The sequence below is a fragment of the Lutzomyia longipalpis genome, chromosome 2 (genome assembly GCF_024334085.1).
Source record: "Lutzomyia longipalpis isolate SR_M1_2022 chromosome 2, ASM2433408v1".
NCBI classification, from domain to species: Eukaryota; Metazoa; Arthropoda; class Insecta; order Diptera; family Psychodidae; genus Lutzomyia; species Lutzomyia longipalpis.
The window spans coordinates 35647352-35850969 of NC_074708.1; the positions used below are offsets into that span (position 1 = coordinate 35647352).

Below are 203618 nucleotides of genomic sequence, written 5' to 3' on the forward strand. Positions count from 1 at the left end.
ATATAGTAATAAATACATTATGTTAATATGGTATTAATGGTCTCGCGCTTGATTATTTATAATTGCCTTTTTCATCTTGACTGTGAGTATAAATTGTTTTAATTTTCTATTTTATAGTTAATCTATAAGATTCCTCTGTTTCTCCTTTTATTTTTTAAATTAAACCAAATCTTTTTTTTAATTTTGTAGTCATTTTTATATTTTCGAGTCATTTTATTCTTTTTAATAAAAATGGTATTTTTTTTTAGAAAATCCAACACATAAATAAATAATTTTTCTCGCAGTTAAATGTGATTTTGTTCATAAAAGTAAAATATCAAACTATAATGTCTTATACGTTCTATCATTTGGGAATATTTTAGCTGTGTTTCTTTCAGACACAGCTTTTTTTTCTATATATGGTTACTCGGTTAGACAGGGTGTGGGATAACATTTACAGTAGAATCTTGCAGTTCAGCCTGTCTTCAAGTTATCAAAAAGTTCCTTCTTTTAACGCCTTGAAGACTATTGGGGTAAACGTACAAAATTTTACGACTATCAAATTGCAAAAACGAATTTAACTGTCCGTATACTGTGACCAAAACACTTACATGCATTACTATTGGGGTAACTGACCGACCCCATAGAATTTTTTCCAAAAAAAGCAACTTCTTTCGTTCAAATGAGCTTTAATAGACTCCTTGGTACTCCCTAAGAAGTCTTTTGTCCATTTTAGAACACAAAAATTAATTTATCAATGGATTTTTTGATGATTTTTTCAATAATTTTTTTAAGGTTAGAATCGTCAAGAAAGAGACAAAGAGTGACAATGGAAGAAATTTGGAAGTTTTGTTAATAAATTTTTTTTCTGGTGGTCGGATTGACCTCAAATTTTGACACCATCTTCTCAGATAACCAAGAAACTTATTTCCAGAAGCTTGGTTCTAAACCTTTAAGATCTAAGGCGCAATTAATCGAAATATAGCTTTGGGGTCGGTCACCTACACCTCATAGTAAAGGAAGGGTTAAAGATTTTTGACAGAATCGACCTCCACTATGAGACTCCACTGTAATGTTTTACATACTTTAATTAAAAAGAACTTTTTTGAATTCAATGAGTATGATACGAGGATGTAGCAATTTTAATTTGATTTTCCCACAATGTGGGAAAGTAATTTAACGTTTTTTTTTCCAACAAATTAATAAATTAATTTAATTTATATAAATATGTTGCATTAAATGTGTTTTTTTTTGTGTGAAGCATCCATTCACTAATATTTTCTATTTTTCTTGTAATTTGACATAGTCACATTTCTAATTCTTTTTTTTTTGCTATGGACTAACAGTTTCAGATATTGCTACAATCCTACTAAAAATCATACCTAAATGAAATCTTTACATATTGACGTGAATACTTTTGCAATATTGAAGTTATTGTGAAATGTTTTCTTCCCATAAATTTAGAATAGTTTTTTTTAAAGAGTGTTTTTTCCCACGCACAATGCAGCTCTATGACTTTTCAATTTAATATTCGTAATTGCATAAAAATTTAGAGTTTTTGTTTCATTACAAATTCTACATTAATTTTTACGTGTAAATATAATGTGTAAAAAATGTCTTTTACATAAAATTATCTATGTCTAATTTTTCATTTCTTTCTTTTTCTCTCATTACTAAAATTACTCATTAGTTTCTTCTTTTATAAATCTATTTTATTCTTGTACAAAATATATAGTTACTTCAATTCACTCAAGAAAAAACGCGAAAGCAAAACAATTTGATACTGAAATTATTATCGAAATAATTAATGGAATTAACCTAGATTTTCAGGATTTTTTTTTTAAATTGCTTTAACAAATTCGCGTTTTTTGGTTCTAGGCTGACCCAAACGTAAAACATTTTATTTTTCCAATTATTCATGAATTTAATTGTTTTTCCAAGTTACAAAAATGCACCAAATTAACGTAAAAGAGGCCAAAAAAAAAACGTTCTGACTGATAAAAGTGCTCTGAAAGTATCTAGACAATAAATATCGTGATAAAAAGAGCTCATGTTTCAATGTTTCACGTAGACGTGAAAGGGTTAAAAGCCGATGAAAGCAGTTGGGTTCTAAAGACGAGAGATACAATTACCTACTATTTTTTTCTTTAAATGTTTTTCTATTTACTGTTTTGAGTCAGTTTGATTTATTTTTTATTTTTGAATGTGCAGAAGCATAAAAAATATAATTTTTGAAAAATTAAACTTTAATGAATTGAACGGAGAAAAAACCCTCCAAACGTAATGATTCTGTATTTTGAAGTATTCTATGTTTTATGAGACTGTAGTACATCTATGTTTTTGTGCTAAAGATTTAAGGAAGAATTAATCACATATTCAATGAGAATTCATCCTTAAATCTCTGTAGGTAATAATATTATTTAGATATTTTATGTTATGTTGTATTCCATTGGAATTAAACATTTCTGGTATCCGTATGCGTAAATTTAATTGGGACATGCCTATTGGGGAACTATCTTTCTACTCCCTTCGTGTAGAACTTTGACTATTGTTGGTTTAAATCTGAGCAATTTAAACTAAACATAACCCATTGAACTTTTCATAATACATTTCATTCCATCTTTTGTAGCATTTTGACTTGCGCGTTGTTTTATTCCCAATAGTTCATTAAAATATATATTAAAGTTGGATATATGTAGGTAAGTATAATAAAAATATATTTATAAATTCAAAGGTGTAGTAATGTGTATTATTATATATTTATAATTTTTTTGTTAAAACTGTTTGCTTTCCTCACTTATTCTTCAATTGAATTGAAGAGTATTTTATATATTTTTCATGTACGTACCTAACGTACTTTCCCATTAAAAGAAAGAAATATTTCTCCATGCTTACCCCTCTCTCTTCCATTTTCATTTATATCAGTTTCAATTCTCTCATAGTATGAAAATCCTGATGTTTAATAATATGTTATTGTTGATATTAATTATAAATTTTTTGTGTAATGGTTATGTTGTTTTTTTTTATTCGTGTAATTTTCGCATTTTTATGAAAATTTTGTAGGAAAAATTTTCTTTACTAAAAAATGTATCATGTAAATTAGCTATTAATTAGCAATTTATTACTCTAAATATCTTCTCGATTTAATATTAATAGAAATTAATTTAATAAAATTTTGCAAAAATTTACATTTATGTGCCATTTGCTTTTGGAAGTGATCGAACTAAATACAATTTCTCACCTTGTTTATTGGTATAGATTGGTGCTCTTTGGTAATGATCGACTAACTGATCCAAATTGTGAAATTTACGTTGTCCAATGCAGTACATATTGCCCTCAACATGAACACGAAAATGTTTATTACGTCCTGGGGCTTTAAGGCTCACTGAATAATCTCCCATCTAAAAAAAAAGAGTTAAAAGAAAAGAACATTTAAATTTAATTCTTTTAATCTTTGAGAATGTCTTTAACTCACATTTGTCTCACTGTCCCGAATGAGGAAGTCGCCATCATGTCCATGTTGATTTAACACTGTATCACACTGATTACGCGTAATGGCGCCATAATACCAACTCTTTCCCGCCAAATTTGGACGCTCAAGTGGTTGCTGCATAGTCCCCGGCATTATATCCTTACGTCGATCCACTGAGCCATTGTCAGATCCAATCCCACCACCCACTTGACCACCACGAAACGGCCCAGACAAGTACTCCGTGAGTTCTTGAAGGTAATTTCGAGGAACTAAACCAATTTGTCCCTGATTGTTCCGTGCCTTATACCTAAATCAAATATTCAGTTAGAAATTACCCAAAAAAAATATATTGGTAAGCTGACCAAGCTTACGAGAGCTGTGTTTCTTTCAGTGTACCAATTTTGTGAGAGCAAACTAGAACGCGAATTAGTTTAAATACGCGCAAAGTCGGGAGAAGTTAAAAAGTCATACGCTAATAAATCTTTAGAAGGCCATATCTCGAGAACGGATCCATAGATTTTCATAAATATTTTTTTTGTTTGAAAGGTCTTGAAGTCAGCTATAACATATCGAAAAATGAAAAAAAAAATTATGTCGCCATTTTCGAAAAATTCGAGTTCGAAATTTTCGAAAACTTTGTTTTTGATTTTAGCGCCTCTTGCGGTCATTTCTCGAAGTTGCAATGTTCTAGACATTTTTAGGGTTTCACGCAACCTTTCATTTGCGCTTGAATTGATCCAAATCGGACTTGTAGAACCCGAGATATAACATGTGAAAGTTGAAAATCAATATTTTCAAAATGGCGACATAAATTTAAAATTTTTTTTTTATAAAAAGATGTTATAGTGAGCTATAATATATCAAAAAATGAAGCAAGTCGATAATGGCGTTTTCGAGATATTCATCGAAAACTCATCGAAAACTTTGTTTTTGAATTTCGGCCCCCTAGCGATCACTTTTGAAACTTCGGATGTTCTAGAGAGTTGTAGGGTTTGTTGAGAGCTTTTATTTGAGCCCGAGTTGATCAAAATCGGTCAAGCCATTTTCGAGTTATGGTCGATTTTCGATGAAAAATTGTGGCGGCCATATTGACTAAACGGTTTGACCGATTTTCGAAAATGAGGTATCGTTGGAAAGGTCTTGATGGCCCCTACAACATATGCAAATTTCAGATTTTTAGCTATTACAGGGACTGAGATATAGCGAAAACAAAATTTTGAGGTTATTCAAAATGGCGGACGCGGGAGTGGGGGGTAAAATTTTACGTCATAATCTGACGTCTTCCAGTCGACTTTTAAACTTTGCCGTTTACCGCAAGTCTCTATCTATTACCGTTCTCTTGCAATTTAGCAAAAGGTTCCGGACGGACGGACGGACGGACGGTCGGCCGGAAAAAAAAATTTTGGCGCATACGTTTTTTGAAATGTGGTGACCCTAATTCGTGCTTATCCCAAGCTTGAGCCCGATCTGACGACTTTCGGTTTTGCTCGGTACACAAAAGCTGTGTCTGAAAGAAACACAGCTAAAACCTTCAAAACTTCTAAGAAATAATCTCACCATTCAGGATCTGCGATAGGCCTTTCAATTATTTCAAGTCTATCGCCCTTCTCAAAAGACAATTCTTGATCATTGTTGGATTTGAATGAATAGAGAGCAACCTGCAAAAGAATTTTATTAAATTTCTCTTATTTTTTTTTAATCAATATTTTACAAATCATTCATCCTTACCACAATGTCAAGAACATTTTCAGCCATTGCATACGTATGGAGTGCTTCATCGTTATTATCAATCTCCTCTGTTGTGTAATTACTTGGGAACCATCCCACGCAATTCCCACTTTGTCCTCTCCACCATCCATCATTGGATTTTTCCAAAATAAGAATTCGAGTACCTTTCGTCAGGGATAATTCATCATTTTGCACCTTCTGATAGTTATATTTCACAATGGCCGTCCCAATGGCTTCTGACGGATCCACCGGCAATCGGCGTGCCATCGTTGGGCTATCTGTCTGCCGGGATGGTGAACAATTCGGAAGGGTTTTCGATCCGGACCCTTTTTTCACTTTCTTTTTAATACTAAAAAAAAACAACGTTTTTAATTTTAAAAGTTAATAACCACATTAGTTAACCATCCAAAGAACTAACCTATCGAATAGTGATGGTTTCTCCTTTTTCACATAATTACTAGGCACATAGCCTGATTGATTGCGACTATTTTGAACACGCCACCAGTGTTTTGAGTCATCCAGTAACATGTAGCGTTCATTTTTCCTTAAGTCAAGCTCCTGCGCACCCTGAGCCGCATAATCATACTTTGCCACCACGTAGCAAACGTCTTCTTGAGACTTTCCTACAAAAACATCGCGCAAAATGAAATATTTTTAAATAATTTCAATTAAAACTTGAAATTAAAGCGAATTTACCATGCTTCAAATTACCCGCCATCAGTGATAAGACTTTGTGTTTTTTTATTCTATTCTTCGTATGTAATGTGATTTTTTTTTACATAAATATTATCAGAGTGCGTCGAATGAGTCTCCTTTTGTGGTTTGTTTTCCTCGTAGCTTGTGCCAATTTCAGCAATAACCACAATTATCACTCAAGAAATGCTAGTTATGTGAAATTCTCAGTCCAACATAAATTGTTGTTGCAATTTCGAAGGGTTAATCTTCATTGTATTTGCTTAGTTCAATACCAAAATACTCAATTAAATCGATGTAGAAACTGAAAGATTAAAGAGAAATTAATTGTATTTAATTTACTATTTTGAACGAAATATTTTAAGTTTTTTAATATTGTTTGATAATGTGGGAAGTAATTGTTGCCCTTTTACACAAACCGTTTCGAAAGCTTTTTTCCCATTTCATCAGGTGAGTAATACAAAGGGATGATTAAATAATTTCAATAAAGAGTGATTTCGAGTCAATTTTGTAATAAAAAATTAAAAATTTTGACCTTAAAACATTTTTACATTTTGTCCTCTTTGTTCATTAAGAGTTTTCAAAAATAATCATCCCTTAGTTAAGAAGACTTCGTCACAAAAATACTAAAGATGGAGTGGGAAAGTGACTGAGTTTCGTTACTCATCTTAATTAACATTATTTTGGCTCGAAATTCATTTTATATTTCATCTAAATAGAGTTTTCTCAACAAAAGTATTTCAAAAAAGAAGTTTGGGAAAGTTATTCCAAAAAAAGGTTCAGAAGTAAGTTTAGTTATTTTAAGAGGTAAATTACTAACGAAAAATATTCTTACTTCCTACGCTATAAATATAACGTGAGAACAAGTAAAATTGAGTACGGATTAAACCTTATCGATCGGCGAAAAGGAAATAAGTGTAATAAAACTTTGCCATTTCCTGCGAATTTCTATCTCATTCTTCTCTATCAGATTCATCTTCAAAATATTGAGTAAAGTTAAAAAAAAAAGAATCAAAATCATTGCAAAATGTACGTTTGACTCCAATTAGAAACTTTTTAAATATAAAGAGCTGTAAAAGAGAGCACGCCTTTAAAGAGTCTCTTTAACTAATAACTGGGAGAGTAAAATGTTTTTACGTGCCAAGGGTAAAATTTTATTGTAACCCTCATGGCTTTAAAACTTTCACTTTAAACATTACCTGATGTAAAAATGCTTACATTGTCTCATAATGCATAAAAATAAAACAAAACATGGGAATTTTTATTTAAAAGACCTCTCTTTTCACATAATAGTTTAGGAAAAAGGATCCTTTGGCTTTAATGTTACGATGTCATATTATTGCATAAATTAGTTTAATTAAAAAAAAATTATTTAATCAGAAGGTTTTTAATACATAATGTAGCACCCGACTCACTATCCAGCGAATATTAACCTAGCTCATAGAGTGAGTACCCTTAGATTGGCGGTAACTGTAACGGCTGCCCTTCCCTCGGCAACGGCTTCTGCCCCCAGGTTACAAACCCTCAAATAGGTGAGAGAGAGAGTACGAGAATCCTCAAGAGAATATAGGAGAGCACTGAGAGAGTAATTATGTGAGAGTAATAAAGAGGGGATGATGAGAGTAGAGTTAGTCGGAGCTCAGCCTTGTACGGGTATGGCTGCGCAGTGAAAGTGCTCTGTAGATTTAGTTGAGGACTACGAGGGTGGAGGTTACTGGGGGAGATGACCAAAGCCATGTGGCGCCCCCTATTCAGGGCGCCACAATAATAACAAAATGATTATATTGCTAAATGAAAAAATTTCATTCTCTCATTGGAAAAGCATTTGGAAACTTAAAGGCATTTAACCGATGTTTTTTGTACAAAAATGGTAGAAATATTGTATGAAAAGATTTTTAAAAAAGTCGATTAAAATAGTCAAAAATGCCGAAGTTATTCTGTCAAAGGTATGAAACAGTCGAAGTAGCAAAAAGGTGATTCTGTTAAAATGAGAATTAAACAGTCAGAACAATAGAGAATCAAACAGTCTAGTGCACAAGTTATTCAGTTATTGTCAATACTTGAATTGATCAAAAAGAACGAAGTATATTGGTGAAAGATAAAGACAAAATGATTCGGTCAAATTAAGTTTCTCTGAAGTTTTTCCATCTATTTAATCGGTCATAAGATAGATACCTTCTTGTTGAATAAAATTGTGGAATATCTTCCACCAAACTATTTGGTTAAATTGTTAAGATATTGTATTGTGGTAGGCCGACGTGTTATTTAGGTTGAGAAATTGGGAATTTTTTTGAAATTCTCCTTCCGGTGAGCGTCGATTTGTGAATGAGCAATTAAAACATTCGAATTGCCAGAGCTTTCGACACTCTGCGTGTCATCCTCAGTGGTCAAAAACTATTGAATTAATGCTGTGTGAATCACGTCATAAGTGAGAAATGTGAGAGCATGCTAATTATACAACTTGAGGATGCTGAAGGCACGGAACTTATAAATCTTACAATAAATGAACAATTTTTTAAAAAAATAATTCAACAACAAGAGAGGAGAGACAGAACAATAAAAACTATTGTAAAAATTGTCTATTTATTGTAAGATTTATAAGTTCCATGCCTTCAGCATCCTCAAGTTGTATAATTAGCATGCTCTCACATTTCTCACTTATGACGTGATTCACACAGCATTAATTCAATAGTTTTTGACCACTGAGGATGACACGCAGAGTGTCGAAAGCTCTGGCAATTCGAATGTTTTAATTGCTCATTCACAAATCGACGCTCACCGGAAGAATTTCAAAAAAAATTCCCAATTTCTCAAAGTTAAGATATTGATTGATTTAGTTGAACAATTCAAATTAAATTGTTTGAAAAGACCGAGCTTTGACTGAAGTACTTAGGTCAAAGATATTTGAAAGAATAATTGGCGTTTTTAACAGAAATTCTTTTAAAAGGGATATAGTGATGTAGGTAGAGTTTACCAAGGACAAGTAAATAAAAATTTTGTAATGATTAAAAAAAATCAAATTGGTCACGGTGGCCAGCAAAGTCTTCCGTGGGTAAAAGTACAACACATAGAGTAAAAATCACATCAATTAAGCCATGAATTTAAAAGTTCTTATAAGAAAAATTTCCTATAAGAACTTTTCTTATTAATTTCTCTTTTTATACAAATAAGTATCTTTTAAATAACAAAATATTATGTTATTTTGACTATGTAATAAATACGCCCATGTCTCCCCTATAATTTTGACAGCTCCACATTTCCAAAAAAAAAAAAAAACAAAATTCAATGATTTCTTTGATGTTTTGTAACAAAATGCAATTAAATTTAGGAATCTGTGTAAGAAATAAATCTTAATGAATTAGTGCGTAAGCTTTAAAAAGAGAAAGCAAGGCGACTACTACTTGTACTTGGCCAGCAGACCCCACTTTGGTAACTCTGCTGTGAGTACTATTACGACAAGGAGCCTCGCGTAATAGACTGTCTCCCAGGTCTTGTAGACGACATCCGCCGTCTCCATTATGATGAAAAATTTATAAATAAATCATTCAACATTGGGCAATGAGAACTCCACTAAGACGGGAGTTGGGGTATTTTGCGAATAAATTATCATTTTGGTCCATTTAGCCCGAAGCCGTCTCTTTAATTGTAGGGGAGAGGAGACAATATTTTCTTAATTGCTACACGAACACTCCGCTAAGAGGCCAATTGAGGTTTCTTTCCCAAAAGCGACCGCTTGCTGAGGTCAAAGGGCACAATGGGGATGAACTTTTAATACACCAAAGGTACGGATATTGTGACAAATACCATCTAAATTGCAACATCCGCAATAAAAGAAATGGATCCTCCTCACCACTAATGCACTATGGGATGGAGACACCCAGCGTACACCGACTTCTTTGTTGATTTTCCTCAGTTTCCACTGATTTTCACCAATTTTCCACTTTCACCACTTGCTCTGCGATCTTTGCTAACTATTTTGCACAATTTCTCACCTTTTTTCCAACTATTTTGTGCATTAAATGCGAAATCAACACACAATGTCACGAAACCCAAAAATTTATTAGTTCAGCTGTCAAAACAATTTTTCTCGCTGCAACGGAGAATTCCCGCGGAAATTCTCGCGAGTTTCGCGATCTCGAAAAACCGCCCGTCTATTTTCGGGACTTTTGGCATTTTGTTTTTCCTTGCTTTTCCGGCTTATCAAGATAGAATCTGCTGTATTTGATAACAATTTATGATTCATTTAGCGATTTCTAATTAAGACTTTTATCGAGGTTTTCCGGGATTTTCTTTTTCTTCATACTTAAAAGACAGATTTTTTTTCAGTGTAATAACGATCAATTTGACATTTATTGCATTTAAATCAAAAACTTCAAGGTGGTTTTGTTTGGAAATGTCAGTGAATCACAACAACAATTAATTTGGAATTAAAGGTGTGATTTATTTTGCATTTTAATCATTTTAATGAATGAAAAAACAGTTTTTATGTGATTTAATTGACATAGAAAGTTCTTTAAGTGATTTCCAAGCAATTGATTGATAAGAATGGCCTCAATGCAGAGAGCTTTTGCACAAAAACTCTCAAAGTAAAATCATTTTGACAGAATTTTCTTTTTCACAAATTTTTCAATTTTCTTTTAATAATTCCTTTTTAATTTCTTTATTCTCTGCTCAGACACCACGCATCGGAAGTAAGGAAGAATGTGGCAACGCATCAAATCTCCAATAAGAGCGACACAAGTTCCGTCTGCTCGTCTTCGGTAGATAACACTCAAAATAAACAAATTTCCGGAAGTCGATAAATTTTTAATTTATTTTCCAGATTTCCATCAATGATCAAGTAGAGCCGATTGATTACGAGGATTTCTTAGCGCAGCACTACAGTGTGCTGTGCAGAGACCCATTGCGGGGAATTCTGGACTTCCCACAGCAGGATTTAAAGATAAAAGTCATTGAACGGAAGCTGCGGACTCTTGAACACATTGTCCCCAAGGAAGCAATATCTACACTCCCACTGTACGTGCAGCAATGTGTTGACACCTTCACGAGACCCTGGAAGGTTGTGGAGTTTGCTCATCGACACTTTTCCAGCTCTTGCTGTGCCCGGGAGCGTCTGGATAAGGGTGCATTGAGCCCCATATCGCAGCAAGAGTTTGAAATTGATAAAGATTTCATTTCATTCGACGATACTTTGACCTATCGGGTAAGAAGAAATCCTTCGTCCGAAGTTTGCTAAAACTTTCAAATAATCTACAAAAGTAAATGATTTTTCAGAGTGAAAGCTGCACACCGAGTAGTCGTCAATCCATTGCGAGTCTCTCATCGGTATCCACGTGCACAGACACCCTCACCCCACGTAGCTCTTGGGCGAGCTTTGACCTCCGAAGTTCCGTCAATGATCCCCTAATTCCGGGACTCCTAGATCGCGTGGCTCCCGAAACAATTGATCAGGCAAATGAGAATCGTCGTGGGGAGGATCGTCAGGACGCCCTGTTCAGCCTCTACCCCGATTCGGACAATGAGGATGTCGTTGAACGTCGCCTGCCGGCTGAGATCCCGATGGAGCATCTGGGAAGTCGTTTTATGGTTAAATGCCTGCAGTTGAAGCTGGAGCTGGAAGTTGAGCCAATTTTTGCCTCAATGGCAATTTACGATGCAAAAGAGAAGAAGAAACTCTCGGAGAATTTCTACTTTGACATGAATTCGGAGCAACTCAAGAGGATGCTGGCATCTCACGTGCCCTACAGCGATATTAGTTCTCAGAGTAGAACAGCTATTTTCGAAGTAACCAACCCGAGTAATGATCTCTTCCTGGTCATACGCCTCGAGAAGGTTCTTCAGGGGGATATTAAGGATTCAGTGGAGCCGTATTTGAAGGAGGACAAAGACAAGTATCGTGACAAAGCCAAATCAAATGCTGCTGATTTCTGTGAGAGACTCGGGAAGTATCGAATGCCCTTCGCATGGACGGGAATCTACCTTAATAGCATCTTCAATGGTGACAATGCGGAGAAGGATGAACGCGACGGGATGACGACAACTGCCTCAAGTTCAAATAGTCTCGATAGAAAATCTTCAACAAGTAGCTTCGATCAGCTGCGGAAGAGAGCGAGTGATATGGGCACCCTAACACGACGTGGATCCCTCGAGAGACGCCTGGAGAAACGAAGATCGTGGTCTCCGGATGATTTTGCCAATAGCATTGAGACTTTTCGCCCAATTGCCATCACCGTTTCGAGCTTCTTCAAGCAGGAAGGCGATAGAATGAAGGATGAGGATCTCTTTAAGTTTCTTCCGGAACTCAAACGACCCGGAGCAGTTACGAAGAAATACAAATGCATCCCCGGATCGATAAAGCTGGAGATATCTCCATGCCCGGAGGAAGTTAAGTGTGCAATAACGCCGGAATTGGCAAAACTAGACCCCTATCCGGAAGACAAAACACGCCCGATAAAGGAAGTGCTGGAATTCCCAGCGATTCCCATCATGCAACCCCATTACTTCTACAGGAATCTCATTTTTGTCAACTGCAAAGAGTTGAATTTCGCCGCTCGTGCTGGTTCTGCACGAAATATCGCAATAAGGGTACAACTAATGGCTGGGGAGAAGCAATCTGACGCTGTTATGGCGATCTTTGCGAAGAGCTCCTGCCCGGAATTCACCTCAGAGGTGTACACAGCGGTGAATTATCACAACAAATGCCCCTCGTTCTATGATGAAATTAAAATAGCTCTACCAGCAAATCTCAAGCAAAACCATCATCTCTTCTTCACGATTTTCCATGTTTCGTGTCAGAAGAAGCCGCAGGAGGTTCAATCAACAGTTGAGACACCCATTGGGTACACGTGGATCCCCATCCTGCAAGATGGGAAGCTCAGCGTGGGGGAATTCAATCTACCAGTGATGGTGGAAGAGCCACCGGAGAATTATTCATTTATCCCACCAGATGTTCAATTGCCCGGCACTAAGTGGCTCGATAATCATCGTCCGGTGTTCTCACTAACAATTGATGCTGTCACATCCGTTCACACCCTCAATCCCTACTTGGACAAGTAAGTTAAATCATTAATTCATTTTATAATTCTCTTTATTTCAGCTCTAATTTTCAAATTTTAAAAATAAAATTCATTAAATTCCTTCCCTAAGATTCATCACTCTTTGTGAATATTTGGAAACAAGAAAAGTTCCCCCGAGAATTGGGGAAGGAAACATGGAGAAGGAGATGAAGAAGGCTCTCCTTGAGATTCAACTATCAGACATTGAGCCTCTTGTGAAGCATTTGCCAGTTATAATGGATAAACTCCTGGAACTCCTTGTAACGACGTACAAAGTTAGTGGGCAGATTTTGTCCCTCGCTCCGACTGTCTTTGAAACACTCATCTCAATATCTCAGAAGCTTACGGTAAGTTTATTTAATTTTTTTTAATGTTTTGTAAAAGGAATAAATTGAAACTTAATTGATTTAATATTTTAGGTTCTTCAGGATGATGTCTCTTTGGACAACTTTGGACGTCATCCACTTTTGAGTACTTACATCCAGTATCAAGCCTTTATTCCGCATCCCTTAAATGCTAAAATGAGAATGACGTCGAGTAAGAGTGGCGAAGGGTTCAATAAGTGAGTAAATTCTTTGTTTTATTTGATAAAATTAAGATTCTGGCGAACTAATAAGTAAGACTGATGTAGGCTATATGGATCCGGAAGGAATCCAACAGCCGTACAATTTAAAGTGCAGAAGAAGAAGAAGAAGACTGATGTGTGTCCTAGCTAATAGAACATTAACAGGAATGATAGGCCCATTGAACTATCTAGAACAGGTGCTAAGAATAGACTAATAGGACCAGATCTCATTTTTCTTTTAAACTTCTAAATGCGGATACTAAAAACTGAATTCTTGAATTGGAATTTTAAAAAATAGAACTGCCTGCGACTGTAACACAAAATAAAGGGTTGAAACAGGCTAAAAAGTTCCTTAGAACAAGTCTGATCCCTGATTACTTTAGAATCTTCTTCTAGACCTCATACAAAACGATATAGAAAGCACAAAAGTCCATTAACGACGCTGGTCCCTAGACTCTTTTAACTTACCTAACGTAAAATATAAAGTCTCTGGCTATAAGAAACATCAAGAATTTATTCCTAGTTCTTTAAGAAAAGAAACTTTAAAGAATTTTTTTGAAAGTTTGTTGGCCTGAAGAAGATTCTCAAGAGGATCGAAATGTCTAACAGGGGCTTAGCCAGAAATTTATTTAATGGATTTTTTAATCACCTTTGAAGATTTTGACAATTTATATTACAATTCCAACGATTGTTACATAACGTTTTTTAACGCTTAACCCGCTTGACGTACCTTTTTGATAGCCTAACTTAAATTTTAATTTTTGACATTTCTTTTCCTAATGTTTGATTATTTTTTTTAAATAGAAAATGCTTTTAATTTGCCGTTATTTCTATCGAATAAAATTTAACATTTTACGTTTCTTTTCTAACGTTTAACTTTCGGTTCTAAATCTTTTACATTTCTTTTTACATATTTGACATTTTATACTAATATTTGACATTCTCTTTCTAACGGTTTACGTAACTTTTTTTAAAGTTTAATTTTATTTTAATGTTTGACAGTTTGTTTCCTTACGTTTGGATATTGTTTTAGAATCTCTTTTCTAATGTTGTTTTTTTTTAATCGGAGACAGTCAATTAAAACGCACGTCTTCACGCTTTTAGCGACGTTTCGGGTAATTTTAAAACATCTTCAGGCTTTTAGCTGTATAACACCGTTAATAAAACGAAGAATTGCTTATCAAAATTGGTCCAAACTACAAGCACGACATCTTTTCTAATATTTGACGTTTTTTTAAAACGTTTATAAAGTTAATTTTCCGCTTTGACAATTCTTTTTTTTTTATTTTTTGACATTTCTAACGTTTGACGTATCTTTTCTCACTTATGACGCCTTTTTTGGCATCTAAAGAAAGAAAACTGTTCTCTGTGGGTGATTAGATATATCTTTCCTGATGTCTCCTTAACCCTTTTAGGTCCATTAGGTCATACGCTAACTCAAAGACTCAATTTTGAAAATATTTCATTTTGTATAGTTAATTTTTAAATATTGAGTCCAAACTAGTACAGGACTATGTCTTTACAATCCCTGATCATTTTATGACTACAAAGGGATATCCTCAAGGACTCACAGGATCAGTTTGAGCTCAAAGGAACCCATTAAAATTGTTTTTAGTTCAATCAGCTTGCTTGATCGATCGCGGACTTGAAAGGGTTAAAATACAATTAATTGTTGCAGGAGCAACAGTATTCCCGATCTCCATGTCCCGAGTGAATTATCCAGTCGTAGCCTCGATAGGCCCTTCCTGACGAGGACTGAATCAAAGGATATTTCCCCATCGGATGTAACTGGTCGCGATGGCCAAGTCCGGATTCTTCATGAAGAGCTGGCTTTCCGTTGGGTTGTTTCAAGTGGAAGTACTTCGGATTTAGCCATGAATAACTCGTGGATGTTGTTTGAATTGATGATAAAGTGCATGATTGACCATTTGGACATTATGAATCTCATGGATTCCCCGAGGAAGACACGTTTCCCGCATCAATTTACGGATGATCTCTCAACTCTCGTCCATTTGGTCACAACGAAAGTCATTGGGTTCCATTGCAGTGAATCCAAATTTGCTCAAGCTCTCAATTCGAGTTTGGCTTTCTTCATTTTTGATCTGCTAAATATAATGGATCGGGGATTTGTCTTTGGACTCATTAAGACTTACTACAAAGTCATGACGTCTAAATTGACTTCAACACCGGATTTGATTCACTACAAGTTGGATTTTTTGCGTATTGTATGCAGTCATGAGCATTTTGTTGCCCTTAATTTGCCTTTTGCAACACCGTATACAACATTGTCAGCCCCGTGTAGCCCTACACCGAGCATAACGTCGAATAACAGTCAGAATTCCTACGTCAGTGCTGTGGTAGGTTTGAATTTACTTGTTAATTGGGAGGTTCTAAAAGGGAATTTATGAGTTCTAATTGGAATTTTTAGCATGGAATTGATAAGACACTTTATGCTGAGCTTAGTCATGACTTTAGACAACAACATTTCCTCGTTGGCCTGGTTTTAGCTGAACTTGCTGCAGTCTTGGAGACATCGTAAGTAACTTTATTCTTTAACTAATTTTAGGATTTTCTTCAGAACTTTGTTAATTAGTTGGTATACCACAATCGTGGCCAACACCAAGTATTGTAATCGTCGGAAAAACTGACCACCTCAGATCGGGCTCAAACTTGGTATGAGCCCGTTTTAGACATCCCACATTTTGATCCGGCCAGCCTGCCGGCCGGTGGTCCAAACTTTGCCTTATATCTCGGGAACAGTAACAGATAGAGATTTCCGGTTGAAGTTTTCTATAGAAATGTGGGTGTAAAATTTCATTTTTTCGCATTTTCAAAATCCAAGATGGCCGCCGTCCGCCATTTTGAAATACCGTCAACCACTTCCCTTAGAGCTAGAGATCTGAAATTTTAGTATGTTGTAGGGCTCAGTGAGACATTTTCCTCAACAATTCATACTTGACAATCGGTCAAGCCGTTTAGCAAATATGGCGGTCTAAAGCAAAAAGTGTTTTTTCAATATAACTCGAGAACGGCTTGACCGATTTTGACCAACTTAGGTTCAAATGAAAGGTTTCAAGAAGCCCTACAAATGTCTAGAACATTTCAAGTTTCAAAAACATCCGCAAGAGGCGCTAAAAGCAAAAACAAAAATTGCCTAACTTTAAGGGGCAATATCTCCGAATCCCCATTATCGATTTCTTTTAAATTTTGATATGTTGTAGCCTGACTCAATATCTTTCATCAGTCCGAAAATGAAGAAAATCTATGTCGCCGTTTAAAAGATTTGATCATTTGAAAAATTCTTGAATTTGAAAAGTTCTAAAAGCCATATCTCTTGAACTGTCTGTCCGATTTTGCTTAATTTGGTATCAAATTAAAGGTTTTGCAAAACTCTAAAACTTTCCGGAACTTCAGAAACCTCTCTAACCATTCCTTGAGGACAAAAAGTGCAAAAAACTGTTTTGGTAGATCAAAAATCTACCATTTTGTGTTCTAGAGGTGACCTTGAAATGTATCGAAATATACATCAGATTGTAGCTTATTTCAATAGCTTTCCATAACTAGTCAAGAAATTTCTGTAGGTCTAATAGAACTTAAGATATAAGCATTTTAATCCGTCAAATTGCTAAATTTTATAAAAAATATCGACTTTGCCTACTAATTCTGCTCACAAATTAAATTACAACGCATAGACTGACCCATCCGCGTTGTGGTATACCAACTCTAATAACTGGACGCGTTATGATTGACTTTTTCTTGTTAGAAATTCATCTCTTCATGGAAAAGCAATAAGATGTATTAGAAATCTTATGACGTACCATGATCTCGATACGCGGTACGCTGAACCAGCTGCAAAAGCTCGCGTAGCTGCCCTGTATTTACCTCTCTTGGGCATTGTCATGGATACAATTAACAATTTGCACCAGTACATACCGGAAAGTCACGATCGTTTCCACAATATTGGGATTCTCGATGACTACCAAGGCCCACATGGGAATATAAATTCTCGCACAACGATTCATCCAGAGGTGGCTTATGCAATTTCCGGGAGTCGCATGTACTCCTTCTCACCGGATCCAGTGAAGAATAAGACGCAAATGAGTGTGGAGAATACGCGTCATCTACTCTCGTGCTTCCTTTGGGTGCTGAAGAATCTCGAACGGGATGTTCTGTTCATTTGGACGCTGGGCCTGGCGCCACATCGTCTCTATCAGGTTCTTCAGGTGCTAAACACCTGCTTGCCGTGCTTTGAGTACAAAGGGCACAGGAGGCAGGCAGTGAAGAGGAATACGCAGAGTTTCCGCAAAACTCCGGATATCAAGGAGAGATTGGAGGAATGTATTCGTGGAACGGGATCGGCAAGGAGTGAATTCATGAATAGGCGCAAAGATCGCAATTCGACGGAAATATTCCGCTGGAGGAAAGATCAAATGCCCTACAGGTCGCAATTTTATGATATTTCCACAAAGTCTGAGTGCGAAATGGAAGTTAATTACTCAATTGAGGGCTCCTTGGCCACGGAAATTTGTCTCATTATCCTGGATACGCTTGAGCTCATTGTTCAGGTGGCAACTTCATCGGAGATTCATCACAATCTCCTTGGGGTCCTCCTCAAGGTTCTCCTGCATGCTCTCTCACGCAATCAGAGCACCCTCGCTCTGAGGAATCTCTTTGCAACGCAACGATCACTTATCTTCAAATTCCACAATCTACTCTTTGACGAAGAAACGGACAGTTGTGCGGATTTGTGTCTTCTCCTGCTGAAGCATTGTGGGTCGCAGCTCCCGAATGTGCGCTCACAAGCAGCAGCATCACTCTACTTACTCATGAGGCAGAATTTTGAAATAGGAAATGTACGTTTTGCATCAGAAGATCTTTTTGTTTGAATTTTTTTTGACAATTTTTGTGTTTTCCTTTTGTTGCAGAATTTCGCTCGGGTTAAGATGCAAGTTACAATGTCTCTGAGCTCCCTGGTTGGGACAAGTTCAACCTTCAGCGAACAATCACTGCGGAAGGCTCTCAAAACAATTCTAGTCTACGCAGAATCTGATACAGAACTCCAGGAAACTTCCTTCCCAGAACAGGTTAGTTGAGTGTCTTTTAGTTTGCCTGGTTTGCCTATATCTCAGCGCCTATAAGAGTTAAAGGTTTGAAATTTTAGTCAGTTGTAGGATGCTTTATTACCTTTTCAACGATATCTCATTTTTGAAAATCGGTCAAGCCGTTTAGCTAATATGGCCATCGCAATTTTTTAATCGAAAATCGGTCATAACTCGAAAACGGATTAACCGATTTTAATCAAATTGGCTTTGGGTGAGAGCTCTCAAGAATTTCTACAACTTTCTAGAACAAAGTTCCAAAAATGACCGCTAGGGGGCATAGAATCAACCACAATTTTTTTTATTTTTTTTCGATATATACTCGAAAACGCCATTATTGATTTTCTTTAAGTTTTAATTAACTAGTCAGACAATTTTAATGTAAAAAGGTATTTAGGATTTTTTGGTTGAATATTTGACTTCAAAACCGAGAAAATCCAAAAACGTATTTAGGACTTTTTGGTTCAATATTTGACTTCCAAACCAAGAAAATCCAAAAACGTATTTAGGACTTTTTGGTTGAATATTTGACTTCAAAACCAAGAAAATCCAAAAACGTATTTAGGACTTTTTGGTTGAATATTTAACTTCAAAACCGAGAAAATCCAAAAACGTATTTAGGACTTTTTGGTTGAATATTTGACTTCAAAACCGAGAAAATCCAAAAACGTATTTAGGACTTTTTGGTTGAATATTTGACTTCAAAACCGAGAAAATCCAAAAACGTATTTAGGACTTTTTGGTTGAATATTTAACTTCAAAACCGAGAAAATCCAAAAACGTATTTAGGACTTTTTGGTTGAATATTTGACTTCAAAACCGAGAAAATCCAAAAACGTATTTAGGACTTTTTGGTTATATATTTGACTTCAAAACCGAGAAAATCCAAAAACGTATTTAGGACTTTTTGGTTATATATTTGACTTCAAAACCGAGAAAATCCAAAAACGTATTTAGGACTTTTTGGTTGAATATTTGACTTCAAAACCGAGAAAGTCCTAAGACCAATTTGGGACTTTTTGGTTTAAATTAAGTCTTGTTTTTGGGTACAATTTACTACTTTTTTGCATTAATTTATTACTTTTCGGTTTGAATTTAGTCCTTTTTGAGGCTTTAATGATTTTTTTTATCAGTTTCGTTCCTCAATCTGTGCCGTTTTGGGACTGAAAATTAAATACTTATCGGCATAAATTTATTCATTGATTTGGTTGAATTTACTACTTTTTGGCTTGAATTTAGAACTCTTCGGCTTGAATTTACTACCTTTCGGCTTCGCAAATCATCTTAAGTTTTTTCTTTCTAAATTAACTTAAGACATTTTTAGGGAAATAGAAACTTAAGACTGTCTGACTAGTGAATGATTTTCTAAGCATTTCTTAGGGCATGACCTTTCAACTTTTCCTGATTTTGTACAATTTCTAAGTTGATCTTCGGTCTAGTTTTCTAACACAAACACAGATCATGTAAGCTTGGTCAGCTTACGCAGTATATTTCCTTTTCAGGTTCAAGACTTATTGTTCAATTTGCACATGATCCTATCGGATACGGTTAAGATGAAGGAGTATCAGGAGGATCCGGAAATGTTGCTTGATTTGATGCATCGCATTGCAAAGGGTTATCAGAATTCCCCGGATTTGCGACTAACTTGGCTCGAGAATATGGCCAAGAAGCACATGGAACGAGCAAATCACACTGAAGCAGCCATGTGCTATGTACACAGTGCTGCTCTTGTGGCTGAATACTTGAGTATGTTGGAGAGTCAGAAGCACCTGCCTGTTGGAGCTGTTTCCTTCAAGCATATCTCCCCGAATACCCTAATGGAGTCTGCTGTGTCTGATGATGTTCTCAATCCCGGCGAAGATGGGATTTGCCTTGGGAATAGATTCACAGAAAGTGGTCTAAAGGCGCTTCTGGAGGAAGCGGCAAATTCCTTCCAAATTGCCGGGATGTACGAAGCCATGAATGATGTGTACAAGGTTCTAATACCAATTTGCGAAAATAATTGCGACTTCCAGAAATTGGGGAAGATTCATGGGAAATTGCAAGAGGCCTTCAATCGTGTTGCCCAACTTCATGGGAAGAGGGTGTTTGGGACGTACTTCCGGGTGGGTTTCTACGGAGCGAAATTTGGGGATCTCGATCAGCAGGAATTTATCTACAAAGAACCAACATTGACTAAACTTCCGGAGATTTTTAGTCGTCTTCAGAATTTCTATTCGGATCGTTTTGGACCGGAATGCGTAGAAATCATTAAAGATTCCAACAATGTGGACATTAATATGCTAGATCCGGAAAAGGCCTACATCCAAATTACCTACGTTGAACCTTATTTCGAAACATACGAACTACGTCACCGGGAAACGCATTTTGAGAGAAATTTCAACATAAGTGAGTAAAACAGAGATTTTTCTTTGAATAAAAATTGATCCGAATTGTTTTTCAGAGAGATTTATCTTTGCAACACCCTTCACAAAGACTGGGAAAGCTCATGGGGATCTCCATGAGCAATGCAAGAGGAAGACAATCCTCTCAACGGCTAATCACTTCCCGTACGTAAAGACGCGAATTCAGGTGGTTAATCGCATGCAAATTGTCCTGGAACCCATTGAGGTGGCCATTGAGGATATTCAGAAGAAAACGTTGGAGCTGGCAACGGCAACAAATCAAGAACCAGCTGATCCGAAGATCCTCCAAATGGTTCTACAGGGTTGCATTGGGACGACAGTTAATCAGGGTCCAATGGAGATGGCTCTTGTCTTCCTATCGGGACTTTCGGATGGCACTGCAGTCCCGTCGAAGCATCAGAATAAACTTCGGCTGTGCTTCAAGGATTTCTCCAAAAAGTGTCATGATGCCCTGAAGAAGAATAAGAATCTCATTTTACCCGATCAGAAGGACTATCAGAAGGAACTTGAGAGGAATTATCAGAGATTTACGGAGAAATTGGCTCCTCTCATTACTCTGAGCCCAAGTCAAGCAGCTGCTGTTACAAAGTAAATTTATTTTCTTATTTTTTCTTTTATTTATTTTTTTTTAATTTTATTTTTATTTTGTTTAGTCCGACGAATTCTGGGAAAGTAACTCCAATGAGATGGTAGACTTATCTTATTCACTTCAAGAATTATTTGTTTTACGTATGCAGAACCAAAAAACAATTCGATAAGAATTGTTAACAAATTTTATTCTTTTTACTTTAATTAAAATTAACTCCAAGTGTTTAGATAAGTAGTTAACCCTTTAAGGACTGAAATCGCAATCAATGAAGGAATAAACAGTTCCTGAAAATTTTAATCCAATAAAAAACGTCTTTAAGGATTCAAAGAATAAAAATGGATCGAAAAAACAACTTCAGCGCCAAACAGGCTTGGCCCGGTCCTGAAGGGGTTAAATGATTATGAGGATCTCTAAACAGCAAGTATTTTGAAAACTTTTTAACATGTTTTTGTAGGCATTGATTGAAACAGGATAAAACTTTATTTCATTAAGAACATAAAGGAGGTTATTCATGTCCTTGTTCATGTCAATATAGATCAATATTTTCTTCAAAGAAACGCACAGAACAATAATCTCTAAAAAGATCATAAATCAATCCTAAGGGAAACTAAGAAGAGTTTAAAAAAATTTTATAACATATATTTGCCCAAAAATGACAAAAATGACGTCATAATTTTGATTTTTCTGTATAAATTTCATGAAATATTTCATCTGTGAGTTTTTAGGGAAGTTTTTGAAAATATTTTCATTTAAAAATAATATTAAAATAACATTAAAAATAATGTTCTTTAATCGTCAAGAACATTATTTTTTGAAGAGATCATGACCTATATTGGCTTGAATAACTTCCTTTTAGAACGTAAAAGATGTTTCCCCTTAAAGTATCCCAAAGTTTAAATATTTTTGCAATATTTTAAAAATGCTAAAACGATAATTTTTTTATTATATCTTCTTTATTAAAAAATATAAGATATTCTAATTAATTTTTATTCCACAACAAAAAATGAAAAAAAAAATAGGTGTGATAGAATTTTATGTGGTTTTCCTTTATATTGTACTGAAATATTTCACAATTCAAACTTATCCGTATAGCGCTAAAGCCTATACAGTAGTATTTGCCGGCAATTGGGGTGAATAGGAATGAAAAGGATGAAAAGAAAAACGCAAAATTTATTCTTAAATCTAAATTCTGTGAGATTAGGTCTGGTTCACAGTTGCGTAGCTAGAGAAGGTGCTTTGGCGTCAAAACTTTAGTTAGAAACGAAACTTCAAACGTTTAAAAGGAAAAGTCAAATGTTTGAAAGAAACCGTCAAACATTAGAAGAAAAATTAAACGTTATTAAAAGAATATAAAACTTTAAAACAAAAATCAACAAGAAAAAGGAAATATCAAATTAAAATTAAACTTAAACTTCAGATAAGTAATGTTAAAATGTTAAAACAAAATTAGGAGAAAAACTAAGACGTAAAGTTAAAAACGTCAAACGTCAGAATTATAAAATGTGTCAAAAACTGATAATTCGAAGGCAACAGCAGTTAAATGGTTTATTTATCTTAATTCTCAAGAATCTCGACTTAAAATTCGTTCTTTTTAACCATTTTTAGCGATTTTTCTGATTAGTGATCTTTTCTCTAAATTAACTCTTTAAGGTTCGCGATCAATCAAGCAAGCTGATTGAACTAAAAATAATTTTATGGGTTCGTTTGAACACAAATAAGACATTTTTGAGAAAAAAATCTTAACTTGAAAATTTTCGTTTTTTTGTCCTTCCTGATCCTGTGAGTCGTTGAGGACGTTCTTTTATGTTCATAAAACGGTCAGGGATTGTAAAGATATAGTCTTGTACTAATTTAGACTCAATATTCATAAAATAACTATACAAAATGAAACATTTTCAAAATCGAGCCTGACCCAATGGACCTTAACCGTCCGTATACTGTGACCAAAACAGTTACGCGCATTACTATTGGGGTAACTGACCGACCCCATAGAATTTTTCCCAAAAAAAAGCAACTTCTTTCGTTCAAATGAGCTTTGATAGACTCCTTGGTACTCCCTAAGAAATCTTTTGTCCATTTTAGAACACAAAAATTAATTTTTCAATGGATTTTTTGATGATTTTTTCAATAATTTTTTTGAGGTTAGAATCGTCAAGAAAGAGACAAAGAGTGACAATGGAAGAAAAACTGGAAGAAATTTGACCGTTACACCGATTTTTGAATTCCCTCTTCTTACATTTTTTTTAATAACTTTTTTCCTGGTGGTCGGATTGACCTCAAATTTTTACACAATCTTCTCAGATTATCAAGGAACTTATTTCCAGAAGCTTGGTTCTATATCTCAATAACTAAGCCGCAACTAATTAAAATATAGCTCTGGGGTCGGTCACCTACCCCTCACAGTATACGGAGGGTTAAAATGTTAAAATAATAATTCTTCAAACACCCCCTTTGAATAAATTTCTAACTACAACCCTGTTTGTTCAGAAGCTTTATCTTCTTAGAAAGGATTCTTCATCATATAGAGCTTTTAATAATTTTTCTTTTCTTATTCACCCCAATTGACGGTACACAGTAAATTATAAGATTATGCGTGCATTAAAACATATTTTAGACATACATAATACTGCAAAAGTATTCAAAAAAAAAATTAGAAAAATATTCCAAATATTGATAAAGAATTTTTTATACTCGTGCTTTTAAATAAAAATAAAGAAATAAAAAAAAACGTAACGATGTGTTTAAAATATTCTTTCAAACTCCTCGAAATGAAATTAATTTAGACATGTCCAGGAAAGCCCTGAAAGTTTATTGATTAAATGTTGTTACCCAGCAACAGGGGCGAATAAACAATCAGAAGAGAAGAAAAAGTCATGAAGTTCAAGACAAACTTTTCGAAGGAAAGTGTTCAGAAGCTTGGCAATGTGCCCTACGTCCATTGGTCAGGAGCTGAAGAGATCTACTCCTGCTCAACTGATCGGAATTTGTTGAAATGGACAGCAAATACGCGCGAGAGTGTACAGGTGGCATCACTTCCGGAGGACTTTCACCCAACGGACTTGCATTTGCTCGTGCTGAAGGCCAATGTGGGTGGGCATGGGGGGAAGAGTGCTGACTCCTTGCTCATTGCCAGCAATGATGGGAGATTTATCATTATCAACAAGAACGCAAGGCTGGAGAGGACAATTTCGGCTCACACGGGGGCTATTACGGTGGCCCGATGGAGCCCTGATGGGTCAGCATTGCTAACAGCTGGTGAGGATGGGATTGTGAAGATTTGGTCCCGAACTGGGATGCTTCGGTCGACTGTTATTCAAAATGAGGGACCTATTCGATGCGCCAGGTGGTCCCCTAATTCAACTGCAATCACCTACACTCAGGGCAGCTTGATGGCTATCAAACCACTTGTTGCCAATAGCAAGATGAGCAAATGGAAGGCGCATGATGGGCTCGTGCTCTGTGTTGCGTGGGCCAATCATTCGAATCTCCTTGTGTCTGGTGGTGAGGATTGTCGCTACAAAGTGTGGGATGTACAAGGATCGAATCTCTACACGAGCTTTCCAGATGAAAATCCCATCACGTCCATTGATATAAGCCCAGAAGGGGATCTTCTTGCCATTGGGGGATTCAATATGCTGAAGTTGTGTCACTATTCGGGGGTAAATGAAGGCCGCAGCATCACTTTATGCTTTGTAGCATTAAATCTTTTTTGCTGTTGTTGCTGTTTCAGTGGAGCTACAGCACCTGTCGCTTTCCGCAGAATGTTGGTTCACTTTATGGCCTCAATTGGTCCCCAGATGGAACACAAATTGTTGCAGGATGTGGCAATGGGGCGTTGCTCTTTGGGCACATCATTGACCGCCAGTTGATGAGCCGTAATCTCAAAGCAACTGCAGTTGGAAGGAGAACCATTATCCTGCAGGATATTCTTACCAAGACAAGCGATACTCTTGAATTTTCCGATCGAGTTATCCGCATGGCGCTTGGCTATGGGCATCTGCTCGTCACGACGCCCAATCAATTGCATATCTTCAATGAGAACTACATCAACACTCCTGTTATTGTGGATGGACGCACGGACGTTCATATTCTCTCATTGGGAGTCAAGTAAGTAAGGGCTAGGCGATCAAACAAGCTGATCATGCTAAAAACAAATATTTTTATTGCAAGAGGCTTCCGGTGTTCGTCAGAGGAAAATTCCCGCTCACCCAAGAAAAAGCAGCAATTTCAGAAATTTTCATTTATTCAGAACATTGAAACATAAGTTTTTTACATATATTACATGATTTTTCTCGACAATTTTCAGAACAATAAATCTTTAATATATGTAAAAAAAAACTTATGTTTCAATGTTCTGAATAAATATGTCCTTTCAGCCACTGAAGAAGAGCCACTATTAGGCTCGAAAGCTTTGGCATAAATTGCTGCTTTTCCTTGGGTGAGCAGGAATTTTCCTCTGACGAACACCGGAAGCCTCTTGCAATAACATCAATACGTCAGAAAAAAAGAAGAAATCAAATATTTTTATTTTTCGCAAATTAAAGTTTTAAAAAAAGGATTTAACAACTTCAGGCTTGAATGTACCTCCTCTGGGCTTTAATTTAGTATGTTTCGGCTTTAATTTAATCTTTTTGGGGCTTGAATTATTTTTTTATGCTCTTGTTCCTCAATCTGTTAATTTTTTAACTAAAAATCCAAGAATAATTTTAAGATTGAATTTAGCTTTTTTAGATTTGAATTTAGTTTATCTCGGTTTGAATTTACTACTTTTTCACATGAAATTTTGCTTTTTTTAGGCTTGAATTATATTTTTTTTAAACTTTTGTTCCTCAATCTTTGTCTTTAGGATTGTTAGGATTAAAAACCAAATTATAATTTCAGCTTGAAATTAGTTTGTTTTAGTTTTAAATTTTTAGTATTTTTGGCTTGAATTTTTTTCAACTGAAAATACAAGAGTAATTTTAAGCATGAATTTAGTTTTTTTTAAGCAATATTTTCTCAATATGAGCCCTTTTGGAACTAAAAATTGAATAGACTTTTTTTGGTTGAATTTAGTATCTTTTCAAGTTTGAATTTAGTTTTTTAAGTCTTGAATTTAGTCCTTTTTTAGGTTTGAACTAATTTTTAAAAACTTTTTTTCTCAATCTGTGCCTATTTAGGGTCGAAAACTAAACAATACTTTTAGCTTAAATTTAATATTTTTCATGATTGAATTTACTACATTTCGCGTTGAATTCACAACGCTTCGGCTTGAATTTAGTCCTTTTTAGGTTTAACCCTTTCGCGTCCAACGTGAAACATAAAAAACATTGAAACATGCGCTCTAATGAATGCTCTCAGGAGACTTTTTTCAGTCAGAACGTCTTCCTTGGCCTCTTTTGTGTGAGTTTGATGCTTTTCTAACTTGAAAAAAACATTAAAATTCATTAATAATTAAAAAAAAAATAAAATTTTTCACATTTGTGTCAACGTATGACCCAAAAAACGCAAAAGGGTTAAAGTAAATATATTTCTTAAGCTTCTGTTTCTTAATCTGAACCCTCTGAATCATTTTAAGACTAAAAACAGGACTATAAAATAATATTTTGATTTCTTTGATTAATCAACCGAATATTAATAATTACAAATAGTTCTGAACATCCGAATAATTTAATACAGATAAGCACTCCCTTAAGCTAAATAAAAAAATATAATCAGCATAAAAAAGGAATTTAGCGCCAATTTAATTTGATTTAATTTGCTAAAATAATCAAATTTTTTCTCATAAATTTCCTGATTTTGCTATAAATTCTCTTTTTTGTAGGAATTTCGTTGCTGTGGATGTGTCAGCAATTTACATTTATACCTACACGGGGCGATTGCATTTGACCCCAAAATTCCCTGGGTCATCCACACAGATGCCAAATTTAACGGAAAAATGCATTTCCTTGGGAGCAAATGTCCTCGCGGTGAGAGATTTTGCCGATCAAACTGTGATCTACATCTTTGATCTCTTGCCCGGAGCTACGAGGCAGGATGAGGCATCGGTGATTCGCAGCAAGAGCCCCATTACGGAAATATCTGTTTGTCGTTCGGGCGGAATGGATAACCAATACCTCGTATTCATTGATACCCACAGAGATTTGTACATTGCATCCCTGAGGAGTGGCGCTGAGAATTTCCCCATTCACAAGATTGGCACACAGGTGCTTTCTGTGATGTGGGGCAGTGATGCGAATATCCTCGTTGGACTACATGATGCCTGCTACACAATTTGGTACTGCCCCGGGGAGGCGTGTACTGATCCCACCCTCATTGGGCTCACAACCCTCACGTACGACTCGACGGAATTCGGGAAGAGCGTCACACTGGAGTCCTTTGAAGGATGCCAAATTGGCCTAAAGAGCTCTGGGGCACTCTTTACAATCTCCGTGAAGATTTACTGCAACCTCCTGCATAAATTCGTTCAAGATAGCCTCTGGAGTCAGGCTATTAAGGTTTGTCGACTGGGGCAGACTCCTGTCCTTTGGGCCACCCTTGCTGCAATGGCAACGAAGAAGAATCAACTGCGAATTAGCGAAGAAGCCTACGCTCGTGCTCTGCAAATTGATAAAATTCACTATTTGCAACATATTGAGGTGCATAAGAAGTTTTTTAAAGAGTTTTAGAGCCTCTAAAATTAACAAAAAAAAAATATTTCTTTCTCCAAACAGAATCTTCCAGCATCATGTGCTGAACAAATGGCGGAACATTCAATTCTAAATGGTCGTCAAACTGAAGCTGAAATCTGCTTGTTGCACAATAAGAAGATTGACGAAGCGATTGCACTGTGCATCAGGATGCATAACTGGAGTAGAGCCCTGGAAATAGCTGAGAAGCATCAAACAAATCTAGATTTTGTTCTTAAAGAACGCCAAAAGTATCTCAAGGCACTCAATAAGAGTGAAATGGATCCAAAATTTCTCTCAATTAAATAAAACACAAAAATTTTACTTTTTACTCACATAATTTACTAAAATAAAATGAATATAAACTATTTTATGTATTTTTTGTAAACTTAATCAATGGCATAATATTGGTAATTAATTTAGAACACAATAAATATTTTTAAAATGAGGCATGACTCTAAATGAAAATTTTATTGTAATTTGATTTTAAAGATTATATGGCAAGAAGAAATGACTGTATCCTTGGTTAAGAGATATTCGGGGGAGATTACAGTTCATCGCTCAAATGATGAATGTTCTGCAGATGATCTCCATAGTCTGTGGCTTCGCTGCCCACAAATGTGTCGTAGTTTGAGATGATTTCTTCATAAGATAGGCGATCATCGTGATCGTCGTCTGAGGAAGCAAAGAGATGTTGAACTTCATCCGTAGCAACGTCTCTGAAAAATTATCAAAAGAAAATTTTATTGAGTCCTTTTTAAGATTTTTTACTTAAAATTCTATTGAATTTTTATTAAATGATTAAAGATGAATTTTCAGTTTCCTTCAAGGGGTGTTTATCTGACTAACATTAGATTTATTTAAGAATAATACGATTATTTTCAAAAATCAAAAACTTTTTTTTCATCCTGAAATTAGTATTTTACAGCTTGAAATTAGTACTGTATAGTAAACTGAATTTAGTACATTTTAAGCTTGCATTTAGTACATTTCAAGCTTGCATTTAGTACATCTTAGGGAATTAGTTCTTCAATCTAAGCCTTTTAGCACTAAAAACCGAATATTTCGGATTTAATTTAATACGTTTTAGGCGTCAATTTAGTACTTTTTAGGTAGCATTGATTTTAAATCTGAGCTTTTTCACAGACTAAACACGGAATAGAAAAGACTTGAATTTTGTACTTTTTCTGGTTTAATTTACCACTTCAAAGACTTGAACTTAGTACGTTTTAGGCTTGAATTTGGTACTTTTAAGGCATTTAATCTTCAATCTGAGCCTTTAAGGACAGAAAATCGAACAACTTTTTTTTAGATTGAATTTAGTACTGTGTAGTAAATTGATTTAGTACATTTTAGGCATCAATTTAGTACCTTTCAAGTTTCTATTTTGTACCTCTTGGGCAATTGTTCTTCAAGATCAGCCTTTTAGCACTAAAAACCGAATATTTCGGGTTGAATGTATGTAGTACGTTTTAGGTTTTAATTTAGTACATTTTAAGATTAAATTTCGTTCTCTAATTTAATTATTTTCTAATCTAAAAAAAAACGGAATAACTTTTCGGCTTAAATTTTGTACTTATTCGAGTTAATTTAGCACTATAAAGATTTGATTGTAGTACGTTTCAGGCTATAATTTAGTACTTTTTCAATACTTTTGATCCTCAATCTGAGCCTTTTAGGACAGAAAACCAAACTTTTTTATATATTGAATTTAGTACCTACGTTTTAAGCTTGAAATTAGTACTGACTATTAAACTAAAGCTTCAATTTAGTACTTTTTAAGACTCGATCCTCAATATGACCATTTTACTACAGAGAACTGAATAACTTTTTAAAATTGAATTTAGTACTTTTTAAGCATTAATTTAGTACTTTCGGGGCTTTTTCTATTCAATCTAAGACTATTTCGTCTTTTTAGAATAAATTAAAGATTGAAGTTTTTTTCAGCTTGAATTTAATATCTGTTAAGCTAAAATTTAGTACTTTCAAGGCTTAAATAAATTTTTTTTTATTCAGATAAACGCCCCTTGGATTTTTTTTTCATAAAAACCAAAAAAAAAAGAAAAGAAAAAAAAAAGAAAACTCACTCATTGCTCGGAACAACCCACGAGAGGATTTCATTTCCATTGAGGACACCATCACCATCCTTATCGAATTCACTGTCAAATTTTTCCTTTTCAGAAATCAACCATTCCTTATCGTGGTGCTTTGCAGAGTCCCCAACGAACTCCTTAAAATCCACCTTTCCATCCCCATTCAAATCCTTCTCTCTCAGTGTTTGTTCCAGGATTAGAGGCAACATTTCTGGATGCTCCTCCGGACTTAGGAAGACAACAAATTCATCTGGTGTGAGGAAGCCATCACCATCCTTATCAGCTGCTTTGAACATCACCTTGTCTTCCTCAATTAGTTTTGACTCCTCCTCGATGATCTGCTCAAGGGATTGGATAGCTTCATTGTCGGATTCCATGCCGTAGGTATCCTTCAGGTACTCCTTCCACGTCACAAGGCCATCATTGTCCTCGTCAACATCCTGGAAGCGATCATTGGCCTCCTCCTGTGAGAGCATCTTGAAGGATCGTAGGATCCACGCCTTGAGCTCGTGCCTATCCACAAAACCATCGGAGTTGAGATCCATTTTCTGCACAAGGATTCCCAGGCGCCTCTTCGACTCCTCCGGGGTGAGCCTATCGAACTCCTCGGCTTCCTTGACACTCCCAATGATGGCTTCATGATCAAATTCATTCTGATGCACTCCCCCTTCAAAGTGGTGAGCATCCCGGGGACTGTACGAGCCATCCTCCATGCGTTCCTTGCTGCCGCCTTGGGTATGTTTGTGCGTTGTTGCCGGAGACACCACCACAAATCCCATGACGGAAATTAACAGAAAATATTTAAACCACATCCTGCTCCTTTTTTGTGCTTTCTAACTAGTAGGATCCCTTCCTTATTTGCTTAAAATCTAATTCCAATTGGAACTTCTTTTGTATCCTCCCCCAAATTGGTTGTATTCGATTACTTTGGCAACGACAGAATGTGTCAAATCAGCGGATTTGCGTGCGAATGTCCCAGAATTGTCATCTCTGGACTCTCTGGGATATTGTGGAGAAAGTCCTAGGACAAAGGATGTGTTTTTTCCACATTTTAAATTCTGGAAGTCTGAAATGTGAAAAATGCAGGAATTTCCTTATTTTCTTACTCACTCTCTCACATACGATGATACAATCAAAAAACAATTTGATATCTCCGAAATGTAGCGCAAAAGGTGCAATGACATTCCTTATAAACGTACAAATATTGTCACGTAACATGCAAATTCGAGGGAATGGTTTATCGGGTTTATCGCTTATTTATACAAGGCCTAAAGCGTTTTATTTAGATTTACTATAGCACGGAGGATTAATGGGAGATTTACTTTGACTGCGATAAATTCTCCCCAAATTCAGAACAGTCCAGCAGTCGCGCCCAAGCCGGAAAGTACAGAGAATTGAAAGAGTTTTGCATAGGGCGAGTGAAGGGTGAAGAAATTCGCAAGTGAGTCATCTTTTGGAGGTTATGTCGTATCAGTGAATTCCCTTCAAAACATTGCAAAAGATGGATTTCCTGCCGCAGAAGCACGCAAAGTACTTTTCTAGATTCCTTAATCTCCTCCCAGCACGCCTGGCATCCCACGATTCTACGAGGTAATGAGATTTTTCCTTTGATTTCCCTAATTTCCTTGGTGCAGATTGTCAAAGAACTTCCGGGTTTTTTTTTTTCAGGGTTACTATTGCCTTCTTTTCTGTATGTGGTTTGGATATTCTGGACTCCCTGGAGCTCCTCACACCCACACAGAGACGCAATATAATTGATTGGATCTACAAATATCAAGTGATACCTCAGGGGAATCTCAAATGTGGAGGATTTCAGGGGTCCAGTACGTTGAGTATTAAATCAGATGATCCTGCAAAGCGGGCAGCTGTGGAGGCCTACCATTGGGGACACCTGGCAATGACGTACACAGGAATAGCTATTTTGATATCCTTGGGCGATAATCTAAGCCGGCTGGATCGGGAGGCAATCGTTGAGGGTGTTGCAGCTGTTCAGCGTGAAGATGGGAGTTTCAGTGCCTCCGTTGAGGGCAATGAGCAGGATATGAGATTTGTCTACTGTGCCGCAGCTATTTGTGCTATGCTCAATGATTGGGGCAGTGTAGATCGTCGGCGAATGGCTCAGTACATTCGAGACAGCATTGTAAGCCCGGAAAAATGTTTAACCCTTAAAGGTCCATTGGCTCATACGCTGACTCAAAGGCTCGATTTTGAAAATGTTTCATTTTGTATAGTTATTTTATGGATATTGAGTCCAAATTAGTACAAGACTATGTCTTTACAATCCCTGATCATTTTATGACCACAAAAGGACATTCTCAATGACTCACAGGATCAGGAAGGACGAAAAACTGAAAATTTTTGAGTTGATATTTTTTGCTAAAAATGTCTTATTTAAGCTCAAAGGAACCCATAAAAATCATTTTTAGTTCAATCAGCTCGCTAGATTGATCGCGCACCTGAAAGGGTTATAAAAAAGTGATTTAAAACACAATTTTAATGAGAATTTGTTGTTTCAGCGCTATGACTACGGTGTGAGTCAACACAAGGAGATGGAAGGACACGGAGGGACTACATTTTGTGCTGTAGCTGCCCTTCAGCTCAGTGATCAGCTACACATTCTGCCCAATCGTGAATTAGAGGGCATTAAGCGTTGGTTAGTGCTGCGACAGAGCACAGGCTTTCAGGGAAGGCCAAATAAAACGGAGGACACATGCTATTCCTTCTGGATTGCAGCCACCCTGAAGATTCTCAATGCCTTCCACTTGACGGCCTTTGAGGAAAATCGCAATTTTATCCTTTCAACACAAAACCGAATTGTTGGGGGTTTCTCCAAATGGCCCGACTTCAATACAGACCCCTTCCATACGTACTTTGGAATCTGCGGGCTGAGCTTTGTGGATGAGCCCAATGTGATGGAAGTCATGCCGAGTCTCAATATATCAATGCGTGCTTACAGGAGACTCAAACAACTCCACGAAACGTGGGATATAACGCAGAACATTAACGATGTACGACTCAATATCGACTGAATTTGCCTGGCCCTGAAATAGAGCACAAAAATATTTTATTACTTAAAAAATAAATGTAAAAAAAATTGTTGAAAATTTATAGAAAAAATGGTATTTTTTCGGTATTAAAGAGGAAGCGATCAAAAGCTTGTAGCTCACAGCATTATACAGGTTGTTTTAATTAACAATTCAGCGTCTATGTCGTCTGATTTTGTTGATTTTTTACATATTTTTAAAGAATTTTTTTAGGAGTTTTATGATATGGAGTTTCTGTGCAGAATTTCCTAAGAAATGTCGATGATTTTTCCGCACACCTTGAAGTAATTCCTATTGGGTAAGAGGTTAAGCCTCAGCTGTTGTTTGTAAACAAAGAAAACAAATTTTTTTTGCACGTGTTCTCCCCGAATCCTCCTCCTTTTTCCAATGAAAAATCGTGAAATTCTCACCCTACAATTCGGCAATTATGCCAATTATGTTGGGACTCACTTCTGGAACATACAGGTAAAACTTCCCAGGCATTTTCCGGTGAATTTTCTTCCATATTGGGATGTTTTCTTGCAGGAAGCTGGATTTCAGTATGAGCCAGGTGCGGAGATTGGCGAAATTGATCACAATATTACCTTCCGTGAGGGACAGAATCATCGTGGTGATATGACATACACTCCAAGGATGCTCTGTGTGGATTTAAAGGGTTCCCTGGGGCATCTCTCCGAGGATGGTGATCTCTATGCCGACGAATCAATGGCAGACCTTCGTTCTGGGAAACCAGACACCATCGCATCGCAAATCCCTTGGAATTCACAGAGTATAGAAGTCGTGGAAGGGCAGGAGGTGAAGAAGTCTCAATATCAAATGGATTTGGATTCAATGGGACAGGCTCAAGATGAGAAGGATTATGCATTTAGTAGCACTGTCCAATCATGGTCAGATTTCATGCATACACGCTACCACCCACGCAGTGTAAACATCATCAGGGAATACAATCATTCAAATGACGAAAACTCCTTTGATACCTTCACCAATGGCAGGGAATTGTGGCGCAATGAATCCTTCGGGGAGGATTTTAGTGACAAAATTCGGCAGTATATTGAAGAGTGCGACAACTGCCAAGGATTCCAGGTTTTTTTCGACGCAATCGATGGATTTTCCGGGCTCACGGCCAGGTGCTTTGATGAACTCAACGATGAATACGGGAAGACTGTCCTGGCGTACCCGTTGATTCCACCTCATGTGAGGAATTTTAAGAATGCCGATGCTGCAGCAAGTTCCTTAATCCGAATTGTAAACCTCTCCATGAGCTTTATGTCCCTCATTGAGAGTGTCTCCCTTTTTGTGCCTCTCTCGACAATGGCACAAGGATGGAGGGATGTGGCAACTAGCAGGGATTTCCCCAACATCACCTACAATCCGGAAAATTTCTATCAAACATCCGCAATCTTGGCTACCTTCCTAGAAACCATTAGCCTCAAATATCGTGCAAAGGACCTCCTTCAGCCGATGATTCTTGCAGATTTCTGTTCTGACCTCAGTGCCTATGGATTGAAGATGAGTGCAGCTAATTTAGGTAAGAAATTTGAACTTTTTTTTTCCCATTTTTTCAATTATTTTAAAACTAATTTTTCATATTTGGATTATTTGTCTACAAAAGAGCCTTATTCATCATGTATGGAATCAATCCTTAAGATGAAACCAATTTTTGTTTTTAAATTATTATAAGGCATTGCGAAAGACTCAACAAAAGTAGGCTCATTGTCCGGAAAAGCCCTGGGAAATTGTACAATTTTCTCGTTTTTGGTGTGACCTAAAGTTATAGGGGAAATGGGGCAAAATGTTAGAAAATCAAGACCACACATCTCCAATATCTCAGTAAATATTATTTCGTAATTGTTCTAATTTAGTCAAAAGGTACCTTTTATAACTCTAACTAAGCCTATAAAGTTTTATAATAATTGATCTAATATTTTGGGATTTATTTAAAAAACAAATTTTTCGAATTTAAAAGTTACTTTGACCTTTCATTTCAATATCGTATTTTGGCGTATTTCTGTGTAATTTTTTTGATCCAAATGCATTTTTTGATAGAGTAACTATTGCTGAACACGAATTTAGTCTAAATTTTCCGAAAAAATTTTCCGGGTTTTCCCGTATAACACTGATAGTAAAAAGTACCCCTTGGGGCAAAATGTTAGAAACCGTTTTTAAGGCTGTTAACTATTTTTTTGTTTATTTATTTTATTTTTTTCCAGTCGGCACACTTAATACTTATAATTTAGCATGTTATATTACTCTCTATTACTAATATAAAATTATTTAAAAAATAAAAAGTGCAATTTCATAAATTTTTCATTTTTTTTATTTTTTGTATTTTTTTTATTAAAAAAAAATTTCTAATTGTTACACAAATACCTTATTATCAATTGCTTTTATAGTGTCTAGATGAAATAAATTCATAAAATTGAAATTTAAGGCCAAAAAACGCAAACTAACATTTTGCCCCATGATTTTTGGAACAGGCAAATGTGCAAGGGTTTGGAAAATGGCCTGAAAATGCATTTTCCCGTTGAGATAGAGAAAAATCGTCTGAGACAAAGTTGTAGCCCGGAAAATTTCCTATAAGATAGTCGTCATGAGAAAACTCAAATATTTTCAGGAAAATCAGGAAAATGTTTCTCCCAAAAAACTAACAAATTGCCCCATGTCCCTATCGTTTTCTCAAATTTTTACAATTTAAGAATGTTTTTTTTTAAGACAGATCAAAGCTATTAGGCTTAATTTTATTATTAAAACTATTTTCAAAAGAAAATCCTAAAAGGTGGAAAACTTTTGAGATTTTCCGAAAGTGAACTGTTCTTATGCTTATCATATTTCCTTAATTTGAAACGTTACCAATTTTCACTTATATGATTTTGATGCAATTTTTATTTCCCTTTAATTTGCTATAAGATTTGCGAGGAAAGTTTACTGGAAAAACTTGATATTTAATGATTTTCCGTTTTATCTTATAACTTATCATGAGTTTTTGACAATACTCTCGAGCGCCTATCGGTGGTAGATAGGAAGGGCAGAATTTAATCAAAATCGCAATTTTTCGCGTCCCAAGATGGTTTAAAAATCGGATTTAGGACCAAGATTATTCTTTGCATTCCTCTCTCCCCCATATAATAGAACATTTTCCTAAATCATTTAGAAAATTGTGGAAAACTTTTTTTTAAAGATTTACTAAAGGTTAATTCACAATACGGAAAATAAGTAATAAAAAATTGAGAAAATCTCTGAAAAATTAAGTTTTTCTACATTTTCCAAAGGAATTCAAGAATGATTTGCATATAAATTGATTTGAGGAGAATCTAACGTACCATCTTGGCCAAAAATTCGATTTCTAAAATTATCCGAAAAATTGTAATTTCCACGCTTCTTAAACATTTTCTAAACAGATTTTCACGCTTTTCTCATCAGTATGAAATTTAATTTAATTTTCTTAAGTCCATTTCACGAGCATCTTCGAAATAAAATTGTTTTTTTGCTGTAAATTTCTTAGATTATTTCTAAAAGAAAATTGATTAAGTTTTTTCTCTTTAATTTTAATTCAATAATCGTTAAAAAAAATAATTGGAAGAAATAGAAAATTCTCATTTCTTTCCCAGGTTTGCCATTTAATATGTCAACTGCCTGTGATACTTTGGAGCAGCCAAAGCATATCTTCACCCACTTGACGCCCAATAGTGAAGTATCTCGTGGGCAGATGATGCAAACGGTCGTTCGTGGGATTCATAGATCACAAATTGCTGCTTTAGAGCCACGAGCATCATCGTCTGTTTTATCAGTATTTCCCTACGCTGATGCCTCCCTAAAGATGCAGAAATACTTGGAGAGATTCGATTCTGCAAATGTAATTCCGGTCATGACCTGCGAGACCCCAATGCCCGTAAAAGTGCCTTATCCGGAGGAAATTTTTGCAAAGATTATCAGTGCTGCTACGTCCGGAAGTCAGTATTTGACGGAGAAGCCTCTTAGAATATCCTCGATCCCCGTTTTGGCAGGCATCACATCCACAAAGCACCTTATGGGCACCATTGATAGTCTCCATGTTGAAGCTGAAAAGGTTAAATTGGGAAAATTGTGTCGCTTCAGAGAGACTGGCCTGGAGTCCGATGAATACACTGAAGTTCTTCACAAACTCCTGGACTTTCGTGATCTCTATGACGATCGTGTTGCATTGTAGGATTGTAGGTGAGTGAAGATAATAAAATTTTACATAAAAAAAAATCTCCATGCGAAATTAGTGGAGATAAAAAAGAAAGAATTCATGTCTTTTATGATCAATTCATTGCGGAGAGAAAATTGGTGTGAAGAAAATTAATTTACATTGAGTGTCTCGGATGCCTTTCGTCCCCCCGCAAAAGAAAAAGGAATGAGTATCTCATTGTATATTTTCCATAAATGTGCCTCAAAGTGTATTCTCCCCGTCTAATTTCCATATTACCGCATATAAACGCGTCTACAGTCAATGGGTGGGACTCCAAAAGGGGGACAAAGTGCGAGGGTGAAATTGAATTTATGACACGATAAAATTAATAAACACCCCCTCATCTCCACACAGAGCGACAGATACTTGGCTTTTTTTCCCCACCAAGTCTCTCTTGCACAAATATCTGAGGACGCGTATAGGGAATTTGTAGTCACAGGAATTGCGTTTGAAATTGTGTCGTATAGAGAAATTCAAGTAGATGAATTTGAAGTGAGAAAGCCTATTCGACATAGAGCTAATTCAATTTGGTTGCCCATTTGCTGTACGCAATACAATTTCATGGGACTTTGTCTTGAATGTAAAGAACACTAGAGCATACGAAATATTTTAAAGAATTACATACATTTTGTGAATGATACAGGTGATGAAAAGAAGAATTTAGAACATTTAGAAACGTAAAAATTAAATTCTGAAGTCGATTCTGTTTAAAATCTTTTCTTACAACTTAAAAGTTGTTAAAAGATTTTGACAGTTGATGTTTTTAAATCTTTCTATTGTTCTTCCATAAAAGAAGATCAAAGGATTTGTTTTAGAAAACAGTAAGAAGGATTCTAAAAGATCATTGGAAAAGTTATTTTCATTTTAAAACGTTATTAAAAAAAGAAATAAACTGTCAAATATTTTATTTAGAATACCAAATTCTTACAACTAACAGAATCGACCCCATCTGTTATATTTTGAAGTACTAAACAAACTGAATTGAAGAAAGGATTATAAGATCCTGCAATCATTCGTGAAAATATCTCTCAACTCCTTTGAAAATGTCATCCCCAGAGGAAGTATGTGGAGACTGGAGAGCAATCCCTTTTTTATTTCATCCAAAAAATTGCCCATTTCTCCCCTGATTTGGAATAAGATGCCCCCACTGAATGGCCCCCAGAACTCACATCTCGTTCCACATTTCCATTCGTGTTTGATTTAATATAGAAGAATTATATGTGCTGAAATGGAAAGGGCGAAGTGAATGCTTCTTTTGCATATAAATTCACTGAGATATGGATAAGAGCACAACATTCGAGGGATTTCACAATTCTTGTGCTATTTCCTTCATGGATGTATTTTGTTGTGATGCTATAAGGAGAGTTTTCTTAAAGAAAAAAGGGAAGCACGGACACACAGAGGGGATGAAATTCGCGATATAAATATTTTGCATGGGGTTAGTATTTTATACTATATTGAGAATGAAGATCTTTCATTTGATTCATCTTATTCTTGAAATTGGGGGCGGATGTGTTGTGTGGTTGTATCAAAATTCTGTTATTTTTCTCATATGGAAATTTAGCTACAGTTGAATGGTTGTTTTTGGCTGACAATGCTGCCATATTCTAACACTGTCAGGGTGGTCAGGGATCAGTGAAGTAGCTAAAATGTAATTAAAGTAATTGTTTCCAGACTAAAACGTTCGTGAAGAAAATTCAAAAATGAAGAAAAGGAACGTCAAACTTTAGAACAACTTTTAAATATTAATTTAATTTAATGATAAAAAACGTCAAAAGTAAAAAAAATGTTCAAAAAACATTATAAAAGAACGTTAAGAATAAACGTCGAACGTTAGAAAGAACGGGCAGAGCGAGAAATCTATCTAAAAAGTTATTTTTAGTAAACAATTTTAAGTTTTTTATTCAATCGTTTATTGACATTTCTATTTAAATTTTTTTTTCTATTTTAAACCAAGAAATATTTTTTAACCACCAACGAAAAACCTAATTTTCCTGATCTTTTAGTGTGTTTAACCGTCTTTCTTGACTACGCCCTAAAAACCTAAAAATGAGAAAACGTTAGAAATTTTCAAAAAAGATGTCAAAAGCTAATTGATTGTAATAGGTACTTATAGCGTTCTTCTTAAAAAAAAATAATAAGCAAAAATCTCCTGTACAGGATGGTCAAATTATGGAAACTTGAGGGTTTTTATGAACGATTTTCAAGTCAATTTTGAACAAAAAAATTAATTAATCAATTAAAATTTAACCTTTTTATGAAAAAAATGTCCTCAATATAATTCTTTGAATATTAAGGATCTTGGACAGTTTCTGTAACATTATAGCAGTAAAACTTTAAGAAAATTCGAGTAGAAGAATTAAGATTTTTTCTTAACCAACGTGAATTATTTAGCCCCGATCATCTCTTAACTAAAGAATTTTCTTTAAGGTAGTGAAAAAAATTAAAAATTTTGAAGCAAGGACATGGTATGGAAAGGATTGAATTACATTGGATGGGGAACAATGTTAAAACCGCATGTACCACAAAATTGTCATTGTATGTAACACAAATGTGATAAGCAAACCACTTTGCACTCGACCTTTAGTTTACCCACACCTCCCTTTACTTCCATATGTATGTACATAAAATTTGAATAGAAGCAAATAAACTTGATTAAACTCTCGTTATGGCAATTTATGAATCTTCAGTGGAACTGTACAGAAGCAAACTACATTCGGATTGGATATTTCTTATAAAATAATTAGAAATTAATTAAGAAGAAGAATCCTTTTAATTAGTATATCAAAGAAAGCAACAAAACGTATAAAACAATCGTTTTATTGTCGTAAAATCCATTCATCAGATCATGATAATACCTTTATCACGTACAGAAGAGAGAGAGGGTGGTAGTAGATGAGATTACTCAATGCTATGGTGTGTTCATGAGAGGGTGTCCCTTAGTCTTGGGACAGACTCACCCTCACAGCTGTTTACTATGAGGAACAATTCCCACCCTGGAATTTTCGAATCTGTTGCGGCCATAATTGCATTTGCACATTTAATTTAACACATCGACCTCCTCATGTTAGGCACACTAAATAATCACCAGAGCTACCCACACTTTGGAGCTTCATCGGGGGTTTATGGTGATGTTGGTCACTCAGTGCAGCAAACCCCAAACGCCGTCAATTTATCCCCATCGTGTATTCAAAACCCCCTTTGAACTACACATACGCATCGTAACCCCACACCACCTGCTTCCGGGGCGCCCAGTCTCCCGCTTCCTTTAGGAAACGACCACACAGAGACACGGTCGAATCGATTATTGCAAACTGTGAACTGCCCATATAGCCAAGCCCCCCTCTTTTGCCTACATTGCGAACCCCACCAGGAGCACAACTATGGTACTGGCGAATGTACCTTGGAATCGTGTGCAATTCACAGAGGCGTGTAGTAGATTTTGTATTACAACAGACAAGTGAAACACAGAATTTAGTGGTTGGCCATTTAGTTGCCACACTGTTTGCTACCCAAAGCTCTTCACCCAACCATTGTAGAATTGTGAATAGCAATGAACTGCATTTCACAGATTTTTGTAAAACATCAACACTAGAATGCACTGAAAATTTTATCCTTATAATGGCCTTTTCTGTATACCTACCTATGTTCACAGTTGAATATATAAAATCTCTGTCAGGGAAATAAGTATAAATAAACTTAGTTTAGGTTTAAATAATTTTTGTAGCTGCTCTGTGAATTAGCATTGATTGCTTTGTGAAAATTAGATTGTAGCGCCCGACTCACTATCCAGCGAATATTAACCTGCTCAGTGAGTACCCTTAGATTGGCGGTAACTGTAACGACTGCCTACCCTTGGCAACGGCTTCTGCCTCTAGGTTACAAACCCTCAAATAGGCGAGAGAATATGAGAATCCACAAGAGAATGTAGGAGAGCACTGAGTGAGTAACTAGATGAGAAAATAACAAAGAGTGCTGATGAGTGTAGAGAGTAGCAAAGAGTGTTTATGTGTGTAGAAGAGAGAGTTAGTCGAAGCTCAGCCTTGTGCGGGAATGGCTGTGCGTGTAAAGTGTTCTGTAGATTAGTTTGAGGACGAGAGGGTTGAGGTTACTAGAGGAGTTAACCAAAGCCCCTGTGGCGCCCCCCTATTCAGGGCGCCACATGATGAATAAGAAGGTTTAAATCCAAACCTAACAAATTAGAATGTATTTTTCAGCTTCTTCTGAATACAAAATTTCCCGAATTGAGGATAAAAATTTTCTATAATAACTTTCAAAATCATCAATTCGCCGATCAAAAGTGAAAATGAAAAGTTATTGACAAGATTGATAAGTTTAATTTTACTGCAATTCATTAAGCGTCGGAAAAATAAAAAAAATCATAATGTTCGTTATATATTTTTATTTATGATTGACTTGATTTTTTTACCTCAGACCTTTCAATCTTTCATTATGGAAAATATCTGAAACACACTGATAAATTTATACATCGTTCAAGCTCTAACAATTACGTGTTTTGGCTTTTTTTTTGAGGAAAAATCATAACAAATCTTTTTATTTAGTGAACAATCAGAAGTGCTTGGGCAGTAAAGCTTAAATTGTTATCCCTCCGTCGGGGCTTGTTTAAGTGTCATAAGCACGAGCATGTCACATTCAGTAAGGATAATGCGGAAAGTATCCCAAGAGTGAACTTTCAAGCTCCTCCTACATTAAACTTTGCTTGTAACTTTGTATGAGCTTTTGAGAATTTTAGAAAGCTTTACAAAAAAAAATGTTTGTATCAATTTTGATTCCTTCACGTTTACAAATTCTTTTTGAATGATTGCATTTGGTCTGAAATACCAGACTCGTATAGTAAAAGGATAAATGTTATCCTTTCTCATTTCCTCCCGACATGGAGTTACATCCCAAACTCTGCTGGTGGAATATTATGCGACAAAAATGGGTATGGGTGCATCTGGCAAAATGAATGGACAACATTTGACTTAATGACCGTGTGTGTAAGAGCATGGATCGCATGGATAGTACGTACATTGTCCTCCCTTTCCCACTTGCTTATTTAGAATTTGTATTGTGGCGCGCATCGAAACAAATTGTATAATCTCTTCGTTGTCATCAATTTTGTGGCATCAAAAGCAGAAGGGAAGCTTCGAGGGTGGATTAGAAACTTGAATGTTATTGTCGTCAACAGCGTCATACCGGAACTTATGCTAATATTCATACACATATTCCCTCTCTCTCTCTTCCTCTGTACATAGATACTTTCTAATATTATATAAAATGTGTGCTTTATTTTTTTATATTCAAACAAACTTTGTAACAAAAAAGTTTGCAGAAAAGAAAGTTTATTGGATGTTTTGTTTATGATAACGATGATAACATTCTAGTAAATTAGAAACTTTTAAAACTAATTTGTTGTTAAAATATGGAAGCTAAAATATATAAAATTTTGAAGTAATGGGTTCTATTCAGCGACCAAGAAATTCTTAAAACTGTTGAAATATCAGTAGAAATTTTTGATATATCAAGGATTTCTTGATCGTTGAATAGAACCGAATAAAGGGTCTAGCTTTGTTTTCAAAATCAGTACTATTCTATTTGATGTTCGACAAAATTGCCATCACTATTTGGGTGATGTTTGATCGTGGAGGCAGCATCTCCAGAGAATGAGGATTTGAGGTGATGGAGTTTTTGTACTGGAGAAAGGTTTAGGTGTTGAAATGACCTTTGAAAGATATTCTATCCGGCTCGAAGGAACAAAAAATGTTATTCACCTTGATTTTGATTAAGGAATTTCTCGTCTTCGGCCTTATATTATCCTCTCCTCCTTATCCTTTAAGTAAAAATTTGTTGTGTCAGAAGTTGAAGGATTTTCCTGAACAATTGATATCAGTTGATCTATAACTGCATCTATAACTGAAAACAAGTTTAAGAAAGAAGAAAAAATATTAAAAGGAAAAAAAGAAAATAAATAAATAAAAAAGAATTCATGTGCACGGCGTGCGTCCGCCCCTGACGAGAGATACGAAGAGCACCGAATAGAAATCGACACTAGCGCCACCACGCCATTGCGGATAAGAGGCGACATTTAGCCGTTTGTATAGGACTAGGTAATACCTGGACCGTGGTTTAATGTTCACAAAGAAGTAAAGAAGGATAAAGAAAAATATCAGCAGTTCTAGAACCTCTTTTGAATGGCTTAAACATATAATCAACCCTTATTTACACACCAGAAAAGAGCAGAGATTCTGAAAATATGATTAAACGTGAAAATTTATTTGATTGAAATAATTATTTTATAAATTCTTGTTGACATATGAAAATGTCATTTAAAAACTACACAGGTACCTACCTATATTCCTTTTTTGTGCGAAATTCAGTGCATAAATATCATTTATGCATTAAATTAATTGCAGTTTGCATTTTTTTTGCATGCTCGTATAAGTAGATAATCATATTGATAAATAAAATGTGTGTTTATAATAGAAAAATTTATTTAATTTTTATTGTTCATGAGTGAATGAGCAATTTTAACTATCATATGATTATGCATAATGAGTAATTAAACATTTTATGCATTTTGAGTGTGGGGTATCTCTATATGTGAGTAAAAATTTGTTGTGTCAGAAGTCGAAGGATTATCCCGAACAATTGATATCCATTCATGCATAACTGCGTGTAATTGTCAATTTATTATTTTGTTATTATGTACAGTACATAATACATAGATATATATAATTTTTCCCTAGTTGTGGTTCTTATATAACACACTGAGAACATGAGAAGATACATTATAAATTTCCATGATACCTACTAGAAAAAATTTCTGTGATATTCTGTGAATTTCTATTAGGGGTTGGATTGGAATAGCATGTATGATGTAGAACAGAAGATTTGAGGATGAAAGGGATGGAATTTGTAGTTTTTTTTTGCCTTGACTCTTCCCCCTGTGTCGCTTTCATCATACCACCCCCATGATCTCTGTGTTGACGCTATGTGTGTTGAGTGGAGTTCAGATAGTCACTTGGGACTTGATAAATCGTAAATGTTATGTGCGCATATATTTATTTTTTTATACGTATATGTTGTTTTTTTTTTTGTTTTTCCTGATTGTGATTAACTGCATGGTACGTGCCACAGCAAATTTGTTTTTTTTGTTTGTAGGAAATATATGCGGAAACAGTTTGTTGGGAAACTTCGCATGTAGAATTCTTTTCGATGTACTCTAAAGAAAATTAAATTAGTTAAAGGTAGTAAAAAGGAGCTTTTAATCTAAAAAAAAAAAGATTTATTTGTGGAAAATATTACTTTTGAGGCATATTTCTCAAAATATTCAAAGATGGAAATCATCATTAAACTGTTGGGACTTTTGCTGGCTTCTACTTGATGTAATAAACAATAGAATAAACAATAACACACTCTATTTGATAGTTAGGATGGATTTTCTTTTGAATGGCTTTGGCAGAGAAACTCACGCTGTGTTCTCTGGGTGATTCAGACTCCAGAATTGTCTGCTGTGACAAAAGTGGTATGAGAATGATTTCATATGTGATATTTGTCTGAAACAGTGAATTATTCTGGGTGGAGGATGGGGTTTAGATACAAAATGGAATGAATATTGCCACTATTGTTCTCAAGCTCTTCTTGCCCTCTAAAGTGTTTTATACGATACTTGCATATATGTAGATGACATTATACATATGGAAATGACTTGCAAAAATAAATCCCCCCGTTCCATCATTGGTCTGGAGATTTTGCAGTCATCAACGTATAGACAGAAAGGACAGAAGTTTATTGCTTTGCCTTTTCCATTTTGATGATTGTCAACTTGAAGCTTCAGTAAAATTTTTATTGTTTTGCACCTAACAAGACTGAATGGACTATCCAGTCCCGATATGTATGAGAAGATATGATTTTGATGTGTGAATGTATCAGTACAACAATAAATAAAAGTAGTAAAGATACATGTCATGCATATATAGTATTTTTATGTGATTTAATGCTGCTTTCTTGTCCTCTCTTATCATTTGATATTTGATGGTTTAACAAGACATTATTCTAATAATTCTTCGATAGTTTTTAAAAATACATAAAATTACTGAAAATGTTTTTTTTTTTTGACAAAAAGAGAGACAGTAATTAATTAAATGTGTATAAAATAATTAAAATTTCTTTAAGTTAAAATTGTCCTCATGCAAATTTTGTGTCTCCTAGCCTTTGAGAAAAAATATGTGGTCATTGGTCAATAACGAAGTCATTCATGTTCCCAGGTAATATTTTCTCTCCATTCTTCACTCTTACACCAATAAATAATATCAATCTCTGAGCTACTTCCGTTTGTGAATTGAAATTATATATATATTTGTAGATATATTGCGAGAAAATCTCGTTATTTCTGTGTTTCTTTGAATTGTTTTTTAAGAAGTGGCTTTTCGGAAATTAGAATCGTTTTAAAATATACAATTTTTAAAGGATGCAAAAGAAGACTATGTAAAGAATGCATTTATTTTTTAACCCCTCTAGGCAAATTATTCATTGTTCTTTTTTCCCCCATCTGACAGAAAAAGTTGCTGAAGATTTTAATTAAAATGCCACAATTCTCATGGGTGAGTTTCTGTGGTACTTTTGTTTTCTTCCTATTCTATTAATGTTTAAATTTATAGAATATTTTATTCTCAACCATTGTGGTTTGAATTTTCAATATTGCGAAAATTGATAAGAAATTGGATAAAGGGTCAACTCGACTAAGATTAGAACCATCTTACATTCTTTATTAAGGAACTTTTTAACCTTTAAAAGTGAATTTTATTGAATGATTTTTTTTTCATTTTCTCAATGGATGTCAAGATCAAGTTTTACAGCATAGTTTACGCATCAAATACTTATCCTGGAAAGCCTAGTTGGGGGATCCCTTTGACTAAACATCCCAGAAAGACGCACTTCAACTGATTCTGTTTGTCAATAAAGCGGAAAATTGCTTTTTAACCATTTAAACTTTTGTGAGAGATTCGCAATACGTCTGCACTCAGCGGAATTGCCATGAGGAACGATTTCGAGGAATACAGTAGAGTTAACCACTGTATATATTTGCCTTTTTAAACTCTCAGTCAGTCCTCTTTCATTTCATGCCGAGGAGAAGATATTGTTGAGAGTATAAAACACTTATATCGAGGAGGGGTATCGTTCTGCTTTCTTCCGACTCCCCTTGTTACATACTACATACTATCCCACATCTCACACTTCCTAACCCTTCGTCATTGTTATTCTGAGGACTTTTCTCATTCTTTTCGACATTTCCCAGATGATGGCTCTCAGTGCTTCTCCACACACACTGCAAATGTTTTTATTGTGCAAACGAGAAAAGTGCGATTGAGTGTCTCCCCCTTATGTTTGCTACTGCCCTTTTTGCACCCCTGACACATATTTATTTCATCATTTCATATTGAGTGGATATTTTTCCATTATACACACATTGCACATGGTGTGATATAACTTTTTTTTCTTTATTTATAAAATCAACAATTCAACCAATTTAAAAACTAATAAATTGTATAAATAATATCGCAATCAACAGAAAAAAATTTCTACGGGTCGTTATGGTTGCGACCTTTTGGTCATTAACCAATTATCTTTGCGAACGGTACGAACTTTAAACAGCATGCTTTGCCCATACATAGCTATATGTTGATGCATTGAAAAAAGCCTACAAAAACCATGAAAAATAAAATTTATTTTATGAAAACAGCGACTGAAAGCTGCAGATATTTTACTTGTTGAAAAGTTCCATTTCCCAACATTTTTCTCACTCATCTGGAAAAAATTGTTTCTCTATCTTGAATTGGGAAAGGAAAACATTGAGAATAGAGTATTTTGCATTTGATTTATTGCTATTTGAGCTTTGGTATTGGGGTGCATTCTATACGATAAAAGAATATTTTAAACATATATGACTTTCTTTTTATTCTCAAACAGTATTGAATTGTATTTTGTAACCCTTATATGCCGTAGGAGGTTTTTGATATTTTCAAGAAATATAATTTTAAAGTTTTCTTGAAAAATTAATTCTAAGAGAGTTTTAAAATTTATCATTTAACCGAAGTTTATTTGATTTTTTTGTCATTTTTAAGTCCTTAAAGCAACAAAGAAAAATTTTGGATTAAGTAAGAAGCAAATCTGAATTTCAAAATATTTAAAAAATCCAATTTTGCTTAAAATTTAAGAATTTAATTGTTCTGTTTGGAAAACTCTTTTATCCAGTCTAGATAAATAAAATAAAGCTGAGTATGTGAAGCTTTCATTTTCATGAATGCAAAGTAATTCTATTTGATTTTTCGCGATTAAAGAGGAAAATTCGGAAAAGCAATCAAGGTAATGTACCAGGCAGTCTCATTACTCTAAAACATGCCGATGTGATGAATATCTCTTCACCTGGTCAGACTTCCTTCTATTCAAGAGTTTGTATCGTTTGTGTTCTCTTATTCCCACTCAATACAGCTCTTATCGTATTCAAACAAGTATTTATGTACATACCTATGCTGTGTATAATACAGTGATATTTCCATTTATTATGTCGAACAAAGTGGTTTCTTTTTAGTTATTGAAGAGAAGTTGGGTGTATTTTTCATTTATTAAAGTTTAAACAGAAAAGACGATTTTTCCGAGATGGAAAATTTTCACTTCAAAGATTTTTTTACTAAACTTCTCGTTGCGAATGCTGTGGTTTATATATTATTTGTTTAAATAAAATAATAAAGCAGAGTTGATGTTTTTATGATAAATTACTTTGCAAACAACATTAAACACTTTTAAAGTATTAAACATAATTTTTATGTTCTCTTAAACATTATATTATTTAAACTTCAGATAATTTTATTTGCTATAAGTTTCAATATATTCTTAATTTTTTAAAAAGTTTTTTTTTATTAGGCAAGCTATATATTTTTATTTACATTAATACTTCTTCTCTTTATAATTTTGGTTTGAGAAAGATTTTTGATGAATATAAAAAATCCATCCATATAAAGATCCTATAAGGGTTGGATTTAAAAATTATTAGAATTATCTATGTACCTAATGTAATTTAATTTATCAATTGCAGGCATACATAGCTTATGTAATGTCAAACATTTCCAGTTTGATAAGCATAGGGATGATGTTTTTAACTTACCAATATCAAAGATGTAGAAAATTTGCAAAAGCATTTTCCTATTAAATATGTTGAGTGTTTTTTGTGCCATCATCAAATAAATGTAACGTGACTAGAATTTTCTATATACTTACACCTTCACAGAAAAAAAAATTTAGCAGTGTGGCAGAGGAGAGAAAATGTTTCAGGTTGGGTTTGAAATATAACTCTCCATTGGAATTCTTTTGCCGAACATTCTAAAGGGTTTTTTTGTTGAAAAAATGTGAAAAGGGTCATCCGAAGCAAAAGTTCCTAAGTTCCGGTCAATATGTCTTTAAAACCCAAAGCTTCATTTCTAACCAGTTGAAGAGAAACCGTAAAGTGTTAAAAGAATCCTCTAAGAATCCTTAAAATTTTCAATTTTGAATCTTTAGCAAGACTTTTAAGTATTAAAAAAAAGAAAAATTAAAGAATTAAAAATATTTCTAACAAGAGTTTAACACGAAAAATAATATTATTTAAAGTATAGGCAAATACAGAGAGTTACTTGAAACATTTCTTTTTATCTATAATCGTAGGATATATCACGGTCTGGTGAACCCCATGAGACTAAGGGGGATAAAGTGTCAAAAAATGAGATGCGAGCCTGAGTCCCATGGAGCGGAGATTTCAAATGGAGTGTATAAATATATGCCTTGAATACGTAAAGACTTAGTGACCCTACACAGTACACCTTCTATTTGCATATATGAATTATCTATGCTTCGAGTAAGTAACCCATCAACATCATTGCCTTGAATACCAACATCAAAATACAACAGACTGCTTGGCGGTAATATGAAGATTTTTTAGGGGGAAAGAACCATAGAATTTTTGCATAGAGTGTGTAATAGAGCATAGACATTGCCACGCAGGAAGCAATGCCAGGAAGTGACAAAACTATTGACGAAGAAGTCAATGGAAAAAAAAATTTGAAAGGGGGAGTAAGGAAAAGCATAGATAGTATACATAAAATGGAGGAAAGCTTTATGGGAATATTTATTTTATTAATATTGCCATGGAAATGGGATAGAAAAGAATAGAAAGTACCGACTATATAAACTTACAATGAAACAGTGTGTGGTCCAGAGATTTAAATTGATCTCCCCTAATTTTCCTTCAGTCTAACAGAGAATTTTGTGGGGGGATGAGTAAGTGGTGGGAGGCGTTACAATATAAATTTGAGACAATTAATCAAAGACGCGAGAAATGAGGAAGAGGAGAAAGTTCGTCGCATTCAGGAAGCTCTCTAAAGTTTATGTTTATATGAAATCCTTCGTGTTCTATGTATACTTTTGTTGTGAGGGTGGGTGAATGAGTGAGAGTTGAAAGTGAAAAATCGATCGGAGTTAGTGTAAAGACGTCAGTTAATTGTTTTAAAATGTACTTAAAGTAAATTACCTATCAACATCTTCTCTTCCTTGGTTCGTTCCGCAAGAACTGGAGCAGTTTTTGAGATGAATCGATTATGTATTTTTTGTTGTTTTTGAAATTCCTTTTTATTTGGAAAAGTAATTATAAAAAAATCCCAGTTGAAAGAAACAGAAATTATACTAAACTTTAAGCTTTTACGGTTTACCATTTATGGTACTAAATTCTACATTATTAAGTAAGTTGTTATGGTTTAATTTGGTAAATATTTGATAATAAAATGAGTGGCATTTGACCAACCAAGTATCACGAAATAAAAGTCCAATTTGGCCACATTTCGACCCCTAGAGATGCGAGTAAATCATTTGCAACATCGCTACGAACGTTACTGTCAAAGTTGGTATAAACTTAATAACAATTTTGTTTTACCCTGCTGGGGGTTGAAAAGGTGAAATGTGCCAGAATTGTGTCAATTGATGAACAATTTAATGGTATATAAGGTGCGATACTTGGGGAATCTACGGGGGTAGTGCTAATTTAATTGACAAACTTTCCACGCAACTATCTCAACCCATAGCGGTAGTGTGAAAGAGCAAAGGGGAACCCCAAAAACGTGTTGAAAGGGGCTATGTTGGGAAATTTGCTTCTGGAAATTGTAATTGCAACCAGTCTTCAATTAATTTAGATAAAATTTCATTGGTATTGCGGAAAACACAAAAGCTAATAGGATCCGGGGCTGTGTAGAATGAGGGGGGTTGAAAGATGGAGAAAGTACCCGAAAAGGGTTGAAGGTGAAAATGGCACACATAGTGGATGAATGTATTTTAAGTAAACCCTTTTCTCCAAATACACCGAGAGAGAGAGAGATCACAAATTCACCATTTTATTCATTCCCCATATCAATGTTCTCCATCAACACATCTCCATCCCTCCCGAAACCATCATCAAGTGTTGCCAGCACTCCCTCACACTTAGACAAGTGTGAATAAATCCTGAGGGTATAGCACCTCTCACCATAGCCCCCACTGTAAGGGAATTACATATACAATTTTCCAACCTCCAACCTTCCACATCTTTGTGCACCCCTCGATCTGAAAGGGGATGAATGGGATTCATTGTGAGTGCGAGAGGGAGATGGATACACTGATATGTTGTTTAATATGCTGACATAAAGATAGTAACATTTACCTTTTCACATTTCACTAAACCTCCCCTCTTCGCAGTGGCTCAGCTTGTCTCAATGTATTTTAATCTTTCATGATATGTGAAGAGCAGAGAAAGTGGCGAACGTGTTGTAATTCACTTCGGAACCACCCTCCACTCCTCACAATTCCAATCCCATGCAGGTGTATGGAAACCCCTGGCGGGGGGTGTTAGTGCCAAAAATTACACACAATTTTCACTCACCTCCCATACCACCAACCCCCCACGTGCCTTTACAACTTGCCTCATCCGCGAATGAGGTGGAGACATAGAGAATTTTATAGAGTTGTTAATGAGAAATTTACAAGAAGATTGAAGGGGCTTAAAATTGTATAATTTTCATGCATGAAAATTTTATTAGATACCTACCTTCGCTTATACGTGTATTTTATCTGTCTTGCAATTTAATCCAAACTCAAAAGTTTTATGAACAAATAATATATATTTATGTACAAGGGTAACTTTTCTTTAGCATAATAAGTTTATATGTAAGTATTGCTTAGAGTTTTTCATAGATTTAAAGAGTTTATAAATTTTATTTTCTTATTTTTAAATTAACTTTGATTTAAATTGAGCACAGGAGGAATAATTAGCTTGTCGCTGATTTTGTCGTATAACTCTATAATAACTTCATATAAAAAAAAAAAGCAAACGTTTAATACGACAAAGAAGGCAACAAGCAACACTATTGAATCTTTTAAATGATTTTTTTAAAGTAGATTTATAAATAGTTTTGGATTTATTTTAGAGATTAAAATAAATTATTTCGAAATTATAGTTAAAAAAATAGACGTCAATCGTTAGAAAAATATATGAATCATTGTGTTAGAGAAAATAAAATATAAAATGAAAAAAAAAAACACCAAAACTAGAAAATGATCAATCGTTACAAACGCTGCTCCATTTAAATTGCATAATTTATCAAATTTTGTTAATTTGAAAGTATAGCAGCCGTTTAAATATTTCAGTATGCTCAACTTCCTTAAACCTAAAGTTGAAAGACGTTTTTTTAAACCATTTTAGCGTTTTTTTAAATATGAAAAATTTTAAAGGACCCCCTTGAATAGATTTATGGCTACTGGCTACGCCTATGACAAAAATATTGTAAAATGTATGATTTGATTGCAATTTGTATAACATAATTCCATAATTCAGAACAGGATGAGCGTACCTTGTTGAATTGCGGTTCAGATGAAACACTTAAGATATAACTCTATTAGGGATGTAAATTAGTTAGAAGAAATTACTGTAAACTCCACCGTTGGATGGCTTAATTGTATCAGGATGAAGCAATTGCCGAAGCAATCACCTCATCTGTGAATCTCTTTCAAATGGCGGTTGCGATGTGCCGAAAACTGGGAAAAGTGTGTGTGTGTATTCTTTAAAGGGGAAATTTTAATTGAACGAATTTTCGAATTATGTGTAAGTTTACTGAAAATTCCTGTCTCTATTTTCCCATTTCCTCTGACACAGAAGAATTTTCATATTTTTTTTCTCCCTTCTCGCCCATGTAATTGCATTTCTTTCCTGCATTTTGGTTGGCGAAGGAATGAGTGTGGGTGCATGGGAGGAGGATGAGAAGTGTCTGTGAGGGAGGAGTACGAGAAAAAAAAGGAGCTAGAAACATAATGTACCACCCCAACAAAACACTATATTTTTTGCTGCCTTTTTCTCTCTTCTCTTGCACACAGTGGAGATTATATATGACTTGAGTGCTTAGCGTGGCTGTGAGAAAGCTTAGTGTTAGTCTCGTGCTTGAGGAAATCTTCATAGAACCACTTCACCGAAGTACTTCCGATTCCTTGAACACGAACACTTCCGGTTCTGGCCATTACACATTGGCGGCGTTTAACAGTCAATTCACGATTATTGTACTCACTGCCCCCCATCCCACGGATCTCCTAACTCAAGCAGGTAAGGGTGCGATGTTCACTATATATAGGGGGAGGTGGTTCGCGCTTGTAATTCGCTAGTTTATGCCCTAACTGTGCTTGTGAACATGATTAAATTAGATGATTGATATCAATTTAGACATTGTATGTATGCGGGAATTCATTTTATGCACAATGAATTCCTAATTGTGGTGCGTGAGCTTGGGTGTCAATGGTTAGTGTGAATTTTATGAGTTTGTTAAGGGATAAACAATTCGAGTTTAGGTACTGGTGGACTAAAAATGCTCCCACTTAACAACGATTATAGTTTGTTTTTCTATTTAATATTTATGAAATATTTTAATTTTATCCAATATTTATGGTTTACAATAATTTTAAAATAAATTTAACTACATATGAACTATTACCTATATACATACTTATGTATGTTGAAATAGATAGGTACTTGTTGAGAATCACCTGCTGGGGTGTGATTAAAAGTTTTGTAACAGAGATTAGGTAAGTTCTCACTGTAGAAAGCATCCTTCCTTGTCTTTTCGATTTTAGATATACTGCTCATACGTCTGTAAACCTTTCCCTCTAGTTCATGCTAAGCTTTTATTTCTGTTACTTAGTGAAGTGCATGCTTGGAGGAAATCATTCACTGGAGTCAGCCATGGGAGAACTTTTCACCTCCGTCTCATGGGGTTTTTCGCAGCCATTGCCCCATTCCTTTCCATTAAGTCCCAACCACCAGACGCAGAAACGGAGAAGTTATGGGTAAAAAACAGAGAGGCAGAAATGGAGGCACTCACATTCTTTTAACAAATTGTTTCCACCAGCTGAGAGGTGAAGGAAGAACCACTTGAGGGTTTTTCTTCCGTATTCATTTCAACTATTTCTACATTCGGATGTGTATGGTTGTTAGCAAAACTCTAGCATATTGTATTGCAATTGAAATAGAAGAAACATGTAACACTCGTTGTTTCTTTTAGTTAGTGCTGTGAAAGGAAATGGGAGTTAGAAATACTACATATGAGAAGAAAAAACTAAAGACAAGATGCATTGCTCTTATTAATGATGCTCATCTTACTATGTATGTTGTACATACATGGAAAATTTTCCTGGATATATCAACTTGCTTGTAATTTTTTTTATTTCAAAATGAAGTGAAAATGACTCGAAAGCGTTCGAGAAATTAGAATGAAAATCATCTCTTAAAAAAATAATTAAAGGAGTTTAGTCACTGGTATATGAAAAAAATTCTCAATAGTCAAACAATTGGGACTCTGATAATTTTATAGAGGATTTAAACAGAATAAGAAATTCTTAAGAAAATCTTCATTTTCCACTGGGATCAGCTGGAAAAAGCCGGAAACGATTTGCACAAAAATGCAAAGAATGACGACATTAATTGATTTTGAGCCAACGTAAAAAATCAGTTAAAGGGCTCGGAAAATCGCTTTTCCATCGTTAAGAGTCGGAAAATCAGATCTTAGCTTAGAATTAAATACAAAATTTTGCCAGAGCTTTCGACATTTGACTATATAGAGATCTTTTGTTGCAAATATTTTCCAAATTTTCTATGCTGTAAATAGAAAGTTTCTGTGGCAATTTCTTAATATTTTTTTTTGATTCTCTGTACGATTAATTGTATCACAATTATTGCCTAAAAATAGTTTTTCCCCAGTGACCAAAATTCTTTTATTTGTTCTATTCTGTTATTTTTCTAATCTCTAAAATTTTTATAGCTTCTCATAAAACTAAATGATTTTACTATTTGACTGATTTTGACTTTTGATTCACGATTCATAATTTTTTAGCTGTGATTCTTTCTTAAAAGAAGCACAGCTTCTGTGTACACTCAAAAATGCAAAGTCGTCAGATCGGGCTCAAACTTGGGATAAGCACGAATTAGGGTCCCTACATTCCAAAAAATGGTGGCGCCAAAAATCTTTCCGGCCGGCCGTCCGTCCGTCCGTCCGTCCGTCCGGCCGTCCGTCCGGCCGTCCGGCCGGAATATAACGCTATATTGCAAGAGAACGGTAATAGATAGAGACTTGCGGTCAACGGCAAAGTTCATATATCGGGTGGAAGACATACGATTATGAAGTCAAATCCACCCCCCCTCCCCTCCGTCCGCCATTTTGAATAACTGTTAAATTTTGTTTTGGCTATATCTCAGCCCCTGTTATAGCTAAAAATCTGAAATTTTGATATGTTGTAGGGGCCATCAAGAGCTTTCCAACGATACCTCATTTTCGAAAATCGGTCAAGCCGTTTAGTCAATATGGCCGCCACAATTTTTCATCGAAAATCGACCATAACTCGAGAACGGCTTGACCGATTTTGATCAACTCGGGCTCAAATGAAAGATATTAATGAGCCCTACAACTGCTCGGAACATTGCAAGTTCAAAAAATGACCGCAAGTAGCGCTAAAATCGAAAACAAAATTTTCGATGAGTTTTCGATGAATATCTCGAGCACCGCTTTATAGAATTGCTTCAAATTTTGATATGTTATAGTTGACTATATTATCTAGCTCCATGCCAAAAATGAAGAAAATCTATGTAGCCGTTCCGGAGATATAGCGTTTTAAAGTTAACATGTCATATCTTGAGTTGCATAAGACCAACGCCCCGCGAAGCGGGGCGTTTTATATATACATATATAAAAAGTAAAGTAAAATATATATAAATGCATAGATATACACATTATATATACATATAAAAATGCAAAGATAAATATTAAATAAAAATATAGCATGGATGGAACAGTATAAAGCGAAAGAACGGTAAGTAAAACTTACGGGCTGTGATTCTTTCTTTGTCAGTGAAATGTGAAGATGACTGAAAATTGAGGATGAGCAAATTTTGAGGAGAGACTTACTCGTGAGCCGAATCACAGCCAACGCCCACCACGATTAAGGATTTCTTCAAAATTTCTGCGCGTTGGCTGTGATTCGGCTCGCGAGTAAGTCTCTCCTCAAAATTTGCTCATCCTCAATTTTCAGTCATCTTCACATTTCACTGACAAAGAAAGAATCACAGCCCGTAAGTTTTACTTACCGTTCTTTCGCTTTATACTGTTCCATCCATGCTATATTTTTTCAGTGTAAAAAGGAGTTTTTTTTTGGTTCCCACACGGGTGGTGGAAAGATGTGTGAGAGAAAAAATGGGAACAGAATGAAAAAAAAGCCGCTCGGGCTTTTGTGCATTTTTCAAAGCTCACCGAACATTGATACCTTTTTTCGTACAATGCTGGGGGTAACTTCAAAGGCACATATAGGGACCACAATATTTAATATTTTTCTGCTGGGGTGGGTTTCATGCCATAATGTATATACAGAGTATTGTGGATGTGTAGCGTTTACATATCAAAAAGAAATCTGTGTGGTATGGGATGGAATTTGTGATGGAAAAAGTTTTCTTACGATTCTTTGCTTTTATAATTTATTTTAATACTGCCAAATATATGATTTTCATTTTATTGAAATATTACGTTATACCTACCCATCCAGGATATTCTGGGATAATATTAGATTATTTTATAGCATAAATACGTATTTATCAGATCTTTGAAATTCTCTTTTATATATACAATACCCATACTTGAAAAAAAAAATTGGACATTATGTCCATCTTTTGAGCTAATGAATTAGAAAGTTGTGACAATTTTAATTTGGTCTATTCAGTAATGGAATTTCTATTAATTTTATGAAAATTCTTTTGCCATGTGAACGCTGCGAAATACCGCAAATATTTTCAATTGTATGTCACATAAGCCCTTTCCGTACAAGTTGGCGCACTTACTGCTGCTTCGCGGTTAGGGGTTGAATGTGGAAAATTTATTTGACACCAGCCTTTTTTTTGCCCCAACATTGTTATGGTCTCTTTTTTCCCAGCTTCCATTTCACACTGTAATGAAAATTCAGGGGGAGTCCGATGTTCTCTGGGCAGAAATAAACTACTCGTTCAACTTGGAGGCCAAAGTGGTGACAATTTCACTTTATACCCTTATTCCACTATCTCTTGAAGTGCCAACTGTAGGTACTGTGAGCACGAAAAGAAAAACTATATCCCTTTACAATTTCTATAGATAATAGAAAATAGTTGTTGAGTTAATTTGATTCAATCAAAGAATCTGATTCAACATTACCTTGTATTGCTTAAAAATCAGATAAATAGGGATAATTAACTTTTTGGCTGGGGATACATAAAATTATTACATGCTACGGTAGTGAAATTGAATTAATTCCCGTGAATTATTGATGGAGGGATTAAGTGGACTATGTAAGCGTATAGCGGGAGCAAAATGAATTTAATTACTGACCATTGCGTGGTTTCCTCCGCCAGCCCAATGTCAAACTATCCCACCTACTCTATGCAAATCATAAAAGCTTATCATCAAAGGGTAAATTCGTTTCAATTGCATCCCACATATATTATCGCTATTTACCGCGTGGCAGCCAAAGTTGGTAAAGGGTGCTGTTAGAGGGTTATAGGGTTTGACTATATATGGAATTTGGTTACTCTTACTCCGTGTTTTGTATATATGGTGTGTTTTCCCCATGAAGCCACCAAACATTAGAGAATGTTATTACAACGTGGAATATGACTTAATTTCATTAACTGCGCCTCTGATACGCACATCAAGCACAAAATTGTAATAATATTGAATTGATGTGCCGCCGCGTGGTTGCACAGAAAATTAGAGTGAAAGCATTTTGAGATGATATAGATGGGGGTGGAGAGACTTGGAAGAATGAGAAGTCATTGCGGTTTTAGTGGTATTGAGTGCTGGAGCGGATGATGCTTTTATGTGTTATCAAATTCCCCTTTTGCCTTTATCAAAATAGCTCTCCCTGTGTGTATTACTCTGTTTAATTACTCAATTAATGGTAGGCGTTAGTATTTCTAACACACAATGGAGACAATACCAGTGTTAACAAGATAAAATATCTTTCGGAAAATCATCGCAATTGGCCCATTCATATATGACAAAATACTTGTAGGTAGCTACGTGAAATGTTTTGTATAGATATTTATTTATTTTACCTACCACAAACTCTCCTCAAGATCTATCTATATTAGGTTTAAGCTGAAAAAAAGTAAAACAAGAAAAAGCTCTTTATTGAAAACTTAAATCAAGAAAATAACTAATATTTAATTTTAAGTAATAAGTTTATGTAAGTTTGATTCAAAAAGTTTTGATTTTACACAGCAACTCTATTAGAATTATCTCATTCTTATAATACCTTCAATCATGCGGAAAAATAGATGTTTTTCTTCTTAGAAATATCTGTCTCCATTATTACAAGAATGAACTTTACATTACCTACATTTATTAATTTAAGTTCCCGAAGGAAAAGTTTTTTTTATAGAATTCATGAATAGCAATTTTATGTATTTTACTTACCTAGAATATATTTTTATGTTTTAGATGACATAAGTGAGTTATGAATTTTTATATACAAAACGTTCTTTGAATAAAATCTTTTTTTTTTCATGTTGCACAAAGTCGAAGAAGAATGTATTTCTACTGGTATAGGGGAACTGCAAACCTTTCATCAGATCCCATAGATAATTTTCTCACACTACGTGTTTGGGTATCCATCCCAGCTAGAGTTTGAAGATAAGGGAGATCTCCCTTCATTCATGAGGGATATCCCCTCTACATTGTGACTTTGTGCGAAGCAAAAACTTGTGCTCGTCTTTAAGTAAATTAGAAAACAACGGAAAACGTGAAGAGTTTTTCAATATTTTACATTGTAAAGCCAATTCACTTTAGCTGCTGTAGAACTCAAAGAAGGAAACTGTGTGACAGAAGAACGATGAAAATAACCAAGTGGATAATGAAGGCAAGATGAGTGCGGAGGAGCAAGTCCTGGCGAGGAAAAGACACAGTACATTTGAGGTTGCCTCTCTATACCACCCAGCAGAGCACGTCAATTTTGCTACCATCGCACACCATATAATACAGTACTTAAGACATGCTACTCGGATGATGACATTTTCTCAATTTTACCACATTAAGTGGTAATTCAATATTGACATGAGAAAAGGAAACGCCGTTTTAAATAATTCTCTTTTCTTCTTCCTTTCTCCTCTTCAAGGCACTCTCATATACCTACCATATGCCTGACAAACGGACTAGCTGAGAAGTTGAGAAATTCAATACCTACCAATTGTTATACAATATATATCGTTTTCTTTACAAACTGATATTTATCTTTTTAAAATTTCATCATGATAAGAAATAAATAATCCGATGAAATTTACTAAATGTGCAATATCAACTACACGTACAAAACAATCTTCAAAAAATTAAAAGCTTTAAAAAATTCAACGAGTTTCTGAGAATCATTTCTCTTTTATACATATATAGCAATTAAGATGTACATAATATACGTACATATATGTTTACATTTCTCAGAATTGAATTTACCCATTTTCTGCATAAAGATATCCCGTCGATGAGATAAAAGCATGGTTTTCTAATTTTATACATTCCACAAATTCTCCTCCGGAACATACATATACTTGCTCATGTGCAATTTGTTGTTGTTATTCTATCAATATTTTGGGGCTGATATTAATCGCATTGAAAATGGGTGGATGTTTGCTAAAATTTTGGAGATGGGAAAACATTTTGTTTTTGTTGTAGATTTTCCGTGGTTTTCATTGGAAGAGAATTATGTGGTTTTCACATTATATAGATATTTCCAGAGAGCTGGGGCTTTTCAATGCTGATATGCATTCTGGTATTTCCTGATTTTGTAGAAAATTCTTCTCTTTTTGCCGGGGAAAAGCAAACATTTTGCTCGATCGTTTGGGGCTAAGGATGTAACAAACTTATAATAAGTATCGAAGGTTTTCGCTATATGGAAAAGCTCTCCGCCTTTGGTAAAAGGATGCGCATTTTCCATTGGAGTTTGGGAAGGAAAATTTATTTTCAAGCCACGTCGTGCTTTGGGTGGTGTTGGAAATTAAAATAAATTCCATGGTGAATACTCAAAAGAAAAAGAAAAAAAAAAGCTTAACCATACCAAGGGGTTGTGTTCACCATTACAGAATACACAGAGAGATATTGAATTATCTCATAACTTAATTTTAACTCTTTTCTCTTGATTTTTTTGTGGTCTTTTAAGCTACTGTAGATGTAAAGGACCTAATGATGAAAATTTTTGGGGAAGAAAAAAAAATACTTAGAATTTGTTTAAAATTTTCCTCACGTGTATTGAAATGGTCCTAACTTGGATATAGATACAATTAAATTGAGATAAAAGTTTTACCTAACACTAAAATGAAATGAAAGTCATACAGTCTTTACATTAATAAACACTTTTCTGTACGGTTTAAAGATAGTATATTATACTTACTATTTTTGTAATAGTAGATGGATTCTGGTATGAAATAAAACCTTTCCTAAATACGATTTTTTCTGCTAGTTTTTTGTGTGGGTCTGTGCCAAAAACTCTCGAAAAGTTTTGTAAATGAAAAAATCATATGAAACGTTTAAAGATACTTACACACCAGGGCCCCCAGCCGTACACTGTAACGGCGGCGGCGGCTTGATTTTGTATAAGCTCCGGCGGCGGTGGCTTGAGAAAAATTTTTTTTTTCCAATAGTCGGCGGCTGCGGCTTGATTTTCTGTAACCACCGGCGGCGGCGGCTTGAAAAAAATTTTTTTTTACCGAAACGCGGCGGCTGCGGCTTGAAAAATCGCATCGGCTGCCGGCTCAAGCGGCTTGAGCCGTCGTCGGCTGGGGGCCCTGTTACACACAAGTCTGGCTTAGAATGTTTTTTAAGCTAGACTTAGGTTTTAAAGTCAAAATTTAGTATTCTAAGCCGGGCCTGACTTAAAGATTAAATTTTTTGAAATCTTCATTTCTAATTTACCCTGACCTAATCTTAAAAAACTTAAATCCGATCTGAGGCTTATCTGTGTCTAATTACGAAATTTTATGCCTAGCTTAAGAAAACTTTAGTCTAAACCGAAAAGCTAAGGCTTGGTTTTAATAACCTCATGTAGCCTAAAAAATTGGCAAAATTTAAAGAATGTAAGTCTAAATAAAAGAAATTAAACGTATTGAAAACAAGTTTTTATTAGGTACCTACATTGTAAATATGCAAACTTAAACATTCCATACATAAAAGCTAGAGTTCAGTTACAGTGTAAAACGAATGGTATGAATAAAGAGTTTGGAGGAAAAGAAGAGCTTTGCTGGCAGTGTTTCATTTTCTTTCGGTTCCCCTTTTGAAGAACAAAAAGTTATCCTGGGGGAGTCGTATGTTTGATTTATTGCAGGTGAACAATGAAGGTTTCTAGTTGGCAAATTGAATTGTTTTTTTTATGTTAACGTTTTTTTTTCAAAACATTTTAAAGATACTTCCAGGTGAATTTAAAATACTACAAAACTCTCCATTAACAAAGCAACGCAATTTGAGATTAGTGAGATTGATAGTTATAAGATGAGATGTTTGAGATGGAAGAAAAATTATATTTTGTGATGCAGTTTTCCCTTCTATTCGTTTTAAGTACATTATACCTACATATACTCTTTCTCTCTCATCATTCCCTCTTAAAATGAAAATTTACACGTTTTACGCTTCATGTTTGGTATCTCCTTCCGTTCTCAATTTCCACGAAAGCCACTCGAGAATTTGAGTCAATAAGTGGCTGAGGGAAATTTTTATGATTGCGTCGTCACAGTGGGAAATGATTTTCCAGCAATAATACATAGTTGTGTTGAGTCCTCTTCTGGGACCATATCGGGTGGTTTGCTGAAGCTACCAACAGAGCAATTGAGATTGAAGCATCCACTCGATTGACCTTTTCCCCAAGAGTGATGTTTGCAATTTCTCTCACAGTATAGCACTTTGCCTTTCCTCCCCAAAGTGTAAAGTCTTTTTGAACTTTTCTTCTGTTACCCCAAAGCGAGGTTGGAAAAAAAATTCTCATTTTCTGTGTGAAAGACAAAATGTGTACGAAATTGCCATGTATAACCGGAAATGTTTGGTGTTTGATGTGAAATTGAGTAATTCTGTACAGGTAGAAAATCAAATTTTCCCCATTACTGTACAATTATTCATGTATGAAAATGTATATTTGGGTATATAGGTACAGTGTAGTAGAGTTGGAGTAGAGTGAGGCTTGAGAAGCTTTGCAAATTCGCATTTTCCCTTGATTTAATTTAATTATGCTCGCACAGACGATGTTAGCAAATTTAAATTTATGTAAATAGACTCAAGACTTGGCCACTTTCAGGATTCTCCAAAGATACACTATACACCACTACATGTATGGACATATTTGTCCAACACATTATAAATATATTTGAAATTCTTTGGGCAGTAAAGCTTACGTAATGGATTTATTTTCAATTATTAAATTTTTCAAATGAAATTTTTTATATATTTTTTTAATTCAATTAATTGTATAGAATTTTGTAGATATGTTTCAAAGGATTAGAGCAATGTAAGGCAATTAATCTGAATTAGATTTTAACAAAATAAATCAGATATAAAGAATAATATTTTAAAGATTCTTTATGCAGCAAAATGGCGAGTTGAACGTTAAAAAGTCATGCATATTTCTAAAAAATATTGATTTACTTAGATTTTTCACAGAAAAGATGATAAAAAATCAATCAATTTTGTATAAAACTTCCTCCCCACCTTCACCAGATTTTTATAGATTTTATGACCTTTTGTTAAAGGTAAAAATCAATTACATACATTGTAGTAATACACATTATGTAATAAACTCTAGTATAAATAATAATGACATTTTTCTACCTATAGTATATGTTAGTATGATGTAATGTTGAAAATTATCGACAAAATATAACATCTCGATTTTTTAGTGCTATATATATGATCTAAAAGCATTTTCCTACAGAGAATCAGATACATACAGAATCCCTCTTTCCCAGAATTCGGCATCAAATTTTCTGTTAGCTTTCGTGGGGTTTCCATTGGGTATAGGTTTGAGTAGAAACTAATCAGACATTCAGTGAAAATCTTTGATGTTTTCCTCCCTTTTCGATACCTTATCGGGGTTTTTTTTGTATGTGCATTTTATATTTTTCCTATGATTTTCTTCTCGTTTTATCTCGCACCATAATACGATATTCTTACCTACTTTTTTTTACCGTCAATCTCGTGTCTTGTGCAATAAAATTTCAAACGCCAATGTGAAGGATATTTTCATGGGGAAGATGATAGTAAATGGTTTTGGTATGATAAAATGCCTTTATACTAATTTTGTCACTTTCTTTTATTCATATCCATCTCCTTCAATTTTTTGATCCATGTCTGATCCAATACATTTCTTTCGTGTCTTTACTTATGCCCTATACTCTTCGTTTTTTATTTACAATATATTATTTTTAGAAATCATAAGTCATCTTTTTTTTTATAAAATTCTCCTCTCAGGTTGGTTTTAACAGAATTGCAATGAAGCAAAGAAAATGAAGGTGTATATTACATTAAAACACAATAAGTTTAACATTGCGTCACGTTTTTGTTAGAATTTATGTCATTAATCAATACATTTTTGTCAGATATTTTTCATATAATATTTTCAATCTTTTTTTTTATAAAATCTGTTTGGCACTTATTATTTTATTTTTTATTTTTTTGATAATTTTATCATTTAAATTTTCTTTCTATTAATACTTTGTTATTGTATTATTTCATGACATGTTTTTTCCTTTAGTGAAGCTATCGTGCTCATAAGAAAGGTGAATGTGCTTTAGGTGGTGGTTATACAGTTATGAGGAGAAAAATAATAATGTTTGATTGCGTTTAAAATTGACATGAAATGCTTAAGTGATTTTTCAATGAGAAAAGGAATAGGTAATTAAAAATAAAAGTTAGAAAGCTAAGGGTAAGATAGTTTGCTTGATTTTTTTTATCAATCACACTTTCAAGAGCTTTTTGACTTTTTGAGTCAAATATTAATCTAAGATTTTAAGAACATTTTTATTGTGGTAGATAATCACTCGACACAATCGTGTGGCACTAACGCGAAATTCAAAAAAAAAACTCAAAATATTAGAAAATTCTTTTAAGGAAAAAAGGAACGTTGACTAAACACTATTGTCAATCTTTGTGATGTTCACATTGTACATACAATAAGTTGATATATGAAATAGTTATATTAACTTTATTATTTGTTTTTGTAAGAAAACGATATTTTCCTAAATTTAATTAAATTAAATTAATGAGTTAAAAGCTCTAAAGGTATAATACATAACATAATACTTGATGAAATATTCGGTTATTGTGTTCAATAACATCGTCTTGTCTATTTAAAATATTAAGAGAATATTTAAAATTTTGGGACAGGTTTAAGGGTAACAATTTAAAGGAAAATCATCCCTAAAACATGATTCATTGATGCAGTTAATGGTTTTCCATCATCTTTTCTCTTATAACCATCCGTTTGCCGTCATCATAGCCCACGTCTGTCTGGATTGATTGAAATGATTAATGGCGTGAAGACTGAATGGGTGGTCAAATAGGCTGAGGTGGATGCCAAAGTGAGTGAGAAAGTGGTGGAAGCTTGTCAATGTGGCCTAAAAGGGGGCAATATTGTTTGAAGCGCTCGGAAAAATATTTAGATAGCAGCCTTTCTGATAAAGTTAAATACGTCGTATTAATATCGAAAAATGCCAAACTTTGTTTTTTTTTTTAAATTTATCTTTAAATAAAACAAATTGTTTACTAAATTTTGAGATAATGGAACTATTCCTCAAGGTATCTTTGTAGTGCCAAACGTTGTAAAATTTAAATTTTTTCCGAGTGAATATTTTTAATCGCTTTGAATAAAAAATCATATTGAGCAATAAAATATAGGTATTACTTATTCAAAACAGTCAATTACTATTTAATACATTATATGCTTTGATTACTTAAGAGGTTTCAAGATGGAATTCTTACCAAAAAAAGCCATACTTGGATTTACTACTAAAATCTGTATTATTATTTCAGTAAACAATCATGTGACTAATAAATGGTTTTTACTTAATTTTTATTGGCTCAAAATTGATGTTACAGATTAAAGTTTTACTGCTTTTTCAGAAATAGAAAAAGTATTTTAATTATTATTTTATTTTATTTTTTTATTTTGAGCATAAAGTTTTCTCAATGTCTTTCAATTCAGGTGCAATCAGTAACATTTGCTAGATCCTAACTGGGAAATAAGATAAACATAATATATGCTAATTAACATTCAATTAAACATTTATAATCTGTTTATTTTGGTAATTGCCTGGTAATTTTACTTACGAATGCTTTTCTTAAATAACCTTTTCATACATTATTTACTTTTTATTTATAAAGATTGTGAGTCTCATGGTTTTCATCTTGTATAAATTTCTAAACTCTTTTCTTTCTTTCTTTTTTAGATATTTTATTTACAAATTGTTTTCTAAGTCTCCCTTGACAAAGGACTAGTGGTGTAAATGATCGAATTATGTTGTAAGTTTTATAAGGGGAAATAAATAGACAATAAGGATGCGGATTTACTGATTAGTTTCAATAGAGTTTTGTGAATTCAAATAGAGAAAAAATTGTAAGATTCGAAATACGCCAGTTAATTTCTTTGTCAAGTTACAACGGGAGGTTTATTACATTCATGACTCGAACTGAGTAAGTCGACTTTTCTTGGTCTACGTCCATTCACTTATTCTCCTCAATTTTAGGATGGGAAATTTTCAATTACTATGAGAGCACCGAAAATGGGTATCTCCGGATGCTGGCAGAAGCCACACTCACCATATACATAGCTTGGAAGAACATGAAGAGCAAAATGATGGAATGGTTCGCGGCAAGTCTACCATTATTTGCACTGCTATTCATTTCGTCGGGTTCACCGGACTGCAAACCTTTGTAGAGGCGTCCGTTTTTGTTGATGATGTTCCCATTCTCGTGTAGGTCGTCGTTCGTTGATAAATTATTTTCCTAATTGTACATTTGTTTTATCCATCAAAAAGGTTTTCATTATTTATCTCATTTTTTCTCCTTAACGCAACATACATATATTACAAATTTATAATACATATTATTCTTTATGTGCATCACATAAACTCAAGGAAAGAAAGGTGAAATAACCACAAAATAGGAAAATGTACATGAAAAGCCACAAAAAAAATTTTTAAAATAAAAAAAAAAAACTTACAGAACTTCCGCCATTATCATCATCACCATTCTGTCTATGTTGATTTTTCGTTGATTTCGGTGGCTCCATTTCTAAATAAAATAAATAAAATTTTAACTTTCAACAAAGAACTTCCATATAATCCTAAACCCGTTGACTGAATTTTCTCTATGGTATGAATTGTAATTAGAAAAAATGTAATAAATACAAATCATGGAAAATTCAATGAATTATGTGATTGAAGCCAAACATTTATTACCCCACGATGGCTTTAAAGATGCAATTTCGTAGTGTAATGGTGTAAGCGCGAGTGTGTAACGAGAGGGTGGAAGAGAGAGCAAATAACCCATCGTGAACTTTAGGGGAAGAAGATCTACAAAAGAACGACTGGAAATGGTGCAATAAAGCGAAAATTGAGAATGGTTTGAGTCAAGTGGCTCCTCATTCTTCACGACCACTCCAACAGTGTTCCTCCTCTGACATTCATAAGAGTACACTTCATCTTTCCAACAATTTCAAAACGGGGTTTTGGTAGAGAGAATTGGCCCAACCACCGCCGGAGCTACAATTGGAGAATGAAAACCGTGCCGGAGAAAATTGTTATACACCGACACCCTCAATCCCCACAGTAGCTCTCCTTCCCCCCAGGATTCTCTATATATACTTCTTCCATTCACGTGGTGGAGATTTTCAGTGTGCGCTATTCCTTACCCTCTTGGGGTGCCGCACATCGTTTAAATCTCAAGTGAATTAAATTTTAAGAAAGAAGTATGATGATAAAAAAAACAGAAGAAAAATTGCTCGAATGTGAATTTTATTTTGTGATGAAGCTTTTGATTGTTTTTTTGCTTTCCCTCTTTTTCCCTTTTCCCTTTTCTTGGGATTATTCTTCAAGAATCCATCGCGGTGGATTTCTTTTCACGTTCCCTATTATTGTATTGGGGTTGTAACACGTGTAGTTATTTGATATTACATAATGTATAGACAAGACAAGGACTTTAGGAGAATAAACATGGATTATTATCCAGAAAGTTAAGCAAAAAGTTTTCTTCCATTTATAATAGCAAAAGAAGTAAATCCTCTTAAATATATTTCTAATTGTGGTTAAATAATTTATGATTTTTTTTAAAGCTCAACCAATTAATTGTGAAGGTTCTATAAGCTGCCCAATCTATTGAATTTCAAGCATTTATTAAATACAATTAATTAAAAAAATAAACACGGAAATTCGATAAAAATTGATTAATTTTAAATGAATAAACTTACGATACAATCTAATTGTTCCTTCAGCATCTCCAATACTATTTTTTGATATACATTTAAATCCTCCAAAATCTGCCTTTTGCAGTTTCTTTATCACTAAGACCATTTGAACAGCATACATTGAATTTTCTGTTTCTGTCATTGCATATCGATCATTGGTAATGATCATTTCTCCTACAAGAACAAAAAAGATATAAAATAATACACAATTCACAAAATGTTTTCATATACCACAAATTAGTGTGTTTGTTTCGTTGGTGTCTCCCACAATGAGTGCTTTTGTCAGGCACTTTGTGCAAGAGTGCAAACTTGCAAACTTACCATTTTCGCGTTGCCAATAGTTTATGGCTTTAGGGGACGCCTCTACATTACAAATTAGTGTGACATCTGTTCCATATGGTGCACCAACAAGTTGATTTGGAACTTGAATGAGGGGGTGAACTATACAAGAAGAAATGATAAAGAATATAACTTGGCTATCTATACATATATAATTTTTCTAATGATTTTATATGTTATAGTTGCAAGTGATTCAACGTGATTTTGCTTTGGTAGAATTAAAATTTTCTTTTGATTTCTCTTAATAGATAATTTAAAATGTATAGATTACATGTAGATTTGTAGATTTTTTGTACTTTTTTTTATGTTTCTACATATTCATGTTAAAATATAATGAAATGACCACGTCATGAACGCACAACAAGAGAGCGTTCACGCCGTGAAAACTCCCTCGGCAAATTGTTCCTCGTGGATCTAGATCCCCAAACGAAATTATTACAAATGGTGCAAAATGTCAAACAATGCCCCAGTAATATAACAATAGACCAGCTAATCCCCGGAATATTTTATGTTTTGACAATGAGTCGGGATGACCGAGTAAAATCCCGCCACACCAGGAAGCAAACAGGGGTAGTTTGCCCCACTTATTCAATGCCGTTCCTCTTTATTTGTTGGCAAATAAGGTTGAAAACTAAACTAATCTAACCGCTTTATGTATTAGAATAAGGGGCTGTATTACTATATAACAGAAATCTAAAGGATATTCCGGATAGTTCAGAAATTCGAAGAATTTATGAATGATCTTTGGGTCAATTTTGAATAAACTAAATTGAAATTTTAAATGGTTGTAAATCACGGAAGAACCATATTATTTTATATTTTCGAAAATTTATTTCTTTGCCTATTAATTAGGCAAAAAATTGGCGGAAAAATAACGTTAAAAAATCGTATAATTGATGAATACTTATTTTTGTCGTTTCATTCCTAATTTTACACGCTTGAAAATAATAATTTTTGCATAAGGAAGAGGAAAAGGATGTCGCTCGAAATGTCGTACCTAACACCTAATTTCCTGTAAATAAATTAGAGTTATTTTTTTGTTCGATTTCATTAGATAGTCAAATACTGATTACCTCGTTTGTTTTTGAAATAGTTTTTATCCATAAAATAAATTTTTAAATTTTTAATATTTTTGACTATTTATTTTTCTGTGGAGCTACCTGTATTATCAGACAATCTTTTAGCTAGATTACTTTAGTGTTGGAAAACATTCTATTCAATCCCATTTTAATATCTCCTAAACTTCCAACATATTTTCATTTTATCTTTAAGCAAAATTTGAGTATATCCATCTTCATCGTCATTTTCCACAACATGTGGTTTGATTTGAAAAGGTACAACAAAAAAGAAGAGATTTAGAATAACGTGAGCGTTTATGCGCTTTGTAGAACAACATAAGAATAAAAGTTGGATAAGAAGAGAGCAATGAAAATTTCCGCTAGAAAATCTCAATGTGGGGATTTATGGGAATACGCATAGTGGCGGAAATTCGGGGATAAACGCTTGAGGTTGGGGGACCAAATCCACTGTTGCTAGGGGTTGAATATTTGACGATGAAGTATCTTTTATCGTGTTTTATTGTTGAATTGCGCGCAAGCGTTTGCATCAAACCCGATCTGAATTGAATTGACGTTGCTTGGTTTAAAAGTGGGAAGCTGGCTGGCTGGGTGGGTGGCAAAACGTGGAGAATCTTTCCCTTTCGTGCGAGTTTACCAAACATTGGAACTACAAAAGGTAAATGGGATGAAAGTGGTACACATATAGAGAAAAGAATGAAAAAAATATAGGTGGAAAAGAGAAAGGGATAAACTTTTTCTCTGCTGATGCTTAAAAATGTATCGAAAAACTTTCTGACTCCTGAATTTTCTCTCCTCATGTGAATGCGGTGCCGCCAGGAGCGTATGCCTCATGCACATAAGATCAACCAGGAAAATATTAAAAAAGTTTGACGGAAATGATACTTGGCAGGATATACATAGTGAGGTATATAAGTATGTAGAGGAAGAGAGAGAGAGAGTGGAGGAACATGCGTTTACAGATGGAAGGAAGAGTTGGGTGGTGAAATAAAATGGGGAAGGGGTGATGCTTGAATTTTTGCATCCTTCTCTTTAATAGGCCTCTTGCACGAGATGAGCAAAAATTCCGAAACAGTAAGCGTGATGTAGATGAAATAATTTATTCAGTGTTGAGGAAATAATCTTATCCGCGAAATTGGTTGCTGATTCTGCGGATGGTTATTTCCCCTTTTCCGTTTGCAGTTTTGTGCGTTCTACATTCTCTTATTTGTTCAACACCCGAGATATTTTCATGCTAAACCCACCAGAAAGAAAACCAATTTGAATTCCTTGCGATGAAGAATCTTTTCACATAAAATATTTTTCCCGAAGCTGCGATACTTATTTTGGGTTGATGCTAGCCACAAAATATGCGAAAATACCCCGAGGCAGGGCAATTCCCCATCCTATGCTGATTTCTTGGTTTCAAAGTTGAGATTACTTTTGCATTCTTTACTTATTCCATGACCTCACTTCCATTCTTGTCATAGTCAAATATTTCAGCAACTTTCTAGGATTTCCTCCTTGAAAATTCTCGGACTTTCAGATTTTTTTTTCAAAAGAAAAATTCTTTAAGAGTGTTGTTAATAACACAGCAAATATAAGTAGATATAGGTAATACTCGCATCGCGTCTGGCTCCTCCACGTGCATTGACCATGTGCTTGCTCGTAACCCCACGGGATCACCAACTACCAATCATGTAGAGATTCTTCATTCGAACGTCACAGACCATTCTACAGTCCTGCTTAGTGTTGACGTGACTGAAATTCCGGCTCGCAAGGAAAACCTAAGAAGCACTAAAAAGAAGATTAACTATGTTGACCTAAATTCCCGCCTCCTGGCTGAAAACTGGAGTGATGTTGTTGAGTGCCGGGATGTCAATGTGTCATTCAGTCTCTTCATTGGACGATTAAGGGGCTTAGTGGACTCCTGCACTTCTACGGAGACTCTACAGGGCCGCCGTGATTGTCCCATTGAGCCCTGGATCTCTAAACAATTATGCCGCAAAATCTATCGGAAAAACAAATTGCTGCGTCTGGCACGAAGGAATCCTAGCAATCTCAGACTTGTTGAGTACAGTAGGAGAATAGGCCGGGAGGTCCGTGACGACGTAAGATCTGCCAAGGACCAATACTACTCCTCCAGATTGGCTTCAGCAGGTAATGATCCTAAAAAATGCTGGAAAGTTATGAATGAGCTCGCAAAGCGTTCCCACGGATCATCCGGGATTGAGGTTATTGCAACAAGTGATGGATCATTACTTCGGGATGCGAACGACATCAGCAACGAAATGAATCACTTTTTCACTAGTGTGATTGAAGATCTAACCTCCCATCTGGACACCAGCTCCTATCCCCCATGGCCGGAATCGCAGATTGATGCCTCTTTCTATTTCTTTCCTGTTACTTCCCAAGAGATCTATGATATCATCATGAACTCAAATAATCAGCGCGCTCCTGGCATTGACGGCTTGACCAACCTGACTCTTAAGCGCATAGTTTACAACGTGATCGACGTCATGGCATCCCTCTTCAACAAATCCTTGGAGGCCGGAATCTTCCCGAATGCTCTCAAGACCGCCCTCGTTGTGCCAATTTTTAAAAAAGGCGATAGAAAAGTCCCTGGGAACTATCGTCCAATATCCTTGATCTCAACTATCTCTAAAATTATGGAAAAACTTGTGCACACGCGTATGACGAACTTTCTGGAGCATCATCACTTCCTATCTGCTGCTCAGTTTGGATTCCGACGTGGCCTGTCTTGCGAGGATGCAATTGCTCGACTACTTGGGGACTTAAACACATCTATGAATACGCCTACGAGGGGTTATTCTGCGGCGCTATTTATCGATATCACCAAGGCCTTCGATTCCGTGAATCATGCAATCCTCCTGGAAAAGCTGTGGGCGGCTGGCTTCCGCGGCTGCACCCATCAGTGGCTTGAGTCCTATCTCACTGGACGGTCACAGCGGGTCAGACTTCATGCGGGCTGTCTAAGTGAGCCGGTGGACTGTGCCTTAGGCGTGCCTCAAGGGTCTGTCCTTGGCCCGCTTCTGTTTCTGGTCTACATCAACAGCCTCCTGGAGTTGGGGCGGCTCAGAGGGGCTGCAACGGCTTACGCAGATGATGTCGCTATTTTGTATACTGCGGACTCTTTGGAAGCGGTCCTCCCTTCCATTGAGGGCGACCTAGGAAGCATCAGGCTCTGGATGGACTCCCACGGCATGCTCCTGAGCACCAAAACTGTGCTAATGAGCTTTGGGTCGCCGTCCAGTGGCAATGCGGATCTCCGTGATGTTACCTACCACTCTCAGGGCTGCTCCCGTGGACTCTCTGACTGCAGCTCTGATCGATGTATGCCAATTTCTGGGGCCAGCGAGTTCAAATATCTTGGGCTAACTCTGGATGTGTCCTTGAGATGGGTTCAGCACATAGCCGGACTCAAGCAGAAGATGTGGGCTGTTACACGCCAGATGTACGCACTTCGGAGGGTGTGCTCGCCTCATCTGCTAAGGATGTTCTACTTCGCCCTTGCAGACTCCGTCCTCAGATACGGTGCCATCTTCTGGGGAGGCGCTGCAAATACCCATATGCAGCCGCTCGTGATCGCACAAAAGGCTACAATCCGAGCTATGTCTTTTGCCCAATGGAGGGAACACTCCTTGCCTCTGTTTAGGCAGTGGTCAATCCTCCCAATTGCTCACCTCTACATCCGGCTGATTGCCCGTGCCTTCTTCGGGGGACGCCTCGGAGTACTGTTTGTCTCCAACCCAGCTTCCCGCAGGGAGCATCTTATCGTGCCCACTCCCAGGAATGAGCTCTTCAGGAGGTCGTGCAACTTCTTAGCGCCCTTAACCATGAACAACATTCTCAGCAGGATCAGCGAGTGCAGCATGAGGGAGGTCGACAGCCTCCTTCTTGACCTGGATGTTGAGGGAGCTAGGCTACTCTCGGTGTCAAGATACCGGGACTGACGAACTGCTCTCGCCACTGCTTTTTCTTCTTCTTTTTTTTTTTCTTTTTTTTTTCTCGCTTTCTTTCATTTACTAGTTTACCTTAGCCTTTCCTCCGTTTTCCACAACTTCATTCATTTATATTATCAAATTCTCTCGCTTGTTGATTTGTTTATTTTTCTCTTTCTCAATGTATTTTTTTTTCTCTTATTTTTACCACTTAAAATTGTAAGCCAGCCAAACAGTTGAAAAACTCGTGCCAGGCATATATCTTCTTATGTATACACACATAGAATGAATAAATGTAATAATAATAATAATAATAAGGTACCTAGATAGCTTACTAACATATGTAGGTTTTCATCTAAGCGATTCCATTTTAATTTTATGGAAAAGCTTGAATAAATTTTATTAATATTTGAATGATATATTTTAAAATAAAAAAATGATCTCTGTCAATCAGATAACTGAACAGAGATTTCGATTTTTAAGCACCTACATCATTAAATACGTATGTACATTTGTGTATTATGTAAGAGAATATAGGGAGTAATTTATTTATGCAAACATATAATCGGTGCTGCAAATGTTCATGATTACCATGATAATAATGACAGTAATTTATGAATAAAATCTGCTTTTCATTCAATTACACCACAGAGAGTATCGTGTGTTAGTTTGATAAAGTTGGACCTATTTGGAATATTTGACAATAATAATGAAATGCTACAGCATTTTCATTGCTATTGTTCGTTCCTCCATCTCAACATACTTCAGTGAGGACCGAGTGGTGTTTGTGTGCGGCGGGGTAGGTTCATTCCGGATTTTGGTTTGAATCCCCAGCCGTAACTGGCATAATACTTAGCCAGGAAACCGGAAGATAACCGAGTTAGGAGTCCACTTGAATCACTTGCACTATTTGAATTTTAAATTATGACCATGTCGGAGCTCCATTTGGAAATCCATTTGCGAATTTTATATTTACTCACAGTGAACCTGCAGCTTCATCCTTTTGCTCACAGACGGAGGAACGCCGTTTGATGCTTTTTGGGAAAATGGAAAATAGGGTGGTTTGTGAGGTCAGTGTTGGAAAATTCATTGGGTGAACTTGATGATCCTTACCTATACACAAGTACGCACCCATCTCGGATCTCGTGAGTTTCGACAGCCACAGCGTTTCACCCTCAACCGCAAGGGCTAAATTAAGCGCAAGAGAAAAGAATGCATTTAAGTACACATCAAATATTTGTCCACAACCGACATCCCCTCTAGATTTAGAGTTTTCATTATACATACATACATATATGGGATAGGAGGAAAAAGGTGAGAGAGTGAAAATGAAGATTTAAGCTCACATTTCGTTTTGCCATGCGGTGCATTCCGGGCAATGATTTCCCTGCCATCCTCTCGCCTCCAGACAATTTTCGGTTTTGGGTAGCCACGCGCTTTGCATACTAATTTCGCTGAACCACCCTCTGGCACCATCATATCACCCGAGGTCTCCTCGTATATGATATCTGGTGGTATGACCACTTCCAGAAATGCAGTCTGCAACATACAAAACATCAAAAGTCATTTGCATATCGATTTATTAAATTAGCCCCTGCTTGACAATCACGAGCATGAACTATAGGAAACCAATTCCATTTACCTGCATTTTCATAGGATCCGTATTGACCTGACACATGTATTGACCCCGATCTTCCATCTTAACATTGCGAATCACAAGTGTCCATGTATTAAAGTCATTGTGTGTCACGCTGAGACGGTCATTATTTGTGATTACGTGCTGGAGTTTAAACAATTACGCATAATTCATTTAATTATATATGTATTTATAGCTAGGAGTTATTATGCATTTTATTAGGACAGGTGACTTGGAATCTTTCGTTGTTGCCATTTTTTTTATAAAAGCAGATTAATAAAATATTGCATTTGAAAATATTTACCTCATGAATTGCTAATATGGCTTTTGCATCCGCTTTAATCCACGCTACCTGTTTTTGAATATGCGAACGTTCATTAGTTTTCACTGTATTATATGTGCTTACACGCCTAATTTTTTTTATCTATTGATTTGCATTGTGCGAAAATTTTTAAAAAGAAAAAAACTTTCAACTTATTTACTTTTAATTAAATCACGCGCCAAAATAGCGCTGTGGCTATTTCAGCGCTAAAATTTTATGCAATATCACATTAATTAGAGAGCTGTTGCTTTATATATATTTATTGTATTTATAATATGTATATATAGATTTTGGTGCAAACATTAATTAGCACGCGGTGCAGTACATGCAATGCGCTTGCATTTAAATAATCTTAACTACAGATGAGAGTGCAGTGCGTTGAAAGGATTTATTTTTTTTATTAATACATAATGGAAAGAGTCCTTTACTTTTTGAGCTATAGGTTGCTTTCTTTCATACTTTTAATAGGTAGGTATAGGTATATTATGCCAGTAGACACCGAAACTTGCTGCGAGAAATGTTTCTAGTTAATGGGAAATTGTTGAGAATGTTTCGGTATGCCACTTGGTTTGGTAGAGTCCATGCAAGTTATTTAGGGTTAATTGCTGGACGAGAAAGATTCAGTTAATTTATTACCCAAGAGGGTGGACGTAGTAAAATTTATAGATCACATTCATCTCGCAGCTCTCAGACTTTCACACCACAGCTTATCGTAAAGTCATTCTGCAAGTTCTATTTTCCAAAATCTCAATATAGAGGTGATAATTTCCAATTTGTCAGTTCTATTGGGCCTTTGAAAGAGATATTATCAACGATAGACGATGAAAAAGTTCGAAAATTTGGCATTTAACAAATTTTAAATTTACTTTATTTATTTTTTTTTTTGAGAGGGAGAGTAAACCAAATGTTGAAGTGGATTTTTCTAGTAAATAAATAAATAATCACGTAAAGCAATTAATTTATCGCTTTGTGTAATAAAATTGATTTACATTTATGTACATTACACTGTTGCATATAATTTCTTTTGTTTATTTAAAATTTCATTCCACCAAAGGAAAAATCTGTTGAAACATTTTTAAACAATGTTGTTTTATTTATCGATCGATTTTTGTAAAATTTTGATACGCATTTTTTGCTGCAAAATGCATACCTACATATACATATACATACATATGTATGTGTATACATAACAATTGTATGTATACCCTCATGAGCATATTTATTTTGTGTATTTATGAAATTTGCTGAACATTAGTGAGCAAAGAGGAAGCTGAGCAATTAGCCCACGGGTCCTCGATAATTGGCTGCAATTAACCCTCACATCGGTTATTTTGGAATGTATGATGGATTTTTAAGCGGATTGTTGAAATTCATTCTAAATATCATTTACAGAATTCCATGGGAAAGTGTCTGTACATATGTTTATGTACCTACCTACGTCATATGTATTGCAGAAATAACTTTAATATTAAACTAAACGAGCTTTGGTAATTATACTAAATCAATCAATATCGATTTGTGGATATGAATTTGCTGACATTAAGTAAGAGACTCTTTCCATGTTCTGCATTATATATAGGTGCCGACAGGTAAGGTAAAGGGGTTCAAATATTAAGGTTGGTGCTCTGTGCTCTGTGCTGACTACCGGTGATTTTTGACAAATTCTAAAATTTGGCTAAAATAAAATTTTGGGAATATGAGTGAAATTTTGCTCGGTAGGCTTTCAATTTGTCACTATTGATAAAATAAGTTGTCCATAAAATTTACTGTGAGGTGCGAAGGTGCATCATTGGTGCTCTGGTGAGTGGTGTTCATCATACAGCATCCATCAGCATCAACCACAACTCATGGAACGTATTTAATGAAAAACCGATACATACCCTCGCTTGTGTAGAGTCCCCACTCACCCTATAACCACCTAAATTGTTGACAACACATGTGAATGTCGCATCTCTGCCCGCTGCTACTGTCACGTTTTCCAATGGGAACACAAAGTCCGGCTCAAATGCTCCGGCTGTGTGAAAAATGAAAAATTATTGATTTAATTAAACTCCCTCCAATTTCCCACCCTCTTGATTACTCTTCTGCGATAAACACACATTGATTCGACTACATATTGTGCAACACATTGGCCATTGGGGCTATTGTTGAACTTTTCGAGCTCCAGAGAGAACCTATACCACACCACTTATCATTTCGACCGCGCAATTATTAGGTTTTCAATCTCTCTCACATTCATTTTCATTTTTTTTGTGCCATAAATATTTCAAAATATTTACGCAATTGCAATTGGGCTGTAGGAGAGTATTTATCTGAGTTTTCTTCCCTTGGTAGACAAGAATACTAACAAGAAAATACAGATGGACAACAAAGAGAAGTGTTGGAGTTGCATAAAATAAATAATTTGATAATCCAGATTATTTAAAGGAAATTTTTGAAATTTTCACGAAGTATAATTTCAAAGCTTTTTGGAGAATTGAAAGCTGAACCAATTTTTGTTAAGTAACTGAATTCTTTCGAATTTTGTAAAAATAAAAAAATATATATAACCTACTGTAATTTTTATACACTCAGAGTAATGAAGTAAAATTGACATACATAGGGGAGACCGGGATAAAAATAGTCATTTTGGAATTTTCAAATGCCAATTTCTCCCAAAATATAAATCGGAAAAATCGGAAAAAATTAGGGTGTAAAGCCCTACCAACCTATAATTTTTGACAGTAATTTGGAGGTTATTCGATCAGTACTTTAGGAGTTAAAAATGAAAATAGATTTTTGGCCCATTTCCCAAACTTTTGCGTATTGAGAAAAACGCGTTTTCCGAAGTTTTCCTTCAGCAATTTTCCAATCTGATAATTTTTCTCACTAGCTGGGTTACTACAGAAAACGTTGCCAAGGTGTATTTTTCACTAACTTTTAATGATTTTTCTGTACAATTATTTGAATCAAAACATACCCCTTGGGGTAGATCGGGTCAGCCCATGTAAATCATATGGGAGATCGAAATTTTTGGCATATTTTCTATTCATTTGTTGCAAAATGGCGTGTTTGAGAAAATCGCAAAATTCTCTGTTTTAGTGCGTATAAAAGTGAAATTCCTTGTCGCGGATCAAAAGGTGAGAAGTTTAGTTATCAACTACTATCAATCTCTCAGGTGGAAAATCATTGGAAATGTCGGAAAATTCGACCGACTTTATTTAGCCAACTGGTGACTATATTTACCCGCCGCGTTTAAAAATAGTCAGAAGCGGAAGGGTTCAGGAAAAGCTCGAAAACTCATATTTCCCGTGGAGATAGAGAAAAGTGGTCTGAGACAAAGTTGTAGGCCAGGAAATTTCCTATAAGAATGACCTATCGAGGAAATTTTCTTGCCCTTGGGGAATCCTGCAGATAAGGATTTATGCAAATTGACTATTTTTACCCCGGTCTCCCCTACATCTTAGTTAAATATACATAATACAATGGACAAATTCGGGTTAATTCAGCACGTTTTGTTGGAAATAAATTAATCATTATGTTTTTCAGGACGGTTGCAATACGAATCAAATCAATCTATGATACTTAAAAAATCATTTCGGAGCTTTCAACAGGGATAGTTTGGATGAAATTGATGCACAAATACATAAAAGAATTACGGAAGTCAATTTAAATAGTTTAAATTTGAAGCATAAATCGTTTTTGTTTGTGAAGGAATTCAGATCGATCCAGACTAACAAAAAAAATCTTTCTATTTTTATTTCAAATGATAAAATCAAAATATTTATTTTTTCAAATAAAGGCTTTGATTGAAAGATTTTAATTTTATTTCTGATAGATGACAACAATTTCAAAGGGGTTAAATACGTCTGATCTATTAGTTTATAATTTCATAAAATGGAAGATGGGGAAGTTACCCAATTACTTCATCAATTTGAATGGCGCAAATGGACCAAAAATGAGTTTGACAAATTGCATGGGAATATTTGACAAAGTCAATTACGGTCGAAATTTAATAATAAAGAGTGATTATAAATCCCTTGTTGCTCACGATAAATGAACAGCATATTCGTCATTTTCCCTCGAGTGTAAGGGTATTTTAGGGGTAACCAGAGAATGGGTTTATGTGTATGTTATACAGAGAGAGAGCCAAATTGCGATTGCTTATTGTTGTTGCGATGATTGTTAGTCGGCTCATTAACGTCATTATGAGGATACTCGAGGGATTTGAAGAAATTTTGACAAGGGATGAGAATTTTCTCTATTATTGTGTTGCTTTTAATGAAAAGCATTTAATTTATTACCCTAAAGGGATTGTTAAACGTAATGATTTTAAGAGAGAAAATTATTTTATTAATTGTCTGCAATTTAATTTGTGTCACCGAGAAAAAATCGAAAAAAAATAGCTGATGGTTCTTTAATATTATGTTGAGTTTTTTTTTAAATTGTATAATGAATATAAAAGAAGGAATAAAGAAAATATTAAATCAGATATTATATTGAAAAGAAAATCAACTGAAATTGGCATATCCCAAATTGGAAAGCTTCAATCCAAGTGTCTTATCTAGATATAAATTCCTTTTTTTCATGATGCACATCTGGCGTCTGGACGTCGGTCAACAATCTCATAGAGAAATTTTGGGTCTTCTTGTGCCCGCCCATGGCAGTGAAGGATATGGAGTGCCAATCTTGCAGCTGGAGTGGGAGTGTAAATGGGATGATATCCTCAGGATGCTACAGCAATAGAGCCACAGCTGACGGAGACTTTTTCACACAATCAAGATGTAATATTGATTTTCATGGCTCTAGGCAAGGCAACTTTAACGTGTGGATTAAATAAAGGCCATGTCGTTGTATAGATATGGAGATAGGATAAAAATATTGAGGGGTTTTACACGTTAAAATATGATGGTATAAACTTACAAGAAAGGGTCTGTTGAACTCTTTGTTTTCTTTCTTTTTTTTTTGTGTGAATTTATTAAATCCTGAAATATTCGAGCATATTTTCGGTCAATGTAAAGTCAAGGTGTTTGCTTAAATACTGTAGTTCTGCAGTTGTTTCTAAACAGTCATTTAGTTGAGTGTAAATGTGGTGTCTAATTTTACCAAACAATGTGCCATGCTTGAGGGGAAAAGTTTCAAAAGCACCACGTTGGTGAATTGCATTTTCCGCAATTTCAACCACAGAAATTCAGCAGAAATCACTAAAAGGACTCCAAAATATCCACTAGACTCAACAAAACTTTCTCAGAAATCATTTTTCTCGACCACTGTATGACTGCTTTAACCCACCTTGTCAGTGTGCAAATATTAAATGAGAGAAGTTGTTTATAAACTAAGGCCTTTTATGAAAATCTATACATTTAAAAAAGCAAAGAAACATTTATACACAAACGGTTCTATTTAAAATTTGAAAGTTGTTTGAATCAATTTAAAACAATTCAAATATAAACAAGAAACTGTAACCACCTTACAAATTATATGTTTTTCATTTCTTTTCCTTTGTATTCATTTTCCACTTTTCCTTTCCACACTGGTCACTTTAGGACACTTTTTGACATTTATTATTAAAAAAAAAAAATGTTTGCTTGTTTTGTTTGAATGAAAATCTTACTTTCTTTCTCTTTAAATGATTTAATTTTCTCAAGAAATGTGAAGAGAATATAAAGATAGTAGATGTGCGCGAATGAATCCTTTTTTGAGTAACTTTTCAAATTAACCGAGAAAGAGCGTGTGTGGCGGAAGAAGTTTCCACTGAACACTGAATGATTCAATTGTCCTTGTGCGCAACCGATCCAATTTTAAATGCTAACTATATAAGGTATATAAGTATATATAGTTAGAACGACAGAGAAGAAAACTATCACCATTTCACCATCATTAAATTGTGATTGTGTGAAAGAAATGCTAATTTCACACGATATGCTCCGTACAATTTGAAATGCTTTTGGTGCGAAGAATGGATTTGGGGGTGGGTGGGTGTAAAAGGAAGTGGGTGGGTGACAACACAATGAGGAAAGAAGTTTCTTATTCATAGAGAGGATCCTCTGAAGCAAGAGGTGTAAGGAAACTGGTCAACAGCGTACTTTATATGCTTGAGGGGGATTTAGAAAGTTTAAGAGAAAAGTTACACATAGAACGAGCAAGAAGTCTGCAAGTGATTCTCCGAGAATGCACAACTTTCTACTTTCACATTGCTGTTGTGTCATTTTCATGCCAACGAAAAAGTCACTTCTCCACCATGCAATCTATAGCTCTCACCAGGAGTGCCATAATGTTTTAATATCTTCTTGCATAATGAAATGTAAAATTCACAATTCATTGTCAAATAATTAATTCATTTACTCCCATTTATTTGAGCATTCTTTTTTTTTAATTCACTCCAACTAGATTTAAGAATTGCGGGATGAGGAAATAATTCAATAATATTGGTTTAATTAATACAAATTGTGAAAATAAAAAAGGTAAAAAGGCATTTAAATACCTATAAAAAATTTATAAAAGTAATTTGAAGTTTTTTTTGTACATGTAGCCTTATCCCGATACTACGTATGTACGTACATCTATTGGATTACTAATATCGATTACATTGAGTTATTGAAAATGTTTCCAAAGGGATACTTTTCCATTTTTTCGTGGCTTTATGATTTTTGCATCCTTTGATCTTAATACTCTTAATGGAAAATTCATAGCTGCAAATGTGCCAGAATGACCACAGAAAAAAGAGCTTTATAAAAGTACCTCCTACTCACTCTCAGTGAGTATGGAGTGGTAATGAAGAGTGAACATTGAGCCCATCAGTGAAATGAGTAAAGTATTACAATATTGCAATAAAAAAGGTAGGTACATGTCGAGAATTATGAAAGCACTCACATACTAACATATCCATACAAGTTTAAGTAAAATAAATGTATTGTAATGTATAAAGTCAAGAAATCTTTGAAATTTTAAGAATTCGTATTGATTTTCCAAAGATTTTAAGGATTTCTCGGTCACACAAAATATTTTCAATAAATTAAATAATCATATAATCATTAAAACAAAATGATCGTGGTCTAAAAACATAAAAATATCATGGTGGTTGAGACAAATAACATCAGAACAATGTGTCAGGCAAGTCAGTTTTTCAGGACGAGACTTATACAACACGATACTAATGACAAAACTCATATAAAAAATATTTCATCTTTATGCCTATGCTACCATATATGCTACCTTATATGACATACATGTATTTATTAATAATACAAAGTTATAGCCCATATTAATGTTAATAACTTATTATAACTGACTATAAATGATAATTATTTTCACGACAGAATGAAAAACAAGAGAAATTTGATTATCTAATTCCTTTCGCATATGATCTTGTATTTGCAAGCATAGATGCGAAACTTTGTCCATCCGTCAATCTCTACAGGAAAATCTATAAAAGTTAGCAAAGGAACAATAAAAACCATAAATACTTCGTGCGTTGCTGTCGGGAAAGCTGTGAGGGTGAATTTCCAAATCTCCCACCACACCACGGAGTTGCAGAAAAATCTCAACAAATTTCTCTTTTCATGATTATTGTTCTTCGTACACATAAGAATAACACGTGTTAGAGAGGAGCAAGGGGGCAAGCATAACAGATGCTATCAAATAGAAAAAAAACAGCTTGTATCCCAATATTACAAGTAGAAAAGTTTTCTTCTTCATTCCAAACTCATATTCTCCATTCACAGATTTCATTCAGAAAATTCGTTCACATTTTTCGCACATATCCCCCCACATGGGTTAAGCTAAATTTTATCAGAAGGCCTGCCCACCGTACACAGGAGAACGGTGATGTGAAATATTAATTCATTTTCAAATTAATTTTTAACGATGGATGCTGCACTTCCCACTCAACTCAATTCACGGTCTAAGAATTCAGAAAAGCTCATACAGAACGAAAAAGGTTTATAAGTTCATTTGTCTATTTTTTTTCATTATGACTATTTAGTTTTAATCAGTTGAACGGTGAAAAATTTTTAATTCTTTTCGATATTTTCGTGAGGATAGAATTTTATTCTGAATTCTATGATTATCATAATCGTATTAGAAACATCTTCTTACCTTTTAAGAATGATTTATCCATACTGACTAAATAATTTTATTGCTTATTCAATTGACTTAAATTTAATGTGATGCATTCACTGATTTACCAAACATTACATTATGCGCACCTTTATTTTTGTACGTTAGTGTATGAATAAAACAAAAAGCAGAAGCCAATCTGGACGGATTTACCGCACGAATTTAGAACATGAAGGGATTTTCCTGAAACGCGGAGGCTAGATTTTCAGGGCTTTACTTTTTTGTGAACTTCTTGAAATACACAAAAAAAAAGAATTCGCGCATTGCGCAAATATTCCAGAAAAAGCCGATAAATTAAATTACTCCTGCCGTACGGCTCATAAAGTATTCATAGTTCGGTGAATTTTACCAAGCGAATTTTTATTATTTTCCTTTTTTTAGTTACTCTTCTACGGTGTTAGTTCAGGAAGAAGAGTAAGTCATATACAAAATGCGAATATTTCAACTGAAAGACCAATTTTCACGGAAAGATAAAATTATGCGCTATGTAGATAATGGGAAATGGATTAATAATTTGTTTGTGATAAAAATGGAAGTAAAAAGAATCTAGAATTTTGGCAGTGTGGTAGTGAAAAACTCGTGAAAATCATTGAAACTAAATTATGCTGCAAGTCCATAATAATTATAAATACAAAAGGATTTCAATGTGAACGTGAAGTGGTTGTTCTATGGAGCTCAAACTTTACGTACAACAACAATTTCCCGCGTCAATTTTCCAAAATTATGTTCATAGTTAGTACACCTATGTACACCCCTTGATGGCATTATTATGTGTGTTTATGCTGAGTGGTTGATGGTGGAGCACAAAAATTATAATGAAATGGTTTACTCACCATGTCCAAATGATGAAAGAATCACAACAGATAGAATCGACAGAATTTCCACTAAACTACGACTCAATGGGGCTTTATGAAAAATTTCGATGCGATTAAATATATCCTTTGTTCTCGTCATCGTGATCCAGTGGTTCTCTGTGCATTCTTTATCCACTCGTTCTATCGATGATTCCGCTTTTTTGTGTGTAATTCACGTGGTTCGATGCGATTTCACAGGACCTCCCTGGATTACCATCGATTGCGCATAATCTGCGAAATAAAAGGAGAATCATAAAACCATATCGGACATAACTCCAGAATTACAGAGAGATTAATTTTTTTTAAATATAAACTATATATGTTGTATACAAAAAGCACAATCGCTTTAGATACCTATATTTAATAATTTGGGCATATATGTATGTATGTACGTACACATATATATAGGCACATAAGCTATATTATAGGACTCATGATGAGTTTTAAGGGCTTTTTTCTGAGTCATTTATATTCGTCGCTTTTCTCATTGTCTTTTTGCTAACATATATAGCCTAAAATTTATTAGATGCGAAAGAGAATTCTGAAAGCTGAATAGATTCTTCTGGTGGTTCATTTAAAATAATTTATCTATTGTATTTTCCTCATCATGCACATTAAAAGCAATAAATTGTGGCAGTTGACATTAAACAAGTAATTATGTTTGTGTTCATTTTGTCGACATTGTCGCAAACCCTCACACAACAGCATCCCGCCCCTCAACGGAAACCCATCTCAAACTGCCACTGATGCCGAGTATTTATTTCCCGCTCGCCTTTTATCCTTTTCTGCATCACATATTGACTCATCTACTCTATTAAACTCCATAAAACACATACACACCGCACCCACATCCCCGCACATCCTCTATTCTTCAATGATGGTATTCTGTAGCGTAAATCTTGTGTTTGCCTTCCTTATTACTTTCTAATTAATACATGACGCAGGATGAGAAAAATTTCCTCTCAATCTAAAGGCATTGAGTAAACTTTCATAAGACCATTGTGTAATTGAAAGTGTCCCATGAAGTATATTAAGTTGTCGGAAAGTTGAAGCCGAGAGAATTATATAGAAAACCAGAAAGGATTTGCATTCAATTTTACCGGTACTTAAGGGGGAGGATCGTTCTTAAACTTTACTTATATAGACTCTGTAAAACTTTTTGTTTTACTTTTTAGATGCTGCAAAAAGCCTCATGTGGTACTGCAAGGAATTGTGAAAGAAAGCAAAGAGATTTTTCTTCAATTTAGAGAGAAAATCAAGATGGGATCACGTGGAATTATCGAACATTATAAAAATCTATAGAGGAAAAATATATCAATTAAATCAGACCAATTCCGCAAATAAATACAGAAAATTGAGCTTTGCAAAGTTAGAAAATGAAGTTGAGGAAGTTTTAGAAAATGATTTTAAATGCTGCTGATTCGAAGTAAAGTAACGTTGAGTTTTGGCACGAAAGTAGCATTCACTCGAAAACACAACATTCACTATATTTTTGGTGTTGCCTTTTGAAACAATTAATCTTTGCCCTAGGAATTTGCTCGGGAATTTCTAAATGAACAGACTGGATCGCTACTTGTAGGCCATTTAAATTGTGCTTCAGTTACTCGCTGTACATACTCTCTTCTCCCTGCCTCTGTGAGTAATCTATATGAGGAAAGTCTCGAGAAAAGTGACTTAAAGTGCTAAAAGTTTAGGCTTTGTGATTTAATAAAATGTCCAAATACACTTGAGGAGCACAAAAATAGCTATTAGCTGTTAAATTCTTTAGGCACAGAACCATTTCAAGTTTTCCTCTGAAATCTTAATGAAAATGAAGAAAATTAGATGATGACTATAAATGTAACATAGGATTGTTTAAAATTCACTTCATTTTCCAGTAAATATTCAAGAGTTCTCCAAGAAAAGTTTGCTAAAATGTAATAATAGCTCTGCAGAAGGAACATCGTCACCGCTTCTTCTTAGCAAAATATTTATTTTGAAAGATTTTCCTCATGTTGCATGTCAAGCACAATGACTTCACATTGTCTGTTGCAAGAGCATTTTCACGAAGAATGTTTATGGAAATCCACAAGACACTGCAAATAAATTTGTGTCTTCAAAGCTATATCTAATTCATTCTTTACTGAACATGAATATTTGTGTTGAATTTTGTAGCATTATTTCAAAAGCTAAATATATACCTCAATCAATAGTAAAGTTTTCATTTTTTATGAGTCTCAAATGTAATTTTTTCTTGTAGTAACGACATTTATTTGAATTCTTAACCATCTAATTAGCAAGTCAACGATAAGACTGCTTGTTGTTGGGTTACATAGAATTATTGTCTGTGAATTGAATCCATGTTCAACAGACGTGAGTGATACTGCAAAGTGTATTTAATCCGAAAATTATTCATATTAGTTGAGCATGTAGTTGTTTTCGATGTGCAATTAGGGTACTTTGTGGTGGAAAATGTTATTTTGGATCACTTGAATACAAAGTTGAATAATACCCTGAATTTGGACTAACATTGTTTTCATGTAGTATACATATCTATGTACATATGTACATATGTAATGTATATAATAGTAACTGCATAATTTTCAAAGATTTGCATTTAATTCATAAGGGAGAACGGCCCAATTTGGATATCTTAATGCCATTTTTAGTGCATTATTTATTCAAAAACGGTTAGACTTCAAATGTGGAAAATTAAGGAAAAGATTAAAGTATAAAATGGACTTTAAGTTGCTCTAAAATTAAAAATATTAATTTCTACTTTATTCCATTTTTCACCTTTTGCGAACCTCCAGATGTCCGAATTGGGCCATTTATACATAATGTTTTAATAACAGAGTGTTTTTTTTTCTTAAGAATTATTAGAATCTTTGAATAATATTCCAAATTTTCTTTGAAAATTACCCTTGTTCTTTTTATTTTCTTCTCCAAAATCAATCTAATGCAATAAATTCTTGGTAGATTTCCAATTGTAATGAACCCTTCATAATGTGGAATGAGGACAGCTGAGTTGTACTATCAAGTGGGATTGTATTTCTGTTTGTGTAGACATTTCACTGTGTGCAATTTCTAGGGGTATGTATCAAAATCCCCATCTCCTGCAATTACTCACCCACATGTCTAAACATTTATCCGTGGTTTCGTGTGCTCCCCAACACAGCCCCTTTGTTACCCTTCCCGAAAATTCCATAAGTGTGCATTGTGTTTGCACTGCAAAATGGAGACAACCGTGTCACCCTCACCAACTCTGTGACCTGTCTTGTAAATCTCGTACCAGGGCTCAATTCGGCCGTGGTGTTGGATGAATTGCGGCATTGGGTTGCATTGTTGCACAAAAAAGGACAATCCCTTTGGGGATTTTGGTGATGGACAAGAACAAAACCACACTTCCTCGCTGCTACCGTTGAAAGAACACCGCATTCAAATTCAATCAATATTATAAATACATAGAGGCATGAAACAAAAGGATAATTTTTTTGTGGGAAAGGGAAAATTGAAATTCATTGTTAGTATGCAATGTTAACAAATTCATACTAAAAAAAATGACTAAAAGCTTATGTTTGAGCTTTAGTTGAAGTGAAAATTTGTTCTATAGAAAATATATTGCATGACCATCTCTGTAAAACGTTAGGCATAGTTAGCGAATAAACTAACTTATATTCTGCTTATAAATAAATTTAAAATTAATATTGGTATCCAAATACATCGTACAAATCATTTTATCTCATATGCATGCATCCGTGAATTTCATTTGTGAAAATTCAAGTGAAAATCAATTGCATACCATTCAACGAACAAATGGTCTGGCAATTATTGTAGTCCACGTAAAAAGCTTCCGGAAGATACTGAATATGTACAAAGGGTACGTGTTTTATTGGTTTGGCAGAAATCACCGGAAGTGGTATATGTACACAGCACATACTACATAGTTCAATGAATAAGTTAGATTTATTTAGACAGGAGGTACAGAGTATTGAAGTCAATGAAGATGATTGTTTTTGACTAAATAATTGCTTTGGAAAAAAGTTTCGTGTATAAACTATAAAAGAGGAAAATTCTAACTATTCTACATATACTTTGGGGCATTTTAGACGTTTAGAATAATAATTTTGATTGCTTTTAGCTTTTGTAGAAAGATATTAATCAAGACAATTTACTTTTTCTCAATTAAAGTATAAATTATGTATATATATACTAAATTTAATTACAGACTTTGCATAAAGCTCAATGAATGATGTGTTATCCATATGAATGCAAACGAGAAAAAATTTGATTCAATTTTGGGTAAACTTAATCGCTTATCTCTTTCCTCATGGATTTTCTTCGAATGTTAAATTTTCTTCACTCCTCCCCCCATTCTCCCCCATTTTGGGTGAAACGAGGAATGGTATTGGATGTGTGTGAAAAGTTAAATCTGACTACAAACACATCGTCTTTAAAAAGCATGAAATAGAGTCAAAAATTTGGGTAGGAGTGAGTGAGAAAAGGCGAGAAGATGAGACACATGAAGAGACTTTTCTTCTTATAGCATCTCTTGGTTCATTGCTTCGGTTTGTTTACAGCTTTCCCAACAATTCGAGATACAGCACGTTTCTAATATGTAGTTGCTCCTTTCACGTTTTCCTTTTGTTACCCCTCCACACCACGTCCAATCCTTAGTTTAACACTCTCAGCATCTCCTTCACATTTCAGCTTACTGGCTTGTAAGTCGGAAGTGTTGGAAGACACTCAATGTACTGATACACCCCTTGAGACTTAAGGAATTTCTATTTTTTCTGTTTCTTTTTTTCTTGTGGCAATATCCGCTTTTAAGCTTTAAAAACCCCAAAAGTATTTGCTGAGGCTTTCGATACATTTGCTTTTTGCATTTTTTTTTATAAATTAAGTAAAGTTCTGGACTTGTGATTTTATTGCCATTTTTTTCTTATAGAGAAGTATACTATTTTAATTGTTTAAAGTATCACCCTATACATATATTTGCCTATGTTGGAAAGCCACAAAAGCTCAAAAGCTAAAAAAAAAATATCAGAAATAAATTTAATATTCTACTTTATAAATAAAATAATTTAAAAACAAAGCTTTTTGATATTGTTCAAAAAAATCATTGAGAGGGTGAAATTCACCATTCATTGTACATTTATATACATAGTTAAACCTCCAATATAATATGTACGTGTGTGTATATATAATATAGATTATAATAATCTGCTACGTCTGCTACGTGCATGTGAATGGGAGAAAGTGAGGTAGAGTAAAATTGTGCAAAGTTTAATTTTGCTGACTTTCAAACAAGATTCATTTGATTGAATTTCCGGAATTATAATATGCCGCAAGTTAAGCTCTCGTGTTTTCCACTTTCAAATGTTTACCATGTGTATCGAATAAAGTGCGGAAATTGTTGGAAAATTTGCGAACGGAGACAATGTGGGAAGTGTTTACATTTCTCAGGCAGGATACTGTGGCTCCCATGGATTAGCTTCCAATACCTTTAGCATTATTTTAATACCAACACCATAGATAAGGAATTTTCGGGGGTGATTTTAAAGCTCTATATGATGTAGTCAATATACCTGCAATTCACGATGGAAAAGGTATCAGGAAAAAAGAAGCATTTCATTCGTGATTTTTTTTTCATGAATTCTTTGTGAAGCTTGAGCTTGTGACAGGAGTGTGAGAGATTGTAAGTAGATTTAAATCCACTTTTCATGTCACGAGAGGAATATGTACCTATGGCCATTGAAAGGCTCTGCTTTATCATGACTGGAAGTTTTCTCTTATTTTTTGTTGTTACACCAACTCATTCTGTGAAATAAGTGAAATATTTAAAGACAGAGAATTTGGGAGGAAAGAATTTTTTGGAAAGTTTTATTTTCTGCATTTCTTCGCACATAATCGTATTTCAAGTACATGAGGTTTGCGGGTGAGGAAGAAAATTTTCACAACAGAATGTAGACAAAGTGGTTGGAACAAATGGGTGACAGAAAATGCGCCAGACGGAAATTCTTTTAAATATTTTATTAGGTGGATGTTGGCAAGAGGAATGTATTTTATACGCTGCGACAGCAAAAGAAGCAAATTGTATTATGCCAAAAAAAAACGAGTAAATATACATCACATGAATTAGATTTCTATCAAATTTTTAACTTATCACAAAAATTATTATTATTGAGTTTGGTTTTGAACCCAAAGTGATTAATAAATCTCGTAAATGGAAAATGGGAAACTCTATCAAGTCCCGCCCATTGCCGTAGATGGTTCCATATTCAAGTCAGCAGTTTATTAATTTTAAATCAAATGCGGTCGTATATTTTGGAAAATCGCCGCGTGACCATTTACAGAACATAAAGTGGAGACATAAAAGTTCATATTTTGCTATTTGAGAAGCCAAAAAGATGTGTAATTGGACACAGTTTGATGCTTTAAAATAGTGCCACAGACTAACACAAAAAGCGTGAAATGGCCAGAGGCTACTTTTGTTGAGCTAGCAAGTCCATCGTAAAAGTGGGTTGTGGACAAGTCCTCCTTCTGGTACACGCTTTAACGATCTGGATAGAGGAGAAGCATATTGTGCTGCGGTCAGCACATTGAACATAATCATAATCGTGAACAATCTCTCCGAGATGCCTTCGGGTTATTCACTGAACATTTCATCGTATTATTGTTATGTTTTATTGAGCATTAAATTATTTTATTGACTCCCACTTTTAGTATAAACCTCATACTTTTGAGGGTGTCCCCTCTCAGCAAAATTCTCAACACATCGCCTTAACACATGCAACAATAGGTAATGTTCAATCCTGTTGAACATAAGGGGTTTTAGAAATGAATTGAGCACTTGATCATTGAATTTGATGAGAAGGATTCTTGAGGGCATGGTAAAAAATTAAAATTCATTTTTTTACGTTGATAAATTGATCATTTTCACGTTGAATTTAATTTTTAAAGTCAAACTCGCAGTTTGGAAAAAAAATATCCAAATATTGCGAAAAGCTGCGGAGTAGATATGTACGTACATACATATACAACATACATATGCTTGCTATATATGTACGTTCATACAATATCTAATATAGTTGGAAAGTAGAGCCAAATATTTTTGCAATATAATTCGCAGTGAAAACATTACTTGGAGGAAAATTCACATGGAGATGGGAATGACAAACAGTGGAAAACCATAATACTGTGTTTATTGTTTGCTCACCGTTTTTTCTTCTTTTACTTTTTTTTTTAAGTAGATCGGTATTATTGAATTCTTGTGTACTTTGGAGGGATGCGAGAACATAAAATGAAGCATATGATATCGACATGAGGAGAAAATGAAAAAAATCAAAGAAATCAAAAATTGATTCAATTTCCCATACCAATTCAAGTGGAAGAATGTAAGTGTTTGAACGGTTGGAAAATATCTGCACTATCATTTTAAACTCTCAATGCTTTTTGCGAGGATATATTTTTGAAGGAGAGTAATTGGATGATTTTGTAGAGTGATATGTGTGTGAGGAGATAAATTGTGATATTTAATTAAAATACATTCCGACCCATGTTGTATGCGAAAAATTATGTTTAAAGTTTCCGCCCACATTGTAGCTTTGCAAGCAATTTAGTGTGGCACGAATGCATCGCAATCAGGGTGAATTTATCTCTATGAAACACTATTAACAATTATCAATGTGGAATCAGGAACGCTAGCCGTCCGCCCATTTGCCAAGTTCTTAAAATGTTATTTTGAGTTTGCGTCTCTCGCATATCCCTTATAGAACACCAAAACTTTCACGAAAAGCTGATTTTATAGTGTGAAATAGTAATCCGGCCGATAAGCATGCAATACTATATGTACCCCGCGCGTGAACTCTCAAATGGATTACAATTGTGGTCAGAGTTTTGTACGGTTCTTCATTCACTGTCGCTACGGGCAAGATATAGGGTAAAATGGGGTGGTGGTGTGAAAGGGAGGTTTTTAAAGTGAGAAAAGCGAAAGTTTTTAATTCAATTCCTAAATGAGTTTTCGTTATGTTTTGGCAAAGAGGAGCCCCATGACAATCTCTCGCTCCTTGGGTGGATTGCTTCCGATTTCCTCCACTCTACCATACACAAGTCGAAACAACTGTTCGATTTTTGCTATCTCGCGCTTGCACTTGCCCCTGGAGCGTTTCTTTATGCCAAGTGTTTGTCTTTGGGTGGCTACACCAAAGTGTATTATATAGCAGCCCCCAACCGGCAATTTCTCATACCTATCATGTTTCTTGTCTGTTTACTTGATCCCCCACACCACACATTCCACACGGAGACGGCGAAAATGGCAATAACAAACCGGCGAGAATCCCTCATGTCTCAGGGTTTCAAACTCAACACATTTCACAGTTAAAGAATTATGGCGCGTTCTGCTTTCCGTGAGACTTTCCCATTTTGAGGGGTGATCCTTCCCCCAATCTCACTTTCCACCCTCATTCTTTTGACTTGTAATTTCACATGACTTTTTCGAGGTGTTTCACACCAAAGTGATAACTCATACCAGATCCAATTAAAGCTCCAGTAATCTCCTGTGAATTATCAAAAGATATACTCAAGTTGTTCTCCTAACGTAGTTAAATGGTAGAACATCTCTATGCTCTGAGCTGTGCTATGCCTCATTTTTTCTGCTTCTTCACCCATCCATTTATTCCTTTGGGTATTTTCTTGTTTTTTTTTTTGTATCTCGTATAAGGTAAGTGCTTTCTTCCTACACTTTGATTATGTTGAAACTACCGAGAAGAGAGTTATATATAAAATTTCTCGGTTGAATAAACTCAATGTTTTATTTATTATAATTATTCTATGTTTTAATTCTTATTGTACGAAAATTATTTATCTGCTTATCTCCTACTTCAAGATAATAAAAAAATCAAAAAATTTTTTGGCGGAATAAAAGAAATAGTTTACACAATCTTATTTTTTGATAATTCAAATATTACCCTAATTAAATGAGTGCGAAAGTTGTATTAACACTATTAACATAACATTGTTTTTTAAGTAGGTAACGTATTGTTAAACATCACATAGGTACATGTGCAGTGCATACATTATGTAGTTAAATATATTTTAGATTTTTTTATTCCAATTTTTAATTGATTATGAAAGTCGGAAAAAGTGTTTTATAGCCCTTAAATTATATAAGATTTATAAATTCAATTAACAGTTTATTAAAGTAAAAATAAGGAAAACTGTTTAATCGGTAGCTTTTAGGATATCGCTGTATGTAGGGGAAACTGGGGTAATTCGGTGAATTTTTGGGAGATAATTTTTCCTGAGTTTCATGGAAATATTTGATATTTCCCATGAGAACTATCTTACAGGAAATTTTCCGGGCTACAACTTTGTCTTAGACGATTTTTCTCTATCTTAATGGGAAAATGCTTTTTCATGCCATTTTCCAAACCCTTCCAAATTTGTCTGTTCCAAAAATCCTGGGGTAAAACGGTTAATTGCGTTTTTTGTTCGCTAATCTTAATTTAATGAAATTTTTTTTAGCAAGGCACTATAATATCTATTGAGAATGAGAGATTTGTGTATCAATTAAAACTTTTAATAAAAAAATACAAAAAATTAAAAAAAAAACGTTAAATATAAGAAATTGCTTTTTTTATTTTCTTAGTATATAAAAATTGGTAATAGTAAGTGATTAAACTTCCCAAATTGTATATAATAGTTATACTAATTAAGGGAAATTATATTTTTCAAAAATTTAAAAAGTTATTTTAAAAAAACACCAAATTCACCATTTTGCCCCAAGCGGTACTTTTTACTATCAGTGTTTTTCGGGAAAACTCGGAAAATTTTTTTCGGAAAATTCAGATTAGATTTGTGTTTTGCAATAGTTACTCTGTCTAAAAATCCATTTGGATCAAAAATATTGCAGAGAATTTCGCCAAAACTGAATTTGTAGTTGAGTGGTCAGAGTAACTTTGAGGTTCGAAAAATTTGTTTTTCAAATAAAAGCCAAAATATTGGATCAATTATTATGAAACTTTCTAGGTTTAGACAGGGGTATATATAAAGTGCAACTACTGACAAAATTAGACAGATTAGCTCTCACTGCTTCTTGAGTTATTAATTTTTATTTTTTTTTCAAATTCACAATTTTACCCCAGTTACCCCTATTTAAAAAAAAATACTTACAATTTTGCATATTTTTCCAAGAATTAATAGCAGAAACAATTGTTTCCATTCACAAAATGCTCAGAGATGCCATCATCTAAAAGGAAAAGAGAAAAATATATGTTATGATAAATTCATAATCAAGTAAAAAGTCTTGTTTATGAAAAATATAAAACTTAATTTTAACCCTCTCGGCAATTTTACTATGTTGATTTATACAATAAAAAAGACGTTTCAGAACTTTTTACATGAAATTTTAAGAATTTTGGTTAGGAATTGAATTTTCTATACAATTAAAAATTTAAAAATCTATTAAAAAATTTTTCTTAAATGTTTTTTTTCTATATATTCAAACAATCAAATTCTAGCCATCAATCTAGCATATGAATAAGTTAGTAGGTATGCTTCTGTTTTGGACTGACTGAGAGTAAAGTTGCGTATGTTGTAGGTGCTAAATGTGGCAAGCAAAGCCGGTAGTGATGCATTGTAGACACTTATTTAAGTCTACTAAATTTTAATCAAATCTTATTGCCTAAAATAAAATACTTAGAGACAGATAGAATAAAAAACTACGCCTATTGAATAATATTCAGATTCGTTAAAACGAATAAAACAACTACTAAAAATTGAGCAATTTGGATTGAAAACACCCCCATGTTCGATTGGGGGATACTGTAGTAGAGTACACCACACTGGTGTTTTCAAAAGTTGTCATTTGCGTTTTCCAACATGAAAGTGCGCTGAAGTGGATAATTAAATCTTAACTTTGCGGGAATTAATCCAACGAGCAAAAGCGAGACATAGCAATGGAAAAAGTTGTTAAAAATCTAAATGAGAAATTTGTGTTTCATTGACTTTCGCACATCAATTTATCATACATTTCAGATGGGAATGGCAACGGGGGAGGGTCATCAATTAAAAATTATATTCACATACCCCTTCGCATGAAGAGGGGCAATTTTATTGATTTAAGTGTCGGCTGTTTGATGTTCATATCGATGATTGGGGACAATGATAAAATGGTCACAATGATGCATCGCCAGAGGTCAACGTATTGGCAGTGCGACAATGATGGGTAGATTGACACTTTTGGCATAAGGGGGGTGTCGCGGGTGATCCTACGAGCACTCAAAAACTCGGTGGTGGATATGCATATGGATTTCGTTGGGCCATATGTGACAGTTTATAAATTCATTTTTGATTTCATTCGATTTTTCATGCAGCAACTTAAAATTTTAAATAACCCGTCTCGGCATCAAGTTGAACTGCAAGCATCGGCTGTAGAGTGCCAAAATCGGTGGCTGAGTGTGAAATATACTAATTACTTATTCATATGATATAGAGAAATTCGCTATATGTATGCCACGTACCCAAATTGTTGTAAAATATTAAATTTTTCAAAACATTCCCCTCTTTTTCTTTCACCCTTAACCGGTGTGTTTTGATTTAAACGTTTTAATTCCATTCGTCGAACTTGGTGGATGATATAATATGTAAGTATACCTTTGAAGGAGAATAAGCTTGGTGTTTTCATGAGATCTCGTTCGACAGTGGCGTTTCGGATGGGGGTGAATGGGACGTGCTTCCATAAAACAGTTTCTACTTACTTTACATCTCGTGAAATCATTTCAAAGTGCGAATGTTGAAATTGCTATTTAACTATAAAGCTTCTGGTCGTGAAGAAATTTTCTCACTCCTTTCGGTAACTTCTTCAGCAACACTTTGGCCTTCTCTATATACCTACTGTGTGTATAAATTCAGCTGGGGAGAAGGCTGGGGTGTGATAGCAAGGATGTGTGGGGTTCTATCATTTTCACACTCACATCTAATGTGGCCGAAAAGAGAGAGAGAGTGTGTGAAAGAGAGACAGAGATAAAAGGAGAGATTGTGCCCATTCTGTTTTTATATTACACCCACCATCCACCAGAGTACGTTTATACAACTCTAGTTACGCAGGGAGCATACAAAATTGAAATTCCTTAAGCTTTCCAACATGCCATCAAGTTCCCGAGCAGGCAGGCAGAAACCCATTCTCACATTGTATCTGGAATAACCTTTGGGAAGTTGGGAGGGAGGGATATGTGACTATAAGAGTGTGTTCTACAGACGTTCTGGAGAAACGAACCGATTCCCCTGTCCTTATCACAGATTTTCTTCCTATCGACCCCAAGCACCCCTTTGCCTTGAGTTCTCCTGCTTCGCACTCGTGCCATCCATGCATGCCAACTTTAACCCTTCAGACATGCTTCAGTGTCGGAGGCCAAACCCATAGTCATTGTCAGACCTTTAACTCCAACTCTCCCCAAATATTCACCTTTGCTGCTTCGATGTGCCTCCATCAGACCTCGAGAGAGTGCAGATGTGGGTGAAAATTCACTTAAATGTGTGCGCAAATCTGTTTAACAGACTATTGCCATGAAGGTGAGAACCGTAGAATGGCATCATCTTCAACTCTACAGTTTGCGCGAAAGTGCTATGTACATATGTATGTATGTATCTTACATTGATATTAAATTTTATTTCATCAAAATATCTCAATATCCTTGTCGCAGGTGTATAATCTAACGCTTTGTATGTATAGGAGGATGGTAATGAAAGCACATTTTTTTAAAGAATACTTTTTCGTTTTTCATTTTTTTCTCCCTCTATTATACATAATTTTTGGCTTATATACTTTTCTTAATAGAAGAATTACGCGATGAAAACAATAAAAAGTGATGAAAAATATTTAAAAATAAACGCCATTTTTTAAAGACCGAAAATTGTCCCATCAAACACAATTGGAAAACCAAAAAAGTATAGTAAAACTTTAAGCTCTTCAACTAGCATTACACGTCGACTTAAGTAACAAGAAATAATGAATTGAATTTATGAAGTTTCCTTGAAGTTGATAAGAAAATAAACAAGAACCACTATTACAAAATTAACTTATTTATTTCTCCTTGAGTCATGTAACAGTGAAAATCTTTAAGAAATGCAATTCTTGTTGCTGTATGAGAAATTAATTAAAAAGAGCACGTTTAATTGAATTTCCAGTGAAATATTTGTTCACTCTCCACTTTGAGTTAATTTGCATAGCTTAACTTTGTAAATGATCGTTTATATTGTCATGAAGTGATTAATTAAAAATACTTGGTATAAGAAGAATAATTTAAATTTTCAATTTTCCACTTAATCCATTCTATTGCCTCCCTTTTAGCTCTTTTTTTTTTACCATGCTCCCTTATAGGAGCACCAGCCGTACAATCACATTCTTGAGATGTGACAAAGACAGAGAATTTTATTTGTTTCTCCACTCCGATTCCTGAATGTCAATCAATTCTTTGTCGATTTTTTTTCTCCTCTCACAGAACTCCTTTCACAGTGATTCGAATTCATGTAGGCGCTATATGGAGACACATCCAAGTACTTCATTTCTCATGCCAAAACTGAGTGTGGGATATCCTGCGTATATGTAGGTATTTTTTCGTGTGAGTTTTATTGAATAGAAAACAGTTTTCTTCACACCACATACATCACAATTTCTGTAAAATGTGAAAATGTGAAAATGCTTTTGTGGCTGTTAAGGGAGTGAATGGGATTTGTTTAATATGAATTCAAATAAAATAATCAAAGTAATTCAATAAAATAATGGTTTGATTTTTCAATTGCTTCAAGGGTGAGGAAAGGTGTTTGCCTGCATATAAAATATACTACTTTTGACTTGTAAGAACATTAATCCTTGCATCTATAGATATAGCATATATGCTAATGTATTAAAGGTAGATATATTCTTAATTTAAAACACATTCCTAGAGCAGATATATAGGTGAAAAATCTTCTGCGCAGAGTATTCTCTTGATGCACCCCCATTGTTTCTATTTATTGTATATGTACATATGTAGGTGTGCTAAAGAAAACTCTGTGGATGGATTTAATACACCCGCGATGAGTATATGCGAGGATGAAATTAGTGGGGTGGAATGGAGAATAAACGGAAAGAGTTTGAGTAACAAAAATGTGCATAGAAACGTAAATAAAGGCAGAGAAAGAGATGAATATTGTCTGAAGAACAGCGACCCACACCACACTCCTTTGGTTAAATATACTTTGTGGGATTTGTATGCTCATTGTAATGCAACTCGTTCGAATACCTTTCCAATTGTTTACCTCTCAAAATATGTTTGTTGGTAAATAAGTGCATTAGATGGAAAATAACGGGTGAAAATTTTTCCTATATATACCAAAAGAATAATAACAGAGGTCATTCAGTGGAAAATAAATTGGGAGATAGGTAGTATGGAACTGCTACATATTCTACTTCAATGATTTTCTCATTTATGGAAAATCAGAATGGGTGCTATTGACAAATTTTAAAATAATAGTCAACTTTTCAAAAAGGTTTTAACGTACATACATACATAATACGTCCCCATATATGTATACAGTTTTATATGGAAGGTAGTCTAAATTAAAAATTCCAATTAAATTCAAGCTTGAAATTTATGGTAGTGCAATTTCCCAGCACAGAAGCCTAATGTTGGGAGGCTAAAGCAAAAATTAAACTTTAATGTTCAAATACATTATTGCTACCAATATTGTGTATGCAATAGCAGAAAAAAATACGCGAATTTACACGAATTATAATGCATTTTTTTTCACTTCCGCTTTATACAGGATATTCTGTATTCAGATGCTACCCATGGTGAGCCAGGGAGAGGGAGCAATAAAACTCGGTTAAGCGGTGTTTATGGAATTAAAATTTGGCTTTTTCCACACAACTTGCCGGCTGTATCCTCTTGTACAACACGGTGTTGCAGTAGTGTAGACATTCTGTTTGGATTTTAACTTAAACGCTTTTTTAATCTCGCTACGTGGAATGAGATTTAATGGCACAACCAACGTCGAATGTAACTATATACATGGTACGAAACGAACCAAAGAACAATGAAAATACAGGCAATAATTTAGATTCAATCTAACCTAATTCGCAAAAGGTTTTGCTATATATTATAGAAATTAGAACAATACATTAGCTAGAACCATATATGTATGTATAGTAAAAACGGAACAATAATTTCATAGAATGTTAGTCGTGTGTCTTAGGAATTAATATACATAGGTGACATTGAAAAGAAAACATTGTATTTTTAAAGCATAAAACAAATCATGAATTTTGGGTAAAAATCACCCTCAGTAGTTCAGAGCTCCCTCATCTTGGATTCCTGAATATTTTGCATATACAATGCGCCCACCGTTGTCTCATATAAGAAAACTTTACTTCCTTACAACTAAGACAGTAGTGTATTAAGGATGTTGTATAGTGCAGAGTACATGCAGAGAGTCAAGAAGAAATCCGCCATTGAATCGGTATAAAGCTTTATACTTTATTTGCACTCAACTTCTGCAGAACATCCACCCTATCTCATGTCACCATTGAAGAAAATAATACAAGTATTATCATTCATGGCGTGTCGTTGTCTCTGTTTCTCAAGCCAGAGAGACTATCGCAGAGGTGGCAGGTCCTCAGAATTTTTGCCTACACTTTTGTACACATCGAGGACTCTCCACCACCTACCACGCTTAGCCATCACGCTTTTTTCTGCTATATATGCCATGTTTTTGTATACATACCTACATATTGTATGTAGGTATTTTTTTTTGTTTTTCGAATCCCATTTCCATTTTAGAGAGAAAACCACGATGAACAAGAACCACTATACCATACTACTACACACAATCGATTATGCAACGTCAACCCACTAACCGTGCAACAAATTCTGATTTACCCACAATCCCGTTTATGCAAACCACGGGATCACAGTGAATGTTCAGAAATTTAAAATGCAATGTTGTGGATTGAAAGTGAAAATGGGTTACCTACAATGAAAATGTTTAAAAAATTGTGGCTGTATGTATTTCTGGACCCTTCATTTTATTAAGGACAACCATTAACGAACTTAAGGATATAAAAAAGAAAGGAGTAATGCGGAGTATTTGTCTATGCTGCTTTTTATGCGACAACGTAAAAACTTTCAATGTTATTTTTCTTAAGTCTGACATATTTTTTTTTAGTAAGCAAACAACAACAAAAAACTTTGGTATTAATCCTGGAAAAACACGAGTTGGGGCACTCCTTGTAAAATATCTACTATGTACACCTAAGTCCTTTTATTCGTATCCCTTATACATGTTTTAAGAACCAAAGTATAGAAAAAGTATGAAATATAAAATCCTAATATTTCTTTATAAATTAAAATATCTAAATAATATAAAAATAAAACTTAGGGAGCAATTTTGGACAAAATAAAATATATTTTGTCTTTTGTGAAGTCTACAAAAGACATTTTATGAAGAGCAATTTTAAATAAAATATCTTTTGGGAGACTTTTGATATATTTTGTCGCCTTTTGTGACGTGTTTTTCTTTCGAGTGGAGAGTTTATAGATGGAAAAAATAAGAAGAAGATAACATTCCTATTAGGTTATGTTTACGATTGGGGCAATTGAACAATATGAAATGAATCAATTTTTAGGGAAAATCAAGTCAAGCATGCGTGTCGTCTATTAGGTACCCCAAGGATGTTGGGAAGACCAAAAAACCATCTGACTTTTAGCTCATCAGTTCGATTTTCATTACACCAAGAAAATGTTAATGAGTCACTCTAATATGATTGTTTTACATGAATTGATTGACTCATATTTATTGAATTAATTAGCCCTACATATTTCGTTTTTGCACATAAAAACTCGCATTGGGAACATAGGGAAGGGATCTCTGACCCAAAATCCTGATTATATAGGGTTAGAATTTGTCAGCGATCTCCCAAATTTTTGCCGGAAAGACACAGAAATTCTTCATAACATTTTTACCCAACACCGCGAAAAGAGAAAATGGACACAGCTAAATTGGCTAAACATATCATTCCACAAATTCCATTTGCACAAAGCTTCACAATTAACCGAAATTGCATTATTATCCATTGCTATTTCGAGAAACATGATAGAAAACTCTAAAAAATGCAACGCGTAAACACCGCAGTTTGACAAAAGATTTTGATTTTATAAAAGCACCTCGACGAGATGCTTGTAAAACACAAAATATTTCTTGTGTAATGTATAAATTATTTTGTGCAAAATTACAAATCTCCTATAAAAATCTTTTGTGGAGACGTTCTCACAAGATTGTCAAAAGATTGACACAAAAAATCTTTTGTCTTTTGTCTAAAATTGCATTAAACGTCAAAATATTTCAGTTTTTCAAAATATTTCACCTTTTATTGTACCTAAAATTGCAAAAATTTCTTTTGTGGAGAGATTGACAAAAGTTTTAGAGAAATATTTTGTGCAAAATTACGTTTAATGTCAAAATATTTTGTATTTTCAAAATATTTTGTCTTTTATTTTGTCCAAAATTGCTCCCTTAAATCTCAATTATAAAATTCCCAAAAATCCAATGATTGGAATTAAAAATTTAAACGTCAACAGATTGAAACTCTGTGTTTGGTGGATCCCTAAAACGAGCTGTTAAAAATTAATTAACCTTTCCAAATGTTCAATGCAGAAGTCACCAAGGGAAAGTTGTTGAATGGGGACGACCCTACATGAACAAAAAAAATTAATGGTCCCCCGTTTATTGCATGGCCCCTAAAAATTTTCTAGACAATTAAATTTAACTGCACTTTTCCATCAAAAAATTTAAACCACTGGCTGAGCTATGTTCGCCTGACTTTCCGCATTAGAATGAAGGCGCTGATGCACTGGTAAGGGGTGGTGGATAAAAGCCATTCACCTGTGCAATATGTGTCTCTCAGTACAGGTACTGAAATCACCCGTAGCCCCTTACCTACGTGTTATGTACTACATACGCGAGAGACTGGTGGGTTCACTGCTATTCTGTGGTGCTGCCACTGTCCATTTGCTTTAAATTGCGCTTTAAGTGCAAAATTTTTTGAAAGAGCATTACGGTGAAGGGGGGTCGCATTTACTGGGGCGCAACGTCAAGAAGTCAGCACAGGAGCGCGGTACACGGAAGGTATATATAGTACGAGGAGGAGAGAGAGAGAGCGAGCGAGAGGAACGTCATAGGATAATTCGATTATCAAGGCGGTTGCGCTTCTACGGTGGAATTTCTCTTGTAATTTAAAATCGTATCACTCTCCTGGGTCAAATTTCTTCTCAATGAAGTCTCTGAGCGACATCAACGAGTCCATAGAACCTCAGTTGGTGTACACTAAAATCACAAAAGCACCATCCAGCACTCATTCATTCAGAAAGGCGGAAAGCGTAAAAGAAAAGCACATAAAAGTGGAAAATGACTTGGTCGTTAAGCGTTTAAGTTAGTGACAAGCACCCATTTCCTCTTCCCATCCTTACGATCCCCTGTATTTTTCTGACATTCTTCCTGCATTTAACGCCGGCCAATTCATAAACAGAATGTTGTGTCTGGCGTACACCAATTTATCGGAGGGCTTGTAACTCTGTGAACGGGGAAAAAGGGGGGCTTTCAATTGGCGACCACCAAAAGGAATTGCTTAAGAGACTTAAATGGATTGAGAGATATAAAAGAAAAGATGATTCTTTCAGTAGTTATATCAGACACACAAGGAAAAAGCAAAGAAAACTCTTTCACAACGTCGTCTTGAAATGCTAACCTTTATGTATATAGAATAGAATGTTACCCAATTGTCTCACCACCTCAGTGCCCCTTATTCCTGAACCTCTCTAACCCATTCTGTTCTACCCATATCTCCATGAAACCCAAGAAGTCACGACGTCGTGACGCTATGGGGCGCACATGAGGTGGAAATACATAGGGGAGTGGTAAAACTTGTTCTCGCGTCAATGTCATTATGCAATTTAATTTTTAAATAGATAAAGCTTCGGTTGGAAACGCTTTCAGCATCTCTGTCGTCTGGCACACTAAATATTCCCCATATCTCTCTGCTACAAGCATACGAAATTGTTCCTAGTGGGAAAGCTACAGTGCACACAGGGGAAAAACGAGCTACTTCCCGCATTGAAAGCTTATTGTTGCGATCTGCAGATTTTATCGTCATTATCCTTCAGTATTCACTTCTTCTTACACCAAACCTAAATAAGATTCTTCACAAGGATTGAAGAAAAATTTGTGGAAATGGCGTCCCACTGTGAATAATATACAAATCCTAAACAAATTACCTCTTATCTCAATTTTAAATAATACATAATAGCAATATACGTAACATCTAAAATCTCATGTCTTAGAAAACCTATGTTTTGTGGTGAAAATAGAGATAGGTATGGGAAAATCAGATTACTGCACGCACAGTCTATGAAGAAAATATTATATTGGCCAGAGGATAACCCATTCGATAAAATCGATTTGATCGAGAACAAAACGTCTGATTTGGGTCATTCTATTCTAAGATTTGACTATCTGAGCATTCCGATCATATGTAGCTTAATCAGAGATTTATTAAAGCGGTTAAGCTATATTATAAACATAGTTATACAATGTTCTTCAAAATATTTTCAAAAATATTGAATTTTCATAAATCCAATATTTCCAATATTAAATCCTTATTGTCGTTACCAAATTTTTAATTTTCTAATTTAAAAATAACGCAGGTTGGTATTGTAGGTGCGTTAATGTAAATTAAACTCAAAACTTTATAAATAATGCAAAAGTCGAATGAATTAAGCTTAAGGAATAATTTAAGAATTTTTTGAACGAAATTTCAAGAATTTACTTTCTTAGACAGAATTAAAATTTTCAAAAAAAATTCCAGGAAATATCTGGATTGCAATACAATAGATGTATAGTGAATATATCAACTTTAAATTTCCCTTTTTTGCCACTTAAGCCGATCAATTTTGGGCGTTTTTCCTTTTAAGCAGGACACTTGTATCGGAAAAAGTGACTAACCGAAAACAACACACTTTACAATCCTCAACCATCTTCCAACCGTTCAGTCGTGCCTCCATCAATATTGGAACTTGTGATACTGATGCTATTGTACCACTCTCTTATGTGTGCTTATTTATGTTGATCGGATGGAAAAATTCTATTGCTGTACGACTTGGGGTCGGTATGTGGGGGTTAAGGGTGACATAGAGGAAAAAAAAAGGATTTCAAAACGATTCCACTTGGCGTCTCCTTTTTATTTTCTCTCTCCTTTCACTTCCTCAATCTTTCTCGAATGCGGTGATGCTTCTCACAGATTTTTTTTCTATCGACGATGACACAAGTCAGAGGGTGGTGGTTTATTCCGAGGTGGGGTGCGTTGAATGTGAAAAGACGAGTCAAAGGGTTTGACAAAATAAGAAGAAAATGCGGGGGAGGGTAAGAGAGCGAGTGGGAAAAGTGTGCATGTGTGATATACAAAACGAAAGTGAAACTAAGTAGCTTATCGTCAATTTGGAGTGCTTTCCTTTGATGAAAAGAGTGGAAATACCCAAAGAGGTTCTCGGAGGCATTTGGGGGTGTGAGATATATAGGGGAGGTACACATAAAAGATAAACATGCAAATAAAAAGGAAAGGGGTACAAAATTGATTGTGACAATGGGGTTGACGTGGTGCCATTTGGAAAACCTTTGAATTATTGAAACTCTCACCGCACAAGCATTTGTCGAGAGATTGGTATACATATAATGCCTTTTGGGTCAACCCCCACAATTCAGTGGATTTCATTTTGGCCGAAGCTTTGATTGCTTTGCTTTCACCCCCTCCCACCCCGTCTCCCAGAGCACTCTCACTCTGTCTCCATTATTCACTGTGAAAATCTTTCAATTGTGGTTTGGGGCTTCTGGTAGGTGGTTGTGTGACTTGATTAGATATTAAACTGACCAAAATCTATTGTCTTGTTTTTGTGGGTGGGTTTGAGTGCTGAAACTTTGTCCGAGAGCTGCCACTTTATCCGAACAAGTGTGAGAGATTGCGGGAAATTGGGTATCTCCCAGGGTCCTGTGGGGTTTGTATCTTTCTGGTTCTCTCATATAGCATCCTATCAGACAACTTAACTAAAATCTCACTGACACAGTACAAATTCTCATTGTTGCAGGGGAGAAGGTGACTTTCTACCCAAGTTTTCCTAACATAATCGAAGCACATGAGAATCATCGTCAGTACCTCCCCCTCAGCAGCCTCCGCACAATGTATGTATGTACGTATACCCAGTGCGGTGACCCTTCTCAATTTAACCCAATCACACCATCCCATCGAACCAACCACCCGGGTACTCTCTCTCTCTCTTCTATGTCGGGGCCACCATTTCATGGATATTGGGTTTTGGGGGTGTTCAATTGGGGTGGTCCCGGATTGGGCGCATAAACACAATATAATGTATTTAAGTGAATGGATTTTATACCCACACTTTGAACCATGTGATAAATTCTTGAACGATTCTCAACAGCCGGCGATAGTCTTCTCACATATAAGGGTGCCCCCTCTCGTGTCGAATGGGGTGGTCCCGGGGTACGTGTGTGAGCTTTTCAATATTAAAACTTCTAGTTTCCAATGTCGACATTTTTGGTGTCGGGAAATTGAATGGAGAAAATGGTGTGGGGGAGGGGAGACAAGAAGGATGGCGTGAAAAACTTTTTGCTTTCGACATGGAGTTTAATTTACATTTTTTGCACACCCACCTCCCCTTCTGAATTCCACCACTGCTCCTATAACCTCCCTTCCATCACTATCTTATATACCATCCACCCCCTCCTCCAACATTTTCCTTACTTTCCTTCTCCCACCAATGACAAGATATATTCATTGACAAGGGAATGTTGGAAATGCAAACGCCTTACACGGTCGCATTAATTACGTTAGCTAGGGTATAGGTTGCTTTTAGGAATTTCATGCATCTTGTATATGATGAGAAAATTTAAATCTCTGCAAAAATATTAGTTTATGCAAAATCGAGTAGTAATTGTAAAGTTTTTTCTGCTTTAAAATTTTGCTAAATTTTTGAGAAATTAATAAAATCCAAAAAGATTTTTTTTATTAGGATTATAGTAACTAGTTAATTTTTATGGTAAATGCGTAATTTTTATTTAAGAATCGCATGTAGTATGTAGATATATAATAAAGTGACACAAATGAAATAATAAACAAACTAAAGCAGCAAAACTAAGAATATAGTTTTATTTGTTTTATTCGTCTGTATCGCATTGCACATATTTGGTAGTTAAATAAGTTTCGAGTTTGTGAATTATATATTATTCTACGGCTTCTACTGCGTATTTTAATCGTGTAAAAAATCACAATGAAATCATTTTTAAATTTAATTCTGGAGTGTTTATTTTTAATTCCCAATAAATTACGAGAAGAGGGAGGGAAATTAAAAAATATCCCTAAATTATAATGTTTTTAGCTTGAAAGCTTTTGCATACTACAAGATAAATATCTACTAGGATACCTAATATATATAAAATTTATTTGAACATCTCACAATCTCTCCTAGACCATGTTCTTTTGCTAACACTTATACCTATAAGTACATATGACTTCTAGGCCGTTTTTCAGTGTTTCATGAGTAGGTACATAGTAATAGCGCAAAGAGGAAATATTTGTCGTATGCCACGGAACTTGGCGACAAAGTTGTACGTGCCCATAGTGTGGGTTGGGATGACAATGAACAAATGTTCACTAGAACTTTAATTAGGATAAATGGTATTTGAATAATTTTCTAATTAAATTGAATGCAATATCCTAGAGGGAGATGAGATGGGAGCTTTTTCATCAAATAGTTTAGGATGCCACGCCGGGAACTTTGATGGAGATTATACATTTTCTGGTCGTGGAATGTTTAATGATAAAAAAAAGAAACTCCACACCATGTCTCATGTAAATTCACCTTGTCGACAAAAACTTGCCTGCGACACTCGCTATTTTATCTCATACCACAACATCCCAGGCACTTTATATCGGATAAATGATGTTGCACAAATTGAATTCAGGCACATTAATTGGAACACAGCGTGAATTGCTCTGTCATAGGCGAGGTTAGGGGTGGAGTATTGAAATTTCATAATTACAACCATTTGTGTGGATTTGGTTTTTTTATTCTCTCCATATTGTACATTTAACTCCTTTTCTGTGTGGAATTGCGGGTGATCATGCAAAACGATGTTTCCACAGAACAATTGTGTGATAAAAAATAGTAACATTTAATAACCATAAAAGTGCTCAAGAATTAAAATTTTATTTAAATAAAGCTTCTCACTTCTCAGACCTAAAAAAATAAATATTTTTAGGATTCCTATTTAACTAAATATCGTTTAATAATTATGATCAAAATTCTAAACGAAAATTTTGATATTTTATAAAGCTAATTCATCAGAGACTTTCATTAGGAAATTGAATAAGATTTTAAATTTTAAATTATATATTAATTTTTAAAGGATGTGCCATTAAAAATAAAGATTTCCTAGAAAGAAAACCTATTCAATTACTACTACTTTCCAGCACATACCTGTTTGCGCAGTTTTAAATGCACATAATAGGTAGTGAAAAGTATGTGTGATAAAACCACCTCAGCAAGAGCTTTTCTACATTTCTCCTGTGCACTCTCTCATATTTCCATTTAAGCCGAAGAATTTTCCAACCTCATAGAGGCGTATAAACACCCTATGAACATATTAATCAGAAACACATGACATTTATTACAATTTTGCATGGTTTGCATATTCAGATAATAATTTGTCTTGCCTCAGTGTGTATGGGAGCTTAATTCCGTTTCCTACAGCTCCACAATCATATTTTAGGGCTGTGAGTGCTTGAGGGTGGGCGATAAGTGTAAAAAATTCAATGGTTAATCTACGAAAATTTCATCCCTGCACCATACATACATTTGTGATATCATACAATTTTCCCTCCATTTGCACATCTCACCAGCCCCAATATGAGTGTTAATATTAATAAATACTATCGTATATTTCAGTTCCGCATGATAAAGTGTAGCATAGAATAAGGAACAAACTCCCGTATGACTTCAATCATCTTCAACGTGTGCTTTAAATGGATTATGAAGCACATTTATGTGTTGTAGTTTAGTAACAATCATCATAAAGAATACAATAAAATTATTAAAATTTTATTATCTTCCATTCTCGGTTAGGATCTTCTGCATGTGGCTTATAATACATACATTTGCTTGTGCTGATGGTGTACTCGTAGCATATAAATCTTATACACATAAATTCATTCAAGGATGAGAATTGAGGATACACGGGAAGGTGAAGATGCCTCTTACAAAATTCTACCAAATGATTCTTTTGCTGAGAATTTATGGCTGTTATCTTTTCAATTAAAAAGCCAAAAGCTGGTAAGAAATTTGTGAATATTTTGTGAATTAAGAAAGATACATAAAACTTTTTTTTTATTAGGTTCTCACATTTTTTACCAAAGTCTAATAAAATCAATAATATACGTTTCAAAATAAATATAGCTTTCTATATTTTTTTAACATCCAACAATACAATATAAATGATCTGGTATGACATATAATTTCCTCGATATTCAAGTTGAAAGTTCTTGCAATATTCGATGCTGTTTGACAATTGTTGTCTCTTTTGCTATTATTTACTTTTTTACCAAATCATTTGCAATGGCATTTTGTGAGAGGAAATAAACGCAAGAAGAAACTTCACATTTTACCAAGAGTTTGTATAGGTAGTACATACCTATATTATATCATGATTTTCCCTGCTTTTGTATAAATAGGTACAAGTAAAAAATAAATTTAATTCTTCAAAATGATTTCATTTCCCAGACAACCGTGATAAGATGATAGATGGTAGGTACTCACATACTTTTTTTCATCTATGTATTTCCTAAATAATATATTGATTGCACTTTCTGCAAAGAAAATGCCATCACCCTTTCGGTAAATACGTTGTCGTCAAAAGTCGCAAGTTACCCCCTTCTTTTGCACTAACTTTTAACTACTTTTCGACTTTACATCAACTTGTCGCCAGAGCATTTTCCTTGTTTTAACGACAACGCGAATTTCGGGGCGTCATGGAAAATCAAGTGACACGTGTCTCTTAACCGGGGAAAATTCTGCCGCAAATAGGAATTGGATGCCTCTTGCGGAAGTTTCCGCTGACTGCTATCTTGGTGCAAAAATATTTTGTCGATTTTGGTGCTCACACCAGTTTGATGATTCACTGATGCCTAGACAATATTTAACATGACATGACAGTACATCCAATTTACACCGTTTTACACGAATCATATGTGTCCGATTAAATCAATGGGTATCTATACACAGTATACTATATAATCACAAAACTCTTGCACTCAATTCCCATCACCGTCATTTTCTTCCCAAAGCTACTTTATTTATTCTCACTGATCATTAACAACTTGTGACAGAGCTTTTAGTATTACATATGCATGGGTATAGGTATAGATCTTACTCCCTGTCTTGTTCGGAAAACAGAATTTTCCTTATTTTTCGTCCTTCAAAATTTTAAACTTCAATCTCAATTTTTCGCGGATTCTCTTCTACCTATACGGTAAGAACAATTTTCCAATGTCTTTGGAAAATTCGATAAAAAAAAATTAAAAAAAAATATATATTAACAAAGTAGTATCAAAAGATGTCCTTTAGCCGTTAGACACAGAACCTATAAAAATCAACCAATGTTGAAACAAAGACTTAAATATTTTCAATACAATAATTGTTCAAGCAATTATTCGCTTTCTCCTCTTTCACAGCTTCAGTCTGTGCAAGACTAAAGAACATTTCAATACCCTCAGTAGGTATAGTTCCTATAATAATACAATTCTATCGCAGGCGATGAGAAAGAGATGTGGCAGCGAACTGAAGAGTAAATTAATATATTGTACAGAAGGATATTTGTACGAAGTGTGCTGTATCAGTGACTACCTCACCACTGAGAAGCGTTAATTATTTGACTATGCTCTTGTTTTGTTGCTTCCACATACCATTCGTTCCCACTTTCATGCACTTCGGTTGTGGTAGGTACCTTCCTTCACCCTTGTCCCAATATAGGCTTCGACATAAAAACCTATTTCCAATACTTCATTCATCCGCATTTCCGTTCTAAATGACACAACAGAGAGCCCTCTCTGGGGGTAGGCGAGCGCAAAAGTGGAAATTCCATATACAGCAGAATGTTGTATACAATTTATTGTTCTGCAGTCCTTGTGTGTGGTCAACTAGGTATAGTAGGTTTGCATGTGTACATAGCACTATTTTGTGGTGCGGGATTCCTCTGCCTTTCGCACCAAATGTGGTCCAGGATGGATGAAGTGAGACACCAAAAATGATTTCAAAAGAGAACCAGGAATGATCATCCCTTTTGCTGTGGGGATACCAACAAAGTGGGCAAAAATTGGAGCTTGAATGCATTTTCATGGGAATCCATATTACACATAAGGCACCAAAAAAAAGTTCCGCAATAGTGGTGAAAGGATCCACCACTCATTTCCCTTCCTATGTGGGCTTTTTTGTCAATCCCATAAGAGCTTTAACTATCCATATTTAGGATACGAATCAAAAGCCATCCTTGGTTTTTATATAATTCAAAATATTTCATAATGTAGATATATAGGAACACTATGTACTTATATAATGTATTGTGCATTGAGAGATTAATTTAAATAATCTTCTGAATTGATACTATTTACAATGGTACCTAAATGTGTTGAATATTAATAAAAAATCACAGTTTTCTACCAAATTTTAATCGGATCTAGAAGAGTTGTTAAATATATTTCAAATATTCAAGTTTAATTCAAATCATTCCAACTTTGATTCAAATAGTATTTTTATGTATAAACATAATATAGGTAGGTATATATACCTACCTATCTCTGTAGATTTTACTTGAAAGTTTTGGAAGTTAACCCGAAGAAGGTTTAGCATAAGAAAGCATGTAAACATTTTGTAGATTTTTTTTTATCAATTATCCTCCCATCTGAAGTGATTTTATGCACGCCAGAAGCAAACTTAAAAATTCTAAGGAAGCAATTGAATTTTCCACATTACTCCAAAATCCGAACCGCTCGTCCTCCCCCCCTGCTTCAATATACGCCCGCAGAACCCAGTCTCACAGGGCCCTCGTTTGACTTTCAATTCAATTTAAATTATTTTCGTGCGAATAGACATGTCGTCGAAATATGTGCCACCCTTCCTCAGCAGCCCAGGATACTAGCTTGGCTAAATTCACCCAAAAACCACCCCCTGACTGCACTTTCACAGACAGAGATAGGAAGCATGTTTTACCATCAAACTGTCTATCTCGCATGTTTAATAGTCAACTCCATGCCATTTATATGGCATCGGAAGTTTTTGTGGTTCGATTTTCAATTTTCACCGTTTTCGTCATCGTTTGAATTTCTGCAAATCACTCAAAAATTTCCACACCTAATCACCACACCACCTTTTGGCTGTGTAATTCGCCATGCCAAATCTATCACACTTAATACAATTCCACGAAACTTTAATCATTTTTGTTTTTATTTGAAAAAATTGTTTTTTTTTTCGTGAATTATACAAAAATTATTTTATTGGTGTGAATTAGCAAATATGTATAGGAAATCAGGATTATAATAACATCCTTAAAATAAAATTCAAATTTAGGGGAGACCGGGGTAAAAATAGTCAATTTGCGTAAATCCTTATCTGCAGGATTCCCCAAGGGCAAAAAAATTTCCTCGATAGGTCATTCTTATAGGAAATTTCCTGGCCTACAACTTTGTCTCAGACCACTTTTCTCTATCTCCACGGGAAATATGAGTTTTCGAGCTTTTCCTAAACCCTTCCGCTTCTGACTATTTTTAAACGCGGCGGGTAAATATAGTCACCAGTAGGCTAAATAAAGTCGGTCGAATTTTCCGACATTTCCAAAGATTTTCCACCTGAGAGATTGATAGTAGTTGATAGCTAAACTTCTCACCTTTTGATCCGCGACAAGGAATTTCACTTTTATACGCACTAAAACAGAGAATTTTGCGATTTTCTCAAACACGCCATTTTACAACAAATGAATAGAAAATATGCCAAAAATTTCGATCTCCCATATGATTTACATGGGATGACTAGATCTACCCCAAGGGGTATGTTTTGATTCAAAAAATTGTAGAGAAAAATCATTAAAAGTTATTGAAAAATACACCTTGGCAATGTTTTCTGTAGTAACCCAGCTAGTGAGAAAAATTATCAGATTGGAAAATTGCTGAAGGAAAACTTCGGAAAACGCGTTTTTCTCAATACGCAAAAGTTTGGGAAATGGGCCAAAAATCTATTTTCATTTTTAACTCCTAAAGTACTAATCGGATAACCTCCAAATTACTGTCAAAAATTATAGGTTGGTAAGGCTTTGCACCCTAATTTTTTCCGATTTTTCCGATTTATATTTTGGGAGAAATTGACATTTGAAAATTCCAAAATGACTATTTTTACCCCGGTCTCCCCTATATTTTAAATTTCAATATGATTTTTTATGATAGTTTAGCATAAAATAAACTAATTGACAAAATAGATTTTTCGGAAAATCGAACTGGAACATAGAATGAGTTGTTACATAGAATTTGTGATATGGCAAACGGAAGAGTTAACGAATTACTATGTTTGTATGTATATATATAGTCTAATAGCAATTTATAAATCAATTCAATTTTCAACCATGTGGATGTGACTCCTGACTCTCATCCACAAAATGCTGCCTAATGCCGTATAATTTATCTCCACATTTTGCAATAATCATTTTGTATCATAAAATAATTTAAGTTGGTATACACAATCTAATTTTGAAATTTAGCATTTTTGGGTTACTGTGCAATGTGCAAATATGTAATAATTTTTACTATCGCATTTTCTGTACATACATAGGTAGGTACATTTATTGACCATAACTGCATTTTCTATATAGTCAATTTTGCTTTGTTAACTTTGAGTGCATAAATATTAAATAAAAATTTTATTTTAATTATAGTAGAACAAGTTCAGTTTAAGGAAGAGTTTTAGAACATCTTGTGCAAAATTTTAAGAAAATTGGTTAAAAATTGACTTTTCTAGACCATTTTTAAGTCAAATTGCGAAAATTTAAAGAAATTCATGGGTAAATCTGGGTCAAATTCATTGAAAATAAATTTCTTATAAACAAAAGCACAAATAAATAATTCTTTAATTTTTTAAATTGAAAATTAATTTACTTACCCTAAAAAACACGATATAACTGCACCAATTTTCAGCAAATGATGATTGTCGTGTTGTTTGCCTTTACTTCTTTTTGTCGTCTTGGCCACTGTTATATGAGCATTTTTGGGATTTTTCCAGCTTCTTTGCCCTGCACGTTCTCTCCTCAATACAATATTGAGGCTTCTGGCGTTTCCATCGCCATATGGTGCATTGTAGCTGTATTTTCTATCTTCTTTTTTTTTTTAACTTGGATCCACCACCCAGTCTTTCCAATAAATTGCCGGAAATTCGCACTCTGTTTAAGGAAAAGAAGCACATTTGATCGTGAACTTCAGAAAGGAAGCATTCTATCTCATGCTTCCTCACTGAAGAATTTTTGCCAAGATTTTTCTTTCTCTTTCAATTCTATTTTGGACTAAATCTCCACACTCTGTGGGCGATATGTGTAGTTCTGAATTACCAAGAGATTTTTTTGTTGGTTGTATATCCAGAGGAGTTATAAGAAGGGAAAAGAGCACAATCACAATCAAATGGCTAAGAGTGTTGTGTTTTTATCTGATACAATCAGTATTGTGAAACATTAGCACACACTCCTTGGCAATTTTCCCACACACAACTTTTCCTAACTCATCCACCCACCAAAAGCCAAATGATAATTATTAATTGTTCACCCCTTGATTGCTATTTGCTATTTTGACCATGAAATGATTACTTTTGTGCTGTGATTACATGCTTCAGGGGAGCCATCATACTAAATAGGGAATAGTATAGATAATATGAGGAAGTTCTTGCGAACTCATGATGCATCGCGGATGTAACTATATATATGTTATCAATCGACTGTACATAATGTCGTGATAATTGTATGTATGAATGTATATAAACTCTAAAGGTATTTTGGGTATTTTGAAAAGAAATCTACGTTTAGCTTCAGAGATTATTTACTAAAAAATTTTACTACTAATAGGAGAGGTTTGTTACCCCCGATGACGGCCAGCTACCTATAGGTTCTAGACCGTCAAATTGGCGATAGAATAGAAGAGAGAATTATAGAGCGAAGGAAAACACATAGGCGGTAAAAGAGAAAGAAAGAAAAAGGAGTTGCTGAATAGATAGTCGGAAGAAATGAGGAAAGTACATCAATCTTTGATGTAGTCTTAGCTGTGAGGCTGAAGGTCGAGGGTACTGTGGGAGTTACCCATAGTCTCTCAGCACTACAACGATTTTGACTAAATAGTTAAACTATTTAAGTCAATATAACTAATTCCACTGAACAGTTTACCCGTGCAATTTAACGGAAATAGAGCAGTGAGCGAAATCTAATACCTTTGCAACTAGAATTTTTATTGCTGTATCACGATTATTATTTGTTCTTCCGGAAAAACATATGAAATAGACAGTGGAAGAGATTATAAATGATCGACCGGAAATCGCGTACGGCAAACAAGATGATGAGTGCCGAGGCTCAATAGAGGCGTCGGCAGTTGTACTTTCTGCGGTGAAAGGATGATGCGGCAGAGGAGAACCCGGAATAAAAGCGATAAAATTGTTGTGCAATTTTCCTCTAAAACCCATTCTCTCGTTTTTTTTTCACGCCACACAGGGAATATTTCGGGCTCACAATTCTCACATTTGAACCCTGAAAGTTCGTGTGGGGTGAGTGGGTGGGTAAACAATTCAAATAATTTTCGGTGTAAGAGCAATGAAATTCTGTTATCGCACAAAACCTCTATTGTTTCCAATTTCAACTCCCATTGTTCAGCGGTAGGAAAATGTGCCAAAACAGAGTTCCCGGGGGTAGCAAGTGGAACACCAATTTTGCGCCTCTAAAAGGAGACAATCCAAAAGTGGGAGTATGAGGATTTGAAGTTTGTAGGGTGAAATTTAATAAACTTATAAGCCACTTAATTCCCTTTCTTTTTTTTGTTCATCCTCTCTCAACTATTAGGATATCTATATAGGATTTTCTGGGTACAAATGAATCGACCTCGAGAGTATATACAATTTTCTCCGCACTATCTATTTGGGTGTTTGGGCGTTCTATCACAATAACGGGCATTGTTTTGAGGCAATAGAGATAATTTTAATATTCACATTCATTTATGTAAGATATAGTTTTCCCATGGTAAAGGATCTATTGTGATATTTTCTATGTATGTATGTTTTTACGATTTAGATTATCTGGATGTGTAGTATACTCACAAATAAATAAGGAAAGTCAACGTTGATGCATTTAAAAGTTATGCCCTGATTCAGATAGATCAGACATAATGAGATTAAATTTTGCGATTAATTAACTATCTAAAATTCATTTTATGGATTTGTGGTGCATTCATTATTACCCGACACCGTGTCTGCGAGAATTTATGCATACATTTAGTGGTATACAAATGGAGGTGCTTAGTCCAATGTTCCACTGAATGCACCCTCCTGCATATTATGTGTGATTATAAAATTTGTAAATTAATCACTTTTAATTCTATTTTGGAGTCAATTTTGGGGCTCAATGTATGTGAACTCTGCTTGATATAAATTATGACCACTTCATATTGAAATGAATTAGTTAATGAACGCGATGTGTTGATGAATTTTACTAAAAAAAATAAAACTTTGGACAAATTAACTGGATGAATGAGATGACTGTCTCTGAGCCAATACTGACGAGACGACTAATATAAAAAAAGATCAAAACTCAATCAAAGTCCAAAGACTTTTCATTTTTACAAAAATATTCAAAAAAAAATCTGTATTTTTTACCATGTAAATAATACCTACATAAAATATGAGTTGTAAGTTGTTTTTAGATATAAGAAGGAAAACCCACGATACACCATATATTTTGAATTGCTTCGGAAAATTTATATTTTTTGTATATTCACTGACATTGGGGGGTACGGTGTTTATTTTTTCTTTTGTATGAATCTCCGTGTTATGTGTAAAATATATTCCTCATCCATTTTCTTGCGGTTGTGTGCAAAAGTCTAGCTGTGGAAAAAGTAACAATATAGCAAGATAGTAAGAGGAAAAACAGAAGAAAATTTATGATGGAACCGAGACTTGTGTACTGTTATTTGTAACTCTTGGCAGAATATGCAGAACAGTTTGGGGGTAGTTTTGTGGTGTCCCGGAGAAGGTATGAAAAGACATTCTATACAGTATACACCATCAAGGTAGGAGCTATAGCTTGTTTTCTATTGATACCCATGGAAACGAGTGTTATAAATAAATTCATTTAGTGCGTGCCCGCTTACAATTTATTAGAAATTCATTTTGATATTTATTTTTTTCTATTTAGATATAGGGACACACGAGACAGAAAAACGAGTGACTCTCATTGACTTCTTCTGATTATAAAACTTTTTTTTTTACAAATATTCTTATTTTCTATTATCTTTGCTGATAAGATTTTAGCAAATTGATTTTTTTCTTACAAGAAATATTAGAATTTTGTTTCCTCGAATTTGAATTACATAGATATATGCCTGAATAACCTCCTTTTTAATCAAATTTTGATTAAGAATTGAAAAATTTTTGTTATTTTTTTGAGTCTATAGAATTATTATAAAACTGAAAGTTCTAAATCAAGAATCGTTACAATTCCATTTCAAAAAGAATTTTCTGAGCATTTTTGAAATTATTGGAAGCACATGAAAGCATTGAAGTTTTCCAGGAAACTTGAGCAAAGTATTTTAAATCCCAAATCATATTACAATTATCAGCCTTCCAAAAATTACATCAAAATTAATACCACGAGCTGTTTTGAATGCATATTTTATAAATTACACAACGTCCATTTTTGAAGGGTCAGGAATTTAAATAAACTTCCCTCAACTAATGTAAAACTATTTATTTATTTTATACGTTCAAGCAAAACTTTCCTTGTCAGTCCTACTTCTTAAGTCTAATTACATTTACCCTATTTTCAATCAAACTGTTGATTATATTGACTAACAGCTGAATTGCTATTGGCCCTCTTCGTAATGTTTGATCAGTTTGTGTGGAGTTGAAAAGCTCTAGTTGTGTAATTGTAGTATATGGTAGAGAGAAGTTGTGGAGTGTCTTCACCCCTTTAAACACGGAATACAACTCCTAAATGCAATCCAACGTGCTGCAGGGCTAAATGTACCCCATACACTATGAGGAAATTTACGAATTTTCACTTTAGCTCCTTCTTCTCAAACTCCAAACCACCACGGAAGCAATTACACTTAAATTACACGGAATGCGGAACGGGCGCATGGTAAATTGAAAAATTATTGTGGTTTAGCAATTTATATCAATATACATCCATTTATTCACTGCACATGGCCCAATGAATAATTCCAATGTTGACTCACCGTTTTTGGGGTTGGGTTTTGCAACAACAAAAAAATTATCATGCAAAAAGGGGTTATTTTACTAATGGAGTCTAATTACTTCTGTATACATGAAAATTCACATTTAAAATAGGTAGGTAATGCTGAAAAGTAAATCAGTATATTTGTGGCTAAAATGTGGGCCAATTTGGTTCATTTTGCTTTCTGAACATATAATTTCTGATTAATTTTAACTATTTACGAATCAAATCCAGAGGGTAATTCAACGGAATATTATTGATACCTTTTACTTTTCATCTAAATAATTTCTTAGATAACTATGTAATAAAATTATATATTATGCTTACCATCAGTAAACTCTAGTATATTAAAAAAAAAAAGAAATAAACTTTTTGCAAAAGTTAATTTGCTGATGATTTAGTTACGACAAAACATTTTCTGGACTGAAATGTATTTTTTAGTTTACTCAGAATAAGTAAGTATAACGTAAATAGAAAAAATATAATCAAAATGACTCGAGAAAATGTAAAAGAAAAGCCAGTTCTCAGCCAATATTCTTGAAAGGTTTAAAAACTTCTTACAATCTACATTAACCAAATTCATTCGATTTTGGTGAAAATGAATTTTTTTGACATTACTCAAAGTCAAATCTTGGTTAAATTTCGTTCTCAAAATATTTTCAAATTTGTATTTTATTTAATTTTTAATGTTTTAATAAAAAAAAGTAATTGGCATAGTATCCGTCCGAAAGTCCTCTTTCTTAATTTCTTAAGTACATAATACATTTCCGTAACAATGTGTATTTAATTATATAATTTACAAAAAAAATTAATCACTTTTAATTTTTTCTTTCTCAAAATCGATTAACGTTTTATCTCAAGATCAAGACATAAAAAATCACAAAATTTTAAATATGTTTACAAAATTTAAAATTAATGACCTCTTTTAAAACAATGAGTAGATTTCTTTTAAAAATTTGAAGTTTTATTGAAAATCCATTTAAAATCACGTTAAAGGAGCACCTTACATGTAAATCGTATCATACATAAAAAAAATATAGCATGATATCATTTTTTGATAAAATATTTGTACGAATTTTAATTGTCTTTTATGACTGAGTAGTTAAAGTTGATAAATATGAATGTAAAAACTGTAAAGAATTTTCCCACTGGTAAAAACTGCTTCTTATTAAATTTATTAACTTTAAAGACAAAAATTGGCAGAGGAATTATAGAGTAGATAAGACCTAGCTAGTCTTTTAAGGATAAAATCATAAATGAAAAATAATCACTACATTTAAATTAACTGAGCGATATGAGTAGCCCCTAAAGTGTCAATTTGCGCAATATGATGCTGCAGATGTACAATTTGTACAGAATGTAATCCCTAGTGGATCCTTAAAGGATTGTCATTTATCACGTTACATATTACAGTTGATTTTTTTTCCACAAGTTTCGTGAATCACTTTTTTTGTACGATGGATGAGCAAGAAAAAAGTGTCGACTGTTGGAGTGAGAATATTTCGAGCGATATTTGATCGATATATCCAGCCAATTGCCAACCATTTATAATTGTGACTGTTTGGGTAATTAATTAATTTTTAATGCTATGTATTTCATTTAAAATTTTCAAATAATAATTTATATCATAAATTTGTTGGTTATTTGCTTTTAATTATATTTTGAAATATTAATGCCTTTTTACTTTTGGTTGATGTAATTTGCAATTGCACACTAAAGTTTTCAATTACACAACATTTTTTTTTATGTTCAATTTATTATTTAATGTATCATCCACTGAGCTTTTAGTGCATTATGCAAACTTTCCGCGTATTATGAATGAACTGTGGGTATTGGCAGGAGAATGGCCATCGCATTCGCGAATATGCGTGCAAAAAAGTGTTACCACTTGGCGTGTTGGATCGCAACTGAATGGGTGAAATGTGCAAGAGTCCTGTCGGAGCTTTCCACATGTTTCCCATGAAAAACCCCAAGCCTTACGTGCCGTTTACAGCGCACAATCGCATCAACCATCCAAGAAGTGAGAGTGAGAGTGAGACGGAGGAGTCTCATTGTGGTGGACGAAGGAGAAATTGCAGGCGGTCCTTGAAGATATTTGTGGTGAGTTTGGCAACAGAACGAGGAGGGTCCTATTTCCTGTCTTTTGGCTCTCCCTGACTTTTTTCTTCGAGACCCCCAGAATGACATTCATGCATACTTTCTCACATATTTCATCATTTCATTTACATAAATTGACCATTGTAATCCGGAATTTGTGCTCAAATTAACCCCCTGACCTTTGCCCAAATTGATGATGGATACGTTCAAGTTCACGGAGCAATTTGCAAGTAAATAAAACAGTCCTGTGAAAAGCTTTAAAAATTGACTCTTTTTTCTGTTGTTAAACAATCAGGTCCACATCCACAAACATGGCATTTTAAACTCGAGACTTGAAGCAGGTGTTTGGAGAAACATATTGGGGTGTCGTGTGGTTTCTTGCTTGAATTTCAGGTCACGCTTTCAATTAAATATTATACATTGTATGTAATTAATTTAGCAAAGGATTCCATGTTGCAAGATGAAGTAAGAAATTTTCTTTTAATTAATACATTACGAAGAGAAACGAATATATAATAATGTAATTTATCTAATTTATTTAATATTTGTATTTAATTTGAACACGGAATTTTGTAATAGAGTTGTAAAAAAAAAAAGGTCGTAAAATCATTTAAAAAAGTGCTTTTGAGATTTTTTAAAGCTCTTTTTTTACATTAAAAGAAAATCGAAATGTAAATCGTGTGTAATTAATTAATTCTTTAACTAAAATCATGATTTCAATTCTTCTCTAAGCTTTATTATTGTTTGCAAAAGTCTAATTTTTTACAACAAAAAATAACTTTTTTTTATTAATATTGGAAATAAAAGAAGACTTAAATTTTTCTCAAATTAATTTTTTTAATTTTAAAATATAATTTTTTTTTAAATCTTAAACAGTTACAAAGGTCTTTAGCAGCAACTTTATTTAACTTAATTTTTATTTAATTACGCCCATATCCCAGCACCAAAATTTGCTCAAAAATTCACTGAAAGTTCCAAAAGCTTCAGGGTGTCTGAAAAGTTACGAGTTGTATGGAAAGAATGTGAATATGCTAAATTACTCAACAGCAATGGACGTTGTTGAATGAGCATGAAATTCTAAAAGCTTCCTCATCATGTCAAATCTAATATTTTTTGCAGAGGGTTTCGTTAACAATAGAAACTACCTACAACCTGAAACTATTTGCTACGAGGAAATTCTCCCTAAAAACACACAGTGCTACATATAAGAGAAGATTACGCCCTACAAATCCTCTACTTTATGAATTCCATTCATTTTAAACTTTAGCAACAGAGTGCGAATTTCCGCAAATTATCTGTTTCCTTCTTCGTGGGGAAAGCTCAAATTTAATTTTTCCTTCAAGCCCACAAAACTTCCGCCACCAACTCTTACGTACGTTCATTTGTATGGGTTTTATGTAAAGCTCCGTGTGTGTGTGCGTAAATACCCCACTTGAGCTTTCGTGAGACTGGATGGGGATGTTTGGGGATTGACTTGACTTGTGCGCCAGTCACGCTCTGCTCCAATGGGCGGCCACGTTTTCAACAACATCCACGTGCTTTCGCCCCCGGTCCCTAAGCAATATTCCTGTATATTAAATAAATATTTTGTCATTTTATCTTCATATTTTTTTGTCACCCACTTTGCCCTATCATCTCAAAGTAAGAAGGTACAGAAGTAAATATAAACTATTTATTCCAATCACTTTACTCAATCATGTCGTTTTCCACAATATTCTTCTTTTATTAACTGTTTCTCATATTTTTATTTATTTCGATGTTTTTTTTAGAAATACTGTATGTTTGGAAAATATCTGTTTGATTTTAAGATCTGCTGATCTAGAGTAGATTGTTTTATAGGTAAGAAGGTTTTTAGCAAAATTAAAAATCTGTATTAAATGAAACAATTTTGGAAAAGTGGAAGAAACATTTTCTCACGCTTCCTCAATTATGGAAAGGTCAGGAGTCAGGACGGAAGGAAAAGAGTTGAATACAGTTCGAAATGTATTTGTTACTCTCAAGAAAATACGAACAGAGGAGAGAGTGAATTGTAAATTCATGAAGATTTCAGGAATCGTAAGTTATTTTTCGCGAACACATTCTCATTAAAAATTTAAAAAATAATTCGCGTAATTTTACGTGGTCCCTAATAGATCATTAGTATACATGTGACATACTTTCAAATTAAATTTTAAATTGATTTTGGCACATAATGTTCAGATCCTAATTGAACTTTCTTTTAAAATGGATAAACAGTTTAAATCCTTATCTAAACCTACATAAAAGTACGAATAAGGAGATTTTGAGAAAAAATTCTTAGATTAAATGAAAAATTAATTCGTTAAAATTCAATTGGGAATAATTAAAAAGAAAATTGGAAAACATTCAAAGAAGTTAAATTACTTTATAATGTTTTAGTGGGGACACTTTTTAATTTCCTTAAAAAAATTTATCCCACGAAAAAAAAATTATTTTTCACAAACAGTTTTTATCTCAGATTTGCCCATTTTACTAAATTTTATTTCATTCAAAAATGTCTCTTTGTTCAATTTTATTGTATAAAAATGGAATAAAAGGATTTTATTTGCTCGAAATAAATTAATAAAAGAGATTTAGAGCTTTTTACGCAAAATTTCAAATATTTTGGAAAAGAATTGATTTATTTAGATAACTTAAGGCAAAGTTTACAAATATTTCTTGGGCAAATCTGTGTTAGTTGTCACATAATTATGAATTACCATGTTTGTTACCAAATCTTTGTATTTCATTCAGAAGAAAGTTAAATCGCTATGAGTACTAGTAAAGCAACAGAATTTTGAGAAGTTAGTTGGACAATTTAGTAATAGTGGGTATTTTAAATTGTGCATATGGAGTAGACAGGGGTTAATTGAGTCTATTAAGAAAGGGTGGCGTTTATCAGAAGCCACAAAATTTATTTTTTTTAGAACATAAACAATGTAATCCTATATTTACCAATTTTAGCTATAATTTGATTTTCAACAAAGAATATTTCAGGGTTTTTTGTTTCTTTAAAATTGTATTATTTCTTTAATGTAAAATATTATTACAATAAATTAACTCTTTTCCATTTTATTGAGAAAGTTGTCATTTGAAACTTTTCCTAGAATTTTTTTTTATCATACTCACCTATACCTACACATTTTAAGATACCTGTGTGATACAGTAGATACAGGTAGTCTATCTCCAAGATACCGTAAGACATTGCTGTGAAGAAAAATGAGGCAAAGGTGCTGCTGGGGTGTTTAAAATTAATTTTGCATCAATTATTATGAAAACACGAGGGGGTGGTTTTTTGTAATTAACACCAGGGGAGCCGGCCCCAAAATGATTCTGTGGTCCAAATAATGATGACAAATTCACAGCCACAGAGCCAAATACACGGTCAAACAGAAATTCATTTCCATCCAAAACAATATTAAGGGACACCGTAGAGCAATTCCGGAGCGCGCGTTTCCAGCAACAAATTGAGACAAATAGACAATCATTTTTTTTCTGTGTGTGTTTGCTGCCGACCCCGGTACTGGAAAGTGAAAGCAAATCATAAATTTCCCGCGTCTTTCATAATTAACTTCCGCGACCGTTTATTATTCTGCAAGAGAGTGACACGAGGGCGATGGAAAAATTTAATTACAATCTTCGCCATCCCCCAGCGGCACCATTTTTCTCCGGTTTGCATGGGAAAATTCTTGGGAGGAAACCTCCCTTATATTCCTCATTGTGTGGCATGTCACAACTCATCTTGTCGCCCCCCGCCCTCCCTTTCGCCGCGATGTCAACTTCGAATCCATCAATAAGCATTTATTAGTCGTTCACGGAAATGTTCTTTATTAGTTGGTTCGATATATTCTAATTAGGAGGCCAAATAATGTCGCAAGAAGCCAAAAATCATTAGGTTATCAAAATCAATACATGTTCTTTTATACCAAATCCTTCCACTCATTTTATCCCTTCCGCACGGCAATCTCCACTTAAGGATCATCGTCGTCTTTTCTCCTTCCAATAATAATAAAAGCCAACTAAATTGGCGGGAAATGAAAAGTATCTGTGAAGAGCAAAAAGAGTGCGGAGAGCGCAAAAGTATAGAGACAATTGGAAACGGAAAGTAATAAAAGTCAAAGTGATATACGAGTCAAATCGATTTGGGCGCGTACGCCTATAAATTACCAGTAGCAATTGACGAAAAGTTTTTTTTTTGTGCCTTTTCCTTTTTTTTTTTTGATTTTATATTGACTTACAATATTATTTTATTTGTTTCTCCCTATGCCTTTTAGCATATCAAAAATAGTTTTATTGGCCAAATTTGAATTTTTTCCGCTTCACGCAGACTGAATTGCCAATTGGAATGGAATCGTACGAAGGGGAGAGCTTTTTAAGCTTCAAATATTTTTTTAATACCTACAGTTCCTATTTGAAACATTTTTTTTCTGCATCGTATAACCAAGAAGAAAATTAGCATGCAAAATTTGTGCTATATTAACTGTAAAAATATGTACCTACCTAAAGTATTTATCAGTTGGAATATTAAATTTCCTAATTTTCTTTAAAGTTTTCTGGCTATGTAACTAACCTACTCTAGCTTAAGCTAAGCTTTTTTGAAGGAAAAATAAAACAATTGATTGGTTAGGGGAGACCGGGGTTAAAAAAGTCACTTAAGGGTTTAGAAAAAGTTAAAAATATCATATTTCCCAAATAGATAAAACGAAATGTACAGCTCATTTTTTTTTAGGAAATTTACTGCCCTACAACTCTTTCTCAGATTATTTTGTTCTATCTAGCTAGGAAATATGATATTTTAGGCTTTTTCCAAACCCTTAAGTGACTTTATTAGCCCCGGTCTCCCCTAATAAACTTTTCAATCGATTAAGAACTTTAAATCAAAATAAAAAAGTTTTATTCGCTGTTTTATGAGAAAACTCCTTATTCAAGGAAGAAATCGGGATATGTGTAATCTTGTAAGGAATCAAAAAAGAATTAAAAATTACAAACGTAATTTCTTTTTTTTTCATATCTGTTGAGAAAATCCTTCATAAATTTGGTAAAAAATGCAACCAATGACGTCATTTCTGTGTTTTTTCTTACTATTTTAGTGCATCAAACATATTTTTTAAAGTTGTCGATGGTTTCAGTAAAATTATGTTTCATAATTCTCGAAATTTTTGAAACTCTGGGATTTTCAAGAGCGGTTTTAGAGCCAATTTTGAAACAAAAAATTAAAAATTGGCTTGCACTCTCGTTAAATGGCCAAATATTGATAAGAATTCAGTATTTTCAACTTTGAAAAATATTTTTTGTGCTCAAAAATTTTTTTTTTAATTTTCACATTTTGGCCATTTTGTTCCTGTAGAGTTTCCAAAATTTTGAGATCATCCCTTATTTTTTGGCAAATATATTTTCAGCTCTTTGCCAGCTCATCTTTTGCAGTTTTATTCTTTTTTTTCGATTCTTTGCAAATGTCTGCTTATCCTGGTTATTTCCTGAAAATGTCGTTTCCTGTATAAAATCGATTAAGCTTCTTTTGACAAACTTTTTAGTTAACAAACACTCTAGAAATTAGGAGAACATTTAAAGAATAAAATTTACTGAATAGAGTTATTAATACAAACAGACTATATATAACATTTCCAGTAAAAATGATATAAAACTAAAATGTTGAAGACAATGTAGGGTAATGAAAAGTAAGCATAAAATCTTTTTAAGATCGTCATGTCGTCAAGAAAACAGTTAAATGAGTTTTCTTATCATAAATTATTCGGTATGTGGCCACAAAATCTGTGTTGATGGGATTTTCTTCATTTGATTATGTTGATCTTGTGCTCATTGCACATTCCCTTTGACGTCGCCATGAGTCAATTAAAGTGTTTGGCGCACTAAAGGGAAGCGCTAAAGAGTCTGTGAAAGTGCATTTCAATTAGTTTCATCCTTACCATACAACCAATATCAGACCCATGTTGGTGAATTCGTATACAGTAGAATTCCACATCAACGAACAATCGGATGTACTACTCTCGCGCATTATTTTTAATACGCGAGAGTAGCATATCAGATTGTTCGTTGATGTGGACTTCTACTGTATAGGATTCCCTGAAACTCCTAATCACAAAATCACTCCAAATTGGAACTTTACAAGTACGTATAAATTGTCATTCCCTCATTTGATTGCCTTAGGATTCGGGGAGAAAAGTGTTTGAGGGGAGAACTTGGGGGAGAAAGTATGAGGAAAAAAAATGGGAGGTGAGGGTTGAATGTAGAATCACACGCTTCGACCAGCTTTACTTTGAGAATTGGGTGGGGTACATCATAAATAACTGACTTGTTTTCACCATTTGGGAGGTGGAGAACATGCCACCAAGACGTGGGTTGATCCTTCTTCTCCGGACTCAGGCAATTCCCGCGGGAAGAATTGTACCCCAAGGGCAAAAACGAAAGCCCATGGGGTGCGAGAATTCTTATACAAACACCAATCGTTTGATTTGGAATTGTATTGGATTGGAAAATGTGGTGATGGTGAATGGAGATGGCAAAGCCAAAAGTGATACAATTTCAATGATTCTCTCTTTTCGCATTGCCATCATAAACGGAAAAAGAGCAAAAGGAGGATGAAAAAAAAGCATGGAATGGGGCTCATTGAAGAGACACGCAAAAGGGATTTTCTGGGCGATGGATGATGGTGTTTTCCTCTCGATTTGCAGAGTCACCCCCCTCAAACTATCTTTTGCATGTTTCCCTTACGACTTTTCGCCTTTGCGAATCATCACCATCTCAATAGGTCACTTTTGCCAACAAGAATAGAAAGCATATACGGAGGCACAAGAAAAAATGTTATTGCTCGCAGTATCATCCCTCTTCCTGGTCTCCTTTCTTGGTTATTTATTGGATGATTCTATCTTCCTTCTCTATTACTCCACGCAAAAGGAAATCCCTCAATGGATTGTTGAATGGCTTAAAAAGAGGAGAAGTGCGAGACAGAGCAGTGAAAAATAAATTGAATAAAGTGTGAATCACGCTCATAAATTCCCACACTCCATCGGAAAAGCAAAATGTGTATATGGGGAGGAAAGAATTGAAATCCAACGATAAGGAGATACTGTAAAATTTTCTCATAACACTCCCCCGCATGGCTAACAAAAGGCGTCCACCAGCAATCATTCCAATCGATTGCCAAAACCGAAAACCTCTCAGAGCTCAGAAAAGGTCACGATCTCACAGAAATATATCCTCCTTGGAATTTTAAAAGCCTCCCGCTCCCCCTCAGCCTTTTACATTCAATTCATCCTTCAAACTATGAAATGTTCCGAATTTTGTTTTTTTTCCCTGGGAAAGTTTCTATGAGTTGTAAGAAATTTTCCATTTTTAATAAGATAAAAAGTTTTTCAGTTATTTTTTTTATTGGGAAAATATTGCAAGCTTTAGATTTGTTTATTTGAAATGTTGTTTCATTATTAACCCTTTAACGTCCAACGTGAAACATAAAAACATTGAAACATGCGCTCTTTTATCGCGATTTTTATTCTATGATTTTTTTAGAGGACTTTTCTCACTCAGAACGTCTTCTTTGACCCCTTATGAGTGAATTTGATGCATTTGTAACATGGAAAAACAATTACATTCATAAATAATTGAAAAAATAAAACGTTTCACATTTGGGTCAGCGTATGACCCAAAAAACCTTAAAGGGTTAAAATAATTAATTACTTTAAATTAGTCTTAGCTCAAGATTTTTACATTTTCTTTTTCGCCAAATGGATTAAAGCATAGCCAGGGAAACTTCTAACCAGGATGGCCGAAACTACAAAGAAAGAATTCAAATAGGGATTTCCAGGGGAGTAGCCAGAATTTTATTTATGTAGTGGATTTTTTTTTAATTAATTAATTTTGTAAAGAATAATTCTTTTTGTCCGTAGTTTTGGCAAAACGGTCGGTATTTTTGCTCGACTAGGTGTGGAGTAATCTTCCGAAAATTCTACATAAGTTGATGTAACTTGGATCAAATTGAATTTGTGAATAGTGCATGAAACATGTAAAAATTGTAGGAATGAAAATGAATAAATAAATGAAAAAATAAAAAATGAAAAGTGCGGTAGATTTTTAATTTTTAATGTTATAAAATCTCCTTATTAAAATATTTTCATAATTTTTAAATTAAAAATAATTTTCTTTCATTAAAATTTAGAGTTAAATTTAAACTTTTGGGATTTTAAAACACACACGATACGCCTCTAAAAGCAAATTAAATTTAAAAAATTCTTTTTTTTATTTAAGAAAATTTCAATATACATAAGTAATCCTTAATCCAGGATCCATTTTCAATTCTTCCTAGATTAATAAACTAACGCAATAAAATAGTTTTCAATATGTAACTTTCATAAGGAAACGACGATGGGTTAACAATTGTTGTAAGAAATATCTGAAATATTGCTTTTCTTACCACCCACACATACTCTTCCCGGAATAAGGGAACAATAATAGCTTTTTGGCAATATTGAAAGTGTTCCGAGTTTAGGGGGTGACTGATAGAACTTGGAAACGCTCAATTTATCCTTGGTACGAGATATTCAGGATCCTTATTCACTATACCTTGAATCATGAATGTTCGGAAAAGTTTCCTTAACATACTGTCTAATTGAGGATGTAAAGTGGAGGAATCCCTTTCAAGTTGCACCCAATATATTGGACAATTTGCCATGACACATCCGTGGGATGTGTGTGTGGGTGAGGAGGATTTTGGGGACTTGCTAACAAAAGCGAAGTGCACAGAGTGGATATTGCTCATGGATGTGAACGCAATTGAGTGATTTTGTAGCAGGGAATAAATTTATACAACCATTCCGGGGGTGCTCTCTTGTTGAGGTGAAACTCCCGCGCTCTCGTATTCCCTGTATAGGTCGGGATGTATCGATCAGGAGGTGTATGGGGTGGGATGGGAGGTACTTTGGTTTGGCCCTTCTGCGAGGAAGTTTATTGTGGATTAGACAAATGGAATTTTGCAGTGTGAGAAACTTTCTCACTGGCTACCCCTGGATGAGGGTGGAGTGAGCATCATTATTCAAAATGACAAGATTGATTTCCAATTTGAAGAGCAACAACGGAAAAATGTTATACATTTGCTTTGGGTGTCACAGAGGGTATGGGGGGGGGGTGGTAGCAAGGGGAGAGAGCCCTGAGTAAATCTATGACTTGGGTGGGCGGCCGATATGGGGTTCTCGCCTTGTAATAAGGCGAAAAGGACAGAAAGTTGGCTTTTTTGGGGTATAAGAAAGTTTCATGGCATATAAAAGTTGGTCCTTCCATTCTATACCGAACCGGCATCTATCTTTTCGAGTGTCTCTCCTATATGGGGGTTTGGTGCGGGTTATATTGTCGCCAAATTGAATGGGACAAGTTCAAATCGTTCTTGAGTGGGTTTGAGTGTACTGGTTGGTGTAATTTAATTAAATTACACCAAGGAAATTTCCATACAATACCCACGAACTCTTTGCGCCACAAAAACGGTATTTTTGTACACATATATAGCATAGGAAAATGAACTATATATCTACATATGGTTGTCCAGAGAGAAGCAAATGAGGCGGCACAGCATCCGAGTCGTTCCTTGCGCCCAACCACCACCCATGTACATAGCAAATGATTTATGATTCTGTGTGTGCGCTTTCATTAGTGGGGCACCCATCAGCGAATTGTGGCTGAATTTGTAATTCTAACTCTCTGCATACATATTGTAACGGAGCTGTGTTCTTTTGAGGGTGGCAATGGTCCATGGCGCCTGGCAGGACACAAACACCAAAGGGGCGGCAGTCATCAGGGGGTTTGTTCAATAATACACCAACCACTACTATACGCTCTATCCCAACATTCTCGCCTTGTATTGTCTTCACCCGCACCCCCAACACCCCTTATTTTCCCACATTCTCACCCCCCCTTAAACGAAAAGCAAACCCCCATTGAATTCCCACACTCACCCCCACACCCCATGCTCCCCTCTAGAGAAGAGCGAACTGAGAAATTTCCAATTTCTTCCAATTAGTTTTGCACACACTGACAAATATATTTTACTTTGAGGCCGTCGTATGGGATCACGAAGGGAACCCCTTTTATGAATTTTCATGGGGTTCTCTCCCACCCCCCGTAAAATATCCCAGCATGTCTAATGAAAAGTCTTTCCTCAAGGAATCCCTCTTACGTTAAATGATTGTTCATTTACAAGAAGTAGGTTCTACACCAAAGCCCCATACGCACAAATTTCCCACCCACAAAATGACTTCTGAAGAGGGTGCCAAAAGCAAAGTGTATTAACATTCTCTGATCCGAGCGATTAACCCACTTTACACAAAGTCTCGCCTCACGCCCTCCACACAATTGAACGTTTATTTTCACATAATTTCTGTGGGCTACACCGTGAGGAATGGGAAGCATAATACCTTTCACAGTGTACCTATATAATATAAATTGATGGATACCTACATTATGCTGTAAATAATTTATAATTGAAATCCCTTTTGAAACAATAAATAGATTTAGAATTTTTTATCCTATTACACTATTACTATTGTACTTACTTACTAAACCGAACTATAGTTGGTCCTTAAACGTTGTCTGATTTGGTGTAGGTGTTTATTTGTCCTTAGGATCTGATAGTTCGGCGCATTAAATTCGGCATCCTGGTTTAGGTACGCCTAGGCTGACAATATATTTGAAGCTAAACCAAGTTTGTTACTTTGTTTTAAAGATTTTTCTCTTTTAGGACTTATTGGACTAGAGAGATAGGTGTCAGATAACTAACTTTTATTTTATTGATTGTAAAAATATCCGTTTTTCACACTATAGAGAAACCGAAAATTCCACTTAGGATCTTTTTATGTCAAACACGAACAAAATTTAAATACATAATAAGAGTTTAGTTTTGATAAACAATATTAAACATTAAAATTAATTTATTTATTATCTCTTACAAGAATGTTTAATATAATTCATAACAGAGTACTAAAGCGTTTAATAACGGTATAGGCAGAATGCCTTTCCTTAATGGATATCTATCAGAGGCTTAGCCAGAAATTTATTTAACAGCGTGTTTTTTGCAATCGAATTAACAGATTTAACTTTATATTCTTTCTAAAATCAAATTTATTGTGTAGTACATTATTCTACTTATTTTATTATTTAATGTTTTTTTTCTAATGCTTGATATTTGGTTTCTTACTATACCTTTTAACAGTACTTTTATTGCTTGACGTATTGATTAGTAACTGAAATTCTTTTAAAATCAAATATTTAAGAATATAGAAAAAAACAAATTCTACCTAAGCTAATAAGAAAAAATCTAATTCTAAGATAATTTCCCAGAATGGTTACGTATTTAGAATCTTGTTTCCAACTCTAGAGTGACTTAAGAAATTATCAAAAAAGTATATAACCCCCTACATCCCTTTGTATTCAACCCCTACAATCCCTATATGTAATAAATTTAGAATTTTATTTGCTCTCCCTATTATTTTTTTTCCTGTAACTGTGGGGGGAACAACAATTACTTTAAGCAAAAACAACGAATCAAATCCCCGTTCAGGGGGTAAAGGATAAATTTCATTTCCTCTTCAGTTGTCACCTTAACGAACACCTCTCGACCTGCAATCTCTTCATTGTGTACGGACGGAGGAGACAAGAAAGCCCATCCCGCTTGAATTACAATTCCGTATTGATTACGTGCTATGGTCAGCAAAATGTGCGGACCCATGTGAAACATTAATACCCGCACCGTCAAAACTCTTGCGACAGTTCCACCCGTCCGTCTCGGAAATTGATATAAGTTTGCCAGCTTCCGAGACACAACAATTAAGCACCACCGCACTGGATTAGTGATACGCACAATTATAGGCTCATTTGTCTTGTGAGCTACGCAGTGGGGTGGGTGCGAAGGGTGAATCTTGATCACACGTGGTGGTCCTGCGTGGTCCCTTCGCCTTGCAAAGGTCCCCGTTGGAGGAGAATGGAACAAAAACCATCCCGACTCTGTGGAAGCTTAAAGCAACCCCCCCAAAAGAGATTTCGTCCATGAGAGGTGAGTGCTTCAGTCGATGAGGGTGAAATTGTCACAACAGAATACCTCCCCCCTCTTGCGTCCACGGGTCACCTTCCCCTCACATTCGCACGCAATTGAAATGAAGGACCCTTCGAATGCGGAGGAGGGGAGCGGGAGGATGAGGCGACATCTCTTCCCCGTTGAGCACGTTTCTCTTGGGCGACACAAGATGAATTCTAATCCAAGATTAGACACATAATACGTGATAAGTAGTACAAATATTGATTCACATTTACCTCGCCCCTCTCTCGCTCACGCATCTTTTGTCTCATCATGCCACTCATTTTGGCATTTTAGTGATCCCCCCCCGCATCATTCGCAACCGAATCACACACAAACACACGAACACAGAACAAAAGTATAGACCCCCCGCTATTGAGGGATGATAAATGTTGGAGACAAGAAAGCTATCCCCCCCCATGCCCACAAACCCCCTTCATGAAAATCTCCTCAAAGTTAAGCATCGCTCGTTAAGGGAGAACATTACCAACCATCTTCTTGAGACCTCTTTCACCATCACCAGAATATCAAAAGAATAAAAAAAAAAGAAAACAACTCTTCATTAATTTCAAAATCTCTTCTTATGAATCATTTTCTCTTCTTACTTTTTTTTGCATCACGATATTACCAAAAAGAATAAAATCTTTTTATCTCTACTTACTCTGCAAATTCTTGTTCAATTTCAAATCACTTTAACAATGACGACACACACCCCCTGTTCAAAATACACCATCCCAGAGTCAAATGGATTTACGTATTTAGACTACTTAATTAGGGGATGGTGATCGACTAATAGTTGAGCTGAATTGACCACTTCCGTGACAAAACAACCTTCGGCTTCCGTACAACGACACTCTCGCCGTGTTTGTAGACCTCAAGTGTCACCGATGGCTCTCCACTCACATTCAATGTTGCAGATTTCGGTACGTGCTCCAGACCGACAATCACAATGCGTTCCACCCACGATTTCGTATCATAATTGGCCTTCTCATCATTTTTCCTGTGAAAGAACAAGGAAAAAAAATAAGAAGGGGAGATCATCAATCTCTCTTATTTTTTATGTATGTCTCATTAACATGTAAGCTGTAATGTATTGTAATAATAGTTTTCTGCATAAAATGAAACATATTTAAATGAAGGTCCCCTTTAAGGTTCATTGAGTCATACGCTGACCCAAAGACTCGAATTTGAAAATGTTTTTTTTTTTGTATAGGTAGTTATATTTTAAATATTGAGTCCACAATACAAGACTATGTTTTACAATCCCTAATAGGATCAGGAAGGGCAATGTTCAATGAAAATTATTTCTTCTGTTTGCAAAATTTTTTCCGGGATTGATAAGTGGCCCTAATCTACCTCCATCACAAATTAATTTTTTCTCTAAAAGCGCGAAGCGCAACAAGTACCCGCGAAGGAGCGAAGTTTTATGTTTTATGATTTATGTTTTATGATTTATGATTTATGTTTTATGTTTTATGATTTATGTTTTATGATTTATGTTTTATGAGTTATGTTTTATGAGTTATGTTTTATGATTTATGTTTTATGTTTTATAATTTATGATTTATGATTTATGTTTTATGTTTTATAATTTATGATTTATGATTTATGTTTTATGTTTTATGATTTATGTTTAATAATTTATGATTTATGATTTATGTTTTATGATTAATGTTTTATGATTAATGTTTTATGATTTATGTTTTATGATTTATGTTTAATAATTTATGATTTATGATTTATGTTTAATAATTTATGTTTTATGATTAATGTTTTATGATTTATGTTTTATGATTTATGTTTTATGATTTATGTTTTATGATTTATGTTTTATGTTTTATGTTTTATGAGTTATGTTTTATGATTTATGTTTTATGTTTTATGAATTATGTTTTATAATTTATGATTTATGATTTATGTTTTATGTTTTATGATTTATGTTTAATAATTTATGATTTATGATATATGATTTATGATTTATGTTTTATGATTTATGTTTTATGATTTATGTTTTATGATTTATGATTTATGATTTACGAAATCATAAAGCTTCGCGGGGAGTACCAAATTTCATCGCGATCGGTCAAACGGTGTGGATTTGTATAGAAAAGAAGGAACGACGATTACCAACAAACAGACCTTTCTTTATTATATAGAAGAGATGATTTATGATTTATCTATATAATAAATAAAGAAAGGTCTGTTGGTGATCGTCGTTCCTTCTTTTCTATACAAATATTCACCTCGTTCTTTTATAAATTGCTCCATTTTTTTTAATCAATTGCTTCTCAATCAGTTTCCATGCGCAGCATTAGCTATCAATTAAATTTATCAATAATTGACCATCTATGTAGACCTATATACATTGACTCAATATTGAGCAAATTTTGTTTACTGGGAACTCCAAAAAATAATTTAATTAATTATTTTTTTTTCTAAAATCTTACCTTTAAAAACACGATTAAAATAGGAAACAAACTGTCCAATTCTTGAAATATTTTCTAGAATAGGTACCTGTAGGTGGGTTACCTAATGAGTATATGTGGTAGAGCAGTGGACAAATGAATTAATACTCAGCATAGATTCCCTCGGCACAAACTCCCTTAGCTCACCTGTATAAAGATACATTGATTAGGGTCCGGTGAGGGAGGAGCAAAAAATTTCCCAGTCGCCAGATGAGCACGGAAAATCCCCCGAAGATCGCACGTTGCCACACGTGGGGGGAAGAAAAGTAGCCGCAACTCCTTGTAGGATCCTCCTGGATCCTTGATCCCAATTTCCAGTGAAACACAGCACTTTTTGTCACCACCACCAACTTTATTTGAATCACAGAGTTAATTTTATTGGATAATTTTATAATTTTTCTTTAACAAATTTGGAGCTCTTTTTCACACAATCAGCTCGGGAAGGGTAACAGTAAAGAGATCACCTCTTGGGTGCGAGAGAGAAAAATGTGTGAACATTATGCGGCTCCGCCGCGGAGGTTGCAATGATATTCAAATGCAACGGTTGGTATAACAATTCATTTGGGGGATTACAATTCAATATTTCATGAAATTTATAATGTGGGGAAATTATTTCAGCAATTTAAAGGGAAAATATCATTGGGATTTTCATGTGCTCACTGGCACGGGAACATTCTCCCCGGGCTGGCATGGTGTATCCATGATGCATCCTTGCCAGAACTATATGCGATCCTACGGGAGAATCCTTTGTGTCCTTGAAGGATATTGTGATGGTCCTCATGGTAAGGCGGATTGAATTTGGGTTGGAGATATTTGAATGGATCATGAGTTGTGAATGGGATGGTGGCACTGATGAACATATCTCCACTTCTAACGGGACCATATTGTTTGGTGAATGGGGAGAAGCTTTGGGGTTTTATCGCATCTACTACGATAGCGGCACCATGTGTGGATTGGGAATTTCATCTCGCATCGAAAAAATGTAAACATTGGAGAACCGGTTTGGGAATTTGAACAATGAACAGTGGTTGTAAATAAGCCCTTTAAATTTGTCCTCCAATTGGTTCAACACTGTGATGAAGCAATGGAGCACTTTTGAATGAATGGATGGAGCAGTCTGTTGATTTCCAGGATGCTGAAGCCACTCTGGATTTTTCCACCAGAGATTGTTGCGTTGAGGATCAGATGGCGAAGCTCCCCGGGAAATCGACTCGGCAGAAATTTGGTCTATTTCCACATGATGCAATTGTTCAATACAAATGGAGGTTCGGATGTGGTTGAAGGCAACCACTTTGTGAGATTCTTGAGGAAGATAAATCCCACGTAGAGTGTCTCCTGATGAAGTACTTCTGGTTGTACCACCACAGACGTGAAGCACAATGCGAGATAATTGTTGGAGGAAATAAATCCACAGGAGAATGGAGATGAATTGGACGACTGGTAGTCCTTTGGCAAAAGTGTTCCAGTGGTGAAGGATTTTCCTGGATAAGTATTCATCCCATTCGAATATGAGTTGGTGCAAACATTGAAGCATGACTGCAGCTTCTATGATGAAGGAGCCTATCAGGCTGTAGGGATTGAAGAGTTGGGCAATGGCAGGAGCCAAAGTTCTCCTCGAGTGTATCTCCATGTAAGCATACACGGAAGTTTGGAAGTTCAAATGGTTCATGATGGAATCCCCATTGAGACTGAATGTGGTTGGAGTGGTGTTGTCAACATATAAGAGGAATCGCACTATGCTGGAAGCTAATGGGACTTCAGCGTTGTGGCCATCAAATAGTTGAACGAGTGCACGTAAGATCACATGTGGCGGCGATGTTACCTCACAACAGACCTTGGGAATGTAGCGGTCTCGAAGTGTGTCATCTACGAAGGATTGCCACATCAGTTGATAGAAATTGTAGTCTTCGGGATCCATCTTCAAGATGTCTGCCGTCTTTGAATGCAGATGGAGGCGGAACCTCAGAAAGGTGACGGCGTGGTCAGGGAAGACCATGGGACCTATTGGAGTTAGGTCATTCAAACTGTCGTCCGAAGATAATTTTGCAGAGACGTGGGGCATCATCCTCAACTCGGTACTTGTGCTGAAGTCTTTCATCATCCCCTGGTGAGATATGAAGTAGTTGAGAATCTTGGGATCTTGTAAAGAAACTGACCATAGCCATTTCTTCTTCAAACGGTGTCTCATCACTTCGACGTACAGTATTGCGAAGGGAGGCTTTTTGTTCACCTGGCGCTCCAGTGCCAGAGATTGTCGCACGGATTGTGGACAGGAAATCTTCAGAGGGTCAGGTTGGTTCCTGACAAGAAATCTCACATTGAATCTTCCCACAACAAACCTCTGGTAGGTTCTGGAGAAGTGAGCATCGGATTGCAACTGCTGGTTCATAACGGAAGCCTCATCAGGTGGTTCTTCAAGCTCCCCGGATGTGCACAACATTTCTTCTAGGATTGGAGTGCTATTGACGTGATGAACATCCTGGACCTGTGGAGGAGGTTTGTGCTCATCTACGATCACATAGCCGTGGAAAATCTCCCGGAGGGGTGGAAGACTGGAGCCCAGATAGAAAATGTCGGACACCCAATTGGCCCGATACGATTCACTGCAGATGTTCAAATCGACAGGACGAGAAACATTCCGATCTGGATCAGGATGGGGGATGTGCAGTGGTGGACGAAGTGCATTTGTATCCACATCCCAAGTTGAAATGTTGCCTGAGATTTCCGAAAGTATGTTGCAGTTGAATAAATGGGAAACATTGCTTCTTTGTGAGGATATAGTGGCAGTGACCTTGTGTTTCACTGAGTTCGGCTGGTTGCCTATGCCCACAACAGAGATTTCCGAAAGGGATTTCGGAAGCTTCAATTTCTGGAGCAAATTGGACGTCATGATGCAGATTGGGACTCTACTGTCAAGGAGAGCACGGCAAGAAATCTTCTCCCCGCTGACAGTGAGCACATCCACCATGGCTGTGGTACAGGATACTCTCGGGCCAGGTTGGAGAGTGCGTTCGGACACGGCGGACGCGGAAAGGGCCGAAGAGTGGTTTGGTGCTGGCACACCAGGAGTTGGCGCAGGCTGATGGGCAACAGACGGAGGAATGATAGCCGAAGGCGTTGGTATCTGAGCCGGCGGGTTGGCAGCAGACTCACCCACGAACTTATCATGCAGTAGTATATTGTGCCGGCCTTGGCACCTGCGACACTTGCGGTAGGTACAAGTGCGAGTAAGATGTGGAGCGAGACAGTTTCTACACAGGTTGAGCGTCTTGACTGTCTCATATTTCTCATCCGGATTCTGTGCAAGAAATTGAGGGCACTTGTACAGTGGATGAGAGGATTGGTCGCAGCACTGGCATTTAGATGCTGCCGCTGTTGTGTGAAAATCATTGGCATATTCCTTGGATGAATTGCCAGCGGAAGGATGTGAGCGCGAATTGGATTTCGCAGATGTGGTGGCTGGATGAGTGGCATTGATGCATCGCTGACTTGGATCAGAGGGGGAGACGGATGGCATGTCGCAAGGGTTACGACCATGCCCAGCGATGGTTTCAGAATTTATTTCAAACCGATTTCTTAAGAGTTCCCAAGCTACATCAAAATTGCTTTCGGTGGTAGGGAGATAACCAATTGTAGAGGCGGCATCTCCACTCAGGGAAGCTTTCAGGTAATCAAGCTTCTGAACTTTTGATAAATTGGGAATATTGGCAATGAAGGAATTGAATCGGTTTTTGAAAGGAATCCACTCACAATATTCACCGGAAAATTTGGGCAATTCAATTTGAGGGAGTCTTAAGGAGCGACTATCAATAGGAGTGATTGTACTTGCGGTTGCGGTGAGCTTGGCGAATAACTGGTTGTTCTGCTGAATCATCTCCCTCATGAGGCTACAGAGGGTTCCAGACGGCGAAGTGTCTGTACAGGGTTCCTCCTTTGGGTAGAACGTCAACAAGTGAGTCGTATCTTGGATGATTTTGGCGCAGCGCATCAAGACTGAGTGCTTGAAAGACGCTTCATGGTCTTTCCCTTTGCCAGTCTTGTGGCTGATGATGTCATCTTGCACGCTCTCGAACTTTGCTTGGAGGTTGTTGACCTGATGGATTTGCATTTGGAGGACTTTACGGTCAAGGTAGGCCGTATCTGCAGACGATAAGCCACTGACGAAGGATTCCGTCTTGGAGATTGCCTTGATGATTCCTTCACGTTCAATCAGACTCATCTTGGATACTCGGATGCAACACCGCAAGAGATGGGAATGGCCACTGGTTCTATGCTGCGCAGGCAATGGAGGTCTCAACGTACCGGATCTTTGTCGATCAAAAATGTAGCGCTGAGTTTCCCGGATCGAAGACGACCAAAAATGTAGGTGGGTTACCTAATGAGTATATGTGGTAGAGCAGTGGACAAATGAATTAATACTCAGCATAGATTCCCTCGGCACAAACTCCCTTAGCTCACCTGTATAAAGATACATTGATTAGGATCCGGCTCGAAGGACCAAAAATGTAGGTGGGTTACCTAATGAGTATATGTGGTAGAGCAGTGGACAAATGAATTAATACTCAGCATAGATTCCCTCGGCACAAACTCCCTTAGCTCACCTGTATAAAGATACATTGATTAGGGTCCGGTGAGGGAGGAGCAAAAAATTTCCCAGTCGCCAGATGAGCACGGAAAATCCCCCGAAGATCGCACGTTGCCACACGTGGGGGGAAGAAAAGTAGCCGCAACTCCTTGTAGGATCCTCCTGGATCCTTGATCCCAATTTCCAGTGAAACACAGCACTTTTTGTCACCACCACCAACTTTATTTGAATCACAGAGTTAATTTTATTGGATAATTTTATAATTTTTCTTTAACAAATTTGGAGCTCTTTTTCACACAATCAGCTCGGGAAGGGTAACAGTAAAGAGATCACCTCTTGGGTGCGAGAGAGAAAAATGTGTGAACATTATGCGGCTCCGCCGCGGAGGTTGCAATGATATTCAAATGCAACGGTTGGTATAACAATTCATTTGGGGGATTACAATTCAATATTTCATGAAATTTATAATGTGGGGAAATTATTTCAGCAATTTAAAGGGAAAATATCATTGGGATTTTCATGTGCTCACTGGCACGGGAACAGTACCTACCAAAAATCTTAAAACTGATGAATTATAAGAAAAAAAAAACGTGAAAAGTTCTTCTTTTTTTTCAATGTCTCCCAATAAATAAAAATAAATAAAAACTCACCTGCAACTGATAACATTGTCTTTGAATTCCAAATTGAGGTAGATGTATTTCCCTTTGCGGTACTCGAATGTTTTCTCATCGTCCACATACAGCGTCCCACGGGCGGAATGTTCCTTATCAAGAGCAACAACAAAGGTGACTGGATCGTTTGCCATGAGCGTGGCTGCACGTCGAATGCGTTCCTTCTTCGTAAGAATTGTTCCTCCACGTTGGTAGACGGGGATCTTGTAGTTATCCACTGGAACGGATTCGAAACCAGCTGCGGTAATCTTGCGGTGATCATCGACATCGTACCAGATATCACCTTCCTTCTTCCCATCAACGGCCGGGAAGTAAACATCCACCTTGGAGACACCCTGCTGGAGGACTGGGCGTACAAGGAGGATATCCCCGAGGAGGTATTCGTAGTCAATGGTGAAGGTTTCCTTGTCGAGGGGGTAATGTGTGAGAAGGGGACGCATCACAGGGCGCCCTGTGCGTTCGTGCTCATAGAACAGGGTGTACCAGAAGGGGAGATAGCTGTAGCGACGACGAAGGGCATCACGGACAACCAGCATGGTTGCTTCAGGCCAAAGCCATGGTTCACGACGACGCGTGTCAATGTGGGAGTGAGCCCGGAAGAAGGGTTGGAAGGCAGCTGCTTGATACCATCGCTCAAAGAGCTCCGCATCGGGATTCCCAAAGAAGCCACCAACGTCAGCGCCACAGAATGAGAAGCCAGCAACTGACTCAGACAGGCACATCTTAATGGATGCCTGGAGATGTCCCCATTCGGCTGTATTGTCACCCGTCCAGATGGCTGCGTAGCGCTGTGTGCCCGCAAAGTGGCCACGAGTGAGGATGAAGGGTCTCTGAACACCTCCACTGCGCCGCACAAGACCCTCAAATGTTCCCAGAACATGCATATGGCCGTACAGGTTGTGCACATCACGATGCTCCCAGCCACCAAAGTGAATGTTATCCTTGAGCATTGTCACTTCGGGTCCATTAAACACAGATGGCTCATTCATGTCATTCCACAGCATCACATCAGCCGTTGTTGTGTCAAACTTATCAAGCTGGTACTGATCTGCGTAGTATTGCCTCACGTCGGGGCTGAAAAAGTCCGCATAACTCGCAGCTCCGGGCCAGCACCATCCCTCATAATCTCGCCCATCTTTATTCTTCACATAGTACCCACGATCTGTGCAGTCATTGTGGAAGAAGTACCCACCGTCTCGCTTAATATGGGGATCAATGATGATTGTGAGATGCCTCCCGCGCTCTGTGAGATTCCGGATCATCTCCAGAGGATGGGGGAACTTGTGTCCGTCCCACGTGAAGTATTTCTTCGCATCAGTGTACTCAATATCCAACCAAATCGTATCCATGGGGATGTCATGCTCGTCAAATTTATCATGTACCCCCGCTACGTCAGCCTCATCATTGTAATTCCAACGTGACTGATGGTAGCCAAGGGCAAACATTTGCGGAAGTGGTGCAGGACCCGTAAGATCTGCGTACTGCATGAAGGTTTCCATGGGAGTTGGCCCCAGAAGGACGTAGTAGTCCATAATTCCACTTTCAGACATAAAATGAGCAGCCGGAGGATCAGCTTGACGAGATCTCGATACGAAATTCACAATAGACGACATAACGTTCTTCTTGGCATTGGAATTGTAGACATCCACCCACGTCTCGGCGGCATTCTGCCAGTAAACTCCAGCTGTATTGCCCTCTCCATGCCCATAGATGACAGGAACGGATCCATACAGGGCCATTGGGCTATCCAATTCATACTCAAACACATCCAAATTGTACAGCCGGTAAGGTTCAGAGCCAAGAGTGGGTTTAAGTGCGAATGAATCTGCATGCTCGGGAATCCCGAAAAGTACCTCAGCTTGTGGGAATGTAAAGTCCAGAGCCACAGCTTCTGGGCCATTTGGTTTACTGTCGTGATGCGATTTGAAATTCTCCTCCCATGCTCCGGGGTCATCATCCTCATTTGTTTGGGGATTCTCCACCTCATTCTCTGCCGCAGCGGCACCTTCTCCACCCTCTTCAGCAGCCTCTGCGGGAACAGGTACGGATTTCTTGCGCAAATGCTCAAATTTCATGAGCCCCTTGGCATTTGCTGACACCACAAGAACTTCCCCGTGGTAGAAATCAATGCGGAATGGTGATGCCACGACGACAGCTCTATTCTCACCGCATTTCACAACAACCGATCCCTCTTCTTCCTTCGTCACGGAGACATTCTCAGTGACTGGGGGTGCTATGAGGGCATCCACAACGCGATATCGTGGCTTCAGCGGGGATTTCTCATCAACTTCCACGTGGAATTTATTCCCCTTCAGCCCAACAACTTTCAAATTAAACACCTGCTCGTTATTTTTGTTCAGCACATCCACCGTAATGTGATCTGGGAATGTCTTAAGTGTACCCAATTGAACTTCGTACGGAGAAGGGATTCCCGGATCAACTTTCCGGCAGCGCCTTAGAAAGAGATTTTTTTTTTCGTCAAATTCAAGAGAAAAATTAAAGTTAATAAAGTTATTCTCACCTGCAGAAGCTACTCTGGTCGCATGTCTTGAAGTTATTCTTATCAACACTCCCCGTGAGTGTAATAAGGAGCCCCAGGAGCCCCAAAAGAAGAAACCTCATTGTGTTTCCTCACTGCAAAAATAATGATTTTGTTATTTTCTCTTTGGCACTCCTTTTAAATCAACAAATTCTTACCTTATCAGCTACTCCGACTTATCAACGAGCACTTTTTAACTTTTCCGGTCGAGTATTTTCACTATTTTCCAATGAATTTTTTATCTTGTTGAATTTTTCATCAATTTATGGTTTTTTTCCCACAACGTCATCCATACAAACAGCAGTGCCAAAAAATAGTAGAGTGGTGGCTTTTGGAACTACATTATAGCGCGTCAAATTCAAAAGCAACTTGATGTTTGTACACTTTTTGAATGCACTTTTCTTCCCGGAACGGTTTGAAGGGTTTGTGAAGTGTGCCCAGAAAGCACCATAAATGCCTGGAAGTTCAGCAGGAGGACTGCCAATTGCATCAGGAAGTTTTTAAGAGATCTTAGGAACTTCCTTTTCATCACCCGGCTGATCCTTGTGTTATCTTTGGGCCAAAATCTGAGTCTATAAAAATGCTTCACGAAATTGCAAAGAAGACTTCCTTTTATTATTTTGGCCCCTAAATGAAATCAAGGATCAGTCGGATGTTGAAAAGGTCCGGGAAGCTAATTTTGCTGTCCGGGAAGAATTTATATTTCATGTCCAGGAAGCTCATTATTCCTTGAATACAAGTCAAGGATCAGCCGGATGTACTCAAAATTGATCCACAGATCCTCCGGCTGGCCATTGGGCAGTTTCTGGAATCTCTGTGGACTTATGGACTTTCCTGATATCATAGAGGATATCTCAATCCCTGATGTGAAACTAAACGCTAAAAAAATCTCTAAGAATTTCTGACCTGAAAAACATGAATTCCATATTTTCAGCTCTCTCAGGCACTTTTGCACATCCCATGAGCTTCACTGTGATCACAAACCTGACCAGGATGGCTCAGGAAGTCAAAAAAAATACGCGTTGAAACAAACCATTTTTTTCAGTGTATTCGGGAAGAAAAGTGTACAAACTTCAAGTTGCTATTTTGACAGTTTCTTAACTTTCCAGCCGTGTGTTTTATTTTGCGGAAAAGAAAAAGGGATTTCGGGGATTTTCTAGGCAGCGCAAGACGATGGCATCCAAAGGAGCAGCCTCGGACACGGGGGGCGTAAAGCCCATGGCCATCGGGGGGCGAATGGTGCGCGAGAGGGAGCGCCTCTTCGGCATGAGTGATGTTGAGCGAGCCTGGCGAAAACAATTCCTCAAGGATCAAATTCTCGCTCCCCATGAACCCGTGCACGTGCCACAGTACCACCAGGAACTCACCAATCCCATCCGCCGCTTCTATCAATGGCCATTGAATAAATTGTGGGAGAAATTGACTCCTTCCATTGTAAGTTACATAATCGCACTGCCTGTCCGGAAGTTCTCTAAACATTTTGCTGCCTCTTTCAGGGTGGCTACCGTGCCTACTGCACCCGATTCTGGATTGGCAAGGGACTGATGACTTTCAGTCTACTCTACGCCACCTTCTACTACTTTAAATACAACACAAACGTGAGTTTTTTTTCGTCAAAACAAAATTTAATTCTCAATCTCGCATGCTTTTTGCAAAAGACGCGGTGTGTCTATAATTGATTGAATTGAGTATTTTTATTGAAAAATTTTGTTATTTTTTGCAGGACTGGACTAGAAAGGGAGGTTGGCGAGTCATTAAATCCCGTCGTGCTGTTGTTCCGGGAGAAGCCAACTATCCGGCTGTGTCGGACCGAACGAAGCCTTCTGACTACGCTGCTCGTGGCTTCAAAGAGTCCCCCATATAAATCCTCCAAATAGATTTTTTTCCGGATGAATCAGTTAATAGATAATGTTATGTACATTAATTCATTGCCTTTTATTTATTTGTTTCTTTGATTACTTTACTGTGAGCAAATTAAGAATTCAGTCTTTATTGAAAAAAATGCAGATTTTTGGTTAAAAATTCAACCGATTTTTTGTTCAAAATCCGTGAATTTTAAAGGTAAATTAGAGGCCTCAAAAGACATTTTTGAGCTAATCCATGACATGGCCAGGGATCAGTTCATCCGGGAAAATCTTATTTCCTCCCGGTTGCATGAGATTTTCTCTGCAACCTTCTGTGGGTTCGTTGAAAAATCACCCCAGACACAATCTATCTTCTATATAATTGGTCCGACCCCCTGAGCCACCCGCCAGCTTTTGGCGCAAAGTTTTGCCCCAAAAATGACTTTTTCCCGGAAAAATAAATATTTTAAAATTTTTCCGACCGTTGACATTTCAAAATGCACGTACACGTACACACTCAAAAAACTCACCTACACAAAATGCCAGAGTGAGAGGAAAGTATTTTTCTCATGCCATCTCGTCTTAAATTAAGAGATTTCCTCTTAAATCTAAAATCGATTTTATTCTCTATCCCGAGCCTAGAGAAGGTGCTCTAAGTCTAGAGCACGATTGAATTTTGCTCTAAGAACTCTCAGAACAATTTTTATGATTTTAATGTGTTCTCTAAAATTAAAATATAGAATTCTAGCTAAAAGAAATGTCCAGAATAGCCGGAATCCGGTGGAGAACCGCGAGGTCAGTGACCGTAACAATTAAATTCAGCAAAAGAGTGCAAGGTCAGCGAATTTCAACGCTCATTGCGCATTTTCCAACCTTTCTTCATTCATTTCTTTCGCTTTCTTTGCTGCCTTTTAGTGTTTTTCTTACTGTGGATGTGTCCACAAATTCCCGGAAGGTTCTCTTCATTAACAGTTTGACTTTTCATTGAAAGAAATCCTGCAAAGTGCCCGGAAATTGTCTCAAAATTGAGGCAGATGTGAACAAAAAGGACTCAGCAAAAAAAGGACAAAAGATAAATCTTTCCTCTCTTTCGGTGTAAAATTAAAGATCCCTCAACGAACAAGGCAGCTGGTGTTCTTCGGCATTCCCTTTTCTATTCTCTTTTTCCTTTTTTTTGCCGGGAAATTCTTATGGGAAGTTTCTTCTTCTTCTTTTTCCATCAAATTAATATTTCCAGTCACACGTACACAATTCGCCCCACGCACACATGCGCATTGCACCAAGTGACATTTGGTGCTTCCAATTTCAGCCGCTAGGGTTTGTTTTGGAGCTTTTTGACTGTTTGTTTTTAATGAAATGCACACCGTATTTAGCCCCAAAAGTGCCCCAAAATAGCCGGAAAAGTGTCTCCGTGGGGCCACAAAGTGGTGCAGTGTAGTGTTGAGAACCTGAATTTGCTGAAAAAGGTAAAACCCCGTGCGGCGGTATAGCCGCTGTGGCGGCCTGCAAGTTGGCTTAACCTTCAAATGCTTCTCGTGCAACAATTTCGTTATTTAATGTGCTAATTAACACATTTTCACCGCGATATCTCTCCCAGTGTGCGGGCACGGACCCCACGGTGGTGTGCCCGGGTGCCCAAGGTGGGGGTTCCGTGGGAAAAGTGCCGGGAAAATGGGTTGAAATGGTGACGCCGCGTGCTGGGCATATGATGTGAGTGCAGTGTGTTGCGTGAAAATGAGGAAATTCGCGGATAAATTGCTCCTTGATGGGTTTTTTTGGGGGCTCTGTGGGGGTGTGAAAAGCATCGCGGGGTTTCCATGGCGCCGGCGGGAGCTTTTTTGGCGGAAAATGTGTAGAAGGAAATGACTTGGCTGTCAAAATAATTTTTTTTATACATCCGACGTGTCAAGATTTCACGGGGGGTTGAACTTTTGGCGCAAAAAGCCTCAATTTTATCGGCAATTTTCACCCAATTGCACGGGGTTTTGGGGCCCCAAAAGTACCCCAAGGGACCGTAAGACTCTCCGGGAATGTTTCTAGGGGGTTTTCCGGGAAATCCATGGGGATTGTTGGGGAATATTTTACCCGCCAAAAGCCCTCGCTTCGTGGTCGGCTTGCGATTTCCTCCTTGGCAATGGCGAACTGTGTGTGAAGAACGTGCCGCCTAAAAGTGACAACTTGCCGGTTTTCATTGCATTTTTCCAGGTGAAATACAAGAGTGATCAGCGTGAAAATACCTCCAAAGTGTGCGTGAGGTGTTTGTGAATTAGGGGAGCGTGAAAAATTCACAGTGGTGTTGTGGACGGTGGCGTGAGGGCACCTTGAAAAGTTGGGTTGAAAATTTTTCTTCTGTGAGTAGTGTGGCAGCCATTTCCGCAGCCCACACCGGGAGCTGAGATATATAATATTTTTGCAAGAAGAGAATTTTGGGTGTAGACGGGGCGATTAGTTCCTGAGAAATCCCTCTGAGGGTTGCAGCAGGCAATTTTGCGGACAAAGGGGCTGAAGTGTTGGAATTTCATCCCTGCCACGCACACACATACCCACGAAAAAAGCGTAGCAAAGGGCGAATTCCCAGGCAAAAAAGGGACGCCGACATTCCCTCGCTCTCGAAGTTTCCCTCTGTGCCGGGCGATCAGTGTTGTGGAAAATCTCACAGGGACACCACACAGGGAGAGATATCAAACTGGTGTCCGGAGGAGTAGCATTTGAACTCCTTGCATGCCCCAAAGGACCCCCCGAAAAAATACTTTGTGCTCAGTGATTGAGGATTTTTAATTCAATTCCACTTCTTCCCCCCCCAATTTTCGTGCTTTGTGCTTCCCCAAAGGGATTAAAGAGAGAGAATTCTGTGTGTTGCCAAGTGTTGTGTGTCCGGAAAAGCCTCCCCGTCTAAGCTTGGATAGCGCCGTGGTGGGAAAGTTCCTCCCCGAGAAGCTCCAACGCTCCGGAAAGGCGCCAAAAAAGTGAAACAACAAAGACTATGGAGAGTCAGAGGTAAGAGAAAAATTGTGCCACAGATGATTTTCATCGGGAAAGTCCATAAAACTCGAAATAACTCTCAAATATTATCCCACAATCTTATCATGAAAAAAATTTCTGGGCTGCGTTTTTTTCTTCTTGCTCTGTTTGCATGAAAATGTTCAATTTCTCATGGCCAACACAACAGACCTTTATTAAATTTGTAAATGAAAAAAAAAGTAGGGCTTCTGCAACCCCCGGACCCTCTTAACGCATCAATAACTATCGCAGGCTAACAGACAAAAAAACACAGAGTCTTTTAACTGTGACATTTCTCCCCTCATTCGCATTTTTAGCAGTCCTGAGGATGTGGCTCGAAAGGTGGTGGCTGTAAAGAGAAAACGAAGAAGTACAGCAGCAGCAGAAGGCAAAGTGAGTAACCCCAAATACATACATATCTCTCGCATTTCCCCCTTTGCAATTGCCACAAACACCAAAAGAATAGGAAAAGAAAGAAAGAAGCAGAAGGGAAAAGACCTCGAATACTCTTGAGGAATTTTATTATATAAATTCCACCACGCCGGATCCGTTAGCCCAAGATCCCGCGCAATCCCCCGGCCGGAGTTTAACCCGGGAAAATGCAGAGACGCGCTAGTTCTCAGCCAACACCCCTCATTGGTCAGCTGTACGTCCCCTTAGCGACCAATGAAAGTGCGAAAAATCATAAACAAAAGCTCACGAAGATTCACGAAAATTCCCCGAAGGAAAGGTGTTGGGAAAACGTACAAATTGTACAAAGTTTCTCAACAATTTTCCCTCTTTAATTTCTCTGCAAAAAGCCAATAAGAGAAAATTTGCAGAAGCAGCTGGAATGTTTTGTGTAGTTGCGAAGAAGAGGAAAAGAGAAATGAGTGAGGATTTAAATACCAAAGAGAACTCACAGAGATTTAAAAGGCCACAAAGGGGTTCGTTTTCTTACATTTCTTACCTGTATTGTGATTTCTAAGAACATTTTTGGGCTTTCGAGTTCAAACAATAGCGTCGCAATCATTGCAAGGGGCTAATGTGGAACACCTTTAGGTAATATTTTCCACGAGGGTTGATTTAAATAAAGGGGCTGCCTCTAAGGGGGTTCCTCAAGGGATTTTTATCAAAAAGGGAGGATTGAAGAGAAGCCAAAAAGACAAGCTTGGTGGTTTGTTGAGTAAAATTCTCAACAGCTGGGAAGTTTGTAATGAAACGAGTTTTTCTTGATTTTCAAGGGGAAATTGTTATTGTTTTAATTTAAATTTTAAAATGTTCTTAAAGGGAAAAATTAATTTAAAATGTGTAGAAAGAGATTTTGAAATAAATAATCATTGATTTATTCAATGAAGAGAATAAAAGTTATTTTATTGGACAAATCTCTGAATTTTTTGGGCTTTCTTGTTCACCAGAAGAATAATTTTTTAATGCTCCTTTAGCTAATTTTTCACAATTAATTTTAATTAAATAAATAATTGAATAATAAAATTAATATTAAGAAATTAAATATTATTTTTTAGGAGAAAAGAACTTTGATTTATTTTTCAATTATCTGCAAATCATGCCTAACTTAAACAAGGTATTTTAAAACGAATTTCTGAAGAAAGACTAATTTTATTTAATCCAAATGATTTTTTTAAAATATTACAAAATTTTCTATTTTATTTCATTTAAAAAAATCTCTGCTGACTTCTCTTGAGAATTTTGGAATGAAACTGAAAAGGTTCTAACGATTAAACTGTTAACGTTAGAAATTTTTAAGAAATAAACGTTACAAATCCATAAAGATCAATGTCAAACAAGACGGGTTTATCTGGAGGAAATTATTAAATTAAGCCGAAAAATAGTAAATTCAAGCTGTTCAGTTCTAATTTTAGGCCAAAAAGTAGTAATTTCAATCATAAAAAAGACAACGTTAGTTACTTCAACGGTATCATTTCTAATCAATCCAAATCTGCGCATATTAAAGTTAAAATAATAAATTAATTTATTTGTAATTTTTTGGACTTAATAATTCTTTCCAAAAGATTTTTAACTTTAACCAATTTAACGTTTCAAAATTTTAAACTTTAATTTCTTTTTGCAATAATTAGAAGAGAAAGAAAAAGATGAACAAATATAATTTTTTTAATCCTTTTCTTTTAAAAATAATAAAGGTATTAAAACTACAAATTATGCAAAAATATCTTTTCTTGACCATTAAATCCTCTTTAAGACAAATTGTCTCTGTGGTGGTAAAAATTTCACTTTTCTGCCCAAAAATTTAATGGAAAAACCCGGCATTTAAATCCTTTTGCGCACACATACCTCTGCGCAATATTCCCAGAAGAATATTTGAGGCAATTCCTTCTGCTTTTGGCACAAAAAAATTAGTTTAGTTTAGTTTCTTCGTGAAAATCAAACAAAGAGGACGTTTTTAGTGAAGAAAAAAAATGGATAAAAAATTACAGAATGCCGAATATCATCGGCCAGCAAAGCAGCGAAGGGGCCCCCTTTCGCCCTTTGAATCAGGCGACGACGGGTGGAATTGCTCAGACACAACGTCAACAACATCCCCAGCTGTGTCGTCTGATTGCTTCTCCCCAAATAGCCTCTCTAGTCCAGCCTCGGTGGGCACAAACACCCTCAGTCCCGTGGGCAGTGAGGATGTTGAGAATGCCGGGGAAGTGTCTGTGGATAGTGCAAGCAGTAGTGCGTGGTCAGCGCGTGGCGAACAGACCCCACATTCGCGGAAACGCACCAAAGTGTTGACACGGGTTGAGGAGAGCCCCACGCATGGGGCAGCAACGTCGTATGCGCCACAGAGTGAGATGCGCAAGTGCCCACTTCCGGAATTTTCGTGGGCCAGTGCAACGGCTCTCTGGCGAAATATGATAAATAAAGATGAGCACGATTGGCTCGAAAGGGAGCCAGATATGCTAACAAAGCATCCGGGACTTATGCCCCGAATGCGGGCAATCTTACTCGATTGGCTCATTGAAGTGTGTGATGTGCATAAACTCAAGAGGGAGACCTACTCCCTCGCAATGGACTACATTGACCGCTATTTATCGAGAAATACAGCGGTTTCCAAGACAAGACTGCAGCTTGTTGGTGTCACCTGTCTCTTTGTGGCAGCAAAGGTAGGTCTTTGACTTTTTTTTTTTAATAAAAAGAATATTTTTGCTGAATTTTGGGTTTTTTCTCATAATTTATTGAAAGAAAATAATAATAGAGATTTTTAAAAATATTTCGGAGAGAAAATGAGAATAAAAAAATAAATCATATCATTGCTGGAAATCATAAATGAGTAGCTCTTTTGTTAACTTTGTAAAGTAATAAATAATCAGCAAGAAATTCTATTAAATTTCTTTTAAAATAAGATTCTTTGAAATAAATAATTGTAATCTCTCAAAGTAAATTCATTTTTGAATTTCTATTAAAAATAAATAAAATAAAAAAATAATTTAATTGAAAAGACGTCATGGAAATTATTTTTTAGCTAGAAAATAATTGTTAAAAGCTAAAAAAATCTGTTCCAATCAACCTTGCACCGAGGTCCCACCAAGAAGTGACGTAGATTTGATCAACAAGTAGTTTAGCCAATGAGAACGCTTTACCCAAAATTATCAGCCAATCAGAATGTATGATTTCCAAAAAAGGATTCTTCTTCTTCTTTATTTTCATTTCATTTATTTTAATTTTCATTTAATTTGAATTAAATTTAAATTGAGGACGAGGCTTCTATGCAAGATTAGATAATCTCTCAAAAATAAAGAAAAAAAGATTTTCCTCCATCAATGTTTTTTTTTGTTGGATAAATTCTTTGAAAGGTTGAGGAAATCTACCCGCCCAAAATAGGAGAATTCGCCTACGTGACGGATGGTGCGTGCACGGAGAGTGATATCCTCCAGCAGGAGCTTCTGCTGCTGCAGTCGCTCGATTGGAATATGAGTACAGTAACTGTGATGGGATGGCTAACGATCTACATGCAAGTCCATGTGACGGATCCGAGTAAATTGTGGAAGAAAACTTCCACAGCATCCGCGCGTCCTCCGTGTACGGCACCAACGTCAATGCCGCAGGTGAATCCCGATGCCGTGGCGTCTCTCCTGACACCGGATAAGTGTACACCCACCAAAGATGTGGCAGAAGCGAACAAGACGGATGATGCATTTGTTTATCCGCAATTTTCGGGGATGGAGTACGCACACACGTGCCAACTTCTCGATCTCTGTTCCCTGGATATGGGAATCCTCAATTATCCGTACTCTGTTGTTGCTGCTGCTGCTATTAGTCATGTTTACAGCAAGTAAGTTCTTAATTAATTTTATCTTTGTTTATGAAAAGATATTTTTAACTTGTTTTTTCTTATTGTGATGCTTTCGATAATTTATTTAAAACAAAATGGAAGAATCTTCAAAGTTCTGGGAATTGTTCTTTCACTGAAAATTATGGTAAAAAACTGGATGTTTTATTATTAAAAAAAAAAAAAGATTTTTGGTTTGTTGACGGAGGTTTTAAACAAACATTTTTAGGCTTTTTAGGAGTTTTCTTCTCCTTCTGGGACATTCTGAGAAGGATCAGGAAACTCCTAAAAATGTTCGTTAATTCAAATTGAATAAAATGAGAGATCTTTACACGCTCTGATGCTTCAGCTTAGCGTGTGATGATTATTTTGTAAAACAATTTTTACAAGATCTCTTTGAAAAAAAAAACTGATCGTGATCTCCATTATCTCATTCATCGCCATTTACTAAATAACTCCGTGGCTTTGGCGCAAAAATGCGAGCAATATTTTCTTGTGATCTCTCCTCGCGATCTTCTCAAATGATCACACATTTTCTCTGAATTTTTTTTTAAACTCGATCGTCTTTTTTTTTTCATCAAATGGGGCGTTTTTTTATTATTATTAAAAGATTCTCATGAGAATAAGAAAAAGAAATTCAATTTAATGCTTTTTTTGCGCGCGGGAAACAGGAAAGTCGCCACGCGTGTGTCTGGCTTGGAATGGGCAAGCATTGAGCCATGTGCAAAGTGGATGGAGCCATTCTTTCGGGTGATCAACGACGATACCACCCCTGTGTTCCATTTGGAGCAAACAGAAGCGCTGCCAGTGTCGTATGGTGTTGGACATTTCTGCCCCAATGCCAATACAGATGAATCCTACAAGATTCAGACGCACACCATTTCGCTAGAGATGTTTGTAAGTATTTTATAATCTGTTTTTTTTTCTTATTTATTTCTCATTCCTTCTAAGGTTATTCACACTTTTTATTTCTTCTTCATTTTTTTTATTTTTTGATAAATTACTCAATCGATAAGCTTTGCTAATTTTTTGTGCTATCTAAAAAACTTGTTTTTTGGGGAGTTTAAAGAGCGAGAAGAATTTGTCAATTTTGTGGGAATTTACTTTTAGCAAATAAATAGGAAATAGAGGAAAAAATATTTGAGGAGGTTGCTGAACTTAATTTTTTTTTTCAATTGAAAGATAATTAATTTAAAAGAACATTTTTAGAACAAAATATTTGTTTATTTACATTAATTAATAGAATGAATTTTAAAGGTGTGAACTCTGGAGGATGTAGTAGAGTATTTCCCAGTAAAGAAGTCTCTAAACTTAAACAAAGCTTTAAGGGAAAAATTAGGACTTTTCTCATTATTTTTTTCTAAGGACATTGAGTGATTTACACTACCCTCAAAAAGTTTCCGGGCAAGCAAAAATTGGGTACTTTTGAAAGCAAATTTCAAAAAGCTATATCTCCGGCTGTGGTTAACCGATTTTCAAAAATTTATCAGATTTGGAAAGGGAATTAAATTACCTTTCCAACGATATTATATTTGTCAAAATCGGTACACTAGCGGCCGAGATGCAAGAGGTCAAAGTCAAAATTTGTGAAATCGTGAAAGCCTAGCTTAACCAAAATGGCCACCAAAAAATAACGGCTTAAGCGATTTTCAAAAATTTACTAGTTTTGGAAAGGTGAGAAATGAACCTTTCCAAAACTAATAAATTTTTGAAAATAGGTTGACCACAGCCGAAGATAGAGCCACTTGAAATTTGCCTTCAAAAATACTCCATTTTTGCTTTCCCGGAAACTTTTTATGGGTAGTGTACGCAAAAAAATCATTGAAATTAATCATAAAAAAAACTATTCAGTTTAGCATAAAATCATCATGAATGAATGGATTTTTATTAGACATTTTGCGATCATTGCGAGTTGTTGAGACAGTCTCTGTGACCAGTTTAGGGGTTCATCAACCTCTTGTATACGCGTTGAAATCGGAGCGATTTTTTCTTGTTGTGCTTTCGCGCGTATTTAGCACATTCTTGTGAATTGGAATCCCAACGCGCAGAGATTGTTTGCCGCATTAGCTAAATGGGAGCATATTTTGCTGAATGATTCTCATTGCAGGACAGCGTTATGCGACGCCGTGAAGAAGAAGCGCAACAGCAGCAACAAGTAACGTCAGAGTTACACATCACATCACTTCCGGATGCTTCGACATCCATTCAGGCTGATCCCTGCCCGGTGGGGCTTCTCACGCCACCGGCTAGCAATAGGAAGTCCCTCGATGTGCAGCCAGAGTCTGATAGCAAAGAGGATAACGTGAAGACTTAACATTGGCTCCTTACGAGACATCCAAACGTGCGTCGGCTGGGAAAAGTTGTAGTTTTGTGTGTACAAAAAAGGGAAGGAAGGTAAGTCCGTCATATAAATCGGATCTTCCATCTCTGTGTATATAATAATTCTCCTTAAAAATATTATTACCTACCTACCTACCTACCTAAACGGAAAGAAAGGAAGCATCCTAACGTTATCTCTAAAGACCGTGCCATTTCTCAAACAAAAAGAGAATTTCTCCCACTGAAAAATGTTTAAGATTTGTTTATTGTTTATTTTCCCTTTGTTCTTAAATTCATTATTTTTTTTTTCAAAAATTTATCTTTAATGTTTTGAAGGTGGAGGAAGAAAAAAAAAGATTTCTATTCTAAATATCCCTTAAAAAATATTATTTCCGTACAAAATTTGGCATGCAAAGTTCGTATTTTTTATTGCATTCTCTAGAAGTTTTTCTTTTAATTCAAATATATAAAAAAAAGTATAAAAAACACCACTTAAAAACGCTTTACAAAAAAAAATTAGTTAATATTTTCTTAATGTAAAGTTAGAAGAAAAAATATTTTGTATATTTTGATTTTAGTTTAATATTAATTTAGTAAAAAAAACAAAGTTAGAATGAAAATATATATTCTGGTTTGGTTTGACAATAATGTTTAATATTAAAAAAAAAGAATCTATTTTTAAAATGATTTATTAAAATATCTCTAAATTAAAAGAAAATTAATGTAGTATTTATAATAAATTTAAACACACACAATATAAAAGAATTAACATATCATTTGTTTCAAGAATGTAAAATTCAAAAAATATATTTCAGAAATGTTTCAAAGTTTAAAGCAAACAAAAATAGTTGGGGATGCAAGAAAAATATTTAAAGAGAATAATGTGATATGGCTCTTAATAAAATCTCACATTAAAAACAAATTTTTAAATAATAAAAAAAAAATTAAAAGAATGATTTGATATAACAGGTTTTATTTTTATTCTTAATAGAATAAGATCAAATAGAAATGAAATTAATTCGTGGAATTTGCTTTTACAGTGAACGATAAAAGAATGAAAACGTTTTGTTTGCAATTTGATTTTCTCCTTTAATTTTTGCCTATAGTCGGTTATCTCATATTATCCCGAATTTAAAATTGAAAAATAAACCATAAAAAATTAAATTAAATTAATTTAATTTTGCCACTACATAGGTCGTTAGACCATCTAGCCTGGGGAGGAAAAAAAACATAAATAAATCCTGATTAATGTGAAAGAGTGACCTGTAAAATTGTCTAAGTTGGTTATATCTGTTTACGGATTTAGAAAACTTTACGATTTAGCTCTCAATAAACTGCTAAAGGACGGAAGAAGAATGAAGAATGAAAGAAATGCAATCAAAAAGAAAATTTATCATTTAATTCATTTTCTTTTGCTTGATTTCATTGACTTTTTACGTTTTTTAGAATCAGATTTGAGGCTTTTCAATACCTAAATTGCTTCGAATCGTACAATTAGGTTTTCTTCCTGATTTCTTTTACGATCAATTTTGTTCTGATCTTTCGATTTAGCTTAGATCTACTTTACATTACGAAAAATCTTTTTAAAAAATTGATTTGTGCTGAGTTGAGACTTTCCTTTACAACGTTTTAGTAACCCCAATCTTCTAACGACTTCTGTCCATTATATTTATCAATCCCTTAATCAATCATTTTCATTCTAATCGTGCGTGTTGAAATTCAACATAAAAGAAGAAAAAACATTAACTCTATTCGAAGATGCAATAATAATTTTGTACGCGTATTTAAATATTTAGAAATTAGCATGAGAAATTAAAGAATAAATGAATAATTTGTAAATTAATTAAATTTGTATAATTTATTGAGAAGAACTTACCTTGAATTACTGCAATTTATAGATTTTTTAGATTTATTTTCTTAAGAAGTTTAAACGTAGAGCAATCCTAGAGAGAGAACGAGATGCATTTAGAGAGCTGAAATTCAGCAAAATGTGGTGTAAATATTTTTTGAGAGGAATTTTGAGAATGAAATGAATTTAGAGAGGTGTTTGCTGAACATTTTAGAGCAGTTTGTAGGTGAAAATGAAGTAAAACCCCGAAGCTGTAATTGAATGAAAATTATGGTGTCGTGTACATATAGTAAGTTTATTGCGACACTGTGTAAAAAAATAAACAATTTTACAACACTCAATGGATGATGCAAAAGTAGCACATGGACGGTCATGAGTACAGAGATTCTTCTCTTTACAGAACCAACAAACGTACACACGCATAGAAACACATAAAAACTCATAAAAAACATACAAAACAAATACATAAATTGAGTTTAAAAATGTATATAAAATACATGAATATAAAAATTTACAATTTTTAAGCTCATTTTGCAGTCATACAGAAAAGAGTTACAAACTAGAAGCTACATAATGCACATTACATATGATTATGGAGAGATCTTATAAAATACAATTTTATATTACGCTTATTTAATTAACGATCTTTCGCAATCGAGATCATTTGGGGTTGGGCTCCAAGTGCCCGGACGTAGATTCGATTGTCGAAAGGTCTATTGGACGGATTTCTGATATCGGTATAAGATGTTGGGAATGAAAAAAATTTACAAAAAAATACTTTTCCCATTTATATTTCCTAAATATATTATATAATAATTATTTACTCATTAAAAAAAATATTAAGCCTTAATTCCTATAATTTATTATTATATAAAAATTCTCTTGTTTTTTTCTGATTTTTTGTACTAAAAAAAAGTTAATACAAAATTCAAAACTCTAAATACGCTAGAAATGCGGCACTTTGTGCCATCTTATGTAGGTTTTTAAGACAACAAAAAAAGTGTAATGATGTAAAAATAATAATACAAAGCTAAATGGGTTAGCCCAAGAGGGGGGAATTTTAAAAGAAGAAAAAAATACAAGCGATGCCTTAATAAATAATGCACAATGTTTTATTTTTTGAATGTCTGACTTCTTGGTCCTGCTGATGTGGAGTAACGCACGAAAATTCTCTAATTCTCCGCGGAAATAAAATGCGGTAAAGGCACCTCTTAGTTTTTTTTTCGTGGAAACTTTTCAGACTTTTGATTGTGATTTTCATGTGGAGAATATTACGAAAATATCCTTGGAAAATTTCTATGTAATGGAATTTCTCCGTGGATTTTTTCCTAATTTTTTCATTGATTTTAAAATTTATGATTCTTGAAAATCATGGAAATGGTCTCCAAATGACTTTTATGTTCTGGAAGGTCTAAAAGATATTTTTTTGTTTGCAAGAATATGGAAAACTTGGGAGATTTTCCAATGGAAGAATCAGAATAAAAGTCATAAAAAACCTGGAGAATTTTCCAAGAAAAAGGTTCCTTAATTTCATTTTTCTTGTATAGTTCTTGTTTTCATTAGAACTACAAAAGAAAATGCAATGAAAATTGAAAAAGGACACATTTCACAGATCTCGAGGAGATTTGTGTGAATTTCGTTTTAGGAAATTTCTTTGGAATTCCATCATGATTCCACATTTTCTCCACGGGAAAATTTCCTATCTCCTCCACAAATACTATTGAATTATTGTTTTTTTTCCCTAAACTTCGGTCTGTGGTACTCCTTCCACAAGTTGTGTCTTGCTGGTTTTCACGGTCTTCCTGCTGGCTGGAATGGGTGTTCCGTGTGAGGATGTTTTCACATCCACGGGGCTACTCGTCATGGCTTCGCGTGATTTCTCAAAGTCTGCCAGGAGGTTCTTTCCATCGCTCCCCTTGCCTTTGTTGTTGAGGTTTCGATCGTAGTTACCGTCGCGGCCATTCTGGGCGCCCTCCTTGAGGGAGATGGCACTCTTTAGGGAGCTCTGACTGCCCGACTTTGCGGTGGGATTTGTGGCCAGAGAGCTCGGTGATCGCACCGAAGAGATATCTGTTGGTGGACCGGATTTCTTAGGCGTGTCGCGGAATTCGTAGATATTTTCACGTGATCGCAACGGGTGCGTTTGGGAGATATTTTCAATTCCTGCATCACCATCGGCTCCTGTATTATCCACCATGAAGACATCGCCGTCGTAGAAGCGATCAGATTGTCTGGAAATGGAGAAATTTCGTTTAATGTTTGACTCTTGTCCGCCATTTTGATGGCGTCTTTCAAAATGGCGGCAACGCTTTGAAAAACTAACCTCTTAGCATTCCGCCAGAGAATGCAACAAACAACCAAAAGAATCACCAAGAACAGACACACAGCTGATATGCTCCAGAAGGCGATCTGGAGTGGTTGCTGTGGCTCCCACCAGTACTCCGTTGATGGGGGATAAGTTGGTACAAGAACACCCACAACAGTTGGGAGGTACTGCGTCCAGAAGGCACATTGCTTCTGTCGATAGTTCATCCTGATTGTGGAGTTGAATGTTGTGTTCAAGTTGAGGTATCTCAACTCTCCATTGATGGCTTTATCAAAGTGTAGCCCCAACACCTGCTGGGGCGTTGGATTCCCGAAGCGTGCAAAGTCTGAGAAGGTTTTCATGAAGAAATGGCTCATGTTGCGATCATTGTCCGTCCACATATTCCTCTCTAAACGATCTCGCTTCGGGAAGAACTCCACGTCCATAAAGGGAGCTCCTGTTAGGAAGTAGTGTTCAATGTTGTGCGGCACTGCTCGCCAATTCTGTAGCCTCATGCCCTCCACGGTGGTATTGAGGACGTACATGTAAACCGGGACGTTTTGTTCAACCAAGAGTTTGGTCATTTGATCACTTGGGGCTCGATAAATAAAATCAGAGAGCAACTGGAAGCAAAAGAAGTTCGTTAACAGAGTCTTCAAAAAGGATTCATGACAATGGGAGACTCACATTTATGTATTCCTCCCTGATGTAGGTTTTGTTCGAAGGATCTGGCCAATGGGTATACATGTACTTGATGGCCTCGTAGGTTCCATTCAAATTTAGGGTGTAGTTGTACCTTAAAACAAGTTCCCGAATTTTTTGGTCCACAAAGTCTTCATCTATGTCAAAATAGGGTGCTAAACTCTCATTCTGATCTGCAAAGAAATGAAAGATTAAATGGTAAAAAAAAACTTCTAAAGAACCTAATATTTTATTATAGAATTTAGGTAATAATGAGCATGATTCTGATAAAAATCTTTTCTTTTCTAAAACCTTAAAAGTTTGTTTTAAGACTTTGACAGACGGAGTTGTTAAATCGTTCTGTTGTCGTTCAATAGAAGAAAAACAAAGAATTAGTTTTTCTATAAAACAGTCAGAAAGAATTTTAAGGAGCCCTAGAAAAGTAATTTTCTTTCAGAAATCCCAGAAACCCTATTAAAGAAAGAAAAAAATGTCAAAATCTTATAGGATTTTCTCAGAATGCCAAAACTGTTATAAACTGATGACTTGTAAGGAAAGAAAAGAAAGGATTTGTATCAGAATCTACAAATAATTACATATATGTATATAATATGTAATAAACATGGATATAATAAACCATTATTCATTCATTCATTCATTCTGCTCATTAAAAAATCTTTTGAGGAAGCATCTTTAATTTTTTTAGTCAGAATTAATAAATTAATTAAGAATTAAATCAATTTTCAATTAACTTTCAAACTTTAAGGCTTTTTTTAAACTTAAAATTGAAAAAATATCGCAGAAAATAATATTTTGAAATCTTCTGATGATTCATGTCATGAAAAATTAATTCTTCTTCTGCTAATTTTTTACCTTAGTCATCAATTAACTTCGGAAAATAGTTTATTTCTCCGAATGTGTGATATCAACTCCTGAATCACACACAGAATATACCTCAATAATGGAGAGAAGAATGTGGCTCAAGCTAAACTATCTTCCGTTGAAGCCTTTCTTATCACTTCAGCACGTGATAGCGTGTTATCATTCCAATTTCGCGCCATGATAAGCCCTTTTTAGGCTTCTTGCGATAAAATATTTGTTTTTTTTTTGTGAGGAAAACTTACATAGTACGTATGCTGCTTCTTGCGTTGTTACACCAGTCATGTAGTGGAGCCCCTTGTTGAATAATCCCTTCTTTATCATTTGCTCTGGGGTTTCCTTGAGGAATTGCCAATCCTTTTCGCGCCATCCTTCGTACCAATTGTCACCGGGATAGGTTAAATTCATATCCAATACCGGGCCCCAGGGGAAGAAGCCCACATCCGGGGCAAATTCGGCATTTGCAATTTCGTAGAAACTCCTTCCGAGACGGAGGCACTCTACAAGGCGGTAGGAGGACTCAATGTAGCACCCAAGGAGCTTCCCGTAGACTATACTCGTGTTCTGTGCTCTGTACTTGTCCACTGTGAGTGCCCATTCGGCTGTAGCTGATCCTGATTGAGCAATCACTCGGGTGACGATATTTCTCGTTTGTGGGGCAACCATTAGGAGTCCAGCTGAGGCAGCTCCTGCTCCGGGGCCGAAGAGTGTAATTGAGTGCCTGTCCCCGTTGAAGGCTTCAATGTTATCGTAGACCCAACGTATGGCCATGGCTTGATCGAGAATCCCATAGTTCCCAGGGGAGTTCTCATCAAACGTCGAAAGGAAGCCCAGGGCACCAAGGCGGTAGTTTATGGAAACAACGACGACTTCGTAGAAGGACGCAAGGACGTGGGCAGGGAAGAGATTTGAAGCTCCACGCGTGAATTCGCCGCCATGAATGTAAACCATCACGGGATATTTTTGCGGAACTCCAGAGCCCGTTTTGGGTGAGAAGACATTCAAGTAGAGGCAATCCTCATCCATGTCACGGATACCCTTTGTTGCTCCTGTGTACCGAACAGGTTGTGGGCAGGCAGGGCCGAAATCAACAGCCTGCATTAGTTGCCACCCTCGATGGGGGCGCGGTGGTTTAAAACGCCCCTCGTGCGTTGGGGGCAGTGCATAGGGGATGCCCAGGAAGACTGAGCACTGCCCCATTATCCTATCCACTGTACTATGCCATGGACGGTAGAAGGACAATGGGTCGGGATTGTCATACAGGTAAACCTTGAATCCCTGCACCTGCCCGTAGTTGGTGGTGACGAAGACATCTCTGTCAAGTGTGAGGGAGTCTCGTCGTAGTTTCCCCTGCAAATCCTCCCGCCATCCACCCAGAACACCTGGGAATGGGGTTTGGAAGGTGTTGGGATCACTCTGAAAAGCACAGAAGGTGAAAGAAAAAAAGAATTGGTGAGAAAAATGCATTGAAGTACGTCAATCCCACTGACCCATCTTGCATGGGAAGTGCATTCCATTCATTGTGAGAAATTCATCATTCTATCTGGCAAAGTAGAACAACTTGTTCCACTCACTTTAACACCAAACATCTGTGTGTACCGAAGAAGATTCCCCTGAATGGATGGCATTGTTTGCCAGCACAGAGATGCACTTCCCAGGCAGGAGATTCCCGCCACACATGCAGAAGATCAACTTACCGGATCAAATTTGAAGCGATCATCTCCCAATGGGGTGTCATGGGGATTTGGGTATTGTCCAGGTAACTTCTGCCCAGGGTAGAGATGACCATACCCAGCTGGTTGGTAATATCCATACCGTCGATCGTTGTACGTGTAAGTTCTGCACAAATGAGAAAAATCCCTCATTTAGCAACATTTTTTCCTTTCAAACTAAACGATCTTGTTGCTCTTCAAAGAGCTTCCCATCTAGACCAACTAATTGGGAGCAAATGCGTTTCCACAGAGAGTTCATTGATTCCCAGAAATTCCTTTCATGCTGAATATTCTTGTCTGGAATTTATTTGGCAAATTTTGCAGAGGAAGTTCCACATTATCAAAGTTCTCAGAGCCACGGCAGAAAATTATAATTCAACACGGCGGTACCAAAAGAGAAATCTTTCGAAAGATTTTAATGAATTAACCCGCTTAACCATCTTTCCGCGTGTAATGATCTATTTATTTGACTCAATTAGCCAACAGCTGGGTAATTAATCTCAAAGATGGAATTTCATTAAAAGCTCCATTATGTGGCCTTTGTGTGGAATATAATGAGATGAGCGAAAAGTTCATTGAAGGAATTTTTATAGAGAGAAAATTCATTGAAAGTTCAGAGGAAAATTAGGAATTTTCTTTAAGTTATTTTCCTGAGTAGGAGATTTGAAACGTTTTTTTTTTAATAAAAAAAAATTGAGCAAAGATCAAATTGAATTAATCATTTAAACCCTTGCTTAATACGTTAAGAATCGGTATAATACACGAAAGTAATTTTTTACGCGATATGTATAAAATATAAGTTATTCGTGTGGAAAAAGTTTTCCCGGCTGGCCAATAGTTTACTAACTGTTTGTTTACGTTATTAGAAATAAATCTGAGTGAGCAAAAATTTAATCAAACTAAGCATTTAAAACCTTGCTTAATACGTTAAGAATCGGTATAATACACGAATTTTTTACGCGATATGTATAAAATATTAGTTAATCGCGTATAAAAAGTCTACCCGGCTGGCCAATAGCTTTCTTATGTTAAGACATTATTAACATATTTGTAATTATTTTTTATAATTCAAAATTTTTATTTGTTTATTTTATGATATTTAATTAAGAGAATTTCTTACTCAATCATTATCAGCCAGGTAACGAAAATAATGAGACATTTTTTTACAATGCACAACGTATAAAAATGAGAACTTTAAAGACGTCCAGTGGGCTATATTGTCTAAAAAATAGCTATCTAAAATTTTCTGATATAATTTTAATAATATTTCTCACATTTTTCACAAAATAAAATAAATATTTCCTTTTAAATGAATTTACTTTTCTAAACATTAAATAAAGCGCGAGAACTTCATTCTTGGTACAAAAACAAGCATTAAAATGAAAACTAATCTTGTTTTGTCTGAAAATAAGGTCACTTTGGGAGCTTTTATCAAGAGATGTTTTCGAAGTTTTCTCAAAACGGTCACGTTTCCAAATTAGTCACAGCACCAGTATTCAATTGAAAAGTTTAATCGTATGCGTTTTTTGACCTCTAACTGTTACAGAAAAATTTCTTTCATTTTATGTATTTTAAATTCATTTTTAAGTGTTTTTAAAGTAGTTTCTTCACAGTTTTATGAGTTTAATGATTTTTTAATGAATTCTCCGAATTTTTTTCTGATTATTTGAGCTTCTCACCTGTATTCAGGATCACCGGGATTTGGTGGGTTGTAGTTGTTGACTCCATCGCGTGAATAAAATCGCGGATCTCTCGTTGTATACTGATCCCATTGAGCTCTTATTCCAACTGGTAGAACACACATTACACCCACAATCACTGCCAACCCCCGCCATCGCACAGAAATCCTTTTTTGGGGTTTTGTCTTAGAATTTTGGGCACTCTGTCTGAGATCTTGCGCCATCTTCCGTGGCGACTTTGGGCACTTTTTTCGCGCTTCACTCTGCAAACCAGTTCATGCGCGACCAACTCGTTCCCATCTCACTTCTTCGCGGAATATTTAAGGCGTTTTTTTTGGCTTGTTAAAGGGGGGCCAAACAAAAATGGCGTCAAAACACTTTGGTGGAGGACATATTTAGTATGTGTGGCGTCTTTTCGTTTAGTTCATTGCACTGCAATGAGAGGAAAATTGCATTTCATTTCACTTTTCAATTAATAAGATTACAAAAAAATGTTAAATAACACGGAAGGGGAGATTTTTTTCAGAATGAATAAAAAAGTGTAGCGAATGTGGGGAAAAATGCTACACAGTCTGATGATTAAGTGCGTTCTTGGAGTCTTTTAGTTAGAGTATTGTGTAGAATTTGTTGGAAAAAAAATCGCGTATCAAATTGCATGGTAATAAACACACGAAAATACGAGGGGGGGGGAAATGTTGTAGAATGTAAAATGCACCGATGTGCACAAAGGAGCTGACTGATCAACAATGGATTGGGCAAGAAGCCACCGGAGGTGCACAGAATGCGATTTGAGGGAAAATTAATACACCGAACAGGTTCTTGACGTCACCACCTCGCCAGGTAGATGGTGAGGAGTGAAGAAAAAGAGCCACCAGGTACGAATGATTCACGCGTTGAATGGAGAAACTTTGATGGCAATTTGGTATCCAAGATGGAGTCGCGGAGAAAACCGAAATCGCGGATTTTTTGAGAGACTTTTCGAGCAATTTTTCACTGAATTTTAACACCTGTGGGAATAAAATGCATAGGTGGGATCACAATGGTAACCAAGGAGAGGAATTTCTTATAAATAATCCTGAAGAAAGGCCACGAAAATGATTTTTTTGTCGGAGTAGCACAATCAATACAACGTTTCACCTGCCCGAAACTTTTGTGTTAGAGAAACGCAACACAAAAGGTACGAAAAGACGAAGGTGCGGGAAAGGGAGACAGGTGAATGCGATTAGATAAGGAATCGAGTCATCAGTGGACAAGGTAATCACAGTTGGAAGGCACAGAAATAGAGAAAAAAAAAATTCCTGAGCCGTATAGTACCTTTGGGGCCACGTTAACAAAACCCGCCAACGCCCAACCGACTCTGGTAGCGGGTTCGCGAGGCACACACGTCCGCAGGTTGACTATTCATCTGACCAACTGGCGCTTGAACGTGCACAACATTCACTTTTTTTCCCGTAAAACAATTCTCTATCTCACTCTCCATGACGAACTTGTGTGACGCCACACGCGGTTATACCTCATCCCCACCCCATAATTCCCAAGAAGCATTGTCTTCTCCATGATCATGTGGATTACTTTGGTGCATCATCTGTGGACCAATTAAAGCCAATTAGTCAACTTCGGAAGCACTTCTTTGACCTTTTTGCCACATACGAAATTTACCCGCGCCCGCGAGTTCAATTAATTAAAGATCCCCATTCATTGTGAATCATATACCGACGAATGGAGTGCAGCTCTGGCGAACACACCCTGCTTAGTGTTGGGCATGTGAGGCAATACGATAGGACGATGGGTTGGCCAGGAAGAATGAGCGCGAAAGGGAAGAAATTGATCCACGTGAAAAGGTTTTTGGCCTCTCCCGCGACATTCCTTGTGATTGCGACCGTTTGGAATATAAAACCCTTCAAATCTGTTTAGTGTTGTACAACAGATGGCGGTAGTTGTTTAAAATTTTCCCGCGTAAAATAGTGCAGTACCTTGTGGAAGAAATTGAGCAATTTTGTAAAAAAGAATATTGAAAAGCAATCGGGGAAGAAAATAGCTGCATGGGCTGAATGAAATTACTGGGAAAATTTTATGAATGGAAGAGAAGAAAGATATTTTCTCAGTAGAGGGCTAAAAGCATACATAAGAACACCTAGCGGGAAAATAAAAATGAAGAAAATTCCAAATAAAATTATTTTGATAGGGCTGAATATCACTGAGAACCTCAATAAACTTCAATAAACCAATTTGAAAAATTTTAAAGAGGAGAAAAGATTTTCACCAGCAGAGGGCTTAAATGTACACTGAAGACACCTAGTGGAAAAAAATAAATTAAAACAAATGGCCAAATATCTCTCTCATTGAGATAATTTTCTTTTTTTTTTACAAATTAATAGAGAGATAAAATCGCACTTGCAGAAAAATTCAGAAAATTCACTTATCGTCAACATTCCGTTGTTCATTGAGTACGTTCCCCTTCTGTTGTTCACTAATTGCGTTCCTTCGGAAACCCTTTGAGCCATCTCCGGGGAAACTATTTCGCTAAACAATTTAATTACATCAATTAGAGATTAATTACTTGTCGCCTATTCCACCATCTTTGCGTGGAATTCTTTGAAATGCTTTTTTATGATCAACACAGAAAGTTCCAATTGCAAGAAGCGGATGAAAATCTCACTTTTTCATGGAGTTTTTATCAATTTCTTAGACAGAGATACGTGTTAAAATGCTGGTTGGTGTTCAATATTTGAATTGCTTTTCGGGGAATTTTTCTTGTCGTGATATGCAAATAAATGTTGAACATCTTTAAGGGCGATAAAACGCCTTCAATTTTATTTTTCCAAATTAAATAAATATCTCGCAAGGGGGATCAAATTGGGCTCATTTTATTGATGAGGTGTACAGCAAAAATCGCTAATAGAAAATCAGGCAAAGTTTGATGAAAACTTCAAAATATCCTATTTGTCAACTTGAGAGCGTAAAGGGGCCTGAGGAAAATTTGTATGACAGGAAAGGAGATTATTCATCTGCCTATAAAAAACTACCTCATTCAAAAAATATTTTTGACCAATTTTATTTTGTTGGGAATCAAAAAAGAACAAGAAATCGTCAAAGAAACTTCCGATTTTTCACTGGTGTCAATAAGTTTAATCAAATCCTGTTGAATAAACTCCTTTTCTACAGAAATGAACAAGATTTTTTCTTTCGCTTATAGAGAAATTGATGTTATTTAAGCTAATCTTAAATCCTTAGCTGATTTCTTTAGCCCCAATTATCTTTTATCAAGGAAAACGATTTCTTAAGATCGAATTTTCGTTCTGAAGTTCGGTTAACTAAATTTTATTAAAGGCCGACATTTCGGACTATCTAAGTCCTTCATCAGGGCCTACAACAATATGAAAGAATACATAAGACTCAAATAGATCTACCTTCCTTCACATAGGCTCTGAGGAAGGACTTAGATAATCCGAAATGTCAGCCTTTAATAAAATTTAGTTAACCGAGCTTCAGACCGAAAATCCGATCTTTAAGATACCCATTCATTGTCCCCGGTCGTTCTTTTACTTGTTGAAAATGAATTTTTTTTTCAAGATTTTTTCACCACCAGTCCTTTTTTTACGTCTTGTACATTAATCCCTGAAATTCTTCCCACCTTGACACAATAATTTCTATTAACTTCATGAGAAATTGAAAGCGCAAGATAGACAAATATTTAGAAGTGATACTTTTGCTGGATTTGCTGATAATTCAATTTCACGCATGTTTGAAAATTGAATTTCTATCTGAAAACTCATACTCCCATTGTCCTCGGAAAAGCGATGAGGTGTCCTTCGAGGGAGTGATTTATCTGTGAATAAATGGGAGAATTGCAAACTCTCTTCTTTTTCTCATGAAGAGATATTTGCTGAAGGAGTTGCAATTTCTTCTTGTGAATTGTTCATAACTCTTTCTCTCTCTTGGGCACTTAATTGTCTGATTAATGGTTCATTGAGTGAGTTGAGTACACATCTGCCGGTTTTGTGGATGCATCTCCTTGAGAGACCAATGTGTGCGTCCTGATAAGGGAGAGCTCACGATGAGAGGAATATTTTCTCTCTGTAGCAGCACACACACTCGTACCCCGATGAATCTTTTGAATGAAAATTGTGGTATGGCAGAGAGCGAGTGAGAATATTTTGAGAGTATATGGAAGAAGATGGGCTTCCAGCCACTGATCCATCCCCCTCTTCATTCACTTCGCTGTCGCATTCTGCACGGATCGGTTGTGCATTGCTCTCGCACATTAAACCACATTCAGTCGGCCGGTCGTCCGTCTGGCGCCAATTTTTGGTCGTTTTTTCCGTGTGTTTTGCTTTGATTTTCTTTTTTGCTTTTCTTCCAAGAAAAAAGAGATTTTTTTTCAAATAAAAAAAACCGTTGAGAGTGAATTCCGCTGCAGAGTGTTCGGTGCTTGTTGTAAACTCATAAAATATCACATCAATTGAATAATTGACATCATTTGCCTGGTGAATAGATAATTCTTTCTTTTGCTTCCTCTCTTGCACGTCTCCTAGACACGAAGACATCTCAATTGTCTGCCTATTGTGTTGGTTCAAATTTCAATGGACTCACCAACATATTTTTATATATTATGAATTCCTGAAAAAACGAATTAATTAAGGCCCCTCAGCAGTAAAGCATTTTGGCATAAGAAAAACCACAAAAATTTCCGCAGTGATGACTTTTATGTGCGATTCTTCGGTGTTGTGAGACTTTGGGATACTTTTTTTGTGAGTGTTTTGCCCGAAAAAGAATTTCTGTGCACTCCCCGTAATTGGATACTCGGTGATTGACGAAAAAGAAGTGTTGTGGCAATTTTGTGCCAAATTGAGGCTTTCGAATTGAATCGAACGTAAGAAAAGGGAAAAAAAATGGCTGAGGAAAGTCTGCAGCTTCCTCCGGAGCACAATCTCGATTACCACATCGTCTCCCTGTTTGAGCGTCTTGAGAATCTGCGAAAGGAGCAGAATCAGGGCGCCGTACTTGTGGTCGGGGGAAGAGTCTCACGGCCCAGCATGCAGGCTGAAATCCGCACCCTGGAGTTCTGGAGGTAAGAACAAAAAAAATCCCACACATAGACTCACATTTGATGGTGGTGGTCAGTTTGGTACAGGGTGGGTGTGCTTTGCGTGCAAAACTACCTCAAAAATACCATGAAAAACAATATCAAAAGAGGATTACGCCAAAAGTAAATTGTTTTACATAAAATACCCAACTTTTGATGCAAAAGAAAATCATCAAGAACGAAGATTTTCTCCCCTTAAAATGAAGGATTTGTATTTTTCATTAAAAATAGAGAAAATTTCACAGAGATATTATTTTTGTTCTTTTTGCATAACAAAGCTTTGAGGAACTTATTAAATTTTAGTGATTTTAGCGTATCCCCATTTGCAACACTTGAAGCAAAGTTTTTGCAGTGAAAAAGCTTCGATTCTGTGAAGCTTTTCATAATATACATAAAACTTTTTACGCCATCATCTTTCCATTAGTTTTACAAGAGAAGAAAATAAGTTTTTGCATAAAATTATTTCTTCATATAATGAGATTTTTCATGAAGGTAAGATGAAATTTATTCCGGAAAATATTGAGTTATTTATTTAGGAAATTTTAAATTATTTGGATTTTAGGAAATATTCATATTATTCGCTATAATATTTCGAAGATTTTCTAAAGAAATTAAAGTATTGGTTTTTAATCCTGAAAAGACTCAGATAAAAAGGACTCAATTCAAGTGTAAAAGTTGAACATTTAAGCCTAAAAAAGATTAAAGTTAAACCTAAGATTTTTTGTTAATTTTCTGAACAACTAAAAAAATACTTTTAATAAGAATTAAAGATTGAAAATCTTGGAAAACCAATCAATGAACGGAAAGAAAGATTATTGAGTTGTAAATCCCACAAAAGCATAAATCAGAACATAAAATTGAATTGATTAAATTCTGTTCTTTTGATTGATTAAATTCTCTTTTCTTAAATTGTTTCATTCAACTGAAAATTCTCTATGATTGATTAACTTTAGTTCGCTTTGTTTGATTTATTCTGTTATATTCTCCACTCGCTGAATTAATTAAATTAGTTTTTCCTGAAGTTTTGAGCTTAAGTATTTTTTAAAAAATGTTCCATTTGATGCTAGAAAAGCTGGAAAATATTTTTCTTTTCGAGATTTTGTTCTTTTAGGAAATATAATAAAATTCTTTTAAAAGTCAATTTAGGATAATTTTTGATCAGAAATTAATTTTTTTATAGAAAGTTTAAGTTCGTCAAACAGTTCAAGGGTCAATCAGTACAAGAACTATCGTTAAAGCACAATTTCCTCCCAATATATAATTTATTTGTCCATACGTCACTTATTATTTAAATTCACAACCTCTGATAGTATTTTGGGGTCAATGAAATTTACGTTATTACATTAAACTAGTTTTCACACCCATTTTCATTCACCTTATCGCCTTCTAGTCTTGTCTGCAAGACGTCTCAATAAATTAGTGTTTATGCAGCCTTAAAATGTGGGGCATAACCGCTGAACTAAATGCATTTTCACCCTCAAGTATTTTAGTCTATTTGGGGTTGTTTTCTCTAAACTTTGTACCTTTTTCTCGCAACAGGTCCATTATCTCAGAATGTATCGCCTCCTTTTTCTACGTGTTCATTGTATGCGGAGCCGCAGCTGGAGCTGGTGTTGGGGCGAGTGTATCCAGTGTTCTTCTGGCAACGGCTCTCGCATCGGGATTTGCTGTTGCCACCCTCACTCAGTGCTTCTCCCACATTTCAGGTGAGTCCACCCTCCTCTTCATGTGTATTTAATCTCATCCATGACTTATGATGACGAACGACTGAATGGGAAATGCAATTAAAGGGTCCACAGAATATTCAGAATTGTTCATCTCGAATGAAGGTGATACACATCCACAGGGTGCTTTCCCACAAGAGGGGTTGATGGGAAATTTGAAATGAGAAATGTAGGGCAAAAGTCCCAACAAATTGATTTTCAATTTTATCGTGCAATTGGTGAAGGAGATGCCCTAGAAGAGGAAATTAATCCCATTTGAAAGTTCATTCACTTTTTTACAGAATGACTCTGAACTTTCGGGGAGAAGCTTTCTCTGTGTTATATATGTATGGTATTTGCGAATTGTGGCAGAAAGCGAAGAATTTTTTTTCTGGCAACTGGACAGAAGAATTTCTTTCGTCTCTCTCTTTTGGGATGTACTCGCTGAGAGAAAACTTCTCATGGTAACGTCTTTTTCTTCATTTTTATTCTCTCAACACAACTTCTTCCGTCTTCATCATCATTCCACCCCGCGTGTTGAAGTTTTCGTTGGTATATAACGATGAGAAACCCCGTAAAGAATCCCCAGTTACCCACTTCAACTATATTGACTGCACCAGCTGGGATTGGGGGTATGAGGAAGAGAGGATGTCGTTTATATCTCTGTCGGTCGTAAATTAACCAAAATTGTCCGATTTACAAATCTCATTGCAACATTCATAAAATACCAGTAAATCATTCCAAAATATGAATTATCACTGCACACCAATATTTGAGATTTTTGCATATTATTTCGGGTTTTGTTTTGTTTTCCATGGAGAATTTTCTTCTGCAAGAATATCTTGGCAGTTAAAATTATAAATGAGATGGTCTCTATGGGGATGAAATGTGTAGTAAAGATTACTACCTACATAGGAGGGTAGTTATTATAATTGAAACCCAACTAGAGGGTAAATTTTTAAGCTCATTTCCCACTCCCTCGACTAATTCTGTGGGAAATTATATCCCTAATACACCAGAGAGATATGATGGAACTTGGCAGAATTCTCTCTCACAGCTTTGCCACGTCGAGGTATTTTCTTTGGATGGAATCCAGGAATAAAGCGGAAATGGAGAGAAATTAAAATTAAAACTATCGTTAGATTATTATATAAAAAAAATTGTAGGTATATAACGAAGGAACAAAGATATAATTCTGTTGGCTTTTGTAATGGATATTTTGCTCTATGTTCGCATAAGAAAGGATCTTATGGGAATTATCCTTACGTGTTAAAGTTCACATTTAATGACTCATTAAATGTTTATTGCTAATTTAGTTTAGGCTATTCACATAAAAAACTATTTTCTCATACAATTTTGAACAATGAGGTGGTCAGAGAAACATTTAAATTCCTAATTTTAATGGAATCCGTATGGAATCATTTAAATGAGAGTTATTTTATTAAAATAAATGAAAGCTCTAAAAACTTCGTTCAAAGGAATTTTTAAAGTTTTTTTTAAGAATCTATTTCAAAATTAAAAAATCTTTTATTGGGTGAAATTCACTGTCAAACAGACTTAAGTTTTCTTAAAATTCTTCAAGTTTTAAAAAGATTTTTTAAAATTCCTTAAGAAAAAACTTAAGATTTTTTAAGAAACATTTAAGATTTTCAAGTTTTCTTAAGCAAAACTTAAGATTTCGTAAGTTGATTTTTTTCTGATAACCTTTCAAGCATCAAAATTATTAAAAATCATCAAAAAATGCATTTTGTTCGATTTACTTAAGTTTTCTTAAGGTTTCCCTAAAAAAAACTTAAGAATCCTAAATTTTTCCAAAGAAGTCTCAATTTTTTTCTTAAGGAATCTTATGAAATTTTTTATAAACTTAACAAAAGAAAACTTAAAGAATTCTAAAAAAAAAATTTAAGTCTGTCTAAATAATCTAACTAGTGAATTTCAGCCATTTTTACTTAATAACTTTTAAAAGAAATTCAGGGTGGAAAAAAGTCAGTTAATACTGAGATTTGAACCAAGTTCTTTTTTATTTAGAACCTAAAGCGCTAGCAATTATACTAAAAAGATTTAAAAAAAAATTGAGAACGATTTTAAAAATAATGTGTATTCCCCTCAATGTAGACAAATCCCTAAAAACTAGAAGAAATAAATTAAAACAAATTTCTTCCTCCAACCCAGCAAGAAAGGAATTTATTAAAAAACTTACAAAGGGAGAAGATTGCAAAAATTTCCACATAGATGGTGTAAAGTTGCAAATAAGCTGGATGCTTGTCTTCTTTCACTTTCACTCATCTCGTTGTCTTAACTACAACTTCATCTTCTCACCAAGAGCGCCAAGAGCACACAGCTTCTTCACCTCATTTTCATAAGGTGATTAACGAAATATGTGTCGTGCAGGAGGTATATAAAAGGACATTTCCTTGTGCCATTTTATGACACTCCCAAAATCCCAGATGTGTGTCCAACAAAGTTTTCCGTGATAGCACGTTGACTGCGTCAAGCAGGGTGTGGTGTGGGGCACACAGAAGGGGTGCTCAACTCCTCCTTGTTAAATTTATGTAAATTTTATGTCACTTTATTGCATACCAACCACGGTATAAGATTGTAAATTACCTGGGTTGAAATGTTGATGTGCAATTATACTTTCTTGTTCGGGGCACACACAAAGTTTTTGCCCAAGAATCGAGAAGATGATGGAAAGTCCATGGACCCAGGTTGCGACCAACGTAGCAATTTTGCACGTGAATTTCTTGCAAAATATTGGGAGGCATTACACTGAAAAAAAAAATGACGACGAAGGAGAGAAACTTTTGCAGGATGCCGCTAGCAATTAAAATTCTTCCTTATCATATTTTTCTGCACCAATGGTGGGGTTGCTTTGGGACGATGTGGAGCAGCTTCCTCTTGAGTTTCATATATACCTATCCCCCTCTGGAATGCTCCATGAGATGCTTTTGATCTTTCACCGCGTAAATGGTACCTTCCATAGTTTTTCAGGTGCGAAAAAATTCTCGCACAGAATTTTTTTTAAATACCGTCATTTTCCTCATTTTTTAAAAGAAAAAAGTTTGTACTAATTGGTAAAATGAATCCCGCATTGTTGTCTCATGTGTGTTGGTTGATGTACTTAAAAGAAGCCAGGTTGAAGGAACGATAGCAGCTGCTTGAAATGCCAAAAGACTTCTTCTTTGTGGTTCACCATCTACTTGAAAGTTGGAGTTCAAAATTGTTGATGATGTTTTTATTGCATTTTGCAATGAAAAAGAAGCGCAGCTCCTATAAGAAGTTCTTTTCCCATTTCAGGAGCACACATAAATCCAGCCGTAACTCTGGCCCTATGTGTCGTTAGGATGGTATCACCATTGAGGGCAGCTATGTACATCACCGCCCAGTGTGGGGGTGGAATTGCTGGAGCAGCTCTTCTATACGGGTGAGTAATTTTCTCTGCTAGCAATCATTATTACTATATAGCTTCCTTTTCTCCGGTTCCTTTTTAAACCACTCAGACAGATGTTTGTTGGATACACACATAAAAATCCCCGTTGAATGATTTTTTCGTGAACATATACTGAAATTCCTATAATATATACCTACCAAAAAAAACTACCGAGAAAAAGACTCCAAAAAGGGCCAGAAAGAGAGAAACGAAATAAACTTCTTTCTGCCCAAAATGCATTGGTGGGCTCAACAAAAAGTGGCGAGAGTGGAAGAAAGGAGTTGAGAAAAAAACCAGAGGCAGGTGGTGGTTTCTGTATACAAATAAAATCGCTATAGAGACTCCAAAAATTAACAATCTCCTCGTGTCGTCTCCATCACAAAGTAACGTAATCCACCTTTAATGTAATTATAGCATACAACACTGGCAAAATCTTGAGCGATATCTCTTGTAAAGCGTCATCTTAATTTACCAAATTATCACAAAACGAGGTAAATTGTCGCTTCGCTCCAATTTACCTCGCCCCGCTTCGCGGGGATTTGTTGCGCTTCGCGCAAATTTTAGATGGAGAAAATAATTGAGATGAAAAAGGTCCAATAGAAAAATTATTCGTTAGTAAAAACCGCCTGGTATCAGTAGTCTCTGTACCAAATTTCATCACGATCGGACCAACGGTGTAGAAATGCATAGCTGTACAGGAACGAAATCCTTTCTTTATTATATAGATGGGCCATGCAAAATCTCCAACAGATATTTCAAAGAGAAAAAGTGAATTTCACACAACATTTAAGGCGCCGAATTCAAAAAGTAGTCAAAAAAGCATGAATTTTATATGAGGGCTATGAGAAGGGGGGCTCTGGGGGGAAAATGAATGCCGTTGGTAAAAACCGCCTGGTATCAGTAGTCTCTGTACCAAATTTCATCACGATCGGACCAACGGTGTAGAAATGCATAGCTGTACAGGAACGAAATCCTTTCTTTATTATATAGATTTATTCATGTAGAGTATTTTTTTTCTTTTCTGATTTTTTTTTAATCTTTTTGTGAGAATTTTTAAAAGAGATAAGCGACATTTAATTGCCACAATACTGTCTCAATTCAGCTTGGCGCGTTGTACATTGTTATTTTATGACTGCATAAGGCTTAATCGCATTTATTAGTTTTATCGATACGTTGCTGAGGATCAATACAATGTTGCAGTCTGGAAATACTAAGAAGAGCTCCAGAACGGTTGGTCTTAATGCGAGATTTGCATAATTTTTGAGAAATATTCAAAAACATGGCCCGGAAGAGAAGTTTATGGTCTCATTGATCCCAATTTTGGGTGGTTTTTATCAAGAAATTACGTTTAATTTAGAAGACTAAATGCGGTTGTTATTTTCTTGCTGGTTCTTGTAGAATTTAGTATCTAAGAAGGATGATAGATTATGGGCGTGGCTTATGATTTTTTTTATAGAAATTGATTTAAATTCTTTACAATAAATACAGGAAAATGGAATTTTTTTAAAGCTAGTTTTTAATGTTTTATGATCTGAAAATTATGATTTATCTTCAACTTTTCTAGAGTTTTTTTTACTTAAAAACATCAATTAAATGTTAACAATTCCTCCAACATTGAATAAGGACGAAACGGCGAGGAAACCTCCTTTTGATCCATCATTTGTTGATTGAGGTGCTCACCTCATTTCTGAGTGAGCACGAAAGAAGTGAATGGGTAGAGTATAATCCTTAGAGTAGCCACGTGTTAGGGTCTTCGGGTGTAATTTACACAATTTAAAATAATAACCCCATCCAGCAAAAGAACCCAAACACATCCAACACCAACACTAAATTGCATAATTTATTCCATCGAGCCTGCATCGCAATTTCCGGTGATATTTTTGGGGATGTTGCTCACATGATTGCCCCACTCATGGATTGCTGGCCACGTACACCCAATCTACTCCAATTTATATCCTCAGGGTGTCCAGTATCAGATGGATTTCGTGTTGAATGTGTGAGGAGTATGTTCATCTTGGGGTAGTTGCGTTGGATTGAAAAGAGACATAAAAGGCATCATAGGCCAGATGTTTTCACTTTGTCTCTCAATGCTACAACAAAAAAAACCTCCGAACCATGCTGAAGAATCAAAGAAAATATATAACAGAGATTCGGGTCTTTTTTTGTGCATCACTCGTTGTCAGAAAGATGTTGGAGGATTGGTTGGATGGAAGGCTCATCTAACAAAGAAGGAGCAACACATGGCAATAGATCTGGGCCTCATTGGTCCTTCATCTTTTTTTCCCGTTCTCTCTCTCTCTTCTCATTTAAACCCTCCACATGCCAATCTCGTGGGCTTCTTTTTCGGCAATTGATGGAGCCTCCTAATGTAAAAATTTTCAAGACATATGGTCAATTGTGATTTTCACGCAAGATTGCCAACACGAGACGCAAATCCATTGCATTGGGGATTAATTAAAGAATTTTTCAATTTTTAATTGATTGCAACTGAGGGATGGAATGCAGTTGTTGATTTTTTTGTATGCTGTTGTGCGTTAAAGATGGGGTTCACCTTCCTTCTTCGTCTACTTATACGACTTATACCCAAAAAAATTCTTTCTTCACTCGTTGTGGATGAAGCATAAAGCATGCGGAGAGAGAGATCGAAAAAGTCTGACAAAATTAAAATTCAGACGAGTGGTGCAGAGGCACAAAAAAGGGCAGGTGGCTTCTTTTGCCATCGAACGTCCAAAAGATTGTGTCGATGTTGCACTCAATTGCGGTCGTACGCTTTTTGGGACCTTCCTCATCATGGTTTGAGGTATATAATTTTCTCTTTTCGGGAAGATTTTGATATCCTCTACCGCCACTGATGGTGGTGTGTGCGCACCGAAATGGCCCCAAGATGCCATCATATATACATATTTCTTTAATCATCAATCCCACCGCTTCTCCTCTGGCTCTTTTAGCCCTCCGGAGATCACTCTACTTAAAAGAAGTAATTCCCCCCCGAAGAATGGGGAAGAAATTCTAAGCAGAAGCGCGAAGAAAAAAAATAAGCCAATGGCCTTAGCAATTAAAATTCTGCAACGAGAGCGCGAAGAATGCACAAATCGTGTCGACAGTTCAAAGTCTGGGCGAAGAGCAGGTGGTTTGAGAGATCGATGAGGAACATTTTTACAAACCTCATCATCCATGGCGAGTCTCTCTTTTTTTTCGTTACCGGCCTAATTTCATTTTCGTGTACAAACGGAGTTTATGGAGCTAATGGAACAGAAAGAAAAACTTTTTAACATTTTTTTACGAAGATTTTTTTTGTATGATTTTGTTACAAAACAGACTGGGAGACATTCACCCCCGTCCACCCTCTTTATTTGGCTCTGTCAACATGGAAAAGAGAGATGTTGTAGAGAAAATTCTAAATAATGGTGGTTAAGGTTTGTTTGCTTGCGGAAGTTGTGATTTTTCTACTCAATATTAGCTTTGTTTGCTTGAGGTGTTTGAGGGGATTTTTGGTGCTTAATTTGTCACAAAATTTATAAACTTCCTTCTGTGGAAATGTTTCGTTGAAAGGGAGAAAATATCAGCAAAGTTTATTCAGATAATGGTGATATACCCACCAGGCGTCTCCACTGAAATTATTATTTTTGGTAGTGAAATAGATATTTCTCTGTGTTCACCGGGTGCCTCCATCTAGAACTTTAAAATTGTTTTTTCCAAGCGATTTATCCCTCATTATATCTTCTAAAATCATCAAAACTAATACACTACAATAAGAAGAAAATAACAAAGTTTTTTTTCTGAATAATGCAGATGTATAACCAGGCGCCTCCACTAAACTTCATAGTTTTGGTAATAAAACAAATATTTTCCATATCTACCAGGCGCCTCCATCTCGCAAAATCCCCTAAATCTCTTCTTCCAACTAATTTAACTCTCATCGTATCTTATAAAATCACCAAAAAGCTCACTGCCTCGCTCACAATATCAGTGAAGATTTCTTCCCTATGGCGAGTCGAATATGATGTCGCATGATAATCACAAAATTGAAAGCATCTGCATGTTTTTCCTGTTTTTGTCTCACACAAGCCCAGCATATTTTTCTTTCCAATTTTTCACAATGTGTTCTTCAACCATCATCCATGGCGCACAACAATTAATTACACCACTCTTGGCCCTTTGCGCGCGTTTCAATTCATTTTTGCCTCTTCTCGGAAAGAACTCTCATCGTTGCTGTTGGAAGAAGTCTCATCATCATCTTATGGGAGAACTCCCGCGGAATCATCACTTTTTCTTTCAGCACCACATCTAGAAATTCTTCCCACTTTGTGCTCTATACACCAACATCCATTGAGATGAGAAATTTATTAAAATTGAATTTAAAAGAAAGAAAAAATGTTTCGAACACCATTCACACCGCCAAATGTCGCGGAAAAGCTTTTTGGCTTGGATGGGAAAATAAGCATGGTGGTGATGTCTTTTCATTGAAATATAGACAAACACGTTGATCCAGCCGACAGATTTATTTGAGTGGTGGAAATGGGAAAATTTTTCCGACTTTTCAAGAGGGTTCCTCCACACAAAAAAAGGGCCATCATGGGTGTGGGAAGGTGCAGCATCGCGTGAATTTATGGATTTTCCACACTATATTCTGGATATTTTACCCAAGAGGAAGGATCTTTCAAAAGTTGATTGAATTTTAGATGAGTTGGAGGTGCAATTTGCATTCATTGAGATTAGGGAGAGCACGGAGAGCAAGGATGTTTCACAAAGTTCAACATGTTTATTGCAATTTATGCAATTAAATTGCATTTTGCGGGAAAGTACATAAATTGCAAGCATAATGAATGTCATACATAATTTAGATAATATTCCCAATGGAATATTGCATTCAATTTAAAATGAAATTTAGCTTGTTTAGTGCCCTGGAATTAGTGAAAATGTTGACTTTATTAGGAAAAATATTTACCAGGAAATTATTTAAAATGAAAATTGCATTTGAGCGGAAGTTTGTTAGTGTATTTTAGCAAAATTCATTTATGATGTTAAAATTAATTTATTAAACTTCCTTTTTACATTTTTTTAATACATTTTTTAGAACAGAAAACGATATGAAGGACACAAATCTAAAAAACCAAAAGGTTATCCTATCAAATTATTCATTTGATTGCCTAAAAATAGAAAGGGATTCCCTTCAAGTTGAATTCCTAAATCATTTATCAGTGAAAATCAATATTATGTACTTTCCTATATAGTTTTAAAAATAATTCCCTTAGCTGAATTACTTCTTTTATATATTTTTCTTTGATTGACGATAGATTTTGTCGCTCATCAACATCAATCCTTGGTACTTTTCTATCTTCTTTCCTTCGCCTGAAGGGAAAAAAACCTTCCCCAATTTTAGCATAATTTCCTGTTTCTTTTCCTATTTTTTCGAATGTTGAATCTATGCTCAATGCTGGGCCCACAATATGCTACTTGAATTTGATTTTCTCAAATGTGGCGTCTAAAATGCGGAATTGAGGTTCTTTGGGGTGATGGAATCTCTCAAGGGATCCTGTATTACCATAAAAGCGTCAGGCCTTTTGCTGAATGACAATACTTCTCTCACTCTCTTCGCTAGAGCGCCGGTATTTGGGCTTACGGACACCTGGCAACCACACTTCCGGTGTATTTTTCTCCACCATTCCAGCAGCAAGAATGTTTTGATTGTGCCATGCACACGTCCTATACCCCCATTGTGTTCTCCTCTGCCAATAAACACCATTCTTCTTCACATTCTCAAGATTTTCACCTCATTCTGCGGACAAGATAGAAGAATGAGTGCTGCGTAAGAATGCAAAAGACGCACAAGGGAGCTGCGGTGAAAAAAAAAAGAGCAGCAGCAGCAGCTGAAGGGTCAAATTTCCAAAACGATGGGGTTGGTGAGACAAGACATATTAATTCTTCTGTCGGTTTGAACTCTCCGCGGCACACTTCCTGGGTTCTTGTAGGCAAAGAGTTGGGGAGAACAAAAAATTCTCCTCATGAAATTTCAAGAGGGAAATTTTTATTTTATTAATAAATATTCCCAAAAAAGGAGAGAAATTGCCTTTTGGAAGAAGATCAGGATGGTTAAGAGGAATAAAAAAAAACTAAAACATTAACCACCCTCCTTATCAGACTCAAAACAGCCCACATGTGTTAACATTTTTTTCAACCCTTTGTGCAATCATCCGCCTTTTTTTCTCTCTTCAACTTCCCAACCCTCCAAATTAATCCAGAGCGTGGTAACTTCATAACCAGAATGTGAAAATAAGGGTACACCATACTTTTTTTTCCTCTGGCAACAGAATGTTTTTTCTCTGTGTGATGGTAAAAGGAGCAGCAAAAAAAAAATAATGAGAAAATGTTACGATTATTGGGGTTAAATGCATTCTGTGAGACACAATGAGGAGAGGGAGAGCTTTTAAGTGTTAACGATGCAACCCTTTTTCACATAAAATAAGAGATATTTTTACCATGAAGAACATGCAAGGAGGATTATGAGAATTCGTGGAATTCTCCCTCCTTAATGCCCAATCATCCCCCCATGGGAACTTTGTATGAGATGACAATTAAAATGTAATTTTTTCATGGGAAAATCTCACATCGTGATTATCATGTTCAAAAATACTCACAGAGTTTGAGAAATTTATTAAAAAGTTTGAATTAAATTTCACAATTTGTCACGGAAGCTCAACGGAGAGAAGGTAATCCTCGGAATGTGCTTTTGTTGTACCAAAAAAAATTGTTTTTTAATTGAAAAGTTAATTTTCAAATTAAACTTTTTTCGATGAGAGACGTCAACTGAATTTTTGATGATGCATGATGTGCCGTGGTGAGGATTTTGTGCTTAAATCTCCGGTTTGACCTTAAGTGCTTAAAAGGATTAAATTTATCTATGTATGACGGGTTTAATTCTCATGTTCTTCCTCTCTTTTGTATCTATTTTCGGTTAAAGATAATATTTTTTAATAATTTTTTTTTGAGAAAAAAAAATTATTTCAAACAATTATTTTTTAAGAAAAATAAGAATCTTTTGAAAATTAAGTTTCTTTTTTTTATAACTTTTTGATTTCTAATTATTTTAAAAATTTACTTTCATCAAGTCAATTCTTATACGTTAAAAAATCTTAGAATTGGCAAAAGAATGAATCTCAAGTAACTTTTATGTTGCGAAGTGTGTCTCAGCTAAATTGTTAAAAAAAATCCTTAATTTGAATTTTTCTTACGAATATTTTTTTTTTTAATAATCGTAGGAAGAAAATAATCATAAATAATTATGCTTTGAGAAAATTTCAAAGTATGAGACGTTGTAATTAATCCAGCGATGATTTGATTTATTTTCTCTTTACAAAATCCTATTGGAAATTTATTTCAAATTTTTTTAAACTTTCCTCAAAATAAAAATCAATCCAATTAATTGCTTGAGTTCAGAAACCAGAAAACACTCAATTTTAATCGTTGGTAAAATGTTTTTGGAAAATATTCAATTCCACGTTCGATTTGTCATGAGTTTCGTGCTTGAAATCAACATGAAAGGAAATCCATATGGAAATTCTATGAGGGGTAGGGGGCATGGGATGAGGTGTGAGGGTGGGAAATGGGCCAAAATACAATTTCGAATGAATTTTCAATACGCTAGAGGAGAGCGAATCATCCAATGGCACGGTGGGGGGAAGGGAAAATATTTCAGTGGAGTTTTCGAAGGGCGTGCGAAAATCCCAAGGAAATGAATTTTGCTGGCGCGATGATGGATGGATTTAACCCCCACACCGTGTAGCACTTGTGGTGTGAAGTGGAAGACAGAGTTTTCCCAAAGGGAGGTCAGGAGAAGAAGAGTACAAAAGGCAAGGGCAAATCCCCTCGTGATCGAAAATTAAAATCTATTCATGAGCCTTTCGAGATATTCCGTGTGGTTGCAATCGCGCTCTCTCCAGCGAGGGGTGTCAACTGTTAAACAACAAACGTACAGTGTATCAATTTCATGGTAAAAAGGGGGAAAATTTATTAGGTTGAGGTTTTTCCATGTGAAAAAGGCCCTTCTCACACTTGTTCCGACTTTCACCCCTTCTGCTCGGGGTGTATTAATGGCCAATTGCTTTGTTGATCTTCTGTGTAATTGAATTAAATTTCAAAGAGGAAGATACTTCTCTGTAAACTCACTTGTTCTATATATGGGAGATGAATTGAAGTATTGGGGGAATTTTTTTCGAGGACACATTTATGTGTTTTGATGGTTTTGGCTCCGGGGAAACATGTGTAAAGTGGGCAGAGACTTTTCATCCCCGCGCGCAAGAACGTTGAACTCTGTGTCTGTGAGGTCACAATGCCGCCTAATTTTTGCTGGCACGGTGCAAATTTTTCAGCCAAGTGTCGCTGTGTAAAAAATAAAACTTTAAAGCCACCCTCATCCCTACATCCCGGCTTTGTGCGAAATGGGGTGGAAAATTTCATCTCAATTGCTTAGCAATTATCTCCGTATTGTGGATATATTTGTGCACCATATCGCCATGAATTTATCTCTCTCACATTTGGGTCTTTCCTTTGCACAGTCTGTCAACGATTCCCATGTGAAAATTCATTTTGTACAGCATCCCACTTGTTTTGGCTCTCATGTGTTTAACTTTAAACATTCCCACACTTTTAGCGACGCAGATCCATCTGCAATGGTGGATGGAGTGGGATTTAATGGGAGCTACTGTGTATACACACAACATAAAACTCGATGAATTTATCCCGAAAATACTCTGCATGGGAATTACAATCCTTTCCCATTATATTTATCCTTTAACACAGAGAGGCGTTGCCAATGGAGGGAAGAATGTGGGTCAGGATGTGTGGCTTTTAATGAGCCCTCCGTAAGCCAAACTACTTACAATGAATCACACCACAATGTCTCTGTTTTCACGCCTAAATGGTTGCGGGAAGAAGTAATTTAATGAAACAGGTACTCGATTGTTTTCTCATTCAGCCGCATTGGGCTTTGCACTTGCTCAAAATTCAATGATTTTTCATGAAAAGTTAACGCAAGATAAGAAGCTTTAACATTAATCTCTCCTACGCATAAAAATTCATCAATAAAAATGATTTACATAACATAAAATCATTTTATGTGATTTCTGGGTGATTTCTCAATCTAAATGATCCTTGTCTGCCAATTCCATTTTCATTCTACATATATAATTTTTTCATAAAACATTTGGCCCCACAATCGAAATCCTTGAACCCCAATACACAGAGAAAAAATTCCTTTTCATCCTTTTTTGTTGCTTATGAGAATGAAAATTTGAGAAAAATGATAAATGACAAATCACAAAAGCAAATATTCGACTTTCGTGAATTCTCTCCGCCGAAAAAGCATTTTTTTCCTGCCTTAGCAAAAAAAGAACCCTTGAGTGAGAAAAAAAAGGAGTTGAATGCCGCAGAGTTTTGCATTGAAATATTTTATCGTGTTGTGGGATTCTCTCCCTCGATATTTATATGGACAAGTGGTTTCATTGTTGTGCAATGATATGGCACTTTTATCCTTCCTTTTCGGCAAAACTTTCCCAATTTTTATTGTCCTACACTCACGGGGTAAAAAAATTCACCCAATATGGAATGAAAAAGGATACACAGGGCGCCCTTAAACAAGGGTGAGATTTTATGCAAATAATCATAAATCGTGTCAAAGAGAGAGAAAGTTCTTTTTTATGGATTGGGAAACAATTGTGCGGTTAATCAGGACAATATTTCAAGAGGGAAGGACCTCCATGCCAGGAGGCACAAAATTGTAGGTCAGTTAATCGCATCTGTGTGCATTTGAATTAAGGATATTCTCTCGTTTTTTTTTTTTATTCATTTTGCACCCAATTGCACCTCGAACACGATTTGAGGTCGTGGAGGGCACTCAAATTTGCCGCCTGATTTATTTGCATTTGCCCTTTTGTTGAACTCCTTCGGGGCCGTCATTGCGGGATGAATAAAACACCCAGGGCAGTGCAGAGATTAACCACAAAAACCCACAAAATCCAAACAATGTGTTTTGCGCCTTTGATGAGCAAATGGGATAATTTCATGTGATCAGAGAGTTTATTAGATGGGAGATCTTGATCAATTAGCAATCATTTTATATAGATACATATTAATTCCATTGTGAGGCGAGGTTTTGGAATTTCAATGGGGTTTAAGTGAGGTAAAACTTAATGAGAGTTTTTTGAATAAATCTTCATTGGAATTTTCATCAAAAGAATTCTCTCTTTGGGCGGTTGAGATGTTTTAGATAAGTTTTTTTTTCAGTTGAAGATTGTGATCAAACTTTAATAGAAGAGGAAGAAAATTTAAAAGAAAATCTCACCAAATAGATCTTCATGAGGCAGAGAATTAATTATGAGAAAATAATTAAATTTTCTTCAAGAAAAAATGTAATAAAAAAATTATTTAAACTGTTTTAGTGAAGAAAGTTTAGAGATAAAAATTAAACATGGCGGAAGCGTTACATAAAATCGCCATCTTGATTTTCTAACCTATATATCGTATTTCTTACAATGCAGCCCTCGATTTAAAATTCTTTGAGAAAATACATCATGAACTTTAAACTCATAAATTAAAGCCGCGAGAGCATCTTTAGAAAAACTTTTCTCGATTTTCTCCATTTGTTTCTCAAAGAATTTTCTTTTAAAACATTTTTCTCTGCAAAAACTGCATCAATACGCCAATAATGCTGGGAATTTATTTAAAATCCCCCTTCGATGTACGATTGATAACTTACTTACAGAACTTATTTCTTTCTTTAATTTTTTTTTGAAAATAAAAAAGCATTGATAAACAAACAGAAATGTTGCCAGAAAGTTTCTTTGCCAAGAAAAGCGTCGATTGCAATAAAATTTTGCAGTCTCTTTACAACACAATAATTCTTTTGCACCACCATTCCTTTGGCGGAGGAGCTTCCTTGCAATCAGGAAAACCATCTCAAAAATGCTGGTGCTGGAGACTTCCTCTGCATGCTTTTGTTATATGCCCTTTTGGATGATATTTCAGCCATCTAACAATACCCTCACTTATATGTTCCTTTTCTCCCTCTTTCTCTCTCCTTACAGGGTGACTGTTCCGGGGTATCAGGGTAACCTCCAGTCTGCAATCTCGCACAGCTCCTCCCTAGCTGCCTGGGAGCGTTTTGGTGTGGAATTCATCCTTACATTCATCGTGGTGCTGGCGTATTTTGTGTCCACCGAATCCTACAGGAGATTCCTTGGGGCCTCCTCACTAACCATTGGAGCTGCCTACAGTGCATGCAGTTTCGTTTCCGTGAGTTTTTTTCCCTCTAAAATACCTTCTTCTGAGCAGGTGCTCACACCAGGTTGATTTTCTCCTCATCAGTCAGCCAATTAGCGCGAAGAAATGAAAGAAAGAATTTTTTTATATCAAAGCAGGAAGACCGACAGAAATTATTATTTTCCTTCTTTTAAGAAAAAAATTTCTGGATATAAACTTCCAAAGAGGCTAAAATAACTGAATCTCATGTTTTTTGTGCAAAGAGAGGAGGAATTTATCGAATTCGGACCCATCTGAAGATTTCTCGGGAATTGCATTTGGCTATCCTGGTGGGATCCTTTTCGGAGCGGGGGGAGAGCAAAGAAAAGAAATAAGTTCAATGCGTTCGAAGGGCAAACAAAGGCACGTCTCACCTTTTGTCATGAATCCCTCGCTTTTATACAAAGATCCCAAACAATTCGTTCAGGATGTCGTTGCAGCGTGTTTAACAAAAGACATCAAATATCGTCTTCTTTTTTTCTCTATATAATTTATTCTTCTACCTGGATGAGGATTTGTTGGCAAATGTCCCTGAAGAGACGACGACGACAATTTATCCTCCCAAATCGAGGAAGAATCACGACCATGGAGAATCCTTTGCAATTTAAACACGCTTATTTATACCTCCTCTTTGAGGACATTTAGAGAAGTTTTGCAGACTTTTTTCTAAGCAAAGAAAATGAACCATTTTGGCAATTTTTTATTTGAATTCTTTTCTTCATTTGAGGGTTTTGTAAACTGACCAATTTCACTCAATGGAATTTAATTGCTTAACAATTTGAAGAAAAAAAAATAAAATTTAGAATTCTTCAGTCGTGCCTATACCTCCCCTAGGGCTGACTGACTGACCCCATTGTGTGGGAAATTATTAACCTTTGGAATGCGGAGGCCTTGGTAGTTACGTAGAATGCGAAGGTGGGGTCGTTGAACGACCCCAAAAAGAAGGCCAATTTTCTCCCAAACTATACAACCTGGAGTTGTCGGGTTAGTGCCTATAGATTCCTTATATAGTCCTCTTGCACTCTGCACCACAAATTCGCCGCCCTAAAATACTTAGAAGGAGATATTAGGGAAAAACATTTTTCAATCATTTTTCACAATTTCTTTTTGAGAAATTTGCTAAGAAACTGCAATTTTTTTTTCACTCTTCCCCACATTCCCCTAACTTCCCGCAAAGTGATAAATGGCAATATTTCTCGAATATTCTTTATTGTTTTGCACATTTACATGCTTCTAATTATGTTTTATGTTGTTTATGCTCTAAAAAATTTTCCGCAGCATGACCGTTACACCAATTTTTGAATTCCCTTCTTCTATATTTTCCTTAATAACTTTTCTTGTGGTGGTCGGATTGAGCTGAAATTTTTACACAACCTCCTCAGATAACCAAAGAACTTATTTCCAAAAGATGGGAATGGTATCTTATATATTTATGGAGATATAACACGAAATATAGCGCTGGGGTCGTTCAACGACCCCGCTCCGCATTCCAAGGGTTAATCAGTTAAAGGGGACACCCACATTCAATTTATTTGAATATTATCTTTGTCCAATAACCGCCCCTACCACTAAAATCAACTTATACAGCATATTAAATATTGATTAGTAGGACCTAAATTCTTCGTGTGCCGCATTTATTGATTGGATTGAACAATAATTTCTCAGCCTATGAGCCCCAGATAGCCATCGAGAATCAAAAGAGATTTGAATAAAAATATCATTTTCACGGTAGATTGAATTTAAGATAAACTCATGGATAAATCTCGTGGCTTTTATTGTTTTTTAATAAACCAGAACTTTGTGGGAAAAATAAGTAAAAAATCTGCCTAAAAGGTATTAAATTAATGGTTTATGATTTAGGGAGGATAAAATAAACAGAGTATCTGTCTGTAATGGGTACACATATCGCGGCATTTATTTAGAAAGGACAAAAGGATAAAATGAAATGCTCTGAAAATATTTACAAGCCCCAATTTCTTTCCATTTATATAGGTAAATTAATTAATTTTCCCTTATTTGTAGCATTTATTTCCTCAAATTTAATTGAAAGAAAATAATAAGAAATTAATGCAAATTAAATCCTTTTAAATATGCTGCTGCATAAAGATTACAGGTAGCATTAAAAGAACGTCTAAAACTGTCCCCATTAATTCGTGAATCATTAAATTTGCTTTAATCCCAGTATAAAGAATAATTTCGCACAAAAGCAATAAAAAGTTTTATTATTTAATATTTTTTCACGAAGAAATTAAATTTTTTTTATTCCAAACTCTGGCCTTGTGATGTGGAATTTTCGGGGGGAATTTTGTGATGTAATATAAATAATAAAATGTAAATTATATTAAAGAACATAAAAGTAAAAAAGATCTCCACATACAATATTTTTGATGCGTTAATCAACCCCCATTATTGATTTACTACCTGTAGTAATGGGCAATAATTATGGAGGGCCGATGAGTATCGATTGATTAATGAAAATGAGAATCTATGATGATAAAATCAACATTTTGTGGGTTAAATTATTGCAGAGAGGAGGAGGAAGAGAGAGTAATGATTGAATTCTATTTCCATCTAATTTCAGATGCCTTACCTGAATCCCGCTCGATCGCTGGGACCGTCATTTGTGCTCAATAAGTGGGACAATCACTGGGTTTACTGGATGGGCCCCATGGTTGGAGGAGTAGTCTGTGGCCTCCTCTATGAGTACATCTTCAACGCGAAGCGATATCAGAAGCGCACAAAAGATAGCGCAGACAATGATTCCTCATCCCTCCAGTCTGAGGATGAGATGGACTATCACGTGGACATGGAGAAGCCAACGCTGCCGCTGCCCAAATTCCACGGATCCTCATACAACACGTACAGATCTGCTGGGGGGATTCCCGCTGGGGGTCCACCATACCCACAGAATCTCTACTCAACAGCTCCAGCGAATAAAATGGAACCCATCTACGGGGGCACGAGATCCCTCTACTGCAAATCCCCACCGCTAACACGTGCCAATCTCAATCGATCCCAATCTGTCTATGCTAAGAGCAACACTGCCATCAATCGTGATCTCGGTGGGGTTCCTCGTCCTGGACCTCTTGTCCCCGCACAAAGCCTCTACCCGTTGCGTGTAACCCAAACCCAGAGTAGCCATTTGCAGAATCAAAATGTACAGAATCAGATGCAGCAACGTACTGAGAGTATCTACGGCATCCGTCAGGCTGTGCGTCAAAATGAGAATCAAACCTTTCAGCCCATCTATGGGACCAGAACAGCACCCAATACGGGGGATGGTTTGAAGTTTGACCGAGAATCCAGGAGACCTGATTCAGTTTACGGCGTTTCGGGTTCGCGAAATCGCGGGCAATCAGCTCAGTCAGATGATAGCTCGTATGGTTCCTACCATGGTTCATCATTAACACCAACTGGTCGCTCAGTGACTACGCAGCAACCCAATGGAGATATTCCCTTGAACACTTACTCATGCACACGTGGGCAGCAAACACAGGGTGAGCGAAAGGTGACAAACAATGGGCAGCACCAGCAGCATCAGCAACATCAACAGCAACAGCAGCACCAACAGCAGCAGCAGCAACATCACCAGCAACCAGGGAATGGCTACGGGTGCCAAAAGCAGCAGCAGCAGCAACAACAACAGCAGCAAACGTGTGTTGGACCACCTCCTCCGCCACCACTCCAGCATCAATATCTTCATCCCATAAGGCAGCAGAACTGAATTGAGCTGCAAAAAAAATATTAATATTCCCCCCATTCATTAAACCCTGACCTTTATACCCTCTAGTGACAATAAGATAAAATATTGAAAGGCAACAGTGGTGGACAGAAGAACAAGAACACCTTGATTTTCAAGAAGAAATATCGCGGAGATCGTGCAAAGATCAAAGAAATATCACGGAAAATTGTAGAATTATTAAAATATTTTTGAAGGTTTCTTAAATATTTTTAAAATTATTTAATTTTATAAATAAAACAGATTTACTTCCAACATTCTTTCTGAAAACTTTTTAAATGATTTTTTAAACTAATTTTTTTATGAAAAGAAAAACTGGAAAATTAATTGAATAATTGAAAATTAAACAGAAAAAATGAGGTCGATTCTGTTAAAAAACTTTTCTTTTCTATTAGAATTTATCAGTTATTAGATTTTGACAGTTTGTTTCTTTGTCTCTTTAATCGTGTTTTTTAAAATAAAATTACGTTTCCAGAACTATTTAAAGAACTTTCTTATCTTTTTTTGTTTGTTTTCTGGAATAACTAATCCTTTGTTTTTTTCTTTCTTTCATGGAATGAGAATAGAACGATATAAAAGTATCAACTGTTAAAATCTCACAAGAACTTTAAAGTTTTAAGGAAGGAAAAAAAAAGATTTTTGACAGAATATTGATCAGAATTAATTTGAAAGTCAAACAGAAAAGAAAAATCATTATCTAAGAATTTTAATTAGAAAAAATTCTTAAAACGCCTCTAATTCTTTAATTTAAATTCTAAAACATTCCTAAAATGTTATTAAATTGATTTAATTTTCAAAATTCAACACTTCCCAACGAGAACATAATGAAAATTCCATTTAGATCAGTAACAATGATGCCCCCACAGAAATTCCTATTTGAATAATATTCATCGATTAGCGGGAATTTTCCATACGCCATCAATGCTTTATGTGGCTAATCCATTCCCCAAAAAGCCCCAAATTGCAAAACTAAAAATAGGAAAATTCTCACAGCAGGAAGGGTTAACTGTGCGCGATATACACCTCGTGATGATTGTTCGATTCTCACCGTGCCAAAGTTTATTTATTTACTTTTTCCATAAAAGTAATACAAAATAGCGCTGGCGGGCAGAAAAAAATCACCTCTCTTTGCTCTTTGCGTGAAAATCAGTCGCGAAAAGTCGGGTAAATATTTATTAACACCTCATATACCACGAAAGGAGAGTTATGGCTGCTAAATGGGGGCCACAGGTCTCAAGTTCATCGTTGAACTCTTCATGGTTTCCGTCGTGCTAATCAATTTGCTCACCAGAGACTTTGGGAATTTTTTCCTCCTCCTTCTTAAAGAACATAAATTAGATTGAGGTGTGACGATCTTCATGTTTGCCACTGTACGCATTTTCTTTACAATTTACAATGTAATAGCGATCAGAATCGCTCTCGTGGTAGTTAGATGCGTAATATTTGATTATTTCCCATGTTGACTCTAATATATTATATTATACACGAAAAAAAATGTTTAGCTACAAAATTATTATATATATTCTATTTATAGGAAAAAAAATCTCATATATTGGTAATAAAACCTATGGACTGATCTTTTTTTGGAAGACCTCTTACACATCGATTTATCTAAAAAAAAAAGATTTTTTCAATTTTTTGTAAATAATTTATTTCCTTGTGAGATTGATCATGTGAATTGATTTTTTTTTGTATTCTCCTCTCTGTATAAGCTTGAGGTAATATTCTCAATTTATTTTTCGTGTAAAACAGCCTCTCTTTTTGGGCTTTAGCCATAAAATTATAATTAGGCAAGCGTGTGAGATTTAGTTAGTAATTAATTTATAGACAGATACAATGAATAATTAATTTGTAAATATTTCTTTTGCAATTCTCTTCCTTTTTCTTGTGACTTTGGATTTTAAGTTTAAGTGGAGAGAAATAAAAAAAAATACACACACACAGCTGTAAAAGAAAATAAGAAAATAAACCTTCCCGATAAAGTTTTGAGGTTTTCTCTCTCTTGGCAAAAATTAATTGTCGAAGTCTCCTCATGGATGAAATTAAAATTTGCACCATTATCGCTTTAGGGCGGCGCTCGTCGTATTTTCTCACAGAAAAAGATTTTTTTTGCAGTGTTGGGGAAAAGAATGGAAAATTATCACAAATGGTAATGAGTTGCTTAATGTTATCAATGAATTGTGACCGCAATTGTGGAATGAAAGTAATAGTGCTCTATGTAGGTAATATAGTGCGTAATTGCCGCTACTTTTTCATTTTTTTCATGAAAAATTTTCAATTTTTCTCTAAATAAAAGATTATTTAGAATTGCAAGAATTTTCGATTTCTTACTTACTTTCAAGTTGTTTCAAGTTAATTGTGAGATCATTGGAAGTTCAAAGGAGTGTTTATCTGATTGTGAGTGAAAATCTTCGGATTTTTCATTGAGGTTTGGATTATTCTTCGAAAAGATTCAGGCTATTTGCTAAGATTCAGATTATTCGTCAAGAAAATTCGGATTATTCGGCAAAATTCAGATTATTCGTTGAGATTTGGATTATTCTTCTAAATGCAGATTATTCGTTAAGATTCAGATCATTCGTTAAAATTCATATTATTCGTTGAGATACGGATTATTTGTCAAGTTTCAGATTATACATCAAGGATATTCAGATTATTTTCAAAATAATAACTATTAGTCAAGAAAATTCTGATTATTTGCTAATATTCGGATTATTCTTTAAGAAGATTCAGACTTTCTAACATTCAGATTATTATAGTCAAGGAAATTTAGATCATTCGTCAAAATGGTCAAAATTCAGATTTTGTTCTTAAATTCAAATTATTCGTTGAGATTCGGAGTATTCGATAAGATTTGGATGATTCGGTAAAATAAGTCGAAATATTCGACAGATAAACACCCCTTTTGGGAAGTTCATTCCTCAATATGTATTACATTTGTTGATTTACCCTGATTCTCTTGATTTTTTTTCTAATTTTTCCTGATTTTCTTTACTTCTTTTTGTTGCCTCCATTTTTCTTCTAAATCTTCTGATTTTTTAACTTCCATATTTATTCTTATAGTTTTTTTTTAAATAACTTTCTCCAATTCAGCAGTTTTTTATTATTAATTTTTCCAACTGAAAAACAAAAAATAAAAATTCAATTTTGCATAAAAGAACATTAAAATAAATTTCCTTCTATATTTGCACCACATGTTATTTAAATTTTCCTTGCTCCCACAAAAGGTCATTGCAAATTAGCTGACTTAGCCAACAAAGAAGTGAAGAAGATTTTCACAATTTTCCAAACTCAACGTACAATATTCCACTTAATGTGTGTGAAGGTCAAAATTTTAATACACTTTTCCCCTCCACCTGTAATATAGTTCTTTTGTAGCTTTTCTAGGTGGGAAAATAACATGTTGTGTGTGGAGAGAAAAATGTATTTTCGATGGTGGGCCCGCGATGTCCCGCGTGATGGTTATAACATTAAAAAGTGGAACATCATTGTCTGTACTCGGAAGGGTGGAAAAATACCTTCTCAACCACCATCAATCTTTTCGCGGCACCTCAACTCTTTTTTTTTCCACCGTCGTACGCAACTGAATTCATTCTCAACCTTCACCGACTAAATGGAGGCGTTTTTCATTCAGGGGGGATTTTCCTCCACCTCACACACACGTGCGCATTTTGGGGTCAAATGACTTTGGGTTTTTTTTTCTTATTATTCGTTTTTTTTTTTTTGGAACAAATTCCAGCACTGAGCCTCACAAGTTTATTCTCTCCACCCAACTTATGGCTTTTTTAATTGAAGTCTATTGAATATATTGGAAGAATATTAATTTGATTTTATTCCTTCCGTGAATTCTAAAATAAGCAAGAATTTCCAATTTGTGTGTTGGAATTTTTTTTTCTTTATTTGTAATTAGAATTTCTTGCATTCATGCATAAAAAATTCAAAAGGAAATGATTCAAGAAACAAACATTGAAAATTCTAAAGATTTCATATTTTTATTACAATGTTGCTTTTGCTTAGCAAAGAAGTTCTTTAATGATTTTATTGATCATTTAATTTGCGGTTTAGCTCCCTCGCATTGATTATTTTGCTTGAAAATGCATTTTATTGATTTTTATTACATCTTTTACACGCGTTTTGATTCATTTTATTTATTCTTCAGGAGAGCTTTTTGAAGTTATTTTGGAGATTAAGAATTTCTAATTTATTCGTTATGTTTTACATAATTTATGAATCAATTTGATTTATTTTATTGAATAATCTCGGGAATTATATTGAGAACACAAAGTGTCGTGAACTTTGGGCTTTTCATACTGCATCGTACCTATATTACATGTAGGTAATTTGTAAATAATTCAGTGAGTTCTTATAAAAGTTATATATAACAGTTAAAGTAATCAAGACTGAAGTTTATTTTGGGTCATTATTCATATTTTTGTGGACAAATTGAATATTCTGTTCTAGTTTTAATTCTCGCTCTGAAATTTAAAAAAAAAAGTAGGTTAGTATCTTGTTACAATTTATCGTTCAATTTTTGAAAATTCTTAATAAGAAAAAAAAAACAAATTGGAATTTTTAATTAAGTAATTATCAGTTTTTCTTCAAATTTGTAAATAAGCGTTAAAATTAAATTCATGTTTTTTTCTTTGGCTATTCTTGGATGTTTTATGATTTTCCTTCAATGATATTTTGTGCCTCATTTGTATCTTTTAATGAAAAATAACATAAACTGTTAGACTCATAGTGAATAAACTCCTTTTTATAAGAGATTCTTATCTCTACGAATAATTGCTTTCAGAACAATATATTCTTAATTTCAGAATGCTTCAAATTAAGCCTTATTTAAAACATCACATCTCACCTTTAAATTAAAAGAATATCCCTTAAAAATTAAATCCAAAGACTCATAAAAAATTAGTTAATTTTCTCACTAAATCTGGGATATTTTGCTTAAGAAATTCCTGCATTGTCTGCACAAATGACTAAACAAATAAATAGCCTCAAAGCAGTTTAATAAAACATATAGCCACCATTTCCTGCAAGCTCTAGTAAAGTGCTCGCGCAAAAGTTTCCAAATATTTTGATCTGCGAGTATACGAAATGCTATTATTTAATTGAAAATATAGAGAGTATATTACTTAATCAACTTCAATGTGATTTATGTGTGTTGCTCGCGAGTAAAAAACACCCGAAAATTTTGAATAATAATTCACGATTAGAAAGGCACTGAAGCACAATATCCGGACACCCCTTTCCGCGCGGGGGCTTCCTTTCCAGAACATGGAGCGCTGGAAAGCGGGAATAGTTCTTGCGACGGTTCCTGCTGATGGAAAGAGGAAATGAGTAAATGTTGGAATTTTGCAAATAGCTCGCATTTGGTCATATACAAGAAATCCTTCTTTGGGAGTTCAGGGATTTTTTGTAGGAGATTGAGAAATGTCTCGTCGTTACCGTGGCATTGACCCAAATTGGCCGGATGGGATTCCTACGGAAAGTTAGGGGTGGAACGCGAGCTCGTGAAGGATATAATTTTCGGGCTTAACCGCCAAAAGGGGGGTGTGGGATGTTTCACTTTTCGTGAGAAGTGGAGCTTTGGTGCCCACCTGGTGGCCGAGTGGTGCTGAAAATGAGTCTTTGGGCTTCGGTTGCGCGCACCAAAGTGGAGCGCGCCCCACTCACGGAGTTATTTCATAGTTGCATGTGAAATAAAAACGATTCAGTTCTGTGGCAACCACCGAAGTGTGTGGAGTGAAATCTGGACGGTTGATCTTTTCCCACTCTCTCAGGTGTTTATATAGAAAGTGCTGCTGAGAAGACATTTTTTTTCGCCTCTTCTTAATTTTTTGGGCTGAAGAAGAGATTTGAGATGGAGAATTTTTTGTGGGTGTTCTACTTCATAATCCTCCTTGCGGCAACATCGTGTGCCCTGCAGACGGAGGCAGCAACCGCAGAGGAAGTCACTGCAGCCGCAGGGCAGGATCACACGGAAATGGTGACAAATCCAACGATGGAAGTGGTTACAATTGCCGGGCAGGGAAGTGAAAATTCCGCCAGTGGATCGACAATTTACGTCACACTCCCACCTGAGGATCAGAGCCCGGAAGCTGGAAGTGTTGCACCAACATCCACTCACATGCCATCCATGTCCACAACGGAGGTTGCACAACCAGCGGCGCCACAGCAACCATCGAGTAGCCCTCAGGTGTCGCAAACAAATGCCCCACCAATTAAGGGGCCCACCCCAGCACCCCCACAGGTAGCTGCCAATGAGATTCCCGAACGGAATGAGGACAAACCCATGGCGGCATCCAAGAATAGTCATGAAAAACCCCGCGGAATGGATAATGGTGCCTTCGCCACAACATCCTCCCTACCCATCCTTGTGGGTGTCATTGCACTAACCCTCGTTGTGCACTCCTAGACACCACAACCACCCCCATAAGTCATCTACCCCCTCAACCTTCCCACCAACTTCCCTCCCATACAGCAGAACTCCCCAGCTCTGGCTGACGCAAATCCCCCGCGCCATTGAATCACCTCCCACATCACCTTCCCACCCACCCCACCCACTCTCCACAAAAAAAACCCGTCAAGCTCAACTTCCGCCACCCTCCCCCCCTTGTGACAGTGCATGTGATGTGAGATGATCGTGTTTGGGAACCAAAGAAGATGAAATCACCAACAAAATATTATGGTTTTATTTTAAAAAGAAGAAAAGAATAGAGTTTAAAGAAGAGAAATAATGTTAAAACAAAAAATATTTGTAAAAATTAAAAAGATGTCGTGAAGTGTGTTATATGTGTTGTTATATATTTCCCTCTTCCTCATCAACAAAAAAATTGGATTAAATATCTGGGATGCATTGATGTGTTAAAAGTTCATCTCATTTTGGTCATCGATCTCTTTGAGTAAATGACTTTCTGTTTATACAAGAAATATTATACGTGAATTCCGCTTTCTAATCACCCAAACACCTCATGGAAATTTTTCTGCGTTGCTTCTCAATTAGCGTCTCTTCCAAGCCAATATGGTTGTGCTTAAAACACTTTAAAACCTCCGACTTCTTTTTTTCATTTTAAACGGAAGAAATGGAATCGTGTCACATTTTTTTTTCTTTGAAAAGGACATTTTAGTGTCAATGAATTATTGAAGAATTGCGTGGGGGAGGTGATGGGAAAACAACCTGATGGACTACCCATTATATCGATCATCGTGAAAGTAATATCCAGTGGGAGGGATGTGCTGAAGAAGTTCCTCTTTTACAGTGAAAAGTTCAGGAAAGTCGGAAAAGTTTACTGAAGGAAAAACTCTAGGATTTAATGTTGCTACGAAACTATGCGACATACAGGAAGAATTTTCTTTCTTTTCTTGCGTCTTCTTGTTTAGAAAAAAATGCGAAAATGCTGGGAAATTTCCTAAAAATATTTCAATTTAAATATTAAGTCCTGGCGAGGGAGAAAATCCTGGAAATTCAGGATCATTCGATAAAAGTTAATAAATTTCTTCTTAAATATTATTACGTTGTAATTTTCATAAAATACCAGAAATATGGGTCAAACAGTGAGGTCAGAAATTCGTTTTTATTTAATAGATTTCATGCTGAAAGACTGAGAATAGTTCTTCCTAGATTTATTCATTCTAACGTGAATTAAAACTCATTAAAAACTAGTCGGAATATTCAGGATATCAATTATTGTATTTAATCTTGAGATTGACTTCAAATTGGACTTAGGACAAAGTGGCCAATTCGACTTTTTTCAATCGCCCTAGAATTAAAATCTTTTTAATATTTCGTGATATTTTCTACATTTGAGTAAAGGGAAGTTTCATTATTTCATGATCGTCAAAATCTCAGATATTAAATCTCAAAGATTTTTGGAAAATCTTGAGCAAGCAGTTACATTTCTAAGATTATCTTTTCAAAAAAAAGAAAAGAAATGTCTAAGAAATTAAATCATTTAGAATAATTCTAAAATATATTTTTTTCTTTTATAATTCTTAAAAATAACACTCGCGATCGCGTAAGCAATGTAAACTACGCGTAAACGACGTAAACATTGCGTATGGATTGAAGCGGTGTAAGTGTGAGCAGAAAAAAATCATCGTTTGACTTAATTGGTTAATTTTTCGCTAAAATAGAAGAAGTCTTAACTGCAAAGATATGACTTAAAGAACATTAATTAAGAATAAGATTTGCTCATGTTTATCGTCTTACGCATCAGCCATCTTTGACGCCATTTTGGACGCCATTTTGGAATTTTGCTTTAGCTATTATTCTCTTAATTTCTTTCTAATTAAATTTCTTTATAATTATCTACAAATAAAGAGGAGTTAGACCAATTATTCAAATCACTTATTTTAGGCTCAAAGAGATTAAGAATTCGTAGAACAAGATGATTGAGAATTAGAAAATAAAAAGAAAACTTATGTTAAACTTTTAAATTCTTTATGTTTTGAATTGTTTAAATTATTTAAATTAGCTGAATCAATCAGTGTGGCAAATTTAAAACAGGTATATGTAGAAATATTCTAATTTTGATTCTTCTTATCAAAATTAAAAGCTTCATAATAAATCCTGCAGAAAAAACAATTTTTCAAAATGTCTTCCTGCAAATAACGAAAAAAAAATTGAAAAAATACATTTCAGAGTTTCCCTGGAATTCTTAATGACTTTTTCCGTGCTTTTCTTGCACCTCCCATACAAAGGAAGGCAAGAAAAACAATTTTGAACTCAATAAATTACTCACGTTAATGTTTTTTCTTTCAATTTGAGGGCAAGAAAATTAGCGCTATTGTCATTCTTCGCCACGGGCTTTGGGCAATTAGTGAATGACCTTCTTCCACCTTGATTGATGCACTTTATGCGGAATTATCACTAATTTGTGATAATTTATTCACAATAAACACCTTCTTTTGGGCACGTGGCGAACTAACCGTTAAATCCGCGAGTGTCCGTTGCGAGAATTATTTGAATTTGAATGTTTGGCGAAGCGAAAATTTGATTAATCGCCGCTTGCAACAGCGATTGTCGTATCTGCCTGCTGGAAGATAGGATATTTGCTGTTGTAAGCTGTGCAATTGCGTTGTTGATTTTCCACTCCAATTTTGTGACTGTTTTTCTCCATTTTCCCGTGAATTTTCACACAGAAAATTTGCTGAAAATAATGTCGGAGGACAACTCTTGGCGTACTCCGTCATTTCGTCAAAATGTTGTGGCTAAAATGTAAGTAAAAGCAACGAAGTTTTCTTGTTTGCCAACATGGCGAGATTTCTCTTTATAGATTCTGATGCAATTAAATTTTTTTCCCACCACTTCCGGGCAGCAATGAGGCAATCCAGTCATCGGGGATGAACACCACCAAGTCCAGCATTGAAATGGAGAATCATGTCTTCGTGAAGGCACGCAATAAGGATGAATATTTGAGCTTTGTTGCGCGCCTCATTCTTCACGTCCGGGAGATGAGTTAGTTTCCTGGAAGGCCCTTCAAGGTTGCGCAGCCTTATGGTTTTATTTATGACTCTCTCTCTTGCAGATACGAAGAATAAAATGCAGGGAAGTTGTGCAGGGGAGGTCAACAACACGAGCGGAATGCCTGACCCAATAAACGCCTTGCAGAATCTCGCCAGTCAGGGTTCACGGCCACAGCAGCAGATGATGGGAATGGGGGGTCCACAGGGTGCTGGTGGCCCTATGGGGGGTCCAGGTGGACCCCAAGGAAGCAATATACCCGCATCGAATCTCCTGCAGACACTCACGCAGGTATTTTTAATTTTTGTTTGCGCCATTCTCTTGGCCATCACTGTGTGCCCGGTAAATTTCCACAGAGTCTTGCGCAGAAGAACCTGATTTTGTTTGTTTGTTTCTTTGCAGCAACAGGCACCAATGCAGGGTATGCAGCAGATGCAGAATCAACGTCCGGGTGGAGGTGGTCCAGGTCCGATGCAGAATCAAATGGGAGGCGGTGGGCAGATGGGCATGGGAATGGGAGGAATGAATCAGGGTGGAGGTGGAGGACCACCAGGGCCGGGTGGTATGCCCATGGGGCCGGGAATGAATGCAGGAGTTGGACCAGGAGGTGGCCCAGGGGGTCCTGGAGGCCCTGGACCGATGCAGATGAATCCGGGTGGAATTCAGGGGCAACCGGGGCAGATGGGTCAAATGGGGGGTATGGGGCAGATGGGAATGAATCCGGGGATGAGTCAGGCACAAATGGGGAATGCCATGACACCTGTCAGCATGAGCCAGGCAGGTGGGATGGGACCCCAAGGAGGCGGACCAATGGGTGGGCCGATGAATGCGGGCCCAATGGGAGGAATGGGCCCTATGGGACCCGGAATGATGGGCCCCATGACAACGGGAGCGAATGTCGTGATGCAACCCAATCAGCAGGGCGGCATGAATCCCGCCATTACGACCCAGGGCGGCGGAATGGGGCCTAATGCGGGACAAATGAATCCCGCCCAGCTTGTTGGGATGCAGCAGATGGCCCGGAAAGGTCCGGAAATGATGATGACGCAGCAGGGAGGTGTTTTTCCGGGTGTACGAAGTGTGACGCCGAACCAATTTCTGCGACAGAGTCCATCCCCATCGGTTCCGTCACCGGCGAGCATGGGGCAGCCCCATCAGCAGGGAATGGTCCCCTCGCCCGCTATGGTGCCATCACCGAGCCCGCAGAGTATGGCACAGGGTCCACCACGGAGCATGGGCGTGATGAGTCAATCACCGAGCTCCACGCTCAATACTCCCGGGCAGGCGTCCGTGTACAGCCCGTTGAATCCGCAGGAGGATCTTCTCTACCGCGAGAAGTATCGGCAACTCACAAAGTACATCGAGCCGCTGAAACGTATGATTGCTAGGATGGTGAATGACAAGAACAACGGGAATCTCCAGAAGATGAATAAACTCCTTGAGATCCTCTGCAACCCCAATCAGCGCATCCCCCTCGAGACGCTGCTCAAGTGCGAGAAGGCGCTCGAGAAGATGGACTTCAAGACGAATGTTTTGGGGCCTGTGAGTGCCCAGGGGGCCAATGCAAAGGAGCACCCAATCAATAATCCCCTCCTGGAGGCTGTCAGTGCTAATCTTCAAAATCCCATTGGCAATCATACGCTGCAGCGCACCTTCCGCCCCTGTCTGGAGGCACTCTTCGGGCCAGACATTAAGAATCTTCCACCTCCGGCTAAGCAGGCGCGTCTATCGTCTCCGGAGGAGCCTCCAGCAGCCACATCAGGCCCCGAAATTCCGCATACCCTCCAGGGGGAAATTGCACGCCTCGATCAGAAGTTTAAGATCAACTTGGACCCTTCTGCTCAAATGGGCACGAAGACCATCAAGCTGGTGTGCTGTCTGGATGACAAATACCTCCCCTGCGTCCCTCCTGTCTGTGTCAGCATTCCCGGTGAGTTGATTTTTTTCTTTCAATTTTTCTTTAAATAAAAGGAAATCAATGCAAATTGCCCGTTGCATCAACACTTGTCGTATGAAAAAATGACAATTTATTTTTTTGAAAAGTTTAATTTCTTTAAAAAATGAATTATTGAAATAAAAAAAATTAAAAATAAACTAAATAAATTTAATTAAAAAAAAAATAATTAAATTAAATTAAATAATTTTTTTAACAAATTTCAATCATTTACAATGTTCCAAGAATTACAAAACAAAACTAAAAATAAAAAATAAATTTAATTAAATAAAATTAAAAAAAATTACCTAATTTTCAATCATTTACAGAGTCCAAAAAATTGCAAAGAAGATTTAAAAAAATAAAATAAATTTAATTAATTTTATAAAATAACAAAAAAAGCAAGGAAAATTTTATATTTTTTCTTTTAAGCAAAGCAAAGAAAACTTTTGAATAAGAAAATCTAAATTTTACTTTTACTTTTGCTCAAGATAAATGTGCTAGAAAAAGTACAAAAAAAATTTTTCCCCTTTCAATGAATTATTTTAACAAAATTTTAGCAATAAAAGGCTTCTATTACTTTAATTTGTTTTTTATTAAACAAATAAAATAAATTAATTTAATTTATAAAATTAAAATAAATAAAATGCAATTTATTAATTTGATTGTTTGTTTAATAAAAAAAAAAAAACAAATTAAAGTAAAAGAAGATTTTGCTTGACTAAAATTTTGTTCAAATAATTCATTGAAAGGGAAAAAAATATTTTTTGTAATTTTTACAGCACTTATCTTGAGCAAAAGTAAAAGTAAAAAGATTTTCTTATTCAAAACTTTTCTTTGTTTTCGTCTAAATGAAAAATAAATTTATCATGTTTTTAGGTGTGATTTTTATTTTAAAAGTCTTTTGAAGAATCTCATCTCATTTTTCTCGGATTACTGTGAATTTTTTTTTACATGCAGCATAATCCCCTGAAGCATATGCCCTCCCTGTAGTACTATCCAAACTTTATTTTTTAATAACAATCATTAATCATTTTCTAAGACAAAATGAGAGTAGAGATGCAAATCATTCAACATTTTTTTCTAACTGACAACGTTCCATAGAGAGATAAGAGCAAGAATAAAGCTGCAACAATGTACAAAAAAAAGATCAAGAAAAAATATTTAAACATGTCCTAAATTCAACTCAACAAACACTAACATTTGATAAAGACGTCGCTTATCGTGGAGAGTTGAGCAAAAAGAAATAATTTTCTTGTCGCAGCAAAAGGCACGTTTTCAATTGGAATTTTTGTGTGGGGAAATTATTGGGTAATAATGCAACATTTTTGGGGCACACGGTGTGAAAGAGATTTATTGGCATTGACCGCAAGTTTATATTTTTGTTATTTTTTAATGTTTTTCTTTGACCCACAGAGGACTATCCAAAAACAGGACCAACATGCAATCTTTTGGAGCAAGAATACAATGCAACGCCCTTCCTTGTGGCTATTCAGAAGGCTCTCACAGCGAGAATCTCCAAATTGCCGAGAGATTTTACTCTTTCGCACCTCCTGGATTCGTGGGAGTTGTCCGTACGACAAGCATGTGCCCCCGTTCAGGTTAAGCCAAGCCAGACGACTGTTCTCCTTGGGATCTAAAGGGGACTATACTCGCAAAAAAAGAAGGTAAATACATATAACTATGATGAATCTACTAAAAGACAAAGATGGAGGTAAATTTAAGGAACAAAATGGAAAAAATTAGAATAGATTAAGGACCAAATAAAGGGCACATAACACAAAAGCTTAAAGAATTTGTTTAATTGCCACAGTACACGTATAACTCTCAGGTAGAGTACGCCCACCTCCATAGCACACCCTCTCTGCGTCATTCACGAGTATGACGTGACTTGGAGGCACTACCAACGTTGCTTCGTGCGAAGGTCACACAAAGTTGGAAAAAAAACTCTCAAATTGATTTTCTCAATTTTGCAGCTAAATGAAAAAATAAAAAATTAAAACATTGCCGTGGAATTTCATGTAGAGTCCACCGCCGCTGCATTTGCGGAGCTTTCACAATGCATTGTGGGTGATTAATTTGCTTCTTTTCTTAGCTACGAGGAGTGTGTGGCCTCAAAGAGTTTTAAAGAAACCGTCTTTCCTTTGATTAATTTACATTGAAGATTAACTTATCGGGTCAGGAGATTTTTTTGCAATTTTCAGGAGGATTTATTGCAACTCTTCAGGAGATCTCTAGGCCATTTAATTAAGAAGAAAGAAGGTGAAAAAAATAAGTTAAAAATATTATTTTTAAGGTACCTAATTTAAAATCAAGTTTAAGTTCAAGATTAATTTTTGATGAAAGTTGTAAGAAATTATCTCTAAAAGAATAAAAAGAAATTTTAGAAATTAATTAATTTTCAAATAGAAGCATTTTTAGATTAACAAAAAGGAATATTCAAGGATTTTTTTGTATTAAAATGTCCTTTAAAATTAAATAACCAAAATATTCAAAAACATTCAGAAAATAAAAGATTTTTTTCTCAGAATTTCAACTTAAAAATTTTCTTTAAAGCTGATTTTTTAATCAAAAATTTAAGTCTTGTTTGACATTTCCTCAATTCCTTTGGTTGATTTGTACGAAGTATAATCAGCTGGAGCATTTGCATCTTTCTTTTGCAGTCCTTGCAATATAATCCTAAGTTTGTTTTATGTAATTTGTTATATTAAAATGTACTGGTAAGCTGACCAAGCTTACGGGAGCTGTGTTTCTTTCAGTGTACCAATTTTGTGAGAGCAAACTAGAACGCGAATTAGTTTAAATACGCGCAAAGTCGGGAAAAATTGAAAAGTCATACCCTAAGAAATGTTTGGAAGGCCATATCTCGAGAACGGATCCATAGATTTTCATAAATATTTTTTTGTTTGAAAGGTCTTGAAGTCAGCTATAACATATCGAAAAATGACAAAAATTTATGTAGCCATTTTCGAAAAATTCGAGTTCGAAATTTTCGAAAACTTTGTTTTTGACTTTAGCGCCTCTTGCGGTCATTTCTCGAAGTTGCAATGTTCTAGACATTTGTAGGGTTTCACGAAACCTTTCATTTGCGCTTGAGTTGATCAAGATCGGACTTGTAGAACCCGAGATATGACATGCCAACTTTGGAAGGCTATATCTCGAGAACGGATCCATAGATTTTCTTCATTTTTGGCATGGAGCTAGATAATATGGTCAGCTACAACATATCAAAAAATCAAAAAAATTTATGTCGTCGTTTTCGAGATATTAATCGAAAACTCATCGAAAATTTTGTTTTTGATTTTTGGCCCCCTAGCGGTCACTTTTGAAACTTCGGATGTTCTAGAGAGTTGTAGGGTTTGTTGAGATCTTTCATTTGACCCTGGGTTGATCAAAATCGGTCAAGCCGTTTTCGAGTTATGGTCGATTTTCGATGAAAAATTGTGGCGGCCATATTGACTAAACGGCTTGACCGATTTTCGAAAATGAGGTATCGTTGGAAAGGTCTTGATGGCCCCTACAACATATCAAAATTTCAGACCTCTAACTATAATAGCGGCTGAGATATAACGAAAACAAAATTTTGAGGTTATTCAAAATGGCGGACGCGGGGGTGGGGGGGTGAATTTGACCTCATATTCGGATTTCTTCAGGTCGATATTTAAACTTTGCCGTTTACCGCAAGTCTCTATCTATTACCGTTCTCTTGCAATTTAAGTTTATAATCCGGCCGGACGGCTGGACGGACGGCCGGCCGGAAAAAAAATTTTTTGGCGCATACGTTTTTTGGAATGTGGGGACCCTAATTCGTGCTCATCCCAAGTTTGAGCCCGATCTGACGACTTTCGATTTTGCTCGGTACACAAAAGCTGTGTCTGAAAGAAACACAGCTAAAAGTTATAATACATTTTGAAGATAATAAATAGTTTTTCATTAGAAAATTTTTATCTAAAAATTTTCTTTCAATGCCCTGGCCCGAGTTTTTATTGAAAAATTTTCTTTAAATGTCTTAGTTGTTCAGAATTGAAATATTCTCTGACTTTTTTGTCAATTTCTTTGATTTGTTTTGTATACAGCATAATCATCTAGAGCATAAGCATCATGCATCTTCCCAGCGCTCCCTACAATACTATCCTAAGTTTATTATAATTCTAAAATAATATTTCCAATAAAGTCTTCTAATTAAAAAAAAACTAAATATTTCTTTTGCAAATCTTATATTTTCCCAGACAGTATACTAAAAACTTGGAAGCATTTTGAAGATTAATTAAGATAATCCTCAGGTAAACCTCAAGTCTAACAGTCACCAATGCTTTTTTCTTATCACATGTACGCGCTTTAAGCTCTGCCATGACGACAAATTCTTTGCGTTTTTAGATTGGAGAATTTTATTTAAAGAATAACCTTATCTGAAAGCTTTACATACATTCTAACGAAGGCGGTACTTTCCAGTTTTTGCCAAAGTAGTGAGTTTTTTTTCGCGTAAACAGCCTTACGTGGATTGGGGTTTGATTA

General features: G+C 35.6%; 14 protein-coding genes across 26 annotated transcripts; 8 read left to right on the top strand and 6 right to left on the bottom strand.

The window, feature by feature from the left end:
• Positions 1 to 1256: 1256 nt before the first annotated feature.
• On the bottom strand, positions 1257 to 9961 carry LOC129790458 (cytoplasmic protein NCK1). 3 transcript variants are annotated; one of them, XM_055827943.1, is made up of 7 exons: positions 9723 to 9961; positions 5876 to 6176; positions 5598 to 5802; positions 5180 to 5528; positions 5009 to 5109; positions 3455 to 3758; positions 1257 to 3380 (listed from the first exon to the last, which is right to left on the bottom strand). In XM_055827943.1, the coding sequence occupies exons 2-7, from the start codon at positions 5895 to 5897 to the stop codon at positions 3171 to 3173; spliced, it is 1191 nt and encodes a 396-aa protein (XP_055683918.1). In that variant the 5' UTR covers positions 5898 to 6176; positions 9723 to 9961; the 3' UTR covers positions 1257 to 3170. The 3 variants fall into 3 exon arrangements, with proteins under 3 accessions (XP_055683918.1, XP_055683919.1, XP_055683917.1); XM_055827944.1 differs by having other exon boundaries at positions 9677 to 9961; XM_055827942.1 differs by having other exon boundaries at positions 9865 to 9958.
• A 296-nt stretch (positions 9962 to 10257) lies between these two features.
• LOC129790460 (dedicator of cytokinesis protein 7) lies at positions 10258 to 24318 on the top strand. The gene is made up of 13 exons (XM_055827946.1): positions 10258 to 10458; positions 10548 to 10632; positions 10695 to 11075; positions 11147 to 12924; positions 13019 to 13274; positions 13347 to 13489; positions 15171 to 15849; positions 15921 to 16027; positions 17256 to 18345; positions 18418 to 18576; positions 20094 to 20979; positions 21035 to 21584; positions 21650 to 24318. Exons 1-13 carry the CDS (start codon positions 10418 to 10420, stop codon positions 21687 to 21689), a joined length of 6195 nt encoding a protein of 2064 aa, XP_055683921.1. The 5' UTR covers positions 10258 to 10417; the 3' UTR covers positions 21690 to 24318.
• A 140-nt stretch (positions 24319 to 24458) lies between these two features.
• LOC129791274 (intraflagellar transport protein 80 homolog) lies at positions 24459 to 28678 on the top strand. Its single transcript, XM_055829345.1, has 4 exons — positions 24459 to 25244; positions 25316 to 25692; positions 27389 to 28202; positions 28278 to 28678. The coding sequence occupies exons 1-4, from the start codon at positions 24459 to 24461 to the stop codon at positions 28539 to 28541; spliced, it is 2241 nt and encodes a 746-aa protein (XP_055685320.1). The 3' UTR covers positions 28542 to 28678.
• Positions 28552 to 31303, bottom strand: LOC129790461 (reticulocalbin-2). Its single transcript, XM_055827947.1, has 2 exons — positions 30320 to 31303; positions 28552 to 28951 (listed from the first exon to the last, which is right to left on the bottom strand). The coding sequence occupies exons 1-2, from the start codon at positions 31135 to 31137 to the stop codon at positions 28780 to 28782; spliced, it is 990 nt and encodes a 329-aa protein (XP_055683922.1). The 5' UTR covers positions 31138 to 31303; the 3' UTR covers positions 28552 to 28779.
• A 218-nt stretch (positions 31304 to 31521) lies between these two features.
• On the top strand, positions 31522 to 33499 carry LOC129790463 (geranylgeranyl transferase type-1 subunit beta). The gene is made up of 3 exons (XM_055827948.1): positions 31522 to 31915; positions 31994 to 32465; positions 32842 to 33499. The coding sequence occupies exons 1-3, from the start codon at positions 31827 to 31829 to the stop codon at positions 33352 to 33354; spliced, it is 1074 nt and encodes a 357-aa protein (XP_055683923.1). The 5' UTR covers positions 31522 to 31826; the 3' UTR covers positions 33355 to 33499.
• Positions 33500 to 33662: 163 nt separating this feature from the next.
• On the top strand, positions 33663 to 49435 carry LOC129790464 (protein misato). 2 transcript variants are annotated; one of them, XM_055827950.1, is made up of 4 exons: positions 33710 to 33834; positions 33895 to 34897; positions 36978 to 37563; positions 49283 to 49435. In XM_055827950.1, the coding sequence occupies exons 1-3, from the start codon at positions 33757 to 33759 to the stop codon at positions 37553 to 37555; spliced, it is 1659 nt and encodes a 552-aa protein (XP_055683925.1). In that variant the 5' UTR covers positions 33710 to 33756; the 3' UTR covers positions 37556 to 37563; positions 49283 to 49435. The 2 variants fall into 2 exon arrangements, with proteins under 2 accessions (XP_055683924.1, XP_055683925.1); XM_055827949.1 differs by lacking the exon at positions 49283 to 49435 and having other exon boundaries at positions 33663 to 33834; positions 36978 to 37636.
• A 14019-nt stretch (positions 49436 to 63454) lies between these two features.
• On the bottom strand, positions 63455 to 119392 carry LOC129790465 (protein amalgam). Of its 3 annotated transcripts, none has more exons than XM_055827954.1 (14): positions 119168 to 119392; positions 113166 to 113442; positions 94039 to 94114; positions 83866 to 84117; positions 76843 to 76949; positions 74918 to 74965; positions 74620 to 74757; positions 74324 to 74516; positions 74091 to 74165; positions 73958 to 74011; positions 67943 to 68062; positions 67625 to 67795; positions 66380 to 66450; positions 63455 to 66162 (listed from the first exon to the last, which is right to left on the bottom strand). In XM_055827954.1, exons 4-14 carry the CDS (start codon positions 83984 to 83986, stop codon positions 65923 to 65925), a joined length of 1338 nt encoding a protein of 445 aa, XP_055683929.1. In that variant the 5' UTR covers positions 83987 to 84117; positions 94039 to 94114; positions 113166 to 113442; positions 119168 to 119392; the 3' UTR covers positions 63455 to 65922. The 3 variants fall into 3 exon arrangements, with proteins under 3 accessions (XP_055683929.1, XP_055683927.1, XP_055683928.1); XM_055827952.1 differs by having other exon boundaries at positions 76816 to 76949; XM_055827953.1 differs by lacking the exon at positions 119168 to 119392 and adding an exon at positions 113514 to 113684 and having other exon boundaries at positions 76816 to 76949.
• Positions 119393 to 132212: 12820 nt separating this feature from the next.
• Positions 132213 to 142228, bottom strand: LOC129790467 (neutral alpha-glucosidase AB). The gene is made up of 4 exons (XM_055827958.1): positions 142069 to 142228; positions 141893 to 142005; positions 139351 to 141825; positions 132213 to 132650 (listed from the first exon to the last, which is right to left on the bottom strand). The coding sequence occupies exons 2-4, from the start codon at positions 141991 to 141993 to the stop codon at positions 132440 to 132442; spliced, it is 2787 nt and encodes a 928-aa protein (XP_055683933.1). The 5' UTR covers positions 141994 to 142005; positions 142069 to 142228; the 3' UTR covers positions 132213 to 132439.
• Positions 134447 to 139076, bottom strand: LOC129790466 (uncharacterized). 3 transcript variants are annotated; one of them, XM_055827957.1, is made up of 3 exons: positions 138717 to 139076; positions 135756 to 138633; positions 134447 to 135596 (listed from the first exon to the last, which is right to left on the bottom strand). In XM_055827957.1, the coding sequence occupies exons 2-3, from the start codon at positions 138332 to 138334 to the stop codon at positions 135044 to 135046; spliced, it is 3132 nt and encodes a 1043-aa protein (XP_055683932.1). In that variant the 5' UTR covers positions 138335 to 138633; positions 138717 to 139076; the 3' UTR covers positions 134447 to 135043. The 3 variants fall into 3 exon arrangements, with proteins under 3 accessions (XP_055683932.1, XP_055683931.1, XP_055683930.1); XM_055827956.1 differs by having other exon boundaries at positions 134447 to 138490; XM_055827955.1 differs by having other exon boundaries at positions 134447 to 138633.
• Positions 142229 to 142992: 764 nt separating the features above from the next.
• LOC129790468 (uncharacterized) lies at positions 142993 to 143834 on the top strand. The gene is made up of 3 exons (XM_055827959.1): positions 142993 to 143344; positions 143407 to 143508; positions 143634 to 143834. Exons 1-3 carry the CDS (start codon positions 143084 to 143086, stop codon positions 143772 to 143774), a joined length of 504 nt encoding a protein of 167 aa, XP_055683934.1. The 5' UTR covers positions 142993 to 143083; the 3' UTR covers positions 143775 to 143834.
• A 1164-nt stretch (positions 143835 to 144998) lies between these two features.
• On the top strand, positions 144999 to 154290 carry LOC129790473 (G1/S-specific cyclin-E). Of its 4 annotated transcripts, none has more exons than XM_055827963.1 (7): positions 144999 to 145220; positions 146585 to 146751; positions 147072 to 147147; positions 149190 to 149861; positions 150552 to 151030; positions 151699 to 151924; positions 153135 to 154290. In XM_055827963.1, the coding sequence occupies exons 2-7, from the start codon at positions 146738 to 146740 to the stop codon at positions 153339 to 153341; spliced, it is 1674 nt and encodes a 557-aa protein (XP_055683938.1). In that variant the 5' UTR covers positions 144999 to 145220; positions 146585 to 146737; the 3' UTR covers positions 153342 to 154290. The 4 variants fall into 4 exon arrangements, 3 of the variants coding, with proteins under 3 accessions (XP_055683938.1, XP_055683941.1, XP_055683940.1); XM_055827966.1 differs by having other exon boundaries at positions 145029 to 145220; positions 147075 to 147147; XM_055827965.1 differs by having other exon boundaries at positions 145030 to 145220; positions 145960 to 146751.
• A 1181-nt stretch (positions 154291 to 155471) lies between these two features.
• LOC129790471 (cholinesterase) lies at positions 155472 to 163869 on the bottom strand. 2 transcript variants are annotated; one of them, XM_055827961.1, is made up of 7 exons: positions 163766 to 163869; positions 162452 to 162883; positions 160758 to 160899; positions 159306 to 160476; positions 158188 to 158375; positions 157519 to 158123; positions 155472 to 157426 (listed from the first exon to the last, which is right to left on the bottom strand). In XM_055827961.1, the coding sequence occupies exons 2-7, from the start codon at positions 162673 to 162675 to the stop codon at positions 156937 to 156939; spliced, it is 2820 nt and encodes a 939-aa protein (XP_055683936.1). In that variant the 5' UTR covers positions 162676 to 162883; positions 163766 to 163869; the 3' UTR covers positions 155472 to 156936. The 2 variants fall into 2 exon arrangements, with proteins under 2 accessions (XP_055683936.1, XP_055683935.1); XM_055827960.1 differs by having other exon boundaries at positions 163459 to 163830.
• Positions 163870 to 166666: 2797 nt separating this feature from the next.
• Positions 166667 to 189686, top strand: LOC129790472 (neurogenic protein big brain). Its single transcript, XM_055827962.1, has 5 exons — positions 166667 to 167522; positions 169077 to 169243; positions 172538 to 172664; positions 183752 to 183959; positions 186547 to 189686. Exons 1-5 carry the CDS (start codon positions 167344 to 167346, stop codon positions 187687 to 187689), a joined length of 1824 nt encoding a protein of 607 aa, XP_055683937.1. The 5' UTR covers positions 166667 to 167343; the 3' UTR covers positions 187690 to 189686.
• A 7053-nt stretch (positions 189687 to 196739) lies between these two features.
• Positions 196740 to 200895, top strand: LOC129790474 (mediator of RNA polymerase II transcription subunit 15). 2 transcript variants are annotated; one of them, XM_055827967.1, is made up of 5 exons: positions 196746 to 196924; positions 197025 to 197164; positions 197235 to 197461; positions 197573 to 199100; positions 200520 to 200895. In XM_055827967.1, exons 1-5 carry the CDS (start codon positions 196866 to 196868, stop codon positions 200741 to 200743), a joined length of 2178 nt encoding a protein of 725 aa, XP_055683942.1. In that variant the 5' UTR covers positions 196746 to 196865; the 3' UTR covers positions 200744 to 200895. The 2 variants fall into 2 exon arrangements, with proteins under 2 accessions (XP_055683943.1, XP_055683942.1); XM_055827968.1 differs by lacking the exon at positions 197025 to 197164 and having other exon boundaries at positions 196740 to 196924.
• The last annotated feature ends 2723 nt before the right edge of the window (positions 200896 to 203618 follow it).

Excerpts from the sequence above, each read along its gene's own strand:
- LOC129790458 (XM_055827943.1), bottom strand. The coding sequence starts at position 5,897 with ATGGCGGGTAATTTGAAGCATG. Across the intron at positions 5,803-5,875 it reads GGCGGGTAATTTGAAGCATG|GAAAGTCTCAAGAAGACGTT; the intron begins GTAAATTCGCTT and ends ATGTTTTTGTAG. Across the intron at positions 3,759-5,008 it reads CCTATCGCAGATCCTGAATG|GTATAAGGCACGGAACAATC; the intron begins GTGAGATTATTT and ends TATTTGATTTAG.
- LOC129790460 (XM_055827946.1), top strand. The coding sequence starts at position 10,418 with ATGGCCTCAATGCAGAGAGCTTTTGCACAAAAACTCTCAAA. Across the intron at positions 11,076-11,146 it reads ACGATACTTTGACCTATCGG|AGTGAAAGCTGCACACCGAG; the intron begins GTAAGAAGAAAT and ends ATGATTTTTCAG. Across the intron at positions 12,925-13,018 it reads CTCAATCCCTACTTGGACAA|ATTCATCACTCTTTGTGAAT; the intron begins GTAAGTTAAATC and ends TCCTTCCCTAAG.
- LOC129791274 (XM_055829345.1), top strand. The coding sequence starts at position 24,459 with ATGAAGTTCAAGACAAACTTTTCGAAGGAAAGTGTTCAGAAGCTTGGC. Across the intron at positions 25,693-27,388 it reads ATTCTCTCATTGGGAGTCAA|GAATTTCGTTGCTGTGGATG; the intron begins GTAAGTAAGGGC and ends TCTTTTTTGTAG. Across the intron at positions 28,203-28,277 it reads ACTATTTGCAACATATTGAG|AATCTTCCAGCATCATGTGC; the intron begins GTGCATAAGAAG and ends TTCTCCAAACAG.
- LOC129790461 (XM_055827947.1), bottom strand. The coding sequence starts at position 31,137 with ATGTGGTTTAAATATTTTCTGTTAATTTCCGTCATGGGATTTGTGGTG. Across the intron at positions 28,952-30,319 it reads TGGGTTGTTCCGAGCAATGA|AGACGTTGCTACGGATGAAG; the intron begins GTGAGTTTTCTT and ends ATAATTTTTCAG.
- LOC129790463 (XM_055827948.1), top strand. The coding sequence starts at position 31,827 with ATGGATTTCCTGCCGCAGAAGCACGCAAAGTACTTTTCTAGATTCCTT. Across the intron at positions 31,916-31,993 it reads GCATCCCACGATTCTACGAG|GGTTACTATTGCCTTCTTTT; the intron begins GTAATGAGATTT and ends TTTTTTTTTCAG. Across the intron at positions 32,466-32,841 it reads AGTACATTCGAGACAGCATT|CGCTATGACTACGGTGTGAG; the intron begins GTAAGCCCGGAA and ends TTGTTGTTTCAG.
- LOC129790464 (XM_055827949.1), top strand. The coding sequence starts at position 33,757 with ATGAAAAATCGTGAAATTCTCACCCTACAATTCGGCAATTATGCCAAT. Across the intron at positions 33,835-33,894 it reads CTCACTTCTGGAACATACAG|GAAGCTGGATTTCAGTATGA; the intron begins GTAAAACTTCCC and ends GTTTTCTTGCAG. Across the intron at positions 34,898-36,977 it reads GATGAGTGCAGCTAATTTAG|GTTTGCCATTTAATATGTCA; the intron begins GTAAGAAATTTG and ends TTTCTTTCCCAG.
- LOC129790465 (XM_055827952.1), bottom strand. The coding sequence starts at position 83,986 with ATGACGAGAACAAAGGATATATTTAATCGCATCGAAATTTTTCATAAA. Across the intron at positions 74,012-74,090 it reads GGGTGCGTACTTGTGTATAG|CATCAAACGGCGTTCCTCCG; the intron begins GTAAGGATCATC and ends TTTCCCAAAAAG. Across the intron at positions 66,451-67,624 it reads AGGAACAATTAGATTGTATC|AAATGGAGCCACCGAAATCA; the intron begins GTAAGTTTATTC and ends TATTTTATTTAG.
- LOC129790466 (XM_055827956.1), bottom strand. The coding sequence starts at position 138,334 with ATGAGTCTGATTGAACGTGAAGGAATCATCAAGGCAATCTCCAAGACG.
- LOC129790467 (XM_055827958.1), bottom strand. The coding sequence starts at position 141,993 with ATGAGGTTTCTTCTTTTGGGGCTCCTGGGGCTCCTTATTACACTCACG. Across the intron at positions 141,826-141,892 it reads GACCAGAGTAGCTTCTGCAG|GCGCTGCCGGAAAGTTGATC; the intron begins GTGAGAATAACT and ends TCTCTTTCTAAG. Across the intron at positions 132,651-139,350 it reads GACAATGTTATCAGTTGCAG|GAAAAATGATGAGAAGGCCA; the intron begins GTGAGTTTTTAT and ends GTTCTTTCACAG.
- LOC129790468 (XM_055827959.1), top strand. The coding sequence starts at position 143,084 with ATGGCATCCAAAGGAGCAGCCTCGGACACGGGGGGCGTAAAGCCCATG. Across the intron at positions 143,345-143,406 it reads AGAAATTGACTCCTTCCATT|GGTGGCTACCGTGCCTACTG; the intron begins GTAAGTTACATA and ends TGCCTCTTTCAG. Across the intron at positions 143,509-143,633 it reads ACTTTAAATACAACACAAAC|GACTGGACTAGAAAGGGAGG; the intron begins GTGAGTTTTTTT and ends TATTTTTTGCAG.
- LOC129790473 (XM_055827963.1), top strand. Across the intron at positions 149,862-150,551 it reads GTCTCTTTGTGGCAGCAAAG|GTTGAGGAAATCTACCCGCC; the intron begins GTAGGTCTTTGA and ends ATTCTTTGAAAG. Across the intron at positions 151,031-151,698 it reads ATTAGTCATGTTTACAGCAA|GAAAGTCGCCACGCGTGTGT; the intron begins GTAAGTTCTTAA and ends CGCGGGAAACAG.
- LOC129790471 (XM_055827961.1), bottom strand. The coding sequence starts at position 162,675 with ATGGCGCAAGATCTCAGACAGAGTGCCCAAAATTCTAAGACAAAACCC. Across the intron at positions 158,376-159,305 it reads AGAAGCAGCATACGTACTAT|ATCAGAATGAGAGTTTAGCA; the intron begins GTAAGTTTTCCT and ends ATTTCTTTGCAG. Across the intron at positions 158,124-158,187 it reads TCAGGGAGGAATACATAAAT|TTGCTCTCTGATTTTATTTA; the intron begins GTGAGTCTCCCA and ends TTTTGCTTCCAG.
- LOC129790472 (XM_055827962.1), top strand. The coding sequence starts at position 167,344 with ATGGCTGAGGAAAGTCTGCAGCTTCCTCCGGAGCACAATCTCGATTAC. Across the intron at positions 167,523-169,076 it reads CGCACCCTGGAGTTCTGGAG|GTCCATTATCTCAGAATGTA; the intron begins GTAAGAACAAAA and ends TTCTCGCAACAG. Across the intron at positions 172,665-183,751 it reads GGAGCAGCTCTTCTATACGG|GGTGACTGTTCCGGGGTATC; the intron begins GTGAGTAATTTT and ends CTCTCCTTACAG.
- LOC129790474 (XM_055827967.1), top strand. The coding sequence starts at position 196,866 with ATGTCGGAGGACAACTCTTGGCGTACTCCGTCATTTCGTCAAAATGTT. Across the intron at positions 196,925-197,024 it reads CAAAATGTTGTGGCTAAAAT|CAATGAGGCAATCCAGTCAT; the intron begins GTAAGTAAAAGC and ends ACTTCCGGGCAG. Across the intron at positions 197,165-197,234 it reads TCTTCACGTCCGGGAGATGA|ATACGAAGAATAAAATGCAG; the intron begins GTTAGTTTCCTG and ends TCTCTCTTGCAG.